We start from the raw sequence: 288358 nt of genomic DNA on the forward strand, positions 1-288358 counted from the left end.
GGAGGAGAAGACGCTCCACATCAACATCCTGGAGCTCCGTGCAGTGTTCTGGGCCCTCAGGTCCTTTCTCCCGTCCCTCAAGGGCAAGGTGGTGAGAATCATCACTGACAACACCACCACAATGTTCTACATCCGGAAGCAGGGAGGAACCAGATCCCCAGCCCTCTCCAAGAAAGCCCAGGATCTGTGGCATTGGGCCGTCGCCCAAGGGATGTTTCTGGTGCCCTTTCATCTGGCAGGGATAAAGAACACCATCACCGACTCACTCAGCATGGAGCTGCGCTCGTGCCACTACGTCAGGACCAAGTGGATTGACTCTTCCGACGATGGGGAAAACCGCAGATCGACCTGTTCGCGACGGTGACGAACTGCAAGTGCCAGAGGTTCGCCAGCAGGTTTCCCCAGCCGAGGAGCATGGGCGATGCTTTCTCGTTCCCCTGGGACGGCCTGTTCCTATATGCGTTCCCTCCGTTGCCGTTGCTGCTCGGACTCGTCTACCAGCTCAAGAGGTCCCGGTGCAGGATGATCCTAGTCGCACCGGTGTGGCCGAGGCAGCTCTGGTTCCCGGACCTTCTGGACTTGTCAGCGTCCCCACCAGTCAAGCTGCCGATGGACGCGGATCTTCTCTCCAGAGAAGGATGCGCCATACTTCATCACGACCCGGAGTCGCTGAACTTGCAGGCCTGGCTCCTGCAGCACTAGAGTTTGGAGGGTATGATATCCCGGCGGACTGCAGAGAGGTCCTTGCAAAAGCCAGGGCGTCCTCAACTCTCAAGTGCTACGGACATAAGTGGAAGATGTTCTCTGCCTGGTGCCGTGCACAGAAGATTAACCCTCTACGGATTACGGCCCCTCAAGTGCTGCCGTACCTACTGTCGCTGGCCAAGGCTGGACTGCCTCAAGCCTCCATCAAGATACATCTGGCTGCAATCTCCCGATACACCAGAACCACAGGACGGGCGTCCTTGTGGTCCCATCGCCTGGTGAAGGGACTGTTCCGATCGTTCCCGCCGGTGAAGGCCCCTGCCCCGGCGTGGGAACTCAACGTGGTGCTGACCAGGCTCATGGGGCGCCATTCGAGCCCCTGCATTCGGCACCGTTGAAATTCATGTCGTGGAAGACTGCATTTCTTGTGGCCATCACCTCCGCACGGCGAGTGGGAGAGATCCAGGCCCTATCCTGCAAGCCTCCAATCTTTACTTTTCACGACATGAGGGTGGTGCTGAGGACGCACCCCTCTTTTATGCCCAAGGTGCCGTCGGACTTCCACCTCAACGAGCCCTTGGTGCTACCTGTTTTCTTCCTGTCGCCTTCGTCACCGGCCGAGAGGACTTTGGACTCGCTGGATGTGGCTAGAGCGCTGAAGTTCTACGTGGACCGCACGAAGAGTTTTCGGAAGACATCACAGCTATTTGTGAACTTTGGACCTGTGAACCAAGGCAAGGCTCTCTGGAAGGCTTCCATTTCCAGATGGCTCTCCGGCTGCATTACGCACTGTCATTGGTTGGCAAACCGACCGTTGCCTGGCCGTCCGAGAGCCCATTCGACCAGAGCTATCCCTGCTACCACGGCCTTCTTGTCTGGTGTGCCCCTGCTGGACATCTGCAGGGCTGCTACGTGGAGGTCGACGCACACCTTCACGAGATTCTACTGCGTCGACCGGGATTCCAGGGAGGAGTCCAGAGTCAGCCAAGCGGTGCTGCGCAACCTGTTCGCCTAGGGTGAACCTGGCGAGAAGGTAAGAACTGCTTAATGTTGAGTTTTGATGTAATGCTTAATGTTGAGCCTTTTTTCCACCTCCCGTTGGTTGTGCTTGTGTGTACCGCTGTGTATTCTTAAATTCATGAGCATGTGAATCCATGCCAGACCCCATGCTGGAGAAGGAACAAGTTACTTACCTGTAGCTGTGGTTCTCCAGCATGGGTCTAGCATGGATTCACATGCGAACCCTCCCTACTACCCCTCTACGGCTCTTCACTTGGTCATACTGCCACTTGCGTGCTACCAAATCTGAAGATGGCTGCCAGAGGCGGGGCTTAGGGAGAGGAGAGGGCAGTCATTGGCTGGGGGCAGTACGACCCAGAGACCAGTGATTGGTTACTACTGAGAAAGACAGATCAGAAACGAAACTGATACTAATTTTTTCTTTACCAAGGATTTTCGGCCTGAGGACGGGGAATATTCATGAGCATGTGAATCCATGCCAGACCCATGCTGGAGAACAGCAGTTGCAGGTAAATAACTTGTTCCTTATCTTCTTCGGCTTAGGCGCACTGGTTGTTTATCAATTGCCTTAGTATGTGTCCCTTTTGGCTTTGGCAATAATTGTTTGTGTTCCCTTCTCACGGTTTTACCTCTTCATGTGGTTGGCGTTCATTGTAACTCAATATATAACAGTCGCAGCCTTCAGGTTGGATCTTTAAGTTCTTATTATGCCAACTGCTTTACTTTAAATCAGCTTGTTATGTGTCACAATCATTAACTTGTTTTACATCAGTTTGCTATTCAAAAGGGGGGCTGGATTCAGTGAGTGGGCAGTCAAGGAGCACTCCGGGGTCACAATATAACAGTGAATTTACCGGGTCTGGCGTGCACGTCCATTTGCCTTGCTGCCTCCAGCTCTTCTGTTTCAGTTCTCCTCTGAGGCCTAGTAACCCCTCCTGCACGGCTTCCCGCAACTCACGTCTGCTACTTTCAGAGCTCCCCCAGATATCTGGTGCTCGCCGGCCACCGCTGACTGCTTTACAGTCAGGAAAGTTACTAAAAGGTGCACTTTCCTCTTCCGCTGAAATCTCAAGCCCATATGACCCTCGCATAACCAGCATCAATTTCTCTTGCCACATTGGCCCCAGCGTCCTGACTCTTCCGCGATATCTTCCTCTGCTGCTTCGTGGAGGGTTCCGAACTCCTCCACACTACTGCTACTACTCTCCTGCTGCTTTGGCTCCTTCACCTTCTTCCCCCTTGCTCTAATGGCCTGCACCTGAGGGGGCCTTTTATGCATCTCAGCCACTGTCAGGTGTGGGTTATTAACCTTAATGGGCTGCACTTTGCAATCTTGTCTTCGTCCCAGTACTCTGGGACTTGAAGTCCATAGCATCAAAAGTACTCCTTTCAACAGCTTCTATTTTACAATAGGCTATTACGAGATTGGGGTCTTGGAGAAAATTACTTAGGGTGTCTCCCATTCCTCCTGACTGCCCCCCCCCCATGTGATCCTCCTGGCTAACACCGCATCCAGTGTCAGGTTCAGAAAGCGCCTGCCACATGAGAAGGGTTCTAGGTCAAGTTTCCTGGGTGAATCATCTGATTCATCACACTAGACACTGAGACAGTGAACAGAGTGTACTTGGCTATTCAAACCTGGATGGCTGTAAATTTATTTGTCCTCAACAATGAGAAGAAAGTGCTTCTTATTGTCGTCTCTGGTCCTCGATTGAAGAAGTTAGATCCTCGTTATAAACATTTATCTATCTCCGGGTGGGGGATCCCGGTGGCCAGACAGGAAAAAAACCCTGGGAGTTTACCTGGATGCGGAGCTATCCATGAAACCCCATATTTCTCATCTCTGCTCCTCCTGTGGATATATCACAAAGCTGCTATATCAGATAAAACCTTGCCTGTCTGTCAAAAACAGACCCTTCCTTGCATCTGCTCTTTTTAACACAAGACTCGATTATCCATGCTCTCCAACCTTGCAAAACGGAGCAGTAAGAGCCATCCACAGATTATCTAAATGTGACCATATTACACCATCCAGACGAGTCCTGCACTGGCTCCATGAGGTGCAAGGGATCGCACAAACTATTGTCAGTGACATAAAAATGTTAAACAGGCTTGGCCCCTCAATACTTACTGAGCCGTCTAGTTACTGCCCAATACAAACGAGAACTGCGGTCCACGGATAACCACACGTTTCTGCAACCAGGATTTAAGATCGTAAAATTTGGTGCAATGTCCTTTGAAGTACAAGCCCCAAAGAATGGAATGCCCTTCCTCTATCATTGAGGGCATCCTCATCCCTGGGCATGTTCAACAAATCCATAAAAACACACCTGTTCAACCTAATGCCAGGTTGATTGGTTCTGATGTGTTTGCCTCCTTCCCCTCTTCCACCTACGTTACTCCCTACTTGTTGTCTTTGTCTGTTATATGCGCACCCTGAGGCCCAAGGGCATGTTGGCACGTCACAATAATGAATAATAATAATAATAATAATAATAATAAAATCAAGCACAGGATGACACCAAACAATTTTCTGATTTACGACGTCGACCAGAACCAGAGAACTGTCCGGCGGACAAGGTATGGCTGTTAAGCACGCAAACTGATTCCCCGATTTATATATTCCTACGAAATCGACAAGTGCATCAATCCAGTAGCATTGCACTTTCAGATACCTGCTCGCTGGCACATCCACCCTGTCTTTCATGTTGGCTTGGTCAGACCATATGGGTCAGGTACCAGACTTCTGCAAAAGCCCACCCCTATTACTGTGGACAGGGAGGAAGAGTATGTGCTACATGCCATCCTAGACATGTGTGTCCGTCGGCACAATGCTATTACTTGGTTTATTGGAATGGTTACGGTCCCGAGGATCGAACTTGGGAACCTGCCTTGAACATCCATGCAACACATCTGTTGCACGCTTTCCACATACCTCACCTGCATGCTGGCAAGGGTTCTTTGTGGAGCAGTACTGGCAAGGCTCACCATGCCCCTGATGCTCGGCGGTGGTGTCCTGTTTTGACAGAGGAGTGGCACCTGCCGTGGTGGGTAGCCCAACGGGCGTATGGAATCCAGCCTTGCTAGTTCATCTGCATCCCCTCCCAGCAGTTCCCACAAGCCTACGGGGCAGCAAGTTGCTCAGCACCCACGCTCAGGCTTACTCAAACATTGGGGGCACTGCATTTTCCAGTAGCCCATGCAATGCTAGATGTGACTCTGACGCTTGCATGTCATGTTGCATTCCCCGGAAATGCCTGCATATAAGGAACCAGCTATTTTGAGTCTGCACAACACAACCGTGTTTATTCCCACAGTGAGTGGTGTTCTTGGTCCCTTATCCTGTTCTCTGTGAAAATTGACCATGGCTCCGTTATTCTTGGACTGGCTCGGCTTGCCCTCTTGGTTTGGTGTTTGGCATGTTTTTACTTCCTTACAGACTTTCTTCCCTTTGTTTAATGACTTGCAACTTGGATCTCCCTACTTGTTATGTTGTTGTGGAACTGTTACTGTACCTGAAATTCAACTGTTTTTTTCTCTGTATCGCATACAGATTATGCTGAACTGTGCTGTTTCAACTTGGACTACTCTGTCTTCTGGACCTTGGGAATACAGATACCCGTTTCCTGTTTGTTCTCCCTTAGTTTGTGTCCTTGTGTCGTTCGGGTCAAGTCTCTGCATTTTCAGCTGTGGACTTTTTGCCCACTGGCAGCACCGTCGGGTGGGCAGTGGGCACCTCTGATCTATGGACTTGCTACAACTGATAGGAACATTAATAGGTGCAACGCCCCTTTAATGTCCAGAATCAGGTGGGTGTACTACATGGGGGAGGTGGCCGACCTTGACTGGTATTTAGGGGTCTGCTTCCAGTTGTGTGGTGTTTCCTTGCTTTTTCTTCCTTGTAGCATTTTGCTGGTTACTGACGTATTCTTGCCTTTTCACATGAGCCCTTAGCCTTGCAAATACATTTCAGTTTTGTGGGTGGTGCTCTCAGGAGAAGTCTCTCCCTAGATCGGGGACCGCTGCCCGTTGCATATTACAGAGGGGCACCAGTGCTTCCAGAGGCGTTAGGGAACATGACACACGGGCTGTCGAACCGTAACCGGCCATGTCCGTCCTGCCACAGCGGGGGTGAAAGCAATAATCCTTAGCGATCAACACACATCTTCTTGCACAGGGAGCCATGGAGAGAATCGATATGTTCAATGCAAAATCAAAATAAAGCTCTCAAAGTGGCATTCTTATAATGGGCTGAACTGCAGGGTAGTGACTTTTTCGACAAAATATCTAGGGTATTTCAGAGAAGGACATTTATGAGTGGGGCAGACAGTCATTAAAAGACATATTGTCATCTCTGGAAGCCAACAGAGACCTTTCATTGAAAGAGTAATCTACTGATTGCCTGATGGTAATCTTCATTAGACCAAGACGCCTGTCTCGGGCCCCATTGTGTTATGATTTCTGGGCACTTCGTCACCATTTGTCGAAAACAACAAAACCATAAACACCGATCATGGCAACCTTTCCCTGTGTACGTGTGTTGTATGATATGAATGGGATAGCTAGGACATGATATTTCGTCATCAAAAGCAAGGAATTTATAAGACTTTTTGAAGCACCCACCCTTAAGTCAACCCTCTGAGGATGGACTTGTGAGCTGCATGTTCCCAAACATCATTCCCGGGCTGGACCAAGAGTAGAGCTGGCCCTGCTTGAACTTGCCTTTGCCTGCCAAGAGCTGATGACTGGGACAAGTTCTTACCATTTACTAATCCAAAACCACCCTTCTTAAGGCCACAGGTTCACCCCTAAAATCGACACTAGGTGCTGAAGCATTGGCAGTATTACAGAACAGGAGGCATAGACAAAAACAATAAAACTAGAACCTAAACCAATGCTACCTGTTCAATGCAAAGGCTATGGACATTCCCAAACATGCAATGTCTGAACAGGAAAAGGATACACAGGAATCAGGGTAAGGGGAGCAAAGTGAGCCCCAAGGACTTATCTGGTGCAGCATGGTTGAAATCTATATATCTATATGGCAGCATGCAGTTTCTTTGTCCCAAAGGCCAATAGCCTTTTTTCTTGGGAAGGAGGGAGAGAAGCATGGGAAGCGACTGATAATCGATTGACAGCTGAGTGACTGATACACTCGAAGCGGGTGGAAGGTGGCCACCAAGGTCTGCAGAGAAATGGAAGGACCGCATCAGAGCCTATCAGTATTTTCCCCATCAGTGGCAGCTGGCATGAGAGTGGCTCAGGCCCATTGCTTACATTTTAAAACAAGAAGTCGCCTGTTGGACATGTGAGAAAGGCGGAGCAGCTGGGACTGACGCTACTCTACGTTCAAACCAGAAGATACTCCTAAAGGCACCTAGCTGAAAAGATGAAAGAATAAAAAACAAGCCCCAGGAGTTCATGATTGTTAAAGGGCCAGTCCCAAGTAGAATAACAAACTAGCAACCAGAATGGCAGATGCCTAAGGGCCGATTCACAAAGATTTCAACAGAAGCAAATCATAGATGCATGTCGGATCCAGATGGAGTCGGCTTACGTAAAGTTTCAAAGCTGTTTATTGTGAACAAGCAGTTAAATGCTCCCTTGGGAGCTTACCCTCTAATGACACGTGTTTCGGCAGCTGGTGCCTTTTTAAATCCTGGGCATATGGTACCTAATATGTTTGTTTATAATATTTTTATTTATTTATTTGCATTTTTAAAGCACTCACACAGCCCTGGGGCATCGAGACGCTGTTACAAAATATTTGTTGTTGTTGTCGTCTTAGTTGCATATTTGTTACGCGCTTAAATACCCAGAGGTTTCTAAGCGCGGACCCGGGGATCGAACCTGTGTTGCTTGGTGTCGTCTTGCTTCCAAAGCGAGCACGTTGCCACTGAGCTATCCTCTGGGATGTTAATTCAACATGTGAGTTATGATACGCAGACATCAATTCAAAAATAATAATAATAAGACAGAGAGAGCGGAGTGGTGTAGGGGAGGAGTAATAGGGGTTTAAAATGAAAGAAAAAATAAAATGGAAAAGAAAATATGTAAGAGACAATTTAAGAACACCACATGTTTGATTAGTTTTTGCTATATCATGTATACGCTAACGTTTAGGATATGCATGTGCATCTTTTCACAATGGTCTATCTTATTGTGCTATCTATGCCTTTATTACATAGTCTTAGGCATTACAGTATCTATCCATAAACTTCTACACAGTAAACATTGTACTTGGCCAGTATCAGAAAACGTTCAATAAATGTCGGTATCCATCTTGGACCATTTTTACCCATTCGGTTAGCGTGAGCAACACAGCACTAACGATGTACCAGTTGAAATTGGCCATTTAAGCCTTATGTTACTCCAAACAACTTAATGTACTATCTTGTCTGTCATATATATATATAATTTGACTGTAATTACATACTGTAATGCCTTAGACTATATCTAACACGATAAAATAGACCATTGTGTAAGGATGCACAGGGATATCCTAAACGTCAGCGTGCACATGATATAGCAAAAACAAATACAAAATTTGGTGTTTTTAAATTTTGTCTCATACATATTATTTTCTTTTCCATTTTATTTCATCTTTCCTTTTAACCCCCTAACACTCCTCCCCTACACCACTCCGCTCTCTCGGTCTTATTATTTTTGAACTGATGTCTGCATCTCATAACTCACAGGTTGAATTAACATATCAAGTACCATGAACTAATATGCCTATGATTTCAAAAAGGAACCAGCTGCCGAAACACGTGTCATTAGAGGGCAGCTTTTAAGGGAGCATTTAACTGCGTGTTCACAATAAACAGCTTTGAAACTTTATGTATATTGTGACGCAATTCATTGATGAGGATCCGACTCTACTGTACTAATCGGAGGTGGGGTACATTGACGTCCGTTTTCCTCACATATGCGACACTGTCCATCAGGACTTACATGGAAACTGGTCGCCGGGGCGTAACACGTTGGCAGCTGCAACCCCCACTCTAACTCATTACCTATATAAGCAGGGCAAAAAAATACTTTAAAGTTGTAGTATTTTACTCCACATTTATTAAAGTTTGAACTAAAATTAATGTTTGGGGGGGGGGGTTAAAAAATTCCCATTCCTGATAAGGGTATTTGTTTAGGTAAATAAAACATTTTAATGCAAAGACACGGATATCTTTTTCATAATCCATACTTCTCTTAACCCAATTATTCATGCAAATGATAAGATGCATTGTACTTTAAAGTTCCTCTTCTGAACAGGCAGTAACAATAGTTTGGCTCCTTGCTGTTTGAGGTATTTCCCTGCTTTTGCATTGTAAAAGTGACTACTTTCAGAATTATTTGCATGGCTGCATTTCACAAATGCAGGTGGCAGAGTGAAGGAATACGTATGCTCCCATCAGTCCCGAGGTTCATGTGTATAACAAAATGAAATAGAAAAGTCTAAATCCTTGCATAAAACTATGTATACAGTCAACAGATGTGAAATTATTCAGTTAGAATGAAAAACTCCATGGAAGCCATATGGTATTTGAACAGGCACTTCCGCTCTTCCAATCTCAGCAAAGGTCTTGGCATCCAGCACAAGAAGGAATGTGTTTTTATTCTACAAAAGAAAAAAAAACATCTTCAACAAATATTCAGCTGTCACAAAAACAAAATATAAAACAATTTGTCTGAAATCCCTGTAAAGGGATTCTTTAAGAAAAATTGTCTTAATGGAAATTCTTCAAATTCATGTTTTTAACATGAAATCTGCATGGCTAGCACAAGAAAACATAAGACATGTACATACGAAGGAGATGTCATCCAAAGTGTATTAAATTACGCAAAAGCGAACACTGGATGACTGAATGTCTTTGAAAAACTGAAGTTGCATCTTTTGGTCTTGAAACACATTATACAATTATTCAAACCAGGTGCTTATCTAACTACCAGAGGCACACAAAGAGATAGCATATAATTTTGTACATGGGTGATTGTCAATTATGTAGAAATTAATTGTCACATCTGATCGACAACGAGAGCGAAGCTCGCGTTTTCTACGAAGTAACTCTGAACCCAGAAGCGGAAAATGTTCCAGTCGGGTCTGGCACTAGCAAGGGCCCAATGAGTGTTTGCTCCTGTGCAGTGGCGCAAGTCAGGTGTGCGGGTGTGTGGCTTTCAGATTTCACTGAGGGGACATCATTGCAGAGAGTTATGACTGAGAGTCGTTCATAGTCACTGAATGGGTTCAGTGGGACCCGTGTACAAGATTATGCACGAGGGTGGCTAAGATGCTAATTAAAAGTAACATGTAACCATGCTTAATAATTTCTTTTCGATAATTTATTTTAGGCAAACACAACTACCAATAGGTAAGGGGAAACGTGAACAATGGGGTAACGGCGACTTAAGTTTGTGTGTCTTCTGTCACAAAGTCTAACCAACCAGGATGGTTTTATAATGTTGTTGTGGAAATATTTTGTTATGAACCTTATCATGCAACGAAGTCCCCAAAGCATCCATGGGACCGATTCACAAAGAAGTTTCCAATAGTAACTCTGGTCTTATATACTCCTCCTGAGAAGAGAGAGTAAGTCAGGTAAATCAGAGTTCTACTAGTAACCTCTTTATGAATCAAATAGTCTCTCTCCAGGCATAACAGACATACTCCTTGTATGTTCCTTGTGAATCTGCCCTCTCACTCTCCACATCAGTCTTATCGTGAGCAGTGCTATTACATTGATCTGCAGTACATCCCTCCACCATGCGGTGAAAGATGCTGTTGCTGAACACGACATTTGTATTGGCTCAACAAACCTAGTTCAAAAAAGGGCAGCATTCTCCCGCATATTTCTCAGGGGATGGAGTGTGTTTTCATTTGTCTCTCCTGCTATTAAGTGCGGGGGAGAAGAGGACATCAGAGAGACAGTGAGGGAATTAGGGAGTGCTAAATCAGTGATCGTTATGAAACACTCATTCACTGAAAGAGCCTGGAGTGCACTGACTCTTAGTATATGTATTGGCTAGTCGCAAGGTTCCTTGATGCATAAGAAATTTGAGGGATGCTTTATGAATTGGGCACAAAAGATGGGCCCATGAACCTGTACAGAAATGTGCTTTGGTCTCAGACTGAAGCAGGATGTACCATAGGTAGATCTCATGCGCTTTCCCTTTTCTTGAAATCTTTAACAACTAGAACTTTCCACCGGGACACCTTATATTGTGTGGTGGCATATACTGCCAGAGCAGCTAAAATAACCTTAAGGGTCTAACAAATAAAGGCGATAGGTAACAATGTCTGTCAGAAAGCAATAGGGTTGACTTGTTTACTTTAGTACCAGATAACAAACCTCTTCCATTTATTAAAATATCAGCTTACAGTGTTTGGTTTTCTGGCCTCTCAAATTATATCCATACAATGTTAACGCAGATGTAAGTGACCAAACTCCATGATTTCAGGAGCCAGACTGCCATGTTCCTACTTTGCGGATTTGGATATTTTATCTGCTGACACTATTGTGCTAACAGATTGCGAAATGGTTGTTTTAGCACCACATGGAGGACATGCAGATACTACACCTGGCACACCCAAGTGGAAACATCAATACGAGTCATTTCTGAAGAAGGGACGTTGTGGGGGAAAGTAAACACACATTTCCCAGACCAATTCACTACACAGTCCCTCGTTGTAGGTATCTGGAAATCAAGGTTGGCCATTGTGAGTTTATATAAATCACAAATAAGTCAATGTCTGGATAACTCCATTTTTCAGAGGTTTGTTTGAGAGTATTTGTGTGTAGTTCCTGCATTTGTCTCTGAAACACTAGCTAGCTGAAACGGTCTACTGGGAAGTTGCAAAATCCCAGAACATGTTGTGCCTGTATGTACAGGTCTTCAATTATGCACCAATGCCAAATCTGCTGCACAATTTCTAACAATGTTATTGAGTGTGTCATGCTTTGGTTGTAGATGTAAAACCTAGATTTTGTGTTGACAGTTTGTATTTGGATGGTTCTCTAGAGAAGCAGGTTGGCAACTGCAAAGCGCTTCCTTCACCGCCAACAATTTCAGTGCATTTATTTGAAGGGTGGCACACAGAGCGGGTTCAACGTCCCTGTACCGTAAGTGAATGTCGGTGAGATACCCAACACTGATGCGTTTGTTGTTATGATCAATTGCACGGGTTGATTCCCAAAAGGGCGGCTTCTAGCATGTTTTCAGCAATCCATCACTTTAGGGGCAAAACGACAGGCAGAGATATGACCACTAGATTATCCCAGTCACCTGTAGCTTGTGATCATTGAGTTGAATGACACTCTAGGAGAGGGCATTAGTGAAGATACTCAAATGGAATGTGATAAATGCTGGACACCATCATTGCAAGGTGTTCCATTAATTTTTTATGCTGCTATGGACTTGTGTACCTGATAAAATGAAATCATGCACTGTCTTGTTGCCATTGACTTTGCTGTTCTTAGTTGTGCCCCAGGAACCTTTCGATGTAACTGGGAATTAAGCTCCACTTCTGCTTATTGACGAAAAATGTGATTGTTCTTAGCTTGTTGAGATGACACTGCGAGGCGCTGATCCCTGTTGTGAGCCAATAGTACAGGGAGTGGTATGCCTGCACAGGTGTATGGCAACCACTGCTTGTATTAGTGTGATCCTACAAGAAAGACACTTGAATTGACAATTAAGTGTGTTCTTCTTGAATGGGACAAGGGTGATGACCGGGGCACATTTGAAAATAGGCTTCTTTAATGTTTATTGTTGCTATGTAGTCACCCTTTTTGTCTGTGAAATGACCTTCTGAAGGGTAGCCATACAGAACCTTTGAGGTTTGACAAACTTGTTTGCTGGTTTCAGGCTTAACGGTGGTCTCAAGGCTACATCTTTCTTTGGACTATAAAATACACAGAGTAAATATCTGTTTCTTTTCCCTGAGATGGCACCTCCTCGATGGACATGTGGTTCGCTAAGTAATGGGCCATTTCTGGGTAGGATATTGTATGACATTGACAGCAACTCTATTACATTCCTCCTCTTTCCAGTGTCCAAAACTCACTTGTCTATGGTGATCCACAGCCTTGTTTGGGTGAATGATGTTATCTTGCCCCCATTGGGGGACATGGGATGGAACCAGTACTGTGATGTTAGAGAAAAACATTTAGGGGGAATTCCTCTACCGCGACGCAGAGGTCAAAATGGAGTTTGGTAGCTGGCCAACAGGAAACCATGTGAGCTCCATTTTCAACTTTGTTAGGTATCTTGGCAGAACTACTAAGGTCTTACATACCCCTGTGGCTGTTGGCCTTAAAAAGCCTGTATGTTTTCTTGGCCTTATCCATGCCATCGTCCATTGCTTTGTAAAACAGAAGGGAATATTCTAGAGGCTTTTCAATTAAATGAGTGTGGGTTGCTACTCTGGGTGCATCCCTGTAAAATGTTGCAGGTGGGGTGGGGGGCTTCAGGACTGATGCCTCTGCTGCATGAAGACCTGCTGACTCTGCTGCATCACAGGCATTTTTGATGGCCTCCTTTGCAGCTAATTGTCCGCGCAGGGCGGACTGGAATGCATCAGTGCGTAGACCGGACCGGAATGTGGGGAGCAGGCTGGGGTGCATAGAGTGGATAGGAGTGCATGGAATGGACTGGAGCGCATAGAATTGTGTGACGTATATATTATGGTTTGGAATTCAGAGAACATTCGAAAGACCATATAACCCATCATATCACACCACCACGCTTACTCTCTCCTTTACACCACCACTCAGCTAGAACACAGAGATACTATGACACCATTCGGTATAACTGTTCTCATACCAACATCCGCTGCACACTCCACATCATTCTAAGTAAACACTGCTGGTTACACCCCCCCTAGCCAGGCATTCTCCTCAGGCCTAACGCAGCTACATCTGGTCTGGATAAATCCTGCCAGAACTAACACATACTCCAGATGTCTCAACCGCCACACCTACTGCTAAGAAGCAGCTATTACACGAATACCGCACCAGCTGCACACATACCCGGTGCTCACACGCACCTTTTGACCCTCTCTACTCTCTCTACTGATCTGAACTTCGGTTCCCAAGGGCGTTCAACCTACCAGAGCCTTCACACCATACCAATGGTATATAAGGCGATATATAAAAGCAAAATAACATAACATAACATCATGGCGATGTTTTTCACCATGCCTCGCAAGGTAGATGGCAATTCTTTATTGAAAGCCTCCAAGTCATCCCATTGGGTGTGAAAGTATCAAGAAAAAAGGACCACTGCATTTACCATCCACAGACTATATGGTGCAGAGGTAGCCATTTTGCACCCCTGGGTATAGAGTTTCTTGATTTTGTTTTGGACAAGGAATGTTCCAAAGTAGAAATGGGTGAACAACATCTCTTTCTGGTATAACCAGTGTGTCAGAGAGAGGCTGTCCTCTGATATAGGCAGGTTCATAGAGTGTACAAAGTTTTTCCATTTGCACATTTCCAGTCCTATCGGAAGCTGGTGCTTGCAGTGTTTTATTGACATTGTCGCATAGCATAATGTAGTGTGCAAAGGGATGCTGCTTTTCTAGCGTACCTACAATAAAACCCATTTCCTCCTCAGTGTCTTGTGTTCTAATGGGAAATGTTATAGGCGCCTTCTTGTGAACGCACACTGGTCTTCTGTGTGGGAATTTGCAGTTGGTAGCTTAATATTGTCTGGGAAATATTTTAGGTAACCTTGTGCTTGGGTCTTCTGGGTCCTCTTTCCTGTGCACCTCTTCTCCTTCAGCGTACTCCTCATCTTAGATGTCATTTGCGTGAACAAAGCCATTATGAGGGGTCTTAAGTGGTGTCTACTGGAAGCTGGTGCTTTGTAGCCTGCCCAGTCTTTCCTGAAGGTAGGCACCTATTTTGGAACCAATGCCCCTTATAATGCTACTTTTACTGGAGTGAAATGAGGGTCCCTATTATCTTCCTTCTCCTGCACATTTCTTCCCTATCTTGATCCTCTTCTGTCGAGAATATTTCTTCTAAACCTTAGTCTGTGCTTTTGTTTGGCTTAGCTCCGAGGTAATCATGGTTGAAGCATCCCTGATGAGCAACTTGGAAGTAGAGCTATAGTTTTGTTTGGGTTAGTGGCCTTGTTTCTTTTATAGACAAGGAAAACAAAGGTCTTCGACCCCAATTGTTTAGTGAAAGCCCCTTTACTTGTAGTGTCCCCTTAATAGTGTCCACCTTGAGCTTGTACCAAGCTCTCGAAGAGAGCGACTAAGGAGAAATCCAGGGTCTCTGATAAGAAGAAAGGTCTGAAACCAAAACCTGTTCACAAAACAAGGACATCCGCGAGAGGACAGGCTCAGGTCACACCTGTGACCCCTTCCCCAGCTGGTGCGGACTGAGCGGACCAACCAAATTTAGAGGATATAGCTACTGGTGACAGAGAGCTGGAAGAAATCCTCCCCTGCATTGGAGGTATGGATCCTGGAGACCATCCTGAGCTGCAGACTTGACTTGTAGAAGGTGGACCCTCTAGGACAGACTTCAGCAGAGGACAAAGAGAGTGTCCCTCTCTAGAAGGTCTGCGACAACAGACAGCTTCTGAGCTGGAAGGGCAAGAGCCAGGGAAACATAGGCTCTACTGGCAGGATGTACTCCGCTACAATGAACTTACTGAGTCTGCACCAGGGGACTACCAGAGACTGGTAGTACTTCAGGAGGTGAGGCCAAAGTTCCTTCAGTTGGCATATGAGATCCCTCTGGCTGGCCAATAGAGTTTCAAGAGGACCAAGAGAGGCTACCTCTGCTCTTCTACTCGCCCAAGATGGATGCAGATGTAGATAGGTTTTGTAGGAGCTGCCACACTTGCCAAACTTCTGGCAAGAGTAGGTCTTGGAATGTGGCACCTTTAGTGCCCCTCCCTGTGGTAGGAGTCCCTTTTGAGAGGGTGGGGATTGACATTGCTGGTCCCCTAGACCCCCCAACTTTCTCAGGCAAACGGTTTATATTGGTGGTGGTAGATCATGCTACCAGATATCCTTAGGCTATACCTATGAGAACTGTTACTGCTGAGGCAGTGGCTAAGGTCCTCCTTGGTATTTTTACCAGGGTGGGGTTTCCTAAGGAAGTCATCTCTGACAGGGGATCAAACTTTATGTCGCACTAAATGCAGAACTGTGGAGTGACTTAAGAGTTCTCAACAGCCTACCATCCCCGAACCATTGAGCTGGTGAAGAGGTTTAATTGGACAATGAAGAGCAGGATAGGTGCCTTAGAAGAAACCCTTAGAAGAAAGTGGGACATTCTACTGGCATGCCTTCTCTTTGCTTATAGAGAAGTCCCGCAAGCTGCATTGAGGTTAGCCCCTTTGAGCTTCTCTATGGTCATCCAGTCAGAGGACATTTGGCCCTGATTAGGGAAGGCTTAGAGAGTGCCCCTTCCCTACAGCCAACGAGAGTCACTATGTGCTAAGCCTCAGGAGGAGGATGGCACTTATTATGACCGAAGCATCAGAAAACCTGAAAGCTGGTCATGTTATGGTCAGGCATTGGCACGAACAGAAGGCCAACATTTTGGAGTTTACTGCAGAGCAGTTAGTATTTATTATGGTACCTACAAGGCAGAAGGCCTCACAGGACAAATGGATGGGACTCTTCAAGGTTGTAGGCAAACTTGGAGGTCAATTATTTACTGGACTTGGGCAACCCCAAGGAGGCCCCTAGGGTCTTTCACACTAACCGTCTGAAGGCATATGTTTCAAGACCAGAACTAGGAGCTTTGCTTTTAGCTTCTAACCAAGAGGCGGAGGCGATTGAACCTCTACCTGATCTCCCCAGGGGACAACCCTCAGACGGGACAATTGAAGGAGTTAAACTCTTCAGATTTGACTCTGCATCAACAGGAAGAGTGCAAAGTTCTGTTAAGCCAGTTTGTCTCTCTGTTTTCTCTGAGACCAGGCTTGACCCCTTGGGGCCAGCATTACATTCTCACTGGCGACAGTCTCTCTGTAAAAACCAGGGGATACAGGATGTCAGATCTCATATAAAGGAGGAGGTCAATAAGATGCTGACCTCAGGGTTATTGAGCCATCTACCAGTCCATGGGCTAGTCCAGTAGTACTAGTGCCAAAGGCAGGAACCAAAGAGTTGAGATTCTGCATGGACTATAGAGCTCTGAATGCAGTCACCTAGACTGATGCCCCTCCTTTACCAAAGTCAGATGAATTAGTGGACAAACTTGGATCTGCCAAATTCCTCAGTACATTTGGCTTGTCCTCAGGCAGCACTGACAGACCATGCCAAGGAGTAAACTGCATTCCCCACCCCAGGAGGCTTACACACGTTTAGGATTATGCCTTTTGGACTAAAGAATGCACCTGCTACATTCCAAAGGATGGTGAATCACGTACTGAATGGGCTAGAGGACTTTTGCATGGCATACTTGGATGACATTGCACTTTTCAATCCCACTTGGGAAGAACATCTTCACCACCTAGGGTATGTCTTGCAGGCTCTGGAACAGGCCCATCTGATCATACAGGCTAGTAAATGTCAAACTGGTCAGAGCAAAGTGGTCTACTTTGGGCATAAGGTAGTAAGAGGAGAAATGAGGCCCTTACCTATATGTACAAGCTTTACAGGACTGGGCCACCCATACTACTCAACCCCAAGTGAGAGCCTTCCTAGGTCTCACTGGGTACTACATGACCTTTATTGCAAACTATGGGACCATAGCTTCTCATTTAAATGTTATCTCCTCACCCAAATTCCCCAAGAAGGTCAGGTGGAATGAGGAGTGCAATAAGGCGTTTGAAGGGCTGAAACAAGCCCTTTGCAAAGCTCCAGTCCTGAGAGTTCCTTGTTATAGCCAATCCATTGTGCAGATAGATGCTTCCAGTAAAGGGATAGGCGAAGTCCTGAGTCAACTGGATGAGAAAAGCAGAGAACACCATGTTTGCTTCATTAGCAGAAAGCTGAAGGACCAAGGGACAAAGTGGGCAACAATAGAATGTGAATCTTTTGCCATTTTGTGGTCACTGAAGAAGTTTAAGCCATACTTGTATGGTTCTACTTTCATCATTCAGACTGACCACCAACCCTTGAGGCGGTTAATGCAAATGAAGGGAGAAAATCCTAAATTGTTGAGATAGTCATTCAGACTTCAAGGGTTTGATTTCACTATAGAACATAGGACAGGGTGCAATCACCAAAATGCTGATGGTCTCTCCAGAAGGTATGACCGACTGGAATAAGAGATTCATCCAGGAGTGCATTAAACCGTCTAGTCTCTTAGTCTGGGGGACGATGGTCTCTCCAGAAAGTATGACCAACTGGAATAAGAGATTCATCCAGGAGTGGATTAAACCGTCTAGTACCTTAGTCTGGGGGATGTGGGGCAAGTGTTAGGGAGAATTTCCATTTCTGTGCTAATTCTCTTCTACCTTAGAGACCACCAGCTCTTTTGCTGGACTTAGGACTTTTTAATTTTAACTCCTGAGTGAGTGGGACCTTCTTCTCACCCCCTTCTGTGTTTTTCCGTGACTAGAATTGTATGTTTTAACTGTTGTTGGAGTCTGACAAATTCTATAGGCCTCTGCTTTTTGTATAGTGACACACAGCATTCTCGGTGTAGTGTCACTGAGAAAGACCTTGGATTTCTCTTAAGGTTTAAATACCTTTGCTTGGGTAAACTACTGTTCCCAGGAATAGTAAGGTGAAATTGATCTTACTTAACTTTTACTTTGTTGGTCCAGCACACACCATCTTATGTGTAGTGCTGGGGGGTTTCCTAGTTGCCCCTTCCCGTACTTTCGAAGGGATTGTGTCCTCCGACGTATTCCCTATCTTTGATAATACGTTTCCAGCTTGCTTGCCTCGGAAATTTTTTTCTGTAGAGGGCGCTGCGTGTCGACGTCCGCCGAATCGATGTCCCTCGACGGCCACCGTATCGGCGCCAACGTCACCATGCCCATAAATAGCCACGCCCTGCGTCCGTTGCTCAGTTCCGTTTTTCCACGCTTCGTGGGGCCTCGGAACGTCGTTGCTGGGTTCAGTCAGGATAACCCTATATCTATTCGAATAAATACCTATTCGTTCTCGATGGCATCTTCATCGAAACCGACGACGCCGCGAACCGGCTTCAAGAAATGTCGAGACTGCGGTAAAGAAATGTCGATAACGGATCCACACAGGATCTGCTTGTGGTGCTTGGGAGCCGAGCACCATTGTTCGGAGTGTGAGGACTGCATGTCCATGACGGCGAAAGCCTTGAAGGAGCGCAAGGGGAAGCTAGAGAGAGGCAAGTCAGTCAAAACCTCCTCGAAGGTTTCTTTGGCTGAGTCGAGGCATTCGTCTCCTCACCATCGAAAACATTCCCATTCTAGATCTCGAAGTAGCTCCCACCATTCGTCGAGATCAAGACACTCAAAAAAGAGACGTTGAAGATCCCCTTCCTCATCGTCTTCTGTTTCCCCTGAAAGGGTCTCATGTCCCACAAAACACAGCTCTCAGGCTGAGTGGGAGGAATTCAGAAAGAAAATGTTCAGCGTCTTCGAGAAAGCGGCCTCGACCCCCTTGAAGACAGCTGAGGGTGATACCCCGGGTGAAAAACCCCAAAAATCAAAACGCCGCGAGTCGCAGCACCCGGCGAAACATTCCACCCAAGAGAGCCACGAGCCATCGGGTAAGAAGGCACCATCTTCGACGCCGTCGTCAAAGATTCCTTCGACGCATTGATCGGCGCCATCGACGCCGTTGCCGAAGGGTTCCTCGACGCATCGGTCGACCGACTCGACGCCATCATCGACGCCGACATCAGAGAAGACCAAGGCTACTCCACAGCCATCGGTGATTCCAAGGGCCTCTGGCACGACGCCGAGACCTCTTCCAGTTTTCTCGGCGCCTTCGAAGCCAGTCACATCGGCGTCGATGACATCAACGTTTTCTCACCCAATAATGACGAGTTTGACTCCTTCTGCCTTAGAGATGAGTTTTACACCATTTCAGAGGTCAGAGTACCCTGGACTATCTTCAATTTATGAGCAGGGGGAAGATTCTGACCAGGAAACATTTGGGTTACAGAGGACCACACTGCCTATTTCATAGGATTTCACCTCTGAGGAAAGAAGGTTGAAGGACATACAGGAGTCACTACATGAGGCAAGTGGGCTGGACACTTCCCCAGAAGTGGAATTTGTTAAGCCAGACCCAGGGGAACATGCCGAAACACCCTATAGAACCCTTATGGCAAGAATTATTGAATTTATGGGTTGGTCTGCGCCTTCGCCTGTTTTTCAACAGGATGACCTAACACACATATTAGACAAAGGTCCACAGGAGGACCCTGTGGTCCCCTTCCATGCAGCCTTACAAAGGAAAATTACATCTAATTGGGAAACTCCTGAAGTTATCCCTGCGGTCAATAAAAGATTGTCAGCCAAGTATAGGGGAGCGGCTGCTGACCCTGAATACTTATCAAAACACCTGACTCCAGAGAGCCTGGTGGTTCAAGCGGCAACTTCATCTAGCAGTAGGACCGCTTACCCTACTGTCCCACAGGATAGAGATGACAAGAGGTATGATTCTATGGCGAAGAAAGTCTTCTCTGCTTGTAGTATGGCGTTGAAGTCCATCAACGCCACCTGTACGCTCGCCAGGTTCAGTCACACACTGTGGGACTGTGCTTCATCAGCGGCTGACTGCATACCCGAAGGAGAGGAAAAGGAAGCCTTCCTTAACATTATTAAAGATGGCAAAGATGCCATGTGCGAATCACTTCAAACTGGCATCGATTCCGCTGACAGTATCAGCAGGGCAATGACGGCAAGTACAACAATCCGCAGGCATGCGTGGTTGCGAAAGTCTGGCTTTACTCCAGATGTACAGGCCAGACTTTTGAATATGCCCTTTGACGGCTCTTCACTATTCGGAAAAAAGGCTGATGACAGTCTGGAAAAGTTGCAGACTTCTAAAGCAGCAGCAAAATCTTTAGGAGCTGCTATCCGCCAAACTCCTTTTTGGCCCTCAGGAGCCTCTGGGAGAGGAAAGTCCTTTTGCTATTCCGCATTCGGGAAAGGCAGAGGACAGCCGGCTCAAAGAGGCCAAAGGAGATCCACCCGAGGTGGACGGGTCAAAGGTACTAAGGCCGCAGCAGCAGCAGGTGCCTCTTTACCCTCGGCATCTGCATCAGCCGCCCCCAAACCACTCTGAGGCCTTTCCACACAATACACCTGTAGGGGGCAGGTTAACTCACCATCTGACGGAATGGCAGGCTATAACGTCAGATGCTTGGGCATTGGAGATAGTTGCCCAAGGTTACAGTCTACCCGTTCTACACATCCCTCAGAGTCATCCACCGGGGAACAGCTCTCAAAGTTCCAGATCCGCTCCTCTTGCAGGAAATTATAGACCTGCTAGAGAAAGGTGCCATAGAACCGTTACCTGTAGCGGACAGGAACAAGGGCTGGTACTCCCCCTACTTTCTCATACCAAAGAAGTACGGAGGACTGAGACCCATCCTGGACTTACGAGAATTGAACAAGTTCCTCAGGAAGGACAAGTTCAAGATGGTAACTCTCTCTCTCAGATCCTTCAGGCCCTCCAGATCCAGGACTGGCTGGTATCTCTGGACCTTCAGGATGCTTATTTCCATGTGCCAATCCATCTCAAACACAGGATATACCTGAGGTTCGCAATTGGCAACTCTCATTATCAATTTCGAGTTCTGCCATTTGGGCTGACTTCCGCACCGAGGGTCTTCACCAAGCTGATGTCAGTAGTGGCGGCGAGTCTAAGGAGGGAAGGGATCCACGTCTACCCCTACCTGGACGATTGGCTGTTCAGGGCTGTATCTTCGAAACAAGCCCAGGCCCAGCTAGATGATTTCTGCCACTTCCTTCACAATCTGGGCTTCTCCCTCAATTTAAAGAAGTCACAGATGATACCATCACAGAGACTCCAGTCATTGGAGCGGTCCTGGACACTTCCCTGGGAAAGGCCTCGCCACCAGAGGTGAGGGCTCAAGATATTCTACAGATGGTCACCAAGTTTCAAAATGCCCAGCGTCTCCCAGCCTTTGACTTTTTGAGGTTGCTAGGCCTCATGGCATCCTGCATCTTCCTTGTGCCAGAGCCTCGCCTGAGAATGAGATCTCTTCAGTGGGCACTGAGAAGTCAGTGGTCGCAATTCTCAGGGAGAATGACAGATCTCCTCCGGATTCCAGACAAGGTAGCACGCGACCTTCAATGGTGGGCCTATCCAGAGAACATCTTGAAAGGAGAACTGTTCTGGCAACCATGGCCGGAGATAACAGTAGTCACAGACGCCTCACTCACGGGGTGAGGAGCCCATGCCCACGACTTGACCATCAGCGGTCGATGGTCTCCATCGGAGTCCAGACTACACATCAATCTATTGGAGCTGAGAGCGATCAGGCTAGCGCTGAAAGCTTTCCTGCCATAAATACAGGGGAGAAATGTCCCGATAATGGCAGACAACACGGTGGCCATGCACTACCTCAACAAAAGAGGAGGCGTAGGATCACTACCACTGTGCAGAGAGGCGATGCAGCTCTGGTTTTGGGCAATCCAAGAAGGAATCTCTCCATCGGCAGTCCACCTAGCCGGAGAGAATAACTTGACAGCGGACGCTCTGAGCAGGCAGAGCACAGTCTCCCACGAATGGGAGCTAGCTCAGGAAGTCCTTCAAGAGATCTTCGCCCTTTGAGGAACCCCTCAGGCTGATCTATTCGCCACAAGCACCAACAGGAAGTGCGATCTGTTCTGTTCAAGGGAATTTCCCCCGAGAGGAGCTCTAGGAGACGCGTTCATAGTGGACTGGGAGTTTCCACTCCTTTACGCATTCCCACCAGTCCCTGTTATTCCTCAAATGATCAGGAGGTTGAGAAGATTCCGGAAAACCATGATCCTAATTGCCCCGGATTGGGCCAGGAGAACGTGGTACCCAGACCTTCTAGATATGTCCATCTGTCCTCCAATCCGTCTTCCACTCAAAGAGAATCTTCTCTTGCAGACGGGAGGTCAGGTTCTCCATCCAGACACCAGAACCCTCAACCTTCACGCTTGGCTTCTGAAAGGGTGAGGTACAAGGATTGCGATCTCCCTGATGATGTCATGGAGGTTTTGCTTTCGGCCATAAGGCCAGCAGCAAAGTCTTTATACCGCTGCCGTTGGAACAAATTTTGCAGCTGGTGTAGGGAAGAGAATATCGACCCTTTTTCATGTGGTACACCAACGGTGTTATCGTTTCTACTCTACTTGGCAAACTCAGGCCTTCAAGTTGGCACTGTAAAAGGCTATCTCGCAGCGCTCTCTATCTTCAAGCGCACTGCGGAGGAACCATCGTATTTCAAACTTCCTCTAGTGATACAATTTCTCAAGGGATTAACTAATGTTTATCCTCCAAAACCATTCCAGGTTCCCTTATGGGACTTAAATTTAGTCTTAAACTTCCTAATGGGCACTCCATTCGAACCACTTCCTCTTGTTCGCTGAGATTTCTCACTCTTAAGACTGTCCTATTGGTAGCACTAACATCTGCTAGGAGGGTGAGCGAGCTACAAGCTCTCTCCTGTAATCCCCCACATACAATTTTCCACAAGGACAAAGTTGTCCTACAGGTGAAGCCTAATTTCCTCCCAAAGGTGGTTTCTGAATTTCATATTACTCAGAAAATTACCTTACCTTCGTTCTACCCTCCTCCCCGTCCGGGGAAAGAGGAAGAAAGGCTACATAGGCTGGACCCAAGGCGAGCTCTCAGCTTTTACATCAGCAGAATGGCTAGGATCAGGCAAGCAGACCAACTGTTTGTAGGATACTCAGTTCACAAGTTGGGACTACCCATAACAAAACAAACCATCTCCAGGTGGATTACTCTGGCCATTCTGGAATGTTACAAACTGGCAGGGAAAGAGCCACCCCAAAATCTCAGGGCTCATTCAACCAGGGGTATTGCAGCCTCTTCGGCTCTTCAAAGAGGGGTACCGGTCCGAGACATATGTGCGGCTGCCACATGGTCGTCTGCACATACATTCACAAAGTTTTATAATCTGGATTCCTCCACTAGTCAAGAGACCAGATTTGACAAGGCCGTATTACATTCGGTCCATCCCTAAAGGGATACATAACATTCCCACTCCCACCTCCAATTACATGCCACTGCTATGGGAGTCTATCAAAGATAGGGAATACGTCGGAGGACACAATCCCTTCGAAGAAGAAGTTACTTCTTACCTTGTAACGTTCTTTCGACGGGATGTTCCTCCGACGTATTCCTTATCGCTGCTCCCATCCATCCCCGCAGTGATACTGCCCTTGTGGTTGCAGCTTACGCTCCTTCAAGGTCAATAACCAATTCAGGCATGACTTTTCCTATGCTACAAAATGGAACTGAGCAACGGACGTAGCGCGTGGCTATTTATGGGCATGGTGACGTCGGCGCCGATACGGTGGCCGTCGAGGGACATCGACTCGGCGGACGTCGACGCGCAGCGCCCCCTACTTTTACTATGCAAGTTGAGACAGGTTTGAGCCCTTTGTGTGTTTCACCTTTGGCCGGCTTCAGCCCTGAAGCCCGCCCTTGGCTCCAGTGTGTATAGAAGGACAGGAAGTGAGGGAAGCTCCCAAACCTCCCCTGTCCTTTGTCTCTAGGTGTGCCTGAACAAAACCAGTCCTGATTGGCCTGCTGGCTGTCTAGGAAGGACGACCGCACTACTGGGTGATTGACAGTCTAGGGCTGTGAATAAGTGAGAACAGGCTTAAAAGGTGAGGTTCTTGGGACTACAGGCAGAGGCGACCACTGGAAGAAACACCTGAAGAGGAAACCATGAAGAGAAGCCTGCTGCAACCTCCTGTACCTCAAAGTGCCAGGTGAAACTGTCATGATTCCTGCCCCTCATGTCCCAAGCTCTCCAAGATGTCAGGCTGGAGCCAGGCCACAATCACCTACATGGCACTCAAGGGCCTCTCCATCCCTCCAAAGACCCACTTGGAGTCAGACTTGGCGCTTGTGGCACCAGACTCACTCACTCCAATAGGATAACATTGGGGGTTGGACTTGTAGTGCATTGATGGGGGCAAGATGGATGCCCCCACATATTTCGGTTCCCAGAACTGCATGTGCAGTCTAGTCTTTTGGGTGTGGTTCAGCCCAGAGACACCTGGAATACCCAGAGACTATTTAAGCCATGCCCAGGTTGAGAAACATGCTTTGTGTTTTCTGCACCTGCTGCGTGACACTCACCCTGTTCGGATCGGTCTCCAGTAGGCCTGCATCTTTCTTCTGCGCTCAGCTCCTGCAAGAACAAGAACACAGTTAGGCACAGCCTTACCTCGTGGCGCTTCTGCCCATCATTCATCGCTTCTTCTGTTCTGCGGGCATCTTCGGCGGTGTCATTCCCATTCCGGCATGCCGCTTCCTAAGGAAAAGGGAAAAGAACAGAAAAAAGGCATTAGTAAGCATTCAGCAAATCTTTGCTTATTTTTAAAGACTGTACGAGCTTCAAACGCTTACCTGAATCCCAGCCGCTCTGGGGGAGCTCTATCTCCGGAACTTCTCATCCACCTGCAAGAGGAAAAAGACACTCCAGGTTAGCGTGGAAACATCTAGAGGCGCCGCATACCGCGCTTACTCACCGCATTTCTTCTTCATAACCGGCATCCACGCTGAAAACGTCGCAGCACCTAAAAGACACAGAAACAGAACTCAGTTCAATACAAATACGAAAGGGTCGCATCGTGCATCACGCTCTCACTCACCTTCAGCGCTACTCATCTCAGCAGCACGTCGCCATCCCCGGACGCCGGCCATCATCTAAGGAAGGAAAGGAACGAAGTTAGAGAACTGTTCAAAAGACTCATTATACTTACCTGTCGGACTCTTGCCAGTTAAGTAACTAGGCAGCAACGAGCCCGCATCAATCAACGCGCCCCTGCGCTGAAAGCAGGACAGAGAGCACACTTTCCAAGAAAACAAGGCCCAGTCTCCAGTCGAGTAGACTCCAGGGAAGGGTTCGAGGTCGTAAGAGGTCAAAACAGGCTGAGTGACGTCCCTGTGGATACCTGGTGAGCGTTACAGAAACCTTGCTTCTGTGCAGACCTCCTTTTTCTAATTGACAGAGAAGTTCTGGACAGAACGACTTCTCCCCGTGGGCTGGTGGGAAGAACTATCCCTGAGACAGGACCGAGGGAGCAAAGGAAGTGTCAGTGCTGTTTGAAAGGCGCTGAAACCACGAAGAGTCGCTGAACCCAAGAAAATCCATAGCTGACGATGTCCTCTCCTGAGTACTCCCGCAGGAGCCCGCCAGATGTCCTCCTTCTTGTCCCCATGACTGAGGCCCCGAAACAAGGGTCTGCTTGGCTGTAGCAAGGAAGAATCCAGCTCAAACACTTTCTTCAAACTAGAGGCACTGTGGGGACTTGGGGTACTTAAGTCGTGCTTTCTCACTTGAGAAGTGCACTGGCTTAACTTTTGGTGTTGATCTCAACTCCCCTTGTACAGGCTAAACAGCTTGTGTTCCTCCAGTGATTTTCTTGAACTATATGACTTTGTGAAAGACTTTATCCAAGAAGAAGTGCATCAGAGCTATTCACTATTTTCATTTAACTCTGGCTGTCCTGGCTCCTTAAAAGCACGCTTCGGATTCTATTGACTTTGGCATTGCTTGTCCCCTCATAGGTTGTAATTGTACACTTTTACTGCTGGGAAAGGCTTACCTAAATTCCATTAGAGGATTCAAACTGTCTCCACATTATAAGAAAGTATGTTCCAACCTTTCTATTTCGCTAACCCTTCCTTCCTGAAACCAGGAGTCTAAAAAGTATATTGGTGTTTAAGATATATGCAATACTATCCTTGTCATTAAAGTCACTTCAGTGTGTGAGAAATGTATTAGCATGACCAAAGAGTATTCACCAACTTTATTGACTTTGTAAAGTAATTCCAATGTTTGCTTGAATGTTACAATTTCCTTTTTTTAAAAGAATGCTTAACTAAAACTGATGTATAAATAAATATTTATAACTGAAACCATGAGAGAGTAAGTGTTCCTTGGATACTTGTATTGACTGATTTCCTCTGTACATCTCTACAGCGCACATTTACCCCTCTTGAGATAGGCCTGGTTGCTCAGTCACACTACCAACTTGTTTAGTACAGATCTATACCAAAAGGTGGATCACCTAATACCAAGCAGATAAATCTTGTGTAGTCTCTCCCAGTGTGACTGCGCCAACTCTTAGCTAACAGTAAGTGGATCAGCGGCATGCTTAGATAGCCAGGTTCAACCCATGTTTATACATTTACCCCGAATGTTCGGGTCCACGTTTGTGGACATTAGTCTTGTCCTCTATTTGTTTGGAGGCCTAGGAATGGCCCTTAATCATGGAGGGGTCAGTGTGTGGGTGGGTGTCAGGCAGCCTCTCTATCACTGGTTGTGGTCTCCTTAGGCCGGCTTCTATCAAGCCCCCCCAGAGTTGGGGGCGACTTCGACGAAGGTGAATCAACGCCCTGCTGTAAAATATCTTCGGGATCGGGCGCATCCTCTTCCCCAGGTATATATCACATTTGCTGAATGGCAACTTTGCCAAATTCGTGTTTTGCCTTTTTTTTTACACAAACAGGTATATGGTAAGGTGGTGTAAGATATTAAGATATATAGTGAGGGGCTAGGGGTTGAAAGGTGAGGTTAGGGGGGGTTAGTACCCCGTTTGTGTTCAAAACAAAAGCAGCAAAATCGCCCACAATACTTGCGGTAAACATTCATAGAACCCTCCCCCAGGATACTCAATACAGAACATGTTTTGGAGGCAAAGGAATTAGTATGAGGTGAGTCCTCCAGAGTATATGGTGCCCAACGCTTAACCCTTTGTTCCTCGTGCATTTTCAGCTTGAATCTTTCACACGCAGAGCAATTGTCCTTTGTGTGGTCCCTTGGAAGACAATGGTTACATGCTGTATGGGTACCCTTCCAAATGGTATTGCACGCTTGCCCAAATGTAAAGGATTGCTTATCCATTTGGCTACGACGAGTCGGGGTAGGCAAGAATGCAGTGTTGAAAGGGAACGCTAGGAATTCTCCACCCCCTTAACAACCAAAGCCCAAACTGTCCCTGCTGTGCACCTGGCAGAGGGTGGAGCCCATCAGAGTCATAACATGATGTCCGTCTGCAGCACTTGGTTCCACTCTCCACATCAGGGAATTTCTTTCTAAGTCTATTTCTCTGCCTCAATTCGTGCAACCATTTAAAGGCCAAAAAAACAATCTGTGGACGTTGGCACATGGAACATCACGGGTACGTGCACATGAAGGGTAATAATAGGAAAGCCCCCGCTGACACCCTTTTACATTAAACGTAAGCAACATATAATCCTCTGGACCAATCACTAGTTGCGGACTATGCAAACCGATTAAAAAGCCTCAGAAATACATATCTGCCAAAACTGGCATGAGTTGCACCTCATTGCCACAACCTATATAAATCACAAAAAGAACTTTGCTGAGCCTACTCTTGACCCTCCCAAGGTGTGCTCCAATTTACCTGATGCAGCTGGGAAAAGGCTTACGCTACTTTGGACACATAGTTAATCTCAACTTTTACGATGGGCATGGCTGAGGAACAATTCAAAATCAGACCCTATCTCAATTACTAATTCAAGATTTAATAACACTGGATGCGATCCTTAATAGCAAAGGTAAATGACGAGCAGAGGTTGGCCACATGTGGTGCACACCCCAGAATAACAGGGGGCGTTGAATCGAAATCTAAAGAAATATACTGCACACTACTAAGCATTCATAGAGAGCAGAGAATTTGCTAACACACTGATGTTGTATTACTTTCCTTTGAACTGCTTGTTCTGAGGTGCCCCAACCATGGAATATTGCACACAGAGAGGGTGCCATTTTAGCTCAAATGCAAATAAATGTACCGCCTTTGTCAGTAGTTATTGCAAGAAACATAGGACACTCAAAGACCTAAGATAAATGCTTTTACGATCCCAAGTTAAACTGTTGTGCCGTGTTAATATCGGTTGCCTCTATTTACACCAAGGGGAATTCCTATGTTTATGTGGAGCTGCGCCACCCTATGGCACTTTATTATCTGTATACTGAACTGGCACTAATAATTAAAAGCACGCTTGTGAAGTTCTTTTTAGAGAGAATTAGGTTATGAATGTGACCTCTTTAGTGCAGCTAGTATGATTATCTGTTTTTTAAATGTTGATTGTTACTTAAGTATGAATTTATGTGCAGTGCTTTTTCTTTCGAAATCGCATGCATTTGAGTAATTGATATCAGATGCGCGTGTCGAGGCAACTTATTCTTCACATATATGCAAAGTTGAAATTCTGGGACTCACCGAGAATAGTCTGGAAGATGCAATGTCGGTCTCCCGGGGGCGTTCAGTATTATTTAGAAGAATAAGTATGTTGCAATGTTCATGAATATTGTCTACTTCATGTAAGGTCACTGGTGGGATGCATTGAACGGCTCAGTGATTTACAGGAACCTTCGATGTAGAAAGGTCCTGTCTGGGATTGATGCATCAGGTCCTATTTGGAACAGTGTTTATTTCCTATGGGCGGGGAAAGGCATGCGTATTCGATTTCTGAATAATGCAACAAAAAGTGCATTTGATGAGTTTTCTGGGGTTAATTTGAACTACAAAGCCGCTCCAGAAAAGCACAACAATAGGATAGTTCCCATTAAGGTTATTGCCTATTTGAAGGATATAATAGATAGGATAACCAGGAACTATTGGTGCACACCAATTTGTAGATTCAGTGTTCTGTACAGCTTAATCACTCAGTTAAAGAAGAGTTAAGGTGCAGGGGAAGAACTGTGGTCCTGGCACGGAACCCCGAGTCAATACAGGAAAGCAAGAGGATCCAGAGCTAGAATTCTCTCTTCCCTTGCACACTTTAAGAAACTGTCAAGTTTTCCCATGTACAAGTTCAGTGAATTAATCCAACAAGACATATTTGTACAGATTTTGTAGATAAAATACACAATTTCAATTGTAGAACGTTTTAGGCAAAACAATCTGCATGTCCGGTATCTTTGGCTAACGCACCTCGAGGACTGAGCCTCTTCTTCATGAGCCTTACTCTGATGATCTATTCTGCATCTGTCCTTTCACTGGAATAGACATAACATTTAATTATGCAATGGAGGGAGCTGTTTACACCTAATCTGTGCTTCAATCGGGATATGAACAGTATATAACCTATGGGTGACAATGAAAATTGGTATTTGAATTCTTTCATACTGTTCAATGCCTGCCTCCATACGGTGACAGCCTATTCTGCATCTATCCTTTTACTGGATTATACACATTTAATTATGCAATGGAGGTAGCTGTCTACACCTCACCCGTGCTCCAATTGGGATATATACAGTCTATAAGAATATAGCTTCATTTATTGACTAATGAGGTATTGGTGTGCACAGACTAACAGAACTGAAAGAGAAATAGGCATAATCGATTATATGTTGTTCTCGCACATTGATGCGAGATTATGGATATTTATTTCACATACATTGTAATCCATGTGGGAATGACACTAACGCTCTGCTGTGTATCTCTGCCACAAAAGTATTTTAGGACCATATAGATCAAGTCAGAATTATGACCATCAATATTATTTATTCGAAGAATGTTATATGTTATGTTGTGATACATGTGAGCTGACTGGATGTTGACCCGTGACATTCACAGTGAATTCAAACGACTTGATTAACTTGGGTTACAATAGGTTACTAGGTCTACAGCTTCATTCTTTAATGAGTACTTTGTTTTACTGCATTTTTTGTGAAGTAGGGACCTGTATGGTCCATATACGATCCATCGTAGTTCGCCTGAGTGGGTTACTCCACTCCAAGATGAATACCGAGCTGGATGCCCTTCACTTAGTTTGTTCTCTTTATACTGGCACCTCATAGTCTTTAAACTTACGTAAGATGGCGCATGCCACGAGTCAACAGGGAGGGCTGTTGCCATGGTTACCGACGCCAGCTTTCTCGCAACCACTGTGGAGAACAGCAGTTGACAGGTCAGACCGGTAAGCTATATGACTGGACCAAGGGATCGAACATAGTTATGAATGGGTCAAGCCTCCACTTGCTGCAGGGCTGCTCACTTCATATCATCCCTATATCCCTTTCAGAATGAACATGCATTTGGTTACTATAACGCCCGGCGCAACGGGTTCCCAGCGAAACAATTGCAATCTATCTGCAATTTATCCACAGTGCCAACACCCATCAGGAACAAGACCAGGGAGGGTGAGTGTTACCTTTGAAGTAGACTTACAGAGTCACGCTTGTTAGATTAACACGTTGCCGGTAAATGGTCCATGGATAACTATCCTTTACAGTTTCCCTGACTTTGAACTACCTGAATTGCGTAGAGCCGTTTTGTGAACTAGGTCCTCCAGAAGTACCACTTCCCTTTGCTGAATTCATCAGTGGTCCGCACCACCGCGGGCGGTGAGTGTTTTCACATCTTTAAGTAACTTATCTTTACAGTTTTCATTATTTTTGTGAATCATCCGTGAAAGCGATTAGAAGCATTATTAGTTGTTGAACATGAACATAGTAGAATACACGTGGCCTTCACTTCCATTTTATTATAGGATGTCCTTTGCCCATAGGTGTAGGAGCACGCTGTCAACTCTGTTGAATGTGTAGAGAATGAAGATAAATGAATGCCTCGTTATCTTCATGAAGAATATGAGAGTCGCTTTGTGGCTCTAAGGAAAGGTACTCTTTAGTACTCTGTCTCTTTTCGTCCTGTGCGGTTTGCGTAGTAGAAAACTAAGTGATTTGAGTTCGATCTTCTTATAGCCAAGATACTGAACGGATTTGAATTGATTTAAATTAAAGTAAATTGGGACACATCCAAATGGCTCCATGAATGCACAAAGTGACTATAATAATGGGCTTAATGTCTGCTTGAATACTTTTTAAACAGAATAGCGTTGACTTCATTAGTTGTATAGACTGTATACCCACTTGACTGAATCTGTACTCGACTGAATCTGTCCTTTTGTATGATATTTTGTCAGCAGTCCGTAAGGCTCATGAAGAAGAGGCATAGTCCTCGAAACGTGTCAGCCAAAGACACCGGACATGCAGATTTTTTTGCCTAAAACTTTCTACAATTAAAATTGTATATTTTGTCTACAAAACCTGTACAAACAGGTCTTGTTTGATTTATTCACTGAACATGTACATGGAAAACTTCTGAGTTTATTTTCTAACCAACGTTGACAGTTTCTTTAAGTGTGCAGAGTACAGGAGGATTCTCTTCCTTTCCTATAATAGATGGGATGCCAGCAAAGTGGAAACAATGTGTTTTTCTGATGGATATTACCCATTAGGCTGGCTAAAAGACATAGTAACGCACTTATGTTGGGTCTAGTTGCAAAGAATTCAATGAACAGGGAACCATTCTTCTGAAAGATTAGGCAGAGAACTGTCTCATTGACCTTCTCTTCCTTTGGACCATGCTGTCATTTTCTAAGAGTAGCTATGGCCAACCTGTGGCCCTCCATATATTTGACCTTACTGCTGCCATCAGTCCTGGCCAGCGCACTCAATGGTGATTGATCATAGGAGGCATATGCCAAAACACCTGTAAAGCCGCAGGTTACCCCGCACTGGCACAGGGATAATGCCTCTGGGCTCTTCATCCCCTCCAGATTGAACATCCACAGGAACAAATGTTGTATTTTGCACTGCTAATGTTGATTTTCTCAGGGGAATCAGAAAAAAACAACAATGCACCATGTGGGTGTGGAAGTGTTTATCTTGGATTAAGAACCTGGAAGGCGGCCTCTATTGCCTGTGTCCTCGACTAGGTGGAAGGTCTCTTTTGCAACTAAAGTCTCAATAGGGATATGCTATTCCTCCTACTTGGTCAGGTGTTTCCCTTTTTTCCCCCTGCGCCTCTACCAACCCCAGACTCAGTCTCTTCCTACTACGTACCATTACCTGTCTCCAACTCCCTCAACTCATTCTGCTTCAACTTGCTTAGTTCTTGGCTTCATTCTTCTCCGAAAGGCTTCCTGCTCCAAATCAAACATGCACCCTGCTGCTTCCCCCAGTGTTCTTGGGTTTGGCTTGGTCCCCAGTAGCGATTCCCTCTCTATCGTGGGCACACGTGTGAGATCTGGTTGGAGAAATTGAGTTTGGTGGACAAGCTGGACATGGATCAACTGAGATAAGATACAAGCAAAGATCACAAAAGCAAAGATGTATATGGATTTATAGCGATTTGGTTGCATTTCTGCCAAGATCAGTAAGGCAAGTGATTTAAACCAAAAGGGTTAAGATTTGCCTGATGGAGACTTTGTTAGGTCCCACAATCTTTCAAAAGCCTCAGGGAAATGTCTCTTTCTCTCTCAGTGAGTGGTCTCAGCCACTCAGTCTCATTTGGTCTTCTGACAACCACATACCCCTCCCTGGAAACGACACCAGCGTGAACGTGTTCATTTCGAAATAAAAAAGGTGCCCCAGAAAGTCTCTTATGAAACAATCCTTTAATGCCAGAAAGGAAAATAAATAAAATAGGATGGCCTATGATGCACACAAAGGAAACTTAGCAGTTCCAAAAAAGGTTAGCTTGATTTCATCTTCCCTCACTCAAGGTTTCTCCTGGCACAGAAATGGTCCTTGCTCAAAGTCTCTGTGCTGCTGGTGGGATGCAACTACCACCTTGTCCTAGCACTGGAGTTTGCAGTTGTCATTGGACTTCAGCCACTAGAATGAGGCCAATTTAGAGCTTCTCATCCCCTTCAGCAGTTTCCAATTGGAAGGGCCGTACCTGGTTTCCAAAGACCGTTGGCAAAGTACCTCACAACATCTCTGTCTCAGAGTCATGGTCCTATCACCTACCAATTGCCTTACTTCATAATACACTCTAACCCTGAAAATGATCTGGTCCTCCTTGCCCCTTCACTGCATGCTTGTTCCTTCACCTGCCCCAGGCTCACCATTTTCACACCAGGGATTCACCCGAATAATCTGCCCCGGGAAAGGCGAGACTGTCTCTCAAACCTTTCTATTTTTGCTAACTTCCTCATTCATCCTGCCTAACTTCTCCTCAACCTCCTGCCCCCTCGCTCTTTGGGGACTCCTCCAACTGCCTTAGAACTGCCCCTTTGTCTTTTCCCTCTCTGGGTGTTCCTCAAATGATGTTTGCTATTTCCCTCTCTTTCTCCTAGATGTTCCCCTTCATCACTCCTTTACTTTCATCCACCTATTTGCACTTTGACGGTTCTACCCGACCCATAACCTCTTCCCTAGTCTTTCTTACTGAAATGTCTCCTTGGCACCTACGGGCTTCGCCCATTATCCGCTTTACTCTCTAATATTTCTCCTTGCTTTCTGCACCTCCCTTTCTTAGGGTTCTGACTCTATTTTCCAACACCGTGTCCTCATCTACGTCATCTCTTCTCATAATTCTCCTCTTCTACTCTTGTTCACTCCTGACTCTTTGACGCTACAGCACATGCTTCTACCTCCCCCCTCTCCTCCTTATAGACCCTCACAAGTTGAGTGTGTCTGCTCCTCGCTCACTTTACTCTGGCTTTCGCCTCCAACCACCTGTTCTAGTTTGATGCAATCTTCAATTTCCTCCCAGGAATACGCTCCCCCTTGATGTCACCTACATGCTCCTCCCGAATTAAACACCTCTTCCTTCACCTTGTTGCTCCCACCAACCTTCCCGATGCATCTCCCCCTCCTCTCTTTGTAGCCATCTCATCTGATGTTCCTCTTTACCCCTTTAACAGAAAGAAAGAATACATATGCACACCTAGAATGCTTCAGGATTCAACCTGTTTACTGGTTTTTTGATTGCTAGTGAGGTGCCGAGGAGTGTAACACAACCCTGACACTAGGTTGTGAGTTTGAGAAAACTGGAAAAGAGAGGGTAACCAGTTTTGAATTTCTAAGAAAGTAATTGAAGTGTTTAATATTGAACTTTCCATGAATTTTTAAATTGACTTGGGTATCCAAAATATTATAATCCTGAAATCTCTATATATTGACTGTCCACTGACAGCATTCTCGAGTGTGCAGGGGACGCGAGGGGTCCACATTTTGTGGTTACCCCCTCTTTACCCGTTTGTCATTGTTGTCCTACTCACTCATCCTCTCTTTTCTACTACTACTCACCACAATCTGCTCTTCTCCACTTCACCACTCCTCCCTCACCTTTTGGCCACCCCTTTACTGCCTCCTTCCTCCATCTCAATCTCCTTTGCTTTCTGCCTCCAACTTTCTGCAAAGAAATGTCACTCCCTCAAAACACTAACACTATTGTCCCAATGTGTGGAGTTGGAAGCAGAGTTGACAGGCTGCCACAGCCTACAGTCCACATGAGAGGAGCTGCAGCGACCCGGCTTGGTTCTTTTCCTTTGTTTAATCCTTTTTGAACTCGTGGTTCACGGACACTCGCAGGAGTGCTATTGCTTTAATTAGCTCAGCCCAGCACTTAGCTCCACCATACAAAAGTCAGGTGAACTCGCGGAGCGCCGCGCAGAGGTGGAAGCAGAGTTGACAGTCTGCCACAGTCCGCTGCGAGTCCCGTGAGGAGCCATGGGGAAAATGTCGCCTGAAGCCGGCCCCCTCACTCGAGGAAAATCCCTGCAGCAACGGTAGTCACAAAATCCATGGACCTTGTCAAAATCTGCCAGCTTCAAATTGAAGGTAAGAAACGTAATCTCAGCCTTAAAAGGCAACAATGTTATTGAAAATGTCTCAGAGACTGTTCTACTTTATGAAAGAATACCCTCCTTGTCCACACTCGCCGCTGCAGTGGCAACGTTAGCGGGCATGTTGAATGGATCCAAATGTGTTACAGCATTGGAGGAAACACGCTATAATAAAAATGTACTAACTATATCTGTCCCAAGTGCAGTTCAGCATATAACAGGAGATGCTAACTTAGCCACTAATGTGGGTTCAGTCGAAATAAATAGTGCCCTGTTCATGTCCCCCTTTGATGTAGCCGAAAATGAAATACTAGAAGCAATCTCCACAAGGGTTGAACAAATGGAACACAACTTGGCACTCGAGACATCAAAAATAAATGTGGAGCCTGATAGAACAACTGGGGAAGAGGGACTCCAAATGGTGAATAATGTGACAGCGCAATTTAATGGGCAAAGTTCAAACTTCGATCCTGATAACATTACTGCCAATCAAACAAAGGAAGTGATAAAAACCTCGGTTGATTGTTCAACCGTGAGTAAATTGAATTGGTCAGGATCCAGAGTGTCACAAATCAGGCTGGCTTTACCTTTAAGGAAAATCTTAAAATAGCCCCAAAAACTGGCAGAGAAGACAATAAGACTAACTGGGGTCCATGATGCTGCTCCAATACCAGCAGCTCCTCAATATTCATATGTTGATCTAGCTGCACGTGAAGCTCGCTTGACTGAACGGCTCAAAATGGACTACAACACAGTCAAAGAAAAACATAGTGCTTTTTTTTGAAAACACAAACAAAAAATCGTAGCCAAATGAAAAACAACAGGAAAACCTGAGCTCTGACAGCGCATCCTGTAAAATCATTCAGGCAAATGCAAGTACCCCTCTTTCAGTAAGCCTCCAGAAACCTCTGTCATTCCTCCAGCCCTGTGACTCACTGGACACCTCCAAGATCCCACTTTCAGATTTGTCATTTCCCTATTTGGAGACATCCGACATCACTGAAGAGGCAACAAAAGATCAAGCACCGTCGAATGGACCAGAAAAAACGGAGAGTCCAAGAGCATTTGATATGCGCTCTAACGGTGAAAAAAGGTCACATCTATCGGTGGCTGCGGCTATTCAAATTCATAACAATGTCTTGACAGCAACTTCAATGGCTCTTATTCCCTTTATTAAACTATACAAGTCTCTGAATGAAACAATAAAGTATCAAACCATGCTTCTGAACAATTTAATGGCCAAGATAGGAAATCTAGAAGCTTACAGTGACTCTTTAGAACAAAGGATGACCAGTGAAGCAGAACAAACTAACTAGCAAAATGATGCTATGGCAGCAGTACCTACTCACTGCCCCTGCAAAACATCATCAACCATAGACCATAACACCATGCTACCACACCCGAAACAATTGAACGCAGTGGACCTTTTGGAAAAGCAACCACAAATAAGCCTGTATCCAACAGTGCTAATTACAAACCACTTGCATGCAGTGGCAACAAATGTCACAAGGCCCGCCCTCAAAGATTTCTGCGCTCCAAAGATAAGTCCGAGAGCAGAACTGCCACCTGATGTTACGTCACAACCACGGGCCATAACAAATGTTCAAGAGTCCTTACCTGGCCCGAAAAAGAAAGTCGCTCCGGAGGTCAGTGATGAAAATCAAGTTTATCAAAAGAAAAATGAAACAAAAAAAAGTAAAGTAGTTGACGCCACAGAAAAAGAAAAAGAAAAAAAGAATCCTTTCCCCTCTTTTGGAATATTTGCGGGAGCAGCCAAAACAGGAGAGCTAAACGTGACGATGACTACTCCAAAGAAAGGCACATCCTAAGGGCTCAAAACATCAGCCCATTCCCCAAATACTCAAAGAAAAGTGATCTGTCAAAATTCAAGAACATTTATAAGAAATCTGGCTACACCACCGAGGATCGGATTATTTAAACACACAAATGCCACAAAATAAATTGGTGACTGTGAATGACACGGGTGATAAAACTGACAACACTTCAGGAGCAAAAATAGTGGTGCATGAAACAAACCCAAACAAAAGGCGGAGAACAGACTCTGCAGATAATAAATCCATTTTTTCGACTTCAGTTGACTTATGTGACTTATCAGCATATTCAGGGGATGAAGCAGATGATAATGCAGTTGACTCACACACTGTAGATTGCTCAATAATGTCAGTTTCTAAGCCCAATACATCAGCAAACAAAAAGACCAGCAAAGCAATAAGAAAAGGCTTAGTGTCAATTACAAAAGAAATGTTTGAAAATGTGGATCAAAAAGGCATTTATAAGCCTGGCGTGGCTTGCAAACTAAATCCGAAATTAACATCAAACCAAATGTTAAAACAAACAAAAGAGCTCAGTAAATCATCACCTACAGGATATCAGAAAAATAGACCAAACAGAGGGAAGCTGAGACTACAAATCATCCATGAGGATGACAACAAAGTAAATTTAAATCGAGGTAATGTCATGAAACTATTCCAGTGCATTCCGTCTCTACGTACTGTCACTTCTGATGACATCAAAATAGTAGAATATGTGGCCGAAAAAACATCAGACTAAGTTCTACTGCATATAAAATCACAAGTAGTGGGGAAATCCCTGCTCAATACTAAAGACGACTTGCTTTTTTTTATCTGATCTCTTTGTCGTCCCATCTATAACTAAAAACAAACAAAGAAGAGCAGATTTGAGAAAACAGAGGTCAAGCAAAGGAACCAAAAAAAGTAAGGAAGTTCTTTCGCCCCGTCGCTCTAGTGGCCAAGGGAAATTTGTCTCTAAAATTCAGCACTTCCACTAATCATGACGAAACAAAGATAAAACCCTCGGAAACCTATTGTCATGGAATACGAGAGGCTTCCTGCACCTGTTTAATGACTTCCCTTTTAATATAGATGGCAACATTGCGATTTTGATTCTGTTACTTCTGAGCGCCTATCTCCATGAAACCTAACGCCAGCCTGAACACTACCAATCCTAGATGATATGACCATTCGTCTTCCTGCCGACACTTCCAGCACGAGTGATCCGTAAAACCGCAGGACCTGAGCCGCGCCAGGGCGCCCATGTCCAGAGGCTTAGTCTCTGCCCTTGCAGCACATTAGGCTTCTTTGGAGGTCGAACCAGGACTCAGCAGACACAGTACTGTACTTCGCAGAGGTAACCTGAACTGTGAGTAATTCCTGCCTATATCTGTACTACTGCCTGTCCCCCACCTGCAGTACCACTTGATAACTCGACTTGAGCTCATGTACTGCCATATGTTATCCTCCTGCTGCTTCACCCCCTATCAATTATACCTCTGTATTGCCTTGATGGTTGAACATACATTATATTTAGTCTACTTGTGTATTAACCCCGGGTAGGCATATTTAGCTCACTACTGCACTGACATTTGATTGCTGTTGTGCCACTTGATTACTGTATTGCCACTATATTACGAAAGTGAATTGTGATAGTTGCATCTAACTTGCCATTGTATAATTGCATTTACCCTGACAGCACACTGCCATTTGAGAGTTGCATTTAGCCTGACAGCGCACTGCCATTTGAGAGCTGCATTTAGCCTGACAGCGCACTGCCATTTGAGAGTTGCATTTAGCCTGATCGTGCACTGCCATTTGAGAGCTGCATTTAGCCTGATAGCGCACTGCCATTTGAGAGTTGCATCTAGCCTGATAGCGCACTGCCATTTGAGAGCTGCATCTAGCCTGATAGCGCACTGCCGTTTGAGAGTTGCATCTAGCCTGATAACGCACTGCCATTTGATTGCTGCATTTACCCTGATAGCGCACTGCCATTTGAGAGTTGCATTTAGCCTGATCGCGCACTGCCATTTGATTGCTGCATTTACCCTGATAGCGCACTGCCATTTGACTCCTGTAGTGCCATTTCAGAGCGGCACTTGCCCTGCTCCTGCAATCCTGCCACCATGCAACAGTCCCCAATAGTCTCTCACTCCTTCATATATCATGTCCAAAAGTTATTTGCCCTATCCTTGGCTAGCTCACTCTACCTTACCATCCACCTAGTGCTTACCTTCATCCACATCACGGCTCTGTCTCCACACTTGTATTACCACAACGCTACAACCATGCCTATGCCTACCGTCAATACCAATCCATACCTCAACAACCCTGCCCTTTGGCTCCAACACTTTGCAACTAAACCTACCCCTATCCAACCATGCTCACTTGCCATGAGAAACGTCAGACTTGGTTCCAGACTCACACACACATACTACCACCATCTGACCTCCTTCCACCATAATAAAGACCCACAACCTATCACCAGAACTGCTTCACCCCTACACGTACTAACATCCCAACCCACTAACCCCGCTGTGAACACTATCAAAGGGGCATTAATTAATGCTAGATCTCTCACAGCTCACGCCTTAGAGGTTGCAGACCTTATCCTAACCCTTGACCTGGACTTTATGGCCGTCACGGAAATCTGGCTTCACGCAGCCTCCGGACCTCTACTATCAGTAGCCATTCCAACTAGTTATAACCTCATAAGACATGACCGTAATACTAGCCAATCAAAGGTGGTGGCATCGCCATCATTCACAAAAATTCCCTCAACGTCCGCCTATCCACTGCTCATCAAATCTCTTCCATGGAAGCACTAACAGCCAAATACGCCCTCACCCCCAACCATACCATCTCACTCCACTTACTCTACAGGCCCCCAGGGCCTTTATCTACGTTCGCTGAAGACCTCTCCAACATCCTGACAGACAACACTAAAACCAACTCCCAAATTATTGTACTAGGTGACTTTAACTTGGGACTCACTGATCCTAATGACTCGGCTGCCTTGACGATTGACAACCTGCTCACCAACGCAGGTTTTACCCAGCATATCAACACCCCAACGCACTCCAAAGGTAGAATCCTTGATTGGATAGCTGACCTCAATTGCGGGATCAATGTGGTAGCTAACCAACCTTGTGCCTGGTCTGACCATTACTTAATCATCTTCAACATCCCCGCAAAAACCATTAGTTGCACCCCAGACGTTGCGCCTGCACCCCCACACGAAATAAGCACGATATAACCTGTAACAAACTCCTCCCTCTCATCCTTCCAGTCCTGAATGAACAAGCCCTATTATGCACTGACCCTACTGTCCTGGTCGACAAATTCAACCATAATATGCTCAAAGCCCTTGACCTCATTGCCCCTTCAAACTGAGAAAACCAAAACCACAAGCTCACCTCAATTCTTGGTTTACACCTCACCTAAGAACTCTTTGTAAAGAAAAATGAATTGCTGCATCACATTGGAAGAGTAACCCTACAGCAGCTAATAAATCTAGCATCACTCTAGCCACATTAAACTATAAGGAAGCTATATTCTAGGCGAAAAAAGACACATACAACAAACGCATTGAGCAAGCTAAATCCAATACTAAAGAACTCTTCAGAATCTTGAAAGAACTAGAAACCCCTGTCACTGCACCCGACACTTTCATCAAAGATAGCACCTGGTGCATTAATATCCAAAACGCTCTCCTTGGTAAGATAGCCACTCTCCAAGGCAAAAAGTACCAATAAACAGACTAGTCTTCAATCCAACGTGCAACCTGACTCTCTTCCTATCTTAAACAACTCTATCCCGAATTCATTGACTCCGTTTAGCTTCTCACCACTATCTATCATCGAAGTGGAAAACATTATCAATCGCTTTAACCTTCTAACTGCCAAGGGGACCTCTGCTCCTTTCATCACTACTCTCATTAACACCTCCTTCAGCTCAAGGACGGACCCGGACAATTTGAAGGATGCTTGGGTTATCCCACTTCTAAAAAAACCAACCCTAGATGCCAATATACCCACAAATTACAGGCCCATCACCACAGTGCCGTTTCTACTAAAAATCCTTGACCGAGCCGCATACCTATAGATCCAAGACTATTTTGAATCCAATAAACTCCTGGGTCTAAGGCAATCTGGATTCCGGTCCCGGCACAGAACTGAAACTGCCCTCATCTACCTCAAAACGCATATCAAAGATCTAAGAGACAAGGGTAAACTTGCTCTACTACTCCTTCTTGATCTTTCTGCGGCTTTTGATCTCGTTAACCATCAAATCCTGTGTCGCCACCTCAAATAACCTGCCCATTTCTCTGACAAAGCCACAGCATGGATCAGTTCATTCTTAGACAACAGATCGATGCGGGTCTTCTCTCCACTTGCAGCAGCACCACCAGCACCAGTCACCTGCGGGGTACCACAAGGTTCCTGTGTCTCCCCCACGTTGTATAACGTGTTCACAAAACCTCTATTTGATATTTTGGACTATTTGGGTGTCACATATACTAATTATGCTGACGACACCTAGATACTCTTCCCAATCTCTGGAGACTATGTCGCCGATTCTCTTCCTGTGAACGCCATCTACCTAGTCATCCAAGCCTGGATGGCACAACATGGACTCTGCCTAAATGACGAAAAGACAGAGCTCCTCATTCTTGGCTCTCCTCAAAAACTATCCAAACTAGCCCCCGAGTTTAATGCCTTCATCATTGATGGTAACACCATCAAGGCCTCTAAGGACACTAAAAAGCTAGGGATCTACCTCGATTCTACTTTATCTTTGGCCAGACAAACAAATGCTGTTTCCTCTGCAGCGGCATACACTTGTAAGCTTATCGCAGCAAGCCACCCTTTCCTGTCACCAGGCAACTGTGTCACTCTTGCCAGGACTCTCATGCTGTCAAAAATTTACTATTGTAATGGCCTCTATCTGGGCACTAACAAATGTAACGTAAACAAGTTACAAATCGTGGAAAACAATGCTATTAGAGCCGCTCTCAACATCCCTAGGAACCAACACATCTCAGACACCAGACGCAACCTATGCTGGCTCTCCGTCCCACAACGAATTACACTGAAAACACTTGTTCTCACCCATAAATGCTTATCCAACCAAGCACCTTCCTATTTAGCCAACAGATTTGTCCTCCACAACACTAACAGACCTCGCAGAACTGCTCAAACTAACTGCCACTCTATACCTCGTTTCAACCTTCAAAGATCTGGCGGAGCCAGTTTCCCAGTAATGGCGGCAAAACTCTGGAACTCGCTCCTTAACGTGCTAAGATCTGAACCGTCCTTCCACAGTTTGAAAAATAAGGCTAAAGCCTGGCTCACCACCGAAGACCCATCACCTACTTCACAACTCACTCCCATGCGCTAGTTACCAGCACTCATCTCCTCTTGTTCACCGTAATGGCTTCATGTATATATGTCTATAAATTGTCACTGTATTCCTAAACTGTAATTTAAACTAATTTTATTGCTATGTCTGCCTTATCATGTTGTAACTAAATACGCGCCCGGATGCCTTTGTGCCTGGTGCGCTCTATAAATAAAATAAATACAAATACAAATTTGTTAGCAAGAAACGTGGATTAGAGACGTACCATCAAGAGACGGATATACTATTCTACTAAACCCTGCAGAGAAAAACAAAAAAGGACGTCCATTCTATGGTCTCTTAACAATGGTGAACATTTCTCAAGATGTCTCAGTGATAGACTCCTTTAATCCAAACATATTTCTTCAAGGCACAAGAAAAAAAGTCTCATGTTAACATTCCAATTCCGTTCAAAAATCTCTCAAATAAAGAACAGAGGTGGAAGTCTGCCCTCAAAAGTAGAAATTGTAACATGGTCAATGGAATGGTTAAAGGTGACAGACCGGCGAAATTCACCTGGCACCGAAATAAGAGCCAAAAGATCCTGGACTATATTTGGGTCTCGCAAAATTTATTTGCTGACATTGAAGAGCTGAGTGTGCTGTCAACTACCACGAGTGACCACAATGCGCTCAAACTCACATGGTCTCTAGACAGCAACCCCTCCTCCCAGACTTATGACACACTGCTGTCTACAAATGCAGAGGAAATAGACTGTGAATCAACAGGTATCAGAAAGATGACATAAGAGGCAAGCAGCAAGTAACAGACACAGATAAAGAAATAACCTATGCTCCGTTACTGATACAATTTTGCACAAAAATCAACTTGAAAGAAATTGCAGGACAATCGCACAAACATTCCTATAGTCATGCAATAAATCATGAAAGAAAATCTATGCACAGAGAAAGTTAAAGAAAACCGATAGTAGAGACAAGGACTTAGCCATTAAAAAACGGCACCAGAGATACAGAAATTGGGTGAAATCGAGTGCAATAATTTGAGATCAGGAACGTGCAGAAACAATGATGAAACTGATGACGAAACATAAATCGCGGGAAATTAGGACAATCTTAAATAGCGGCAGTACAAAGTGCAATCAAACCATGTCAAACGAAGTATCAGCTGTTGCATGGGAAAAACATTTTAACAAGGTGTTTAGAAGTACAACGACCACACTTCCCCCTAGACAAATTGAAGACAAAACACATTGGAATGTGTGCAAATCAATCACTGATATTGAATCAGCAATTCTCCTCTTGAAAAACTCCAGAGGCCCAGATGGCATCACAAATGTAATGCTAAAAAGGAACAAGGAAAACTGGGCCAGGTTCATCGAGGTACTATTTACAAATATTTCCATCATAAAGACAATCCCTGTATCATGGCGGACGGCGGTGGTGGTACCGATACACAAAAAAGGCAACCGGGCAGAGCCCGCAAACTACTGTCCGATCGCCTTTTTAGATACAATTGGAAAGATATTTGCTTCTTTTTTGCAGAAAAAACTAGCAAACTGGGCCTATAAAGTCAACATCAGAGATTGTCGACAAACTGGTTTTACAAAGCGTGTAGGCCCCGAGTCAACTTGATCCTTCTGAACCTACTGAAATTAGAGACAATGAAAAGAAAAAAGAAACTGTTTCTCGCATTTGTGGACATGCAACAAGCTTTTAACAGTGTAAACCGCAGCCTTTTGTGGCAGAAACGGACAAGCTGGAAGTGTCCACTGGAGATACTCAACCCGGTCATAGCCCTAAATGCAGAAACCACTATTCGCATTCGTTTAAATCCGTCAGGAGAATTATCAAATGAAATTGTAATGGCAAAAGGGGTCAAACAAGGATGCCCGTTGGTGGCTCAACTATTCAAGTTATTCATTTGCCATTTGCCCTAGCGGAAGTTAACTGTTTTCCACCAAAAGATCAAATCAGCTTTGTAACGTATGCTGACGACTTGGTACTGATAGACAGTACCCAAATAGGGCTGCAGCGATTACTATTTAAACTGCATGAGTATTTAACTGAAAACGAGCAGAACATAAACACAACAAAAACGAAAAAATTGAAAACGGGCCAGCAAGAAGGAGCAAAAAATAAATATTATAGATGCATGGTAGCTGGAGACCGTATCGAAATGACAACAGCAATCCGCTACCCCGGGGTGATATTTAACACATCGGTTCGCGAATGGTCCTGGCAACAAGACCTAATAAGCCGAATGACCATCTATGCAATACAAGGCGCAAAACTACATAAAGAGTATGGAAAGTTCTCATTATGGCCGATCCTGACATTCTACACAAAGAAAATAATTCCAGCAATCACTTCTGGGGGTGAAACAGCATGGAACTTGGACCACAAAATTTGGCAAATCCTAGAAGGCCAATTTTTGCGAAGAGTGCTTAGACTGCCGAGATACGTTTCAATTACACTTTTGCGACATGAACTTGCACTAAACTCTTTATACGGTACAATAGTGTGGAAATCTTGTGCACTCCTGAGGAAAATGAAAGTAAGCTCTCCTTCGCCACCATACAAAATACTAGCTCTGAGAGGGTCAACCAAAGAAAATTACCTGCTGAAATGCTGGACAACCAAATCAGTCAATCTTTTGAGGTCAGCAGACATAAAAATAGAACCTCTCATAACACATCCACAACTTGTTAAAAAGAAATTACAACACTGGTTTTGGATCCAAAATACAGAAAAAAGCAAAACTACGATCTGCCATTAAGCTTGGTACCATTGAAAATGGTCTCGATAAACAACCGAAATATCTGCAACGATGTCCGTCCCGGCATCATCGAGACCAGTTCCTAAGACTTCGGCTCAATGCATTAAATACAAAGGAGATGTTCTGGTTAAGGAAGGATAAAGACACAAAAGTCAACCTATGCAGATATTGCAAGGCAGAAACAGAAACTCTAATGCACTTGATAACAGAATGTGTGGAAATTACCAATCAGAGATCTTTTTTTGACTCTTTGCCCCATTAAATGGAAATATGAAAGACTGGTGGTTTCAGATGTTATCAGGGCATAACATCAAATTAACATGGGCAGTTATCAATTCTATGGACACAATACTAACTACTGATCAGTAGGACTCTTCTTTTCCTTTCTTCTCTTCTTTTTTTCTTACCTTCTAGCTCTGTTCATGTCAAATGTTTCTGCCTTGCTAGACGAGATAGGAGTGCCTTTTGTAACAAATGTTTGTATAAACAGAATATTACAATTAAAAAGAAAACAAAATGGTCCCAATGTATGCAGGTTATAGAACAGGTTGGCCCCACATCCGGGGGGATGTCTACACTTAACCACACTCTTGTGTTTGTCTTGCATTTTTGGTTCTCCTGCCACTTACACTGCTCTGCCGCGTGTTTCGCAGGGATGTGGTATAAGGATGGATCAAGGCAAGCCACCATCTTCGGATTCCAGGCTGATATTGCTGGAGGCAGAGCTGCTACCAAAGACCTCTGCAACCCACAGTCACGCATTACTACACTGAGGATATAAAACAGTCCACTACATGTTTTTTGGTGTGTGTGCTATGTGAAGGAAAACAATATTTCTCTGTTTCCACATTCTAGCATTTCTTGTACAACTCTCTCTTTGCAGGAAAGAAGTGACGAACCATCCTCCTAGGCAAGCTTTAGTATTACCCTATCTGTGTTTAGGACTGCCATTAAGAATATCCCATTGGATACCCCATTGGAGGTGGGGCCTCTAAATGAACTACATGAGATGGCTTTTGAGAATGGTTAGTCCAGCGAGTTGTTTGTAGTTTGCAGTCACTAACTATGCTTAGAGCCTCTCTTAAAGGGAGAGGGCAATGTTCCTGTCTGATGTGACAATCCCTTACCTGCTGACAGGCACCTGACGAGGATGGCCAGATGATCCAGCTGACACCACCAATTATTCCAGCATCACATAGATCGAGGCAAAACCCTGCTTCCATAACCACCCACCCTCTACCCGAAGGGCAGGGGACTTTGTTGTAACCAGTAAAAGAGGGATTTATGGATTTGGAAGCTGAATCCTTTTACACCATTGCAAGTCCCATTTGGTTATTCAGCCACCCATTCCTCATTGGAGGGTAAAGTCACAGGGCAGCTGTAGTAACGGTCAGAAGGTTGCACCGTTCCCTCAAAAAGGCCAGCCAATCCTGCAACAACAATCCTCTTCCATAGATTTTCATTTCAGCCCTACTCCTGAACACTGGAGTCATAGTAAACCAAGTGGGAATATATTTCTTTTCTTTTAGAGTTTAAGCAAAACCCTACCACAGATGCTTTTCTTTCAAACTTTCTTTGACTATGATAAAGATGCAGAACTACCATCATGTGTCTCATATATTCTGCCGAGCTCATATCCTCAATTAAGTAATTAAACTTTTATAAAGCGCTTACTACTGAGGACCAGTCGCTAAGCACCGGCACTAGGTTTCAAACCTGTGTTTCTATGTGTTATGTTGCTTCCAAGACAAACGCCTTACACCTGAGCTATCCTCCTGGCCTCACAAAGTGTTTGTTTAATGTGAATTCAATACATTATTTTGGAAAACCAAGTTTAGGAATTGAATTTGCTTTCATAAGCTACATTTGAGATGTTCTCTATTTCAAATCAGGAGATCTACCAAACATATCTGGAACACCACTGAGGGCACCATTTTTTACTTGGGAAATGCAGAAAAAGCTTGTTTTTAATTTTGGCTATTAGGTGGCGCTGAAAGCACTATCTTTAAGCTGAAACTATTGTCATTAAAATTAGAGCTTTATCATAAGAGCTTCAAATATGGGCTTTGAGCAAGGGTCTGTAATGTTTTTAAATGGAGATGACATTTGAGGAGGGCTACACAGTGTATTTGGTATTGTTTGGTTATTCATTCATTGGAAAAGCTTTATTCGGATTGACCTTTACAAAATCAGCACCACAAACAATTTATACAAGAACAATAAGGATAAGATCAATGAATAGAGTTAACACACACACATACTATGACAGTTGAAAAATAAGAACAATTTGGCATAATTTAAAAAAAACAAGGAAAAACCTCTTGGGGTTAGTGCCTCCTAATGAGTGTTCCTCTATGAGAAGAGCAAGCTTGCAGCCTCACGAGGATACCCTACAGATATCGTACATTACCAAATATTCTACTTCTTGAAAGCCACGGACGATAAACATATCTTGTTGTAGGGAAGATAACTTTCCAGTCCAAAGTACAAGTTAAAAACAGCATAGCCTCTCGTGTATTTCTTGCGCTCAGCTCCAGCAGGAGGGGTCGTAAATACCTGCGTCTCATAGGGAGTAGGGCAGGGGAAATTGACATAAAATGCAGTAGGTTTTCATTAGATACTCTACAGAGGGGACAGACACCTGAATTTGAGACGGACCATAGACGAGTGTAGTTTGACATATATAGGAACCCTAATCTAAAATTAATATAAAGTGAACGCTCGTAGGGTGGATGAATCTCATCCAAAATACGCTTACAGCTCCCCATCATGTTAATGGGTGAGAATTCTGGATCATTCTTCAGGGCATGGCTCAAGGAATCCAATTTAGCCCTAACAATGCTCTTGGCCTTTGCTTTCAGGTCGACTATGGAGGTGTGTCGGCCTTCTGTGGGGTTGGTCAAAAGGGATCCTGCATTCAACCCAGTTAACATGTTTTGTCACATGCATCACCCATTCGCACTTAGTTGCACCCTCCAACATAAGACAGTCGCTAAGTGCGTCTCTAAGTGTGCCTCTATAGGGAAGCAGGCCAGGAGTGGACCAGAGTATTACCCAATACAGTGCTGGCTTTAGGGCAATCTATGCAGCTAAGGGACATGTTTGCAGGTCCAGATGAAGCAGTGAGGTTGGGGCGTTCTTTAAGACGATGTTCTCAATTAAGGATAAGCCTTTTGTTGGAGTGCAGCCCTATAAGTCAGCGCCATACAGCACTGTAGGTAAGGCTTGCTTATCAAACCATGCCATAGCCGGAGAGATTGCCCCACTTCCATGGCTCTGAAAATAATGCCCCCACTGTATTTGGATAGGTTAACCTTGGCTTTCAACAAATGGTCAGCCCATCCTCCTGTTTATTAAAATCAATTTCCAAAATAATCGTAAATCACTAACCTGCTCAAATTCGCAACCTTCTATCTCAACTCTCAGCTTGCAGGACTTAGTAAACGGTAGGGTTTATTGCTGACGTTTAACTCTAGCCCAAGTTCCTTGCATTTCCTCAAAAAGATGTCAAGCACTAATTTAAGGCCCTTTGGGTAGGTAGCAAGTATTGGTATATGGTACTGCACCTCGTAGAAGCAATTTGAGGTGCGTCCAATGCTCCCTGCTCCTGAGCATCCAGGAAGAGGAGCGGGGCCCAGAACCAGTCTTGGTGAACCCTCCTTTTTACATCAAAGGGGTTGGTTTGTTCCCCTCCTGTCCCACAGCGGACTGACACTGATATTTTGCTGTGAAGGAATTTGATTGCATCTACTAGAGGTTGTGGAACGTTTCTTTTCTCTAGGACCTGCCACAAGATTTGTCTGGGCACTGAGTCGAATGTCGTTTTTAGGTCGACAAATATAACATAGAACTTCATTTTAAGTAGCTTATTGTTGTTTGGTTATGGATCCCTCCCATTCCCTGCCCCTATCCATGCTAATCCCTATGGCAAATCCCACTCCTACCTGCCTTCCCCGCCTCCACAGCACAGTAAATCTTGATGCTCTCATATGATTAACGCATTTCTTCCATTTATATTTCCTTTTTTATTTTTTTTTACTTACCTGTGTGTGCAGAGTCTTTTTCCATGGGTTTTGGTGTTATGAACAAGCTGAAAAACTCTCTTGTATTCATGTTGAAATAACTATATTCGCTATTGTTGCGTTTGGTTGCATTGGAGATTTACATTATTATATAAAGGCAATTAGAGCTGCGGCTATCCTATAGATTGCCTGGAGTCCGCTCTATACCGCACAATCATCTATGGTGGAAGGAGGGATTATCTGCTGGCTCGGGTTTCTTTCTGGGTTACAGAAGGCTGCCTGAAGGCGGCCTGCCGCTGTAAGGTTCTTAAGCTCCCCATCATCTGGCACCATGAGTGCCCAGCCGGCTAACGTTACCAGGGCTACCCGGAGCCGGACCCTCTGAACATGCCCACCTACAGCACCAAACTGGGAGCCCCAGAGGAGCGGAAAGATAGAGGTTAGCGAGTTTGGTCAAACCCCGAGACGTGGGGCTGAGGGAGGCAAAAGAGTTAATACTGACTGAGAGGCCTCACATTTCTGATAGAGTATAACTGTAGTGGGGTATTAACTGTCTTGAGCAGTAGTGGGGCTCTTTGATAGTATCAGGTGCAATAATACATGGGGGCTAGGAAAGTGGAACTGGATACTGGAGGGAGGGGCTGGATTTATGGTCGAACTATAACATAGTGTGTGAATGAACTGCATTGCGGTTGGGAGATATTTGGCGTGGTCATCACACAGAGTAAGTTCCCGCAGGTGGTTGGCATAGAGATGGTGTTGCACATCCTGCTGGATCAGGCAGCTGAGCAACAACTGGTCATCAGGCAGAAAATGCACGACTGCAGAATAACTTGCCACCGAGGGGCAAGGGTGCATGATGGTGGAGAACACCATGCAGCATTAAATGACACTGAACACGTATAACGAAGTGACGAAGGCCATGAGGGAAGACGCTGTATTCATTCCACTGGATTAGCTACATGTAGAAGCATTGTTGGAGTAAATCAGGGACGGCGCTTTTCAATCTTTTCAGTCAGGGAGGCTGGCATTCTTTTTTTTTTTAACTTTATGAAGTTTGGCAAGGCAACATAAAAACAGACAATGTCACATAAAATTGCTTGCAAACATGTAGGCATCATAGAAAGTACATATATGGGTATAATCACGGTCATGAATATGGTGCTGTAACTGTGCCATGCTGATAACACAACTTTATGGATTGATTAGGGCTGGAGGGCCAGTAGAGTCCACACTGCTAGTTTCATCATCTGTTAATGTATGTAAGTATGCCTTGAAAGGGGGACACATGTCGCGTGGCTTCCAAACAGGTGCCTGCATCGAGGCCCATCTTTCTTCAGTGTCTGAAGCCCAGGTAACTACCTGCAGCCACTGCTCCACCGTAGGCACAGTTGGTCTACGCTACACCATTAGCAAGTACTGCACCGCAAGCAGCATGCACAAACTGGCTAACCTGTGGAGGTTATTAGGTAGCAATAAGAATTTGTGGAACATACAGTTCACAGGCAAGGGTTCTATAGTATGTTCAGTTATCTTGGAAACAGTTACACAGACCTTGATCCAATATTCTGCAATACAGGGGCAGGCCCACATCATAGGAAAGTATTCTGCATTATCACTATGGCAATGGGGCCATCGGGGTGAGTGGTCACGGGACATAATGTGGAGTCTCGTGGGAGTGTAGTGAAACCTGTGGAGAACCTTGATTTGAATTAGGGGGAACCTCGAGTTGAAGGAGACTGTACGAGCACGTCCACACATATCATCTCACATCTCATCTAGGATAACGATTCCCAGGTCAGCACTCCGGGCTGCTTATATAAGAGAGACACTATACCAGAGGAGATCGCTTTACACATCACTAGGGCGAGTAGGAGTTCATCAGGGCAAAGTGCTGGGAATTCAGGCCATCTTCCCCTAATTGCTAATTTAAGCCCAGCATATTGTAGCCACAGATAAGGAGTTCCCATCAGACGCTTCCGTAACCTGGGCCAGCCCCCAAAAAAAAATGCCATGCTCATACATCTCACCCAGGGTAGAGAAGCCCCCGCCGACCACTTTGCGGCGATGGATTGGCCAGTTTTAGGGAGCCCGGGAATAAAGTTCCATAGTGGAAGGTCTTTGTGGAACTGGCAGGGGCAGCCCGTCCATTTGTGAATCTTTTCCCAGGCCAGAGCAGTAACAGCTGCAGGACTAAGTGCGCCTGGGTCGGTCCAGATAGGAGGAAGCGGGAGGGAGCAAGGGTCTCTGGGCCTCACACCAAGCTGTTCGAGTTTCACACGCGGGAGGTCTTCAGTGGACCAGTATGCAGCATAGTGGCCTTGAGCCACGCTCAAATATGCCTCAATGTCGGGATCTACCAGGTCACTTTGATCAAGTGGTCTGACTAGAGTTGCCCATTTTAGGCGTACTGCACTGGCGTGCCAAAGGAAGCTATTCCTCGCAGAACTAAGTTAAGTGAAGAATTCAGTGCCGGGACACAGAGGGACATTGAGGAAGCGGTATAGGATCTGGGGCAATGCAACCATCTTAAGGAGAGAGATTTTACCTATTAGGGTGATAGTGAGCTTGGACCATAAGAGCGGCTTCTGTTTTAGTTGCCGCAAATAGGATCCGAAATTGTGATCATACAGGGAGTCATGGTGCCTGGTAACTGTAACTCCCAGGTATTAGATCCCAGTGTGGGCCCAACTAAACCCCAGTACTTCAGTCAGAACGACTGTTGTGTCAGTCCGGGGGAACAGCTCGGACCTGGTTAACCCGTAGGACAGATAAGAAGCCGAAATGAGAGACGTCCTCCATGATAGGCTTGAGATTGCATTCTGGATTACATTACATTAACGCATCATCAGCATACAGAGAGATAATTTCAGGAGTGCCGATCAATCGTATACCTCTATGAGCGTATTTGGACCGCATAAGATCGGCAAAAGGCTCCATGACTAGTGCAAAGATGAGTGGGGATAAAGGGCACCCTTGCCTTGTTCCTCTGCCGATATCCAACGGCGTGAGAGACGGCATTAGTGCGCACTTGGGCGATAGGTTTGGAATATAGCAATTTTATCCAAGACGCAAACCTAGGTCCAAAATTACACTTCTCCAGCACCGCCTAGAGGAAGCGCCAGGAAACCTAATCAAAGGCTTTCTGCACGTCTAACATGGAAGCAATTGCACTTGCTTCTGGGGTGATCTGAGACAGGACATTGAACAGTCGACGTAGATTTAGGGCGGTGGAGCAGCCCAGGTCAAAGCCGGACTCATTGGCATGTATTAAATGAGGCATGTATGGGATCAAAACGCATAGCTAGAACCTTAGCGAATATCTTAAGATTGCTATTAATGAGCGACTGTGTTTTAGTAGGACTGTTATCATCGCCTGTCGAAGTGTGGGGGGCAATTCACCCCTAGTGCAAGACTCCTCCCATAGGGCCAACAGATGAGGAACGAGGAGGGATTTGTAGCATTTATAAAAGTCCATGTGAGACCACCCGGACCAGGGGCCTTATTAGGGGGCAATGTGTCTATAGAGCGAGAAATGTCTTCGGTTGTGATGGGACCGTCCAGGACCTCCCTAGTTTCATTAGTCAGTATTGATAGTGGTAGTGAATCTAAGAATGTCTTACTGGCCATGTCTGGAGCCTCGTCACAGTTGGTGTATAACGTGGTATAAAAGGTGCAGAACACTTTATTCACTTCACCATTAGTGTGGACTAGTGTCCCATCTTTTTTTTTCGATTAGGGGCATATGGTGTCCACCTATCTCTTGTTTAAATCGGGCGGGCCAGTAGGCCTGCTGGGCGGCCACCTTTGCCATATTGTCTTGTGGCCGCCTGGTTAGCCAGAAATCTACGCCCCCACTCAGCGTCTGTGCGAAAGCCGTCGAGGGCATCTCTAATGCCAGACAATGCAGTCGAGGTCGGATCCAGCGCATATGCAGTCTCCAGCTCTTTCAAGGAGAGCTCATACTGTAAGATAGTGATATGTATCTTCTTAAGGATCCCGGCCTCTCTGGATATGGCCACCCCTGGGATTTAGGCCTTGAAAGCGTCCCACACTATTACAAGGGAATCAACTGAGCCAATATTAATGTTGAAGTATTCAGTTATGCTGTCCCCAAGCTCGGCCCTGTAGACCGAGTCTAAAAGAGCGTGGGGTTTCATCCTCCAGGAGCGATCAGGGGGCTGCAGGCCATTGTAGGGGAGGAGTGGTCCAAAAGACCCTCCTTGCCTGCATCCCCTCCCCAGGTGAGGGCCATGGCTCATTGGGCGTCCCCTCAGACCACCCGGGCCCAGGTGGTGGAGGGTTCACCTGCTGAAGACATTGCCCACACGTATTGAATTTAGCTAGGCCCAGAAACCATTTTGTCTATCAAAAATGGTGTGAGCTCAGCGCACTGTAGCGCGGCCCCCACCCTTGGAGAGTTTCAATTATCCCTGTTGCCGCAGCACCCTGGCAGATCCGCTGTGAGCCCGTTCCCACGAACAAGACGGACATGAACTAGCATAAGATACTAACACTGTAACATTTCACCGTCCACAGTGTATCACTGCTCCCAGAGTGACCCGGTCAGCGAGGCCTGGGTGATGGGAAGATCTGTAGAATGGTCATCTGATGAAAGCAGAAAAATACCCAAATACGAATGTCAAAAAACTACTTTTAATACGTGTATCCTTTCCATAAAACTACTTCTACTAAAGAAACCTGTAAAATTGTGTAATTATTGTCAGAAACGCATGTTTACATGACACCAGCAATGAAGGACCCACACCCCTGCAGGGGTGTGCAAATGATAAAAGCATTCCGGGGGATTATTCTTTATATGTATCATTGAAAACCGTACACCCCGCGGTCCCGCGCCATAACTGAACTAATGCTGCTAGAGTACACAAGAAAACGAATGTAACCATACAGAGGGCTCATGTAAAGGATGTGCGAGAATGCACTCGTCACGCGTGTATGTTCAAGCCCCTTATATGTCACCACCGTCACATACGGTAGCGGGTCATTTTCTATGTACTCCTCCAACCTCAATACTACCTCACTTACTGCAAATGTATATGCATATAACTAAATACTGTAATTGTTAAAACATAGTGTACGAATAAGGTGCTCAGACCGGATATAATCGAGGCACCTCCAGCAAAGTGAAATGTATGTTTTCAAGTGGTTCAAACAAATATTATAAAATGTTCTAATGATTGGGATGTTTTCACCTCTAAAAGCCGGCAACACACGAGGAAGATACCTTTGTGAATATGTGCAAGGCCATTTCCCCTCCCACCCTGCGAAGACTGCCAAACATGAAAGCAGAGGCCCGCGCCGTGCTGCTCCACCTCCCCCAACCAGACTGGAGCCGCTTCAAAGATTTGTAGCCCCCTCTGCAGCACCCAAGGCTACGGCCCGCCACCTGCATTATTTACAGTACAGCAGTAAACCTCTGCCTGAACACACACTTCCAAAGGCGCCCCCTCGTAAACCCCACAACCCACCCGATCATCTTAGACTTATGGCCTTGTGCAATCAGGACACCCAACACTGTGGCAACACACAGCGGCACATTTATAACCACATCTAACAAGACAGGGAGGCATGTACCGCCCGTCCCATGCCCTGAAGCTTAGCCCCTCAACCTATGGCCCCGGTCAACAGGACACTGGTAACCTTGCCCTGACGAATGACCATCAGACCCCTCGCAAGGTGCATTCCTCCTGTGTTGCATTAACCTGTAGAATAACCTATTGGAAGATTTACTAAAGAAGATAATATTGTAATGACTGAATGACTGCGGTGTGCATGACCTAGGGCAAATAAGTCAGGAAAAGACATTCATCTCTGACACTGGCCGCAAGGGCACAACAACACCGCCCGGATGAACTCAGCCAACCTGCCAGGCCCAGCCCAACCCACGAGGCTGACCAGTGACGTTTTCCAGCCAAAGCCAACCGCATCGCAGCAGCACCTATAGTTAGTCATCGCCACCCAATCCCATCAAACTTGTGCCCCCTATAGTATGTAGGTTCTTATGACGTTTTTTGTAAATATATACGCTTGTCTTTGCTATTGTCAGACAGGGCGCTCTCGGAGTTTGCAGAGTTCTTTGCATGCCCTATTCTGATTGATAAACTCCCATTTAAGCTCACCCGCACTCTGTCTTGGCTTTATACCCGACTTGGGAGAGTCCGTCATTGTCTCTCATTGCGGGGAGGATCGTGCTGGTTGGGGACGCTTGCCTTCAGTGGTGACCCCGAAAGCGTGATTATTACTATTATTATTTTTTCCCGACCTAACATTACCATCCCCTTTTGGCACGAGAATCTCCGGTCGAAAAGGGATACGCACGGTGAGCCGGCTCCGGGAGGCTGCCCGCCAACGGCGACCGGTACACTAAGAAGTGCGCACTCAAAAGAGAGAGGGTACGGGATCCCAGTTGAAAAATCCCCTTTGAGTACCGCTCGCCAGAGCTGACTGTTGAGCGGACGGCAACACTGCCTGGACGGACCCAGTTTTGGAGACTATCGGTTCAAGACGGGCACGTGAGTATTGAGTGCGAGCGATCGTAAAGGGAGTGGGGGAAGAAGTCTAGGACAGAAAACGAAGAGGGGTAGAAAAGGGGGTACGCAGATCTACTAAGGATCATCTTAAAATTTCCTTGCTTTTTCTTTGCATATGGCCATTAGGAATAAGAGGTGAATAAGAGATAAAAGTGACAGGAACCTAGCTCCGAAAGGGGGTGGAAGGCGGCGCCGCATAGTGCTATCTTGACTAGTACTGGGAATATATGAAGAAGTGGATTATAAGATAAAAGTGTCTGGCAAAGGGGGACACGGAGAATATATTAGTGACTGCTATTTCTTCCTTCTTTTCTTTTCTTTCGGGTTGGGGGGAAAATAAAAGTGAGATCAGTACAAAATGTTAGGGAGAAAGTAAAAGAGAGAGAGTCTTACTAGAAGAGGGAAGAGCAGACCAATATATATATGCGCATCCATATATCTGAATAAGACGGACAGGGACAGCCGGCTAGGGAGGGAAGGGAGGGCAGCTTGAATTGTAAATAGAGTGTTACAGAGAGGTGTGTGCACCTCGTATGCGTCAGAAGACAATTTGGTGCTGTGCGTGTGTAAAGTGGTTATAAATGTATAGTAATTGCATGGTCATGGTAAGTGTGGCCGGATAAAGCTTCTTGAAGGAAAAAATGACAAGGTGAAGTGAGTGTGTACCTTTTTGATTTCCGGGTTAATATTGTCAAAATCACTGATGGTTTGCTCTTGTATGTGCGCCCCCCCCAAAGAGAATAGAATAGAGATTGTGTACAGCCAGTTTTGTATTGCGCAGGCAGGGGGAAGAGCACAAAGGAGCCCATCATTGTATGTGAAGAAGAAAACGAAACCCATATTGGTAATAGGTTTACATTGTAATTGTGGACACACAGAGACACACAAATACTAGGAAAACGCAAAGATGGGGGCCGAAACACCCCTATCACATATTTGTAAGAACCTACCAGGGTACGCGGAGCGAATTAAGAAATATCATGACCAATGGATAACAGAGCTGAAAGGAGAGGGGTTACCCCAGATATGGCCCGAGGGGGGGTCCTTTGATAAAAGTGTTCTGGATATGGTGGCCACATGCATTTGTTTGAAATACAAGGGGAAGTAGTTGCACAATAGGAGGGAAATATTAGATCTCTGGAGGTTATTTGAAGAGATACCGCCGCCTAAAGCACCAGCATTAAATCCTGACCTCCCATCCACCACTGACAATCCACTGATGATACAGAAAGATGCTAAAGAATCATCAAATGTAACGCCACCGATAGAGGTAATAAGCTTGTACCCGATATTAAACAAACCTGTGCCCGCAGAAGGGTATAGTGACCCCACTTATGTGCCTCCCCCGACAACTACTACACCCCACCGGCCAACGGCACCCCCGCCATATGAAAGTACAAGGGAGCGAGCCCAGGCAAGTACACAAAGGGTGGACATAGAAAAGCTAACAGATGATTTACAATCCAGACTCTCAATAGCGAAAGATGAGCTCTCAAGGATAAAAGACATATGTGAACAGACAGCACTTAATGCAGCAAGATCAGGGCGCACGTCTAGAGCGCCGAGTGAGAATAGAACACTCGAAGATGGGTGGAAAAAAGGTGAGATACTGTTCAGAATTGAGGAAGAACCGACACGAATAATTGAAGTAGGGGCACGAGAGGGAGGTATTGATAATGAAGAAAGGCCTATAGGGGACAGAGAGGAACTACTATGTGACATAAGGGACGATTTAGAGGAAAGCGACAGGTTGAGCATGGCAATGGGAGGGGGAAGTGAAGGGGTGGATGGTACATGTTCAATGAGAACACTGGATGATGAGTGGACGGGGCGATTAAGGAACAGGGTGGGGAAAATGGCATCACTGGGAACATCAGCAGCGAAAACGGGTGTAGATGCAACGACAAAAGGAAGGCTACAGCTCCCACTAATACATAGGGGAGGAGGGAGGCCGAATTATATCCCATGGGCTCAGATGGATAAAGCCAATTTATTAAAGCTATTGCCCCCGTTATCAGGAGGGGCAAGTAAGTGGATATACGCCTTTGAGAAACACACTGCCGGGGTACCCCTAGCAATAGGAGATGTAAAGAGCTTGCTCGTATCAGCAGTGGGGGATCAGGCTGAGAGAGTATGGGTTAAGGCCGGTTTCCCGGGAGTAACATTAGACTGCGACCGCCATGACGGGGCCTCCTTTAACACAGTACGTGCAAGGGTGTGGGATGCCTTGCGAGAAACGTTTCCAGATACGCCAGACTTACAGTCAGTAATGCAGTGTACAATGAATGACGGGGAGGAGGCTATGGATTACATTTTTCGGGTCCAAGAGATGTGGAGAGCAGAAACGGGCATGCCCTGGTATCAATCGACTTCCTTATTTTACTTCATTATAAAAAGAGGGCTCCCAAAGGAGGTGCAAAAGGCGCTTGACAAAATAGCGGGCATTGAAGCGAAGGGATGGCCTGAGATCCAGAGCATAATAGTACACCATTGTAAGCGAATAAAGGAAAGGGAGAAGGAGGTGGCGCAGAGGAGATTGGCAGACGAAGCAAAACTAGTGCAGACAAAGTTGGTGAAGGTCGCAGCGGCTGTAGCCGCACTCCCCCACAGCAGGGAGGGAGATGAGGAGGAGGAGGGTCTGAAAGCCATACAAGGAAGGATGGCAACTAGTTGGGCTGGAGCCGGACAGCGGCAGTGGAATGAGCAGGAGACAGGCGGAGGGTCGCAGTGGCAGAAGTGGGCCCCACGAGGAGGACGAGGTGGGTACAGGGGCCGAAGGGGTGGACCGGGGTACGGGGGAATGGGAGGAAATGGATGGCAGGGCCCTAGAGGTGCCCAAGGGAGTTGCTGGAACTGCGGAAGATGGGGGCATTACTCTAGGGAGTGCAGAGCCAGACCCAACAACGGGTTCCAAGAGGTAGAACAGTATGGCCATCCCCACCCGGGGAGCCCATATGGTCTTCCAATGGGACAACAGCAACCGAGAAACGCAGGCCAAGGTAATAATGAGCAACAACCGGGGCACCAGTATAGAACGCAGAACCACCCACAAAACAATGACAATATGCAGTACACGCCAGGCAACCCTTTTGCGACAACAGCCAACGGGGCCCCCGCACCAGCACCCTATAGCGGAGTATCAGTGGTTTCAGGGAGTGTCTTCAATCAAGGGGGGGCGATGAGACACCCTGCATAGGACAGCCCACAGAGAACACTTGCGTGTCCAGTTCTATCTACCACCTACGATGCAGCAGAGGAACCATTGGTAGGGGCGCAGATAGGAGACAAGCAGTTCATATTCATGGTGGATTCGGGAGCGGAGAAATCATGTATCCGGGAGGGCCGGTTCCCGTTATCTAACAGGAAGTTAGAGACACAGGGGTTCTCTGGGGCTGTAATTGAAGTTCCTTACACAGAAGCATTGGATGTAACAGTGGGGGGTAAGACTGTAAAGACACCCTTACTGTATTATGAACACTCACCGATAAATTTATTAGGGAGGGATCTCCTGAGTAAACTTAACATGACCATATCATTTACCGAGAGAGGAATAGTGTGTTCAACACCCGGAATATGCCCCTTGCGTGCAATGTTGGTAGTGCAAGCCTACACAACCACACAAGAAGTACGAGGGTTGCCGGAAAATGAGGAAATGTTTATTGAAGGGCTAAAGACATTGGCCCTCATAATTCCAGAGCTGAGAAGAATGGACTGGAGGATTCCAGCGGAGTTCCTCTTCCGCCCCATAGTGTGCCCCGACACAGCACCAGGATCAGTGGTATCATTAGATTTGCACGCTGTACAGGTATCAGCGAAAAGGATTGCCGTGATTGGAGTAGATAGGGAAGGATGTGAGTGGCGTACAGTGCTGTGTACAAATGCCAACATCGCCCTAAGAGAGATAACAGATGAGGATCTCTTTTCAGATGCAGAAGGGGATGGTGAAATAGTAATGGAAATAGCGATGCCCTGTGACATTTTGATTCAAGCCAGGGAAATCCCCGTTCAACTGATGGCAGTGGTGGGAGCACCGCCGTCATTTTTTGATGACGACATGAGGCTTGTACCAAATAATTTGTGGACAACAGGCCCCCATGATGTAGGGCTGTTGCATGGAGTACAACCTGTGGTAATAAAACTAAAGCAAGGAGCAATTTTACCTCGAGTGAAACAGTACCCATTGTCCCGTGAAGCTGAAGAAGGGATAAAAGAGACAATAAATGCACTACTAGCACAAGGGATAATAGTGCCTTCAAACTCCCCATGCAACACATGTATTTATCCAATCAAAAAAGCAAAGGGAGGGTCTTGGAGGATGATACAGGATTTACGCCCCCTAAATGATGTAATTCAGAAAGAGTTCCCTTTGGTCCCGAACCCTGCATCAATATTATGCAGCATCCCAAAAGCGGCATCACACTTCACAGTGGTAGACTTGAAAAACGCATTTTTCTCAATCCCCCTGGCCGAAGAGAGTAGATACCTGACAGCATTTACACTGGGGGGAAAGAGATATGAACACTGCAGAGTACCACAGGAATACTGTGAGAGCCCAAGCATATTCAACCGCATATTGCATGAAGACTTGGGAAACCTATCAGTTGAGAGTACGATCATTCAGTACGTAGACGATTTATTAGTGTGTGCACAAGACGAAGAAACATGTAGAAAGGATTCAACAACGCTCCTGACTCTACTGGCCAACAAGGGGTACAAGGTAGACAAGGAGAAGTTACAGTACTGCCTGACAGAGGTCTTATAACTAGGACAGCTGATATCAAAAGATGGAAAAAGAATAATCCCCGACAGGGTAGAAGCGATAAGATCTGTAGCAGAACCCACAACATTGAAAGACATGCAGAAATTCTTGGGAATGTGCAACTATTGTCGAGCATGGATATTAGACTATGCAGCATACACGAGACTACTACAAGCACTCAAAGAAGCACAACAGGAGAATAAAAAAATAGAATGGTCAGAAGAAATGAGCACGTCATTCCAAGCATTAAAAGAGTTAATTTCAAGCGCTCCAGTGCTAGCAAATCCTGATTATGGACGCAAATTTTACCTATTCTCACACTGCAAGGGAACACTCATGACAGCTGTTCTGACACAAAAGACGTCCCTAGGACACAAACCTTTGGCTTACTATAGTGGTACTTTAGATGCCGTGATGCAAGGCCATTTTGCGTGCGAGCAATCACTAGCTGCAGCCGCGTTCGCGATTGAGAAAAGTGCCACAATAGTAATGGGTTGCCCTGTGACATTGTTTGTGGAACACTCATTATTTGCAATACTTAAGAGGTCAAAAAGCACACTGACAACACAGCGGGCAACAGCCTATGAGATCATATTGTCTAGCGCCAATATTCATGTGGTGAGATGCAAAACAGTGAACCCCGCAACATTCATTACAGAAGCATGCACACTAGAGGACATGCAGGACCACGATTGTGCAACTTACACAGGAGAAAGAGGGGAGGACACAGTGGTGTGTGAGAACGCTCTAAGCGAGGGGGAAGTGTACTTCGTGGATGGGTCTGCATCCATTGATGTGGACACAGGAGAAAAACATGTTGGTATGGCAGTGGTGAGGTTAGAAGACGGTGAGTATGAAACACTAGTGCAGTACCGCCTCCCATCACATTACTCCGCACAAGCAGCAGAACTGATTGCACTCATAGAAGCACTACATGCAGCAAAGGGTTGCGCAGTGACAATATATACAGACTTGGCCTACATGACAACGACAGTACATGGAGGTCTAGCGAGATGGGGGCGGAGGGGATTCCGACGGGCAGATGGAACGCCAGTACAACATGCGGAATTACTGAAAGAGTTAATTGAGGCCCTCCAAAACCCTACTGCAGTAGCAATAGTGAAGTGCCAAGCACATACATCCAACACAGACGTTGTGTCTTTGGGAAAGGCGGCAGCACACGCTGCCGCCAAGGAGGCTTCCTATTTTCAGAAATATGAAGCAGGTGAGTACATACTGCAGCACAAGACAAACGAAGAGCTCCCAGAAGGCTACAACATGATGCCTATATCACAAATACTAGAATTACAGGAAGGAGCTAGTGCAGACGAAAAATTGATGTGGACAAAACGAGGGTGCAGCAAGTCGGCAACAGACTTACTGTGGCGACAAAACAACTCAGGGAAAGTGGTTATGCCAATAAAGTTATTGGAAATTGCGTTTCAACAACTACACTTCCCTGCACACAATACCAAACAGCACATTGCAGCAGAAATACAGGAAGAATGGTTCGTGCCCTGTCTACAGGAGCACGTATCACGATTGGCAATGGAATGCACAACATGTCAGATCTACAATTCAGGAATGACATTACGCACGCTCCGGGGAACCATTCCAAAACCCATTGGCCCATTCAGAGAGCTACATATTGATTACGCCGACATGGGGGAAACGTGTAATGGCGCACGATACATGATTGTGGTTGTATGCCCATTCTCAAGGTGGGTGGAAGCAGGACCATGTGCACGACCTGACGCCAAAAGCGCTGCAAAGTTCCTAGTGAGGGAAGTGTTCCCGCGCTGGGGAATTTGTGACGTGATTCGCTCAGATAATGGCACTCATTTTGTAAATGAACTTTTCAAGGAAGTCACTACATTATTGGGAATAAAACACAAGTTGTGTTCGATTTATCATCCTCAAAGTAATGGCGTAGTGGAAAAGATGAACGGACTGTTAAAAGGCAGGTTATCAAAACTATGCTTCTCACTGAAAAAGAATTGGATTTACTGTCTGCCCCTTGCGCTATTTGAGCTGAGGAATCAGCCAAGCAAAGACCACCATTTGTCCCCGCACGAGATTGTGACTGGGAGACGAATGTGCACAGCACACTCTCCACTGCGCGAACACTCAGATGCACACAGAAGCGCCGCGATATTGGGAGATGAGTTCACAGACTATTTGAAGAAATTGACAAGGGGAGCGCGCGCAATAGAGGAGGGAAACATAACAGGGTCTGTCACGGAGCCTGAGCAACAGCTACAGCTGATGCCGGGCGAATTGATTTATGTCAGGAGTTTTGTGCGTCGATGGAATGCTCCACGGTTCCATGGCCCATACGAGGTAGTGTTCTGCACGCCCACGGCAGTAAAAGTGAAGGGCCTGAAGTACTGGGTACACTTGACAGATGTACGAAAAGCATATAGTAATGTGCAAGAGGAGGTAGATGAGGGGGCACAGACAACAGCAAACGATGCAACTGAACAGAATGTCTGAATATAAACTTGTGTGTGTGTCAGTAATGAACGTGAATGAGAAAATGACTGATAAAGTATACCTGCATTGTTTTTAAAATGTTACTGGAAAAAAAAAAAAACACGTTTTTTCCTTTTTTGGACTTATATGTAATTAATGAGGTAATCAAAGTGTGTCATGTTTACACCCTTGTCTGTGAATACCCTTCCCTGCATCCCTACCCGCTTCCATTCCCCGTCAATATATATTGGCACTATCAGTGCCAACGAAATGTTTACATGCATGCACTTAATGCACTTTTATATCTCGAACAGGAACTACCATGGCATCTAACGGGCAGCCTGCAACGGATAGAATTAGTAGAATGAGAGAATTACTAAATGAGAGATGCAGATATTCGTATGAGTGTGGATTATCTGTGTGCGTTACGTTGTTTTTTATAATAATGTTTGGCCTGGTTACGTATTGGTTTGTAGCGTTCATCTCTATCGAGATGAACAAGGGGGGAGGGATTAACAGCACTGGGATTAACAGCACTACTGGGACTAATGCAACTGCAAGTGTCAATACGAGGGAAGTTCATTTTATGGTATGGGACGGAACTAAACTTGTATGGGGTTACTATACTACACCATCCAATGCTGTCATGGTAAAAAACGAAGAGCCACAGGGGGAAATGCAAAATAACACAGAATCCCCGCCAAAGATATCTAATTACAATGCTCACAGTCTGAACGACCGAAACCCCTCCGCCATATCCTGGTTGTATAACACCCCTACCAGCCAACCTGCCCCCATAGCTATAGACACATTGTCAACTAATAGGATGGAAGAAAATGGAAGGATGAAAGCAAAATACGAAATATTACATGATGATTGGGTGAAGGGGGGCGGGAATGAGAAAGGGGGGTCTATTTTGTCCCTCGCCCAGGAGGCTGGGAAGTACATGAGGAACAAGAATAACAGACGGAAAAGGGAAGCCGGGAGGAGGAAGTATGATGAGTACTTTGGGTTAGGACTAGATAAAATGGAAGACCCACGACACCCCCACCAGACAAATAAGTGGTATGCAGATATGAGTGCCACAGCGAAACAAACAACAAATGAGAGCTGTTATGTCTGCTCCCTCATTCCTCATGCTTCAGGTACACCCAAAGTATTGCTACCCAAAGAGTTGCCAATTATAGATGCCCAATGTCTCCTTCATCTCACGTTATGCAGGATTAAGAACACCTTCCAGGCACATGAAGTTACTTTTAGAATGCTGCAGAACGAGAAAACTTGCTATCCAAGGACGGCAGGGGTGGTATGTCTGGAAGAACCATTTTTTGCAATACAAGGGACACTTTTTTCGGACAACAAGTGGAAGGATGAAGAAGTAATGTGCAAAGCTGAAGCACTGAGAGGTGTGGCACCAGCGAAATTGCAGTGGATAGAAGAAACATGCACACCACTATGGAAGAAACACATTTCAAAACTAACCTGGGTAACCGCCATTGAAAAACCCTTCAAACTGCAGAACGAAATAGACTATGAACTATGTTTCAGAGGAGAGGGGAAATCCTCCATGGGAACAAACAAGAACTGTAACAAAACCCTCACCATCCCAGATCTGAGAAAAGGGACAGCGGCCCTGATGGACACGTACTGGGTATGCGGCAACCAGGCATACCTGCACCTTCCCCCGTCATGGAGTGGCAGCTGCTCAATGGCCACTCTGCACTCAGCCCTAATGGTAATACCAGAAAGCCACATCGATGGGAGCAAAAAGACACAGGAACGCATACAACAGAATGCAGGCCAGCCGACTGCGGAGTCACAAATGTATGTCCTGTCCTCCGGAAGCAAGGGAGAGGTGCTGACTCGCAACCGACGAGCATCAAACTACATATCAAAGGCATCATCAGAACTGTTGGCTCAGATCCCAGACAGATATCCATTGTTCAGCTCAGCAGAAACATTCTTTGCCTCACTCATCTCAAGTGTCCAAGCAAGGGCAAACGCAAAATGGCTCCAGATAACACGTTGGGAATTGATTCAGCTGGCCAATGACACTGAAGAAGGGTTCAACATAATAAAAGTGGAACTAAGGGCTTTACGGCTGATGACAATGCAAAACAGGTATGTCTTGGACCTGTTGACGGCAATGGATGGAGGTGTTTGCCGAAAAATTGGAAGTGCCTGCTGCACTTTCGTACCTTCCGAAGACGCAGAGAACGGCTCCCTGTCTCATGTGATCGAAGCAGTACACAACCTAGGAGAAAAAATGAAAATGGAAGGTGGAGCAGAAGACAGTATGTGGTTCGATAACATCTTCTCCTGGGTCCCTTCATGGCTTGGAACAACTGTAAAATGTTTGATGCCAGCTGTGGTGTTCCTTCTTTTAATATTTTGCCTGTGCCAGGTGGGTCTTCGATGTTGTGCTAACGCAGTACCTAATGGTGCAATGATGATGGTGACAATGGGCAACACCCGTGGGACAATGCAAACTATGCAGGAAGTACAGGTGCAAACTGGAACTGATGACGCACCAAGGTATCAACTAGTGCCTAGGTATCATGACAAGGATATCATAGACAAATTATGGCACACCACCATCAGAGAGCCCCGTGTATTAGAATGGTACCAGGAGGTGTGGGTAGATTTGGCAGGAGATGGCGGATGTATCTACCTGACTTGTACCCCAGATGAATATGCCAGAAGAGGGGAGAGCTTACGGGGGGTGTGCAGAGCATGGATGCCCATAAAAGGCACACCTGCATGGGATGAGGCAGTGATGGACGAAGAAGAATATAGAAGGCTGGAGGACTTAAAGTATTCGTTACTTAAGTAACGAAAGGGGGGAAATGTAGGGGAGGAGTGGTCCAAAAGACCCTCCTTGCCTGCATCCCCTCCCCAGGTGAGGGCCATGGCTCATTGGGCGTCCCCTCAGACCACCCGGGCCCAGGTGGTGGAGGGTTCACCTGCTGAAGACATTGCCCACACGTATTGAATTTAGCTAGGCCCAGAAACCATTTTGTCTATCAAAGATGGTGTGAGCTCAGCGCACTGTAGCGCGGCCCCCACCCTTGGAGAGTTTCAATTATCCCTGTCGCCGCAGCACCCTGGCAGATCCGCTGTGAGCCCGTTCCCACGAACAAGACGGACATGAACTAGCATAAGATACTAACACTGTAACATTTCACCGTCCACAGTGTATCACTGCTCCCAGAGTGACCCGGTCAGCGAGGCCTGGGTGATGGGAAGATCTGTAGAATGGTCATCCGATGAAAGCAGAAAAATACCCAAATACGAATGTCAAAAAACTACTTTTAATACGTGTATCCTTTCCATAAAACTACTTCTACTAAAGAAACCTGTAAAATTGTGTAATTATTGTCAGAAACGCATGTTTACATGACACCAGCAATGAAGGACCCACACCCCTGCAGGGGTGTGCAAATGATAAAAGCATTCCGGGGGATTATTCTTTATATGTATCATTGAAAACCGTACACCCCGCGGTCCCGCGCCATAACTGAACTAATGCTGCTAGAGTATACAAGAAAACGAATGTAACCATACAGAGGGCTCATGTAAAGGATGTGCGAGAATGCACTCGTCACGCGTGTATGTTCAAGCCCCTTATATGCCACCACCGTCACATACGGTAGCGGGTCATTTTCTATGTACTCCTCCAACCTCAATACTACCTCACTTACTGCAAATGTATATGCATATAACTAAATACTGTAATTGTTAAAACATAGTGTACGAATAAGGTGCTCAGACCGGATATAATCGAGGCACCTTCAGCAAAGTGAAATGTATTTTTTCAAGTGATTCAAACAAATATTATAAAATGTTCTAATGATTGGGATGTTTTCACCTCTAAAAGCCGGCAACACACGAGGAAGATACCTTTGTGAATATGTGCAAGGCCATTTCCCCTCCCACCCTGCGAAGACTGCCAAACATGAAAGCAGAGGCCCGCGCCGCGCTGCTCCACCTCCCCCAACCAGACTGGAGCTGCTTCAAAGATTTGTAGCCCCCTCTGCAGCACCCAAGGCTACGGCCCGCCACCTGCATTATTTACAGTACAGCAGTAAACCTCTGCCTGAACACACACTTCCAAACGCGCCCCCTCGTAAACCCCACAACCCACCCGATCATCTTAGACTTATGGCCCTGTGCAATCAGGACACCCAACACTGTGGCAACACACAGCGGCACATTTATAACCACATCTAACAAGACAGGGAGGCATGTACCGCCCGTCCCATGCCCTGAAGCTTAGCCCCTCAACCTATGGCCCCGGTCAACAGGACGCTGGTAACCTTGCCCTGACGAATGACCATCAGACCCCTCACAAGGTGCATTCCTCCTGTGTTGCATTAACCTGTAGAATAACCTATTGGAAGATTTACTAAAGAAGATAATATTGTAATGACTGAATGACTGCGGTGTGCATGACCTAGGGCAAATAAGTCAGGAAAAGACATTCATCTCTGACACTGGCCGCAAGGGCACAACAACACCGCCCGGATGAACTCAGCCAACCTGCCAGGCCCAGCCCAACCCACGAGGCTGACCAGTGACGTTTTCCAGCCAAAGCCAACCGCATCGCAGCAGCACCTATAGTTAGTCATCGCCACCCAATCCCATCGAACTTGTGCCCCCTATAGTATGTAGGTTCTTATGACGTTTTTTGTAAATATATACGCCTGTCTTTGCTATTGTCAGACAGAGCGCTCTCGGAGTTTGCAGAGTTCTTTGCATGCCCTATTCTGATTGATAAACTCCCATTTAAGCTCACCCGCACTCTGTCTTGGCTTTATTCCCGACTTGGGAGAGTCCGTCATTGTCTCTCATTGCGGGGAGGATCGTGCTGGTTGGGGACGCTTGCCTTCACCATCCAGGGTCAGGGTTAGGGTGATTGGAGAGTGATCGGAGTACGTCCTCGGCAGTATGCCAGCCTCTGAGGCGCAAGTGATAAGCACGCCTGACAAAAGCCATCGGTCGATCCTGGAGTGTGAATCATGCACCGAGGCGTAGAAGTTGTATTCACAAGAATCCAGGTGCAGCAGTCTCCAGGCATCTGCCATACCGAGGTTGGATCGCATATCCAAAACCACAAGGGCAGCTCTGGATAATACCAGGGGCTTGGTCCCAGACCTGTCCACATCGGGGTCTAGAATAGTATTAAAATCACACCCCACCCCCGCCCCCCTCAAGACCGGAAATAGAGGGTATCTTGCAAGTATGTACTTGAGGTCGAAGTAGAACTCCGGGTCGCCTGTGTTAGAGCCATAAAGGATGAGCAAAATCAGTCCCGCCCCTGCTAGTTTACCATGCATTAGAACAAGTCTTCCTAGTGGATCAATGTACTTGTCTATGGGAGAGTACTGGATAGATTTATGGATTAGCATCATATCCCTGCGGCTTTGGGTCGAGTATTGAGTATAGTAGCGCTGAGAGCCCCAGTTCTTTGCAAATTTGTCACACGTTGCCGCCAGCTTGTGGGTTTCTTGCAAGAAGAGAATGCGGGCTCTATGGCGCTCCACATACAACTGTAATTTGCAAATTTTGGCGTGGTTACCAAGGCCTCTGACATCCCAACTCAAACATCTCAGCAACTCACCCATTGCCAAGTATCATGCAGTAGTATTCCCAAGTCAATTTTAGTTTCAGAGCCTAGCTATACATGTAAAGAACTATTGAATAGCGTTGATGACAGTTAGCCCCACCCCCACTGGTGAACATTTTCTGAACCCCAAAAAACCCCGCCCACCCACATCCCATGCCCAAACCAGGGGATGACAAACAAAAAACATCCACAACATAACACATTGCAATTCAGCATGGGGTGGGGATGTATGCACTGAGTAGTTTGCCCACACCGCGGTGAGTAGGTAAACAGTGAAGAAGGACTCAAATAAAGCAATTGGCACATTTGAACGGTACATTTAAACATAGCTAGAGAGGATAGTGTGCTGCAACAGGGTAGGCGAAAGCCGCACCCACAGTTATGTTAAAGAACTGTGTCCGCTTCATCCTGGATAATGCTGGTCAAGGAACTTAGTTGCTTCATCAGGAATGGTGAAGAAGAAGACCCTTCCGGAATGTTCTATGCGGAATTTGCCAGGAAACATCATGGTGTAGCTTACCCCAAGGTCTCAGAGCCTCCTTTTCACCACTAAGAAAGTATTGTGCTCCTGCTTGACAGAGTCAGAGAAGTCGGGATATAAATTAATATTATTGGATCGGAGAAGTAGTTCCCACTTGGTTCTGGCAGCTCGGAGCAAGATGTCTCTATCCTGATAGTTCAACACCCTTACAATGATCGGGCGTGGGGGAGCTCCGGGCTTGGGTTTCATCATCGGGGTTCAGTGTGCCCTTTCAAATCGCGAATTGGGGGGATAGTTTGGGGTTGTCTAACAGCAATAGGAGAGTGCGCTCCACAAAGTCCTCCATTGGTCCATTAATATTATCCTCAGGCACGCTGATGATGCGTATAATATTGCGCATCCAGGTCGTCATTTTTCCTGCTTATTTCTCGTACCTGTTTGAATAGGACTGTGAGATTAGATCATTGCAACATCGTCCTCAGTTGTACTGACTTTGTTTTCCACTTCGGATATGCGGGTATCCAATTTCTCCATGCGGGCCTTTATGGCGCTGATCGTGACACTCATGTCATCTAATTTCGTACTGATGGTGGTGAATCCATCTCGCATACGTTGATGTATCTCTGTGGGTTCATTGATGTCAGAGGAGGAAGCTCCCATTTCTGGCTCTGTTGTCATATCAGGCTCGTTGGGAGCAGATTTGGCAACATTAATCAAGCTTTGTTTCTTTCCTGAGCCCTTAGTCATTGTGAGGTTAGTCGGAAAGGCAGGAGAGAAGGACTGCAGAGGTGAGTGTGCTGAGAAGGAGTAATGCTGGTGAGAGGATGAGAGGCCCCAAAGGGAGTGGAGGGCATAAGGTGGTGATCTGCCTCCAAATTCTGCCCGATGATGCCTTAGGGCCGCCAATTCAGTCTAACCCTAATGGATGGCGCAGCAAGCCGGAGCATAGGGAGGGGTTCAGTCTAGAACTTGCCAAGGGTCAACCAGCGGGAGCAGATAAGACCAACAGTGTGAACTGAAGGTGCACTCTGTAATATAGAAGAAGGTTCAGGGTGGGTGTTTAGAAGGAGTGAAAGCACAGCGTGTGTCGGTCCGGTGGCCGGAGTAGAACGCTGGTGCGAGGAGATCAGCTCTATTGAACATCGTCACTGGTGTATCAGCTGTATTAGTAGGAGTTGCCACGTAGCATGGGTATTCCCGAGTTTAGATGAGTAGGCTTACGTTATACGAGTTGCGGTGCTGCTGTATTAGTGCGAGGCCGGGTCCAGCAATATGCAAATTTCCCCTCTAGTCCAACACCGCTGTGTAAGGGTCCCCTGGACAAAGAGGAGTGGACCCAAGGTATCCACAGATTGCAGGCCCCTGCAGGTGCGGCATTGCACTGTCGTTTCAGGATAGATTGTGTGACCACGTAGGTGTAGTGACTGTGCAGTATCTCCGGTCAACGTGGGAACAGGTCCGCAGTTGCCGTACTGTTGGAGAATGTTCCTCAGGAGCAAGCGGTATCACAGGTGATATGGTCGAGTTGGGAGCAGCAAAGCCATAACCCCTGCATTTGTCCATTTTGAGCTTTTATTGCCAATTATTCCTTTGCGCATGCCCCCGGCTGCGCTTTATTACTTCCCAGCAATAAATTGGCATGACACAGTGTTTCAAATGGCAAACTTGGCCGCAGTTTTATTTCCATAACTACAGAATTATTGTACACATTTGTGAACTTCAGTCTGCAAGTGTGACGCTTGCTCCGTGCCGGATTTCCCTTGCTTCCCCCTATACTTTTGTATAGTAGGCCCCCAACTCCCCCGACCCTTTGTACCTGAGCCTACCCTGCCCATGCAGGTGTCAGTGGGTGGGGAGAGTGCTGTTTCTTTTGGGGGGAAGCTGAGCCTTATTCGTTACCACCAGACGCCCCCGCCGTTTAGGCCCCCAAGAGGCGCTGGTCCGGAAGAGCGAAGACCCATTCCGGTTTCCTTATGGCTCATCAGGAGTCTATCATTTGTGCTTGATTGCCCAAACACCGCCAACACCATCCTGACCGTCCTGCGACAGCGACGTCCAGGTGTCACCATCCTTCCTTGCCCTTTCGTGGGTGGGTGGGTGGGTGGGTGGGCTTGGGTCGAAAACGAAATCCTTCCTCTGCTACGGCGAGTCAGTAGAGTCCCACTGCAGGAGCGAGATGTTTCTGCAGTCGTACCCTGCTGCTTGTAAGGCGGCTCGCCCCGCCCACTTCCTTTGTTTAGCCCATCGCAGGCTTTTGGGTTGTTTTGGCGCCTTAGTGCCGTTCCGCCCCCCGCCCTCCCCTTTCCCAGGGGGAGGGTAACGGGTTGTAGGAGGACATGACCCAGCAGCGGTAAAATGCTACCTCCTCCATTTTGCTTCTGGTCTTTCTCGTCGTCAGCAACATAACCCCTGCATTTGTCCATTTTGCTTTTATTGCCAATTATTCCTTTGCGCATGCTCCCGGCTGCGCTTTATTACTTCCCAGCAATAAATTGGCATGACGCAGCGTTTCAAATGGCAAACTTGGCCGCAGTTTTATTTCCATAACAACAGAATTATTGTACGCATTTGTGAACTTCAGTCTGCAAGTGTGGCGCTTGCTCCATGCCGGATTTGCCTTGCTTCCCCCTATACTTTTGTATAGTAGGCCCTCAACTCCCCTGACCCTTTGTACCTGAGCCTATCCTGCCCGTGCAGGTGTCTGTGGGTGGGGAGAGCGCCCTTTCTTTTTGGGGGAAGCCGAGCCTTATTCGTTACCACCAGACGCCCCCGCCGTTTAGGCCCCCAAGAGGCGCTGGTCCGGAAGAGCGAAGACCCATTCCGGTTTCCTTCTGGCTCAACAGGAGTCTATCATTTGTGCTTGGTTGCCCAAACACCGCCACACCACTAAGTGGGTTCCCGCCCACTGTGGCTCCCCTTCTTCCTGTCTCCCTTTCACAACTCCAGCAATTTGGTGCAAATGTTCCAGAAAAAGAGCTCCATCCCTTTTGTGGACAAGTGTACCCCATCCTTCAGAAAGTACTCGGGAGCCTTCCCGTTGATCAGGCCATGCCTGATTTGATGGAAGCCTCTGCCCCTGCAGAACTTTGCAATGGCCCCATTCAGCTTGCTTCTCGATTTTTCAACTGCTGAATGGTTCTCGGCCCCCCTCCATTGTGCCCTGGGAATTACTTCTGACCATATGATCTCAGTTTCGCCCAACTGTGCTGAGATCTCCTGCAATGAGCTTGTAATGTCCATCAACAAAACCCCCCTCCCCAGGCTGGTCAGGTCGTTCTCTCCCAAGTGTATCACCAACACCTCAGGCTTCTGCTGCCTACTCAGCAATTTCCGCAACTGTAACGCTCACCTGACTCCCACGGAGGCGCTGGTCTAGTCTGGGTTGCTGTGGCCTCTTCGAGCGTGATGCGCAGAACTCGGAACACCGACTGAACAGGACCCTCAAATCTTGCTTGTCTGGCACATAGGAATATCCTTCTGCAGATGAGAAAGGGGATTAACAGTCTGCAGAATAGTGTGTTTGCTCCCTCCTTGCCCCCCTTTGTTCTTCTCTAACTTCCTCCGAAATCCCCGGTTGAAGCTCACCTTATGGTTTGAAAGGATGAACTCTCCATCCTGCTTCTGGTGCAAGGGCGCGTGTTTGTCCAGTTACTTCACTGGTTTTCAGAATGGCGCTGGCAAAATCCACTTGACTTTTCCGAGCGGAACGCCGTAAGTATGAAGATTACAAAAGTTCAAGTGTTGAGCCTCCTTTTCTGTTGCCTTCCTAACCTGTGATCTGTCCTTTATTTCAGGTGCAGAATGAAGGCGATGCGTTGAGGGATTGAATTGCCGATGGTAAACTCAGGTGAGTTAGCGATGGGGGCGATCCCTCTTAATGTCTTTATATTCCTCCAGTAATGTCTTTTGTCCTTTCCCCATAGGGGCCGGGGTGCGGTACCTGTCGACGAAGCGGTGCCGACCCGAAATGAGGAATGATCCACCAACAGAAGACCGGTAAGTGTTATGGCGGAAAATTAGGCTTTCCTCATATGTTCCTTCTGCTCACCTTTTGTCTCTTCTTCTCTCCCCTAGGCGCAGAGATGTGGGGGCCGGTGCAGACAGTTGCGGTGGAGCCAGAAGAACTCCCGAGGACAGGTGAGTGAAGCGCGGCGCTGCAGCGAGCAACGCGGTGCTTTTAAATTAGTCTTTTCTCAGGAACGCTGGCGTGAAGGTTCCGGATGCAGGTAAGAAGTTTGATAAAATTCTTGGTTTTCACCTTTCTCTTCTCTTCTTTCCTTGCAGGTTTTCCAGGATCGAGGCGGGCGTGGCTGGAGACCAGATGCAGGGGCAGACACGGTGAGTGTTCACCTGCTTGGATGCAGAACAACGCGAAGCGTGAGCTACTGTCTGGGCGTGGCTTAAATAGCCCCCAAAGTAGTTCCAGGTAAGTATCCTTCCCTGGCCACGCCCGAGCGGCAAAATAGTCCCAATGAAAAAATAGTCCCTTTCAGGTCTCAGGGAGGCCTGAATCTTGCAGCATGGTCTGCATCAGGTAAGTGCACAAAATACCTTCCTATATGAGCCTGGCGCCAGGACTGATGTCCAACATGAGCCTGGCGCCAAAGGCGCCAGGACAGAGTCCAAAGAGCCCCTATAAGGGGCCACTGGGCTTTTACCCGGGGGCATGATGCCTGCTCCCGGGGGTGCTGGGCCTGGCCTGGTGCTCCGGGGGTAGGCATCATGACAGCAACAGCCCCTTTAGCTGAGCCCACTTCATCCCTGGCACCCCGTGCCACTCAATCCTGAACTCGCCGACTGTCAGCTCCTCCTGCTGCTGAGTCCAGCTCGCCTTGGCCCTTGAGACAAACAAGTGCCCCACCACCCACACAGTGCGCTTCCTCCTTTCTTGTACTGCTGGGAAATGAGAATTGGAGGGAACGGCATGGTTAACTCACATTTTTTCCAGCCTGATATACCTTTTGTAGCACCCCGAAGACCATCTCCCCAACCTTATGATGTCTTCCGCCCTCAACCCCCCGGCTGCCGCGGAGGTGGCGGCCCCTATTCGAAATGAGTGTGTCCCAAAACAACCCTCTGTCAACCCTATCTTTGCCAGGCCCCGGCCCATCATTTTTTTAAACTGGAAGCGGCTTAGTGCGGACCCGTCCCTGTGCAAGAGCCACGATGCCTCTGCCTCCGATGGCTGCCGCTGCTGGAGGAAGTTGGCCACCGCCGCCACTGGGCATACTCTGCTTGTTTGGATGGCTTGCAGTGTTAATGCTGCCCCTTTCCCTTTCTGATCAGTTTTTGACCTTCTCCCATAGATGACCACCTGGGCGCTGTTCACCTGAACATCCCTTAACTGTAAAAACCCGTTCCCTTTGCCATCTTTATTCTCCGACAACAGCTCGCTGACCCTGAGAGCCCCAAAAAATGCCACCGTAAAGGCAGCCGTGAACAGTACCCTCTCAGCCTCGCTGTTACACACTGTTTCCAGACATTTAATTAGCCCATGCAGCTTTATAATATGAATTGGCCGTCTCTCATCTGGTTTTGGTACCGTTTGCTTTGCCCAGCCTCTCATGGCCAGCATGATGTAGTGTTCCTTGGTAGGATCCTTCTTCCCCCTCAGCTTGGCATAATTTGCTATGGCCGCTAGGTGGTACCATACCCATGCCCGGGTCTTCCCTGTCTTCCAGCACCAGCCCACAAAGGCCCGTACTGGGTTTTCCCCCTGGTCGCCTGGCAGCATTTCTTCTCGGAATTGCGGAAAGCGTTCCCAACATGCCCTGTACCTCTTAGCTGTACCTGGCGCTAGTGCTGTCTTTACCAAGGAGCTCAAATCGCCCCAATCATCCCCCACCACCGCTCCTGGAACGTGGCCATTTCTTTCCTTGCTTCGGGGCAGCTTTCCCGGAACCTGTCCCACTGTAAACGAGACAGAGAATCAGCGGCCGTATTTTATATACCGGGAATGTGCCGTGCCCTGACTTCAATGTTCAAACTTAACAGATTTCTGATGAGTTCCCTGAGCAGCCTTAGCACTCTTAGATTGCTGGTTGACCCTGTGTTGATAATTTGGACCACTGCCAAATTATCCGACCATAAGGCAACTTTTTTGTTCTCCAAGAGTTCCCCCCACAACTTGAATGCCACTACTATGGGAAATAGCTCCAACAGGGTAATGTCCTTTGTGATCCCCCCCTGTGCCATTCCAGTGGCCATGCTTTGCCACACCACCTGTCCCTCAGAATTGCGCCAAAGCCCAGGGACCCAGAGGAATCGGTAAAAAGTTTGAGCCACTGACTGCTCGCCCAGTCCTCCCTCCAGATTGCCACCCCATTGGACTCCGTTAAGAAGGTGTCCCACATCCGGACATCCTCCTTCACCTCCGTTCCCAACCGGACGTGCTGAGAGGGGTGTTGCAACCTTACTGTTTTCAGCTCCACACTTCTGGCAAATGCCCTGCCCAATGGTATTACTCTACCTGCAAAATTGAGGTTTCCTGCCAGTGACTGCAATTCCCGCAGGGTTGCTTTGTTTTTCCCCCAACAGGCCTTGTATCATGACCTGCAGTTTCTGTACCTTGTCCTGTGGGAGCCTGCACTCGCCCTTTATTGAATCAATCTCAATCCCCAGAAATGTCAATGTAGTGGCTGGACCCACAGTCTTCCCTGGTGCCAACGGCACCCCCCAACTGTCCCATCATCCCCTGAAACCCCTCCATCAGGGCGCTGCATTCCTCTGTCCCCTTCTTACCAATGAAGAGGAAATCATCCAGGTAATGCAAGATTCCCCCCTCCTTTGTTTTTAGCCTTACTGCAAATTCCAAGAAGGTGCTGAACACCTCAAAATAAGCCCATGAAATAGCACAGCCCATTGGCAGACACCTGTCGTAATAGTAGTTGCAGCCCACCTTGAAACCCAACAAATGGTGACTGTCCTTATGGATAGGTAACAACCAAAATGCTGACTCTATGTCTGCTTTCCCCAACAGAGCCCCTTCTCCAGCTGCTTTTACCATTTGCACTGCATCCTCTAGAGAAGCGTACTGTACCCTGCACAATTCTTCTGGTATGCAATCATTCACTGACTGGTCTTCGGGAAAAGAAAGATGGTGTATCAGGCGGAACTGGCCCTCCTCCTTCTTTGGTACCAACCCCAGTGGAGATACCACCAAGTTGTCCATGGGTGGAGCAGGGAATGGGCCTGCCACTCTTCCTAAGCTCACTACTTTTTCCACCTTCCTCTGTACCACCTCTGGTCTCTCTAACGCAGACCGTAGGTTGGCCGCCTCTTCCGCCCCTGGCTACCTGCCCCAGGGATCTGAAAACCGCACCTGAACCCTTGCCACAACAACTTCGCGTCAGCCTTATTGTTATACATATTCAGAAAAGGAGTCATGGCAATGAGGTTAACCGGCGCGGGTAAGTTCCATTTAATCACAACCTTGTCCTTTACCGCCCCCCCCCCACCCATGCATTGCTTTGCCGGTACTTCAATCACTACTTGCTTTCTCTTTTGGTTTGCTACTGTCTTTCTGTCTGGCCTCGCCTGAGGTGGCTCTGCGAGGACCGGCGCCGCCTCCCCTTTGGTGCTTGTACCTGCATGCTTTCCCATATGAACAGTACCCCTCTGCAAACCTCCAGCAGTTCTCTTGCTCCCCCCTGGTGGGCTGCTGCCCGATACACCCAGGAGGAGGGCCCGCGAAAGGACCCCCTCCCCCGTTGTGTGGTTTCCATGCCAGCCAACACAGGTCACGCTGCAGGGTCATGTATTCACCAAGGTCGGGACACGACCGGGATCCAAGGCCTTTACAGTTTTGAGTGGGCTGTGACCGCAAGCTGATAGGGGGCCGAAGCAGATAGGGGAGTCGGCCCGGCGAGGGTTGCCTGTGCTCGATGGCAGACCGCAAGGGTCGCTGATCGCTTCGGCTGCCACGGGGTAAGGCAGGCGCTCACGCGCTGCAACCGCTCTCACCCCAAATCTGTGGGAGGGCCACCAGCATAGATGGTCCTGCACCAGCGTGTTATGTGGTGAGTTCACCGTTGTGGGGGCAGTCACACAGCCTTCATGTGACCACTGCCTAAGTCCAGAGTGAACGGCACTTGTGGCTGGCACTAAGCTTCCATCTCTACTTCAAAGCGGTCTGTTGCCACGGTTAGCACTCCGCTACGCCGCACCAAGCGGGTGAACCACATTATCCGTCGCGGCAGGAGACACCCAGAGCAGCGGAAGGCCCTCCTGGGCTGGGCCCTGCGCTGCCCGGGCATCACGCGGGCCGATGGGGCCAGGTGAGAGGGGGTGGAGGTCCTCCCAAGTAATGTTCCAGACAGGCAGACACCATGGAGGTCCACAGACGACAAGCGGGAGCCAACGAGAAGGGGAAGGGTTGAGATCCCCGCAGCCGAGTAATCTGTGTGTGGCTATGTGTTGGTGCTCAGTGCAGCCAGAGGGCCTAGTTGTTACAGCACGCGAGACTGCCGCAGTGGGGCTGGGTAAACCCAAGAGTTCTCCAGAGCGGAGGCGAGATGGGAGCCAGGGGCAGGTGTGTAGTCCCTTGGCAGATCCAGGCTTCTGTGCAAATATTTAGAACGATTAACGTGCCATCAGAGGATGTTAATTCGCTGCGATGTCCAGGCAAGCTGCAAAGCCACTCAGTCAAGCAGCCATCTTGTCAGTGCCCCCCCCCCCATGTTGGCATTCTTAATGCATAGCAACATATTTCTTAAAATTGTGGCATTAGCCGGTCAAATAGCAGAGCGAGTAGAGTGCTCGCTTTGTCATCTGTGCAAAGCCTGCCAATGCAGGTGTATGGGAGGACAGGTCAAAGAGACCTCCCTTCCCTTCAGTCCCCCCCTTGTGATGTCTATGATTCGTCAGGGGACCACCTGCCACCAGGGCCCAGGTGGTGGGTGGACCACTGGCCGACACATGGACCAAACGTACTGTATTAGGCTAGACCCTGGGAACCATTTTGAAAACCAGAACGCCATTTTAAGACATGACTCCATGTGCGCTGCAGCACGGCCCCCTCCTTCAGAGAGTCCTCGTCTACCCTGTTGCCTCCGCTCCCTGGCAGATCCGCTGAAAGCCCATTCCCACGCACAGTCGGACATGAGCTAGTGTTAGAGCAAACACTGTATCTTTCACCTTCCGCAGTGCATCATTATCCTCAGCGTGACCCGGGCAGCGGGGCTGGCTTGGAAAATAACTGTAAACCGTCCTCGATGAAACAAAAGCCTCAATCCCACACCAAGAAACTGTTTATATATATATATATATATATATATATATATATATATGTATATATATATGTATATATTGCATTACAATGATATTCCTTCTGCACGAACCCCATGTCAAAAATCTACAAACACTGCACAAATAGAAGAATGTGTTATTGTGGGACAACATGGTCACGATACTCAAACCCCCTCAGTTATGTGCACACACTCAGTGCCCCTGGCCTCCTACTATGTGCTTCTCTAGGGGTGATGTAAAGAGAGTGATACCAAGTCCTTATGCCATGACTACCCTTATGCTGCTAGAGTGCAAAGGAACACAAGTGCGACAGTATTGTGAGCTCATGTAAATTGTTTAATGAGATACATAGAACGCCATCAAATGTGAATGTACAAGTTTAACGTGTATTACTGCTGTTAACCGCATTGGTCTGTTGCTCCTGCGTGCTCCACCAACCCTAATGCTACCTCACGTATCGTGTTTACAATATGATGCTAGAGCTGCTAATCTTGCAAATACTTACCCTGTAGTGACTAATAGAACTGTTGATATAGTTAACGTGTTTTGAAATGACTATGTACTGATGCAAAAATGATAGACGTGTAACCCTTTAGCCATTTTACAGTATACGAATCCCTTCGTATTCAATACAATTTGCAGCTTGCGAGAAGACTATCATCGTGGGCATATCCAAGGCCACCTCCCCTCCCTTCCCATTGAAGCCTGCCAGAGAAAGCAAAGGCCCGAGCTACACCGCCTCACCTCCCCCAATTCGGCTGGAGCCGCTTCAAGCATTCATTTTCCCCCGCAGCTCACATGGCCACGAACAGCCACCTGAATTATTTACAGCCCAGCAGCAAAATCCGGCCATAACCAGAGGCGCCCCCTCATAGGTCCCACGACCCCCCAGTTCACCCCAGATTAATGACGCTTGTAAAAGAAGAAACCTAATATTGCACCAGTATTGTGTAAAGGCATCTGTCATTACTTCTAACGAGACCCAAAGCTCGGACAGCTTACCCCGTGCCCTGAGACCCGACCCCGTGGCCTATGATACCTAGTCAACAGGATAACAGCAAACCTGTATTGATGCATCGTCGAATACTCCACCTAATGTGCATTCCTCCTGTGTTGTATTAACCTGTAGAATAACCTATTGTAGGATTTACAGGGCAACTGACATTGCAGCATTGAATCAATGGGGCAGAAAGCCAAGAAAGACATCCATCAATGACACTGACCATGCCTGACCAGACAGCACCTCCCGGATGAGCCCAGCTGACCTGCCCACCCCACGTTGGCACCCGGCGGTGTCCACCAACCACGAAGCAACGCATCACAGCTGCACATATAGTTAGTCGACGCCACCCAATCCCCATGTACATGTGCCCCCTATAGTGTGTAGGTGCCTATGACACTTTTTGTAAATATAAATGCCTGTCTTTGCGATTGTCAGGCAGAGCGCTCTCGGAGTTTGCAGAGTTCTTTGCATGCCCTATTTGACTTAGATAAAGCTTCCCTTGAGCTCACCCGCACTTGGTCCTAGCCTTATTCCCATTCGTGGGAGAGTCCATTATTGCCTCTCATTGCGGGGAGGGTTGTGCTATCTGGGGACGCTCGCTTTCACAGGTTCGAATACCAGTAGGCCAAATTCAGCCTTTCATCCTTCCGAGGTCGAGAAATGAGCACCACACACCATGGGTAATAATAAGCAGCGATCAGATGCCTGAGGGTTCGCAGCGCTATATAAATGCAAAATTATTATTCATTATTAAAAATGGGCTTTGCAGTGGGCGCGTTACAGACTGCCTTTGCTGGCAGCTGTCACGTTATTAGACTTTAGAAATTACTTTACAGAGAGCATATAACAGGTTGCCTTTGTTGGTGTTCAGCATAGTGATCAACCGAAGTGCTTTATTCGACAATGTCTTACAGCGACATACAATAATTCCGTAACAAATTGTATTACAGAACACAACTTAAAAATATTTGTTAGTTCATGTACCTGGAATTAAAACCTGATCAGGAGAATACCATAGGATTTGGGGGTCCCTGGGCAGCAAAAGGCGTCTGGGGCTTCCCCCTTATTTCCATAAATAGTGACAGTGATATTACAGGAAATTATATCATAGAATAAATCCATAATACGTCAAAGTATCATTGGAAGTTACATTAAAACACGTTGCCATCAGTAAGGCAGGAGACAAACTGTGACGCCTAGTATATGAATTGCCAGCGTTCATATTTATCAATGTGGGAATATCAGGAGCGAAGCTTTTTTCTTTTTTAGTAGCAGACTGTGTGCTGAATACCCTGTATACACTTTTAATTTTGGTTGATAAGGCACAGTGAGATAAAAGGATTTAGCCGAGAGCACACACTTTGGTTAAGTGGAGAAGCCGGTGTTTGAGACCAGTGTGCAATTCAGGCATTTGAACACATCTCTTCCCAAATGAAATTGGTAGAAATATTGTTTGTAAAATGTATGTTGGAAACTTTTGTTTGAAAACACCATCACACTGTGGAAGGCATTGCAAAAATATGGGGATTGTGTTTTGTTTCAAGTTAACTGCTGTTTTTGCAGACTTTCCTATATTGTCCAAACTAATTATATGCTTTTATTTCAGAAGCTATAGATGAGGTTTTTTTGGTTTCCAAGGCTGTCATGTCAGGGTAGGGATTGGCCATGGGGCAGACAGGGCAGGTTGCGTCAACTGCAGGATTGCTTTATAGTGTGATAAGAGCATAGTTACCTGGGAGGTTTGGAGGCAAGGAATTACGCAATGAAGCAGATCTCCACAATGTTCACAAAATAAGTCCTAAAAAAAAGTGTGAGGGACTAAAATGGTATATGCATAGGCGTTGAGTACGTGGAAACAAAGTGTGTAGTTGCACCCATTTTCCTTGCTATGGCCAACTAAATCACTGCTTAAGACGGGGTGTCTGCCTCCTCTCCTGCTGGGTTCAGGTTTGGACTTGCTAGCATGCATCTTGCAAAATTAGGAAGCACTGATCACTTCAAAATGGGGAGGGAGCCTTGTTAATGGACTCCCTGACCGTTGATTGGAGGGTTTGGACAGGGCATCCTATAGCAGAATGTTGCCAAGTCAACTCAGCATGTTAGGTGACTCTTGCTGAGATGTTCTATGTTTAGACTATCCTGTTTAAATATTCCTATTTCAATAATCCGGCTGTAAAATGTGCTGTTGCGACCTAGGGATGGGTAAGGGTCGTTCGCATCACTAACTGTGGGAATCTTTGCCCCCGTATTGAAACTCAAAGACTGCCATCCATTAAGATATGCACAGTGAGTGAACATGTCTTAAAGTGAAATGTACTCATTTAGTCCATTTGTCCTTTGCCAGGTTCACAAGACAAATGACCAATTAATCAACCCAGAAAAATAATCAGAGAGGAGAATTTCTAATAACTATGCTGGCAATGTATTAAAAGGTGCCCATCTTTTAAACCCAACACTATATAATGAAATATTCCCTGGAAAGCAAAATCCAAATATGAGATTTGTGCTTTAATGACACTTTTATGTGGTCTTGTGGGTACGCACCTGCTCTGGAAACAGGACCCCCTGAGGTGCAATCGTTGTAGCCGAACACTTGAGCAAGCAAACGTTTTATTTTTGGTTTTGGTGCTTTTATCGGCAAAACAATTGCTACAAGAAGAAAGTGGTTACAAGAAGTAGTCTTGGGTGTTGGCAGCATGACAACTGGAAATGCTGTGCCATACAATTGCCAAAGCACAAACAGCCTCATCACGAGTTTGGCAGTAACCCTAAAATGCGGCAGTAATACTATTACTGCCGCTTTTAAAGGTCCGCCAAATCACGGGTTTGGCTGCATTTACCCCCAGCTCTGAGCTGGGGTAAATGTGCTGAGAATTTGCCAATGTTCTGTGCAATTACCATGCGGTAATACCGCCGACGGTAATTGCGTCAGAAATTCCCCATTGAGCCCAATGGAGAATGGGGAATTCCCGAATAGGCCCAATGTGGAATTAACATTCTGCCCAACCCGTGATCTGGCGTTAATAGCGCCGGGGGTGTTGGCGGGCCCTGGCGGCATCCTGGCGGTAATGCTGCCAGGAGACCGCCCAACTCGTGAAGAGGCCCAAAGTGTTCATACTTGGTGTGCACTTAGTTGAAGTTGGGGGAACGAAATGGTTCTTTTCTCTGGGCTAGCAACAGAGCTGCTCACTCACATAACTGGTAAAAGCTGGATTTCCACCTCAAGTAAAATGATTTTCTTTGAGTTTTCTTTTCATTAGACTCCGTTTTATAGGTTTTTGAAGGGCTGTCTTTTCATTGTAATTATAGTGGTTGACAGTGGAGTATGCCCATTCTCAAATGGCCCCAAGTGAACCCTGCAGAAGTCACAGACGGCGGGAGATATGCTTCAGCCATAGTCATAGAAAGTGGAGCTGTCGATATGATCTGAAAAAACGTTGCAGTTTTGGGTTGTTTTTACGTTGCATAATAGCAAGAATGACCCCACGGCTCAGAATGTAACCTCTGTGTTAGGAAAGCCATGTTTATCAATACCCTGACAAGTTAAATGGCTTTGCCTAAGGCTCTCCATCTGAAGAAACTCAAGCCCCCAGGGACATACGTGTACCACTCTGATCATGCTTCAACCCAGAGACTGAATGTATACTGTATGAGCTTTACTGTGGACCGAATTATGCTGTCCTTCATGTACTGTCCTGTAACGTACACCCGGTCTCGTTTGAGAAGTGTAATGTCAATACAATAGACATGATTGGCCTGCCCTCACTCCCCTTTCCCTTCTTCTCTTCGTTTCCTTTCCTTCCCTTTCCTTTCCTTCCCTTCCCTTTCTCTTCCTTTCCTTTCTTCCTTCTCTTGCTCATCTGGGCTCCTTATTGCATCCTCCTTTAATACTTTGGACCCTCCTCCTTGCACCCTGGTGCCTTTGAATACAAAATGTAAATAACTTCAGTATATGCCCAAACTATTGGCATTGGCAATGCTTGTTTCTCGTCCCTATGACTTTTGGTAAAAAACACCAATATTTTACAAATCCAGAAGTGCCAACGTTATTTGTGAAGTTGTGAACCCACAGGCTTCGACGGTTTGGGGAAGATCAGTCAGGGGTTTCAGAAGTTAAAGGGGGTGATTGTTATAGTTACAATAGTGCTGCTTGTTGTGGCGGCATAATGGAGCCAATGGAGTTTGGGAGAGGCAGCCAATCGCCAGAGAGCTTTAAACTGTAAAGAAAGGCAAGGGAAGTTCAATGAGCTGCACAGTTCCACACATTTACACATTCGCATTGTATCTACATCAACGTGTGCATATGCTGACAGATTTTCACGTGCCATATATGAAACATGAAGTCCCAGATCCAACTGACGTTTCGCACATGTTCTCAGGCACTGATCCCTGAGAGCTATGCACTGCAGTAAGACAGGAGGAATTTTAAGACAGAGGGATTAACATGAAAGAAGTCGTGTTTGCACCGTCACGTGGGCTGCTTTTCAGGAGAATTGTTTTCTAGGGTCAGATTTCGCGAAATTGAATAGAATCTTCGATTACCTCATTTGGTGTAACCACAACAGACAGAATAACCCCATCATCTTCTGCCGTGGAATCTGGCAGTGGGACGAAAACAGGCTCCGACGGGTAGCACCCTTCCTCCTTCCAGACCTGAAAGCATTAAGGAACACTGTCAATCAAGTAGGAAGCCAAGATATAACTTTAAGGCCTACTTAAAAACACCAGGTAAACTTCTTGCGTGCATGCAGCTGATCCGTGTGGGCGCGCACGCTCGGATGCCCACCACGAATACCCGGGCAGTGGGACACTGCAGTCTGTGCAGGCAACGCAGCATAGCTTCAAACCGCAGGCCATATTTCAGGATAACTTCCACAGGCATTGCTAAAATGACCTCTGCTCTCGCCATGCATTGGACTCATGTATTCTCTGAAATTCGCTGCCCCGAATCCACCAATTAGCAGCGGCAATACTGTGCATGGGCCATGTCAACATTTACATCAACTAATAAGTGCGTCTGTTTTTATCATGTCCTTTGATGCCACCGTTCTTGCCACGCCCATGTGCTACCATTACAGTTGTCCATTTGAATGCTGCTTGTAAGGGAGTTTTTTCCAGTTTTTTTTTTAAAGAAATGTTTATTTATAGTGCTTATTTCTTTGCATAAAACCTTTTGCACTTTAAAAGATAACATACAATGCAAACAATAAATATTGTAAAATATTCCAAATCATGATACATCAGTTAACAGATTGATAACAGACATTTTAAAAACCTTCTTGCCATATCATTCGTTAAAAATCCAGAATATAAATCGTACATTTAAATCATACCTCATAATGTAATCACGTCATCCTACTATACAGAGCCAATGCGAATTTCCAAATATAATACGAAGCAGCAGTAATAACCAGAGATTCTGCACAATATATACACGTCCAAATGGATCAGAAGCGTTTCTACATGGAGAACTCTCACATTTTACATATATCCTTTCCAGTAATACTCAGCTAAGTAAGGGCAACTCGTTAGAACGTGTCTAGCGGTTTCCACCTTTTCCTTACACATACGGCACCGTCTTTCTTCATAGGGGAGACCAAGCCATGCTGCAGTTTATTCAAGTGTATACAAGATATGATTATGAAAATGCAGATATGCAATATATCGTTGAAAATTCATGGCACAATGTTTTAATAAATAGCTCCCAGGTTGCCCCCGTGCGATGTGATAGGTTATTTATAACGTCCTTAATACCAAGAGGTTTCCAAGTGCGAACCTATGTTGCTCTGTGTCGTCTTGCTTTCAAGGTGAGCACGTTGCCCCCGAGCTATCCTCCGGAGACGGTGTAAAACTTTGTCTGATATACTCTCTATATCTCTTTCTGCGAGACAATGCCGCCAAGTTTTGAGATCAGTCCCAGTCGAAGGTTTTAGGTTTCTATTTTGTCAAGAACATATGCGTGTTCTCCTTGGTGGGGAGATCAAGGCCAGTTGCCGTTAGCAACCCCAAGGTGGTCTGTCAATGTTCTGAATATGCTTAGTTTGTGGTGTTATTACGAGAACTATTCGCAGTAAGGCCTAAAAGGGACTCCTCTTTATCTTCGATAAGGAGCAATTTTACACATAGTTTACAACGCTGAACATTCCAAAGGGACAATAGGGAGGTCAGTCCAAGTTCACACCTTACAACCTCCACCTGTACAGCTTTAGGGAGACTCAACAAAGAACAAAGGCGTTTTCCCACCAACACTGTGAACCATTGTAAACAATGTTCAGGAAACAACTCTAGGCCATACAACATACCTCAATGTAGTTGAGCCTGGATACTTTGCGCTCAAATAAATGCTATTTTTCGGTGGGTTTTGTGTAATACAGGTGGTCAGCCGACAAGCGGTTCGACCTCTCAGGGTCTTTATCAAGGGTAATTTGGTAGGTTCTCAAGGTTGTGTGGCAATTTTTTTTATAGGTTACCAGCTCTGACAGAGCTAACCAGTAAAACAAACCCAGAGGACACCTCCAACAGGCCAGAATGTCACTGCCCAACCGGGCCATTATCTAGCCAATACAAAAGGAACAGAAGTGAACCCACCAGCCAGACTCCCTACAGATGGACGCTAACCTATAAAGAACTGCCACACAGCCTTGAGAACTCACCAATTTGGCCTTTATTTGAGCTCTCCAATTTAGCATTTGAGCGCACGATACACAAGGTGTGGGCAACAGCTCCCCCTTCTGTGACCTTGATTCAAAATTATAAAAAACATATCAGAATTATTCCAGTGCAGCGCAAGTTGAGTCAAAAGCTAGTGCCAAACCCTTTCTACTCAAATAATCTACCGTGCATCACACTAGTCTTATACATCTCTGGATATCCTAATAACACGCAGTTTCTCGTTACTTTATTACAGAGTGCATTCCCATAGTAGATCCACTCAGGGCAGTCCTTAATCGATATCCCCAAGTAGACATAGGAGTCCACTACCTCTAATGACTCCCTCTCAATCTTCCAATCATAGCAATTTTTGCCTCAAGATTTCTTACCTATAAGCATAAGCTTAGATTTCATTAGGTTCAGTTTTAAATTGTTGGTGATTACAAAGGCATGTATTCCCTTAAGAGAATGCTGAAATCCTATGGGGGTAGGGTCGAGCAGGATCATATGATCAGCGTGAGAAAGACAAGATAGGTACTCTTCACCCAATTTAGTGGGGAAATTATGGCAATGCTTTAAAGCTTCATCCAAATCCACCACATATATGTTCTAGAGGAGGGGGGTCATTGCACACCCTTGTTTGCAGCCATGGTTCGTGTCAATGAACTTCTGTATCAACCCTTCCTGCTCCAATCTGACAGCCACAGAAGTGCTAGTACACATCTGCCTAGTAAAGTGACGGATGAGTGGGCCAATGCTGCACTTTGAGTTTATCCCATAATCTAGCACGTACAACACAGCCAAATGCACTACCACAGTCTATGTAAGAGAGATAACATTTATTTACAGGACTTCAATGAATATCAGCTATCGTGTATCACTCTCGGGAGGATATCTCCGGGGCAACGTGCTCGCATTGGAATCAAGACGACAGAGAGTAACACAGGTTCGATACCCGGTCTGCATTCAGAAACCTCTGGGCATTAAGCGCGTTACCTATCATATCATGTACTATAGTGCCCAGATATTGTGTACGGCACTTAAACCATGTCTGAAGCCAGTTTGCTGCTTTATTATACATTTTTTCTTCTCAACCCATTTCTTCATTTTAATTAACTACAAAGAAGAACATATCTTGCAGCTTGAATCTATCATGGCTAATATGGTCAGTAATTATGGGGCTCTGTTCTCCGGCCCTTTTAAAAACAGAGATCAAAATGGATTTCCTCCAGCTGTCCAGGATAACACCCTGATTTAATATAGAGGAAAAAAATCTCATGGCGAAGCTGTGCCAACAAGTCTGGTGTCGATTCATAACTACATTGGCAATTCCATCAGGCCCAGGCGCTCTGAACGCCTTGAGTTTCATGATGACATCAAGTATGTCATCATACTCAAATCCCACATTAGCCTTATCATTTGAGTATTTATTTCCCAGTGCATCTCAGACTTTAGTCATGGAAATGTAATACAGGTCACCCAGGTGTCTTCCGAAATGGGTTCCCCTAGTTGGATTTATCTTCAGCCAAACGCAATCAATATAAATACCAGAACATTTTGTTATCACTAGCTTTAAGCATCCCAAATATTAAATTCCAGTTGCCATTATTCAAGTCATGTTTGTAAGATTTAAGCCAATTTTTATATTTTGAACGTAGATGCGCAGCCGTGTTTAGTTTAACCTTGTGGCTGTAACTCAGGGCCTCATTACGACCCAGGCGTTAAGGGTTAACGCTGTCGTTAACCCTTAACGCCTCTTCTGATTTTAACGGCTGCTTTTAGCAGCCGTTAAAATCCATGGCGCTAACCTGCCATGATGCTAATTACGCCACCGTAATTTACGGTGGCGTAATTAGCGCCTTCCCCACTCCCATTATGCCCTATGGGGCAAAAATGGGAATGGGGAAGGGAAAATGGGAAATGGGGATTTACCGCCCCACTCACCTTGGAATGGGGCGGTAAATCCGCCATGGTGTAAACATAGTTTACACCATGGTGGTAAAGTTGGCGCAATTAGCGCCTGGGTTGTAATGACCCCCTCAGTCTTTTTAATTTTACATAAGGCAATAAGAATCAACCTTTTCTGCCTGTGAATATTCACATTGAAGGAGCCATCAGTAGCTTTGCTACCATTCATCACCACTTTGCTCTTCATAGTGTTATTCACCAAATTATTTATTGCGGTGTAAAGATCCAAGCGACGGTGAGCTAGCGATTCCAAGGTGGAGCCAGCACTATGGGTCAGCACATGATTACACCTATCCACATTGGCATTCGGTCGATATAATTCCATTTCCCTGTTGCTCTAACATTTATCTTTTGCTGAAATACTTGATATCTCTTTTCCTTGTGCATGTCCATGGTCAAATACAATATAGCAAGATCCCAGAGGGGAGCATCATGCACATCAAATTTATAATCGATTACCTAATACCAGGCCCCACAAAAACATAATCCACCCTAAATTAAACTTTCACATTTGTCCAAGTATGAAATCCACAATGACCAGAGACTGAATTAGGATTTACAAAGGCTAATTCAAATCCTTGGGAGGAAATCAACCCAAAGTCGACCATTTTCTCTCTTGTTTACAATGAGTCCCATTGGAAGGCATACCATGTTTATGTTGAACCGCTACGCCACTCCCAGAAGATCTGCATTCAATTCTGGTTCAGTATCATAAGCGTAGCTACAATAAGAGTTACAATCTCCGGCAACAATAATATTTGCCTTAGGGTGATCTGATATCCACTTCATCATAGTTATTTCTAAAAATAAATGCAATTTGTTTGTTTGTTTATTTATTTGGTAATGCGCTCCAAGCCCGTGGGCATCTGGGCGCAACAGTACAAGTAGACTCAAAGCTTGGTTACAAAGCCTGACACAGGCTATTGCAAAAAAAAAAAAACAGTGGTAACTTACAACAGATGATACAGGTGAGGCAGTACATGTAGGACCAAAATAGGTAAATGCAGAAGAGTATTGTCTTAACAGGTGTTACAAATCGTTGTTGTGCAGCCATTTGATGGCATTGGATCTAAATCTAGTGTAAGGTAGAGGGCATCTGAGGTCAAGTGGGAGTGTGTTCCAAGATTGTGCAGCTCTAACTGGGAAGCTGGATCCGCCCGCCGTGGTAAGTTTGAATCTCGGGACTTCAAGTAAGAAGGTGTTGGCAGATCTAGTCAGTCGGTTAGAGGGTCTCCAGTTGATTCTTTCAGCTAGGTAGGGGGGTGCTTGATTGTTGAGGCATTTGGCTGTGAGGGATATGGTTTTAAGGAGGATTCTGTCCTTGATTTTGAGCCAGTGGGCCTCGGTCCGGTGTTTGGTGATATGCTCTCTGCGTGGGATGTTCAGAGCTGCTCTAAGAGCATTATTTTGTAGTCTTTGGAGTTTATCTGTAACCGCCTTATTAGCACCAGAATATAAGGCGTTGCAATAGTCCAGTCTGGACATAAGGGCATTGGCCAAGGTGAGGCAGTTGGCGCTCGATAGGAAGGGTTTGGCGGCACGGATAAGTTTACACATGTAGGTGGTTGTGGAGGCGAGGGAGTTCACTTGCTTTTTGAGAGTGAGGGCTGAGTCAAGGTAAAAACCTAGGGTTTTGACCGCACGCGTAACCTTGATAGTATTATTGTCAATGTTGAACGAGGTATAGTCTGGGGTAAGTTTAGATAGGTTATGGTCTGATCCGAGGAGCAAGATTTCAGTTTTATCGTCGTTCAGGCAGAGGCCATGGGTGGCCATCCATGCCTGAATGAGGATGTAGATTTTATTCACCAAAGCCAGGTCCGCTTGATAGTTGCCCAAAAGGGGTATGAGGATCTGGGTGTCATCTGCGTAATTTGTGTAGGTGACACCCAGTCTGTCCAACTTGTCGAACAGTGGCTTGGTGAAAATGTTGTACATGGTAGGTGAGACACAGGAGCCCTGTGGGACTCCACATGTAATTTGGATGGGATCGGCACAAGTGGAAGTGGAAAACACTCTCATGGTCCGGTTGGCTAGAAAGGATTGGACCCATGCTATGGCTTCTCCTGTGGAGTTGGCAGCGAGCTTGAGGTGGTTGCATAAGACTGCATGATCCACCAGATCAAAAGTTGCTGACAAGTCCAGTAGGAGCAGCAGCGCTGTTTTACCGCTATCCTTAAATTCCTCCATTTTAGTTTTAAGATCTATCAAGGCTGTTTCAGTGCCATGGAGGGGGCGGAAACCCGATTGGCGCGAGCCAAAAAGATGGTTAATTTCTAAGTAATCTTGAATTTGGAGATAGGCTACTCTATCGATAATTTTTAGTAGAAAGGGTACAGTGGTGATAGGTCTGTAATTGGTTGGGATGGATGGATCGAGGGTTCGTTTTTTAAGCAGGGAGAGAACCCAAGATTCTTTTAGGTTGGCTGGCACAGTATTGGATTTGAAGGAGGAGTTAATAAGCTTCGATATAAATGGGGCTAAATCTCTAGCTGCATCCTTTATTATTTGAGCTGGGAAACTGTCGCCCTTGCAGTTGGAAGGCTTCAGTGAGAGGATAACCTTTTCAGTGTCGAAGATGGAGATAGGTTTAAAGCTAAAAGGGGGGATAGTATTAGGTTTAGTCACTGGAGGTTCTTGTTGATCAGTAGAGGAGAGGGCATCCTTTTTATTATTTATTTTAAGTTGGAGGGTGGAGATTTTATTTGATAGGGTATTCTGGATATTAGTGCACCATATCTTGTCCTTGGGGACCGTGTCAGTGGGTTGGATGGGGGATTCCATTTCCCGTAGGATGGCAAAGAGTTCCTTGGTATTAGATTTGGAATTGGTAACTCTGTTATTGAATACATTTTTTTTGTGTTGATAATTTCTGACTTGTAATGTTTAGTGAATTGGGTTAAGTTAGCTTTGTTAACGTCGGTAGGCGAGTTACGCCAAATGGTTTGGAGTTTTCGTTTCTGCTTTCTCAGGTCTTTAAATTGGGTGTGTGGACCAAGCATTGAGGTGAGATACTTGTTTAGCTATGCGAAGTTTTGGAGGTGCAATCGTGTCTAGTGCATGAGACATGGCTATATTAAAGGTGTCTACTAAGGTGTCTGGGTCAGTATTGTCCTTCAGGCCATTGATAGTGGGCAGGAGAAGGGGGATGAGTTTTTCTGTGGTGATGTCTTTTTTACTTCTGGTGGGAAGTGGTGGGATCATTTTGATAATTTTAGGGCTGAGGAGGTCAAGTGTGGCAGTGAAGTTTATTAGATAGTGGTCAGTCCATAGTTGAGGGATGATGTCGGTGATGACTATGTTACCCAGTCAAGGGTTCTGCCTTTGGCATGTGTAGGGGAGAGGACTTTTTGAGTGAGGCCGTGGTCTTTTAGAAAAGCTGTTATAGCGAGGGCATTTTTGTTGTCAAGCTCACTAAAGCCAATGTTGAAGTCGCCCAGCAGTAGTGTTTGTGAGTGATTTTGGGTATTGTTCGCTATGAGGGTGGTAAGGTCATCTTCGAAGGTTCCCAGGGGGACTGGGGGCCTATAGATCAGGTGAGTAGTTAGCGTGCGATTGTTGGAAAGTTGCATTTTTGCTGATAGTACTTCGCAGGAAGCACATGGGGGTGAGGTGGTGAGTCTGATAGGAAGAGTAGTTTTAGCGATGATGGCTAGGCCACCACCTTTGGCATTGGGTCTGTCTACCCTCTGGATCTGGTAATTGTCAGGTACGGCTAACATCAGGGAGGGTCCTGCTGCCTCGTGAAGCCATGTTTCTGTTACGGCGAGGAGGTCAATACTGCTGCTGTTCAGTATGTCAGCAATTTCAGTTGCATGGGCTACCATGGATCTAGCATTGATCAGGGATCCAGTAAGAGATAGGGTGTTCTTAGGGGCGGGATAGCTTGCAGATTTATCTGTGTGCTTGTTTGGACTCGGGTGTTTCTTTTTGTGATAATGAGTGGGGTTAGGGGTCGGAGTTAAGGGTGTTGTGGCTTGGGTTAGATTGTCCAAGTGCCTCTGTATAGTTGGGGATCTAACAGTATGGTTAGTGCTATTTCTTTTGGGTTCGTATATGCAAGGTAGTCTTGCCCTAAGTCTAAGGTTTCTGTCTGTGGGGGGGCTAGTGCTGTAGGTAGCAAAGGCCATGGTTATAGTTATGAAGGTCAGGGAGGTCAGGTTTCTGCACATGGTGGTTAGTGTGGTTAACTGATACTATTAATATCCCTAACGTCGCTAGGATGTCTGGCTAGAGTAGCGCAGTGTAGATAGCGGGTGGCTGGTTGTCGGCCAGGGGTTTACCAAATAATATGGGGCATGATATTCAAGACTCACAGTGTGACCTGAAATGCATATTCTGTGCGTGATCATAGGGTACAACACAATCAGAGTGTCTGTTAGTGACTATAGGGCACAACACAAATCAGGCACAACATAAATCAAATGTGGTCAGTTAGCGACCATAGGGCACAAGTCAAATGTGGTCAGTTAGTGAACATAGGGCACAACACAAATCAGGTGTGGTCTGTTAACGACCATAAGGCACAACACAATCAAATGTGGTCAGTTAGCGACCATAGGGCACAAGTCAAATGTGGTCAGTTAGTGACCATAGGGCACAAAACAAATCAGATGTGGTCTGTTAACGACCATAAGGCACAACACAATCAGATGTGGTCTGTTAACGACCATAAGGCACAACATAAATCAAATGTGGTCAGTTTGCGGCCATAAGGCACAACACAAATCAAAAGAGGTCTGCAACCTTAACTAAGTGGGCCTAAACACAGTGTACAAGGTACATAGAATACTCTAAGGTAGACCACAGTAGGCAGATTCACTTTAACTAGGTGGGCCTAAACACAGTGTACAAGGTAGTCAGATGCAATGACAACCAAGACCGTATTAGGTGCAATGACAGTCAGGACAGTTTAGATGTGTTTACTGTAATGGTACGCGTACCTCAGCCACGCAATGGTTGATCCGTGTAAGATATGCTGAGTACAGTATCAGGTTAAGTAGACGCTGAAATGCAATGTTCTGTTTAGTGCTAACTGGGAACCTGATATATTGTAAACCTGAAAATACATATGTGCAGAGTCAAATAAGTGATCAAAAGTAAGAAATATTGGGCTTAAACATTGCACAGAGCGGCCTAGTGTAGCTCAGTAATACATCACGCAGAGCGAGCGGGACCATAGCAGAGTTTGAGGTCAGTGACAATGATGTGCAACTGCATCTTGCATGAGCGCTACAGTAGTACGGTTGGCATGGAGTGCACATATAATTTGAGCAGAATGTCACGAGCGGCATTAAGGGTGCTTAGCCGATGGGTTACAGAGGGGCAGGGTTCATGGCCGAGGCCTCTGGAGTCTCCGCACAGGCTCCAGACAGGGCACGATCCTTGTGGAGAGGATCCTTTGGGAGAGGGCCGGCGTTCGCCTGCCGGCGCGTGATTGGCCTTGTGAAGCTGCGGCTGGCCAATGGAATCATGCGCTTCGGTCAGGTGGACATCGGGGAGGCGAGGAAGATGCCGGCGGCCATCTTGGAACTGGAACACCTCGTGTGTTCCAATGGAGGCCAGTGGAAAATGCTAAAATATCAGTGTTGGCCTCAAATCGAAGCCAGAAAGGATTTTATCCTTCTATGCCATGAATAATGCAGCACAAATACGGCGGTCTCCGTGTTGGGGCGAATGGTGGTGTTGGGGGTCGGGATTTACGGCAGGGTGCCTACCTTGACCAGCAGATAGTAGCAGGGATGCTGGCACCACTGCTCCTGCAGTGGTAGGTGCTCCTGCACCTCCGGGGTCCTGGATGCACTGTCCCCCAATTGGGGGAGTATTTATACAACCCGGGGATCATGTAAATGAATCAATAGGGTCTTTCTCCTGAAAATGAAATCTCCTGTCAATGAAGCACAGAGGACAAAAGGTAGTGTAACAAATCCTTTGTTCTCGCACATAGTGATATGGGGTTTCGCCACAGTACAAAGCCCACCATAGGACCGACCCTTATCAGAACGAATAGCCGTTCGGCATATGATATTATAGCCATCCATTACAAAACCGCCCCTTAACCAAGTCTCCTGGAGTATGAAGATATTGCAAGAGACTAATATAGATTGGCCTTCTGGATTAACCACAAAGGAGCGGTATCTTCTGGCATTCCATGAGAGGCGTCAGTAAGATTTGTGAATATACTTTGCACACAATGAGATCGAACCAGATTTTATAAGGACCCTGTTACTGTCACTATATAAATCCGGCAACACCACATTATTTATACAGTGTGGAGATAGATCTCAGCTGTTGTACAGGTATTAATATGCTTTACGTAAAGGCCAGGCTTATATGTGCAGCTGGTCTGTTAGGCGACTCCTAATTCAACAATTATACTGAAGGTGATCTTTAACGTTAGAAAGCTTGATTAGATAGTTTAATTGGGGATAGGGAAACCCCTAATCCCCCATATTGATCTGTTGTAGTCGCAGGTCACTGGATTGACGGTAAGCCAAGGGAAACCCGTCAAAGACAATAATGCAACACTGGAAAGAAAATCCAGGACTGTGCGCCCAATTAAATGAATACGTGTTTATTCACAAATTGGCCTTAGGTTGATAACACGTGTTTCGGCCCTTCTGGGCCTTTTTCAAATCAGGGCTGTTCCGTATTATGTGAAATCAAGGCAATTATTAATTTCAGGTATTAGTATAACTGTTCGGTTTTATTTGACCGAATGTTACATTTGACCGAATTTGGTCAGGAACATTTTGATCAAATAAAACCGAACAATTAGGCTAATACATACTGAATATGTGGAGCGTGGATTGCGGGGGTGTCCCCTGCTCCCTATGTTCAGCATGTATTAGCCCTGGGGGTTTTCAGGGGTGTCCACACTTCCTCAATATTGGGACCGAAAAAAGAAGGAAAAAGGACCCAGCGGCGTCAGAGCCGATCCTCGTTGGAGGGATGGATCTGACGCTGCAGGGCTGAAGTGGACTAGGCGGCGTGATAACAGGTAAGTGAGGGAAGGGGGTGACGAACACTTTTTTTTTAACCCGCAAAGCTGTGCCGCACATCATACAATATGATCTATTTGCCGCAACCAAATGTTTTTTGGTCAGACATATCCAAACCGTGGTATGTGGTGCAGTTGCTGTAGGATTCTACCTCGATCCATGAAAGGGCTATCTGCTGTGGGGAATAACACCATGATCTTCCCATTTTCCCCAGGATTGGCTCCTTCCACAATCGTCCCTGGTTGCCCCGTAGTGTCTAGATCGGGGTCCCCGTTGTCAACCAGTGGAAGTTCTGCAGGTTGCAGTTTTACCCCAGATCTTATGCTTCTTCCGAAACTTTCTTGCGTACCAATGGATACTCAAGTCAGGGCCCAAATAACAGGATAATTCACTTGGGGTTGTCTATTAACCATGATACACAGAGCATTATCCTCCAGGACTTCTATCCCCAAAGTAATCCCAGGGGCCTTTGCATCTGCACGCAACCACTTATCCAGCGGACCCTTATGGCAGTGAACTTGACAAGATTTAGTTTGTGTTTTGGCATCAGGGTTCTCCACATGCAGCACACCATATCCTTCCGCAATACTGATGCATTCTAAATCATCAGTGTTGGTTACTGCCAACGCCCCTCTGTTCTTTGTTAGCTTTCTCCTTAGTGCATAGGGTAACACTCTGTTCCTCAGCTTTTTGTTTCTTTTGTCTCCTCTTATTATTTAGTTTTTGCCACATTCTTTTACGCTCCCCATAAATATTTGCCTCTTGGCTGTTACCCTTGCTAACGCCTTGTAAGTGTCCATTAATTTCAGTAATGGGTACCATGACCTCAATGCAAGCAGGGCTAGCATGCAGCCCAGAGCACAAGGTTACATTACAGATTGCTGAGATCTCACGGGGTAAGGAGAGGAGCAATTCTATGCAGAGTCTGCCGAGCATTCAATATTTCCTGCCCTGGTACTGTTTGATAGGATAATATCTACAACTCTGGCAAGAGTTTTACTTAACTCATGTTGTTCTTTCACCAGTGACAAGCAAATTCCCAAAATCACATCAACAGTCGCAGCTATCACGTTGAGAATGAGTATCATTTTCCGCCTCAGATTTGGTTTTGGTGGTACTCATTGAGGTCTCTGAGTCACGAGTAGCGTCATCCAAGTCTGTGGCTAATCGTTCTAGTTGAGGCGAGGCAGATAAATTAGTTCCTATGATATTATCATGTGTGTTCATGGGCCGATCAGGCTTGCTCGGATGAGGTAGAACAAGAGATTCACGTTGCAAATTCAGGCAAAGATTAAGCAACAAATTATTATGAACTGCCTGGGAAAGCGGGATATCAGTAGGGGCAGAGACTCACACAGTCTTCGTCACTGCATCGCCCCCGCCTGTAACGCTGGGTTTTGGAGCAGAGAGGAAACCTGTGATCTTAGTTTGCTCCGAATTAAGACCATCAGTTTCATCTTTTTTTCTCCGGTTATCATTCACAACTACCATAGAGCCATTGGACACTTGGCTCAGGTTATGTTTAAAAGGACCACGTGTCTTGCTCCGGATTTGCTAAGAATGCTGCTTGGCAGGCATTATTTTACAACTTAACTATTAAGTAAAAGTAAAACGGTATGGCAGTTAAAAGTTTCCCTAAGAGGAACTCCGCAGTCACTGAAAATATTTGATCAGGTGAAATTAAAATAAAGACAGAGGAGACACAGGCATTGTGTAAATGGGGGACCGGGACCGCTAAATCTGTACTTACAACGAATCACTGCACAGGCAGCCCCCCACCCCAAGGGGAGACACGACTTGCACCATCCGAAGTCTCCTTGAGTAATTCTGAAGGGAAATGCCGGCTTGATGCAGAAACAGTAAAAGACCCACACAGGCCCACTAAGACAGGAGAGCGGGAACACATAGACCACTCGGCTCTCTGGTAGTTGATAGATTCAGCACAATGGCACTCGAAGCGCAAGGAAAGACCCTTACAACGTGCAACGTTCACGCACGTGCAAACACAGCCATCAAGCCGCACCATTGACAGACAGTCAGTCTACGCTGGCTGCTTTCAAAAGCATTCACCACAGAATCCAATTGCTAGAACGTGTTTTCTTTGAGCAGAGCTTAGAAAAAACAAACTGTAGTGTTAGGCAGGATTTACCCCCAATTTAGACTGGATTCTCACCTTGGTAACGTGACAGAGCAGCTAGACTTTTATGAGTGGAGAGTAGAAGCCGTTAAAGATAGTCAACCATAAAATCACGCGATAAAGGATTGGCCACACAGTATACTTAGCGAAAAATACTCTATACATTTACAGGAAAGTACCAACATTTAGCACACGATCTGTAGAAACAGTACAGCGTCTTTTAAAGACCGCAAAAACATTTGTAACCAGTAGAAAAAGCACTGTGCAGATGAGCAATGAGGGTTATTGATTTTACATAGAAATTGACAAAGAAATGCTGGTAAGTAGTAAAAATCAACTGTTGTAGAAAATCACAAGCAACTATCTAAGCATGAATTCACCAGATTACACGTGAGTAATATTTCTAGTGTCCCTGTGGGCACTTTAAGAAGTTAGAGAAAGTCAATAGAACAAAGTCAGTATTTCAGCTCCTGGGGATAGGGAAACCTTCAGTTAGAATCAGCAGTCATCAAGAAGATCAGCCGTCCAGGCAATTTTCAGACTGGCAAGGAAGTAGGAACCAGTCTGTCAGGAATCGGCGCAGATCACTGACTCCATGGGTCTTGGTGCCCTCGGGAGGCACTGCAGGGGTTAACCCCATCTAAGTTCCTTTGCACAAGCCCAGCTATCACAAGATGATGCAGCCCAACTTTGCATGCAACAGCAACCTCCTGCAAAAGCCGTCTCCATGCCCACCCCTTTGCCTCACTCACAAATTAATTCATTACTGGCGTTTTGTCGGCCCGACGTGATCCCAGCAAAAGACTGTGTCCGCTTATGCTTCGTCTCCCTGCTGCTTTCTTCTCTCAAGTTTCTCTCAATGCAAGCCAGTTCCTGTCTTTCAGCGCAGTGCGTCTTTAACCATTGTGATGAATTGTCTAAGAGCCAACTTTGGTGATCTGCAGTCTGTAAAGGGCCTGCGCATGTTTGGTGTGGGAGAACGCTAGGCAAGTCCAGGTACTTATTATTCCTCGTCTTTCCTCAAGCCCAATAGCTTCCCTGTGCAGTTGATATTCTATCCCTTGCCTAATCATCCAGGGAAGCCAACCGCTCCCTTCCTACCCAGCCCAGGTAGTCCTGTCAGATTGTCTTTCCAAACTATCTCCTTACCTCTTGGGGGAGCGTTTGGAAGCATAGAAGGTTGGTGCTGGCTCACATCAGTTCCTATGCAGTATCGGTGAGTCAAAGCAGTCCTATGAGAGTCAATCCTCAAGAGCACAGACCGCAGGATCGCCGCAACAGCAAGATTCCGCAATGGTGGCATTTCACAGTGATGCCTTTTTGCTGGCTAAGGACTACAGACAGGATCCCTCAATAAACGCTCAGGAGTCCAGGCCTGGATGTCTCACAGTGGAGCAGTAGAGACTGAGTGGCAGTAATAGGCCACTCAGTTCCGTCAAGGCAGCAGAGGCAGAAATAAGGATGCAGGAGCATTGAACCAGGCACACAGGACTGCAGTGAAGGGAGATCCAGCTGTTCCACCAGATCAGAATGAGGAAGAGCATGAGACAGGGTTAGCCTGGGGAGGGAGGAGCACAGCACTGCTTTAAGGAGATTTGTAGAAAGTAATAAAGACCCCGAACAATGATCCAGAGGAGAGCAACACACAAAGATGCAGACAGAGACGCATGTGCACAAGTGCATACACACAAACGCACAACCCATGTCCTACCACAGCCATGAAATCAGCATCCATGCACCACTCAAAATTCTGGCCAACCAATTAAGAAATACAAGCCATACCCCACTTTCATGAGAACACACAGGGATGCGCAGTGGAATGTATGACAGCCGTCATCCATTCGCAACTGCATGCAGCTCATATTGAGGAACCTTTGTGTGCTGTGCACGGAGACTCTAATAGCAATTAGACCAAAACGGCTGCTCGTCAGCTGTTCATCTGGCTAAATTTCACACAGAAGAGCGACAAAGAAATTGCTAGGTCTCAGGACTTAAAAACGTTTTTACAGTCAAATGTTCCTGGTAGCTATTTGGGCTACCGAGGGCAGTATATCAAACCAACTGCAGCCTTTAGGGAGATGTCTGTAGAGTTCACTCAGTCAGCATCTGTAATGCCGGGGAGCATGAGCTGTCTGTGTGGCTGGCCAGCCATTGGTTTTCAAGGATGACTTTAGGAGGGAGATGCTGCAGACAGTAAGTGTTGCAGAAGGTACTTCTGTTATGCTAATAAAGCATTGCTGTTTTGGACCATCTTTGCGTAGGCTTGGTCATGTCCGCATACATCTATAAGCAAAAACAACGTTGCCCAATCACAGTGGCCAATGGTTTCATTCACATTTAATTATGCAAAGCAGTGATATCGACAAGACACTAAAGCCCTCATCACAAGTTGGGCAATGCGGTAAAAATGCATCTGTAATAAAATAGCGTTACTGCCGCATTACCGCACCGCCCAATCACGAGTTTGGGGGAAAGTTGGAGAATTTCACTCCAGCTTTGAGCTGGAGGTGATTGTGCCGACTTTCTGTCTATTTTTGGTGCAAATTACTGCCCCATTGAGTCCTATGGACTAAGGGAATTACAACACCACCGCCACATGTAAACCGTCAGTACTACCACTGGACCAAGTGGCGGTAACAGTAATTGCGTTGGGCAATATTCCGGCAGATTTACCACTGAGATACCGGCCAACTTGTGATGAGGCCCTAAATCAATTTACTAAGCACCAAATAATGAAGGGTGCTTGCTTCTCCCACTCACTGAGGAAGAAATCCATCAGAGAGCCACTACTGTTGTACGGATGGGGGAAATACTGATTTTTGATATCTTCTAGCACAGTAGTCCAACATTGGCATAACTTTTGAGCCCAAACTTGGCATTCGTGGACCTGGAGCCTTAAAACAGCCTTTACATGCTACGCGCTCCCATTCTGCAGACCTTGAGAAAAGACATGAAGAAAAAGTACATGGAAGGTCTGGTCTACGAGTTACAGAATGTTTAACAAGCTTGTGATATTTCGACTCAGCGCGCACTTACTTTCATCGCTTTGGTTGGCACGTCCATCTTTATCAGCGAATCGCCAACTAGATGCCCAAAGCCGCACCCGTAGAAGAAATCGTACTTCTTTGCATTATACTTGGAATAGTTAATATGCGGAAACTCCAAGCCTCCCATTTTCACAAGTGAATCGTCGTGCAAGCTTTCGTAAGAGCACCACACCTGTAAGGGTCGGATGAAGAAGCAATATAATAATTCATTTCTCCAAATGTAATGTAGTCTCTACTGATAAGAAAGGGTCAATATAAATAATGTAAACAGATATTTCTCATAATGGTTAGTATAACAGGCTGCATAGGGAGACAGCGGGCTGGCTACCTACTGGTCCACTCTTACCGTGCCATCGGCCATCTTCACAGCAGCCGCCGACGAGTAGGGCAAGGTTTTGAGGTACTTCTCAAAAGGGGTGTTTGTGTCAATGACCAGCGGCAAAACAAATCTGCGAGGATAATTTCTGTTGGACATGTCATAGAGCTACAAAACAATACACATCGAATAAAATACATATTCGAAAACCTGCTCATGCATTACACATACATATTATAATAATTGACGTGCTGGTCTTTCTTAGCATGCATAGTTGACATTTGCCTTTGTGAAAAATATTGTGACCATTAATGCAGTTCACTATTAAATAAAATGTATTAAAAGGATGCTAAGAGAAGACAAAAAGGGATTGGAGAAGTAAGAAGGAGATGAAATGAACAAGAGAGTGTAGGAACTAGTAAACTGGCAGGACTTCCTGGAAAGAAAAGGGAAATGGCAGTGGAGAGAATAGGATTTTTGCAGGATTGCTCAAGGATCTGTCCAGGAATTCAATCTTTTAAGCCATGCTCTTTGAATTAATGTAAGTGATCTTTAGGATTCGCTTTGTTATAGGGTATCATGGAGAATGTGTTGAGAAAGCACAATAAGGGAGATTCAGTGGCAATGATTAAGATGATGAAAAAAGGGTGTCAAGAAAACGCAGAACATTAATATCAATGAGTTATAAGTGTTGGGGTATTTCTTTTAGAATATTGAAGTGTGTTCTTTGTGTGTCTGCTCTTTCACTCTTGCTTCAATTAATTAATATTTAAGATATTTCCTGGGCAAGGACTGCACTTTTATTCACAGATCTGTTTCACAATAATCTGTGGACTTATTTTGTTCTGAGGCGATATAGATCTGATAGAAATTATTTTTTACCCCAAAGGTAAGGCAAAAAAGTGGAGTTAGAGGGGCCCTGGGAGCATGAATGCCGCACACGAAGTGATCCCAACCGCAGAGGAGGTAGAAGACCTTGTTCCCGTCCCCAAAAAGCCACTGATCAGACATAGACAACTGAGAACGTGCCATACTTGGAACCAGTAGGATAGAGCATCCGGGTTCCGCAAGCAAAGATTGCAGTCACAGCAGTATTCAATGGTATGCCAAGAGATCAGCGCATGGTGCGGCGTCTGCGCAAAAGACACACTCTCATGGCCTTTTGCTTGGCACACAGATAATCTCCTGAAAGCACAAACAAACTTGGAAAGCTGAACATAGGAAACTAGTGAAGGTAGGAGGGTACATAGTATAGTCTTAGCCAGTACTTGTGGCAGTACAGAGTGTTTGTGTACTTTTCCATTCTCCGTTTTGCCCCGAGGTCCGAAGCTACAGTCAGGCCAAGCACAACCCCCACACTGATAGTTTTTTCACGAGCAAAGGCCTGCTCCCATTGGCAGAATGTGTTCAGGTGCCTCTTCTGAACGAACAGCTGTTTAGGGAGAAGAATGCAGGTTCGGTAATCTGACCGGGGGGCCTGTGGGGAGACCTGCATAGGAAGTCCTCCATTGTGTCTCTGAGCAGCTATGGATACACACATGGGAAAGTAGTGTAAAATTGGTACCGTTGGCTGAGCAGCAGAGGGTACATTGGGCTAGGTACCACCCTCTTCTTTTTACAATGATGTGTTTCTAGGAGAAGGCACCACAGCCAAGTGTGCTGTGCGCGGCTCCTCGGGTCAAACAACCTCTGAAACAAATGATTATAATCAGAAACCTCAGACAAGTGTTTCGGCCTTGTTGGGCCTCCTCAATGAGGTGAAGCCGAGACTCTCCAATGCACAGGGACCAAGGGGTCCACAACTGGATAACCCAAGGTTACTAATGGTGAAACCCCAAGTTTTCCAAATTAAGCATGGATATGGGAGCCACTCTACTGAGAATTAGCATTGGTCAAATACCCTGTTCTATGGAATTTCTTCCACTCATGCGGGTCGACAACTTCTTAGCTCACTGGGCCAGGCCAAAACACGTGTCTGCAACTGCTGTTGGCACTCTAGTTCAGAGGAGGAGTGCCTCACATTTCGGGGCTGGAGTGCCTAAGTGGGAGGGACCAGACTGATATGCAAACGGTTATTTCGAATGGATTGTGTCCTCCCACGTATTCCTCATCTTGTGATAAATCATTATCTCCAGCTTCGCTGCTTCGGAAAAAGAATTCTCAGCAGAGGGCGCTGTGCTCAAGGTCGTGGCGTCGATTGTCCCTCGACGTACTCTGTACTCTGTCGACATCACCGATGGTATAAATACCTCGAGCCGCGCCTGATGCTTCAGTTCCGCTTTTCGGATCGCTTCGCTATCGAGAACGGCGCGCTTCTTTTTTCTGTGAAGAAAATGTCATCATCTTCGACACCTTCGACACCCAGAACTGTGTTTAAAAAGTGTGCAGATTATGGATCTAAGATGTCGATTACCGATCCCCACCGGATTTGTCTCTGGTGTCTCGGTTCCAGTCACCGAACCGACGACTGCGGGTCCTGCCAATCGATGACCGAAAAAGCTCTTTGTGAGAGGAGAGTTAAACTGTCGGTGGAGAGGGAGGCCTCAAAAAAGGTTTCGTCAAAAAAACATAAGAAAGCGACTGATTCTAAGGGATCGGATCGCCATAGGCACTCGAAGAGATCTCGATCTAGGAGTAGATCGAGACATTCTTCGTCGTCATCGAAAAAAATGAAGAGGAGACATAGATCTCCCTCATCATCTTCTTCTTCAGAGTCGACTGAAGAAATTCGTTGTCCGACTAAATCGGATTCTCCCAGTAAGTGGGAAGAATTCCGCAAAAAGATGGAGGTTTTCGAGAATGCGGCCTCGACCCCCTCGAAAGAACCTCGAAAAAGCCATACCCCTAAAGTCGCTCCAGTGGACGACAAAGGGAAGTCCAAGGCTACTATGGCCAAGACCAGTAGCGTCGAGGAATACAAAAAACCTTGAGTCGACGTAAAACCGTCGAAGAATCTTCGAGAGTGGAGCACCTCTCCAGTGCCGGCCAAGAAACACAAATCGTCGAAGACTTCGACAACTTCGTCGACGCCCTTGATGTCGATAATTTCGACACCAAAGCCAAATGCGTCATCGATGCCATTATCGAAGTCATCTTCGAAAACTTCAAAGACACCCTCGAAAACTTCGAGGGATTTGCCATTTCCTTCGAAGCAGATGGAAGAGGAAGAAAGGCGATTCACTCCTTTGCCCAGATCAGATTTTTTCAAATCTATTTCTGCAATTTATGAAGAGCCTGCTTCTGAAGAAGACAAAGTTACTCCTTTGGGAGTTACTTATGGTACAAGACAAGTTCCTGAAGAACTTATTGACCAGGAATCTAGAATGAGAGACCTGAGTGATACTCTACATTCTGCCAGTGGAGTTGACACATCCCCAGAATTAGAGTTCGCCAAACCTGATCCTGCAGAGCATGCAGATGCTGGGTACAGGGGTCTTATGACCAGGGTAGTTGAATACATGGGGTTGGGGTAATACTTCACCCATTTTTGAACAAGATGACATGACGGATATTATCGTCAAGGGACCTCAGAAGGATCCTGTTCTCCCTTTTCACAGGGCCCTTCAAAGGACTGTGGAGAAAAACTGGGAGAAACCAGAAACCATTGCTGCTGCAGATAGCACTTTTCCAAGAAAATATAGACGAGCTGGATCGGATCCTGAATATTTGAATAAACATCCGACTCCAGAGAGTTTAGTCATTCAAGCAGCATCCACTTCAAAACAAACTACTTATCCAACTATCCCTCCAGATAGAGAGGATAAAAAAATGGACGCCTGGGCACGTAAAGTTTTCACGTCAGGCAGTATGGCACATAAGTCGTCAAATGTCACCTGTACCCTAGCCAGGTTTACCCATACCCTGTGGGACTGTATTTCGGCGGCGGCTGATCATATTCCGGAAGGCGAGGAAAGGGAAGGCTTCCTGAATATAGTCAAAGACGGGAAGGAGGCAATGGGGGAATGCCTCCAGTATGGACTGGATACTGCTGATAGTATCAGCAGATCCATGGCTGCAAGCGTTGTGCTACGCAGATTTGCGTGGTTGAGGAAGTCGGAATTTGCACGGACGTGCAAGCTAGACTCCTCAACATGCCCTTTGATGGTTCGAGGCTCTTTGGCAGAAAGGCTGATGAAAGCCTAGAAAAACTTCAGACCTCGAAAGCGGCAGCTAAATCACTTAGCGCCTCTTTGCGCCAGCCTCTAAAACCCTATTCCGGCTCATCTTCCTGGAGGGGTCGTTCTTTTCGATACTACTCCTTTTTTGGTAGAGGAAGAGGACAGGCTTCTCAAAGGGGCAAAAGGAACTTCCCTCGTGGAGCACGGGGAAGAGGTGCAAAATCAGCCTCAGGAGCGGCATCTGTACCCTCAGCCACTCCTGCAGCCGCCTCCAAATCCCTCTGAGACCTTGTTACACAAAACACCAGTGGGAGGCAGGATCTCTCAACATCTGAAGGAATGGCAGGGCATTACCTCAGATGCTTGGGCACTGGAAACAGTAGCCCAAGGTTACTGTCTCCCCTTTCTAAAAAGGCCTCAGAATCATCCACCGGGAGCCAACTACGTCAAAATTCCGGATCCGCTCCTGTTGCAGGAAATTTTAACCCTGCTAGAGAAAGGTGCCATAGAACTGGTACCTGTAGCGGAGAGGAACAGGGGTTGGTACTAGGACGGAGGACTGAGACCCATCTTGGACTTGAGAAACTTGAACAAGTTCCTCAGGAAGGACAAGTTCAAGATGGTGACTCTTTCTCAGATCCTTCGGGCTCTCCAACTCCAAGATTGGTTGGTATCATTGGACCTTCAGGATGCTTACTTTCATGTGCCAATCCATCCAAAGCACAGAAAGTACCTGAGGTTCGCGATTGGCAATTCTCATTATCAGTTTCGAGTTCTGCCATTCGGGTTGACCTCCGCCCCGAGGGTTTTCACCAAACTGTTGGCGGTTGTGGCAGCAAGTCTCAGGAAAGGAGGTATTCACATATATCCCTACCTGGACGACTGGTTGATCAGAGCAAGTTCTCCAGAACAAGCTCAGGAACATCTTTCGATCACCTGCCACTTCCTCCACAAACTGGGCTTCTCCCTCAATTTCAAGAAGTCCCACATGATACCAGCCCAGAAACTCCAGTTTATCGGAGCAGTCTTGGACACTTCATCGGGAAAAGCCTCTCCTACCGAAGTGAGAGCTCTCCACATACAGCAGATGGTAACAAAATTCCAGAATGACCAACGTCTACCGGCCTTCGATTTTCTCAGGTTGCTCGGCCTCATGGCATCCTGCATTTTCCTAGAACCAGAGGCCAGGTTGAGAATGAGATCCCTTCAATGGGCACTCAGAACTCAGTGGTCCCAGTTCTCAGGGAATATGTCGGATCTTCTGCAAGTCCCGAGCGCAGTTGCTCAGGATCTTCTATGGTGGGCTTGCAATGACAACATTCTCAAGGGAGAGTCTTTTTGGCAACCATGGCCGGAGATAACGGTAGTGACGGACGCCTCACTCACGGGGTGGGGAGCACACACCAACGATCTGACAATCAGCAGAGTCCAAACTACACATCAACCTATTAGAGCTGAGGGCAATCAGACTAGCTCTGAAGGCCTTTCTGCCCTCTGTACAAGGAAAGAATGTTCTGATAATGACGGACAACACAGTGGCCATGTAGTATCTCAACAAGAGAGGAGGTGTAGGGTCACTGCCACTGTGCTGAGAGGCAATGCAGCTCTGGTTCTGGGCAATACGAGAAGGAATCTCTCTGTCGGCAATTCACTTAGCCGGAGAGAAGAACACGGCGGCAGACGCTCTGAGCAGGCAGAGCACGGTCTCTCACGAGTGGGAGCTTGCTCAGGAAGTCCTTCTGGAGATCTTCGCCCTTTGGGGAACCCCTCAAGTGGATCTGTCCGCCACCGCGATCAACCGGAAGTGCGATCAGTACTGCTCAAGGGAATTTCCTCAAAGAGGAGCTCTGGGAGACGCATTCGTAGTGGAGTGGAAGTTTCCACTGCTGTACGCGTTTCCCCCAGTCCCCGTGATTCCTCAAGTAATCAGGAGGTTGAGAAAGTTCAGGAAAACCATGATCCTAATTGCCCCGGATTGGGCCAGGAGGACGTGGTACCCGGACCTTCTAGACATGTCCATCTGCCCTCCAATACGTCTTCCGCCAAGAGAGGATCTTCTCTCGCAAGAGGAAGGTCAGGTTCTCCATCCAGAGGTCAAGACACTCAACCTTCACGCATGGTTTCCGAGAGGTTGAGATACAAGGATTGGGATCTTCCGGATGACGTAATGGAAATCTTGCTTTCGGCCAGAAGACAAGCAACAAAGTCTTTGTACCGATGTTGCTGGAATAGGTTTAATAACTGGTGCAAAGACGAGGATGTGGACCCTTTTCAGTGTGGCACCCCAATGGTGCTTTCCTTTCTGCTACATCTAGCTAATCTGGGGCTCCAGATAGGAACAATAAAAGGATACCTTGCTGCGCTGTCCATTTTCAAGCGCTCCTCGGAAGAGGTTTCATATTTCAAAATACCGTTAATAATTCAATTCTTAAAGGGGCTCACTAATGTATACCCTCCAGTACCTTTTCATGTACCAGCCTGGGACTTAAATTTAGTATTAAAATTCTTGACTTGCTTACCTTTTGACCCTCTGCACTCATGTCCATTTAGGTGTTTGACTCTAAAAACTGTCCTCCTTGTGGCCCTATCATCAACCCGCAGGGTTAGCGAACTTCAGGCTCTCTCATGCAAACCACCATATACTATTTTTTATAAAGATAAGGTAGCCCTTAAAGTTAAACCTTCATTTTTGCCAAAAGTAGTCTCGGACTTCCATTTGTCACAAAAAATAGTACTTCAAACGTTTTATCCTCCTCCTCACCTTGGCAAAGAAGAGGAGAGATTACATAGATTAGATCCCAAGAGGGCTCTTAGTTTTTACATCTCTAGGATGGCTAAATTGAGACAAGATGACCAACTGTTTGTGGGTTACACTGGTCAAAAATTAGGCTTATCTGTAACAAAACAGACCATTTCCCGTTGGATCATATTAGCCACAGTTGAATGCTACAAGCTAGCGGGAAAAGAACCACCAGATGGGCATCGTGCCCATTCTACAAGGGGAATGGCTACTTCTGCGGCTCTAAAGAGGGGAGTCCCGGCAGCAGACATTTGTCCAGCTGCAACCTGGAAAACAATACATACCTTTGTTAAACATTATTGTTTGGACACTGCCTCCTCTAACAAGGGTTTATTTGCAAAGGCAGTTCTGCATCCTGTCCACGAAAACTGAAATGGTACTCCCACCTCCAAAGAAATTGATACTGCTATGGGAGCCTATCACAAGATGAGGAATACGTGGGAGGACACAATCCATTCGAAGAACAAGTTACTTACCAACTGTAACATTCTTTCGACTGGATGTTCCTCCCACGTATTCCTCATCGACCCTCCCATCCTACCCCACAGTACAGTTTACGTTTTCTTACACTTTAGTCTCACGAAGAATGTATTGGTCATGGGACACGCCTGGGTGTTCCTCCTACATATATATATATATTTCATCGAAAAAACAGAACTGAAGCAACGGGCACGGCTCGAGGTATTTATACCATCGGTGACGTCGACAGAGTACGGAGTACGTCGAGGGACAATCGACGCCACGACCTCGAGCAAAGCGCCCTCTGCCGAGAATTTGTTTTCCGAAGCAGCGAAGCTGGAGATAACGATTTATCACAAGATGAGGAATACGTGGGAGGAACATCCAGTCGAAAGAACGTTACAGTTGGTAAGTAACTTGTTCTTCTTCTCTGTGAAAGGTACAGTGAGCTAAAATGTGGTTGTAGACCCTCCCAAGTGGGCACCTTTCCATAGAAAAGGTTATTTGGCCATGTTCTTTCTCAGTGGATGGGCTCCCAGAAATCTTTCCAAAATGTTTTGGTTTCCTTTAGCATTCCTCTCACTTCTTTTATATATTTCCTAAACCCTCCTGATAATGGAGGAGAAAATAACCACATTTTGGTTTACCTTACTCCCAATCTATTATAATCAATTACAGTAGATTTCCTTTGTTTGAAACTTACATGTGTCTTCCTTAGGTCTTCCATCGATAACTTGAACTGTGACATTTCCACTATTTCAATAGCGGAAGATTGCTTTACCTCAGTGGTCTATTATGTATTATGTTCAAAGAAAAAACTTTATTTGAGAGAATGTTCAGTCTATTTCACTAGCTAAAGCCTTGGACTATACTGTACAACCCTCAAAGCCTTACAAAAACCACATGCATTAAAATTACAATGAAAACTGCAGACACTGTAAAACAATGCTGTCAAAATTGTTTAAAAAAATGGTGCTCTCATATCGCGCATTCATACTGGTGTCCAGCTTCTAAGCACGGGATGGAGTATCAAACCCATGCTGCTCAGTGTTGTCTTGCTTCTAAGGCAAGCATGTTACCTCTGCGCTATCCTCCTGGTTATGACAGCTTAACTCTGGAATGCATTGCTCATGAACCCCTCCACCACACAGGACATTACAAACTGAAACAATGACAGCAATGAAGATGATGTCACAGACAGACCTCATCTTTGGCACCAAATGTTCCAAGCTCATCTCCCAGGCCATAACAACTAGATTCCCACACCATCAAAGGTCCTGTTTTAGGAATTCGGTTTTCCCTCCCCCCACCTTGAAACTGACAACCTGTAGTTCCGAAGAACACGGGTGACACACTTATGGATAGGCCACGGATCGTACGCCAGCTGGACCATCCTGCCACCCCACTACTCCTAGAGAGCCCTGCCAACCTTATAGTGCCCAGACATTGCCTGCAAGGACTTTGAGCACCCTCGATGTTATTGCCACAGCCAGTGCTACAATTGCAAAGGCCCTCATCAACTGGTTTGATGGAGGAATATCTGTCATGAGAAGACCCAAGAGAAATCTGAAAAGCAAATGGAGCAAGAAAGTAAACATCCACAGACAAATAAGATGTACAATCCTCAACTGTGGGTAGTGTTAGGACAGGTTTTCCGAAGACCAACTAAGGGTGTAAACCCATTCAAATGAGGCAGTACAGGACTCCACTCTTAGTATAAGGATGTACCACCTGAGTTCATGGTAGTGTAGACAGAGCAGCCAGGGTTTTCTTAGGAGGGAGAGAGGGCTGTAGTGTCAGTACAAAGAAATTGTAATATACATATGGTCCAAAGAAACTCTATGCATTGTAGAAATAAATGGTTTATTTAAATAATAGTAGGCCCAGACAAATCTTGGGGAAATCATAAAAACACAACACTATGCTTGAAGGTGCATAGACCAAAGCATATAACCTAATTTGGAACACCTAAAAGTAGTTCTAGGTACGTCAAAACCAATAGTTACTTTTGTATTACTTACAGTAGTATATGGTAGTTGACCCTAGCAGTTGTACCGTGATGCTCAGCAAGAAATCACATAGTAATTCAACTGAACAACATACTTTTCTGAATAGTAAAGACACTTATTCTAGGAACACTAAAAACCTATAACTCTGATTCGGGATAACACAGTTATTCTAGGCGAGTTGGACCTTGGTGTATAATATTCAATTACAGTTGCTTTTCATTTCACACACTAAGGGAAGCAAATACTTGTTAACTTATTTTTGGATGGCACACAGCTATGCAAGGTAAATAAGAACTCTACATACTTTTGTAAGGAGCTACCAGCAACCTAAAAAGGTAAGTATGACCTAGGCAGACTTATTCTGGGCAGGCTAACAGCAGGTCAGGGGAAGCAAGACCCAACTGGGGACAATCATACAATTATACGAACAAGAATATTAAAGTGAAATCAGCAGCATTACTTTTGGGACGAGGGAACCCAATTCAAAGGTGAGTAAGTTAATCTTCCATCTACTTTCTATTAGACTTGTGAGACAGTTTCTAAGGAAAGTAAGACTTATTTAAAAGAGGCACACAGCTTATTCAAGGTAGGTAAATCCTATATATACTTTTCAGAATGGTGGAACATATCTAAGGTAAGTAATAACATTTTGTAAATATTCACTCAGAGAGTTTAAAGTTACCAACTAACTCTTTACAAGTAAGTGCACTTTTCAACATTTATTTTACTTTTCAAGGCAGACCCCTCAAAGTATCCAGCCCTTCCCAATTCTAGTACATGAGTTCTCTCAGAGGCATAAGAGGGACCCTACTGGTCTAGGAGCCAACTGTAGGCAGGGTGAGACAGGGCTCAGTTGCAGGCAAAGCCCAGAGTTCCAGAGGAAGACTGTTCAGACAAGTAAGTATTCTACTTTAGAGTTAGCTGAGGGTCGAGGGACTTCAGAGAAGACACCCTGAGAGGATTCCACCAGTGGACCTGGGTGAACTGGATGAGAGGCCTCCCAATCACAGAAAACACCCCAAAACTACACAGGAATCACAAGAGACTTAAGCTAAGTAAATGCCCTTGCCTGCTCAGTGCCTCAGCACAGAAGAAGATTTTGCAGCAGGAGGACTTCAGGATCTGTAGCCAAAAATCCAGGCACTGCATCTCTTGTCAGGAGGACGGAAGACCGTACCCTGGATGGGCTTTTTCAGCAGAGATCGATGCAGAAGGCTTCAGGCAACGGTTTCTTTGTGGCTGGACGTTTCTTTTTGGATTTGGTGCCTTTTCAGAAGCACAGAAGACAGAAGATTGCTGGTCGGATTCCTGTTGTTTGCAAGGTCCAGCACTCTGGTGAGGGGACTTTTCAGACTTAATTCACATAGTTCACCCATGTACATCAAAGAAAAAATAACAGGGTAGCCCAAAGGGGCAACCCAGCCTAAGGCCAAAAGTTACTATAGAGAGACATACAAAGGTCACCCATAAAACGAGTGAAAGACTAGGTGAGAGGGAAAAAAGATTTCCCTTCACTTAGGGACAAGGTAAAATAGTTGTCACATCCAAGCAAAAGGTTCTGGGGTTGACACAGGTCAGGATGATTTATCATTTAAATGAACATCTTACCTAACAGGTACCACATCACAATTGAAAGGGGAGAAAAATAAAAAATAATTTCTATCAGATCTATATCGCCTCAGAACAAAATAAGTCTGTAGGAGTCTACAAACCTCAGGCTGAATTAAGCAACCAACTGGAAATTAACACCAATCCACTGACCTCTGTAGGTCTGGTGGATCATTTGGACTCAAGACCTTCCAGGAAAAAATGATGAGAATTCAAAACACCCTGAAACTTCGAATGAGATCTAAGAAATGCTCTTTGCTACCAAACTATTTGCATCAAATCCCCTAATGTTGCAGTTGTCAATAATTAGGACATATTCAACTAAACTGGGAAATGTAAACCCTTCTCAGAAGAAGACCACCACTGTATACCCCATTGCAAACTGTTAGATAAGATTTTCATATCAATGACAAATCTCCCTGACCAGTGCCAAACCCAGAACCTTTTTGCCTTGACTAGTTAACTATTTTACCTTGACCCTAGGTGAAGTGGAAACGTGTTCCCCTCTCACTTAGTCTTTTGCTCTTTTTATGGGTGAGCTTTTTATGTGTCTCCATAGTGCATGGTTGAAGTTATAGTTTCCTACAACTTTTGGGTTTAGGCTGGGTTGCCCCCGTGGGCTCCCCTGTTAATTTCTCTTTCATGTACTTGGGTGAACTACAGTTCCCAAGTAGTAAAGAGGGATTTTCATCCCCCTTTACATTTTTATATATTGAGCCAGTATACCCCGTCCCACCTTAAGTGGAGTGCTGGGGCTACAATGTATCCCCTTTCTTACTACCTGGTAGCATTTTGTTACAATTGCATGTTTCCTTGAATGGCTGGTGGCAGTGTAACTACTTTTATGATGTTTTAGTCTTCATTACTCGCAGGCTATTAATTCAGCCTCGATAATGCACAGAAGGGGAACCATTTTGCTGAAATGGTGGGCTGCTTCTTTTTTCGCCATTTCTTGTGTGCTTGCTGTCCGAGGTCGTTCACTGCCATTGTAGGTGGGAACATCCTCAGTGGCTGTTTTGTCTTTGGTGGGAATTCTGTGGATTCCCCGCCCAGTCTCCAGAGTGTTTGGAATGGCAGGAAGCGAGGGAGAAGTCCAGATCTCTGCAGGCCTTTGTCCTTCACCTTGCCTGAAAGGAAAACACTCCCAGTGAGATGCTGACTGTCCTGATGGGACAGCCAGAACGCCCCTTGCTGTAAAATGCAGGGTAGAAAATGCAGAGGTTGTGCTGTAGCTCCTGATAAATACTCAGAATCTGGAAGCTGCTGACAAGTCAACCACTGAACCTGAAAACAAAGAGGAAACTGAAGAAAACAGATTTGCAGTGACAGGAGAGCCGGCTGTATAACCAGAGCCTGCTGTTACCCTTCCTTCCAAGCGACCTGGGGACTCTGAAAACAATGACCCTGACCTACAGCCCGGTGAGATCCACTGGACTCAAGAAGTCCTGCATCTTGAGCCATCCCACATCATGCTGCGACCTGGCGGGCTGCAATACCTCTATTCCTCGGGACATCAAGCCATCATACAGTGAATCACATTCCAAATCGAGCTGAAACCTAGGTGGCATCCTACTGGACCTCCAGAGATTTGATTCCAGTCCTTGAAGCCCCCTCAACGGAGTGCTGGGCAGGATTACTGATGCAAATGCAATCAGCAATATTCAGTTTTCTTCCGGCTCCTGAAAAGGGCACCAAAACTACAGAGCCACAGGTAGCCACAAAGAACCTCTTGCCTAGAGCCTTACCCATGACCCCTGCTGCAAAAACCATTCCAGTGTCCTGTCTTCTGTCTTAATGATAAAGATATTCAATTACCAGGTTTTTGGCAGCAGATCCTGACGTCTTCTTGCTGCAACTCTTCTTCCGTGCTAAGGTACTGTGTTGGCTGGGGTATTTACTTACCTTAAGCCTTTGTGATTTCTGTTACGTTCTGGGGTGTTCTTGCGATTGGTGGTCCTCTCATCCAGTTCACCCAGGCCCACTGCTGGTATCCTCCTAGGGTGTCTTCTCAGAAGTCCCTGGACTCTAACTAACTATAAGTGTACTACTTACTTGTTGAACAGACTTCCGCAGGATCTCTGACTTTTGCCTTCAACAGAACCCAATCTCATCCTGCCTACAGCTAGCACCTAGACCGCTAGGTTCCCTCTTCTGCCCCTGGGGGAACTCATGCAGTAGAATGGGGAAGGACTGGATAAGTAAAGGATTTTGTCTTGAAAAGTATAACAAGCGTTTAAAAGTACTTACTTGTGAAAGAGTCAGTTGGTAACTGTTAACTCTGAGAGTGAACAGTTACAAAAGTATTTACTTACCTTGAATGTGTGTTGTGCCATTCTGAAAAGTATATGTATACGGTTATTTTACCCAACTGTGAATTGGTTGTGCCTCTTCCCCAAAAGTAATGCTGTTGGCTTAATTTTACTATTCCTCTTAGGATTTAAATGAGAGTGCCCCTTTTAGGTCTTGCTTTCCCTGCCTTTCTGTTAGCCTGTCTAGAATAAGTCTGCCTTGGGATATACTTAGCTTTAAGTTGCTAGTCGCTCCTATAACAAGTATATGGGTTTTACTTACCTTGAGTTAGCCGTGTGCCATCCTAAAATAAGTTAAAGCGTTATTGCTTCCCTTCGTCTGTGTTCCACTGATCTGAAAAGCAACTGCAATAGTATATTACATCCTTAGGTTTTATCTGCCTAGAATAGCTGTGTGCCATTCTTAAAAAGTGTTCTGTAGGAGAAGCTGACCTTGGTCTGCCTCGTGCAATCCTAAATTAGTGTAAATAGTTCTTTCTTATCTTAGTCTGTGTTCCACAGAGCTGAAAAGCAGCTGTAATTGTATATTACACCAAAAGCTCTTACTCACATAGCATAACTGTGTGTTATCCGGAATAATAGTTGTAGGTTTCCACTGTTCCTTGAATCTGTGTTTCACTATTCAGAAAAGTATACTGGTAACAGGTTTGGTTGATTATGTGATTTATTTGCTGGGTTTCACTGCATAACTGACAGGGACCACTATCCCGACTAACTGTAATGTAATCTAAAATTAACTTATGGTTTTACTCCCCATGAATAGGTGTGGCCTATACTAAATGTGTATACGGTCTGACTTCCCTAGAATTACTGTTAGGTATTCTAAGCAAGTTTTATGCTTTGGTCTGTGTACCTTGAAGCATTGTGCTGTGTTTTGACAACCCGTTTATGACTCTCTGATCCGTACTTACTTCAAGGCGTAAGTGTTTCTATTGAATCCTTGGTATACAACAGGTTCTTTGTCCCTTCCTGGCTGCTCTGCCTACGCTACCATATACAGCCTTATACTAAGAGCGGTGTCTTGTGCTGTCTCAATTGAATTGTTTTACTAAGCCCTTAGTTGGACTTCAGAATAACTGTCCCGACACAAACTCTATCAATAATAGTTATTTCGTAATGCGTCATTAGTAAGTGGAAAAGACTCTAATGCTCTCAAAACAGCCACAATAGCCCTGCTCCTCAAAAACCCATAATCTGATCCCACTACGGCCACCAACTATCGCCCAGCATTTTACTGTTCATGTCATTTTTACTAAGTCTATTCTTTTTATTTTTTTAAAGAAATGAACTCAACCACATTGTTGCCAAGACTGGCGGCTCATGCTTATGTATATGTATTGAGCAGGTGCAGTTCCTCAACTTGTGGGGTTCCCTTGGGTCCGGTACCCTCTTACCTCCACACCACACCGGTTTTGTCTTATTGCCTATGATAGGTCTCCGTATTTTAATGTTATTGGTAGACTCTGCTGGTGAGATGAATTTGGTTGCTCACTTCTTTAACATCATTGTGACTTTCTTTAATAGACTATGTGATTGCAGCACCCAGTTACTTCTTAAAATCTTGCGCAGAATCAGTTAGTGTTTCTGCGTGATTTATATTTCAAGTATGCATGAGCTTTACAAGAGTTACATGTATATGAAGAAAGCCTGGACTTTGTAATACATTTTTTTTCACCTATGCCAGAAATTAAGAAAAAAGCGTCCTCTTAATCCTGCGATTTGCCCCTCTTTTTATAGGACCCCTCTAAGGAAAAGTGAACTAACAGCCTAACCTCCCTCCCTGATGATTCGACCCGATGGAAAACTATGCTCAATTTGGGGTTTGTATACATATCGTTGTTTTAATGTATAAACTCAGGGGTTCATGTGTTTTGCCTGATGTCAAGAAAACTTAGAATTTTTTTACTGCCTTATTTTAATGAGTTACTGCATGAAGTTAGATGGTGTGTTGGGGTCAAGCAATATAGAAAGTAGAAGGGTTGGTGGCATGAAGAGGCTGCAGGCAGGTCTACCCGCACCCCATTGTGTGGCAAAAATAATGAAAAAAATATAAATAGCTTCAAACGGAATAAAAATGGATTCAGAAATTTAGAATTAGACCAAAACACATAAATACAAACTAAGTTGTTAACACCACTGATCTTTCACTGCCCAAGCTTTGTAAACCCCACTTTAAGCGGTTTGTACTACTTCTATCCAGGAATTTGCCTCGTTGCAATGTGATTAGCTGATAAATGAGTCATCTCTACAACTATGTACCCTCAACACTGTGTTTCCAGATGGTTTTACTGAACTTTAGCACATTACAAAACTTTCAAATAAAAAAATAAAATCCTCCAATGAAAAATGCGAAATATCATTTTTTTAAGTATGAGAGTGGCTGAACAAGAAATATTGATCAATCACTTTTCAGTGTTCAAAGATCTACGCGTTGCACAGAATGTGTATTGTGACTTAGAATGAGGGGAAAGTAAGGCAAAGGGAGGAAAGGGTAATGGAAGTCAAAAGTAAGGGAATGGAGGAGAACAAGAAGGGATAGGAATGAACATGGAAGAGAAAGAGCAGGATGGAGATGGGTGTCGGGATGGGCCATAGGGGAGAATGAAAAACTGGGCTCGACAGAAGGGCAGATATAGGTTTGGAAATATCGACGACTACATTTTCAATAGTTTTCAAATCCATTCCAGAACATCCAGGTTTAAAGGCTTAGCTAAACAATTGAAATAAGATATGTTCTACCTTTTGCAAGTCGTTGCCCTCCTTGCGCATGTTCTGCAGATCTAAAGCCTTGAACGCTCCACCGTCATCTTGGCAACAGAGGTCAATCACGATGGCACCCTGGTCTTCGAAAGCATTTATTTGATGGAATGAGACAAATGGTTTGCTCTGATACTTCACTGGGTGCAGCTGCATGGTTGTACACAAAATCCCATTGTTACATTCTGTTTTGTCAACCGTAAGCAAAGACTGCATACACTCTTCAGTTTTCAAACTTAAATAATTTAAAGAGACTAATCATGAGTTGTACTGTTTGTTGGTTGAATAATTAATTGCGAAATCAATACACCATGTGATTATGATAATTATAACTGCGATTGTTAATGTTGAAAACAATACATTACATACAATGTTAAAACATTATTAATAATACAAACAATAAATGCACATAATCAAACATAAGAACAAAGGGTTACTGGGCTCTATAACGAATCACTGGGGGCATCCAATATGATAATGCAAAGGACAGAAGCATCTGTGTCATGGATATAGACTTGGCAAGCAGGAAGGGTAAGCAGGCCAATGACCGGACAAACTAACTTTCTTGAATTGGGTGGGGAAAACATACATACTACAAAATAAAAAAGTTGTGCACTTCTTTTCCAGACTCCAGAAGCAGTGGGGGGTCCTCCAATATGATGAAATTATGCACTGTCATTTGGGCTTCAGACAGTTCAGAATGTGACTGATGCATAATCACACTCTGTGTTCTAATTTCCAGTCTGTTCCGTTATCTTTTCTTTGAGGTTGGCATTTGTCAATTGGAAGCATATTGCATGCATTGCTGTCACCAACCCTTCTCTGGGTTTTGGTTTTCTCCGCATAACAACCTTTGATCAGTCTGGCGCGGTTTCCTGAAGTATTCAATGCAGGAAAACAGTGCACCCCCAAAGCATTTGCCTTCAACGGTACCTCATTTTCGGGATCACCGTCAGGGCTTCTTTGACTCTATTCCACACAGTACTCGAGATGAGAATGTGTTTGTGCACTGCAAATATTTTGGGAACCTTGGGATAGTTTCCTCTTGCTGAGATTGGGTCCCTCTTGAGGTAAGGGAGCCGCTCAGCTTTCCGTACAATGTCAGTTCCGTACAATGTGCCTCATTATGAGTTTGGCTGTAATCTGGTTTTAAATCTGCCAAATTACTGCCAAACTCTCTTACCGTTACCGCCTCTTGGTCCTGTGGTTTTGCCTAGGATTAAAAGTGGTGTTAATTCCCCATTTTCTGCAGTCCATGGGACTCTTTAGGGATTTTTGGTGGATTTACTGTTGGTGGAATTACTCTGCAGTAAATCTAACGATTTCTGGCAGTAAAGTGCTAGATTCACCTCTAGCTACTTGCTGGCAGTAAATCTTCCACTTCACCTCCAAATGTATAATTCGGCAGTGTGGGAAGAAAGCAGTAATTTTGTTACTTGCAAAAAATCGTCAGTAACAAAATGACCACCACTGTGTTCCCGTACCACCAAACTTGTAGTGAGGCCCGAACGTTTGTGTATTGCTGTTTGAAGATATCTCAAAGGGAGGGTGGCGAGGAAGTAGCTGTGCCCTGCGCTTCTATACTACGAACAGTGTTGGCAAAGAAGTTTGGTGCGCTACATGCGTCCCGCAAGGAGTGGACAGGGGCAAAGTTGTTTTGTGAATAATTAGGCATTCTAATGCATGAGTTGGGAATGCCAAGTTTATAAAGATAGTTGGGTCGTTAGCACAAGTCAGTGAACAGTGGTCACTACCAGAAATAAAACATACCTCTTGCCAGTCAGTTCTGCGACAAGGCGAGATGAAAGATTGTAGCAGATCGTGAGACTTGTAGTTCTCCCCATTTGTGGTGCAGGAACCCCATCAGTCTCATCTTTCACTTCTATTGGAAACAGCATCCCTAAACCCAAGACCCACCTTCACTCACCCAATTCCTGTGCATCCAGCAAAACCATCACGATTTTGGACACTGCTGCGAGAGGTGTGTTCTATTTCTATGTCTCCGCCATTAGGGACAGACCTTTAAATACATATACATGTTATTTTCTCACTTATTCCTTTCTGCAGCACTGCTTAAGGCGTGTCAGAGCACTGCAACTCAGTCCATTGACCTGTACTAACGTAGCCATTTCTGTAAACGAGGCACGCCCTACACATGCATTATAATGCATTGGTTTAATTAATTACGTTTTTTGATAAGGGGGGGGATACGAACACACATTTAAGGACAAACACATGACATGACGAATACAGGACATGCACATGAGGGGAGTTGAGTACAAGGAAGGGGGGGTGCATGATGAAACCTAGCTATGTGATTTGTTAGACCATGTAGAATATCGCAAGCAGTGGAGTAACTTTACTGAAAATGTTGGGGGTGGGGGAACATGACAACTGAAGGAAAGGGGCAGGGTGGAGGAAGGGTGGATGGTGACTCTGGGGGATAATGCTCAACTACGACACCACAAGAGTCCTGTGCTGACTCTGTGATAACTTGCATAAGACTGGTGCTGTATCTTTAAAATTAAATTTTAAACACAAGAATTCACTTCATTGACAACAGTAAAAAATGCCAGTTTGGCCAATTAATAAAACATACCATGCTTGCTTTAACAAGATGCCCAGAATAAAGTCATGTCACAGAAAGAAAGGGCTTGAGTGGCAGACCCAAAATCCCAGGCTGAGTCTAGCCATGAACTATTTCTTATTTGCCTTCTCAATGCCCATAAACAAGTGCTGCACCTGCCAAGCACCTCTCGCGCACACATATACATACATACATGCACACACTAAAAATTGATACCCATTCACCATGGACGGCATCAGGGTCTTTCAAACTTTTCAAATAAAAGAGGCCTCAAGCCTCATCGGTGACCCCTAGCACCTGGCCCCATGTTGCCAGTCAGCACTCGGCGGTCTTGCAACACAGCTTTATATTAATTTCTCTCAATTTTAGTTCTGGGGCTTAAAATGTGCACTTTACAGCGCTTGCATTACAAATTGCATTTTCTCTTCCCACTGGATACAATGAGGTGTTATGACCTCTTTGCCTTCTAACACTGGTTCCTCCATTCAGTCACATGCTGTCAAAGAAGGGTTTAGAGCTCTTCGGTGGGCATTTAGCTGCCTGGCCACATCGAGACAATTGGCGGCTATTAACCTTATATTTGTCACCATTGTAATGTATGCACCCCACGGGTGCCTCAGACTGCTTTTGCTCTAATCAGGGGCCCGAACCATCATGTTGAAAATGGGCCCCCACATATCTTCATTCCTGTATGCCACCCAGCTAGTGACACACCATAACATTCACAAACCTCATACCACCCAGAACAAACCATGCATCATTTATCATTCATTCAGACACAAAAGTCAACACACATATGCTTGTACCTACTTACACACACACATGCACCCAGCACCTCCATTGCAATGCAGTGTGTACTCACAACATTCATATGTACATTACATACACAATAACACATACAAACAGTGGTGCAACAGCCATTGAGCAGACCATGCTTTATCACCTCTGGCCCTGACACCCGAAATGTTGGGCTACGTTGACTTGACCTGGCTGAACTATAATGCCATAGCAGGACAGGATCCAACAAACAGTGCTTGGGGGGAGGGGTGCACTTTTAACAAAGGCCAAGCAATTAGTAATAATTTAGCGCATTTCATTGTTGGTACCTGAATTTGTATGCATGCATTTTTAGGCAATTGAAATCATGATGAGTGACTTGGTACTTGCATGTCAGGGGAGTGAGCAGGACATGGGAGACAGAAGGCAGCTCATTCTCAAAGTTCTTAAGTAAGTGTGTATTTCTGACACAGAGTTAACAGCTTTTAACATTTAAGCGGACTATAATAGTCTCAGATACACCCACAAAGTTTGCCCCTCCCCCTGGTGACTTCCGCCGTCTCAAAAAGTTAGCCCCTCACTATAAGGCTAGCCTGCCGTCAGGGCCAGCCCTAGCATTTGGGGGGCCCTCGGCAGCAAAAGATGTGTGGTTCCCCTCTTAGAAAATGATGATTAGTCATTAATATCCGTAGGGATCAGGTAAACTGACGTTCAATATCTGAATTTTAACTGTTAATATTATGGTTGTAGCAATATCAGGAGCGAGGCTTATTTTGGAGTAGCCGACCAAGTGAGCTGAATCATATGTAGAGATGGGGACCTCAAAAGAAAATACTGTGACGAGGAAGAGCAGGGCAAAGAGTAATGAAGATCACTGTTAAGTCATCCAAACATACCTAAGGTGACTACACGTTCCAAGGATGTAAGGGCTGGGATTGATCCTGGGCCAGACAAGGCAAAGTGCTTTTGCTGCAGGATAGTGCAATCGTAACAAATCCTATTTACCCGAAAGGTACTTAGGCAGTCGGAGTAAGCAATTACGCAGGTCTTCAAATGTCATCAATAGGGCTCAAGTCCAGAAGAAAAGCGCGGGGGTTCATTAACATACACAGGGGGATTGAACGGATCCTTCAGTGAAATACGCACATTTAATTCAAATGGCCTTTCCTAATGGAAGAAAATTTGAAATAGAAATGAACATTGTCTTTTACAAAATGAATCATCAATACCCAGAGAAGAAAATAGCTAGAGGAGATTTTCCTAAAACACAGCTGGCAAAGTGTAAAAGGTGTGCACCTTTCAACCCAAAAATCTACAATGAAATATTCTATGGAACGCAAAATACCAATACAAGATGTGTGCTTTGGGACACTTTTATGTGGTTTTGTGGGTTCAAATCCTGGTGGGTGAAAACTTGAGCAAACAAGCTTTTTTGCATGCTGGCCTTAAAAACACCCAAGGGGGATGTAGTTGGCACTGTGAAAAAAGTGAGTGCACGCAGTTAACCCACATGTAATCTCAACTTGTACCCTGAATATCAACACAGGACCAGGGAGAACATCTTCAGTCCAGCAACCTCTCTTCCCACATCCATGGACCTGGTAAATCATCACAACAGATGTGCCCTCTGATCCCTTCCCCCTTCTCACCATGACGTTTGCCTTTCAGCAATAATCTGTTTTATGAATCAGACCTGAAAAGTACACACATCGTAATTAAAGTACTCCAGCAATATAAGAATCCTTATTGAAATATGTCAAACAAGAAGAGTACACATTATTTTTACCCCATCTTGAAGACTACAAATACCAGAATGCAATTCCACAACATTATAAAGAGTGGCTTGTAGGCTGTCTTTCAAGATTTAATCATAATAAAAGATAATGTGAAATGGTAACCTTTTGCATCTTTTGCCAAAGGCATTCTCCCCAAAAAGTAAAAAATGTATTTAACACACTAAATGCAAACATATGAATACTATCGACAAATACTATGAATTCCCCCCAGTCCAGCACCCTGGCAGTGGCTGCTGACTTTGAGTCAGGCCACCTGCCAGTGAGAGGAACTGAGCCACGAAGGTTATCCCTGCCAACCGCTTTATGCAATGGACAACCAGGTTTGCAGTCCAAATACATAATTGAGGCAGCCGCTGCAATGTGGTCCCACGGCCCTGCCCCCAACAAAAGATGGGGGGACAATTTGACATGCCACAAAAGTTGGGTGGACTTGAAAGGTTTCCATTTAAGTTCATGTTTACAATGTTTGGATTTGGTAGAGGCATTCCAATTCTCTAGTCTATGAGTACTACATATGACATTCCACTATAGTTTATAGTGGAGTTTATCTAGATTTTTCCAATTAGAAGTGATTGTCTTGATGGCTAACATGATAAATAAATCAAACAAGAATTTTGTATATTTACATGTAATATGTTGAATGATAGTGCTTCCAGCAAAGAGTACTCGTGGGCAGGAGTCAATTGAGACATTGAAAATGTTCTTAATAGTTTTCCAAATATCAATCCCGAAGGATAAAACAAATTTACAATCGAGAATTATGTGCTTGAAGGATCTTGGGGATTGAAGACAACTCCAGCATTTGTCATGTGATAAAAGACCACATTTAAAAAGATGTAGAGGTATAATAAAAATTCTATGATGAAAGAAAAACATTGTATTACATTTGCATCAGGTGTCACTTTAGACATGTGGTTCCAGACATTGGGCCATTCTAGTTTATTATCCATTAGTGTACAATCTTGTTTCCATGCTGAGATGCAGTTTCATAATATACTAGATGAAGACATTTTTCGAAGGGTTTTGTAATACATGGCAGCTGACATCATTGATTTGTAGAGTGATTGTAACCTTTCAGCATTAGGAGAAGGGATTTTGACAAGAGAGTCATAGTTTTCGACTTTGGTATTAATAATAGACAGACATTGCTGTAGAAATGAGAGGGGAACATTACATTTATCTAAAAGCACATTGAAGTCAATTGGGGTACCAAAAACAAACAACTGATCTAGATACTTAATGCACAGAGAGAGCCATGGTCTCCAGAAAAGAGACTTCTTTTTAATTCTGAAAGGGTTAAACTATACATGTGAAGAAATGTATGTAGAGTTCGGTATTTGAGAGAAATAAATACACTTTTAAATAACGTGCAGATAAGATGGTAGTCATACACTTAATGAATTTTGTTTTAGCTTTAATGCGAAAGCAGTCAGCCAGACTTATGGGGGATACCATCTCTCTCTCTAAACACAACCACTGAGGTACATCATCAGAATATTCATGAATGAACCACACTTGAACCTGCTTTAAAACAAATGCTATATGAGTTTTCTTGAAATCGGGAAACCCAATCCTCCTCCTCCTCCTCCACCCCCGGCTTCCGGTGATAATTTGAGTTTATTAAGCGACAACCTATGTCTCCCCCTCCCCCCACAGGAATTTGGCTAGACTAGAGTCAATAGATTTTAAAAAAAGGGGCGGGAAGAGGGACAGGTAGCATACATAATATAGGATTATGGGTGCAATCATCATCTTGATGGATTTCAGTCTACCCCACCATGACAGATAAAAAGGGGACCATGAGCTAGTCATTTCCTCAATTCTTGATAGGAGAAAGGTAGTATTGAGTTTGAAGATGTCCCCGATAGAAGAGGAGCTATGGATACCTAAGTATTTAAAACCATCAGGACACCATTTCATACCAGTGGTTAGTATATGATATTTGGTGCAATGGACATTAAGAGTGAAGGATTTCGTACTTGTCAGTATTTAGTTTATACCCTGAGACAGCTGGTAACTGTGATATCATATCTAAGATATGTGGCAGGGAAGAAATAGGATCTTTATGTAGTAATAAGATGTCATCAGCATACGCCGCTAGTTTAATTTGTATATTACCACAAGTTATGCCTTTAATATTTGTGTTTAATCTTATTGTTTCCAAAAAGGGTTCTAGGGCTAAAATAAATAGGGGTGGAGAAAGAGGGCATCCCTGGCAAATACCTCTGAATAGGGGAAAATATCGGGATATATGTCCATTAATAAAAATCGAGGTCACTGGATTGGAATAAAGCACTCCAACCCTTGCCAAAATAAGGGGTTTCAAAATACGAAACCTCTGGGTATTTAAGCGCGTTATAAATACGCAACTACGACAAAATAAAAACAATTATGCAACTAAAAAAACTTTTAAAAAACACAATTCCTGTAACAGCGCCCCGATGCCTGCGGGCTGTGTTAACGCTTTAAAAATATAAATAAATAAAGAGTCCTTCGAGTTACGAATATGATCAATGGAGTTTAGAATCAATCTTGTTTAACTAGATTGGGTAATACCGGTAAAAGTCTATTAGCTAGGATCTTTGCAAAGATTTTCCAATCCGCATTGACAAGGGAAATGGTTCTGTAGCTTTGAGGGAGCTCGGGATCTTTAACAGGCTTGGTGAATACGATCAGCATAGCTTCTAAGAAGGATCCTTTAGCTTCACTACCGTGAATGAATTGGGAAAATAATTCATTGTGTTTAGGTACTAAAATATCTTTAAAATGTGCATAGAAATCACTAGAATATCCATCTGGCCAAGGGCCTTTACCTTTTTTAAGGTTTGATGACTTTGTGAATTTCACTGATGAAAATAGGAGCATTAAGCGATTGAAGATCAACTGATGGGTACGCAGAATGAGGGGTGTCTTTAAGAAATGTTTGTAATAGCTTGTTATTAGAAGATATTTCAGAAGTATATAATTTCTCTAAATTTTCTTCTAAAATTCAGAGAAGACTCCAGCAATTTCCTTATCTGTAAACTTTCTATCACCAGTGCCATCTTTAATAACTGCAATTCTATTTTTTCCCTTTTTAAGCTTTATATAAGATGCTAATGACTTGCTCGATCGATTAGATAGCTGATGCATGTTTGCTTTATATTTTAGGAGATTCTCACATGAGTATTAGGTAACTAGTTTGTTATACTGTTCAGGATTGTTTTAGAATGAGTACGTGAAAACAGAGATTCAAGAGCTTTAAGCTCTTTTAGTATGTTTTCTGACTCTAATTTAAGCATTTATTTTATTGACTACATAGGAAATAATATGCCCTCACAGGCCTGCCTTTTAACAATCCCAATTATTAGAAACTGAGGTATCTTTAATTAGATTTTCTGAAAAGTAATGATTATGTTTTTGAGATATAAAGGAGGTAAATGCTTCATCATTAAGCAAGGCTGAGTTAATCTCCATCTATTGGGGGTCTGAGACTTTAGCAGGGAGGATAGTTGTAGATGGACAGGGGTATGATCCAATAATGCTATACAATCAATTTTGGCATCAACATTAGAACTTACAAGAGGTTTGGAGAGAAATATATAATCTACTCTAGATAGAGTTTTGTGAGGACTGGAGAAAAAAGTGAATTTCGAGTCAGAAGGATGGGTAATGCGCCAGGTATCTATGAGGCCTAATTCAGAAATACATCTAGTAAATTGCATATGGGATTTCGTGGGTTTATAACGCACATTGGATTTTCTATCTATGTATGGTTCTATAATCTCATTGCAATCTCCACACACAATCAAATTACCCTGATAAGAGAGAAAGATATGATTTTTAAGTTGTACCCAAAAAGAAGGATCTGACGATGTGGGTCTGTACATGAAGAACAGTAAACTCAGTGGAGTCAATCAAAAGTTTAACCATTACCCAACTACTAACATTGTCAGATTCATTAAGATAATAACACCATTCTTCTTTCCATTGGCTGCACTAGAGATGACCTGGCCAACCCAGTGGCGCTTGAGCTTTGCCACCTCTGCATTGGAAAGATGAGACTCTTGAATACATGCAATGGAAGGCTTGGTTCTGTTGAGGTGAGAGATAATTTTCTGCCTTTTAACACGGTTATGTAACCCTTTTACATTCCACATTGTTACATTGAATTTAAAGGATTATAGTGATACGTTTAGATTGGAAACAAACCTAGAGGTAAGTATAATAAGAGAAGTATACAAGATATTTCAAAATGTGAGCAAAACCATAAGTTATATATAAACTTCAAAAAGGCGATAATTTCCATGTATGCACTCAGCAAAGACATGCAAGGGGCGAAACACAGAGGAAATGGGGAGACTAACAAAAATAGCATAGGAAACAACAAACTAGAAATGAAAGATACTTTAGTGGAGATAGTGGCTAACAGGAAATGGCCACTCCAATCCATGCTAAGTGAAAAAAGATATATAATTAGGGGGAGGAAGAGCCTTCAAAGGAGATGGCTGACTCCACACCCCACTCCGTAAAAAGTAAAAGAATACAGAACACATGGCAAAGATAATTAGTAGACAATGATGCCTTAAAAATGTTCTTCAGGTAGGTGCTTTCGACGTACATCTTTCCTCTGATTTTGAATGAAATGTCTTTGGGCAATAGGATCTTGAAAGGAAGATGTGTGGCCATTAAGGGTCACTTTGAGGATAGCCGGTTGTATAATACCGTATCTTGCATTGAGCTGCTTAAGAACAGCTCTAAGAGCAAGGAGCTCCCTCCTTCTGGCCGCAGTGGCGTTAGATACATCCTGATAAAAAGTTTCTTGCGATTCCAAGTTAAGTGTTCTTTCAATTTGGCCTTCTCCAAAATCAAACGCACATGGGTGTAGTCTAATAGGGCAAAAATCATTGTCCTTGAAGAGTTGTCACTGGCGCTGTTAGAGGGTTGCACAGAGATATAGGGTGCAATACGGAGCGCTCTTTGAATATTCAGTTTGGTTGATGGTGGAAGTTCCAGAAGTTTCATTAGAAGAGTATTAGTGAACGAAATTGGGTCCTCTCCTTCAACTCCTTCTAATAATCCAATAATTTGCAAGTTGTTTCTCCCGTTGCGATTTTCAAAATTCTCAGTATGCTTTTGTAGTGATTTAACAGTGTTTTCAAGCTCTTGAACTCTTCCTGTGATATCTTCGGCGTTACTAACCCTTTGCTCAACTTCGGAGATTCTTGCCTCAAACGCAGACCATTTGTCATCCATTTGTTGTAGCTTATCATTAGTTGCTTCCATAAAAGGCTTCAGAGCCTTTACTTCCATAAGTATGGCCTTCATTGTAGCATCCGGTGTGTCTTCTGTAGGTGTTGGTGATTCGCTTTTCGGCCTCTTATTTGAGGTAGAGATGGGAATTTCTTTGACTTGAGGTTTTTTAGAAGCCATACCGATGAAAGTTTATATATTGTTACACTGCAAACTTGAGTGAGACACTTACTTGCAGCACACCTTGATAAAGCCTTGATACAAGATTGCATTAAGTAATCACATGGCTTCAGCATGGGCTTGGTAGGTGTAGTAATGTAGTTTGAGTCATAGAATCTTGAAGAAAGGCTCCAAATATTATGTTAGAAATTCTAGTGATGGCAACTCAAGTTTAACAGGATCTTCCTATGAGAGGTGAGTGGAAGGAGGGGGAATTTTGAACCACCCCTCCCCTATTCCTACGCTTCCTGCGTAGGCCTAGTCACGGCTGCTTTGGGTTCACTGCCACGGCCCCGGAGCACTCATGCGGGAATACCCTTAGGAACTGTGACCCCCCACCTTGTGACACCCCATATAACGGTGCAACACCAGAGTGAATAAAGTGAGGAAGACATGTCCCAAGTACCACAGCATTTGTGGATCACAGGCCCACATGATGTAGGGTTACTGCATGAAGTGACACCAGTAAAGATCAAGCTCAAACCCGGGGCCATCTTAGCCTGCGTAAAACAATATCCCCTATCTAGAGAAGCTGAGCAGGGAATAAAAGACACAATTGGTGCACTAATGGCACAGAGAATAATAGTGCCATCTAACTCACCCTGCAACACTTGCATTTACCCGATCAAGAAAGCGAAGGGAGGGGTGTGGAGGATGGTCCAGGGCCTTTGCCCCCTCAATGACGTGGTACAGAAGGAGTTTCCTCTTGTCCCAAATCCTGCCTCAATTCTATGCAGAGGCCCCTGCTTTCACTGTAGTGGACCTAAAGAATACCTTCTTCTCAATCCCACTCGATCAGGGTTCCTGGTACCTGACAGCATTTGCGATAGAGGGGAAAAGGTATGAACATTGCAGACTGGCCCATGGGTACTGCGAAAGTCCCAGTATTTTCAATAGATTATTGCACGAGGACCTTGGTAACATACACATAACGAGCCCAATAATCCAGTACGTGGACGATTTGTTAGTCTTCGGGAAAACGGAAAAAAGAGTGCAGAGAGGATTCCATTACCCTGTTAACACACCTAGCACAGAAAGGGTACAAGGTAGACAGGCAAAAATTACAATACTGCTTCACCGGAGTGTTATACTTAGGTCAGCTGATATCTACAGATGGTAAGAGAATAATACCTGACAGGGCAGCAGCAATAAAAGCAGTAAAAGAGCCCAACACAGTAAAAGAGATGCAGAAGTTTCTCGGCATGTGTAACTACTGCCAAGCTTGGATACTGGATTATGCAGCATACACAAAACCCTTGTTACAGGCACTCAAGGAAGCACAGCGAGAAAACGCAAGCTTACAATGGACACAGGAAATGGATACAGCTTTTGACACACTTAAAGAATTGATATCTACTGCTCCAGTTCTCGCGACTCCTAATTTTGGCCGGGAATTTTATTTATTCTCACATTGTAATGGCACGCTTAGGACAGCTGTATTGACACAAAAAACTTCCCTGGGTCACAAACCCCTGGCATTCTACAGTGGGACACTAAATGCATTAATGCAAGGACACTTTTCTTGGACAGGCTCTTGCAGCCGCCACGTTCGCAATAGAAAAAAGTTCTACAATCGTGATGGGATGCTCTGTCACGTTGTATGTGGAACACTCTGTTTGCCATCCTTGAGAGATCAAAAAGCACATTGACTACTCAAAGGGCCACAGCATATGACTTGATTATTTCGAGTGCGAACATTCATATCGTATGGTACAAAAGTGTAAACTCAGCTACATTTATCACAGAAGCATGCACAGTAGAAGACCTGCAGCAGCACAATTGCGCTACATACACAGGAGATGATGACACACCCAAAGCACATGAATATGCACTGTCAGAAGGAGAAATATACTTCGTACATGGGTCTGCCTCGATAGATTGTGAAACGGGAGAAATACATGGAAGCTGCAGTAGTTCGGATAGAGGACGGGGAATTTGAAGTGATTGTGCAGAAAAGATTACCACCGCACTCTCAGCTCAAGCAGCAGAACTGGTAGCCCTCATAGAAGCATTACATACGGCAAAGGGGTGCATAGTCACGATCTATACAGACTCTGCTTATATGGCAACAACAGTACATGGAGGGTTAGCAAGATGGGCGAGGAGAGGATTCCGAAGAGCAGACGGCTCCCCAGTTCAACATGTGATGCTACTAGGTGAATTAAGTGATGCGTTAAAAGAACCTGCACTTGTAGCAGTCGTAAAGTGTCAGGCCCATACGCAAGGTGACGACATCATCTTGTTGGGAAAAGCGGCAGCAGACGCTGCCGCCAAAGAAGCCTCCTACCTACCAAAACCCCCAACCGGTGAGTACATACTACAGAAGGTAATAGAAGAGACACAGCCAGAAGGATTCAACTCATTACCAGTCTCTCAAATTATTGAACTTCAGTAAGACGCACCCAGCGAGGAGGAGACATGAGTGAAAAGGGGGTGTAGCCAGTTATCCACTGATATATTATGGAGACAAAATAACACTGGCAAGGTAGTGATGCCAGAAAAATTGCTAGAGTTTGCATTTAAACAATTTAACGGAATTGTTGAAAAAATTAACGGATTACTCAAGAGTAGATTGTCAAAACTGTGTCATACATTCAAGAATAACTTGGTGTATTGTTTATCCCTGGGGCTTTTTGAAATGAGGAACCAACCTAGCAAGGACCACCACCTGTCACTCCATGAGATTGTGACAGGTAGGAGGATGCACACAGCCCACTCACCCTTGCGCAGACAATTAGACGCCCACCAAAGTGCAACAGTCCTAGGAGAAGAATTCCATGAGTATCTTAAGATCCTGAAAAGAGCTGCACAAGCCATAGCCAAATCAATAACAGCACCATTCACACAAGAGAACACCAATGATACAATGACCCCAGCCACAGATAGTCCAAGCTGCCAGTTGATGACAGGTGACAAGATGTATGTGAGGAGTTTTGTGAGTAGGTGGAACTGACCAAGGTTCCATGGTCCATACAAAGTAGTATACTGTACGCCTACAGCTGCCAAGGTGCAGGGCATGAGGTATTGGGTGCACCTGATGGATGTTCGTAAGGCTCATGGAAACACAGACTTCACGGACAACGAAGGTAACAGGAATGAGCAAAGTGCACAAACAGAGAGTGGAAAAGGTAGAGGTACAGGATAAGTGTCAGGCCCGAAATGAGAGCAAAATAAGGGATAAATAAAGATATGTAAATAAATGTATAGTGTCAACAAGTATTAGTAATATGTGATAAAATGCGATGAGAATAAAATGTCTCTCTATCTCTCTCCCCCTCTCTTCCTATCCCTTTCAACTTTTGATTAAGTAACTGAAAGTGTACATGATAGTAACGTTTTTTCTCCCTGTTGATGACTCTAGCTAACAGTGAATTGTCCCCCTCAGTCCCCCTCCCCCAGACTTAAGGTGTGGGGAAGAGGAACAGAGGGATGCAAAAGGAAAAAAGAAAAAAATAATAAGAGTACTCACTTATTCGAGAAATGGATAGTTAAAATAAACAGGAAAAGCTGAACTTAAAGGAATAGTGAAGGATGTGTAAAATGTGAAAAAGTAACATGCATGATTAACAAATGCTCATATTTGATTTATCAGGAGCTACAATGTGCATGGACGAGGCGCCTGCAGCAGCCAATGATAGTGTAGATAGAAGTAGACGAAGGAGATATGTTTATCCTAGTTATTAATATGAATGCATGCTGTTTGTGTGTGCAGTAGTATTCTTTTCAGCAGTATTTCGCTTGTTCCTGTATTGGACTATCACATATATTTCAAGCGATGTGAGCAAGGGGTGTGGGCATAACAACGATCAAGAAAGGGACCCATCTAATGTGGGATGGTGCTAAATTAATATGAGCCCACAGGAGCCATGAGGATGAATATAACAACACCACAAATATTACAACGATGCAAGCCACCCCACAGTCGCCACATGCAAATGACTCCGATTTTAGCGTTTACACAATGAATGACAGAACACCTTCCGAACTCACATGGGTACAAAATCATCTCTACCCAGCCAAAACGCCGGTGCTAGGAACTGTATCTCGAGATAATACGACCACTAATAAGGAGAGCAATGTTAATGGACATATGGCTATGGTGTGATTATAACGTGTACACAGAGTGGGAGGGGAAAGAGGATAGCAAAATTGCCCAGAGGAATGAGGGGGTGGGGTGGACCTGGGAGGAAAAAGAGAGAAACACAACAGGAAAAGTGGGAAGAACACTTTAAGTTTGGCCTAGACACAGCTGACGATCCTCAGCACCCACACCAAACGAACAAATGGTATGCTGACATGAGCAATACGGCTAAACAAGCAACTAACGAAAGTTGCTTCGTGTGCTCACTTATATCTCATGCTTGAGGAACCCCTAAAGTATTGCTGCCACAAGAAATACCATTTGGAGAGGCTCAGTGTCTCCTACATCTTACACTATGCCGAATAAAAAACCCTTTTCCAGCACACACGGTTTCATTCGAACTATTGCAGAATGAGCGGACATGTTCTCCCGGCCGCAAGGAGTAATTTGTGTGAAAGAGCCTTTCCTGGAGATAAAAGGGACATTGCATGTGGAAAATAAATGGCAAAATGAAGAAATATTATGCAAAGCGTAGGCGCTGAGAGGGTTGTCTGAAGAAAAGCTGTCATGGGTACAGAGAACCTGCTCCCCCATATGGACTGAACACTTAATGAAGCTCACTTGGGTCACCGCCATCGAGAAACCATTTAAACTACAAAAAGACATTTCTTACGAACTCTGTTTCTGAGGGGAAGGGAAAAAGAACATGGGAGAGAATAAGAACTGCAGCAAAACGCTCATAATACCTGACATGAAGAAAGGAGCAGCTGCAATGATGGATACATACTGGGTCTGCGGCAACGTGGCGTATCTCCCGCAATCATGGAGGGGTACATGTTCACTGGCAATGCTCCATTACGTGTTAATGGTGATTCCAGAAAGCCACATCCAAGGAAGAAGAACGCAAGCGCCCACTCTAAGCGGACTCTCCCCAACGCCACCCGAAGGAGTCCTCGTGTATACACTGGACTAGGAGGGGCTGCAGAGCACCATGCGAAGGAAAAAACGGTCATCAAACTATATTTCCACCAAATCATCAGAACTATTGCAACAGAACCCCGATCGATTCTGGTTATTCGGCTCCGTTGAAACTTTCTTTGCCTCCCTCGTCCCCAGTATCCAAGCGAGAGCAAATGCAAAGTGGCTTCATATCACCAGGTGGGAGCTCATCCAACCGGCCGACGACACTAAAGAGGGGTTCAAAGTCATCAAGGTAGAACTTAGAGCCCTGCAACTAATGACCATGCAAAACAGGTATGTGTTAGACCTGTTAACAGCGATCGATAGAGGTGTTTGCCAAAAAATCTGGAGCCCATGTTGCACATTTGTACAACGGAGAACGGGTCCCTTTCACACGTGATAGCAGCAGTGCACGACCTCGGAGAGCGCATGAAGGACAAAGGAGGAGCACAGCCCAGCACTTGGTTGGACAATCATTTTTCCTGGGTACCGTCCTGGCTAGGAATGACAGTGGGCCTCCTTACGAGTTTGGAGCTATTAGCACCATGGCTGCCTCCAAAACCGTGTCCGGGTAGTCTGAATGGGGACTTACCGGGTCATTCCAACCTTGGAGGATCCGGTAAATCCCCATTCTGAAAACCATTCCAATTCGAGCCCCCATAGGGCTCAAAGGAAATGGGGAAGGAGCTAATAACGGGCCGGCAAATAGCGGGCCCGTTATTATTAGCTCCCTGGTACTTTAACGGTTTCCGCTAAGAGCGGCTGGTAAAACCAGCCTGTCCTAGTGGAACCAGGAAAGGGATCTCGGAATGTGGTGGTAGGGAGTTAACGGCACCAGCATCCTTACCGGTGCTGTTAACCCCCTACCGCCATACTCGTAATGAGGCCCAGTGAAACTGCTCATACCACTCATTGTTTTTCTGCTCCTCGTTTTTTGTGTGTGCCAATTAGGACTCCGATGCTGTGCAAATGCAGTACCCAATGGTGCATTGATGATGGTAACAATGGGCCGTGCAAATGGAGTGGCGCAAATTAAACATGAGGCGGAGGTGCAAACAGGAGACAGTTCAGAGCCCAAATATAGAATGACTGCCATATACAACACAGGGCATAAAATGGATAATTTATACCGCACAACCATAAAGGAACCTAGAGAGTTGCAATGGTACAAGGAAGTATGGGTGGACCTGGAGGGTGAGGGAGGGTGTATTTATATGACCTATACCCCAGATGAGTATGCTAGTAGGGGGAAAGCCTCAAGAGCGGTATGTAGAGCATGGATGCCTATAAAGGGGACACCTGCATGGGACAAAGCAGTGGCAGAGGAAGAAAAACGTAAGAGATTGGGGCAGTCACAATATTCGTTACTTAAGTAACGAATGGGGGGGAAGAAGTGGGCATTTTGAAACCCCCTCCCCTATTGCTACGCTTCCTGGGTATGTCTAGTCACGGCTGCTTTGGGTTTAGGAACTGTGACCACCCTTGTGACACCCCGTATAACGGTGCAGCACCAGAGTGAATAAGTCTCCATTTTGTAAGCCACCGACTCCATTTTGTAACAGCAAGACAGTCGTGAAGTTCCAACGCAGGCCTGTAGCTCTCCCAGCCAGGCGCGCACAGCGAGCAAGCTACTCCCCCCACCTCCTCCCCTTTGCCATCTCTGCAGTTGTTCGCTTCCCATGGGAGACTAGCTGCAAGAATGCAACAAGCTTTACACTGCATCTTCTGCTTTCCGTCTTACTTCATTGACCCAAATACAGCCCTGAGCAGGGGCCAGCGTGAAAGCCATCCATCTCTATAAACCTGCCCCCATACCCAACAGACCCCGGTCATAAAGAGCACCATCCCTATATTCCTCAGGACAGGGTTGACAGTCAGGAGTGACCCTTGAATCCGTTTGATCATTCACGCCTTAATGGGGACACAGCCAACGTGTCTTTTGCATGCAAGATCGTGCAAACCTAGTAATGGGGCAATGTGTATAAGAATTAACAATATAACGCATAGGTGTAACTAGAAGTTCTTATGTTAAAGCTTACTTATGAACGTGTGATGTGCATTAACATATGGTACAAAGAATGCTTATAGGTATAGATTGAAATTCTATAATACTTAATCAGTACAATACTGTACACACCAGCACTAAACTACCTCATTTTCATAAGTTCAAATGTAAATATATGTACAATATTGTGTAAACATAACAGCAGCTAATCACTCTCAACAAGCCACAATCCCTGCTAAAGCTGTGCACACAAACCGCCGAGCCAACAATTACTTTTTAATGCAAGATGAATCTTGATTCAAGCCTGCGTTTTAATTTCTTGATAAGGTCTTTGTTATGATGAGTGTTTAGCTAGACGGTAAATATAGTGTACTCTAAACCAGTGTGGCCCGAATGCAATATAGTAAGCCACGTGTAAAAGCCTGCATGTAACACTATGTTTTGAAGGCCCTGTCTCATTGTGTAACGAGGAACCACACCACAAGGAGGTTTCGATTCTCCTCTGCTCTTCATGGTGTCTAGGTAAATTAGCAGAGATTCAACGATGTTTGGACATCTGATCACTAACACCCCCCCACACAATGAAATGTATGCCCATGATGGTATGTTACTCATGTGACCTAGCCATCCCAACCATATATTAGAATCCTCTTTGTTGTTAGAAGATGAACACTGCAAGCCATACAGTGACCTCATGAGCTCTACCCCTTAGATAGTATATCCTGAATGGTCTAAACAGGCCAAGCACAGTATTTAATGGATGTCTAATCTATGGCCAGTAATAAATAACCCGCCTTTGAACCATGTTTTCATAAGTGTTTTAATCTATAAGTCTTTGAGCTCACTGGACAAACAGATTATTGTAGCGAATGGATGGGAGTGTGTGGCCGCAAGGGCAAATGTCAAATGGTTACTTCTTTCACAAAAAAAAAACATTGCAAGTTGCTGCTCCTGCATACCAACTCGATGAGCCCAGCCGACCGATTGACCCAGAACACATCATTGTCTCATCACGTGCCCTCAAGCCAATCAAGTGACGCCGACCCTATAGCACCTATAGGTGTCCACTCTTAGGAACCAATCCCAATTGTTATGTGCCCACTAGGCCTTCCCTCAGCTTGATGACGATTTCCTTATATAAAATTGTATTGTAACATGTTTTCTGCAGAGCGCTCTCGGTGTGACCAGAGTAGATTCTGCTTGCCCTATTTTGGATACAACCTTTGATACCACCAGCACTTGGTCTTGGTATCTTTTCCTCTTAGGATGCGTTTTCATTGACTCCAACGGGAGAATTAACTGTATCTTTGGGGGCCGCTCACTTACAGAGGCAAGATATATATTGGTTATTGTGTCCTGAATTTGTTTCTATAGCATTAGTTAATGCTTTGTCAGAGTGCTGCAGATCACAGTCATATTTGAATAATTAAAGAGATCTTTCTCTCTGGAGCACCGGAAATGCACTAGCCAAGAGATCCTCTTTGTTACATTTCATATATAATTAGCCTGCCTGCAAATGCTGAAAATTACATGCAAGCCTGCCAAGCTTCTCTGGCAAAAAGGTTGCAGGCTCATATCGCAGGCAAAGAGCTAGGCTCGTCTCGAACGCCTTTCACTGTGGGAATCGGAAGTCCTTTGTATCACAGATGATCGGACGTCTGTCTGTGTCTAAAGAGTCTACCGTCCCGTAGCAGTGCTGAGTGGCAATGCCCAGGAACCCAGGAAATCCATTCTAAACTTGTTTCGAACTCTCAATTCACTCTTTGTACTGTGTACATACTTCACAGCATGGTCCTGTGTTTGGGTCAGCTCCATGTGCCGGTCCTACTACTTGTGCACCCTGCTCAAAGCATTGTGTTTTGATGGAAATGTTGCTGAAAACGACACTACCCCAGGTCCTTTCACTGCTGTACCCTTCACAATGAAGATCATCCTGTGCTGAAGAGTGGGTCCTAATTCACTGCAGTTCATGTGGGTTCCCCCACACGCTGAAAATGTGCGTGAAAGCATCTCCTTTGCAAGCAGCCACATTCCTGCAAACTGCCTTTATCCAAAAGTATTTCAGTTTCACAAGAACTCCACATCCCATTAAATTCCTGGTCATTTTCAGCAGCGCTAATTTCCTGTCGGCTTCTGGATATGCGTTCCCAATTCCTCATGCATACCTGAGCCTTTGGGTTTCCTTGTCATGCGCATGCCTCATTGTGTGGTAGCATCATGCTTATTAATTATATTCTGTACCCATGTACTTTGCCGTAGCTCTGGTCCTTGCATTTGAGCATGTGGGTGAAATTGGAGGCACATTGGAGGTACATTTCACCTGCATGTGGTAAACACTGTTCATATGGATTCTTCTCCATCTACCATAACAAAATGTAGATCATTCTGTGGGATGACGGACACAAAGGGATGTGGACTGGCTGGAAAACTCTAGCTAGACATTCTGTCCTAATGGCTATGATGACCTGAATAGCCAGAAAGCCAGAATTCTTGGCCAATATACGTTCCGAACATACCCAGAAGATTCACGTCTCGATTTTCCGAAACCCACAATGCGCAGCGGAAGGTCTCAGGATACGATAGAATTGTATATGCCACATAAAAGGCATTGTGAGGAAGGTGGGATGACACCAATTGCTTTTCTGCACCACTGAGTACAATTACGCTGGTTGTGGGTTTTTTCTATTGAGCCTTTGTGCTTGTGTTTCCGGAGTCCCCACACGATTCTGAGATGTATAATAACTTGTGAGGTACACACTTTTTAGTGTTTCAATATAGTTTAAACACTTTATTTCTTTATATTTCTCAATCCTGTTATCTACATAAGTTAATTTGTACATTTTCTACTTTTTTCCATTCAACAGATATCAGTCTATACAACGTTGTGTCAATGAATTGAAATGTCTGCACTTAAATGTAAAGTGTGAGCACATAACTGACACAATACCAAGTAAAGAATGTGCCTTGGCAAAGCCCAAGTAAGGGCGAAACAGCAGCACCTGCAGAGTAATGTCGGCACAATTGGTTTTTGTAAATAAACAAAGAAATTATGCATCAATCACCAGAAAAATCACAATCTAAATGTCACAAAAGAATGTACAAAGTGAAATAATTTGTGTGATATGGATATCTGTTGAACGGAAAAAAGTAGAAACTACAAATTTAACTTACGTGGTTAACAGGATTGAGAAATATAAAGAAAGTGTTTAAACTATATTCAAACACTAAAAGGTGTGTACCTCACAAGTTATTATACAACTCGGAAACGTGTGGGGACTCCCGAAACACAAGCGCAAAGGCTCAATAGAAAAAAAAACACAACCTCTGTAAACAATTGGACCGACTGGTGAAATTTCGGTTCCTACTGAGCCATGCAGCCACTGACCCCCAATTGAATGTTGACAGGTCAGCTACAAAAAATACCTAAGAAACTAAAACAGGGGCAGAGCGCAGAGACTGATGCAACTCACCCAAAACACAATAATTACAATTGCACTGGGCCTGGACTGCTACTACCCCACCTTCCCAATTCTTCTCTGCGGTCTAGGGGGCAAGAGTCCCAAACATCTCTGATTGTATACTCTGCCTGCATCAGAAATGTTTGAAGTGCTCCCCCTTTCAAATTCCTTGCTATCTCTGTAAGTGTGTGAAGTGAGTCTATTTTATCTTGTTCCAAGTATTTGCCGTATTAGAAGAAATTCTTGTTGGTGGCCTACCGGGGGCTGACAGCAAACATTGTTGCACCCAGTGCTTTGTTGCTATCAAGTGCTATTCAAAGCCTGTTCAGGGAAAACATCTTTCATTTTCAACCTGTGCAAGCAGCAGCCATATTGCATTATGATAGCATGGTGGACTAACGGACAACTACAGGGATCTGCAGAAGTGACCCCAAGAAGTCCACTTAATTTGTCATCCTTCTGTGTTTACAAAATGAGTAATGGTAAATTGGATAATAGTGAGAAATGGTATTGCTGCGAAGATAGGACTAAGTTTGCGCTACAAGTGCAGTAATATTTATAACATCACTACCCAATTCTTGTTTAATGCATCACCTTCATTTCAACTTGCTTAATTAACTTTGCTTGTATTTTAGACTTTCATCCCATTTGAGGTCAAGCATTGGGCTTTAGCATTATAGTTGAATGCAACTACCCATGGGTGTGTATCCGCTCACAATTGTTAAGTTAAGACGTGTGCTGTTTCAGCTCATATCAGTTTTAGGTCTTCCTCCACACCCACCTGTATTCCATTTGTTGAGTTTCTTGTACATTTCTGGGGCCCTATTGGATAATTACATTACATCGCTTATATCGCTAGCAATGTTCAAGTTGCTGTCTCACTCTGCATCCTCTCCTGCTTGCATATATACTGCTGGCTATTGGCTCTCCTGGAGTGTGCTATTTTGTCTCTGCAGTTCTCGTCAGCCCAGCCCGTTATGCGCTTTGTTGGTCTGCATGTCACATAACTACTTATGTATCATTTCTCTATCCCGGCAAACCCTTCAGTTGGTGCCAACACTAGAATATGCAAAGGGAACCAAGTCTAGATGAGGTTTAGACCTACACAATGTTTTTCATATATTTTCCAAAGACTTTAACAACTCAAACGGTGGCTATGGAGAGTGTAGGAACCAGCTACTATTAACTAGAATTGAAACGTCACTACAAATGCCAACCGCAGAAGTAGAGGAAAGGAAATACATACCTTTCCTGTGTGTTTATTTACAATGTGGAAAATTGTATTCTGTTCTGGCGTCCAGGTCATGACCTCGGAGAATCCCTTTCCTCTGAGTTTTGCAGCGATGATCTTCAGCAAGTCTATCTTTACTGACTGCTCGATGAAGACAACATAGTTTTCGCTCATTGCTGAAAGAGAAGAAGCAAATGGAGAACTAATTATTCCACAATCCTATTGAGATTTTTAGTAGGCAAAGCAAAGTACCTTGACTACAACTACCAAACAATTCTTCAGATTTGTCCGACCATTTTCCACTCGTCGTCCACCATTTTAATCCCTTTACTTCCTTATCAAACAGAGCTTCCATTATCACTTTGTTCAACACAATATTGTTTTGCTATTGTAGCATTATTTGACAACAGGGTTTCTGGGTTTGGGGACGTTATTATCTGCTTTCCTATTGACAATCTATAAACAATACCAATTTGCACTGCATGACGACATTACCAAAACTGTGATAATAGGATGGCTTCCTCTTGTCCACGGGGTCAATAGAACAGACAATTTGAGCGCCTTCTAGTGTCTCGTCGTCGTCTGACCTCTGAGGAGGAATGCGAATAATGTTGTAGCTTGAACCTAAACAAAAACACAATGATATTTGATGGATAATGTACAGCAATCTGCTCAAAGCTTACTACATACAGAAAGTTTGGGAAGGTAACATTGTCAATTATTAAGCTGAGGAGTGATAACATTGGCAGCCCCCGAGGGATGTGTGTGAGAGGTCAGTAATGCGAGATGGACAACTACTTGTGTTTTTATCCAAAGTGCAGATTAAACCTAAACCTACTCTATCAGGGAGTTCCCTACCTATGCTGAGGTCTAAGGGATGAACTCCTAGCATCAACAAAACTGACCCTCACACTAAACAACAAAACATTCAAAGTAAAACATAGACAACATAAATAAAAGAATAACCATTAATTTGAATGACCTTCACCTGTCATGGGTAGATCTCTTTCCCAGGATTACTCAAAGTCACTTTCTCCCAAATGTTCCAAACATAAAGTAAAGTTCTCCTTCCAATTTCAGCTAAGAAAACAGCACCAATGGTAATCCTGGATATCCTTCTTCCAGGATGGGTGTGCCATAGTCTTTTAAACTATGAATCAACTTCTGCTTCAACAACTTCCTTGGTATTATTGACCTCTTCAGTGTCTTTAGTATACTCGTCAGGATGCTTCTTCTTATGATGTTGTGTTCCTCTTGACAACCCCCTTCTACTAATGTTAATGTGGGAGTAGGATCCTTTGCTCCAAAGTATTCTACTAACTTCAGTCAGCTTTAGGTTAAGATGCACTGACAACAATGTACAACCACAGTTCAGCTAGGGCCACTACAACTTGATGCTTTAGAATGATAAGGTGTTTAAAGACAAGACTCTCGACTTCCACAGGTAGGCAAGGCACTCTTCTTTCCTGAGCTTTGAGAAAAGGGCAGCCTCTTTGCCTCTTCTGTCTGTCTTATTACCTCTAGTGTAATCTGCCTTTGCTTCCAGACTGCTTCTCCTTTAGCTTCATCAGCCTCAGCCTTACAGATTGATGTCTTAATCTTTGTCAAGCACCCAGTTCCCTTCCCCAGCTTCATCCACCTCTTTATGGTTCCAGTAGCTACCCTTAAGCTGTATGGCCACCCTTCCAGCTTGGATGGCAATGTCACACTTGCATCGGAGGATACTGGACCTTTAAAAACTTCATCACTCTCAGAATGTGGGTGAATAGTTCTTAACAATGCTGGTTTCACTACAGGAAGGATGTGCCTACTGGCTTGGGCAATTCTTGCGTTTCGCTTCAGTTTAATAACTTCTGTCTTCTTAGAATACTTGTTCTGAATGTTACAGGGGTCTCCTGTCAATATAGAACTAGATGTAGGTACATAGGATCACTTCTGAAAGCAGATTTTCAACTTTAAAGACAGGCAAGAAATGATATTCCTCTTTATTATCAGAGTTACACTCTACTCAAGTGGGGAATCACAATTGTTGCAGGTGATCTTGCTTTGATAGGATATACCTTGTAACAAATTGTGAAAGTCAGTGTTAGGTTTCTGTGTGATTTGGTATACTTTCCCCTTCTTAATTGGAGGCACGCGATCACTCTGGTAAGTTTTAATAGTCAACAATAAAGAATGAAAGACTTATTTTGTACACAAGCACTCTGACTTGCGTTAGCGTAACACGTGATACATTCTCATTGTTCGCATGCCTCTTCATAGCAATTAACTACTTTTACTCGCTTCCATAATTACGCAAGATATTATTAAACTAGCAACACTTTCCAGCAAGTTTTTCAAAGTTAACCTGCATACATACAGAGCTTCTCTCACCGGCTCCAGGAACATTACGCTTGAGGATTGCTTCGACTTCCCGTCTTCTTTGGGCTCTGCTACTCCTTTAGGCACTCTTGGGACCCACACCCCTCGGCAGCACATGCGTCGTCGGGCCGGCCTTAACCACGGGGAGTCTCCTTTACTCTTCTGTCCCTCAGATTGCTTCAGTACACGGTTTTGGCTCTGCATTCACAGTCATCAGGTGCACCTGAGAAGTCTTTCAAACTTGACATGTCTCCCTCGGTGTAGCCAGGACCAAGCAGGGTTTGTGAACGCCAGGTGAAATCTGCTTTCCTCTTGCCCCGGCGTCCCTTAAGTGAACCCACTTCCTCATGTACTGCCAGTCTTGTGTTCTTCTCCTTCTGCTACTACTCCCAGCCTTCTGGTTCCTGCTCCAGCTCCATTCTACTTCCCCCACCTGCTGCAGACTTTTAGCTCCTTAGGTGTGTCAATTAAGTTCAGGTGCAACCACTCAGGGCCCGATTCTTAAGTTGGCACAGTGAACATGCTAAGAAGCACAATTCACTGCGCCAAATCAGGACGCCCAGGCTCCACCACTATTCTCAAGTGGGCTTGGGCATCCTCCTAGTGCACACAAGTGCACCATCAGCATTGCGCCTGTTTCTGGCATAACGGGCGCAAGCCTGAAATCTCAGCAGCATTTTTGTAAAATAACATTTCTTATTTTACAAAAATGCTGCCGAGAACAGTGGTGTTCATGGACACTTGGACATTTTTTCCAGGGCTTCCGTTCCCAGTCCACACATGCAAACCTATGTTAACAAATTTCATTGGGTCAGTTTACCATCAAAAGCTCAAGGGTGCAGACTTGTCACTATTAGGATACGTTTAAATATTTAACCTTCCTGATAGAGACATCTCTGCATCTGTGAGCTCGTTTTGGCTTACTATGATGGAAGCTGGCCCAAAGCTATTCCTTAACATAGGTTTGCATGTGTGGACTGAGGTAAACACCACTGCGACTGGCTTCTTGTGGCACTCCTCAAGAATACCGGCACCAAAATGGTACCATATATGTGCGTGACTTTAGCGAACATATAAAACAGTAGGAATGCCACAAGAATACCAGTCTAAAGTGGCAGGTAATAAATGTGGCATTTGCTAGGTTGGTTTCAAACCCATCCTAGCAACTGCCACATGTATTCTGAAAGTGGCGCATTACTATCGACTTCAGAAGAATGTGCCACCTTCAGAATAGGTCTTAAATACCGAAAAGGTCATTAACGCTTTTAACTACCTTTTCGGTACTTAACACCCAGTTGAGAATCGGGCCCTCCGTGTTAATTGCCTGACCTTGGAAAAGGCTGTTTGGCCTACTTGCCTGTCCTTCACTTCTACATGTTTCCTGAGTCCTCTTCTTCATCTCAGTCCCTGTGGCATTATGGGACAAGTAGTTCACTTTAGGGAAGTTATGTTTTTCTACTTCTTATGATTGGCAAAAAGCCATCAAAAGGGAGGGATTTTGGAGAAAGTTAAAAAGTGGTTCCTCCCAGTTTTCCTGTCCGATTCCCCCTACCAGTTGTGATCCTACCGCAGTACACCACCCCCAGGGTCGGGATCAGATAGAGCGCCTCCATTTCCGTGGTCACATGAGGAGGGTCTCAGACCAGGTTTCCTTGGAGAATCCCATCAGATTCATCACAGAGGTGGGAGTTGGTGATGTGATAGTGCCACCACCATCCTTTCACAAAAGCTAAGGAAAGATTGGGATGACATACAAATTGGTACTGGTACAGTTGATGATGAGGCTTGCAAGGAAGACACTAAAGTACCACTGGCAGCATTAGCAGAGAAGGGGAACAACGCATCCAAGAAAAATCTGCAGTTGTGCACCCTTACTGTTCACCATTTAAGTCATGATATCATGGAGGGATATCGGCTGATATCGTACTCCTCGTGAAGATAAAATGTGTATAAGATTCCTAAGCCCCAGACAGTTAAACAAATGCAAGCATCTTTGGGTGTATTGGGTGTAATTGATTACTGCTTGCAATGGATTATGGGGTATGCAGAAATAATCAAACCACTCCAAGCATACACTTGTCTGAATACCTTAGAACCCTTGCAGTGGACACCAGAGGTAGAAGAGGTGTTAACCAAGATCAAGTCATGACTGGCGGAAGCACCTGATTTTGGCCTGGCTAACTATAAGAAGGGATTTACTCTCTATTGCAGTGAGAGAAATGGGTTTGCCTGGACTGCCCTTACTCAGAAGCACAGGATTCACCATAGACCCTTAGACTATCACAGCAAGGAGATGGATCCGGTCGCAGCTCGGATGCCGCCCTGTTTACGTTCAGTGGCGGCTGCTGCATTTGCAGTGGAACAAAGCAAAATAGTGATGGGGTCACCTCTAGAGGTGGCTATACTTTTTACTGAAAATGATCAACCAGCGTATGTCTGTATCACAAGCAAGCCAATATGAGTTGCTTTTGATAAATTCATTGAACATTACCCTAGCTAGATGCTCTGCCTGGAATCTAGCATCTCTGTTGCCTGGCCCGCAGGAAGGAGAGCCACATGACTGCACCCCACATGATTGCATATCGGTAACTGCCTGTCTGGTGATGCCACAGGCAGAACTCTCTGATGTGCCACTGTCTGATTCAGACTTACGAGTATTTTGCGGTTGGGTATTGTTTAAGACAGGAGGCAGGTGGTTGTGGAGTATGCAGTCATTGCCCACGGGTAGGAGAGTGAGATTGGAAAAATAACCACAATTGACATCAGCCCACAAAGCCAAACTAGCAGCTTTCACCAGGGCTTGCCACTTGAGGCTCAGCAATCGGTTAATATTGATAAAGATTTGAGTTACACGCTTGGCATAGCCCATGACCTTGGAAGTAGAGAGGCTTTGTGACCTCAACCGGAACACCCATACAAAGTAGTCAATGTTTGGTGGCATTATTAGATACTATAAAGCTGCTGAATGGATTCTATTGTGAAACGTGCAGCACATCTGTCTTTGAACGAACCTTTTCATTGTGTTAATGATTTTGCTGATATGACAGCTAAGCTGGCGGCCACGTCAGAGGAAGTGGATGCATACATTTTACCTGTTAAATCTGTACCAGAGGAAACTCTATACATAAAATGATGGAAAATCTCCTCTATATGCAGGAGAATTCCCCATCAAGTGAAAAGGATAATTGGATTAAAAACTGCTACCGGTTAGATGAGACGTGTTATTTGCTTGCAGAATAACGTGGGAAAAACTGTGTCCAACAGACCTGGGAAACATCACCACCTTTAAGGACCATTTGAAGGTCAGCAAAACGATTTCCTACAGTTGCCACAATACAACCAATGCAGTATTTGCTTGTGCTGGTAGATGTGTTTTCTGGTTTGGTGGGTGTTTTCTGGCTGGATGCAGACATATCCTTGTAGGAAAGCAGTTGCAGTGACAGTAGCGGAAATAATGACTTGTGAATGTGTACCTATATTTTGGATTACTGGGTGTGTTAACAGTGGTCAGGGCACTCACTTTGTTAATTAAAATTATCAAGAGAATGTTGTCAACTTGGAACATTCAGCACACTCTACATTGTACCTGCACACGTGTTGAGGAACTGCATGGCACCCTCAACCAGCTGACTCAAGAGGACTTTCAGCGATTGATGAGGGTGTGCTGGAGGCAGGGAGGAATCTGGAGTGGGCTATGGAATGCAAAGAGGTGCAAGATTACCTGAACTCGCAACTGGTGTCCATCAGACAAGGCGTCCTACATGACAGCTGGCAAAGACTGTTGAATAAAGAGACTGGAGTGCCAGAACTTCTGTGGGCCTGGAGAAAGTTCTGGAAGTACAAAGGCTGGTACTGTGAATCTAAGGAGTGCTCTTTCACGGCACAAGGTCCGATCAAAAGATTGTGGGTGCTGGCCAGCAGAAAAGTGCCCAGTCCGTGAGCAGGACACAACTAAGAAAAGATGCCTCGTCATGAAGTGTAGGAAGTTAAACCACACATGGTGCCTTGTGATACCTTGTTTCTGCCCTGGGGATGACCCCTGATTTGTAGTTTAGTATTCGCTCAAATTGTGAGTTTTGGCCTTTGCAGCCCCTGTAGTTATAATATTTCAATAAACTAGATGAAGGTAAAATAGTGTTGGTAGGAAACCACCAGAACCAGAACCAGGTGTGCATTTTACTGTTCACCAGGGTCAAAACAGTTCAGGGTTTTCTGGCCATCTACAGAAAGAAGAACGGTAGAGGTGTATGTTGAATTTTTGAAAGGATGGCCTAAGTGATTCACTGGTTTGAAGGTCTTGAGGAAGTGATTAGGCAAGTGACATAACAGAGTCTGCATGGTGGAGAAACCATATATATATAATGAGGAGACGCATGCATTTGAAGTTGCCCATTGCACTGCTACTATATGCACTCCAGGAGATGTTTTGGGTACTGTAAATCAAGAAATGTCTAAACAGCCTTTCATTAACACCACTGTGTCTCTAATGGTGTTTTCTCCGGTTTTGGCTGGGATAATATGGTGTTGTAATAGGTGCTGTCACCGACAAGGACACATGGTAATTAAAACGGGACCCTCCTGCTCACCTCCCCATTGGTTGACCCCTGACCATTGTGCTATGTTCGCTTTATTAGAAATCCAGCAACACGAATTGGGGCAGTTACTAAACCATGTTGTCTGTATTGAGTGAAACCCTCAATTCTGATGAGCTACAAATGTCCTCTTTTTAGGGGCTGTGTGGGCGAGGACAATGAAATCCAGACTCTAAAGGTTCCCACAATACAGCTTCCTTCCCTTGCTGATCAGAGTGAGTCACCCTAGATGCATATACATTTGCTCATGCTAGCCCTAGCATGAGCAAGTGTATATGCATCTAGGGTGACACACTCTGATCAGCAAGGGAAGGAAGCTGTATTGTGGGAACCTTTAGAGTCTGTATTGAGTGAAATAAAATGTTTCATACCTGTAAATGTTGTAGATGGTTAAACAGCGCAAAGGAAAAGCTGGCTGGGCCATAGATGAGGGACAATAGATAGAATTCCTTGTACAAGAGAAAAACAGGTGAATTGGGTATGAGAGTAGGGGGTTAGCCACGATAGAGGTGGGTTATTTGCTCAGTATGGCAAAAGGGGGAAGGGTGTCTGTTGACATTGGCAGCCCCTGAGGGAGGGTGGAGAGATCAGTGATGTGGTAGAGCCATACAGGCACCATATGATGTGCAGTTTTGAAATTTGGGTAAATGACGATGTTGGGAAAGGAAGTCTTGTTCGTTATGGACGATTGCCCCAGACATTGAATACCTGACTCACTATTAGCATCATAGAAGCCCCAGAGTTTATTTTTTTTGTTTCAATTGTAGCAGACATTTGGTAGGGTATTCTCCATCTATGGACTGTGGGTAATGCTTGCACTCAAAGTCTTTCTGATGCAGCATACAGTGTAGGACTGCTGAGACAGCACGTTAAGAAGCACTGGATGAAGGTCACCAAGTCTCCATCTTCGAATTCAGAGAGTTGGCGGTAGCTGAGCGAAGGGCTTGAGAACAAGTTATTTTGGAAGAGAAAGTTGGATGTAGTGCGGGCCCTGGCCCCAGAAAGCCTTGCAGATGATGCAGAGGGTCTTGAACATGATCCTTACAGCCACCAGGAGCCAGTGGAGAGATTTCAGTGCTGGAGAGATATGGTCCCTGGGCTTGAGGCCAAGGATACGTCCTGTAGTATTGCTCTGGATTAGTTGCAGGGGCAGAGAGTAGAGGCAGGCAGATTGAGAAAGAGGCTGTTGCAATAGTCCAGCCTAGAGAGAACCAGGGTTCTGGAGACAGGAGCCTCTGAGGGAAAGTGAGAAAAGAAAGAATACCTCTTAGGAGGTGCAGTTGGTGCAAGGTCTGTGATGTGAGAATGAGAGAGTGGAGTCGAAGATGACACCAAGGTTTTTTGCCTCACAGGAAGGCGAAGGAAGAGGGCCCAAGGAGGGCGGACAGAGTGAGATACGGAAAGCGGGAGCAGGGGTCCCAATGAGAAGGATCTCTGTCTTGCTGGCATTAAGGCAGAGATCTTTGGAGGTGCACCAATCTTAAATCCAGGATAGACAGTAAGGAATGAGCGAGAGAGGAGAGGAGGCTTAGGGGAGCCTGAAAGAGATCCAAGTGGCATCTACCGTCTTCTTAACACTGAAAGTTAAAGGAGACGGTAGAGATCAGATGAGTCAAAGGGGCCCAAGTAGACATTGAAAAGCCAGGGTGAGAAGATGGAGCTCTGGGGAACACCCCATGTGGAGAGAGAGATGGTGCAGAGAAAGGACCCACGTTGGACCTGGGAGGGTCGGTCCAGGAGTGTAATGGATTTTATGACACGGCATACCCCAACCAGAGACTTCTTCCACTGACACTGAAGGTGACGCACAATAAAAAAAGACGCCTTTTTATTTTTATTTGAACCCTGGATTCTTTCTCGAAGAGGCACCCAACCCGTTTCACACTCACCTTAACAAACACCCCGTGTCGCAATGGACCATGAACCAGGCCGGTGTGTAACAAAGAAATATTTATTTATTTTTAGAATTCAAATGAAAAATCAGAGCAAAACTAAATTTAGGGCAGCAGCCACCACGGTGTGGCAACACACATGCACAATGTTATAATAATATTAATTCAACTTTCTGACATCATCTACATAAACCTTAAATAGAAATGAAAATAAAATCACTTTTCTTCACAAGCATAGATGGTACATAGGTTATGCACTTCCCCTGCAGCACTCCCCCAAACACCTGATAACTAAATTCTGTATGGATGGAAAGCAGTGGCAAGGAGTCAGCGAGAAGAGGGAATAATCGTTTTTTAAATTCGATTCACCACCCCAGAATCGGAGGCCAAAAACGAAAAATGAGCAAAATAGCATACTCAGATTGCAGTTACAGTTGCAGTAGGATAGTTAGGACAGAATTTTATGTGGTTTCACTAAAGAGACAAGGAAGCTTACAGGCTACTGAGCAGGGCATAAAGCAACAGGAACACGGATGAGACGATCGATTTTGGGAGGAAAACAATGCAACAAAAATCACGTGCGGCAGAATTGCAATTTCTTATTTCACACAGGCTTTAAATTGGCAAACAGTTAAAAAATGGGCTTAGCAGTCAAAATCAGAAATCGGTTTTCAGATGGGAAACAAAGACACAGAACAGATAGGATGTTAAGGGCACGGGATGACTTTGCAGGATCGTGATATGTTTTTTTATGGGAAATGCAAGACAGATTTTTAAAGGAAGCAAACTACTTGGGCAAAATCAGTTTATATTAGCACAATGATTAGTTCTACTGACTCTATATTTTAAAGACTATTATTGTTAAAGAAAGGCACTTGTCATGAGGAGGTTGAGTTTGAATTACAACCAACTCACCGTGAATCTCTTTATAGGGAAATTAATTGAGTTATTCCAAATGATACTAGGGGCTTACACAGGTAACTGAAGGACATAAAGAACAAATATGCTAACAGATATGGACTTGCACATATTATTCTAAGGAAAAAGGGTGAACAGAGGATACTGGCAATTTGGGAAATGACTAGGTTTTTTATGGGATTTGAATATGGTTTGAACAGGACGCTAAGTAAAATAGCAGCTTTTGGGTACTGGGTGATGGGATACTTACAAGGCAAGATTGGGTTTGGTAATTTGGACAGCCAGCAGGGTCTCTAGATGGCAGGGCAACGGATCTGGTCACGGGCAGCGGGATCAAGAGATCTGGTTACTAGGTCAGCTGAGCTCTCCCGGTTAGGAACAGCTGGGCAAAGTCTGGGAAATTTTGGACAGCGGGATGGGTCAGATGGGCAAAAAGGTCTGTTCACTGGATTCTCCTAAAGGGGATCATTGGCCTTTCCTCCTTTCTCCCTGGATTATTAGGATGAATGTGGTTCTGAATAGGCGATTCTTCCTGGATGGGATCAGCTGCCTCTGGACCTGGTTCTGGAGTTTTGGAATCTTGAAGGGTGAATTTTGAATGTTGAATATCCTGTGTCTCCCCCTGTGTCTCACCGTCTACCCCTTATATAGGCAGAGTGACATCATAGGATTTTACAATCTGGGCGGAAATACTCTGGACCTACCCATTGCATGGGATAGGCCAGGCTACGGGTGTACCCTCATGCCTGCTGGCTGATTGGTTCCATGGAAGTGACCTCACCTTCTGTGTGTGTACTTTTATGACTCCCTTTGTCTCACAAGCCTATTTTTCACAAATGTGGGTTATGGAACAAAACTTCCCATATTTAAAAGGAATATGCTGGTTCAAATGCCAATTCTGTGGGATGTTGCCTCGTCCTTGGCACAATTATGCCGTTTTCAGGAGAAACATATCTAAAATTCTTCAAATGGCTACACATATGCATAATAGTATTTGGTATAGTTTCCCCAAGTTTAATATCTGCGCCCTTTATGTTTCCCCCAAAAATGCATTTTTCCTGCCATTTCAGTTCCCTACAAGCCAGAAAGATGTACCTAGTCTTATTGTGCTTGTCCAAAAATCACATTGAAATTGTCATAATATCACATTACTGCTTATCCAGCTTGCGGGGAAAAATTTCTTGAAGTATAAATGTCCTGCATTGTCAATGAAGCGGATTTACCAAAGGGCGGTGCTGCCACCCGCACAATCCAAATTGTCTCTCCTGGGTCAGCTTGCACAAGGGTTTCCATGACTCCCCTTTGAAGTCCTCCAGTGGATACTGGGAATGAATGGAGAGGAATTCACACCTACAAGGCAAAACACAGGGCTGAACCCCAATCCTTTGTCATTGGGAGCAGTTCTGCCTGGCAGTCTGGGAGAACCTATAATTATCATACTGTCAGGTCCATAAGAACAGGGCACATGCCCTTGTAGCTTTAGTCACTGCTAGGTGCGAAATTAGCCTTGCTGCCAAACTGGTTTGACAGGAATTCCTGGGCCTCAGCCAGGATGATTTGTCTTTTGGGGGGAAAAACTGAGTACAATATACATGTCTTTGCAGCCCCTCTCCCCATATGTACAAGTGTTTTTCTGTGTGAGCTATAGTATTATTTCACATTTAGCTTTCCCAAGGTCATTTTCTGCTTTGCAACATAAGATTTACACGCATTTCTTTTTACATGTTGATTTCACCAGATGCGTTTTTTCTCCGCACAGTTTCCTTTGCATTTACTTTCTGAAAGGCTTTTTATAGATCTGGTCAGTTTCTGGACACAGAGATATGCTTGAAAATGGTTTCTTGGTAATTGACACAAAGCAAGAGAGGGCATCTTTCCTTTGAAGTACTTTGCATGTGTTGGTTTATTTCAAAAAGTAAATCCAAGCCGTGCGGACTTGAAGCAGAATTCTTTTGCTTTTCATGAACTTTACTGATGAAACAATGCCGTTCTGGGAGGGATGGCCTTTTGATGGTGTTCAAGATGAAATACACAGACAGAGCTGTGTTTTAATAGAACCAAACTGTGTGATGTTAAAAATGAAAGTAGCACCAGTGCAATGCCGTTTTAAATGCATGTCATTTTTCTGTGCCACACTGTGGTTTTACCAGAAAGAATAAGACACATAAGCTTACCGGCACCCTGTGTTCCAGACCGCCACACTACAAGTCTGCCTGCTCGGGCCGCTGCGCCCGACAGGTCCGACCCTGCCGAGCGCAGCGGCCCCGGTAGGCAGAATCTTCACAGAAGCACCAGCACTGTTAGCAATGGTGCCAGCATTTCTGTGTCCCCACTCCCATAGAGTCTTATGCGACTCTATGGGAACGGGAAGTTACAAAATTTGACTTGAAATCAGACACCGGATTCTGTGTTACGGGGTTGACGGCAACCCGCCGGTCGCACCGGCGGGTTACTGCCAACCTCGTAATGAGGCCCATAGAGCTATCTTTAAAGACAGGCATGATTGCACACCTCCCAGACACTGATCAGGCTCTGCAGACTGCCACTGGAAAAAGGGTACAGTTTAGGAAGCTGATCAACATTCTGGGGGAGAAGACCTGTGTATTCTGGCTGCCCTCTAAAATTATAAGCCAGGCTAGTCATCATTCTCGGGTACAGACAGTAGATGTTGAGTCCCATGTTGTAAAAATGTAAACTCTAGTGGCCGTTTTCTGGGAGTCAGAGGGGAAAATGGCGGCCAGCGCTTATGCTTTGAGCATTGTGAAAAATCATAAACATTCCATATGAATTTACCCTTTTCCTAAAGCTCAAGAGCGTATCCTTTTAGAAACTCCAAAACTTGAATAAATGTGCACTCTGAAGTGGCCTCTAGGATAAATGTACTTGAAGGTCTACAAAAGTACAGGATATTTTTCTGTAAATCATGAAGCTATGTTGGTTTCCCAAGATCTTCTTTCTCTATTTATATTTGCATAAACCATCTTGTGTAATTAATCAACTGTACACCGCTCCCGCTATGCCCCCCTTACCCTTCACCGCAGTATGGCCTGAAATGACATAATTTCAAAACATATAGAACTCAGCATGACCATAATAAATCACAATATCCTTGGCAAAATGGCATTTGAACAATCAATTACAAGCAAATAAACAATTGTAACATGGTCTGCTGTGATTCAAGCATGAAAGTGAATTCACATGTCCATGACACGGGCTGGTAATGCAATACACGCTCTCTTTCCAATGCAATCATCAAAGAAAGGGCAAAGATCTGTGCCCTACCGTGTTTCCCATACGAGTTTCCCATGTTATATGCGGTCCCATCTGGATCATAGTGGGGATGGGCGGTTGCTCCATTAACAGCGACAAACTTGCTCCAGTCCACCTGCATGCGGAGTCAAAGAATGAGATGTGGCCAATGATTCTCAAGAGCGTAATCACAATCATTCCTGCGTACTCTAGAAATGGCCAAAATGTACCTTCTAAAATGTGGTGAATTCTGCCATTCTTTCTAAACCATTAGAGAAAGCATGCACCACCCATATGTCAGCGTTGGCACAGGCATTGTAACGCCATCACAAGTCAATGGTCTTTGATCTTCTTAAAAGGTGGGACACTGGGCAATTTGATTTCGAGTATGGGCCCTCCTGGCCATAATGGTCGACGGTGTGTCAACTGGTCATCCTTTCCACTCGAATGCTTACCTCTCAACGCTTAAGGACTCTCAAGTCCAGTGGTGTGGAGCAAATCCTATACGTTTCATGTGTTTTGTAGCAAATCTCATTCAAATCAATGGTGTTACTGAATGGTGCATAATGTCTCCCTAAAACAGTACATGTCAAATGGATAGCATCCATAGGAGTCTAATGACCGCAGTAAAGACATGTACGTTCATGCTTTATAAAGAAGTGAGATGCTGCAGTAGAAGTATTAGAGTGCCCATGAGCAGATGTCAATCGAAGCCCCACCAGCAAGAGTCATTGCTTTCACCCAGTTAAACTCAAAGAACGCAGTGTTTCAGGTGAAGCCTAGGACTATACCCTCCCAACTATTTCCTTGTTCACCTTCTCTCACACTTCACTGGCTCCTCTCTTACTCCCTCCTTCAATTGTTTAGCCCACGCCTGTCTCCCTTCTCCCTGTCATGCATTGCCTCTCAACTCACTATCTCCCCTTGCTATTTTTTTACTCTCATCTCCTACCACCATCTTTCCTCTCTCCGCCCTAAACGCTTTCCCGTTTTATCTCTCTCCTATAATCCTTCCTCTCTATACCTTCAATTCTCGGTTTTCCTTCCTTGCCATTGGGTCTCCTGTTTTGTCACTTCTTTCTACCAGGCTGTCTCTTGTCCCTCCTCTCCCTGCCCTGTCTCTTCTCTGCCTGTCATTCTAGCTCCCTCTTCTCTCCCAGCTTTACTGTCTCTCGCTCACATCAGTGACTCCCCATTGTGACTGGCACACTGTAGTAAAATGCTAACATAATTTACAGAACACCTTTGAAATGGTCTCTTCTGTTACAGTAGGCACACTCCCCTTCACTGCCAGTGCTGTATTATTATCTAACACCCAAGAGCCATGTAGGTGCTACACAAGTAACCTAGGTAACAATATGTTCCTCCCATCCACTGCTTCTGTGAGGGTCGTCATACCTATACTCTCTACCCTTCAAGCTCTTCCTTTCCCCTCAGCCTCATGACAATTTGACAGTTAGATATCTTCATATAAGTAGTGCAATAGCTTTCCTTAAATAAAGGCGATAGCACCTTGAAATTAACAAGACTAGCCTCTGTTACTGCTTGAAGGATGAAGAGTATGTGTATGTTGGCTTATCTGTCTGGCACTCACTTGAAAGCCATAAAGGAAAATGTAGTTGGGAATCTTCTCAATGAATTAAAACATACTTCGAATGGATTTTGTCCTCCCACGTATTCCTGATCTTAGATATATTCGCCAGCTTGCTGCTTCTTTTCAGAAATGTTTTCACTAGAGGGCGCTGTGCTCGAGGCGGAGTAGCTTGGTCCCTCGAAGGCCGCCGTTGAGCGTCAACGTCATCTGTCGTATAAAGGGCTCGAGCCGCGCCCGATGGATTCAGTTCCGTTTTTCTGAACTTCTGCTTTGTGTTTCGAAACAGCGCGTCAGTTATCACATTTAAAAATGTCTTCATCCTCAACTCCGACAACACCCAAGACGGGTTTTAAAAAGTGTCTGAAGTGCGGAAGAAAGATGTCCATTACAGATCCTCACTGCAACTGCCTTTGTTGCCTTAGTCCTGACCATCGGGTAGACGAGTGCGGGTCGTGTCAGGCGATGTCGAGCAAGGCTCTTAAGGAACGCCAAGGTAAGCTAGCGGTGGGAGAGGAGTCTTTCAAGTCAACAAAAAGACTAAAAGACTCGGGCGAGTCGAGTAGAAAATCTTGTCTTAAGTCGAGGCGGTCGATGTGTCGCTCGAGGAAGTCTTCCTCATCATCTAAAAAATCAAAAAAGTGATGTCACAGATCTTCGTCCTCTTCTTCCTCCTCCCCCGACAGAAGGTTAATTTCTTGTCCTTCTAAGCATGATTCCCCCAGAAAATGGGAGGCCTTTAGGGCTTCAATCCTAAAAAAATTTGAGAAGGCGTCCCCGACCCCCTTAAAAAAGTTGCGTGAAGAGCATGCCCCTGTCCACTCCAAAAGTGACAGAGGGAAATCTAAAACAGCACACACTAAATCCGACAAGAAGTCGAGGGCGTCCTCGGAGGATGATTCTCCAGCGTCTCATGAAACAAAACAGAAACCTTTGGTGCACAAATCGAGGTTGACAGAAGACAAAAAGGCGTCCTCATCGTCGAAGTCAGGTATCGACTCGGCGCGTCCTTCGATGACTTTGTCGAAGCCAAAGATGGTGTCGATACCTTCGGCCTCGGCGTCAAAGCCTTGCTCGATGACATCGAAGCCTTCCTTCGAGCATATCGAAGCCATCTTCGATTCCATCGACGCCTTTGTCGGGGAAATCTTTTATACCGATACCCAAGGTGAAATCTATGGCTAAATCTAGGTCTATGCCGCCACCTTTACAAAAAATGTTTTCCATCCTCAGCCCAGGCAGGAATTTTTTTAATCCTTGTCTGCTATTTTTGTAGAACAAACCTCTGATGAGGAAATTACATCAGCTGGTGTTAGATTTGGGACAAGAGAAGTCCCTGTGCAACTGGTAGAGCCTAGTTCAAAAATGGCAGACCTTTATGACTGTCTACAATCTGCCAGTGGCCTAGATACCTCACCCGAGGTAGAATTTGAAAGGTCTGACCCCACTTACCACGCAGAACCGGGGTATAGCAACCTCATGGGAAGAGTGATAGATTTTAAAGGGTGGAAGTCAGTGTCAAAAAGGTATGACCAGGATGACATGACTGATATTATTGATGAAGGTCCTCACCAAGACCCAATTCTTCCTTTCCACAAAGCTCTTCAAAAGAGAGTTATGACAAATTGGGAGACCCCCTGAATCTTTACCAGCTGTAAATAAGACATGTGTGGGACAGAACAAACCTTCTCCTTTGGATCCAGAGTATCTGTCCAAACACCCTTCACCTGAAAGTTTGGTGATTCAGGCTGCGACTGCAAATAGGCAATCAACTTATCCCTCCATGCCCCCTGACAGAGACGACAAAAAGATTGATGCCTGGGCGAGGAAAGTTTTAACTTCGGGTAGTATGGCCCTTAAATCTACTAATGTGACTAGTACATTAGCTAGATTTGCTTACACCCTCTGGGACTGCTTGAATGTAGCGGCTGATCACATCCCAGAGGGTGAGGAACGGGATGGTTTTCCTGGCGATACTAAGGGATGGAAAGAAGGCTATGAAGGAGTGCCTCAAGTCAGGACTGGACACGGCAGAGAGTATAAGCAGGTCCATGGCATCTAGCACGGTCTTGCATAGATTTGCATGGCTAAAGAAATCTGGCTTTGCATCTGATGTACAGTCCAGATGACTTAATATGCCTTTTGATGGCTTGAGGTTGTTTGGCAGCAAGGCGGACAAGAACTTGGAGAGGCTGCAGACCTCGAAAGCGGCAGCAAAATCACTCAGCGCCGCTAGAAGGCAACCTCAGCAACACTTACGCAGGGCCATCTTCCAGCAAGAGTCGGCCTTTTTCGCTTCTATTCTTCTTTTGGAAAAGGGAGGGGGCAGGCCAGTCAGAGAGGCCAACAGAGGAAACCCTTTCGTGGTGGAAAAGGGAGAGGCGCTAGATCAGCCACAGCAGTGGCTACTACCTCCTCAGCCACTGCTGCAGCCACTTTGAGGTCTTAACCCACAAAACCCCGGTGGGAGGCAGAATCACTCGGTATCTGGACGAATGGCGGGGCATTATATCAGATGCCTGGGCACTAGAGATAGTGACCCATGGTTACTGTCTTCCTTTTCATCAAGGACATCAAGATCATCCACCGGGAGCCAATTCCAGACCCGCTCCTTGTATAGGAGATTTTAACCCTGCTATAGAAAGGTGCAATAGAACATGTACCTGTAGCGGAGAGGACCAAGGGCTGGTACTCCCCCTATTTTCTCATCCACAAAAAAGACGAAGGGTTGAGACCCATCTTGGACTTGAGAAATTTGAACAAATTCCTCAGGAAGGACAAGTTCAAGATGGTGACCCTTCCTCAGATCCTTCAGGCTCTTCAGCTACAGGACTCGCTGGTTTCATTGGACCTTCAGGATGCTTACTTTCATGTGCCAATTCATCTCAAACACAGAAAGTACCTAAGGTTTGCAATTGGCAGATCTCACTATCAGTTTCGAGTTCTGCTATTTGGGATGACCTCCGCCTGAGGATCTTCACCAAGCTAATGGCAGTGGTGGCAGCGAGTCTCTGGAGGGAGGGGATTTACATCTACCCTTACCTGGACGACTGGCTAATCAGGGCAGGTTCACCCGAATGAGCCCAGGAACTTCTAGCCATGACCTGTCACTTCCTACACAAGGTGGGCTTCTCCCTCAATTACAAGAAGTCGCAAATGATTCAGAGCCAAAGACTCCAATTCATCTGAGATGTCCTGGATACTACCTCAGGGAAAGCCTCACCTCCCGAGGAGAGAGCTTACCACATTCTGCAGATGGTAACAAAGTTTCAAAATGCCCAACATCTACCAGTGTTCGACTTCCTAAGGTTGCTAGGCCTCATGGCATCCTGCATTTTTCTGGTGCACAGGCTCCACTGAGGATGAGACCCCTGCAAATGGCCCGCAAGACTCAATGGTCCTAGTTTTCGGGGGAGATGTCAGATCTTCTACAAGTCCCGTCCAAGGTGGCTATAGATCTCCTATGGTGGGCTCGCAAGGAGAATATTCTCAAGGGGGAACCTTTTTGGCAACCATGGCCGGAGATAACTGCAGTGACGGACGCCTCACTCACGGGGTGGGGAGCCCACACCAATGATCTCACAATCAGCAGTCGTTGGTCTCCATCGGAATCCAATCTACACATCAACCTTTTGGAGCTGAGAGCAATCAGTCTAGCACCAAAGGCTTTTCTGCCCTCTGTACAGGGAAAGAATGTCCTGATAATGAAGGACAATACGGTGGCCATGTGCTACCTCAACAAAAGAGGAGGCGTAGGATCACTTCCACTGTGCAGAGAGGCAATGCAGCTTTGGTTCTGGGCAATGCAAGAAGGAATCTATCAGCAGTTCATCTGGCCGGAGAGCTGAACACGGCGGCTCTGAGCAGGCAAAGCACAATCTCCCACGAGTGGGAGCTAGTTCAGGAAGTCCTTCAAGAGATCTTCACCCTTTGGGGAACCCCTCAAGTAGATCTGTTCATGACCCGGGCAAACCGGAAGTGCGAACCGTATTGCTCAAGGGAATTTCCCCTGAGAGGAGCTCTAGGGGACGCGTTCGTAGTGGACTGGGAATTTCCACTCCTTTACGCGTTTCCTCCAGTCCCTGTGATTCCTCATGTAATCAGGAGGTTGAGAAAGTTCAGGAGAACCATGATCCTAATTGCCCCGGATTGGGCATGGAGGATGTGGTACCCGGACCTTCTGGACATGTCCATCTGCCCTCCAATACGTCTTCCACAAAGAGAAGATCTTCTCTCGCAAGAGGAAGGTCGGGTTCTCCATCCAGAGGTCAAGACACTCGACCTTCACGCTTGGCTTCTGAGAGGTTGATATATAAGGATTGGGACCTCCCGGATGATGTTATGGAGATTTTGCTTTCAGCCAGAAGGCCAGCAACAAAATCCTTATACCGGTGTCGTTGGAAGAAATTCAGTAACTGGTGCAGGGATAAGAATGTGGATCCTTTTCAATGTACCACTCCCATGTTGCTTTCCTTTCTATTACATTTGGCCAACTCAGGGCTCCAAGTTGGAACTATTAAAGGATATTTGGCAGCGCTATCTATCTTCAAGCGCTCCTCAGAAGAAGTTTCATATTTTAACTGCCCTTAGTTGTCCAATTTCTTAAAGGGTTAACAAATGTGTTCCCCCCTACACCTTTTCAGGTTCCCATTTGGAATTTAAATTTAGTTTGAAAGTTTCTCATGTGTGCCCCTTTTGAGCCTTTACATTCTTGCCCTTTAAGGCTCCTAACTTTAAAAACTGTTTAACTAGTGGCTTTAACTTCAGCCCGCATGTGAGTGAGTTGCAGGCGCTCTCTTGTAAGCCTCCTCAAACTATTTTCCACAAGGATAAAGTTATTTTGAACGTCAAGCCTTTTTTCCTACCTAAAATAGTTTCAGATGTCCATCTGTTACAGAAGATTACTTTACCTTTATTTTATCCTCCTCCGCACGCTAGTGAAGAGGAGGAAAGGTTCCACAGACTAGACCCCAAAAGGGCTCTCAGCTTCTACATCTTTAGACTTGAAACACTGGACAAGAATTGGGCTTTGGTGTGTCCAAACAAACCTTATCCAGATGGATAATTCTAGCAATATCTGAATGTTACAAGTTGGCTGGGAAAGAGCCACCAGATGGTTAAAGGGACATAGCAACTTCTACGGCTCTTCAGAGGGGTGTCCCAGTGCAGGACATTTGTGCTGCGGCCACTTGGTCATCCATGCACACCTTTGTAAAACATTATTGTTTAGACTCCACTTCTTGTATAGCAGGAGTCTAGGTTAAAAACCAAGTCACACGGCCGCTCTCTGTTGCACCCAACCTGGGTAGTAAGATTGTAAAATTCTTCAAAACTATATATATTTGGCCCACATATATATATATAATAAAAAATGCAGTTATTCAAAATTAGATGAGCAGGTTTTACAATAATGGTTTTTATAAAGAAATCGCAAGAAACATCACTGATGAGGACCAACAAAGCTGAAACACGTGTATGGGGTTGCTGTTGGTACTCTTGTTCAGAAGGGAATTGCCATAGCATTTCGGTGCTAGACTGCCCATGTGGGCGGGACAAAGACTGATATGCAAATGAATATTTCCCTTCTTTGAAAGGAGCTAAAGTGTGGCTGAAGACTCTTGAGTGGATACCATTCCAAAGAACCGGTAATTTTGCCGTGTTCATTCTCAAATAGGGGCGTCTATGGACTATTTTTTTTTATTGAGCCATTTGTGTCCTCAGTACCTGGACTTTAAGTGGGCCGGGGCAGAGCCCTAGCAGTCTTCAAAAAGTGATCCCGAGTCAAGGCTCTCCCCTGACCAACCCCAGATATGCTGACCCCTAAGGCAGTCAGCTTAGCCAAAGTGCTACATGGTCAAAGGGCTGCCTGCAGGTGTCAGCGCTTCTTATCATAAAAAAGGAGAAGGATCGGCCAATGCCTCTCCTTTTTTCTAATCAACAATGCTGACACGTGTAGGCCGCACTTTAACCATGCGGCACGTTGATGAAAGGGCTGCTTGCTGGGTATTGCCTCTTCACTAAGAAACAAAAGGAGAGGCCATGCAACCCAGCCCTCCTTTTGTTTCTTAGTGAGGAGGCACTAACCCCCAGAAGGCAACCCTTTCACTCAAGGAGCCACATGATTAAAGGGTTGCCTGTGGTGCAACCCTTTAACCACTCTGCTCCTTGAATGAAATGGCTGTATGCAGGGGGTTAGTTCCTCATTAAGAAACCGAAGGAGCGCTGGGGCGCAGTGGCATTATACCTCTGGTGTGCCCGGCCTCTCCTTTAGTTTCTTAATCACAGGCTCCGATCCCCCCACAGGCAGCTGGCCAGGGGATTGGTGGGCCAAGATTTTGAAAAAAAAGGAGGGGTTTGGTGCACCAAAGGAATAATGCCACTGCACCCCAGTTCTCCTGCTTGGCTGCCACTACCTGGGAGCCAAGCAATTACCAGTCTCACACACCCCATAGGCGAGGAGGGGATCTAGTAAGGGGGCATGGCCTAAGTACACCCACATGTATAGACACCACGTACCCTAACTAGAGCCCCTCTCGATTCTGCATCCCATTTAAAAACACTGCTCAATAACAAACACTAAATTCGGCACAAAGTTCTTTCAAACAAAGACTATGGGCCTCATTACAAGCGTGCCGGTCTGGAAACAACGGGGCTGGTAAATATACCGGCCCCGTTGTTTCCGGACCGCCACACTACAAGTTTGCCTGCCGGAGCCGCTAGGCCTGACATGGCTGACCCTGCCGGGCACACGGGCCACAGTAGGCAAGCCGTCACGGAAGCACGGGCACCGTTAACAAAGGTGCCAGTGCTTACGCGGTCCCCATTCTCACAGAGTCCCGTAGGACTGAATGGGGACTTACAAACTACTGGCACCTGACTTCCCGGACTGCCGTGGTTGTAATCCCCTAGTGTTACTGGTAAATCAGGCGCCGGTAATATTTTTGGGGTCTGGCGGCAACACGCCGGTATCACTGGCAAGGTTACCACCAGACCCATAATAAGGCCCTACGTTTTTATCCTTTTCCCTTTCTAACAAAAAACAAGAGTTCAACGCCTTGATCCGTTTTCTCAGTCCTCAGACCTGTGGCACATCTTCCTCAGCTACTGCATGCAGGGTCTCTGGCCATTGTTTTCCTTTCTGTAATTCTGCTCTCACTTGCAGTGATCCATATTTTTTTCATCTAATTTATCAAAGTTTCTGTTCACATTCTTCTATTCTTCTGTGCGAGTGGGCCACACCTCTGAGCCATGAGCCTGCATACACCTCAGAGTTGGTGGGTCCCTGGGCCTACATGCATCACCATACCAGTGTGCCTGCGTGCACCATCAAGTTTGTGTGCCTGGACGCTCCGCCGAGCCAATGGGCCTTTGAGTGTTACTGGCTTGCACCCACCTCCATTCAGTCCTGAGCACACCTCAGTGCAAGTGGGCCCATGCACACCTCATCACACCGTGGCCCTTGCAGACCTATGCACACCACACAGTGAGCACCTATATCCCCATCTGCACGAGTGCAGGGCCGGCTTTAGCTACTTTAACCTGCGTGCCACACCAGCTCAAGGGAGTCTTTCAAGGGCTCCCCCTAGCTGGCGTTGTGGGCCAAGTTGCGGCAGACACCCTATTCTGATGAAATGCGCTCTGCTCAGCGCAGCAGGAGATTGTCAGACCAGCATGGGACAGCCTGTAAAAAAAAGACTGCCCGATGCTGGTTTGTCAGACGCATTCTGTTTAAGTGATTAACTTCCTGTGCAGGGAGTTAAGCCCTTAATTAAATAGAGCGCTCCTGCTGGCTTTGCAGCAGCGCTCTAGCTTTGGCAGCGCCCGGGACGATGCAACAAAATGTGCACATCCCCACCTCCCCATGGGACCCAGGCAGAGGGCCCCTGGGACGGGGTTTCCAAAATGTGGGTGTCTCGCCCCAGGCCCTGCAAAGCCATGAGTGAATGGCACACCACCGCACACACACTTCACCTCTGCATGCTCTGAGACCTTGTGCACCTCAGCATGCCAGCTTGTGTGCACGTGCTCGCACACCTGCAGATTGGGAGAGAGAGAGACTTTTTTTGTCAGTTACACGGCCTATTGTGTACTGCAGCAATACGAGGTGGCCCCGTATTTCCTTTCAAACTGGATGCTCATCGACTGAAGTAGCAAAGATCAATTCTAAAAGAGCGCCAAACACGAATCCATTTCATTGGTTGTTTCGAGTTCATATATTACATACACTCTATTGCTATTCCCTCATCATGCATGATATCTCTCCTTTAAAAAGTAAAAGGTGCTCATTAAGAGACCAGAGGCCCTGTTGCTTTCTCTTCACAGGTGGTAACCAATTTCACACTGGTCTTTTCACCTTGGTAACAACTGCTGCAGAGCAAACATGTACAGGAGCAGTGCACATTTTCCACTGGGACATGCTTTGTCCCAATTTGAATTTTGAAATAAAAGTGCACTGCATTGCGCATCGCTTATGCAATGTAGCCCAGGAGACGTAGTTAACAGGAGTTTTTGACTGGGAGCCGAGAAACTGTCCAACCAATACTACCAACATACCCTTTCAACCAACAAAACAATGAGTGTTCCACAAGGCATGCAGATGTTCCAATATCAGCATCTGTTTGCTATTTCACCTTGAGAGAATGCATCTTACCTTTTGCAAAGATGCGAGGGTGTCTGGGTCGATCTTGTGCATAAAATTGGTCTCCGTGCTGACGTAGTAGTCGCCTTTGAAGAGTACATAATTGACACTTGCATTGTCTGTTGATTCTGAAACAGGTGAACAAGAAAGAGCATGATTTGCTTGCGAATAACTTCCGAAAGGCACAGGTGTGATTCATCCAGCAGCGCGCAATGAGTCCCGGGTTCTAGGCACTTTTTGTGGGATGGCGAGAAGACTTGATTAAGTCGTGGGATCTGAAAGTGCGTTTCAATTACAAATTAATTTGGATAGCATTCTGATTTTTTGACTGTTACAATCCTCCCCTTAATAGTAAATTCACTTTCTTATGCTCTCATCACAGAAAGGGCAAAGAACCTTCACATTCTCCCTCCACCATATGCAACTTTGTATGAGCTCCCGCCACCCAAGCACCTGCCCGCATTTGGAAATCTCTTGCATGAAATAAACAAATACAGTTGTCCTGCTGCTAAAAAAGTGCATAGTCTAAGAGTTCACTTAGGTTCGAAATTAATTTGTGTTTCGACAGGCTCTTAATCAGGGCTCAAGTCGAGGGTACACGCGGGGGGGACTGAGTCCCCCCACTTTATTCAGAGGGTGGACTCAGTCCCCTGACCTAAAATGAGAAACATTGAATGACCTCTTGGAATTTATGAATTAAAGAGGACCTCGGGGAACAAACCCCAGTCATCAGGTTTGTAGGCTGGACACTTCACCACTGCACCAAATATACCTGAGGAAAAATAACAACCAACTAAAGGTGAAATGTCGCATTTCAGTACTGCAAGTCCCAGGGAAAATATTTGTATTGGTTCTTGGAGTTTAAAACATGCACACATTTTAATGTTGTCAAAAACACTATTAGAGGAAAATATCCTCTCTTGGTTTTGTGTGTGTGTTGATTATATGAAAGGCAAATTCCATTTGTCCTGTGCAATTTGGTTGGTTATGCAAAGCCAATTAAATGAAATGGGCATATTTCACCTTGATATGATAATTTCTGGCGACGTTGCATCCAGTTGCTTTTGTTGAAGAGTCCCCCCACTTTAATTTTTAGGACTTGACCCCTGCTCTTAATGTAATCAGTCTGTGTTTTATAAAGGGTTTGTAAAGGATTTTCAGTCGAATCTACTTGCCCAGTTCCCCTGCTGCTGGCAATGTTCCTGTACTAGGAGTTCATTCTAGAGCAAATTCCTCTGTGTTTTGACATGTTTGAATGTATCCTTGCCTGCATTTTTAAAGGGCATGTGACAGATTTAGAATTCCATTTACTGCTCAAATACCCAGTTATCATCTGACTGCAGGCAAGAGTGGTGGTCTGTTTTGGAGCAAATGCTTTTATTTGTTTTGACAAGTGAGTCTGTGTTTTAAATCAAATGGAAGCAATTAGCAGCACGTTTACCCACCCCCACACCAATTCCCTTCATGCCCATACAGCCCTGAATCTATGTTAAATACATGCACATACATTATAACACCATGACCACTTAGTTTTCTAACTAGCAGGTATTGGGGTGGTGAAATCCAATTATGGCCAGAAGAAGAACAAGAGGGGAGAAAGGCTTCTATAGGCTGTGCTCAAACCTGCGCCACAACTGGACTGTGTGGGGTGTTCCAACCAAGGTTTAAACAGACAAAAGTGCATAGTATTTCTGCTTCGGTCACAATGTTCAAGGGCAAGCTATCCACTCCAGAAAGGGTGTCAGAAGACGAAACACACAACAATCAGAGTGCACTAAATAAAAGGAATGTTCAGGCAAGTGTACACAGCATATCAATGATATTGCATGTGGCACCCAGCCTAAGTACCATCTATATGTTGCTAGCAAAACCCTGGCATATCGCATAGCACGACAATATTAATGACAGCGCGTGCAGGTTGATCTTGGGTGTCGCGTTGTTGATTGGGATAAAGGAACAGATAAACACAGAAAGCATAAGTTCCAAGTGGTTTATTAGGAATCTATAAAATGTGTGTGGGCAAAATAATGGGCAGACATTAAACAATTTGCAAGTGAATTGTGTTGAGATACGTTTCACGATTTCCAACTAAAATTACAGGGCAACTAAAAGTTCAAAAATGGCTTTCCTGAAGTCTTATAATGTTCCAGGCTCCCTTCCTGTGTCAACAGTTCATGATAAACAACTCCTTTTGTCGGAGTTTGTGGACCGTCTTCAGGAATAGCAGTTTTCAGTGGGTCATCTTCCCATTCTTTCCCCCCTTACTTGTCCTGTTTTTATAGTCGCTGGTCTCCTGTCCTCGGATGGGACCGCCAGCTTCTGCACCCCAAGACACACGACCTGCATGGGAGCCTCTGAATCTCAGGTGAAGGGAATGAGGTGAAGTGGGTTCTGCCAGTTCTTTAAGATGAGTAGCAATACCCTGGAGTTGGATGGGATGCAGATTTTTATCCATACATCAATATTCAAAACGACTCAGGTAGTTTGGCAAAAGGGGAGTCTGTTTTAATAACAAGTATATAAAACAGGGAGTACAACAAACATCAGCTGTCTTTCAATCATCTTACTCAATGCATTGTAGTAGAAACTGAGGTTATATTGCATATAATAGTCATCATTGACGTTGACCTGCGCCACTACCTACCTGGCACACTACAAACACCCATCGGAGGGAGTGATTGGTTCTAAGTGAATGTCTAAGCATATGTTCCATATCAGTATAGAACCGTAAAGAAAAGTGATAGGGTGTTTATCATCAGGTGGGGCAACTAAGCCCTCCCTAAAACATGGCAACTATGAACGTCACTAAATACACAATGTTTCATGGGCTACACAAACTATAGGACTCTTGATTACGCGGTCCTCTATAATTGGTTGGCTTCTAACTCCCATCAGTACATTTCCACCTACGTTTTGCAGCACACACACTGAACATCCAGGTGTTAGTGGGCTCATCTAGAAACTAACTTCCCACCAATTATTATATCAATCCATCAGAATCTCAATGGTCCACTGTCAATTAGTGGTTTGAAATTTGGCCTTGTGTTTGTACTGCGCTCTTGAGAATTTTAAGGAGTGCGGGCACAGCCGGCCCTGTTGCGTATTTGTGACCACCTCATCTTTCCAATTTCTTCTTTTCACATGACTGGACACCATGAAATCGAGGTTTACGTGTATTTAATATACTTTTTAATAGTCCTCTGATGTATTTTGTTTTGCTCAAGCTTCCTGAAGAGGAGACCGTTGTTCCTTCACACAATTTGTATCCATTGTCAGCCTGGTTGATAAGATGTTGGCTTCCTGGCTCATCCCATCTCTGTGTGCTGAGATTCATTTTTGCAATCAAAACTTGTTTCTAGCTGTAACACACTGGAGTTAGGCCTTCTTATTTTCTTATTCATGTTCAGTACTACTTTATAATGTACAATGAAAACATCCATCCTTTTATTTGTCCATATGCATCTATAGAGGTGAATATATATATATATATATATATATATATATATATATATATATATATTCAATTAAAAAACTTTATTAAGGGAACGTTATGATTAAGTTGCACTAATAAAAACCTATGAAATTCAATGAAAAAACTTTGTTAAAGGGACGTTATGGTTCTAAGTAAAACCGAAAACCCCCTGAAATTAGCCAGTTATGGTAAGCTAAGCAACCATAACTCTCGCCACCACGGTGCACTGCTAAGACTAACACCCAGGACATCAAAGATGACATTACAAATGTCATTGATGACATCACTGATGACATCACATGTGCATTTACCTTTCATGAAAAGTCTGTACATGGGATTCTTATTGTAATGTTAATAAAAGTAGTGTCAAGGATCATTGGAATAAATATCATGAGGTACGTAGTGCATTAAGAAATGCATTAATCCAAATAGCATTGTATTATGAAGTTTTTTCCAATATACGAAGGTTCACATATAGTAACATAGGCATAGTTTGCAGGCGACATGATGGAGATGCAATATTAATAATCTTGCCATGTTAAATACTAAAATTATAAATGCTTTCTTATTAGAGTTTTGCATACTGTGAAACATTTAATAAGTACCTAATAAAACCAACTTACTGCATTATTGCATTACTGCACCCAAAACACAAACAGACAACTGCACATACAAATATGAACATATACAGGGAAAGTGAAGTAACCTAACTGATTATCTTCATGCATAGAAATTATTGCTCTGCTTCAAAGCTACTACATCCCTATGTATAACTATCACATATTGTGACTAGGACCTAAGGAAATTAGTGTAAGTGCAATGTGTACACATATGAGCATATCCAGGGAAAGTACAGTAATTAAAACACAACAGAACTATAAGACAGTGTTGATAACCTTACTAATCATCTTCATACATAGAAAGCATTGCTTTTTACAAGTCTGTGTTTTCCCCTTTGTATATGTTTCATATGCTGTGAGTGGACCTTGAGTGAATTACTGTAAGAACATATTTGAAGTATAAGTCTACAAATATAGTACTTTTGGAATTTTTAGTTTCTGACTGTTACTGGCCTAGATATATCAGTAAAGGAAAAAAAGAGTGAGCCGGACATGTGATGTCATCAATGACATTTGTGTTGTTATCTTTGATGTCCTGGGTGTTAGACTTAGCCGTGCACGGCGTTGGCGCGAGTTATGGTTGCTTAGCTTACCATAACTGACGAATTTCAGGGTTTTTCTGGTTTTACTTGGAACCATAACGTCCTTTTAACAATGCTTTTCCACTGAATTTCATAGCTTTTTAGTAGCGCAACTTAACCATAACGTCCCTTTAACAAAGTTTTTTCATTGAATTTCAAAGGTTTTTATTAGTGCAACTTAACCATAACGTCCCCTTAAAGGTTTTTAATTGAATTTCATAGGTTTTTATTAGTGCAACTTAATCATAGCATACCCTTAACAAAGTTTTTTTTCAGTGAATTTCATGGGTTTTTACAAGTTCATGCTATTTTCCTACAACTTAGTAAAATCATACTTACCCAATATAGCAATATTTGTGTCCCATTTACAAAGTGTCACCTTAAACCTCTGCCATTTCCCACCTTCAGGAATCATTTTTAACACTTCTATACACTTTTTGCAACTTATTTAACTAGTTTTGCATCCGTAAAAGTCTACGAACATCTGACTTCATAGCGGACTTTCCGGACAGTGCCACATGATCATACGCTGGCACGTGGCATGACGACGTGTCTGTGAACCCGTCCGCACTTCACGATAAGATCTCTGCTTCGCAGACAGTTCAGAACTGCATTTTCTACTGATCTAGGAACTTTCAACTTCAGAATTTCCTTTGCACAGCTCCAACACCTATTCCTACTCATTATCCATTAACAATCTAGTACACAGTACATACTTTTAGCAAAACTGCTATTTATCTTAAAATGGCATCAGCTAATGCCATCCCTCCTCCCCAAGAGCCACCACCACTGCTGTAATCAAGGGGCAGCGTTTCTCATGCTCCTTGATTACAGCATGAGAAACGCTGCCCCCTAACTTAGAAATAACACACATGCAACATTTTCCCTTGTCCACCTACCCCTCCATATTAGTGTTTGGTTCCTCATCCCTCATTTCCCTCCCCACCTTTCGTTCTCAGCTCTCCTGCCAAATAAAATACATCCAAAAACAACAAAAGACATATTCCTTTAGGACCCACCTTTCAGAGTTAAAAAAACAGAACTAAAAAAAAACATGTATAGACTCCATCTACTTTATATTTCTCAGTAAAGTACATAGACTCAATAAGATTTTCCAACATTTCCATTTGCATTTTGTGTTATGCTAATGGGAATATTGTGGTGTTCATCCTCCGTTCCAGGGACTGGATTGGTGGATACCGGCCCAGCAGCCCAAGTTATCAGCCCAAGCGAAGCGAGGGTGGCTAATGAGGTCTCTGGACCATTATCCCCCCATTCCAGCCCCTGAAATGGGGGATGAAGGCCATTAGCACCCCAGGTTCCCAAAGCGGCGGCGTCCCGGTGTAGGAAGGAAAATCCTTTTCCAAGATGGCCACCATGGAAAGGGAAGGCGAGGGTTCCACATACATGGCCCTCTTCGCTTTCCATTGCAGCCTGCAGAAGGCAAAAAGAGAACCCTGTGACCAGATTACCACAAGCACATTTTTCTTCCCTTTCAGATCTATCCTAATTTCGAATAACTTTAACACAAAGCCAGTCCCAGGTGGACATGGCCACTTGAATCCTATGTTTTGTCCCTTGTGGTCATGCCTAGTAGCTAGATTTTCTGGATCGTGACCTTATTCCATGACCTGGATAATCTGGCCACTGCCCATGGCCACAGGCTACCCCTCAGTCACTAAAAGTATACCGCTATTTTTTGTAGCTACATTATGACACTTGTCAAATAATAAAACACTGGCACATTTGCAAAACCATGCTTGTAGGTCCTTGCCAATGCTCCTTACGCAAGTTTGCTGGAAATCCAACCATGTTTTATTTTTTCAAAAGTGTCAAATGCATGCACATACAATCGTCATATAGCGTAGCCCCCACTTTACAAAATCCATTCAGTCTTTACGAAAACATCTATATCTAGATCTATAATCGTTTTGCAAACCTTTGTGTAATTTGTCAAATGACACCACATTTATAAGCCTTTACAATATTTTGGGACCCACCCTCTAATTTTGCTCCCTCTTGACAGAATCCCACCAAACTTCGCAAAAACATGTATATCTAGATCTATTATTAGTTTGCCAAATGAAGTGTAGATTCATCAAATGTCACATCATTTATAAGCCTTTACATTATTTTGGGACCCCCCTCTAATTTTGCCCCCTCATGACAGAATCACACCAAACTTGGCATACTCTCTCAGAATCAGGTAAGGAATACATATGCAAACGTTCATGCAGTTCCATTAAGTGGCGCCAAAGTTATAAGCCATCCAAGAACTGCATTTCACCAACCCTTTAATGCTGAGGTGTCCGCAAACTTTCACAGGACTGTTCGCGAACATCTGAACTGTTTGCGGACTTTCGCAGCAAAAAACACCAGTTTTTTTGCTTCTTGCAGCCATATCCCATCCCATCCTCATCACCCCTCATCTCCCCAGAGATTATTTCATAAATTTGACAACTGCAATGTTGTGTTTTTTAATATGTTTTTACTGCGATGTCCGCGGACAGCGGCGAAGTCGCGAATCCAAGATGGCGGGAGTTTCCACAAATCTAACGCACTTCAATTTCTTCACCATCCAATCAGCTAACACGTTGCATGTCCGAGGACATGACGCAAGCCGATTAGCCAATCAGGACACTGTCCGCGTACCTAACAGGGAAGTGTGTCCGCGGACCAGACATAGATAGCACACATTTTTTGTGACCTACTTTTTGGTCATTTTAAAAAAAAACTACTGGATGGATTTTCACCAAATTTACAAAAGCACGTTTTCGGGCCCAAGCCGCTGCTCCTGGTCCAAATTGGGTGAAAATCCGTCCGGCAGTTTGGGCTGTAGGCGTGAGCAAAGTTTTTTGCGTGAGCAAAATACGTTTTGGGACCCCCCTATAACTTTGCAAAAATATTCAGAGTGAGCTATATACATTTTTTGCAATGTTTGGTGAGGATTCGTCCAGGGGGAGCGGAGTTATAGGCCCCTCAAAAAGTGTTCTTCCTATGGAAACAGCAACTTAACCATAACTACACGGCCATTACCATATATATATATATGCGCTTGCCGCGGTCTATTATAAGCTTAGAGCTAGCTTCACAATGTTTTTGCTGTTTGCATTTCAATTGCATCTGTACACTTGTAAACTGACTTGATATCTTCATCTGTTTCTGCGTAATAAGCTTCTTCACCCTGAGCACAAGATGTCACTTATCCTTGTTGCTTTTTTGATCCCTTATAGAATATCTGCATTCTCTGATCTCTGCACCACTTCTGTATGCGTCATCTCTTTCTGTGTGAAGTCACCATTCATTTTTGCCTTTCATCTGCTCTGCTTCTTCAGGAATCTCATTTAAATGACCATCATATTGTCTTGCCTGCAGGTACGGTTTTCGCATTGGGTACCTTGTCTCCCAGATTCTCTTAGGAACTGGGACTCTTATGGGTACTGCACAGAATCCACGCTCTGCTCTTTGTAGATTCAATTGTACCGGATACGTTACATACTTTGGTTCCCATTCTATATGTAATATGGGCGGGGCAGTTGGAGGGGGAGTACTGGTCTCCTCCTCTACAGAGGGGCGTGCAGAGCAGGCTTCATGAGCCCAAATGTTCTTGCTGTGTACCAGCGTGGTAGGCCCCAACGTCCTAAATGTGGACCAGGATAGCATAGAAGCTGTCGGGAGAAGGCCAAGGTAAAAGTCCTTCCCCCCTCTCTGCAGCTTTCCGCTGCTCGACGCTGATGGAATGCGATGCAAACCGTTCCACCAAAGGTAAGGCTGTTAACTCAAGCCTCTTTGTCTACATGCTTCTCCAAGAGCCACCCCCCACCACTACAAGGAACCTGTGCCTACGTGCGCGTAGTGCCTTTGCCCACCCCCATCCCACGAACCGCATCTGCACTCTCAGAACTCTCGCCTCGGAGCAAGGACATTGCTCCGTGCTCAACACCACAAAGGAGCCCCGACCTCAGTCACCAGGCCTCACACTCACGCCCCCTGCCATATGACACCTGCCGCGCTAAAAGTTCCACTCCGCCTCTCTTCAGAAACTCTCTGGCCAGTTCAGCACGAGCCACGCGCCCCCTACGACACTATAGCACGCATGCCCATTGTTGCTGCCTCTACGGACACTGCTCTGCCTATGCCTCTTGCACCTTGTGTTGCCACTGTGCCTCTTGCACCTTGTGTTGCCACTATGCCTCATGTACCTTGTGTTTGCACTATGCCTCATGTACCTAGCGCTGTGCCTCCTGCACCTTGTGTTGCCACTATGCCTCTTGCACCTTGTGTTGCCACTATGCCTCATGTACCTTGTGTTGCCACTATGCCTCATGTGCTGTGCCTCATGCACCCTGTGTTGCCACCACGCCTCATGCACCTAGTGCTGTGCCTCATGCACCTTGTGTTGCCACTATGCCTCATGCACCTAGTGCTGCCACTATGCCTCATGTACCTAGTGTTGTGCCTCTTGTACCTTGTGTTGCCACTATGCCTCATGTACCTAGTGTTGTGCCTTATGCACCTTGTGTTGGTACTATGCCTAATGCGGCTGCCCTTATGGCCATTGACCTGCCTGTGCCCCAGGCACCCTGGGCTGTTACCACGCCTGCTGCCCCCATGCCAATAGCCACCGGCGCCTCAGCCCCTCCCCGAGTCCCTAAGCCTGCACATCCTACTGCAGAACCCACCTCGCTGAAATGTGGTTTTGTCAACGCCAGATCTATTCCAGCCCATACCCTGGATATCCACGACCTCATTCTCAAGAACAAGTTAGACCTCCTCATCATCATCACTGAATCCTGGCTGAATTAAACTTCTGGCCCAGCCTTCACCCTGGCCAGCCCAGATGGATACACCATCCATAGACAAGATCGACCCCTCACCAGGGGCGGCGGATGTAGCCCTCATTGCCAAAGAAAGCCATACTGTCAGAAGAATAGAAGGCGACCTTGGCCTCAGCTGTGACTACCTCCCACTCAAAATCAACCTCTCTCCTAACATAACTCTGGCTCTCCACATCGTCTACCGCCCCCCTGGCCCTACCACAGACTTCCATGACTCCCTCATCCATGCCCTCTCCGCCAACCTGAAAAAGACTTCCAAAGTCTTACTCACTGGTGACATCAATCTTGGCCTCAATGACCCTAATAATGCCGACGCAGCCACCCTAGATAAAGCCCTACCCACCTTAGGATTCGCGCAAGCCATCGCCCACCCCATGCACTCCAAAAGACGCTCACTGGACTGGGTTTCCCACCACAACTGGCCAGTACACATTACTGAGAACTCTCCCATCCCGTGGTCCGACCACCACTACATCCAATTTGACCTTGACACATCCAAAGAGCCCCCCTTCCCAAAACCCCCTCCCTCTAGGCCTCTCCAGAAGTTCCTGCCAGCTTACGGCTGAAAACATTACTCCTTTCCTTAAAGTACCTGCACTCCAGGCTCCTTTCTCGCAGGACCCTGAAACCCTCGCCAGCTCCTTCAAGCTAGCCATTACCCAAGCAGTCGACTCTATTGCTCCCCTCAGTCTCAGGAAAGCCAAGAAAGCCAAGCACACCAATGCCTGGTTCTCCCAGGATCTGCTCCAAATGTGTGCTAAAAAATGTGACCCCTTAGCAACCTGGGAAGCCAAACCTAATGATACTACCAAACTAGCCTTCAAGACCATCTCCAAAGACTACAAATCTGCCATAACCCAAGCTAAAGCTAACTCCTTCAACACAAGGATAGCTAACGCCAAATCTGGCACTAAGGAAATCTTCGCCATTTTTAGGGAGCTAGAAACACCATCCTCCCCGCCACCCACCTTCTTGAAGGATGAAAAATGGTGTAATGACATCCAATCCGCCATGCTCAACAAACTCAATACCCTGCAAACGAAAATCCTAGCTCACCAAAAAGCGCTAACCCTTCTGATTGCTTCCCGAAATAGTCATCAGAACAAGAAGACTACAACTAACTCCTCTCCGGTATTCAACTTCAATGACGTCACCGAATCCGAAGTCATCTCCCTCCTAAAAACTATTAATCCGTCCAACTGCAAGGGCGACGCCTGTCCTGCTCAGCTCATTAAGGACTGCGGTACCACCCTCGCCCCTTTCCTGACAGCCTTTATCAATGCCTCCTTCCAATCAGGCCTTGTCCCGTCTGACCTCAAAGAAGCCTGGGTTCGACCACTCCTTAAAAAAACATCCCTTGAACCCTCAGTACCAGGTAACTACAGGCCTATTACCATGGTCCCCTTCCTGCTTAAAATTCTGGACAAAGCAGCTTACCTGCAAGTCTAAAAATCCCTTGAGGACCACCGCCTTCTGGGCCTTCGGCAGTCTGGTTTCAGGCCACGACATGGGACCGAAATGGCCTTACTCGACCTGAAAAATCAAATGGACGATATCAGAGACGCAGGGAAACCTGCGCTCATTCTGCTCCTTGACCTATCCGCCGCATTCGACCTTGTCGACCACAATACACTTTACCACCACCTCTCCATTGCAGTCAGCTTCTCCCCTAAAGCGTGTGCGTGGATCACTTTGTTTCCGCAGGAACGGGCCATGAAAGTCTTTTCCGACTCGGCATGTGCCTCTCCCAGCAACATTAAATGTGGAGTACCCCAGGGGTCTTGCATCGCTCCCACCCTCTACAACTTATTTACAAGTCCCCTCTTCAACCTTCTCGACACCTTGGGCATCTCATACACCAATTACGCTGATGACACGCAGGTGCTCATCCCTCCCACAGGTGACTACGAGGCAAACAGGATCACCCTTAACTCCATTTACTGCACCATCCAAGCCTGGATGGCAGAAAATTGGCTGTGCCTCAACAGCGACAAAACCGATCTCCTACTCATTGGGTCACCAACCATCCTGGGTAACCTTTACAAGTAATATCGCTCCTTCACCATCGATAACATACCCATCGAAGTGTCCCACACAGTTAAAACTCTCGGAGTCTACCTTGACTCAAACCTCACCATGAACAACCAGGTCAACGCCATTGCATCCTCATCGGCCTACTACTCTAAACTGCTCAACGCAGTAAGACCCTTCCTAACCACGCAGAACTGCCTTACTATTGCCAGGGCCACCATCGGTTCAAGACTTGACTATTTTAATGCTCTCCTCGGAGGCACATCCAGCAAAAACATTGCCAAATCCCAGCTTGTCCAAAACAATGCACTTAGGACTGCCACTGGACTTCCGAAAAAGGATCACATATCGGACCTCAGGAGACAGGTGCACTGGCTTCCCGTTAAACAGAGAGTTATCTTCAAAATCCTCTCCATTACCCACAAATGCCTCCATGATCTAGCGCCCCCCTACCTCTCCCAGTGCATTTCCATGCCCACCCCCACCAGGCCGTCTAGGCTAGCCTACACCAACCTGATTACCAAGCCCAAAACATGCAGAGTGCGTGCTGGACGCTCTAGTTTCCCAGCTATTGCTGCCGACCACTGGAACGCACTCCCCACTCACATCAGGGCTATCAACTCCCACTTGGCGTTCCGCAAAGCCATCAAAACAAGTATGTTTGTCTGAAATGTTCGTGCCTAGCATTTGCTTGGTACTCAACTGAAATCTATGTCTGCTTAATGTACTTGCAACTGACCGCCTTATGATGTAACTAAGTAATCGCATGTTCCAAAGTCGTATTCTTGCCAACTTACACCTTCTTGAAAAAGCGCCTCAATGCCCGTGGGCTGTAGTGTGCTATACAAATGTAAAAAATAAATAAAATAAATAAATAAAATATAAATAAAATAGTAGGGCAGTTCAGTGGACAAATACTCTAACTCTCCCTCATATGTTTCCTTTCCATCTTGCCTCCTTTTCAACAGCTTGCACCCCACTCCTCTGACCCTCAGGTTCCCTCAACAAGGAACGGTCCAGCTCCTTTTGTAACCATATCTCGGCTTTCCAATTCTATACTTCTTGACCCACCACCTGCACCACATTCTCCTGTTCTCCTCATCACCCTCCTGCTTGCCCCTGTCCTCCACTTCCTTTATCAACTGCTGAACCATCTCATCGCCCCTCTCCTCCAGTTCCTTTTCCCTCTAAAACTGTAACGCTTACCTGGACTCTGCAGGGACACTCTGGAGCTCTTAATATCTACTACCCTCTTTTATCTGAAGTGGCAAAATATTCTGTGGAAAAAACAACGGTAATTGCCTTCTTAGTAAGTTTTCTGTGGCAACTAAGTTAAGGAAATAACTCTCTTGCGTTTTTAAGCTCACCTTAGAATTTAATTTGTTGAGCTCTCCATCCTGTTCTTACAGGGGCGCATGTCCTGAAGAAGTTGGAACCAAGGTGGAAACAATATTAACGAGGGAACAAGGGTCCTAGCTGAATGAATGGAAGGGTAATTATGGAAGCTAAAAAAAAGGGAGATGAAAAGGCAGCCTGAAGTCTGAACCTCTAGCCAAGTGAGCCTATGAGAAAAGAATAAGGAACACACCCATTTCAGATGGTACTAATCACAGTATAGCCTCTCTCTCTCTCCCTAAACTTCAGTATTGCAGTGCTTCTGAGGAAAACTATCAGTGCAAACGGCAGAGAAAATTCCTTCAAAGGAATAGGAAACTAAAGGGTTAATTTTCCTAACGACTAATGGGAGACAGTGGAATTTTAGTGCAACAATAATGCAACAATAATGAAAAGGAAACAATTCTGACACGCAAACTACCGCCTGTTTTTCTCCTCATAACATGCTCAAGGCACTAATGGCAGTGTCTGTGTAATTATAAAGGTGAATGTAATACCGGCAGGGCACACAAACACACTACGTGTTTTATTTTCTCTCAAAATGTCAAGGCAATAAAGATGTAAGCGCAACCAAAATAAAAAGGGAACGCGTCACTCAGGAAGCGCACGCGACCCAACAAGTCATGGAATTCACACCACTAAGATGCCACACACATCAATGAGCAACACTTCCGACAAAAACATGACTGGAAGGCAATTCAGAACTGAAATGCTTATGACTAAAGTGGTACTTGCGTGTGACAGGACTTCTCATAACTCGGAGGCGAAACGTTTGTGACGGGAAAGATTCACTGAATGAAAACGGAACTACGAGCAATGAACTAGGACGGGAGAGGGCTGCGGAGGGATAAACAAAAAGGTGTAGGAATATGGGAACTGTGAATTATACTATGACAGGGAATAAATCGTAAGCTGAGGAATTCGCGGTAAGCATTCTCTCTGCAATGCAGAGTTAGACGCGAAGCGCGAGCCTCCAGGTGTGTGGGGCCTAAATAGGCTGACACAGACAACGACTAAACCAGTAAGGCTAATTCCCTAAGGCACAAACAGGCGGCCATTTAGGAACCCCCGGGGCCGCTATTCTTCCATTAAGAATCTACAGTAATAGAATGGCTAAGGCAACAAAAACCCAGTTTGAGAAAAGAAACCCCCTGAACCATAATAGAGCCCTAGCCTGTGATCATGACAGTACCCCCTCCCCCCCCCCCCGCCGAGGACCTTCCTCCCGGTTTGTGAGGGTGGTTTTGGTGAAACTTCTTTAACAATCTAGGGGCATGGATATTTTCTATAGGTTCCCAGGATCGAACTAGCGGACCATAACCCTTCCAGTCAACCAAATAAAATATTTTGTGCCTCACTACCTTGGAGTCCAAAATGTCTTTTACTTCGAATTCTGGTTGATGGTCTTCAATTTCAACTGGTGTTGGGGCCGGTAGTAAACGAGTATCTGGATTAACTGGTTTTAGTAAGGAGACGTGAAAGACTGGGTGAATTCGCATTTTTTTAGGAAGGGTCAATTTCATCGCCACTGGGTTGATGACTGCTTCTATGATGAATGGACCCAAATACCTGGGAAGACATTTTTTTGAACCCTCTAAGACCAGATTTCGGGAAGATAACCAGACAGAGTCTCCCACCTGAAACCTTGGAGCAACACTTCGGTGGCGATCAGTGAACTTCTTTGACATTCCTTGGCTGCGGACAAACTATTCTGAGCCTTAGTGGTAGCGGTAGTGATATGGTCATGGAGAGTCTTAACAGCTGGCATCTCTAAAGGTTCCGGAGGATCAAAGGCAGAGGTTCGAGGATGTCGTAAGGTGAAGAATGGGGTAAGACCAGTGGAGGAATGAGTCAAATTGTTGTAAGCATATTCTGCCACCCACAAAATGTCCAACCAGGAATCCTCTGATGCAGCATACAACGTAAATATTGCTTCACGGTCTGATTGGTGCGTTCAGTTTGACCAATGGTCTGGGGCTCGTGGCTCGTGGACAATCGGGCATCAATTTTGGCCAAGGCACAGCACTTTCTCCAAAATCTTTAGACAAATTGACTTCCTCTGTCAGAGATTATAATGGAGGGAAAACCATGTAGTTTAACAATGTTCTCCAAAAAGACCTTTGCTAAACCAGAGGCTGTTGGAAGTCCTTGTAGTGCTATAAAATGCGCCATTTTTTTAAAAAAATCAACAACCACCAAAATGGTGTCATAGCCCTTACATGGAGGCAGATCAGTTATGAAATCCATGGACAAGGTATGCCAAGGATTCAGCGGCACATCCAAAGGTTGAAGAAGACCGGCCGGCCGTTTCTTAGAGTTCTTGTTTTGTGCACAGTTTCCACAGTTCTGAATGAAGTGAATTACATCTTTGCGCCAAGTAGGCCACCAGTAGTATCTCTTGATTTTTTCCAAGGTCTTGGTCACTCTAGGGTGACCTTCAATCAAGGAACCATGGTAGTTGGAAATTACTTGCTTTCGGAGATCTTCTGTAGGTAGATATAAGCGATTTTGATAATAAGGCATTTCCTCCTGCAGGTTAAATTGATTTCCCCGGTTCACCCATGTTTGCAATTCTTCTGGAAGCAATTTTCTCTTAACTTCCTTCTGTAGTTCTTCATGGAATGGATCCGAGATGTTCAATAATCCTAAAACCTTTTCTCCTGCAATGATGTTAGTTGGAATTTGAGGAACAAAAGCTTTGTCTCCTTTGCCAATACGAGACAAGGCATCTGCCTTCCCATTGCGTACTCCAGGCCGAAAAGTAATGACGAAGTCATACTCTGCGAAGAATAGTGCCCATCATAGTTGTCGAGCAGACTGTGCCTTGACTGAACGGAGATACTGCAGGTTCCTATGATCCGTTAGAATAGTAACTGTGTGTTGAGCACCTAACAAATAATGTCTCCATTCTTTGAGTGCACTCTTGATTGCCAACAACTCTATGTCTGTAATCGTGTAATTCCGTTCTGCAGTGTAAAATGTCTTTGACCAGAACGCCACTGGGTGCAAAACGTGAGTTTTTGGATTGCGTTGCGATAAAACAGCCCCCATGGCCACACTGGAGGCATCAGTTTATACAATGAAGGGTAAATCAGGCTGAGGATGTTGCAAGACTGGAGCCTCCGTGAACTTGGACTTTAAACTCTGAAATTCTACATTAGCCTCCTCGGACCATTCAAATTTCTTGTTCTTTTTAAGCAGTGACGTGATGGGATGTACCAACTGTGAAAGGTTTTCCACAAAACGTCTATAGAAATTTGCGAAGCCTAAAAAACTTTGGACTCCTTTCACAGAAGTTGGGGCCGGCCAAGAATGTATGGCTTCCACTTTTCGAATATCCATCTTGATTCCTTGAGAAAACAACACAAATCCCAAAAACTCAACTTCGGAAACATGAAATGAACACTTATCTAATTTTACAAAAATTGAGTTTTCTCGCAATTTCTTTAGAACAGCCTTAACGTGCTTCACATGTTCCAAGGAGGTTGTTGAAAAAATTAGTATATCATCAATGTAAACTACTGCACAAACATCTAGTAGATCACTCAAAACGTCGTTCATAAAACATTGAAAGGCTGCCGGAGCATTGCACAGCCCAAAGGGCATTACTTGGTATTCTAAAAGACCATATCTTGTGCGAAAGGCAGTCTTCCATTCGTCGCCTTCTTTAACTCCGATTAGGTGGTAAGCTCCTCTAAGATCCAATTTCGTAAAAATCCGAGCTCCCTTAATTTGATCCAGTAAATTGGAAATGAGAGGAATGGGATATCGATTCTTGACAGTGATCTGATTTAGGGCGCGGTAATCAATGCATGTTCTGAGATCTCCTTCCTTCTTGGGTACAAAAAAGAGAGGAGAAGCAGCAGGAGATCTAGATGGTTGAATGAAGCCGTTGGCTAAATATTGGTCTAAATATTTTCTCAAGTGCGAGTCTTCCTTCTCTGTCAATGAATAAATCCGACTACAAGGAATTTCCCCTCCTGGAATAAGATCAATTTGGCAATCATAAGGGCGATGTGGAGGGAGCACTTCAGCCAATTTTTCTTCAAAGACGTCTTGAAATTCCAACTACTCTGGCGGTAATGAACCAATTAATCCAAGTGTCGTGTCAGAGATCTTCTTTGTTTGACAGGTCTTTTCCTGGTAGTTATTTTGACAGCAAGAGTCTTTACAATCCGTAGCAAAGGTCAGAGATTGAGTTCGCCAATCTATAACTGGGTTATGTTTTTCTATCCAAGGCATGCCAAGTATAATCTGGAATTGGGGAGCACTTATAAGGTCGAACGTAATCCTCTCACAGTGTTTCTCTTGGCAAAGCATGGTAAGACTTGCTGTGCATTGTGTGACAGGGCCAGAAAATAAGGGAGTACCATCAACTGCAGATACATTTTCAGCTTCGTACTTGTCCACACGAGGAAATCCTATTTTAGTTGCCAGATTTAAATCCATGTAGTTACCAACAGCACCACAATCGATGTAAGCTTGTAAAGCATGCATGCTAGTGGGCTGTTCTTGACTGGATAAAATGATGGGAAAGACAAAGTGCGAGGTCACCAAACCTTTTTCCATGCTCGACAAGCTGACCTCTACACTTGTCGGGCACTGGAGTTTTCCGAATTCTGGTCTTTCTTTTCCTGGTCGACACCTCCAATGGGTTTCCGCGAGGGCTTAACAGGACATTCCTTGAGGAAATGTCCAGCCTTCCCGCAGTAAAGGCACAATTGCTGTTGGCGTCCCTTGTCCCTTTCCGCCTGTGAGATGGGCCCTCTAACGACTCCCAATTGCATTGGTTCAACGTGGCTTTCTGAACTAACTCTCAACGGATTTTCTTTAGGGCGAACAAAATAAGTTCTGTTCTCCGAACGGGATCGATCCATTCTTCTGTCTTGCAAACGCTGATCAAGTTGAACAGTTAAATCAATGAATTCTGCAATCCCCTCTGGAGGATTTACTACCTGGGCCAAAACATCCTTTAATTCACTACGTAACCCTCTTTGGAATAAGGTGGTTCTTTTCTCAGTAGGCCAATTAGCTTCTGCCACCAACCTATTAAAGGCTGCTACATAGGCCAACAATTCCTGGTTGCCTTGACGAAGTGACAGTAACTCATTATCTAGTGCTTGACCCCGAGTATGGCGCGCAAATTATTTCTCCATCTCCTTCTGAAATTCTGATAGGTTCCTTAAAATTTGGTCATCTCTATTAACTAGCGGGATTGACCAATCTGCAGCATAACCTCCCAAATAGGATAGTATGAAGGCCACCTTGGCCTGGTCATTGGGAAAAACCCCTGGGCGACAGAGAAAATGGAGCCGGCATTGGTTAATGAAAATAGAAAACTTCTTTGGATCCCCTAAGAAGCGTTCCGGAGGAGCTAATGGAATATTGACAGGAACGATTACTTGAACTGGAGTTGGGGGCATTGCTGGAACCGGGGCTGAAGTGCTGGCTATAGGCAAAGGAATTTGACCAGCTTGGGCTTGCAAAAGCTGGCGCGCTAACTCATCAGTGCGGTCTCTATTAACTATTAATTCCCTTCGCAGTGCACTCGTCTCAGAACGGGCCGCATGGACTTCAGCCCTTAACTCCCCTCATAACTGAGCCAACTGAACCACTTCAGGAGTCTCCATAACGTCCAGGCAGAGTAATTTCCAAAAACTGTTAGGGGCTTCGTGTTCTGTAACGCTTACCTTTACTCTGCGGGGACACTCTGGAGCTCTTAATATCTACTACCCTCTTTTATCTGAAGTGGCAAAATATTCTGTGGAAAAAACAACGGTAATTGCCTTCTTAGTAAGTTTTCTGTGGCAACTAAGTTAAGGAAATAACCCTCTTGTGTTTTTAAGCTCACCTTAGAATTTAATTTGCTGAGCTCTCCATCCTGTTCTTGCAGGGGTGCATGTCCTGAAGAAGTTGGAACCAAGGTGGAAACAATATTAACGAGGGAACAAGGGTCCTAGCTGAATGAATAGAAGGGTAATTATCGAAGCTAAAAAAAAGGGGGATGAAAAGGCAGCCTGAAGTCTGAACCTCTAGCCAAGTGAGCCTATGAGAAAAGAATAAGGCACACACCCATTTCAGACGGTACTAATCACAGTATAACCTCTCTCTCTCCCTAAACTTCAGTATTGCAGCAAACAGCAGAGAAAATTCCTTCAAAAGAATAGGAAACCAAAGGGTTAATTTTCCTGAGGACTAATGGTAGACGGTGGAATTTTAGTGCAACAATAATGAAAAGGAAACAATTTCAGACACGCATACTACCGCCTGTTTTTCTCCTCATAACATGCTCAAGGCACAAATGGCAGTGTCCGTTTAATTATAAAGGTGAATGTAATACCGTCAGAGCACACAAACACACTACGTGTTTTATTTTCTCTCAAAATGTCAAGGCAATAAAGCAGTAAGCGCAACCAAAATAAAAAGGGAACGCGTCACTCAGGAAGCGCACGCGACCCAACAAGTCATGGAATTCACACCACTAAGATGCCACACACATCAATGAGCAACACTTCCGACAAAAACATGACTGAAAGGCAATTCAGAACTGAAACGCTTATGACTAAAGTGGTACTTGCGTGTGACAGGACTCCTCATAACTCGGAGGCGAAACGTTTGTGACGGGAAAGATTCACTGACGGAAAACGGAACTACGATCAATGAACTAGGACGGGAGAGGGCTGCGGAGGGATAAACAAAAATGGGTAGGAATATGGGAACTGTGAATTATACTATGACGGAATAAATCGTAAGCTGAGGAATTTGCGGTAAGCATTCTCACTGCAATGCAGACTGAGACGCGAAGCGCGAGCCTCCAGGTGGGCGGGGCCTAAATAGGCCAACACAGACAACGACTAAACTAGTAAGGCTAATTCCCTAAGGCACACACAGGCGGCCATTTAGGAACCCCGGGGGCCGCTATTCTTCCATTAAGAATCTACAGTAATAGAATAGCTAAGGCAACAACAAAAACCCAGTTTGAGAAAAGAAACCCCCCGAACCAGAATAGAGTCCTAGCCTGTGATCATGACAGAAACCAACTCTTGTTGCTGGATTCTCCTCCTCTTTACTCTCTTCCTTGATCCTCTTGGAAAACTTCCTTTTTCCAAGTCCCAAATCTCTAAATATACAGTCTCTCCGAGCTTCTCTACCCCTGCAGGCATCTTCTTTGTTGGAATCAATGCCATCCATGTGCGTTCTTCCGCCCCCACCTTATTTGGCTCTTTGAGCACCACCCATCTTCTCAGTGCCTCTCTCCAATTCAAATCTGTCTCTTGTACCTCCTTCTCTTCTCTCCTCATTGATCTGCTGTGTCTCACTACTGTCCAACATGGCTTCCCCTTTGGGCACAGCCTCTTCCTTGATGATCTTCTCCAATATACAACTGCTTCTTGTACCTTCTTAACCATCTACGAGTGCCACCTTCTCCTCAATGATACTATCCACCCTGCAACTATCTCTTGCACCATATATTCACCCCACTGGACACCACCATCACTCGGGTCACCTTTACTCTCTTTGGTCACAACTCCATCATTCCTAACCAGAGGCCACAGGTCTCTTGACTCCTCAGTATGGTTTCCTAGGACTTTTCTACGGCCCCCAGGCTCCACTGTAGCCCTGCCTTATGGACATTGCTTTCAGCCTGGTCAAAATACAGCTCTTGCCTCCAGTCTCTATTCCAACCGCTTCCACTCTCACACTAAGCTCTTGGGTTTTTTATAGGGCTTTAGTCCCCCACCTCCAGCCTCTACCTTTTGAAAAGGAACACAGGTGCGACTCTTTATGTTGCTGGTGTTGGTTTGGACTGATGAGCCCCGCTCCTTAGGATGGCTCCCATTTCTGATGTGGGACATGCAGCAGGGTAGTCCCTCCTCTTCAGTGGTACACTTTCTGATTGGCACACTCTAACACTGTCCCTTTGGCAGACTCCCTGAATCTATCTGATCACAACTGTATGACATTAGAGGCCTTGCACAATGGATAGCTGAGCGACCGGTGAGTCTCTGTTTCTAATTCAAGTCCCCCTCTGTCGCGCTGCGTGTGCCATTCTTAAAGCGTGTGAGGGGAGCAAGCATTTTGCTACTGGTGGGCCACTGTGCCCCGATTCTATTAAAGGGGCAGCACCAAATTAACTAGCATCAGTAGATGCAAAACCACTGTACTTTTGGGTTGGGTGAATCTCATTTACCATCTCCCATAAGTGCCTAAGCTATCCAGGCCGGGCTTTGCCCCTTAAAAGGACCCTATATTTAGTTGGCCTCACCCTGAGACAGGGAGTAAGTAAGGATTAGCAGCACGCCTCCACATACTGCCCCAGGAGCCATCGAATGATAGTTTATGGAGTCCTCCATCCCTCTCATTCTCCCTACTGCAGGCCACTAGAGCGAGGCAAAGGACTTTCTCCCACAGGATATGTTACTACTTAGTTATGTGAGGCCAATGTGCTAGGGTTTGTTAGTAGGGATAGAGGGAACCGTTCAAGATGGTGTTGCTGTTGTGTTTATGGATGGCATCCATTGGATGCAGATTAGAAGCTACAGGGATGTGTGGTGGTATGTTTCTAAGTGGGTTCTGGGGAGGCACTGGGTACATTGATCCGGAAGGGAGCTACAGGTGGCCCACGCAGGATGATGGGTGGTTTTGAACAAGACAGAAGAGAAATGTACAGTAATGATGTTGTGATTCTGTACCCAAAGATGATGCTAGCAGTATGCCTGCAGATTCAGTGATATGTGTAGTATAAATTGAAAAGTAGAGCGGGTTCCTGGGAGGCAGAAATATTTAAGGGCAATGTATAGCGATGGCATAAAATGGCACATTACGGCATAAAAGAAGCATTGAGAGGCACAATTGTACAAACCAAATAAAGATATGGAAAGTCCCAGAAAGGTTTTACATTATCCACACCACAGTCACCATATCTGCCTCTCAACCCCTAACCCACCACCATATAATAAAAGCAGGTCCACCCCATATCAAATGCATGTCAACGACAGCAGAGTGGTATAGAAACAGGTGGGGACAGGAGCCTGGACTCACTGGCCTAGGTCCGCGAAGAAACCCGGATGTGTGTGATCACTGAGACATAAAAATGCTGAATACGAAAATGTCCATTCTTTTTGTATTCTTTCACTGCAGATATGTGCGGGGGAGAACCCCTGCAGCACCCCCCATACTGCCCTCACCTTATTTATTACCCTACCCCCACTCACAAATACTTGCAGTGAAATGCGCAGTAAAACAGTAGCCATTTTCATATATAGGGCCCAATTCATGGATTTTTTTGCACAGTTCAAAGTAACTGTGCACTGCTGAAAAGTGACTTTGCACCATCGACACAAACACTGATTCATGGAACTTTGCAAAGTGTATTTTTGCAGTGCAAAGCCAGTGCAAAGTTAATTTTGTACTGCAAAAATGACTCAGCACTGAAAAAATACACTTTGCACAGTTACATGAATCAGGGTTTGTGTCAGCAGTGCAAAGTCACTACTCAACAGTGTAAAGTCACTATGAACCATGCAAAAAATTCTATTTATCGGGCCCTCAGTATTTTCGGGTTCGCACTAAACCGCTGTTACCAAGAATTCCAAGTGACATACCAAGAATGTTTTTGCGATGCCTGCAACATTAAGTAATATCCTCGAATACGGAGCCGAAAGCTTGTATTATTGAGAGCACCCTGGCATGAAGTAGCACATCGGCATATTCAGCATCATGTAAATGATCACTCGTAGCTCTCTGTCCTACTGATCCAGACTCGGTTACTGGCTGCACCAGGTCAGTCCAGGACACGACGAAATAAGCGAGAATGTTCCACATTGTCACAAACTATGGAAAGACAATGAACAAGAATCCTTGAAAGACTTCATTAAAACTATACAAATTAAGGGGGCAAGAAGAGCCAATTGGTTGACATAAACAATTCAGATCTGTCTTGTTATACCCCACTGTTGCCTATGAAAGGTCAGTTTCAGGTTAGAGATACCTTTAAAGTCTCAGAAATGCAGTGGTCCTCTATAGTCAATCCTGCAAAGGGGCAGATGTGCCCATGATTGAGTTACCAACTGCACAATGAGTATGCAGCGTAGACAGTGGCTGTGGGGGTACTACTGTTTTGGAATGTAATAGCTTATTAATAGTGATTCTGTTCTTAGAAACCATAAAGCACGTCCACATTTCCTTATTTGAGACATAACCACTTCTTTGCTCTAAAAGGGATTGGTTTGGCTGCAATAACAATTGTGTTTGTAACATTATCTCCACTGTCATGTCCTCAATTGTAATGAGAATAGTCCGCTAGATGCAAAGGATGCTTCAATGGGCTTTATGACTGCACTTTGGCTGATCATCTTGACATTCTTCCAAGTAACATTCAGAATTTAAGATGGAGGTCTTCGTTTAATTTAGCCGCTTGCTTTGTTTACCAACACCGACACAATATGAATAATTGTCCACGCATGGTGCACTAAGAAGAATTATGGCAATATCACCTCCAACATAAAAATTAAATTACACTAAAATAAATAGTATTAAAAATGATAACGATATGAAAACGTCACCTACTTGGTGTCTCAAACCGTGACATGAAACGCTCATATAGACTCTTGCATGGGTCTGGCATCGCCACAGTTCCAAATTCAGATGCCACTATTCGGTTGTTGGCCTTATTAGACAAGTAGGAGTCGCTTTCAAGGAACTTGCTCATATATGTTACAGTGCCATCTTCGATTTTAAACTTGTGCAGTAGGGCCATGCCGTCAAACCAGTGGTTATACCTTTACAAATATAAACAAACATTTTTGTCAATATGACGAATTTTGGTTGGACAACATACTCTGTTGTAGCTCTAAAAGATTTTAATTCTCATTCAAAAAGAAAATATGCATGCCCTTTGTCAAGAAAGTTGTGATGAAGATTCTGCTTACTTGTCATTTCCAAACTCAAACATTCCGGGCCCATTTCGTAGTAAACTGCCTTTGATCCACTTGGGTATATCACCTAAGATCTTCGTAGGGATGGGCTGGGGAGTTTCTTCAGTAGTGCTGAACAAGGGGGCTATGCTCTCCAGGCCCCTTGTGCTCAAGAAAAATTCCTTCCTCCATGACCTGATCAGGACACGCTTCAGGACTTGGAAGAACAAAGAAAGGGAATGAGTGCTGTTCGTTACAGCAAACATTTTGACAGCAAACATAGAATTATTTAAGAAGACGTCAATGCTAGGTCACCCTGAAAATGTTGCTAATTTGCCACAAAGCTATTTGGGGATTATTAATTAGCGCATGGCGAATCCCTCACTTATTTACCAAATACATTTATTTCTGTAACCAAATCTCTTTTGTTTATTAAATCAATTTGTTTTTATGTTTTTATCAAACACAATGTACTGCCATGAAAACAAATATATTTTTGAGCAATTATTTGGCATTTGTACGATAACTTTAAATTGTCAGGATACACATTTTATGCCTAGCTGCAGTGATTAGCAATTAGCCAATGAGGCAATTGTGAATACCATCAAAAACACCAATCTTGCATTTAGGCAATGTTATTGTGCCCAACCCCAATCAAAGGTAAGTCTTTACAAGAGCTGTGCACAACAAAGACAAAATAAGAAAACTATTCAATACAACCTGATGATCTAGACATATATAATTATACATTTTCGTACTCATTTTAGAAAGATAAAATGCAGTATAATCTCTGGTTCATATAATTTACTAAATATTTCACATCAAATAATATATCACATTCAAAAGTTTTGAAAACCTTACATTATAAATTAAATTTGTGTATGCATTTCAATACTGCATTTTTGATGAAATAATCCTCAGTGTCCAACAAATATTTAAAAACTTTGTTAATACTGCACATGGTGATATTTTGAATTTCGATTTATCTAAGCCAGCAATATCAGTTTCATCTGCAAAGTGAAGGTCACAACTTTACTTTAGGTGTTTGGTTTTAACCAAGTTTATCAGATTATTCTTGTGCATTAATTATACTTGGCCACAAACTTTAGATGAAGACATACAAAGAAAAAGCCTTAGTTGGCTAATCAACACACGAGGCCCACGTATGGTTGTTATTTTGTATTACGTGCAGCAGGAATGAATGAATGTATAGTACATTATTTTCTAGTAAATAATATATACATTTTGAATGTTTAACAAGTTAATTGAAAGCTGATACATTTGGATGAAGCTCCGTTTATCATATAATTACTTCACTGAGTGTATAGGATTTATGGGGAAAATTTCCAGAAATAATCATCAAGAGAGAGCATCCTGCCCTGCACAAAGCAGCTTAGCATGCACTAGAATTGTGTATATAACCTGCTCCATGCGAACATAGCCTATTTTCATGAGGAACACCCATCCAGGGATCTTCACCTTCTAAGAGTTGAAGTTGACCAACTGTTTGGATGTCTCATGTGAGAATGGAGGCAGGGAGGCTATCTACTCCAACAGACTAAAGGGTTATATACTCTTTTAGGAATATGTATGGGGCAATCATCCCCCTAGCTTTACTTAGGCTGGATGTGTGGATTAATTTAATTAATGACATTAGAGATTTGAGCAAGCTTTCAGTAAAACCTTTCTTTGTACGTTTTCCATAATCTACATTTTTTTGCAGCTAATCTGGTATATGGTAATATTGCACGGAACAATACGTATTCATGGATCCGACCGTGCAACCTCTTGGCACTGAAAAGGCCGTGCAAAGCCCCTATACTTTCAGCCACCAGAAGGTAGGCGTACAGGCACTTGCGCATAGGATTCACCACGAAGAGGTAAGATCAGGTGTCGGATTTAGGGAAGCGTGTACGCAGCTGTGGTTTCCATCTAACATAGGGGTGCGCATACGCAGTGTAGCATGGTGCAGGAATTGTTTATGGGGGGGTTGCATGCAGATTTTCCAAGTTTTATCTGAGTTACAATATATCGTATGCATATTGTCGTGGTGACAATCACAGTTACCGGGCACCCCAGATGCAGGTCTGCTTGGGGGGATCCCATGCACTGTTTAAAGGGTGCATATATTCGCGCCAGAGGGAGCACGCAAAGTTAGCTGTTTCTGGCTTTTTTTGCTTTGCATGGGGTCATTTCGGACGTGACTTGCGTATACTGTTACTTTGCGTGAACAATTCCTTGAACACCCAGAGTGTGCAGCAGGGGTGTTTCTAGGCCTGGAAAAGATCCGGAGCTACGCTAATGTCAGGACTGTTAAGACTCAGGGCTAGCTTACCTTTTGGTTGTAGTCCCGGAACTTCTATCTAGTTTTAAGCCTCCAAATGTTAGGGTAGATACATTATCTGAAGTGTAGCCATGGAGTTGCAAAATAACAGGTGTCAAATTATCAAGTAATACGCTGGCCACGCGGCCCTTCTCAGACCCAGCGCTCCCTTATTCTGCAATCTTTGTGGGACAAGTTCTCTCCTTCAAAAGCAGAATGTTGCAACACACTATCAGGAAAGACTATTATCATTTTTACCATGAATATTAAACAATGGAAAGTACGACAGGATTTTATTTCTGTCACAGCTTGGGGGGAATCTTCACCTCTTATGGGTTTATTTCTTCATTTATAGCGGGTGGTGGGTTGGGTAAATGCTGGACAATAACCAGAATTTGCCCAGATTCTGCAGAAATGGTCAACCCCACCTCTGTGCACATATGTGTGCTGTGCAGCAGGCATCAAAATGTATACCTGCCACTAGCCATTGGCGAGCGATGATTGACTCTTGTTGAGTAAGAAGTAGTGGGCTTTCTGTAGATGGCCAATTGAGTGGGAGAGTGCATTTTTACATCTGGCTAGTATCTTGCCATTTCCCTGCTATGCAGGTTACATATAGTTCGTCACCCGCATAACAATGGGCATTAACTCCTTAACCAGACGGTAGGTTCAGATAAATTAAATCAGCGCTTGGTTCTCCCCATGCCTGCCACTAATGCCCTCTTTGCATGTGCTTTGCGCTTTGAATGTGGTTTTGCACTTCCAGCAAGTGTTGTCAACCAGTCAGACTTTTCCGCACAGTAACACCATCTGTCTTATCAACAGGGACTGATAGTGGCCAACGTGACCCATTCCAGTCTGTAGTTGCTTATGCAGTCTTGGGTTTTGTCTTAGCATTCGGGGACTTGCAGTCCGAGTTTTATAATGGGAAAAGTGGAACTACAAGTCCTAGAACGGAAAGAAAATAACAGGACTGGATAAGCACCTAAAAATTGGAATGGGTCATGATGACAAAACTGACTGCCACGCCCACTCCACAAATTATACACGGAGATGTATTAGATCTACTTGTCTTGGATAAACGAACATAACGCTTTTAACTCTTTCGTTCAGACTGAAAATACTGTGTTAGTTTCCGCGGGTTGGCTTCAATATTTAACTTACTTCCACACGTGGCTCGATTGGACACTTCATTGAAAGAAAATGCCCTAATGCTTTCAACCCTGCTGAAGACGATTAACATTGGAATTCTCCGATGATAGTTGCTTTTCACTTGCATTTGTTTGGGTATTTACAACTGGTCAGGGATAACTCTGTTGATATAGCGCGAACTAGGGAAAAATGCATCAGAGTGATGTACAATATTCCATATACAATGAATAATTTACACACTAGAAATACAATGGGCTTCATTCAAAGTTTGCCGGTCCAGAAACAATGGTGCGGGTAAACTTACCGGCACCGTTGTTTCCGGACCGGCAAACTACAGGTTTGCCTGCCGGAGCCGCTATGCCGACAGGTCTGACCCTCCCAGGCACAGCGGCCACGGTAGGCAGACCCGTCACGGAAGCACTGGCACCGCCCCATTCCCATAGAGAAAAGTGCAGTGGACAGGAGGACTGGGTTGGGATAGTCTGGGAAAGGGAGTCCAAGGGATGCTGGGAGGGTCTGGTAGGGGGGTGGTCTGGTCCCTGTATGACTCTGAAGAGACCAGGCCCCAATCGCAGCGGCCCGTGGAGAGTTTAGCATGGGAGGGGGAGAGGGAAGGAAGAGTAGAAAAGGAAGGTCTTGGGAAGTTGGCAGTCACCAGGAGTCAGTGGAGAGACTTTAGGGCTAGAGATATGCGGTCCCTGGGCTCGAAGTCAAGGATACGTTTTGCAGTCCTATTCTGGATTAGTTGGAGGGGGCCAAGGGAGGAAAGAGGAAGGTTGAGGAAGAGGCTGTTGCAATAATCAAGCCCATAGAGAACCAGAGCTCTGGAGACATTGAGCTTCTGGGGGAACGTGAGGAAAGGTAGAATGCCCCTGAGGAGATGAAGCTGAAAATTGGAAGGATGTGTGAGATAACTAGCAACAACAAAGGCTTGATTTGGACAGATGGCTCTCCTAATATGTGGAATTGCAAGATGTGCAAGAGATTAACTTCTAATTCCTAGCTCTCCACCAGGGATGATACGTTTCTCAGACAGGTACGATGGGCACTGGGAAAGGAAATGCAAAACACATCAAACTCAATCCTGACTTCAAAAGGGAGCCAATGAAGTGATCCTAAAATATGGAAGATGTGGTCACACTTTTTTGTGCAAGGAAGCAGGTGTGCAGAGTTGTAGACAACATACTTTAAGGTTTGGAGAACACATTAGGGAGCCCCGAAAATGCTTGCTTCCTCCATCAATGTGCAAACGTACCATAAGCTTGGAATATGGTTCGGTGGCAATGGAACTCATCACTCTTCATTAAGTATAGGGACGAGGCCAGAGGGACATGTCAGCCATTGATTACTTACCATTAAGCCTCTCTACACCTAACAGGGTTTGAAATTTCTGGGAGCTACTTAGCTCCTGCTTCTAGCCGAGGAGAGCCTGGTTAGCAGCTACCAGGAGCCACTTTCGCTCCCGAGACAAACTGGTGCTATCCAAACATGCCCACGTGGCATTACCTTTCTGTATCTGGGAATGTGTACAGAGAACCATGAAATACATTTAAAGCACAATGAATTGTATACAATGGACACAAGGTCATAGTTTGCATCTCACGTAAAAGTTAATTTGTGGCATCGTATATTGCGAGATCCTGGTTCTCTAGGAGTAGCTCACGCTGACAAAATTGTTCCGGGTTACAGGGAGGTGGGAAGCTGGGTGGGAAGTGACGCGGGAGGGCGGGGTGTTGGCAGATACTGCCTGGAGTTGAATAAAGATAGACGCATCGTGAAGCCTTCCGTGTCTGTCTGAATTTGTGGTGCGAAGCGTGGCGTGAGAAGAGGCCCCATCGAGGCCATCACAATGGCGACGAGGCCGGTGCTCTAACAGTGCCCGCACCCACGTCGGGGTGAAACAGAGCGGACGCCTGGGGGTGTGAATGCCGCTGTCCCGCGAGGCGCAAGAGGAGGAAGTCGCTCAGATGAGCCATGCCGACCCGGGCTGCACACGGTGCTGAGGTGCCCGCCCACTCTGAACGCTCCACACGGAACGTATGATATTCCAGGGCCGCGGCAGTGATTCACCGGAACGCTAGCATGTGAGCAGCTGGGAATCCTCGGTCCCGGCAGTGATTTGCCTCGCACACGGACCGAGAGGGGACAGGGTAGGAGTCTCCAGTGGATGGTGCTCGTGCCCTACAAGGCGGCCATCTTTTGCAACACCCCATTTCTGAGGCAAGGGGTCATTGCTCATGCCACAACACAGTGCTCGTGCCCAACAGGCGGCCGTGGGTCCACAGAGGTGTTTGAGAGAACGAGGAATCACAGGAGTGGGGGAGAATGTGAGCTCGGGAAGGAGGACAGGGGGCACAGGCCCAGGGGCCACAAATACAGGAACAGGCACTATATAGACTACCTGATTTCCTAGCTGCGCAGATGCCAGGTGCTTTCGACGTCATGGACACAAGCAACATGGGGCCATGGTGGGGCCGGTGGATAAGGTATTTTGAATTGTACATGGAGGCCAAGGGGCCCATTGAGGATGACAGACAAAAATGTCTTCTCAAACTGGTGGTAGGTCCAGCCACACGTGATATCATTGATGAGATGCCGGCAGACACCATTGATTCCATACAGGACATAAAAGAAGCTCTATCTGTGTATTTCACCCCACACAGTAACATAGATTACGAGCGCCACCTGTTTCACAGCATCAAACAGGCCAAGGACAAGACCATGGATGCGTATCTCATGAGACTGAGAATTTAAATGAAACGCTGAATTTGCGAACTACTCCAATACAGAGGCCCTGAGATCTCAGATCATTGCAGGATGCGAATCACAGACATTCAGGCGGAAATTGTTACAGAAATCCTGCACATTGGACGAGATAGTAACATTGGCACGAGCTGAAAGAGCAGTTGACTTACAAGTGGAACGTTTCAACACCACCACGCCAGTGCATACAGTTCATCGACTCCAACAGGAGAGGAGACCAGATGAACCATTTTCCTATAAATATGGTTTTGAATACCCACACAAAGGCACGTGTCCTGCCATTGGCCAGCAATGCGCCACGTGTGGTGAGGAAGGACATTTCAAATCGGTGTAGGTTCTCCAGGGAGAGAGAGAGAGAACCTGAGATTCAAACCGAGAGCCATACCTCCGGCCTCACAGTCATCGGGGACAACATCACATCCTCCACCGAGGCACAACGACCCCGAACCAAAAGAGCGGGATTCGGGTGATGAGATACAGGGACGAGAAAGAAGGGAAAGGAGAAGGTATGTCACCCGAATGAGACCGGAACGCAGATCTAGGCACCACGTGTGCTACCTAGTCGAACAATCTCTGTCTAAATCTGAGGCTAGTTCATCTGGAAGTGAACAGAGTAGGAAAGCACATCTCTGCGCACTGGGATATCCAACAGCCACAGAGCACAGTCCAACGCCAATAATAAAGCTCAACGAAAAACCCACTGAGTTTCTTATTGAGATGGGGGCTACGGTAAATGTAATCAGTGAGAAAATATTTAATGAACTACCCCAAAGCCCGAAACTGATCCCTGCCACTGAAGACATTTATGCTTACGGAGCCAAAAAACCATCAAGTGCATAGGATAATTTGAGGGGTTGTGCCGATACAAGGGGGCAAAACAAATATACTAAAAACCAAAAAGTTCCCATACATGTGCTGGTGAGTGAAAGCTCAGTTTCAGGGCGGCCATTGACATGGGCCTCATACATGTTCTATATAAGATCATGGTACACAAATACATCGATCCCGTAGCTATGATCACAAACCTCTACCCCAATCTCTTCAAAAGGTATTGGCAAACTCTGAAATAGACAAGTGAAACTACACATAGATGAGACAGTGTGCCCCATAGCACAACATTACAGGGGCATACCGGTGAATATAAAAAAAAAGTGGAAGACGAGCTACACAAGCTCCTGGAACAGGACATTATGAAGTCTGCCACGGGCCCCACCACGTGGGCGTCGCCCATTATTCCAGGGCCCAAGAAAGGTTCTGATGCCAATTAGGCTGTGCGTCGATATGAGGAGGCCCAACCAGGCCATTCTGAGAGAGAGGGGCACATGGCTCCACGCATCACCAATATGATCCATCTCTTAAATGAGGCCAGGGTCTTCTCGAAGTTGGACTTAAAGAAAGGATATCATCAGTTGGTACGGAGCCCTGAGAGTAGAAACATAACAACGTTTGTCACCCACCTTGGGCTATACCGGTACAAGAGGTTGAACTTCCGGGTCTCCTCTGCAGCAGAGATATTTCAAGCCGAGGTTTACAACATGATAAAACACATCCCGATCTGTATAAACTACAGTGACGACATCCTCATCTTCAGGACGGATGTAAGCAAGCATGACGAGACCCTGGCCAAGGTATGCAAGGCACTGGAAGCTGCACATCTCACCAACAGAGGTGTGAGTTCAGGGAAGGGACACTACGCTTCTTTGGTCATGCATTCTCAGAAAGTGGCATGACATCAGATCCTGACAAAGTTGCAGCACTAAACGAAACATCGGCCCCAAGCAACGTCTCTGAACTGAGGTCATTTTTAGGCATCGCCAGCTACTGCACGAGATACATTGAAGATTTTGCCACGGTCAGCAAACCTCTGAGAGCACTGACTAAACAAAATGCAGTGTTCAACTGGTCGGACACGTGCCAAAGAGTCTTCGAGATTTTTCGAGAAAGAGTCACCAGAGCCGAAAATATGTCCTATTACGACCCTGAAAGTATGACGGAGTTAACAGTCGAAAAAAGTCTCGTGGGACTTGGTGCCATCCTAGCCCAGGTGGATCCAAAAGACCTGTTGCAGACCCACATTGTTGCCTGTGCCAGTCGGATCCTTTTCAGCCAACGAGCAAGCCTATTCCCAGGCTGAAAAAGAAAGTTTGGGAGTGGTCTGGGCCTGTGAACATTTTCACCTCTTTCTGTACGGCAAGCCATTTCGAGTGGTGACAGACCTTCAGCCACTACTATTCTCGTATGGCAACCCACAAGCCAAAACGCCAGCCCGCATCGCAAGATGGGGGCTCCAGCTGCAAGACTATTCATTTGAAATAGTGCACCGATCAGGGAAGAAAGATAACCCTGCTGACTTCCTTTCCAGACATCCGAGAACCAGGTACACCCCTCAACCACAGGTGGTAGACCGGTATCTCTGGTACTTGATCCAACAAGCCATACTAGAAGGGATTGAGCCGGCACAACTGGCCCAGGAAGTGGAGGTTGACCAGGCATGTCAAATCATATGTGAAGGACTCTTATCATGCCAATGGAGGAGAGCCAAAGACAGAGGGCGTGCGGCAGGTGAGGATGTGCAGGTGGAGGTGGAGCGGCTGCTACAAGTGAGAGTTGAACTGGCACTCTCAGATGACAACCTCTTATTGAAGGGTCACACGGTGGTTATTCCAACATCCTTGAAAAGGAAAGTTATTGAGCATGCCCACGAGGGCAACAGAGGAATCGTCTCCACAAACCACATGCTGCGCCAAAAAGTGTGGTTTCCACAACTAGACACCATGGTAGAAGATCTCCTGAAACTGTGCCCCACCTGTGCCTTCTCACGCCGAACAGACTCCCAGAAACATTGAAAATGTCCGATCTACCAGAGAGTATATGGGAAGCAGGGCCACTGATTTCTTTGGCCCTATCGAGGGGGGGAAATATGTATTGGCCATCATGGACGAGTACTCCAGATATCCCAAAGCCAAAATTATATAATTGACAGCAGCTCAACATGTGATACCAGTGCTGGACCCCATCTTCACGGCCTACAGTGTCCCTCGGACATTGAAGACAGACAATGGGCCCCCGTTCAATGGACGCAGCTTTGCGAAGTTCCGTGAATATACCGTCATAAAGTCACTCCATTATGGCCCCAGGCGATTGGCATGATAGAGAGGTTCATGGCCAACTCAAAGAGGGCATTGCAGGTAGCCTGGCTTACCGGACAACCCTATGAACAAGTACTGCACCAACTACTGAGAGACTACCGAAGCACACCTCACAGCACCACTGGGAAAACCCCTGCGGAGGTAATGTTCGGGAGAGACATCCGGACAAGGCTACCCCAGGCCACTACCTGAATATCGACAATCGTGGATTCTGAAGTGAGGGAAAGTGATGTGCCCGCGAAAGAGCGCCTGAAAGAATACGCGGACGGGCGACAGACGGCACGGGAGCCTCACCTAGAGGTAGGGGACATTGTGGCGGTAAGACAACCTCAAACACACAAGCACACAGCTGTCTTTCATGAGGAACCCCTGATCGTCATAAAAAAAGAGGATCCATGATTACCGCCTAAGTAGACAATGGCTGAACCACCCATAATTCATCGCACTTCAAGAAAGCTCCCCTGTCCGCGTCACGGCAGCTGAGTGGGAGAGTAGCAATACCCATTGACATTTCTGATGATCCCAAGGGGACCAAGCGGACTCTGCAGCCTCGGGACAGGAGGACTACTGTGAGGACTTGGGTGCCAGTCGTTCTCCTGAATGATTCAGCTCTTAACCACAGAGAGCCAGGAATAAGCCTTGCCTCCTCATTGAGGAGATGGCATAGTAGTGTTCTTGCAAGGTTTATCACCTCGTTGGGTGAGTGTTTAAATTTCGGGGAGATGTCATGTTCACACAGTTGTTCCGGGTTACAGGGAGGCGGGAGGCTGGGTGGGAAGTGACGCGGGAGGGCGGGGTGTTGGCAGATGCCTGGAGTTGAATAAAGAGAGACACATCGTGAAGCCTAACATGTCTGTCTGAACTTGTGGTGGCCCATCGAGGCCATCACACCCAGGAGCTAGTTTTCCCTCCTGCTAGTGAAATCTTAATTTCAACCCCTGCCTAGTCCTCCTTCAGCCATGTGCTGGCACCCACCTCACCCTCTCGGGGATGGGAGGATAGCATGGCCGAGCAGGTGGGGTTTAAAGAAGAAAGGACACTTTTTGGTTAAGGGTTATAGTTTGAAGGTGGGGCACCTCATTCAATAAGTACTGGGACAAGGAAGAGTAATAGAAATTACTGGTAAGTAATCCAGGCACTTTATTTTCAGGCATCTATCTTCTTTCACTGTTTCGTTCCAAAGCTGTTTTTTTGTAGGCTAACAGTCTACCTGCTGGTAATCATGGGCGTCCATTCAAGATGGGAGGGGAAGCTCAAATCGTGCTCCTTTTGCTGAACATAATTGCCATGTTGGTTTATTGTGTTGTCTGTGCGTGCTTCACGTAAATCGCCTCTTTAAAAGCGCAGTGGCATTGTAGCCTTATTTTTGTTATACAATGTTTACAAGCCTGGGACTTGCTTGCCATGACTCCTGCCCTATCCCGTCCCCAAAGTTGGAGTCTGATTGGGGAGGAAAGACAGAAGAGGGAGCGGCGAAATACCAGGAAGCAGGTTGGGCTGGGCCACTCCCCACACCTGCCCTCCCGTGACTGCTTTGTGTACTTTGCTCTGCTGCAGTCCCAAGACCTTGAACGAGGCCGTTCTTTTCATTGTTTTGTCACAGATTATCAGAGCGTTCGGTGTTATGCCGCCATTTGAGCTCTCTGCACTACAATGTAATGCGATTTAAATGTCCTTACACGCCACGTCATGCTCAGCACCAAACTTTACTTCAACACACCTCTCTCTTCTTTTATCACAACTTTTTAGTCATTGCATCCCAAGACTTAACGCACCCTAAGCAGGCTAATATCCTACTATCCCTTGGCTGGACTTTATGCACCCTAAACAGACTGAGGCCCTTTTGGGCCTGCGCAGGCTAATGTCCTACTATCCCTGGGCGAGACTGCATGCACCCTAAGCAGACTAAGATTCTGCTTGCCCTGTGCAGGACTTAATGCACACCAAGCAGGCTAATATCCTACTATCCCCTGGTGGGACTTTATGCACCCGAAGCAGACTGAGGTCCTGTTGCCCCTGGGCAGGACTTTATGCACCCTAAGCAGACTGAGGTCCTACTGGGTTTGGGCAGGACGTCATGCACCTGTACACAGGCTAATGTCCTACTATCCCCGGGCCGGACTTCATGCACCCTAAGCAGACTGAGGCCCTGCTGGCCCTGGGCAGGACTTCATGCACCCTAAGCAGGCTAATGTCCTTCTATTCCTGGGTGGGACTTCACCCCAAGCAGACTAAAATGCTGCTGGCACTGGGCAGGACTTAATGCACCCTAAGAAGGCTAATGTCCTACTATCCGCAAGACTTCATGTGCCCTAAGCAGACTAAGGTCCTCCTATCCCTAGGCGGGACTTCATGCATCCAAATCAGGCAGTCCATGTGCGGGATTAACTCGGGCATGGTTTACATGCTTTCAGGCTACTACGATGGTGAGCTGGCCAAGTTTGAAAATAATAACAAGTGATCACGTTTAGTGCCTTTCTGCCACTTTTAGTGGCCTTGATGCATGTGGATCTGGAAGAAAAAGGGGGAAACATCTGATAGACTACAGTGCTTTTGGTCTGGGTAGCAGCTGATGTGGTAAAGTGCGATAGGGCCGAAGAGGAGTGCTTGCTCATTGTTCGATTAGGTTTGATGTGCTGAGGGTCACACCAGTGGCATCTGTATGTGGAGGATTTGTGAGTGCAGTTCAAGGTGGTAGGAGATCTTAGAGGGGCATCTGTTATTCAGGGGAACAAGGGAGTACGCCTTGCAATGCAACACCCCCTCTATGCCCCCCCTGAAACCCTAATTCCCACCACTGTCCTCTTGCAGTCAGGTCCAATTTCACTATCACACACTGCCACTGTCAAACTCTCACTGTATGCAGTGCATAGTAAGCTGCACTACTCTGCATGGTGGTGAGCAGAAGTGCTCTGCTACGAAATGTGCATTCGATGTACCAATGATCTCTGTGCTGCAGTGCCTTATGTGCTGGCACAAGGCAAGCCGCACTGCTACGCCTTGGGGCAGGTGATGCACTGCAATTCAGTGTGCCTGAGGAGCATGAAGCGCTGTCCAACAGTGCATTGGCGATTAGTGCACGGCTATGTAGCATGCATGTTCTGTACAAGCATGGACTGTAGCTAATGATGTGAGCTGAATAATGCAGGGGTACTCTGGTGGCTAGGTCATACCAAGCTTCAATGCTTGGCATGGCAGTGGTTACTAACCGGTTAAGACTGAGCTTCTATGCACTGCTAACTAGTATTTGCCTACCTGCTGCTATCTGTGACCAGAGCCGGCCTGAAGCCTGGGCAGTCTGTGTGGTGGCACAGGGCCCCAATGTCGGGGGGCCCGCATATCCAAGGTCACATTTCTTTTTAAAGAGGGTCTGTATGCTTCCTTGGACGATTTGCACTTTTCACCTCCCAAGCCCTTGTGACGCTTTAAAGACAAATACCCCCCCCCCCCCCCCTCAGCGGCCCATCAGATGCTGCGGGCCCAAAAATGAGTGATTATCACTTTCTTTGTTCTAGCCTAGCTTTTAAAGCAGGAGCGAGTAAGACATGCGAAGGTAATTTTTATTCTAAAAGCACACACAAAGCACCACTAAGCTCTAAATCTACACCCTCCTTCATGCCACTTAAAATAGATCACAAAAAGCAGTTTCAACTAACTACATTATTTTCAGATGTTCATATTTAACACACAACAAATAGTTTATTTTTGGTAGAATGTAATAATTTCATCACACTATATGTAAAGCCTTTATTTGTTACATATTGAAATACAAACAGGTAACCTTTTCTCACAATAGTCTAAGTCTTGAAAGTACATCTTAAAAACGCAAAGGCCATTTTTTATCTTCTGCTGAATTGCATTCTGGTATTTGTAGTCTCCCATTGAAGATGGGGAGCATAATACCACAACTGAACAATTTGTGCCTAACAGGTTTCTATAAGGATTTATATATTTCTATGAACGCCTTACTTTGGTCTGTACACTTTTTTAATCATATTTATAAAAAACAGAGTACCATTCAAAGCCAAACATCGGGCTGAGGGGAAACGAGCGGTCTAGCAAGTCACTTATACTTGCCCAGAATATTGTAAGATGTTGCAATACTGGTGAGGTTATTTTCCCCTCTTTGTGGCCATGTGTTGTTTTTTGGGCATAGGTAGAGCATACATGTGGGTGGACATACCTTTTTTCAGAGGGTGGACGCTACCCCACTTGGGTGTTTTTGAGTCCGGCAAACTTGCTCAAGGGTTGGGCTACAAGGGTTTTATCCGGGTTATCATATTCCAAGACGCTTTCCCACATGACCACATAAAAGTGTCATCAAAACACATGTCTCTTACTGGGGTTGTGTTTTCCTGGGAATATTTCATTAAAGATTGCTGGGATTAAAAGGTGGGCACCTTTTACACTTTGCCATCGTAGTTACTGGAAAATCTCCCCTCTCAGGTCATTTTTCCAGTGTTGATTAATCATGTTTAAATGCCAATGCTCTTTTGTCTGGTGCAGTTTCTTCCAAGGGGAAAAAAGTCTATTGAATTAAATGTGTATATTTCACTTTAAAATATGTACACTTACTGTGGTATGTTCATAGATGCCAGCTTTTGATGTTTGCTATGGGGCCAGTAGTTCCCTCACCTAGTGGTGCGAGGCCCGAGGGAGCCTTATCGATCCATTGGAAACACTTGTGTATAGGCGCATTATAAATGCCATATCATAGTCGAAACACCACATTTTACGGCACATTTTGCAGCAGGAATGGGAAAGAAAGCCACATGATTTACAGGAAGATATAAACATAACATCTCAGCAACAGTCACCCAACCTGCTCAGTTGCAACATTCTGTTATGGGATCCCCTACTTCCCCTTTTAATTTCTGCACCACCCACCCTCCCCCCCACTTACCAGCTTCAATGAAGGCCCAGGGGTGCAAAGGCTCCCTTCTTTCTTTGTCTGCGACTTCAAAATAAAGCCTCACTCCTGATACTGTCACATAGGGAAATGTTAACAGTGAGAAACCGTGCACTGGGCGTCACATTGTTACTCATGGCAACGTGTTTTTAATGTAACTTGCCATGATGGGTTGTGTATTAAAGACTCATTCTATGAAACCATTTTCTGCAAGACCACTGGTCATCAGTTATGCAAATAAGGGGGCCCGCGCCAGTTATGCCGCCCAGGCCCCCGCAAATCCTAGGGCCGACCCTGTCTGGCACTAACAGCCAGGTCACTGGAGCTTTCCTTTCTAACGCGGCTTCGTTTTTCACCATTCGGTGACTCGTGGGTTGCTCACTATAGATGCACTCCTGGGCAGTGGTCACTAGTGAGTACTGCACGGCGGTGTGTTGTACACCACTGACCTAGCACATGCTCCACTAGTAAACGGTGCACGACCATCAAATTGAACGCCGGTCAAATATCACGTCTTGTTGTGGAGCACTAGCAGCGTCGTGTTACACCCACCCCGTTCCACAGTAATCACCTCTCCAACAGCTCCGGGCAGTGATCCCCAAGGGAACGTGCCTTTCCCGCCAGCGTCCCCATAGCCCACCCCTTCTCACCTGCCCCCGCAGGCGCTGCTCTTAAGACCTCCATCACGCGCACCAATGTCCAGACTCTTCAGCGTCACAGAACTGGGTGTCCCGCCTCTCTCACGCTATTGGCTCCTCGAGTTGTCAATCTCGAAATGCCTGCGGCGGAATAACCCTTCACCCTCATAAGGAGAAAGCACTTTCATAACTCGGCCCTGGCTGGCTCTAAAGGGTGAGAGTGCAGGTGCAAGAAAAGTGTTAATCTCCATCGACTTCAATGGGGTCCCCTTGAACCCTGCCATGAGGCGATGATAGATCAAGAAAAGTAACGCTAGACACAAAACTCCTTCTCAACATCACTTTATTTTGCATTTCCTCAGGGGCACAAATGAAACTAAACTCGGGGCGGCAAGAACCTGAACAGACATAGCCGTGATCTTCCTGAGCACACGGGATTGCTAAAAGCTATTCCATTCCCCCCAGTTTTAGGGTGATCTATTACATTCCTGTCTCCCAGGCGGGGCTTACCAAGAATCAAGCATTGGCAAAGCTAACAGTTCTTGCTTTTGCATAAGTATAGGATGAACCATTACTAGGTACCCGCTAGGTACTAACATAACGGTACTACATGGCAAGAAAATGGCAAATGGTGTTAGTATCTGCACGGTTATATGTCACGATTTAGATTTGTGTAGGTCGCCTAACCAAAAGACGTATTTCTTTCCAGCTGATTTTAGGCGGCATACAAAAATGGAGAAAAAAATGCCATTTCTCTCGCCCCACCCCACCCTCTCTTCCCGTTTTTACTCCAAGTAAGGGGGTTTCACCCTCGTACCACTCTCCCTCGGCCCCGTCACCTCCCTCCCCACCCAAGCCCCCTCAAAAACACACGTACACCTAACACATACACAATAACTAATCCCCCACACTAACGTGAGATGGGGGTTTAGATTCTATTAAAGACAAGGAGGCGATTATTATGTATTACAATCTTTACTCTGAAACCACAGCAGCAAAGAAAATACTTTTACAAACAAAAAGTTTCCACAACAGAACTAGATAGAGTTCAATGTCAATGTATGGGGAACTCCCCAAACCATCATGGAGGACAGGTCATGCCCTGCAGGGAACCAATGAGCAGGGATCCTCCTCTACATATGTCCATTACTCTAACCCCAACCCCTCTTTCTGCAGCTATCTTGCACCAGAAGTCCAATGAAACGGTTGAACTGCATAGCGCGGAGAAAGGATCCATCGAAACTGGAGATCTCCACCTTCCCGCAGCCTGAATCTATGCCCAAGTTCTTCTGGAGAGGACTTAATCACGCACTCCACAACTTGTAACTGCGAGCCACACTCCTGATCAGAACCTCAACTCGTAGCTGTAAGAACAAGCAAGAAGGGTGGGTGGTTGGGAAGAACAACAAACCAAAGAATGTTCTTACTTGAACCACCTGTGTACATGCGTATCACAATTGACATATATCATATCATATACAGGGTGGGAGGGTGGGATAATAATCGCCTCCTTGTCTTTAATAGAATCTAAACCCCCATCTCACGTTAGTGTGGGGGATTAGTTATTCTATGACAAGACAGGAGGCTCATATTATGCAAGTTCAAAGCCCTTGCATCTCATTAGTACAACATGATCCATACAATAGAGCCAATAGTAAATAAAATAAATAATAGGAAAGGAAACATTTTAAAAGCCTTTAAATTAATCAGCTGACCGCAAGAGGATTGCCTAAGACTAGGCTGCCCGAAAAACTGTCTTATAAGGCAGTCAAATCCTGCAAGAAAACAAGAAAAGTGCCAATTCCAGCGTTCCTTACAGGGCACCAAAACCAACTGGTTAAAAGAGGGGAAAAACATTGAACAAAGTTCTCCTATACTAATAGGTTAGGACAAAACTCATCTGAAATAAACGCCTCCTTTGTACAGTCAAACATTTAAAACACTTAAATTCATACCATCTTTGGGAACCTGGATAGTGTACCGAAGAAAAAATAATAAGCACCTAACACTTCTAGAGATAAAGAAAAGTACCCCATAGGGGTGAAAGACTTGTAGGATCCATCCCATGCATTAAAGGAAGATATTGTATTGGAAACAGGGCATGCCACATCACTACACTGGGGAACCAAGTGGGAAAGACAAATCTTCAAAAGGTAAAATGAGAGTAAAAAGACATTTTGTTAACTTGTAATAGGTCAACCCATCCTGAGCGGAGCTGAAAAGCAATAGACTTAACCCGCAATTGTCTTCAGACATATGTGTATACTAAGGAGGGATGACTCCTGGAGCAGAATGGAAGAGAGGGGCCCACCTGGGAAGCTAAAGCTGTCAAAACGCCAACACGGAGACCTACCGACCTCCCGAACTCTTGAAGGAGGACCTAGCTACCATGACAAAAGGCAGATATTTACAAACCTGATCCTTAAGAGGCCAAACTTGGCAAGGAGAAAAAATGTATCTTACATCCAATCGCCACCATTATAGTGATATCTAAACCCCCTTGTAGATATACCCGGTGCTTGAACCTTGTTCTCCCTCCCTGGGTGAAAAAATCCCCATAGGATCAAAAACTAACCAAAGGAGGACACCTAAATGCCAAAGTCTTAGCCAGACTCTAAACTGTAAAGCTCTGAGCACTAAACAGTTAAACTGAAGTTGCCCACCAGAAGAAGTCTAACCTCTATATCAGCCAATTTTGAAGATCCATGAAGCTCACAGCACCCTGAGCTGGCACCTTATTGCAAAAACAAACTCTTGTGAAAAAAGCAGGTGACTAGGAGAACCAAGTCATTAAGTAAACATACATATCCCAGCCCTTTGAGAATCGTACTGGCAGACACCTTCTGATATTTAATGTAGAGACGCTGGAACGCATCGTGATAGAGGGTCTTAATAACTTGGATGGGAGATTAGTATCACTCCCAGACCCCTCTATCCCACCAAGGGATATTAAGCCTTCACAAATGAGGAGAACCCTCCACTCACTTATCCAAGGGAAAACCTTGCAACCTAGAAGAAGGCTATCCTGAGGACCATTAAGGCCCCACTTTACATCCTTAAGAGAAATAAATACATTCTAACCCCTCTAACCAATCCCCTGACCGTGGACAGGCTCCGCTTAACTTATTGAAATACCAGGAATTTGCGCAAAGGAAAAGAACTGGCGAGAGGGAAATGCACAGTGCGAGTTTGCACAGGTCACGAGACAGAACTCCTGTAAAAAGGAAACAGAAACCATCGGGAGCAACAAGAGGTGTATATCATGATGCAATCTCCCCCAGGGATGGCGAGAAGGGGAATGAGGGGGAAAAAGACTCCTGTATAATTATTAATGCCCCGCAAATGTAGGGCTGTGAAAGAAAATCAGGGACACTGTCCCCACAAACCCTGAGGTCTGAGTTGCTGTATTCGTGTGAGGGTGACTGGCCACTAAGGGAATCAGGTGAAGGAAAAAATTAAACACATTGTCCATAGCAAAACAGTACATATATAGTACTACGAACCCACAGGTATACGAGTGGTGCTTATCACTACTATGAACGGTGTGGAGAGAGGTGTTCACTTATCGATCTCAGCAGGATAAAGACTTATTCAAACCTTTCCAAAATTAGGAATCTGTATCAGTATGGTCAGCACTAATATGAAAAACAGCACTCTATTCGCTGCACTGTAGAAAATTATATATATATAGATATATATATATATATATATATATACACACCGAAAGAGGTCAAGCAATGCTCTAGAGGGTACAGAAACCTGCTTAAACTCCTCGAACAGAGGAGAAATTGCAACACACTGTTAGACGGTTAGCTGAACCATAGGCCAAGCTTTGGGAGGAAACATGGGCAGGTGCCATAAAGTTATTATTTGGCCATTCGGCTATCCAAAACCATCAAGTGTTTCCAAACACTTCCTCCAAGCAGAACATGGTTGCTCAAGTTGCCATGCAACAAACTGAACAGTTACCCTCGAGCTGACCCTGTCTCCACCAATAGTCCAATAGAATAATGAATGTCCTTGGGACACATAGTAAGGGAAACACGTCCCCACTAAAGAGAGCCTCGAGCCCTGCAGACCTCAATAGAGGCAAATCGCATCATCTTTTCATCCTTAAGTTGGGAGAAAAATACTGCAGCTTAACCAGCCCCGGTATTGGGTGGAGCAATTGATATCGGGGAAAGCAAACCTAAGGAAAGGACTGAGTTGTCCTGCAACTAACTAAGGTAAAGGGCGACAGAATTTTAACTAAAAGACGAAGGTTAACACCAGAGTGATGGCTAGAGAAGAAGGTAAGACCCCCCATTATGGGTCTGTGTACAACAACCTTTATACACTCTTTTCTTTAAAGTACTCAATAAATAATATAAAATATATAAGATATTGTCTTGATATGGGCAAAATCTTCCTCGGGGCCAGCCCTTTGAGAGCAAAAATACCCAATTCAGCCCAAAATACAGGTTCTATTGTGCTGAGCAGTGATCTCATGCTAGTGACAAATGACACCCTCAAAGTTTTAGCATATTTATTCTAAGCAGTGAATTTCATATACATTTGGGATTCAAGTTAAAGAATATTACAAAGCATAAACTTAGAACAATGCAAAATATAGTGAAACATGGAACTTAGATAAACATAGAGAAACATAGAGAAATATAGAGAAACATAGAGAAACACAGTCTTACGTCCCTTTAATCAGCACTGGGAGACCTTGGCTTTTCATAAGCTAGCTGTAAAAACAAGCCCCGCTCAGAAAAACAATGCTGGAGGACACCGTGAGAGCCAATTCCGGGCACTTGACCGTGCATGAATCAAGTCCACAGGACGATCTCCCACCGAGTCATGTGTGCATGGATATTTTATAATCTCGTGCTGTCAGTCACCATGACGCATAGTTCCAGAACGTTCCCTGTGCAAAATATGGCTGGCTCATGGAAAAAACCCAGCTCTGTTAATTTCCACTGCTCCGTCTGAGCCCCTCCCTGGCCCCATCTGCGAACACTGGAATGTCTTATCAGTGCCTTCCCAGAGAAAAGCAAGATTAGCTTGGAGCCAGGGCTACCGTTAGTGAGGCTGAATATTCTAAGGGAAGCAGGGATGTATTAACCCCATCTGCAAGCTCTAAAAGGCATGCACTCATAGCTTAGTGTTTATAGCGCTTAAGACTGGCTATCTAAGCGCTATATAGGTGCCATGATGTTCCAAACACTCCAAAAATACCTATTAGCTACAGAGCTAGGGGCCCTCTCCCTGCCTGTCTATCAACAATGCATAATGTGACCTATTTCATACTAGGCCTGCATATTCCTTGTAGCTCACTACTGCATAATGGAAGTGCTACAACAGACTACTGTCAGCATTTTTAGCACATACTTTGAATACACTATTGGCTTTCAGCGCTAATGCTGTCATCTAAAGCCCTGATTGGCAAGGTTGCAATTTCGTGTATCACTACATTCCACCCCTATTCAACGTTTGTGCGACAAATGCTGACTAATACCTATCAATATAGTAATTAGTGCAGTGATAAAGACCTAGGGGCTTTGCAAGAGGTTTAAGCAAACTATCTTCTAGCGGTTAGTTAGCGTGGCATGCAAGGTAAAACACTACCTAAACAAAAATGTACACAAAGTGAACAGTGACATATACCCTTGCCAAAACCTGGCCTACACAAAAATATCTACACAAAGTGAACATGGGCATTTACTCTAGCCAAAACCTGGCCTACACAAAAAAAAAATACCTACACCAAGTGAACATGGACATTTACTCTAGCCAAAACCTGGCCTACACAAAAATACCTAAATCAATTTTGTATAACTGATTGTCAGTTAAAAAGCAGCATGCAGTTAAAATGTCAAGGCAATCCAGTGTAGTCTAATCTACAATGCACTATTGCATTTATTTATGGTTACCAATTCTAAAACCTGGCAGCCTTTCACTCTAAGGGCCTACCTCCCCCTGATCCCAGGGCATTCAAGCGTGACTATGGGCTGTGTGACTAGACACTTCCCCCAGGTAGGTGGAACCCAACCAGAAACCATCTAATTTCGTGAACAAGGTGAACCCATGGGCACCAGGTTATCTAAATAAAAACAATTCTACTAATTTACATCAAAGCATGGCATGTGTTATTCATGCAATCAAAAGCAAGCAATTGAATCCATATGTATGCTGGTAACTGTAGCTCTGCGTGCCAGTGTGTGGAGGATGGTCGCCCCCACCCAGTAAAAAGCCAACACCTGCTGATCAAACAATGTTTGCCATACAATGCATCGTGTGTATATAGCAGTCTTGTTGACCTGCCCTATGGCAGACAAAAATGTCTTCATACCTAAAATTCTGCCATCTTCAGTGGTTGTCAATACTTGTAGCAGTGTTGGGCGTATCAATGGGCCCCACTAGGCCAGAGGTTCTATAGCAGAGCTGGCATCAGAACCCATAGTGGCTAGCTTATTGTGCACAGTTTCTATGTCACAAGCATATAAAGCTCCTGTTACTCCCCGCTGCTCCTGCAATTAATGAATCTAGCTCCCTAGCTACGCGCACTCTAGTGATGGGCCATAGAAATGGACTCCATTTGTAGCAGCTTGGTAGTACTAAGGAAACATTGCCTCATGGTAAATCTATGTCTAAGTGTATCACTGTAATAATGAAGGTGTGCATTACCAGCCTACAATTTACATGTTGCCTTACTACTGGAAAATCTAACAGGTTCACAGTGTCTACCTATTGTGACTTGGAGAATACTCTTCTTCAAGTGGGATATCTACCATATACAATATTAACTTTAGCCACAAACACCATACTACTATCCGGCAGTGGCTGTTTCATCACACCATGGTAAAATGCATTTAGTCAAGTTATAGTCCATAAAATCTTGGCGAGAACACTCGCTGCAGTTCTTGGCCAGAAAAACATCACATTAAACAAATTAAACAAATCGTATCCATTCAGTGACAAAAGATGCCTGACAATGTGCCAGGCCAGTACGCTAGCAATTCCATGTGGATACTCATTTGTAGCGCTTTTCCAAAGAATTATTCCAAATGTCTACAATCAAAAGGTGACTCTTTGCATTAGTGTGCTGGAGACAGCTGTCCCCACAAAAACATGAAACTGGTTGGTTTAACAAAAACCGTGTCACACTCTGTGTCATAAAATCAAACATCAAGTCAGTCATGGTTTCATTTACCTGCCTTAAGCTGGCTGTAAAAGTATCCAGTGTTTCAAAGATTACCATTTCAAATTATAGCTCACACACTTGGCAGCATTACTTCAATTAAGAATCTTAACCTACGCACAGGTGACTTTGATGTGCGCGCTCATCTTATCTCAAAATAAATTACGCTCCTGCTTGCATAATTCTGCTGCCCCAACAGTTCATAAATCATTCTCCTGCCTATGTGCAATGTAGAATTTTTTTTTTTTTTCTTCAAAAAACAAAACATCTCTGGTTAAAGCAATTCAGTTGGAAGAGTAAAACCATTTCGTTTTTTCAGAGTCATCTCAACAGTGCATTTAAAAACCATTTTTCAATGTGTTAGCATTCAATTGCTCTGTCACACAGCTGTTTGTGGTGCCTGATGTTACAGTCCACAATTCATTGTCCATAGTCCTTTAAACAAGAAAGGGCAAAACATGTCAATTAAGTTATTTCCAGCAACTGAGTCATTTGAATGTGTAGCATCAAATACTTGATAATTAGCCAAGTCTGCACCGTGCCAGTTCAGCAGAAGTTATTACTCTGTTGGACACTTTTCGCAGGTTGCAGCATTGAGTGCGGTGCAGGGCACGTTTAAAGTTGAAATAGCATGTCGCAGTGGCTCGCTTTCTCTGAGAATGCGTCTGTTTCCTTGATCAGTGTCACCCGGCATTTACACACGTCTACCCCCCAATCTATTTCTTGGTTATTTGCCTAGGCAAAATACAAACAGAAATGTTAGGATTTCATCAAAAGTTCAATATCATTATTCTTCATGTTAGGATGTCATCAAAACTTCAATATCAGCGTTATCCACCCCTTCCCATAATACCACCCCCATCTTCAAAAAGTCTCATCAGGTAACTACACACTTTATCATTGCTACTGCAATTATTTATCACCTTTCTGCATGTTTCTGGGGGCTTATTTACACTCAACCATACGGGGTGTAACTGCCTAATCACAAACTCATTTGTGCAATGCAATCATAGCTGGTCAATGGTACCTCAGACTGATCTGTGCTTTTACAAAGCCATATAGTAAGTACCCAGGTCGCACAATGCTTTTCTTTTTCACCAAAGCGATCACAAATGCCAGGCGCCAACTTGCTTCCAGTGTCTCATGATCTTGATTTAGTTTGCCCTGCTGGCATCACTCCATTTTTCAAAGGTAAAGTCTTTCAGTCCAATACCGCTTACAGTTGCACAAGCAGCTGTTTATTTTTCTTTCCTTACAGGCAGTGTCTTTCAAGCCTCTGGTTTTTTCACTTGTCATTTTTTCAAAGGGTGTTTGCTGTTTCTTGAACCACCCCTTTGAGTGCGATAGTCTAAGTCAGTTTCTTTTGTTGCTTCAACAAATCATTCATTCTTGCACTAAGCCATGAGGCTTCTGGATCATGGCTAATGTGCAGTGTTCATGTTATACTTCAAAGCCCCGCTCTGCATGTTGTCTCTTGCAAAACGGCTAAGCACTTTTGTCAGTTTTGCTTCCATCTGGAATGCCATAATGTCTTTGTCAGTTACTCCAGCCCTGGCAATGTAGCTTGCAGTTTGCCAGATGTGTATTTTCTCTTCTCAAAGCGCCTAGAGGTTTCTTCTCCAGTGCACAGCGCTTTACTTCAGTTCACATCACATGGAGCACTGGAATGCAGCTTGCACAGCAATAGCGTTTCACTTCACTTCACATCACATCACATTGGAATGCGGTTTGCACAGTAATGTCTGTTGGAATGGGCAGCTGTCTTTTCTTGGCCCATTCACAGATGCATAGGTAAATGTTCAGATGTGATGTGCCCGTCTGCCATCCTGCATGAAGCCTTTGTTTTCCTACCACAGTTTACTGGGCAAATTCTTTACTTCTGAACAGCTCTCTGTCTTTGCTCCCCCTTCCTCAGGAATGCAGGCATGTTTATCTTTCGTGTGCACCTGGCAGCGCCAGCAAGCTTATCTCTTTTGCATATAACTCTTACACTGTGGCGGCTTCAATGGAAAGCACTCGTTTCAGACAGTTCATCCAGAGTAACTCTTTCTTGTACTGTTTCTGCTTTTGTTTGCCTTCGCTTTCGCGCACCTCGCCCAAAACAGCTTCAAGGCACAAGCTCTGCACACACAGCAAGACTCTTGTTTTCAAAAGAGGCACTTTTCTTGTCATCAGATTCTACTCCATGTAATTTTGCAAAATGTTAAAGCGTCTTATTGCCTATTTTAAAACTGATTAATGTCCCATTTAAAAACATACGTTTTTTTTGTTGTAATGTGCGATCTTTCAAGAGAACTCACAACCCATTAAATCTTTGTGCTATCTTATCACACACAGATGTTTCATTCTGTTGTACCATTGCCAAAATATAACCACTCATTTCAGTGCATTTAAAAATAAAAATGCCAATGTTTAGTGCAGCTCCCTGCACGTTTTCCTGCAAGAGCAACCCACACTCTATATATTGCTTGTGGGCTGTTTAATGTGTCAACAACATTTTTTCATCATGTATCACAGTCAACAGGACACTATTTCCAAATCATACATCACTTATAAGGCAACAGCACAAATCCATGGCATAGCATGGGATCAAAAATACTCCAGGGGCAATTTAGAAAAATATAAATTGTTTTTCCCCCCAAACCATTGCAAACTGATTCTGCAAATTCAAATCAATAAACAAAAATCGAAAATCCAAATAACATTCACTCACTTTCCTTTTAAGTGAGTCTCTCACCCATTAAAAGCATGGCACAGCTTAAAATGCAATATAATCATTTTAGTGTGTTTCCTTTAAAACAGAATTCGCCACCACCAGCACATGGAATTTTACAGTTGCCAAAAGAAAAAACAAACCCTTTAGGCTCTCAGCACAGATGTTACTCATTCTCCTAAGCATGGCTCCTCATTATTCAGGAATGCCAACACTCAAAAGCATACATCAAAAAGCGAACCTTCGCCTCCGAACATTACAGCCCCCACTCGCTAGCACACTGGGGCTGAGTCAATGGTTAAATCACTATTCACAATTTGCATGTCAAATCCTTGCAATTATTTTTCTCTTTTCCCTCATGACAGAATAGAGATGAGAACTCCGTCTCACTATGCATTCCAAATTACAACTTTAAACTGGGGAAACCGCATGATAAAATTCTTTTCTAATTGAGCATACATCTTTCTTGACCATTCATCGGAGTGTTTTAAACAAAGCCATTTCCCGCTCGTTTATCGCCTTGTACTCCCTGGCACCAATCCCATGCAATAAGTCAGTCACGACTGATTTACTGAAGGGAGTCTTAACCACACAAGCTATCGGCCACGGCAAGCCGACACAACATTGCTGCCTTTTGAAGTCTCAGAGCTGCAGTGAGACCACCAAGGAAATGCGACAGCCTGCTCCCCACTCTACACTGTGTTCTCTCACACCATTTGTCATGTCAGCATGGCACTGCTCTTCACAAATCCCACAAAGCTGCCACCAAATGTCTTGATATGGGCAAAATCTTCCTCGGGGCCAGCCCTTTGAGAGCAAAAATACCCAATTCAGCCCAAAATACAGGTTCTATTGTGCTGAGCAGTGATCTCATGCTAGTGACAAATTACACCCTCAAAGTTTTAGCATATTTATTCTAAGCAGTGAATTTCATATACATTTGGGATTCAAGTTAAAGAATATTACAAAGCATAAACTTAGAACAATGCAAAATATAGTGAAACATGGAACTTAGATAAACATAGAGAAACATAGAGAAATATAGAGAAACATAGAGAAACACAGTCTTACGTCCCTTTAATCAGCACTGGGAGACCTTGGCTTTTCATAAGCTAGCTGTAAAAACAAGCCCCGCTCAGAAAAACAATGCTGGAGGACACCGTGAGAGCCAATTCCGGGCACTTGACCGTGCATGAATCAAGTCCACAGGACAATCTCCCACCGAGTCATGTGTGCATGGATATTTTATAATCTCGTGCTGTCAGTCACCATGATGCATAGTTCCAGAACGTTCCCTGTGCAAAATATGGCTGGCTCATGGAAAAAACCCAGCTCTGTTAATTTCCACTGCTCCGTCTGAGCCCCTCCCTGGCCCCATCTGCGAACACTGGAATGTCTTATCAGTGCCTTCCCAGAGAAAAGCAAGATTAGCTTGGAGCCAGGGCTACCGCTAGTGAGGCTGAATATTCTAAGGGAAGCAGGGATGTATTAACCCCATCTGCAAGCTCTAAAAGGCATGCACTCATAGCTTAGTGTTTATAGCGCTTAAGACTGGCTATCTAAGCGCTATATAGGTGCCATGATGTTCCAAACACTCCAAAAATACCTATTAGCTACAGAGCTAGGGGCCCTCTCCCTGCCTGTCTATCAACAATGCATAATGTGACCTATTTCATACTAGGCCTGCATATTCCTTGTAGCTCACTACTGCATAATGGAAGTGCTACAACAGACTACTGTCAGCATTTTTAGCACATACTTTGAATACACTATTGGCTTTCAGCGGCTAATGCTGTCATCTAAAGCCCTGATTGGCAAGGTTGCAATTTCGTGTATCACTACAGATATATATATAAGATATCCAAAGAAGAGGGGTTACGCCCTCACAGGGGTCCGGACCCCCGGCCTTTATAGAAGCTGATACCTACTGAGCTATGCAGGCTACAGACCTTTCTGAAGATGCCAATGTGTTCCAGTCATCACTTAAACATATTGTTTATCAAAGTACACTGAGTTAGTGCATCTCAACTGCTCACCCTAGCAGGGTGTGGCAACGAGCAGTACACGAGGGGGCACCTCGCAGTAAAACTCAGGCAAAACCTGAAACCGAGCAGGTTATGGTATGTTTACAGAAAAAACAATGACATCCGCCATATGCAGCACTTAAACAAAGTTGCCAACCTTAAGGGAGGAAAAACACTGAACAAGTGCACCTCCAACTGCTCGCCCGAGCAGGGCGTGATAAACAGCAGTACACGAGGGGTAACCTCGCATTAGAACTCAGACAAAACCTGAACTCGAGCAGGGTATGGCACATACCAGTTACTGTAATCATCAAAATTGCCGACTTTAAGGGAGGAAACACTGAGAAGTGTACCGCAACCTGCTCACCCTAGCAGGGTGTGGAACCAGGCGTATACGAGGGGCCACCTCGCAGCAAAAAACACAGGCAAGACCCGCCCCCGAGCAGGTGACGGTACTTAACCTGGGAGAAAAAGACATCTGCCACCAGCCGCCCTTAAACAAAACTGCCAAGTTTAAGGGAGGAATACACTGAGCCAATGTACCTGAAACTGCTCACCCCAGCAGGGTGTGGAAATCAGCAGCAGACGAGGGGTTAACCTCGCAATAGAACTCGGGCAGAACCTGAAACCGAAACAGGGTATGGCACCTACAGTGAAGGCAAATCACCCATGCCGTGAGCCGCACTTAAATAAATAAATAAATAAAACCAGCAGAATGGCAGCGTATGAGGTTCTTCCGTAGGCGAACTGGTGTAAATATAAGCTGAAAATATCAAACTAAAACATGACATAAAATATCCACTTTTAAATATATATATATATATATATATATAAACACATGTAACTACATATACATATAAATACACATCCATATGTGTACACTTGCAATGGCGGGCAGCGAACCCAGCTCCCTCAGTATGGTAAACCGGCAACCTTCCCCTTGAGCTATGTCGCTTGTGTGCTGAAACAGAAGCCTTCATATATATATATATATATACTAAGGAATATAATAGAAAAGCTCATTAACGAGCTACACCAACGAAATGAGGGCCTACCGAACTGCCTCCCAGCCGGGTCCCAAGAACATACCTGACCTGTGTGCATTTGGTTTCAAACGCGAGCAGCGTATAAAAGAAAACCACACACACACACACATGCGACGCGTGTGAAGAGAAATGAAACTACACGGAGCTGTATTGCCACCGTGACAAACATATGGGCAATGCGCACTGGACTTGCCATGTTATTATTACACACAAGTTAAACACCGAAGGTAGGATACGAACCTGTGTAACAGGCCATGTTATTACCCCAAGCTGGATCCTAGTGCAGTGAGCTATGTGAGAGAACCCACACTTCCCCTGAGGGGAAAGAATGTTAAAACACACGTGGGCAGGGCGCGCTGGCTCCGGAGACTGGAGGCAGCCACGCTAAAATAAACAAACCTCCCCTGAAGGGAAAGAATCCCACGTGTCGCTGCCTGAGATTTATGAGGCAGGTGACTGTGATTACACTGAACACGGCGAAAACGCCGCTCACTGCACTCAGCTAATTACTCATAGTACAAGAAAATACAACACTCTTTCACTGGTACAGTGCAATAAATCACTTTCAATATACATAAATAACAGAAAATAACACTCTAAACTCCATAAATTCAACACGAAGTCAAGAACTAGGAGGAGTGACTTAGCTTGTGGATTTCAGCAGCAAAGAAAGAGGGGTTGGGGTTAGAGTAATGGACATATGTAGAGGAGGGTCCCTGCTCATTGGTCCCCTGCAGGGCATGACCTGTCCTCCATGATGGTTTGGGGAGTTCCCCATACATTGACATTGAACTCTATCTAGTTCTGTTGTGGAAACCTTTTGTTTGTAAAAGTATTTTCTTTGCTGCTGTGGTTTCAGAGTAAAGATTGTAATGCATAATATGAGCCTCCTGTCTTGTCATAGAATCACACACAAATGTAGCCAATCTCCGTTGAGGCCGCTTCCGGGTCCTGACTGCTGTCAGCCCCTGTGCGCACTCGTGTGTATCGCAGGGACTGACAGTTTGTTTTAGAAAGACCACTCTGTGCGGTCACAGAGTGCAGGAACGTCATTTAGGGGTCGCCAAGGGTATCAGCTGCGACCCCTGAGGTCTCCCTTGCTACCACTGTGGTCTCCGTTGCTACCCCTAAAAAAAAATTAAAAAAAATACTGTTTTTCTTTTTTTTTTCTTTATGCAAGCTCCTGGGCTGTGGCCAGCGCCATGTGGCTCTTTGCTTCTCGAGTGGCTGGCTTTCTTGTTCAGGTCTCTTAAAAAAAAATATAGGGGTTACACAAGTCTAACACTTCACCAGTGACCCTCAATAAGAAAGAATAGGAATACCAAATAACATGTCTTTCTGGAATTCTATACAATAACTTCTAGACTCATTAAAAGTTTATTTCAGGCACACTTCAGGGTGTGAGTCACTGATTTAGTCTGTTCTTAACCACCTTAACTCAGCATTTCAGCCTTCTGAGGTCGATAAATGAGTACCAACACAGGTTGGGTGATATTGTATGTATATTGTTTCTATATAAAGTGCTTAAGCGTAAATGTTATATAATAACACATCATTATCATTTGGCCATGGACGTCTGCTTGCATTCACAGTAATTTGGTAATATGAGCCTATACACACTGATATTAATGATACATATTGTGATCCATTCTTGTATGAAATGTATATCACATTATAGTGATATAGTAACCATGTCTTTCGTAGTGCACTTAGGAACAATGCTATGTGATGCCACTTCCTGTTTTGTCAATGGTTGAAAGGTTGTTACATCGTTTCCTGCGATATCACTTTGGGGTGGGGTCAAATTACATCACTTCCTGTGATGTCATCTGAGGTCATAGGTCATGTGATGTCACTTCTGCTACTCCTGGCATTTTGGTGAAATGACGTCCCTGACAGAGCGGTCTTTCTAAATCGTTTTTTTTGTTCCATTTTTTAAAAAAAAGTTCTATCGACCTAATACCATCTGGACATATGCAGTGTCTGGTGAATACCTTTACACTGCCTATACAAGGGTCAACAAATAGATGAAAGGACACACATATTGCTTATAAGTCAAGTGGTGTGGGGGAGCAGTGTGCCTTTATTGGCCTTCTTGCATTCATGGCTGTGTCATGTGGTGGCTTGAGTACCTTGGGGAGTCCTTATGGTCTCTCAGGTATGCAACTGTTCTCACTCACTTGATGTGTGCTAGAATGCACGTGCTGAGCCTGTCCCTCTCAAAAGCCCAGTGTTGTAGACAGACTGGATGCAACTTCTAATTTCCCACTAGCTTTCTGCTAGGTCTCTCACCAGGTCACTTTCCCAAAGTCTTGGCTCTTTAGTTCACCGCACCAGTCTGTCTCTCGCCCTCTATGGCCAGCCACATGCTTGGATCTATGGGACCTTTCTCTATTCCCTTCTCCTCTATCTCCACTGGCTTCCCCTATACCGCCTTAAAGATGTGCGACGTTCTTGTTCCTTTACCCACTGGGATGGGTCCTACAGGTGTGCAGTCATTAGTGGCAGCACGTTGGGACGTATCCACTGAAGGCGGGCGTCCCCCAGATAGCACGATCCTCCCCACAACGAGAGACAATAATGGACTCTCCCTGGATGGGAATAAGGCCAGGACAAAGTGCAGGTGAGCTTAAATTGGAGTTTATCAATCAGAATAGGGCATGCAAAGGACTCTGCAAACTCTGAGAGCGCTCTGTCTGACAATAGCAAAGACAGGCGTATATATTTACAAAAAGCGTCATAAGAACCTACATGCTGTAGGGGGCACAAGCTCGTGGGGATTGGGTGGCGACGACTAACTATAGGTGTTGCTGCGATGTGGTTTGCCGTGACTGGAGGACGTCACTGGTTACCCTCGTGGGTTGGGCTGGGCCTGGCAGGTCAGCTGGGCTAATCCGGACGGTGTTGTTTTGCCAGCCGTGACCAGTGTCAGTGATGAATGTCTTTCCTGGCTCTCTGCCCTAGGGCCACGCACACCGCAGTCATTCAACATTGCAATATTATCTTCCCTGGTAAATCTTCCAATAGGTTATTCTACAGGTTAATGCAACGCAGGAGGAATGCACCTAGAGTGGGGTCTGTTGGCGATACATCAATACATGGTTACCATCGTCCTGTTGACCGGGTATCAGAGGTCTTGAGGTTGGGTCTCAGGGCATGGGACAGGCGGTCCGCGTTATCATGTCTTGTTAGAAGTCATTATGGATGTGTTCCTGTAGTGTTGCCATAATATTGGGTGTCCTAATTTTACAGGGGCCATTAACCTAAGGTGAGCCGGAGGGTCGTGGAGCCTAAGAAAGGTCGCCTTTGGATCTGTGTTTTTAGGCCGGGGTTTACTGCTGGGTTGTAAATAATTCAGGTGGCAGGCCGTGGCCTTGGGTGCTGCGGGGGAATGTGAATGTTTGAAGCGGCTCCAGCCGAATTGGGGGAGGTGGAGCAGAGCAGCACAGGCCTCTGCTTTTTCATCTGGCAGGCTTCACTGGGGGAAGGGGGAATGGCCTTGCATGTGCTCACAAAGGTATTTTCCTCGTGTGTTGCAGATTTAGGTGGAAGAGACATACACATTCACATATTATACAATACTCATTGAGTCTTTTCAAAGCTCACGTTTTGACATTGCTAGTGCCATCCATATGGCCAATTCGAACACATTACTTATACGCTAAGTATTTAACAACCACAACATTTTGTTACATGTCTATACATGTGCAGTAAGTGAGGTAGTAGTAAGGTTGGTGGAGCGCGCAGGAACAACCGGCCAATAAGACTGACGGCAGTGGCACATGGTGAGCTTGGTCATACATATGATGCATTTTCATGCACCCCTTACGTGAGCTCCCAATAGGGTTGCATTTGTCTTCCCTTGCACTCTAGCAGCATTAGTTCAGTTATGGCATGGGACCTTGGGGTGCGGGCTTCTTGGTGAAACACAAAACATGAAAAACCCCCGGGACACTTTTGCTGTTTGCGCATAGTTACCGGGTTGTGGGTGCTTCATCCCTAATGTCATATAAGCACACATTCTGACATTTTTTATGGAGCTTACAGGTTTTTAGTCAGAGAGGTTGTGGAGAGAAAAGTTTCATCAGAGGTGGTTTGCACATTAGTATTTGGTGACTCTGCTTTTGTCAGGGGACCATTTCACAGTTCTTTTCCACCCTGGCCCTACTGGCCGGGTCATGCTGGAGACAGCGATACACTGCGGAAGGTGAAATGTTACAGTATTGGTATCTAACACTAGCTCATGTCCGTCTGTTCGTGGGAACGGGCTCTCAGTGGATCTGCCAGAGAGCTGCGGCCACAGGGATAATTGAAACTCTCCAAGGTTGGGGGCCGTGCTGCGGCGCACAGGGCTCAAACCATCTTTATTTCACAAAATGGTTTCCAGGGCTTAGCTAAATTCAGCAGGTTTGGTCAATGTCTTCAGCCAGTGGCCCACCTACCACCTGGGCCCTGGTGGCAGGGGGGGGCCCTGACGAGCCATGGACTTCACCGGGGGAGAGGATGCAGGGTAGGGGGGTCTCTTGGACCAATCCTCCCATACATTTCCCCCCTTTCGTTACTTAAGTAACGAATACTTTAAATCCTCCAACCTCCTGCACTCTTCCTCGTCGGCTATAGCGTCATCCCATGCAGGGGTGCCTTTTATGGGCATCCATGCCCTGCACACCCCTCACAGGCTTTTGCCTCTCCTAGCATATTCATCTGGGGTGCAGGTCAGGTATATACAACCACTCTCCCCTTCTAAGTCTACCCACACCTCCTCATACCATTCAAGTATATGGGGCTCTTTAATTGTAGTGTGCCATAATTTATCTACTATATCCTTGTTGTAGTACCTGGGAACCATCTGGAATCTTGACGTGTCATCTGTTCCGGTTTGTACCTGTACTTCCTGCATATTTTGTATTGTACCCCGGCCGTTGCCCATTGTCACCATCATCATTGCACCATTCGGCACTGCGTTAGCGCAACATCGAAGACCCACCTGGCACAGGCAAAAAATGAAAAGGAGGAACACTACAGCCGGCATCAAAAATTTAACAGTCATTCCCAGCCACGATGGGACCCAGGAGACGATGTTGTCGAACCATGCACTTTCTTCTGCTCCACCTTCCATTTTCATTCTTTCTCCTAGGTTATGTACTGCTTCGATCACATGGGACAGGGAACCGTTATCTGCGTCTTCGGAAGGTACGAAAGTGCAGCAGGCACTTCCAATTTTTCGGCAAACACCTCCATCCATTGCTGTCAACAGGTCCAAGACATACCTATTTTGCATGGTCATTAGCCGCAGTGCTCGCAGTTCCACTTTTATTAAGTTAAACCCGTCCTCAGTGTCATTTGCCAGCTGGATCAGCTCCCAGCATGTGATTTGGAGCCACTTTGCATTTGCCCGCGCCTGGATGCTTGGGATGAGTGAGGCAAAGAAAGTTTCTGCAGAGATGAATAATCGGTATCTATCCGGGATCTGTGCCAGCAGTTCTGATGATGCTTTTGATATGTAGTTCGATGATCGTTTGTTTCGGGACAGCACCTCCTCCTTGTTCCCGGAAGACAGAACATATACTTGTGACTCTGCAGTTGGCTGGGCCTCATTCTGCTGAGGGTTTTTTCATGTTTTCTTGCTCCCATCAATGTGGCTTTCCGGGATCACCATTAGTGCGGAGTGTAGGGTGGCCAGTGAGCAGCTGCCACCCCAGGATTGTGGGAGGTGTAGGTATGCCTGACTGCCAGATACCCAATAAGTGTCCACAAGGGCTGATGTCCCCTTTCTCATATCTGGGATGGTGAGGGTCTTGTTACAATTTTTGTTTACCCCCATGATGGTCTTTCCGTCTCCCTTGAAACACAGTTCATAGTTTATTTCTTTCTGCAGCTTGAAGGGTTTGGCCGTCACCCAAGTCAATTTTGAGATGTGTTCCTTCCATACTGGTGTGCATGTCTCTTCTATCCATTGCAGTTTCTCTGGTGCCACACCTCGCAGCGCTTCAGCCTTGCACATTATCTCTTCGTCTTTCCACTTATTTTCTGAAAAAAGTGTCCCTTGTATTATAAAAAATGGCTCCTCCAAACATACCACTCCTACCGCCTTCGGATAACAGGTCTTCTCATTCTGCAGCATTTTAAAAATCACCTTATGTGCCTGGAAGGTGTTCTTAATTCTGCACAACGTGAGATGAAGGAGACACTGGGCATCGACAATAGGCAACTCTTTGGCTAACAATACTTTGGGTGTACCTGAAGCATGGGGAATGAGGGAGCAGACATAACAGCTCTCATTCGTTGTTTGCTTAGCCGTTGCACTCATGTCCGCATACCATTTATTTGTCTGGTGTGGGTGTCGTGGATCTTCCATTTTGTCCAATCCCAAACTATAATATTCATCATATTTCCTCCTCCCTGCCTCCCTTTTCCATCTGTTATTTCTTTTTCTAAGGTATTTCCCAGCTTCATGGGCGATGGACAATGTGGGCCCCCCTTTCTCCCTCTCGCCCCCCTTTGCCCACTCATCATATAACGCTTCATATTCCACTGTCATTTTTTCATTCTCTTTCTTCCTACTATCTAGCAGTGTGTTTTCTGTTGCGGGGGTGTTGTATAACCATGATATAACAGAGGGGTTACGATCATTTAGACTATGGGCATTGTAATTAGATACTTTTGGCGGGGACGGTGTGCTGCTTCGCATTTTTTCCTGCAAACTTTCATTTGGCGAGATAGCAACATTAGGTGGTGTCGTGTAATACCCCCATACCAGCTTAGATCTGTCCCATACCAGAAAATCACCTTCTTTAGTATTTACAATTGCTGTTTCATTTGTGAGGTTAATCCCGTTAATCCCTCCCCCCTCATTCATCTCTATAGAGATGAACGCTATAAACCAATACGTAACCAGGCCAAACAATATTGTAAAAAATAATGTAATGCATACAGACAATCCACACTCATACAAATATCTACATCTCTCAGCTAAAAATGCTCTATATCTAATAAATCTATCCGTTGCAGGCTGCCCGTTAGTTGCCATGGTAGTTCCTGTTTGAGATATAAAAGTGCATTAAGTGCATGTATCGTTTTTTTTAAAAATCTTTTATCTTTATCGATAACCTGTAATATAATGTTTCTTGTTAACAATTTTATCTGTCAGGTACACTCCTCCATTCACATGTTCACGTTCACTCATTATTTTCATTTGTATTGTTTGTTGTTGTCTGTGCCTCCTCATCCACCTCTTCCTGCACACTATTATAAGCCTTTCGCACATCTGTCAAATGTATCCAGTATTTGAGCCCCTTAACTTTTACAGCTGTAGGGGTACAAAATACCACTTCATATGGTCCGTGGAACCGTGGGGCATTCCACCGGCGCACAAAGCTCCTGACATAAATGAACTCTCCTGGCATTAATTGTCCCTGTACTTCATGTTCTTCATGGGATCCTGTTGTTTCCTTCTTCCCTTGTGAATGGTGGAGAGAGCTGCTTTGAGATTGCGCTCGCTGCCCTAGTTAGCTACTTCAGATATTCTGTGAACTCATCTCCCAATATCGTGGCGCTTCTGTGTGCGTCTGATTGTTGGCGTAGTGGGGAATGTGCGGTGTGCATCCGTCTCCCTGTCACAATTTCGTGCGGGGACAAATGGTGGTCCTTGCTTGGCTGATTCCTCAGCTCAAACAACGCAAGGGGCAAACAGTAGATCCAGTTTTTCTTTAATGAAAAAAACAATTTGGACAGTCTCCCTTTTAACAGTCCGTTCATCTTTTCTACAACGCCATTACTTTGAGGATGATAAATCAAGCACAATTTATGTTTTATCCCCAATAATGTGGTCACTTCTTTGAAGAGCTCGTTCACAAAGTGAGTGCCGTTGTCTGAGCGAATTACGTTGCTAATTCCCCAACGTGGGAACACTTCCCTTACTAGGAACTTTGCAGCGCTCTTAGCATCAGGTCGTGCACATGGACCTGCTTCCACCCACCTCGAAAATGGGCATACAACCACTATCATGTAGCGTGCCCCATTACATCTTTCCCCCATATCCGCGTAGTCTATGTGCAGTTCTCTGAAGGGCCCTACCGGTTTTGGAATTGTTCCCCTGGGTGTTCGTAGCGTCATTCCAGAGTTATATATCTGCCACGTTGTGCACTCCATTGTCAGTCTCGATATGTGCTCCTGGAGACAGGGCACGAACCAGTCTTCTTGTATCTCTGCTGCAATGTGTTGTTTGGTGTTGTGTGCTGGAAAGTGTAATTGCTGAAATGCTATCTCTAATAGTTTGACCGCCATTACTACTTTCCCTGAGTTATTTTGTCGCCATAGTAAGTCTGTTGCCGATCGGCTGCACCCTCGTTTTTCCCACACCATCTTTTCATCACCACTTGCCCCTTCCTGCAGCTCTAGTATTTGTGATATGGGCATGGCATTGTATCCTTCTGGGAGCTCTTCGCTTGTCTTGTGCTGTAACATGTACTCACCCGTTTCATGTTTTTCAAAGTACGAGGCTTCTTTGGCAGCAGCGTTCGCTACCGCGTTCCCCAAAGACACAACGTCTGTGTTGGACGTATGTGCTTGGCGCTTCACTATTGCTACCACTGTTGGATCTTTTAGGGCCTCAATCAACTCCTTCAGTAGTTCTGCATGTTGCACTGGGGTCCCATCTGCTCTTCGAAACCCTCTTCGCCCCCATCTTGCTAGACCTCCATGTACTGTTGTCGTCATGTAAGCTAAATCTGTATATATTGTTACTGCATAACCTTTATCTGCATGTAATGCTTCTATTAGGGCAATAAGTTCAGCTGCTTGTGCTGAGAAATGTGATGGAAGGCGATACTGTACTACTATCTCATACTCACCTTCTTCTAACCTCACCACTGCCAACCCCACATATTTCTCTCCTGTGTCCATGTCAATCGATGCTGACCCATCCACAAAGTACACCCCCCCCTCGCTCAGGGTATTCTCGCACACCACCGTGTCCTCCCCTGTTTCCCCTGTGTAAGTCGCACAATTGTGTTCCTGCATGTCCTCCAGTGTGCATGCTTCTGTGATGAATGTTGCCGGATTTGCTGTCCTGCATCGTACCACGTGGATATTGGCGCTGGACAGTATTATTTCATAGGCAGTTGCTCGCTGTGTGGTCAGTGTACTTTTTGATCTCTCAAGTATCGCAAATAATGAGTGTTCCACGAACAACGTGACAGGGCACCCCATTATTATTGTGGCACTTTTCTCAATGGCGAACGCGGCGGCGGCAAGAGATTGCTCGCATGCGAAATGTCCTTGTATCACCGCATCCAATGTGCCACTATAGTAAGCCAAGGGTTTGTGTCCTAGGGAAGTCTTTTGTGTCAGTACGGCTGTCATGAGTGTTCCCTTACAGTGTGAGAACAGGTAAAATTTGCGTTCATAATCAGGATTGGCGAGTACTGGAGCACTCGAAATCAATTCTTTTAGTGACTTAAATGTGTCGCTCATCTCTTCTGACCATTCTATTTTCCTGTTCTCTTGTTGGGCCTCCTTGAGTGCTTGCAGTAATGGTCTGGTGTAGGCTGCATAATGTAATATCCATGCTCTACAATAGTTACACATTCCCAAGAATTGCTGCATCTCCTTCACTGTTGTGGGTTCTCTTACTGACCTTATTGCTTCCAGTCTGTCAGGGATTATTCTTTTTCCGTCCTTTGATATCAGCTTCCCCAGGTACAGTACCTCTTTCTGACAGTATTGTAGCTTTTCCTTGTCCACTTTGTATTCTTTGTTCGCCAGCAGCGTCAGGAGTGTTACTGAGTCTTTTCTGCATGTTTCTTCATTCTGCACGCAGACGAGCAAATCGTCTACGTACTGAATGATTGTGCTTTCAACTGACAAATTACCCAGGTCTTCGTGTAGTATGCGGTTGAATATGCTTGGGCTTTCACAGTATCCCTGTGGTAATCTGCAATGTTCGTATCTCTTTCCCCCTAATGTGAATGCTGTCAGGTACCTGCTTTCTTCTGCCAAGGGGATGGAGAAAAATGCATTTTTCAAATCGACCACTGTGAAATGTGATGCCGTTTTTGGACTATTGCACAATATTGAAGCAGGGTTCGGGACCAGAGGGAACTCTTTCTGTATAATGTCATTTAAGGGGCGTAAATCCTGGATCATCCTTCAAGCCCCTCCCTTTGCTTTTTTGATTGGGTAGATACAAGTGTTACATGGGGAGTTTGAAGGCACTATTATCCCCTGTGCTATCAATGCATTTATTGTCTCTTTTATCCCTTCCTCAGCTTCACGGGACAATGGATATTGTTTCACTCGGGGCAAAATTGCCCCTTGTTTGAGCTTTATTACCACTGGTGTCACTCCATGCAACAACCCCACATCATGGGGGCCTGTCCACAAATTGTTTGGCACCAGTCGCATGTCATCGTCAAAAAACCACGCTGGCGTTCCCACCACTGCCATCAATTGGACGGGAATTTGTCTCGTCTGAATCAAAATGTCACAGGGCATTGCTATTTCCAATATTATTTCGCCACCATTTTCTGAATCAGAAAAGAGATCCTCATCAAATAAGACCCGTAGGGCAATATTGGCGTTGATGCACAGTACAGTGCGCCATTCACACCCATCTATGTCCATCCCAATCACTGCAATCCTTTTTGCTGATACCTGTACAGCATGCAAGTCTAAGGATACCACTGACCCTGGTGCTATGTCTGGGTGCACTATTGGGCGGAAGACAAATTCTGCAGGTATTCTCCACTCTAGCTTTCTTAGCTCAGGAACTACTTGGGCCAGTGTTTTTAAACCTTCAATGAACATTCTTTCGTCCACTGGCAGGCCACGTATTTCCGGAGCAGTTGTTTAAGCCTGTACTACCAGCATTACACGTAATGGGCATATTCCTGGTGTCGAACACACTATTCCTCTTTCTGTGAATGATATTGTCATGTTAAGTTTGCTAAGAAGGTCCCTCCCGAGCAAGTTTATTGGCGATTGTTCATAATACAGTAAGGGTGTTTTTACCGTTTTACCCCCCACTGTCACATCCAAAGCTTATGTGTAAGGAACTTCAATTACAGCCCCAGAGAACCCCTGCGTCTCTAACTTCCGGTTAGATAACGGAAATCGGCCCTCCCTAATACATGATTACTCTGCTCCCACATCCACCATGAATATGAACTGCTTGTCTCCTATCAGCGCCCCTACCAATGGTTCCTCCGCTGCATCGTAGGTTGTAGTTAGAACAGGACACGCAAGTGTTCTCTGTGGGCTGTCCTATGCCGGGTGTCTCATTGCCCCCCCCCTGGTTGAACACACTCCCTGAAACTACTGATACACCACTATAGGGGGCTGGTGCTGGGGCTCCATTTGCTGTCGTTGCGAAAGGGTTGCCTGGGGTGTAGTGCATAGTGTCGTTGTTCTGTGGGTGATTCTGTGTTCTGTAGTGATGTCCCTGCCTTTGCCCAGTGTACCCCTGCTCTGGTTCCCTTTGTTGTTGCCCCATTGGGAGACCATATGGGCTTCCCGGGTGGGGGTGGCCATAGTGTTCTGTCTCTGGGAATCCCTTGTTTATTCTACTCCTACATTCTCTGGAAAAGTGCCCCCACCTCCCGCAGTTCCAACAACTTCCCTGCGTACCTCTGGGACCCTGCCATCCGTTTCCTCCCATTCCCCCGTACCCTTGTCCACCCCCTCTTCAACCCCTGTACCCACCTCGTCCCCCTCGAGGGGCCCACTCTTGCCACTGCGGACCTCCACTCTGCTCCTGTTCGTTCCACTGCCGTTGCCCTGCTCCTGCCCAACTCGTTGCCATCCTTCCTTGTATTGCTACCAGCCCCTCCTCCTCCTCATCTCCCTCCCTGCTGTGTGGGAGTGCGGCTACTGCTGCAGCGACCTTCACCAGCTTTGTTTGTACTAGTTTTGCCTCGTTTGCCAATCTTCTCTGCGCTATCTCCTTTTCCCTCTCTTATTCGTTTACAGTGGTGAACTATTATGCTCTGTATTTCAGGCCATCCTTTTGCTTCAATACCTGCTATTTTGTCAAGTGCTTTTTGCACCTCTTTTGGGAGCCCCCTCTTTATTATGAAATAGAATAATGATGTTGACTGATACCAGGGCGTGCCCGTTTCTGCTCTCCACATCTCTTGGACCCGAAAAATGTAATCCAAAGCATCTTCCCCGTCATTCATTGTACATTGCATTACTGACTGCAAATCTGGGGTATCTGGAAACGTCTCCCGTAAGTCGTCCCACACCCTGGCACGTACTGTGTTGAAAGAGGTGCCATCATGGCGGTCGCAGTCTAATGTTACTCCCAGGAAGCCAGCCTTTACCCATACTCTGTCAGCTTGATCCCCAACTGCTGATACTAGCAAACTCTTCACATCACCTATTACTAGAGGTACCCCGGCTGTGTGTTTCTCGAATGCATATATCCACTTGCTTGCCCCTCCTGATAGCGGGGGCAATAACTTTAACAAATTGGCCTTATTCATCTGAGCCCAGGGTATGTGATTCGGCCTCCCTCCTCCCCTGTGTATTAGTGGGAGTTGTAACCTCCCCTTTGTCGTTGTATCTGCACTCACCTTTGTTCCGGTTTTTCCTAATGGTGCCATTTTCCCCAACCTATTCCTTAGTCGTCCTGTCCACTCTTCGTCCATGGTTCTCCCTGAACATGCGCCATCCAACCCCTCGCTTTCCCCTCCCATTGCCATGCTTAGTCTTTCACTTTCCTCTAAATCTTCTCCTATATCACACAGTAGCTCCTCTCTACCTCCTGTAGTCCTTATCTCATCATCAGTGCACCCCTCTCTTCCCTCTAGTTCAACTATTCGGGTCGGTTCTTCTTGTATCCTAAACAGTATCTCTCCTTTTTTCCACCCTTCTTCAATTGTTTTATTCTCACTCTGCGCTCTTGATGCAGGCTCCGACCTAGCAGTATTGATTGCAGTCCGTTCACATATGCTTTTTATTCTCGAGAGCTCGTCTTTGGCTATAGAGAGCCTGGACTCTAGGTCTCCTGTTAATTTCTCTATGTTCACCATTGGTGTACTTACCTGGTCTCGCTCTCTATGACTCTCATATGGTGGGGGTGCTGTTGGCCCTTGAGTGGTAGTGGTCGTTGTTGGGGGTACATATGTTGGGTCACTGTATCCTTCTGCGGGCACTGGCTTATTTAGTATTGGGTACAACCTAGTTACCTCTACCGGTGGCTCCCCTTCTGGCAACACCTTGTCATCTTTTGGCATCAGTAGTGGATTATCAGTGGTCGATGGCAGATCAGTACCTAATTCCCTTTTCTTAAGCGGGGGTATCTCTTCAAACAACCTCCATAGGTCTAATATTTCTCTCCTATTATGTAGCTGCTTCCCCTTGTACTTCAGACAAATGCATGTAGCTACCATATCTAGGACACTCTTGTCAAACGATCCCCCTTCGGGCCATATCTGAGGTAATCCTTCTCCCTTCAGCTCTGTGATCCACTGATCATGATATTTCTTAATACGTTCAGTGTACCCAGGTAGACTCTTACAAATATGTGATAAGGGTGTTTCAGCCCCCATACTCTGTGGTTACTCGATACTGACGTCTGTCTGAATATATTTTAATATAGATGTATCACCATATGAGTCTACGTATTTGTGTCTTACTGAGCGTGGGGACCTGCTTGTTTTTCCGCCACCTGTACAGTATGTGAATGGCTGCGCACAGCCTCTATTCTATACACGTTAGGGGGCACGTACAAGAGCAAACCGTCAATAACTTCAGCAATTTTATCCAGCAAATCAAAGAAATAAACACTCACTTTACCACATTACACTCTTCTTTGTGATATTTCATCTGGTCACACTTACCATAACCATACCATAATTATGCATTTCTGACCACCTTTACACACTCATTATAACAAATATGTTCTGACACATACGATGCTTATACACTCATAGGCAACACTCTATTCATAGCCCAGTTTGTCCTCCCTTTCCTCCCTAGCCAGCTGTCCCTTTCCGTTTTACTCTGATATGTATTCGTCTTCTAGTTTTGGTATAAACTTGTCTTTCGACTTAGATTATCTCTTTGTTTGTACTAACCCTGTTTTTTCCCCATACCCAGAGAGAAGAATAGAAAAAATAGCAGTCACTAATGTATTCTCCGTGTCTTCCTTTACCAGACACCTTTATCTCATTTTCCACTTCTTCATATATTCCCAGTACTAGTCAAGATAGCACTATGCGGCGCCACCTTCCACCCCCTCGCGGAGCTAGGTTCCCGTCTCTTTATCTCTGTTCACCTCTCAATCCTAAAGGCCATTTCCTCCCCTTCTCCCTTTATGGTCGCTCGCACTCAATACTCACGTGCCCGTCTTGAACCGAGAGTCTCCGAAACTGGGTCCGTCCAGGCAGTGTTGCCGTACGCTCAACGGTCAGCCCCGGCTCCGGCGAGCGGTACTCAAAGGGGATTTTTCAACCGGGATCCCGTACCCTCTCTCTGTTGAGTGCGCACTTCTGAGCGTACCGGTCGCCGTTGGCGGGCAGCCTTCCGGAGCCGGCGCACCGTGCGTATCCCTTTTTAACCGGAGATTTTCATGCCAAAGGGGACGGTGGGGATATATATATGTTAGCAGAAAAATAATAATCACGCTTTCGGGGTCATCACTGAAGGCGGGCGTCCCCCAGATAGCACGATCCTCCCCACAATGAGAGACAATAATGGGCTCTCCCTGGATGGGAATAAGGCCAGGACAAAGTGCGGGTGAGCTTAAATGGGAGTTTATCAATCAGAATAGGGCATGCAAAGAACTCTGCAAACTCCGAGAGCGCTCTGTCTGACAATAGCAAAGACAGGCGTATATATTTACAAAAAGCGTCATAAGAACCTACATGCTATAGCGGGCACAAGCTCGTGGGGATTGGGTGGCGACGACTAACTATAGGTGTTGCTGCGATGTGGTTTGCCGTGGCTGGAGGACGTCACTGGTTACCCTCGTGGGTTGGGCTGGGCCTGGCAGGTCAGCTGGGCTCATCCGGACGGTGTTGTTGTGCCAGCCGTGACCAGTGTCAGTGATGAATGTCTTTCCTGGCTCTCTGCCCTAGGGCCACGCACACTGCAGTCATTCAACATTGCAATATTATCTTCCCTGGTAAATCTTCCAATAGGTTATTCTACAGGTTAATGCAACACAGGAGGAATGAACCTAGAGTGGGGTCTGTTGGCGATACATCAATACATGGTTACCATCGTCCTGTTGACCGGGTATTAGAGGTCTCGAGGTTGCGTCTCAGGGTATGGGACAGGCGGTCCACGTTATCATGTCTTGTTAGAAGTCATTATGGATGTGTTCCTGTAGTGTTGCCATAATATTGGGTGTCCTAATTTTACAGGGGCCATTAACCTAAGGTGAGCCAGAGGGTCGTGGAGTCTAAGAAAGGGCGCCTTTGGATCTGTGTTTTTAGGCCAGGGTTTACTGCTGGGTTGTAAATAATTCAGGTGGCAGGCCGTGGCCTTGGGTGCTGCGGGGGAATGTGAATGTTTGAAGCGGCTCCAGCCGAATTGGGGGAGGTGGAGCAGAGCAGCACAGGCCTCTGCTTTTTCATATGGCAGGCTTCACTGGGGGAAGGGGGAATGGCCGTGCATGTGCTCACAAAGGTATTTTCCTCGTGTGTTGCAGATTTAGGTGGAAGAGACATAAACATTCACATATTATACAATACTCATTGAGTCTTTTCAGAGCTCACGTTTTGACATTGCTAGTGCCATCCATATGGCCAATTCGAACACATTACTTATACGCTAAGTATTTAACAACCACAACATTTTGTTACATGTCTATACATGTGCGGTAAGTGAGGTAGTAGTAAGGTTGGTGGAGCGCGCAGGAACAACCCGCCAATAAGACTGACGGCAGTGGCACATGGTGAGCCTGGTCATACATATGGTGCATTTTCATGCACCCCTTACGTGAGCTCCCAATAGGGTTGCATTTGTCTTCCCTTGCACTCTAGCAGCATTAGTTCAGTTATGGCATGGGACCTTGGGGTGCAGGCTTCTTGGTGAAACACAAAACATGAAAACCCCCCGGGACACTTTTGCTGTTTGCGCATAGTTACCGGGATGTGGGTGTTTCATCCCTAATGTCATATAAGCACACATTCTGCCATTTTTTATGGAGTTTACAGGTTTTTAGTCAAGAGAGGTCGTGGAGAGAAAAGTTTCATCACAGGTGGTTTGCACATTAGTATTTGGGGACACTGCTTTTGCCGGGGGACCATTTTACAATTCTTTTCCACCCTGGCCCTACTGGCCGGGTCATGGTGGAGACAGCAATACACTGCGGAAGGTGAAATGTTACAGTGTTGGTATCTAACACTAGCTCATGTCCGTCAGTTTGTGGGAACGGGCTCTCAGCGGATCTGCCAGAGAGCTGCGGCCTCAGGGATAATTGAAACTCTCCAAGGGTGGGGGCCGTGCTGCGGCGCACATGGCTCAAACCATCTTTATTTCACAAAATGGTTTCCAGGGCCTAGCTAAATTCAGCAGGTTTGGTCAATGTCTTCAGCCAGTGGCCCACCTACCACCTGGGCCCTGGTGGCAGGGGCAGGGGCTCTGACGAGCCATGGACTTCACCGGGGGAGAGGATGCAGGGGAGGGGGGTCTCTTGGACCAATCCTCCCATACACCACCTAAGTGCCAAATAGCTACTTATTTGTATCCATTTACTTTATGTAAATACCTAATAGCATCTGTTCCCCAAAACCTGGACATGGCTTATATGCATGGCTTATATGCTGTTATTTTTAGACCACTCCATCCACCCCTCGCCCCCTGGGTCTCTTGTCACAGCCTCCACTGCCTGCCTCACTGGTGTGGATTGTTTGGTCCCTCGGCTGGAGGGAACCAAGACACTGGCTCACGACATTCAAAAGGTACATATAAAAAAGGGGCCAAAGAGGTTTGTGTACTTTCAAGCACAAGCAGTGATTTCAACATGTGTGTGTGCGCACGCACAAGAAAGCTTCAATGAGTATGACATAGGCACCAAAAACACTTGCATCACAGTGGCAATGCTGGCATATATTATGGATATGGGCATGATGATACTTCGCACAATGCTCCTGTGTACTATTTGCGACCTGACATCGTTTTTGTTCGCGGGTGGACTGCCCGCAGTATACCTGCTCAGGCCCCCGTTTTGACCGTTCATTAAAAACAGGGGCCCAAGCAGTTTGTGTCCCCTGCCGCCAATCCAACCCCCCGAGGGTGAAGATACCAAACATGGTGAGCACGGGACAACCCCACAACCCCTGCTCTTCATGTTTGGTATTTTTGGACCCAAATTGATCGCACAAATGCGAACTATTGGTAGTTTAGTTTAGTTTACTTTATTCTTTGATAATGCGCTCCAAACCCAGGGGTAGCCGGGCGCAGCCATTGCAAGAATACTTAAGCTTAGGTTACATACAGAGATTACATACAGAAGATGCAAATCAGGTGTAATTAACGTATTTACAATACAAATATACAAGAGATTCAAAATGTAGATATCTCTCGTCACAAGGGATAGTCTATAGTCCGGTTTCAGAAGTAACCTGGTAATTATTTACAGTGTTTGATCTGGTCCTAGGGCAAGGGATCAGTTTTATCAGTCGTCATTAGTAAAGGGGCAACTTTTCACCTTGCATCTAAATCTAGAGTACGGTAGATTAGCTCTCAGTGCAGTAGGGAGTGCATTCCATGCACGGGCCGCTCTAACAGGGAAGCTTGCTCCACCCGCTTTTGTTAGTTTGAATCTGGGCGTTTCAAGTAGGAAGTTGTTGGAAGCTCTAGTGTAGTGAGTCGAGGATTTTCTAGTCAGTTTGGCCGCAATGTATGGGGGCACGTTGTTGTTTAGCCCTTTATGGGTGAGAGATAGTGTCTTGAGGAGAACTCTGTTCGGTCAAATCTACCATTTGTTCACATTTTTGCGTTCAATTTGAGTAATACCCATTCATCTACTAGTTTATTTCACCGAACCTATTGTAAAATGTATGTTTTTTTTACACAGTTTGTATAAAAATGTTGCTGTGAAAGCCACAATTTAAACTTATTTCAAAAGAAATCTCAGGCTAAGAACCGCCACACAACCTCCCACCCCCCAAACCCGTGGACACATGTTCCGGCTCCCACGCTATTCTTGGTCACTCACATGCATTCAGGGAAAATATTCATGCTCCACCAATGAAAACATCTACAGCCACCACTGATCTAGAATAACTCATTATGGAAGTACCTCCTCTTTATCCCCAGTGCTCCGGCACCAAAAGCTGCCTCCACCACGGAGGAGGATCAGCCCTCCTCACCAGGTAAGGACTAGTGTCGATGGATGTGGGGGTAAAGACAGCTGCTGACCATGGTTATTGAGAGCAAATATGCTCCTATAGGAAAACTCAAATTGCAAACATTAATGTTATCAGACACTGAAAATATGTCCCAGAATACAAAATAAAAGAAACACTACAATCTTGGAAGTCATGCATTCTGCACCTCTTCTTTGCTTGTGTTTCTTCGCCTCTATTTAATGTTTTCATTACAGTTTAGTTTTGAGAATTATATTGAGAGTAACAGTGTGCCCACATTTACTTTAAATTCAACCCCGACATTAATTTTAAATACATCAATATATGATTTTTCTTTTTCATTGGGGTTGTTCCACAAAACCATACTACAAATCACACACACACCTTGCTCATACATCAGTGATCACAGATGAGCCACAGAAAATTATGCAAAAATGAGGAGTGTCAGAATCTCTTGAATTTACATAACAAACCCCTACTATGAGTACCAGAATGCAATATATAAAACCAGGATTGTCCAAAAGTGGGACCCAGTAGACACCTATTACCCCTTTTATGGTATATACCTCTTTTTTGCAGCCTCACAAACATGAAAACATTTCCCAGGGTATGTACGAGTAAAGTCATGTGTTTGGGTTTTATAAATGTTAGACAAGACCTCTCCTGTTCAAGAGATAGATCCCCTGGTGCAGCAAATGCAGCATGCACAATCCCTCTACATCACCCACTCGCTCTCTCCATCTCTTCAACATTCTCCCCTCTATTTTATCAGGTTGAATAGGTTTTACAGTGGCAATGTTAGCATATTTCGTTTTGTGATGGCCACTATTATTGTTACAGTATATTCAGTTCTAACTACAGCTAGGTTTATACCAGAAGTGGCTGTTTGACTTAACAATGTTTTAAATATACCTGTCAAAGATATTACAGTGCACACTGAGTTGGTATATGTGGGACAGTTGGAAATGACAGGTCTCCTTTTTAGGCATTAATTATGCATCAGTACATTTAGCTAAATTGCTATATATATGTGGCTAACAAAATTGGCAAAAAAAATTCTTTCGAATGGATTGTGTCCTCCCACGTATTCCTCATCTTAGATATATTCGCCAGCTTGCTGTTTCTTCGGAAATAATTTTCACCAGAGGGCGCTGTGCTCAAGGTCGCGTAGCTTGATCCCTCGAAGGTCGCCGTCGAACGTCAACATCATCCATCGTATAAAGGGCTCGAGCCGTGCCCGTTGGATTCAGTTCCGTTTTTCAGAGCTTTTGCTTCGTGTATCGAAATGGCACGTCAGTTTTCTCATCAAAAATGTCTTCTTCCTCAACTCCGACAACACCCAAGACATGTTTTAAAAAGTGTCTGAAATGTGGAAGAAAGATGTCCATTAGGGATCCTCACCGCAACTGCCTTTGGTGCCTTAGTCCTGATCACCGAGTCGACGAGTGCGGGTTGTGTCAGGCGATGTCGAACAAGGCTCTTAAGGAATGGCAGGTAAGCTGGCGGTGGGAGAGGAGTCTTTCAAGTCAGCAAAAAGACTAAAAGACTTGGGGGAGTCGAGAAAAAGATCTAGTCACAAGTCGAGGCGGTCGAGGTCGAAAAGTCGCTCGAGGAAGTCTTCTTCCTCTTCATCTAAAAAATCAAAAAAGCGACGTCATAAATCTTCGTCCTCTTCTTCCTCCTCGCCCGACAGAAGGTTAATTGCTTGTCCGTCTAAGCATGATTCCCCCAAAAAATGGGAGGTCTTTAGGGCTTCAATGCTAAAAAATTTTGAGAAGGCGGCCCGACCCCCTCAAAAAAGTTGCGTGAAGAGCATGCCCCTGTCCACTCTAAAAGTGACAGAGGGAAATCTAAATCCGCCAAAAAGTCGGCGGCGTCCTCAGAGGATGATTCGCCAGCGCCTCATGAAACAATACAAAAACCTTTGGGGCATAAATCGAGTTTCACAGAGGACAAAATGGCGTCCTCATTGTCGAAGTCAGGCATCGACTCGGCACGTCCTTCGATGACTTCATCGAAGCCAAAAATGGCGTCGATACCTTCGGCCTCAGCGTCAAAGCCTTGCTCGATGATATCGGAGCCTTCCTCGATGACCTCAGGGATTCCTTCAAGCATATTGAAGCCATCGTCGATTCCATCGACACCTTCGACGCCTTTGTCGGGGAAATCTTTTATACCAGGTCCCAAGACGACAACTATGGCTAAATCTAGGTCTATGCCGCCACCTTTACCAGAACATTTTTTCCACCCTCAGCCCAGGCAGGAATTCTTTTAATCCATGTCTGCTATTTTTGAAGAACAAACCTCTGATGAGGAAATTACATCAGCTGGTGTTAGATTTGGTACAAGAGAAGTCCCAGAGGAACTAGTAGATCCTAGTTCAAAAATGACAGACTTTTATGACTGCCTACAATCGGCCAGTGGCCTAGATACCTCAACTGAGGTGCACGCTCCTCGTTTGGTGCAGGCATTTTACCACTTCCATCCCGGCAAACCGGGCTTTGTCTCCCATAAAAGGGGGCATACTGTTATGATCCCTCATGGGATTTCTCGACAGTATTCCTTGTGGCGCCGTTGGTGTCATATTTCGAGCATCCAAATTCCTACTCCCAAGATGGCCGCTATACCACAGGGTGAAGGTACAGAGGTTCTGAAAGCAGTAGAATTGGCTCCTCCCTTCCACAACGTGAAAGTACTTCCGGCATCGAACACAGTACTGCATCGCGTTGCTACTGTCCTCAGAAGCCACGCTCCGATTTCCAATACTTCTCCCAAGTCCAACGGCTCATATTTCCAAGAAGTATCTTACCTGGCTCATTCCCGAGAATCACGCCACTTAGCACATCACGCGATTCGGGATAGTTCGAACTACAACTCCCGGTCGCCACTTCGACTTAATCACGGAACTTTTCTCCAAACCATTCCTTTCATCCTCCATTCAGGATTTCGCTCCTCGTTCTCACCATCCTTTGAGGGTTCAACCAACAGTAGCTCCGACTACAACTAAAACATCAAGGTTCTGGGACCGGGAACACTCTTTGACCTCTTAATTACGACTCGACGGTGACTAGCCTTCCCTAGAAGACATTCACCTGAGACACCCCGCGTCCTACTTACCACAAACACTATCATCAAGGGTTTTCTTCCCCTCAAGGGTTTCCCTGGTGTTTTCACACTGTGCTCACCTTACCGGCACTGTGGAAAGACGCCAGGTGAATCACTCCTGTCCACAATTCACTGGTGAAGACCAGGTAGGATTTCGTATTTTTATACTTCTGTACTATAACACCCGAAAATTCGGATATTGCACAACAAAACTACCGATATGGAACAGCAAGTTCAACAACTTGTGGCTGCCATGCAAAACCTATCAGCTGAGGTACAGTATCTTAAACAAGAAAACGCCTCCTTAAAAAACCAAGTAGGCCGATCGGCTCAGAGTTCAGAGGTCCCTCCGGGACCCCTTTGCTCCGGCAGACTCGATGGCAATCCCCATCTGGTAAAGGAATTCCTAGAATCCTGCACCGTCCAATTTGCTTCAAGGCAGCTTTCTTCCCTACAGACAGGTACAAAGTAGGTCACATTATCTCCCAAATGACTGGAGCAGCATTAGCTTGGGCAACCCCATTAGTCACAAACAACAATCCGATATTGGACTCTTATTCCGCCTTTTGCAACAGCATAAAAAACATGTTTGGCAGACAAGAAGTATCTGTAGCCGCTCAAGAGCATCTTCTAGATCTCAAACAAGGCTCACTGGATATTCTATCATATATTGCCCGTTTTAAGCAAATAGCAGCTGATACTACCTGGGCTGACGATGCTCAGATGACCATATTTAGAAGAGGTCTGTCCGAAGAATTAAAGGATGAGGTCTCACGGGTAACTCGGCCCCGCAACATGAGTGAATTCATCTCATTGGTAATGCAGCTGGATTATAGACTCCAGAAAAGAAACCGTGAGAAACGAAAAGGGGAGCAGAGTCGACCACAGCAGAAAGGGTATGTAACGCCTAGTAAATCTGTGTCAACGGAAGAACCCATGCAGTTAGGCGCCACCCGCAGTCCTCTCTCGCCAGAGGAATGCTTTAGACGAAAGTCTCTTGGACTTTGTATGTATTGTGGTGCCAATACTCATACAATCAAAGAGTGCCTCTTAGTTCCTACCAAGAAGGCGAGAAACGCCAGTACCCGGCCGTAAAGGGAACAACGGTGCAGGATACTTCATCCACAAACAGTTCCCTCCTTAGTGCTTTTTCTGAATCCCAGACCCCGCTAACAGACAACGGAATGGTGGTTTTAGGAGTGTCCCTCTCATGGGAAAACTTAAGACTGGAGAACGTTCCTGCACTGGTAGACAGTTGTGCAGCAGGAAACTTCATTGATGATTCATGGGCTCAAAGACATAACATTCCTAAAATTCGAAGACAATATCCATCCCAGTAGAAAGCGTAGACGGAAGTCCTCTAGTATCAGGTCCCATTAAAGCCCATACAGGATCCCTGACTATGACTGTAGCATCACACCAGGAATCCCTTGAATTAGACATAATACGGACAGCACATTACCCCATTATCCTAGGGCTACCTTGGTTAAAGAGACATAACCCTTATATAAATTGGACAGCAGGAACTCTATTCCTGGGCTCTGAGAATTGTGTTCAACATTGTATAAATAAGGTCAATTCTCAGTCTAGAGGGGATCAAGAACCGAAAAATGTCAGCCCTGTGGGAACACTATTAAATCAGGCCTCAACGTTACCCCCTGAATACCAACAATTTCAGTCCGTGTTCACTCATGGAGAATACTCAGAGTTGCCTCCGCACAGAAGGGTTGATTGTGCCATAGAATTAGTACCAAACAGTCCTCTTCCATTCGGACAGATGTATATACTGTCTGCCAAGGAGAAAGTGGTACTGAAGGAATACTTGCGAACACATCTACAAAATGGTCTTATCATGGAGTCAACATCCCCTGGGGCAGCGTCACTCTTTTTCATTCCCAAGAAAAATACCTCAGAGCTTCGTCCAGGTATTGACTATCGGGGGTTAAATAAAATCACGGTACCGGATAAATATCTGATGCCTCTCATTCCGGATATTCTGGAGGCAGTAAGGGGTTCACGCATCTATACTAAACTCGATTTGCGTGGGGCTTATCATCTAATCCGTATCAAGACGGGAGATGAATGGAAAATGGCCTTCCGTACACCGTTCGGTCACTACCATTACAGAGTCATGGCGTTTGGATTATCCAAAGCGCCTGCCGTCTTCCAACGGTTTATGGACCACATCTTCACAGATATATCCCTCCACTATGTAATCATTTACCTCGATGATATACTGTTTTTTTCATCTTCATTGACTGAACATATTTCCCATGTACAAGAAGTCCTCTCCCGTCTGCAACAAAATCATCTCTTCTGGAAAATTGAAAAGTGTGAATTCCATAAACCTTCGGTTGCCTATGTAGGATATATTCTGTCAGGAGAGGGCATTTCAATGGATCCCTCCAAAATCTCTGCTATCACCGAGTGGCCGACTCCTAAGTCCGTCAGAGACATTCAAAGATTCTTGGGACTTGCCAATTTTTATAGGCGTTTTATCCCACACTTTTCATCCCTTACACATGCATTGACACATCTCCTTAAGAAAGGGATTCCTTTTCATTGGTCATCAGAGGTGCAACACTCCTTTGAAGAACTGAAGGAACTAATTACGAAAGCTCCAATATTGAGCATGCCAGACCAACAAAAGAGATTAATTGTGGAAGCGGATGTGTCGCATCAGGCACTGGGAGCGGTTCTCCTGCAACCTGGGATTAATGACAGCGAACAACCTGTCGCATATTTATCCAAGACATTATCCCAGGTGGAAATCCACTATACCGTGTTGGAAAAGGAACTGTTGGCTATAAAACACGCCTTTGAAGAATGGAGATATCTTTTGTTAGGAGCCCGATTCCCTATAGAAGTGAGAACCGACCACCACAATCTACGCATATTACAATATGCTCAAACTTGTAACAGCCCCAAGCTGGGTGGCCCCATTTCTTTTCGCCTTTTCGCATCACATTAACATTTATTCCTGGCAGAACAAATTTATAGGCTGATGCTTTGTCACGTAGAGACCCAGTGGAAGATGCTCCATTCAAATCCGAACCAATGTTCCCCAGGACAGTTTGTATACCAGTGGTACGAGATTTTTGGCAAAAAATCGAAGACACAACAAAGGATTGGGAATCCTCACATCCAGAACTGGTAGCAAGAGATCAACTCACACCCCGCCAAGGCCTCTTATTCAAGAATAAAAAGGTTTTCATACCTGACAAGGACCTCCATAGAGAAGTGTTACGTCTTTGTCATGATTCAAGTTCTGCTGGTCATCAGGGTTGCACAGGCACGTTAGGCCTCATTCAGAGACAGTACTGGTGGCCTAACCTCAGAATGGATGTTCAAAATTACATATCATCGTGTACCATCTGCCTCCAAACTAAACGCCCCAAACAAGCACCCATAGGGAAACCAGTGGGCACACAAATACCTACAAAACCATGGCAAATCATCTCCACTGATTTTATAGTAGATCTACTGACTTCAGAAGGATGTAACACTATCATGGTTACCGTGGACTCCCTCACAAAGATGGCTCACTTCATTCCTCTGCCTGCAATTCCATCCGTATCTATCATGGCTCGAGTATTTCTGGACTGTATATTCTCACTTCATGGGCTTCCAGAGGTTATCATAGCCGATCGGGGCCCACAGTACACCTCGAAATACTGGAAGCAGATGTGCCATATCCTAGGAATCTCCAGAGTCTTAAGTTCCGGTTACCATCCACAGACGAATGGACAGACAGAACGTCTCAATCAAACACTTGAAGGCTATCTCTGGTGTTACATTTCAGCAGCACAGAATAACTGGAAAGGACTTCTCTCCCTAGCGGAATTCGCATACAATAATGCCACTCATTCAGCTACCCGTCTGAGCCCTTTTTACTGTACCTATGGATTTCACCCTTAAGTATTCCCAACACTTGATTCCTGTTCATCCACCATTCCAGATATTGACGATAGATGGTGAAGGCCATTCAAGAAGTACACAAAGAAGCCAAAGAAGCCTTGCTCTTGATGCTCAACTCAAAAGTAAGAAACAAGTGGACAAACACTGAACCTCTGCCCCATTGATTCACGAGGGTGGCCAAGTGTGATTATCAAACAAATTTCTCCCAAGAAGATTAGTCTCCTCTAAGCTCTCACCTAAATTCTTTGGCCCTTTTCGGGTTATTAAACAAAAAGGTCCAGCAGCTTTTCAGCTGCAACTACCGAACTCTTGGAAGCGCATTCATCCGACATTTCATGTTTCCCAATTAAAACCTGACCTTCAGAATTCCATCCACACACTACCAGGAAACCTGTACCGATCCTTACTGACAACGGTCCCGAGTATGAAGTTTCAGGAATCTGTGATTCCCGTTACAGATGGGGAACTTTGCAATATTTGGTGGATTGGATCGGTTACTCGCCTGCGGAAGGGTCTTGGGAGCCCGTCTCGGCAGTGCACGCTCCTCGTTTGGTGCAGGCATTTTACCACTTCCATCCCGGCGAACCGGGCTTTGTCTCCCATAAAAGGGGGCATACTGTTACGATCCCTCATGGGATTTCTCGACAGTATTCCTTGTGGTGCCATTGGCGTCATATTTCGAGCATCCAAATCCCTACTCCCAAGATGGCCGCTATACCACAGGGTGAAGGTACAGAGGTTCTGAAAGCAGTAGAATTGCCTCCTCCCATCCACAACGCAAAGTACTTGCGGCATTGAACACAGTACTGCATCGCGTTGCTACTGTCCTCAGAAGCCATGTCTGATTTACGATTTCCAATACTTCTCCTGAGTCCAACGGCTCGTATTTCCAAGAAGTATCTTACCCGGCTCATTCCTGAGAATCACGCCACTTAGCACATCACGCGATTCAGGATAGTTCGAACTACAACTCCCGGTCGCCACTTCGACTTAATCACGGAACTTTTCTCTGAACCATTCCTTTCATCCTCCATTCAGGATTTTGCTCCTCATTCTCACCATCCTTTGAGGGTTCAACCAACAGTAGCTCCGATTACAACTAAAACATCAAGGTTCTGGGACCGGGAACACTCTTTGACCTCTTCATTACGACTCGACAGTGACTAGCCTTCCCCAGAAGACATCCACCTGAGACACCCCGCGTCCTACTTACCACGAACACTATCATCAAGGTTTTTCTTCCCCTCGAGGGTTTCCCTGGTATTTTCACACTGTGCTCACATTACCGGCACTGTGGAAAGACGCCAGGTGAATCACTCCTGTCCACAATTGACCATTGAAGACCAGGTAAATTTCGTATTTTTATACTTTTATACTTGTGTACTATATGTGGAGATGGTAGTGTGCTTATCCTAGCTCAACTGAGTTTATAGCCAGAATTACATAACAATGACCAGGAGGACTAGACTGATATTATTGATGAAAGACTTCAGAAAGACCCAATCCTTCCTTTCCACAAAGCTCTTCAAAAGAGAAGAAAAATATACTGGGCTTACAGTGACAGCTGCTCCGTTGGGCGACTCATTCAGCATTAATTGAAAGTAAAATATGGTTGTAACCAAATCTTGGGTGTGGACAGGATTAACCCCTCTGTTTCTTGTAGGTATCAATATGTCGCTAGTAACTGGACCGACAGTGAGCCACAGGAAAACCCATCAGAAATAGTAAAACTACTATGTCGAGGCATGCAAAAAGATCCAGGACAAAAGCGCCTTGTTAGTGGTGATTGAAAAATGAATTTTAATATCAACTGTAGTGAGATAAATGCCCTCTAATTACACGTGTTTCGGCCCCTAACAGCCTTTTTCAAATTAGGGCTGGTGTAATCAAAACTGATGCAAAATTAAATAAACAGCACAAATGTATTCCGTCATACACATTCAAGGCAGAAATATAAAAACAAAACAGTAAACACATTTTTCAATATCATGGTATAAATATAACAATACGATTGTGTAATTGTCAGATCACAAAAGTTCATTGGTCAGTTGTAAAAAGAAAACAACACACAAAAAAAGAGATAATAATAATGGTTAAATGGGGAGAGGTAAGGGGGAAAGACATACAAACAAAACAAGAGACAAAAGAAAATGAATGCATTAGTCTCGGTTGTCCTATCCAAATAGTGTACATTTAGAAACCAGGGCTAATTCTTGTCAAAAACTTACCCACACCGGGAGTCATTGACTTCTCTTTCAGGAATAGTATATTGGGGAAAATCCCATTCATACCTATATAATTCCCGAGAGAAAGATATAAAATTCTCTTTAGGCTCCTAATTGTTAAACTTCAAGGGATTGCACTCAATATTGTTGCGCTCAAAATATTACGTTTCATTGTGCATGTTATATTATGGTAGTAATGCAAACACTGCATTGCTCCTCCATTTTGTAAGGTGCAATGTTGCGTTCTGGTTAGTTTCCATATAAAAAGTGGTACGCTAAAAAATACGTTTAACTACATGTGTTTTATGTTTGACAAAATGTGCTCTCAATATTGTTATTCTTTAATTTGCATTTCAATGAGCGTGTTCATTATATAGGATCTAATGCTGCGCTCTTGTTAGTCTCCATAATCCATGCTGTAAACAGTCATAGATTAAATTAAGCGTCTCTTTTTGTTTGAAATAATACCAACGCAGTATTCTACCTCCAATACATGATGTTTTAGTTCAATTCAATCGCAATATTGCGTCTCATCCGAAATGAAACTATCATTATCTATCATCTGCCTATTTCATGTTCCCACATCTTTAAACACCCTATTGTGAGAACACTGGTATGCATTGACAGCAAAAGCCACTTACTTAGAAGGAACAGAAATCTCTTGCGTCGGCTGCACTCGTCCAGTCGAGCGCTATCTTGGAACCTAATTTAACGGTTCCCATGGCTACCCGACGCCAACGCTGTCGCTTTGCCCTGTTGCTTGGCAACAGGCGCGCAAGCAGTCTAAACTGCATGCTCTGATTGCGGTTTCCTAAATTAACTCATTTAGCTACTCGTTTGATTGTTACCATGTACCGCTTAATGCATGACACATGCATTTTCGAATCTTAATAAACGTCAAGAAGACCTGCGTACTAAATTTATTTATCTAGAAAGAATATCTAAAAAAGAAATTGACAAATATTGGGAGAAAGTCAAAGAATGATCGGGTTCCACGAGGTCTCAGAATCCTCATCTTCCCCAACTTTAGTAACGATGATGATGTTGACTTAGCGGAAGCATGGGAGGCTAATTTAAGTAATAGTTCTATGAAAATGATGGACCTATTAATAGAGCATGCATCAAGGGAACACAAGCGGGCAATAGAAGGGATTGAGACCATCAAGAAAGAAATAAAAGAGATGAAATCGAACGAAGAGACTAAATTAAAGAATTATGAACAATATGTATGATAAACTGCAAATATATCAAGATGAAGTCAAAATCAGGAAACTAAGAAAAAGCTATAGGAACGAACGTGATTATAAGGAAGACAGAGTTTACACCTTCCAACCCAAATATGATAATTCCATGAAATCATTGTCAAGAAATTCCACTCCCAATACATCATCTGCCAGTTCGGAAGTAGATTCAGAACCGGACACAGCAGATACAGCAGCACCACAATCAAAACAGGATAAAGGTTTTATGAATCAAATCAAAAGATACAAAAAGGGTAACAGAAACCAACCGCAACAAAAATCGGTCCGTTTTCAATTATCACCAAAGGTGAATACACCGATTTCAACACAAGGAGAAGAGGAAGGAGGGGGGGAAGCAAGCGGCAGAGGACAAGAGAACACAGCGGAAAACAAAAGAATAACGACGGCAACCTCGAAAGAATTCAACAAGACCAAATAAGTAGAGATTTGGTATTGAATCTTTCTTCAAGACCCATCTCAGAAGATGAGAGGAAATTACTCAATAAAGGATTGTCTTTTGCACCGACACAAAAACTCAATGATATCGACATACATATTGACTTGTTCAAGTTCGTACGCAAACTAAGATTAAAACATTATTTTGCAACTAAAGTATCGGGAAATTATGTACCCAAAGAAATTAAAATGCCCAGGAGTGAGCTCACGATACAAGACATAGAGGATACCTTCATTTTAAGATCATTAACAGAAGATGAAAACTTTGAGATGCATAATTTACTTCATGGACTAAAAGTCAAACCAAACCTTTTGAGTATTAAGGAATTAAAAACTAAATCAAAATTCAATCCACAATTGTCATCGGACAGTGTGATATTTACCTTTTACAAAGTGGTCACACAAGACCTTTATGAACTATCTGCTCACAAGGATTACAGTTCAAGACAACACTACAATGATAACCTCACAAAAAGAGAAAGATTAGCCCTTAAATCTCTGTCTGAAGATACCACAATTGTTATCAAAGAGGCCGACAAGGGCGGGAACATTGTGTTTATGGACAGGGAGGATTACCTGTGTATGGCCTTGAAACATTTATCATCTCCTGGATGTTACAGAGAATTAAATACATCAGATCGACAAACAATTCGTATACAAATTGAAGAAGCAATTACTAGTTGGCACAGAAAGAGTCTTATAACGGAAGAGGAGTGCTCCTACTTTATAATACATAATCCTGTAATGCCAGCAATGTACTTTTTACATAAGATCCATAAAAATTACTCAGACATACCGGAAGGCCGCCCTATACTTAGTGGTATCGGGTGGGTATCAGAGAACTTATCGGAATATTTGGATGAAATTCTGAAACCACGAGCGAGTGAAGTCAAATCTTACTTACGGGACTCTTCCAATCTAATTCAGCTACTTCAAACATTTGTTTGGCAGAAACCTTTCTTACTAGCTACACTTGATGTTGAAGCATTGTATACGTCCATACAACACAAATGGGCTATGACATCTATCGACTATACTTTCAAAAATGACTCTGCATCATACTATGGACAAATAGAAATGGTAAAAGAAATTCTTCAGATAACTTTGGACTCAAATTTATTTACTTTCAACAATTGTCTTTTCCAACAACGGACGGGAGTAGCCATGGGGACCAAGTACGCCCCTCATTAGCAAACATTTTTATGGGGATGTTGGAGGACCATATAGTATATCAAGACACAGCATTCAGAGATCATGTCAAACTTTGGACCCGCTATATTGATGACATTTTCCTAATTTGGGATGGATCTGCAATAGCACTACAAGAATTCACAGAAAGACTTAATCACAACCGATTTGAGATTAAATTTACAGGAGAATCCAATGCTGATGCTATAAACTTTTTAGATCTCACCATTCATGTTAAGGAGGATCACCTGGAAACTAGGACAGTTCGCAAGCCCACGGAAGTGAATTCGGTGTTACATGCACACAGTTGTCACCAATGCACCACCATCCATAACATCCCCTATGGCGAATATATTCGCGCAAGAAGGAACTGTCAAGATGATCAAGGGTTCAAACAAGAATGTAGACTTTTGAGGAGTAGATTTAAGCGAAGAGATTACCCTAATAAGTATCTACAGAAGGCTTTTGAAAGAACCAACAACCTGAGACAAGAGGATACACTGATCATCAGAAAACCTACAGAAGACAAACAAACGAAACTCATGTTTGTAACGTAATATAATAAAGATCACCAACTAATTAGAAAAACCCTAAAAAAACACTGGTACTTACTACAATCAGACGAACATTTGACCAAATTTATTGATGGGAGTCCGAGCATTATTTTCAAGAAAGCAAAGACCCTTAAATCTATTATCTGCCTATCCATGTTACCAGATACAAGGAAGAATAAAGAAACAACTTGGCTGACCAAAATGCAACCAGTCTTCAGGAAATGTGGCTTCTGCACAATGTGCAAATTTGCAGGAGACAAAATCAAAAGCCTGGAGGGCCATAATGGAAAAACATTTTTGATTAAACAAATGATCAATTGCAGAACAAAATATGTTGTCTATGCTGTTAAATGTACGTGTAAAAAACTGTATATAGGTAGCACCAAAAGAGAGCTTAGAATTAGAATTCGAGAACATCTTGCTAAAATTGGCAGTCAAGACCCGACCCTACCCCTGGCAGTGCATTGGCAACAGAATCACCAATTGGACAATAAGGCTGATATACAGTTTATTGCCTTAAAGCATGTTACTATGAATAAGAGGGGAGGAGATCGTGTATGTGCATTACGCCAAGCAGAAGCAAAAATTATTTGTTTCTTTAATGCAACGGTACTCGGGTTAAATCTCGATACAGAAATGGTATCATTTTTATAATGACTTCAATGCATTTAACCTCACTCATCTGGTTGAAACTAGTTGGATATGCGATTTTAGATTTGTGGTGGTGTAGGCATTGGCAGATATAAATTTTGGTATAGCAGGAATGGAACTTACTGTCTCAACTATTGCAACAGTACTCATTAATAACAACGATATGCACTAATATGTTCTCTTTTTCTTAAAACACGTTTTCGTTACAGTTCTTTATTTGGATAATTTCTACTAGATCACTTATTTACATTAACCAGAAACACAATGTCCATGTTAGCACGCACTAACCAGTGTGCCTACACGATTAAGGTAATTAATTACACATCAACTATAAAATAGCACCTGTATTTAGATGTCCGTCAACAGTTTGAAGAATGTAATTATTGACACATTCGGTAATTTCACTTTCATAATGATTAAATTAGTTAATTCAAACCAAGATAAACAGTATATTTAACTTATAGATATACGCTAAGTAATGGGGCTAAGCGGTACATGGTAACAATCAAACGAGTAGCTAAATGAGTTAATTTAGGCAACCACAATCAGAGCATGCAGTTTAGACTGCCCGCGCGCCTGTTGCCAAGCAACAGGGCAAAGCGACAGTTTTGGCGTCGGGTAGCCATGGGAACCGTTAAATTAGGTACCAAGATGGCGCTCGACTGGACGAGTGCAGCTGACGCGAGAGATTTCTGTTCCTTCTAAGTAAGTGGCTTTTGCTGTCAAGGCATACCAGTGTTCTCACAATAGGGTGTTTAAAGATGTGGGAACATGTAATAGGCAGATGATAGATAATGATAGTATTGTTTCGGATGAGACGCAATATTGCTATTGAATTGAACTAAAACATCATGTATTGGAGGTAGAATACCGCGCTGGTATTATTTCGAACAAACTGAGACGCTTAGTTTAATCTATGACTGTTTACAGCATGGATTATGGAGACTAACAAGAGCGCAGCATTAGATCCTATATAATGAACACGCGTATTGAAATGCACATTAAAGAATAACAATATGGAGAGCACATTTTGTCGAACATAAAACACATGTAGTTAAACATATTTTTTAGCGTACCACTTTTTGTATGGAAACTAACCAGAACGAAACATTGCATCTTACAAAATGGAGGAGCAATGCAGCGTTTGCATTACTACCATAATATAACATACACAATGAAACGTAATATTTTGAGCGCAACAATATTGAGTGCAATCCCTTGAGGTTTAACAATTAGGAGCCTAAAGAGAAATGTATATCTTTCTTTCGCGAATTATATAGATATGAATGGGATTTGACACAATATACTATTCCTGAAAGAGAAGTCAATGACCCCCGGTGTGGGTATGTTTTTGACAAGAATTAGCCGTGGTTTCTAAATGTACACTATTTGGATAGGACAACCGAGACTAATGCATTAATTTTCTTTTGTCTCTTGTTTTGTTTGTATGTCTCTCCCCCTTACCTCTCTGCATTTAACCATTATTATTATCTCTTTTTTTGTGTGTTCTTTTCTTTTTACAACTGACCAATGAACTTTTGTGATCTGACAATTACACAATTGTATTGTTATATTTATACCATGATATTGAAAAATGTGTTTACTGTTTTATTTTTATATTTCTGCCTTGAATGTGTATGGCGGAATACATCTGTGCTGTTTATTTAATTTTGCACCAGTTTTGATTATACCAGCCCTAATTTGAAAAAGGCTGTTAGGGGCCGAAACACGTGTAATTAGAGGGCATTTATCTCACTACAGTTGAAATTAAAATTCATTTTGCAATCACCACTAACAATGCGCCTTTGTCCTGGATCTTTTTGCATGCCTCGGCATACTAGTTTTACTCTTCAAAAGAGAGTTATGACAAATTGGGAGACACCTGAGTCCTTACCAGCTATAAATAAGAAATTTGTAGAAAAGTACAGACCTGCTCCATCGTATCCAGAGTATCTGTCTAAACACCCTTCACCTGAAAGCTTGGGGATTCAAGCTGCGACTGCAAATAGGCAATCGGCTTAGCCCTCCATGCCCCTGACAGGCATGACAAAAAGATTGACGCCTGGGCAAGGAAAGCTTTCACTTCAGGTAGCATGGTCCTTAAATCTACTAATGTGACTTGTACATTAGCTAGATTTACTTACACCCCGTGGAGCTGTTTAGATGCAGCGGTTGATCACATCCCAGAGGGTGAGAAGCGGGATGGTTTTCAGGCGATAGTAAAGGATGGAAAAGAGGCTATGGAGGAGTGCCTCAAGTCAGGACTGGATACTGCAGAGAGTATAAGCAGATCCATGGGCTCTAGTGCAGTCTTGCGTAGATTTGCATGGCTAAGGAAATCTGGCTTTGCATCTGATGTACAGTCCAGATTACTTAATATGCCCTTTGACGGCTTGAGGTTGTTTGGCAGCAAGGCAGGCGAGAGCTTGGAGAAGCTGCAGACCTCGAAAGCGGCAGCAAAATCACTCAGCACCGCTATACGGCAACCTCAGCAACACTCTTAAGCAGGCTCATCTTCCTGGAAGAGTCGCCTGTTTCGCTTCTATTCCTCTTTTGGAAAAGGGAGAGGGCAGGCCAGTAAGAGAGGCCAACAGAGAAAACCCTTTTGTGGTGGAAAAGGGAGAGGCGCTAGGTCAGCCACAGCAGCGGCTACTACCTCCTCAGCCACTGCTGCAGCCGCTGCAAAGCCACTTTGAATTCTTAACCCACAAAACCCTGGTGGGAGTCAGAATCACTCAGTATCTGGACGAATGGCGGGGCATTACGTCAGATATCTGGGCACTAGAGATAGTGACCCATGGTTACTACCTTCCCTTTCATCAAAGACCGCAAGATCATTCATCGGGAGCCGACTCTGTAAAAATTCCAGACCCGCTCCTTGTGCAGGAGATTTTAACCCTGCTAGAGAAAGGTGCAATAAAACGTGTACCTGTAGCGGAGAGGAATACGGGTTGGTACTCCCCCTATTTTCTCATCCCCCAAAAGGACAGAGGATTGAGGCCCATCTTGGATTGAGAAATTTGAACAAATTCCTTAGGAAGGACAAGTTCAAGATGGCGACGCTTTCTCAGATCCTTGAGGCTCCTCAGATTCAGGACTGTTAGACCTTCAGGATGCTTACTTTCATGTGACAATCCATCTCAAAAACAGAAAGTACCTGAGGTTTGCAATTGGCGGATCTCACTATCAGTTTCGAGTTCTGCCATTTGGGCTGACCTCCACCCCAGTGTCTTCACCAAACTAATGGCGGTGGTGGCAGCGAGTCTCAGGAGGGAGGGGATTCACATCTACCCTTATCTGGACGATTGGCTAATCAGGGCAGGTTCACCCGAACGGGCCCAGGAACATCTAGCCATGACCTGTCACTTCCTACACAAACTGGGCTTCTCCCTTAATTACAAGAAGTCGCTAATGATTCTGAGCCAAAGACTCCAATTCATCTGAGCTGTCCTGGACACCACCTCAGAGAAAGCCTCGCCTCCCGAGGAGAGAGCTCACCACATTCTGCAGATGGTAACAAAGTTTCAAAATGCCCAACATCTACCGTCATTCGACTTCCTAAGGTTGCTAGGCCTCAAGGCATCCTGCATTTTTCTGGTGCCAGAGGCTCGACGGAGGATGAGATCCCTGCAATGGGCCCTCAGGACTCAATGGTCCCAGTTTTCGGGGAAGATGTCAGCCCTTCTACAAGTCCCAACCAAAGTGGCTCAAGATCTCCTATGGTGGGCTTACAAGGAGAACATCCTCAAGGGGGAACCTTTTTGGCAACTGTGGCCGGAGATAACGGTAGAGACACAGCGGCAGACGTTCCGAGCAGGCATGTAGTGATACACAAAATTTCAAATTTGCCAATCAGGGCTTTAGATGACAGCATTAGCCGCTGAAAGCCAATAGTTTATTCAAAGTATGTGCCAAAAATGCTGACAGCTACAAGGAATATGCAGGCCTAGTAGGGGTGGTAGGTCACATTATGCATTGTAGATAGACAGGCAGGGCGAAGGCCCCAGCTCTGTAGCTAATAGACATTATTGGAATGTTTGGAACATTATGACACCTATATAGCGCTTAGATAGCCAGTCTTAAGCGCTATGAACACTAAGCTATGAGTGCATGCCTTTTAGAGCTTGCTCACATGGGGTTAATTCATCTCGGCTTCTCTTAGAATATTCTGCCTTTCTAACGGTAGCCCTGCATGGCTTTGTAAACAAATCCTCTTTCTCTGAGAAGGCACTGATAAGACATTCCTGAGCTTTCGCGCAGATGGGCTCCAAGTAGGGAGGGGCACAGAAAAGGGGCACAGTGGAAATTCACAGAGTTGGGTTTTTCCATGAGCAAGCCTATATTTTGCACAGGGAAAGTTCTGGAACTGTGCGTCATGGACTGACAGCACGAGATTATAAAAATGCATGCCCACATGACTCAGGTGGGAGATCGAGCAAGATCAAGTGTCCGGAATTTGTGGCTCTGTCGGCACCCTGCAGCGCTGTCCTCTGAGCGGGGCTTGTTACAGCTAGCTTATGAGGGCCAGGGTCTCCCAGTGCTGATTGAAGGGGCGTAAGACTGTGTTTCTCTAAGTTTCTCTAAGTTCTATGTTTCTCTATATTTTGCATTTCTCTAAGTTTTGTGCTTTGGAATCTTCTCTAACTTGAATCCCAAGATGTTGCTGAAATTCACTGTTTAGAATAAATACTAAAACTTTTTGAAGGTGTCATTTGTCACTAGCATGAGTTCACTGCTCGGCACAATAGAACCTGTATTTTGGGCTGAATTGGATATTTTTTACTCCCAAGGGCTGGTCCCGAGGAAGATTTGCCCAATATCAAGTCATTTGGTGGCAGCTTGGGGATTTGTGCAGAGCAGTGCCTTGCTGTGAAATGACAAATTGTGTGAGAGAACACAGTGCAGAGTGATGAGCAGGCTGTCGCATTTCCTTGGTGGTCTCACTGCAGCTCTGAGACACAAAAGACAGCAACGTTGTGTCGGCTTGCCGTGGCCGATAGCTTGTGTGGTTAAGACTCCCTTCAGTAAATCAGTCGTGACTGACTTATTGCTTGGGAATGGAGCCAGGGAGCACATGGCGATAAACAAGCGGGAAATGGCTATGTTTAAAGCACTCCGATGAATGGTCAAGAAAGATTTATGTTCAATTAGGAAAGAATTTTATCATGCGGTTTCCCCAAGTTTAAAGTTGTAATTTGAAATGCAAAGTGAGACGGAGTTCTGAACTCTATTCTGTCATGAGGGCAGGAAAAATAGTTGCGAGGATTTGACATGCAAATTGTGAATAGTAATTCAACCATTGACTCAGCCCCAGTGTGCTAGCGAGTGGGGGGCTGTAATGTAAGGAGGCAAAGGTTTGCTTTTTAAATGTATGATTTTGAAGTGTTCACATTCCTGAATATAACGTGGGAATTAGCCGTGTTTAGAAGAAAGAGTAACATCTGTGTTGAGAGCCTAAAGGGTTTGTTTTTCTTTTGGCAACTGTAAATTCCATGTGCTGGCGGTGAATTCTGTTTAAGGAAACACACTAAAATGGCTACATTGCATTTTAGCTGTGCCATGCTTACAATGGGTGAGAGACTCACTTAAAAAAGAAAGTGAGTGAATGGTATTTGGATTTTCAATTTGTGTGTATTGATTTGGAATTGCAGAAACAGTTTGCAATGGTTTGGGGGGAAAAGACAATTTATATTTTTCTAAATTGCCCCTGGAGTATTTTGACTGTTCCCACGCTATGCCATGGATTTGTACCGTTGCGTTATAAGTGATGTATCTTTTGGAAATAGTGACCTGTTGACTGTGATACATGGTGCAAAATGTTGTTGACACATTAACAGCCCACAAGCAATATAGAGTGTGGGTTGCTCTTGCAGAGAAAAAAAACGTGCAGGGAGCTGCACTACACATGGGATGTTTTAAATGCACTGAAATAAGTGGTTATATTTTGGCAATGGTACAACAGAATGAAAAATCTGTGTGTGATAAGACAGCACAAAGATTTAGTGGGTTGCGGGTTCTTTTTAAAGATCGCACATTGCATTGGAGTGAGTTTGTGAAGCCAAACTACAAGGTTACGAGAAAAAGAAAAAAAAATGTATGCCTTTAAATGGAACATTGATCAGTTCAAAACAGGCTAAAAGACGCTTTGACATTTTGGCAAAATTACATGGAGTAGAATCTGATGACAAGAAAAAGCGCCTCTTTTGAAAATAAGAGTCTTGCTGTGTGAGCTTGTGCCTTGAAGATAACTTGCACTGTCTTGGGCGAGGTGCGCAAAGAAAAAAAAACACTGTTGGAGGAAGGCAGAAAAGCAGAATACTGCGTTCCTGTTCAGTGAAATGGTGTTTACAGAAGCTGGCAGATATGGGAGCTTTTCTGAGTTGCTGAAAGCAGTGCAGGAAACAGTTAATCTGGATGAACTGTCTGAACCTAGTGCCTTCCATTGAAGCCGCCACAGTTTAAGAGTTATAGGCAAAGAGATAAGTTTGCTGCGTGCTCATGGCGCTGCCATGTGCACAGGAACGATAAACAATGACATTCCTGCATTCCATCCCCTGTGAGAGACACCGTCAGTGTGAGCAAAAACTGAGGAGGGGGGTGCAAAGACAGAATGCTGAAACAGAACTGAAGGCAATAATTGCTGTGAGTGAGAAATTGAAAAAGAGTGCAATCTACCTTACATGCTGATGTACGCATGCTTTCTAACACCGGCATGCAATAACACAGCTGATCAGAAGTAAAGAATTAGCCCAGTATCAACACTGGAAGGAAAACAAAAATGCTGCATGCAGAATGGGCACATCGCATCTGAACATTTGGGGAACCTGTGCATCTGTGAATGGGCTAAGAAAAGACAGCTGCCCATTTCAAGAGACATTGCCGTGCAAGCTGCATCCCCATGCGCCATGTGATGTGATGTGAAGTAAAGTGACATTGCCGTGCAAGCTGCATCCCAGTGCTCCATGTGATGTGAACTGAAGTAAAGCGCTGTGCACTGGAGAAGAAACCTCTAGGCGCTTTGAGAAGTAAAAATACACAGCTGGCAAAAATGCAAGCTACATTGCCAGGGCTGGAGTAACTGACAAAGACATTATGGTGTTCCAGATGGAAGCAAAACTGACAAAGGTAGCAAAGGTAGCCGTTTTGCAAGAGACAACATGCAGAGCGGGGCTTTGGAATATAACATGAACACTGCACATTAGCCATGATCCAGAAGCCTCACGGCTTAGTGCAAGAATTAATGATTTGTTGAAGCAACAAAAGGAACTGATTCAGACTATCGCGCTCAAAGGGGTGGCCCAAGAAATCAGCAGACACCCTTTGGGAAAATGACAAGTGGAAAACCAGAGGCTTGAAAGACACTAGCTGTATGGAGAAAAATAAACAAAGCTGCTTGTGCAACTGCAGGCGGTATTGGACTGAAGGACTTTACCTCTGAAATATGGAGTGATGCCAGCAGGGCAACCTAAATCAAGATCATGAAACACTGGAAGCAAGTTGGCGCCTGGCATTCGTGATCGCTCTGGTGACAAAGAAAAGCATTGATCCATTGAGAAGTGCAACCTGGGTACTTATTATATGGCTTTTGTAAAATCACAGATCAGTCTGAAGTACCATTGACCAACTAGGATCGCATTGCACAAATGAGTTTGGGACTAGGCAGTTACACCCCGTATGGTTGAGTGCAAATAAGCCCCCAGAAACATGCAGAAGGGTGACAAATAATTGTGGTAGCAATGATAAAGTGTGTAGTTACCTGATGAGACTTCTGAAGGTGGGGGGTGGTGTTAAGGGAAGGGGTGGATAACGCTGATATTGAAGTTTTGATGACATCCTAACATAAAGAATAATGACATTGTACTTTTGATGAAATCCTAACATTTCTGTTTGTATTTTGCCTAGGCAAAAAACCAAAACAGTTGCGTGCCATGATTGGGGTAGATGTGTGCAATTTGCGGGTGACACTGATCAGTCAAGCAGACGCATTCTCAGAGAAAGCGAGTCACTGCGAGATGATATGTGAACTTTGAACCTGTCCTGCACCGCACTCAATGCTGCTAACATGCATGACGTATGAGGACATTTGTTCTGCAACCTGCGAGAAGTGTTCAACAGAGTAATAACTTTTGCTGAACTGGCACTGTGCAGACTTGGCTAGTTATCAAACATTTGATGCTGCACATTCAAATGATTCAGTTGCTGGAAATAACCTGGTTGATATGTTTTGCCTTTCTTGTTTAAAGGACTGTGGACAATGAGTTGTGGACTGTAACATCATGCACCACAAACAGCTGTGTGACACAGCACTTGAATGCTAACACATTGAAAAATGGTTTTTAAATGCATTTTTGCGATGAATCTGAAAAAACGAAATGTTTTGCTCTTCCAACTGAATTGCTTTAACCAGAGATGCTTTGCTTTTTTGAAAAAAAAAACTTCTACGTTGCACGTAGGCAGGAAAATTATTTATGAATTGTTTGGGCAGCAGGATTATACAAGCAGGAGCGTAATCTATTTTGAGATAAAATGAGTGCGCACACCAAAGTCAGCTGTGCGTAGGTTAAGGTTCTTAATTGGAAGTAATGCTGCCAAGTGTGTGAGCTCTAATTTGAGATGGTAACCTTTGAAACACTGGATACTTTTACAGCCAGCCTTAAGGCGGGTAAATGAAACCATGACTGACTTGATGTTTGATTTTATGACACAGTGTGTGACACGGTGTTTGTTAAACCAACCAGTTTCATGTTTTTGTGGTGACAGTTGTCTCCAGCACACTAATGCAAAGAGTCACCTTTTGATTGTAGACATTTAGAATAATTCTTTGGAAAAGCGCTACAAATGAGTATCCACATGGAATTGCTAGCGTACTGGCCTGGCACATTGTCGGACATCTTTTGTCACTGACTCATATGACTGGTGCCTATGAAATCCTAGGCCCAAATGTTTCAGTGAATGGATCCAACAATTTGTTTGCTTTATGTTTTTTCTGACCAAGAACTGCAGCAAGTGTTCTTGCCAAGATTTTATGGACTATAACTTGACTATATGCATTTCACACAATGGTGTGATGAAACAGCCACTGCCGGATGGTAGTATGGTGTTTGTAGCTAAAACTAATTTTGTATATGGTAGGCATCCCACTTGGAGAAGGGTATTCTCCAAGCCACACAAGGTAGAAACTGTGAACATGTTAGATTTTCCAGTAGTAAGGCAACAATTAAATTGTAGGCTGGTAATGCACACCTCTATTATTACAGTGATACACTTAGACATAGATTTATCACGAGGCAATGTTTCCTTAGTACTACCAAGCTGCTATAAATGGAGTCCATTTCTATGGCCCATCACCAGAGTGCGCGTAGCTAGGGAGCTTGATTCATTAATTGCGGGAGCAGCGGGGAGTAACAGGAGCTTTATATGCTTTTGACATAGAAACTGTGCGCAATAAGCTAGCCACTATGGGTTCTGATGCCAGCTCTGCTATAAAACCTCTGGCCTAGTGGGGCCCATTGATATGCCCAACACTGCTACAAGTATTGGCAACCACTGGAGATGGCAGAATTTTAGGTATGAAGACATTTTTTCTGCCATAGGGCAGGTCAACAAGACTGCTAAATACACACGATGCATTTTATGGCAAACATTGTTAAATCAGCAGGTGTTGGCTTTTCTCTCCGAGTGGGGGCGACCATCCTCAACCCACTGGCACACAGAGCTACAGTTACCAGCAAACATATGGATCAAATTGCTTGCTTTTGATTGCATGAATAACACATGCCATGCTTTAATGCAAATTAGTAGAATTTTTTTTTATTTAGATAACCTGGTGCCCATGGGTTCACCTTGCTCATGAAATTAGATGGTTTCTGGTTGGGTTCCACATACATGGGGGAAGTGTCTAATCACACAGCCCATAGTCACGTTTGAATGCCCTGGGATAAGGGGGGAGGGTAGGCCCTTAGAGTGAAAGGCTGCCAGGTTTACAATTGGTAACCATACATAAATGCAATAGTGCATTGTAGATTAGACTACACCGGATTGCCTTGACATTCTAACTGCATGCTGCTTTTTAACTGACAATCAGTTATACAATAATTATTTAGGTATTTTTGTGTAGGCCAGGTTTTGGCTAGAGTAAATGTCCATGTTCACTTTATTTAGGTATTTTTGTGTAGGCCAGGTTTTGGCAAGGGTATATGTCACTGTTCACTTTGTGTACATTTTTGTTTAGGTAGTGTTTTCACTAACCTTGCATGCCACGCTGACTAACTGCTAGAAGATAGTTTGCTTAAACCTCTTGCAAAGCCCCAAGGTCTTTATCACTGCACTACATACTATGTTGATGGGTATTAGTCAGCATTGTCGCACACACTTTGAATAGGGGTGGAGTGTAGTGATACACAAAATTGCAAATTTGCCAATCAGGGCTTTAGATGACAGCATTAGCCGCTGAAAGCCAATAGTTTATTCAAAGTATGTGCCAAAAATGCTGACAGTAGTCTGTTGTAGCACTTCCATTACGCAGTAGTGAGCTACAAGGAATATGCAGGCCTAGTATGGGTGGTAGGTCACATTATGCATTGTAGATAGACAGGCAGGGCGAAGGCCCCAGCTCTGTAGCTAATAAACATTATTGGAGTGTTTGGAACATTATGGCACCTATATAGCGCTTAGATAGCCAGTCTTAAGCGCTATGAACACTAAGCTATGAGTGCATGCCTTTTAGAGCTTGCTCACATGGGGTTAATTCATCTCGGCTTCTCTTAGAATATTCTGCCTTTCTAACGGTAGCCCTGCATGGCTTTGTAAACAAATCCTCTTTCTCTGAGAAGGCACTGATAAGACATTCCTGAGCTTTCGCGCAGATGGGCTCCAAGTAGGGAGGGGCACAGAAAAGGAGCACAGTGGAAATTCACAGAGTTGGGTTTTTCCATGAGCAAGCCTATATTTTGCGCAGGGAAAGTTCTGGAACTGTGCGTCATGGACTGACAGCACGAGATTATAAAAATGCATGCCCACATGACTCAGGTGGGAGATCGATCTGTGGACGTGGTTCGATCAAGTGTTCGGAATTTGTGGCTCTGTTGGCACCCTGTAGCGCTGTCCTCTGAGCGGGGCTTGTTACAGCTAGCTTATAAGGGCCAGGGTCTCCGAGTGCTGATTGAAGGGGCGTAAGACTGTGTTTCTTTATGTTTCTCTAAGTTCTATGTTTCTCTATATTTTGCATTTCTCTAAGTTTTGTGCTTTGTAATCTTCTCTAACTTGAATCCCAAGATGTTGCTGAAATTCACTGTTTAGAATAAATACTAAAACTTTTTGAAGGTGTCATTTGTCACTAGCATGAGTTCACTGCTCGGCACAATAGAACCTGTATTTTGGGCTGAATTGGGTATTTTTTACACCCAAGGGCTGGTCCCGAGGAAGATTTGCCCAATATCAAGACAAGGCAGAGCACAGTATCCCACGAATAGAAACTAGGTCAGGAAGTCCTTCAAGAGATCCTTGCCCTTTGGGGAACCCCTCAAGTGGATCTGTTTGTGACCGGGGCCAATCAGAAGTGCGAACTGTACTGCTCAAGGGAATTTCCTCCATTGCCCCAGTACGAGCTCTAGGGGACGCGTTCGTAGTGGACTGGGTATTTCCACTCCTTTACGCGCTTCCTCCAGTCCCCGTGATTCCTCAGGTAATCAGGAGGTTGAGAAAGTTCAGGAGAACCATGATCCTAATTGCCCCGGACTGGGCAAGGAGGATGTGGTACCAGACCTTCTAGACATGTCCATCTGCCCTCCAATACGTCTTCCACAAAGAGAGGATCTTCTCTCGCAAGAGGAAGGTCGGGTTCTCCATCCAGAGGTCAAGACACTCAACCTTCACGCTTTGTTTCTGAGAGATTGAGATATAAGCATTGGGAACTTCCGGATGATGTTATGGAGATTTTGCTCTTGGCCAGAAGGCCAGCAACAAAATCCTTACACCAGTGTCGTTGGAAGACATTCAGTAACTGGTGCAGGGATAAGAATGTGGATCCTTTTCAATGTACCACTCCCATGGTGCTTTCCTTTCTATTACATTTAGTCAGATCACGGCTCCAAGTTGGAACTATTAAAGGATATTTGGCAGCGCTATCTATCTTCAAACGCTCCTCAGAAGAAATTTCATATTTTAAAATGCCCTTAGTTATCCAATTCCTACAGGGTTAACAAATGTGTTCCCTCCTAAACCTTTCCAAGTTCCCATTTGGGATTTAAATTTAGTTTTAAGGTTTCTTATGTGTGCCCCTTTTGAGCCTTTACATTCTTGTCTTTTAAAGCTCCTAACTTTAAAAACTGTTTTACTAGTGGCTTTAACTTTAGCCTGCAGGGTGAGTCAATTGCAGGCGCTCTCTTGTAAGTCTCCTCACATGATTTTCCACAAGGATAAAGTTATTTTAAAGGTCAAGCCTTTTTTCCTACCTAAAATAGTTTGAGATTTCCATCTGTCACAGAAGATCACTTTACCTTACTTGTATCCTCCTCCGCACGCTAGTAAAGAGGAGGAATGATTCCATAGACTAGACTCTAAAAGGGCTCTCAGTTTCTACATCTCTAGACTGGAAAGATTTAGACAAACTGATTAGTTGTTCGTCGGTTACACTGGACAGAAATTGGGCCTTGGTGTGTCCAAACAAACCTTATCCAGATGGATAATTCTGGCAATATCTGAATGTTACAAATTGGCTGGGAAAGAGCCTCCAAATGGTTTATGGGCGCATTCAACCAGGGGCATAGCAACTTCCACGGCTCTTCAGAGGGATGTCCCAGTGCAGGACACTTGTGCTGCCGCCACTTGGTCATCTATGCACACCTTTGTAAAACATTTTTGTTTAGACACCACTTCTTACCAAGGGGGCCTTTTTGCAAAAGCCGTCCTTCATTCGGTACATAATTAAAAACTCTGGTACTCCCTCCTCCAAATTACTACTGCTGTGGGAGTCTATCTAAGATGAGGAATACGTGGGAGGACACAATCCATTCGAAGAACAAGTTGTTCTTCCGACTGGATTTTCCTCCCACGTATTCCTCATCGACCCTCCCAACCTACCCCTCCGTACAGTTTTTACACTTTTTTGCACTTGTACTTCCTTAAAAGCCTGACATCTGCCGGCACATAATACAACTGATGCAACCATTAACATCTAAAAAACATAACTGAATCCAATGGGCGCGGCTCAAGCCCTTTCTACGACGGATGACGTCGATGCTCGACGGCGGCCTTTGACGGACCAAGCTACGTGGCCTCGAGCACAGCACCCTCTGGAGAATTTATTTTTCCAAAGAAGCAGCAAGCAGGGGAATATATCTAAGATGAGGAATACGTAGGAGGAACATCCAGTCGAAAGAACGTTACAGTTGGTAAGTAACTTGTTCTTCCCACTCAAGATATAACAGTACAAGTTAAGATCCTGAAGAAGGCAGGGGGCTACGGAAAAAGAGCCCTATACGCAGAAACTTGAGTTGATCTTGCGATTTTGCACAAAGTATTTTCAAGCAGCTTTATAGAAACAGGGAGTGCAGACAAAAGAATAATGTCAAGCTCCATGGAGTCAATTTTAATGTTCACATTGTTATATATAGTTTTCTTTATGTGATTGAACCAAATAGGAAACAAATTATTTTGCTTTTTTTAACGTAACTTTTTATTTGCATTTTAAAACATAACAATTCAACCATAAGCCCCCCCACTTCACCCCTTTTGGTCCGATAAAGGTCCGTAGTTGACAACTGTCTTCTCAGAGCAGTCTGTTCCTCGATGTCGGGAGTCCGTGCTAGGCAGCATCCTTCTGCTCAGTCCTCGGGATATCTCCCCTGTCCTTAGGTCCCTCTGCAGCTATCCTACTATGCCCAGGAGGCGCATTTTCCTTGGTAACCAGGCTCCCCTCGATCCCTCTTCTAGGAAGTCCAGTAACCTCGACCAGTCCGTGCGAAATGCTCTGTGTTCCCCCTGGAGGGAGTATGTGAGCCACTCTAGGGCCATAAAGTTCCAGATTTTCGCCACGCATTGATGCTCCAATGGGGGGTCCTTGGACTTCCATTTTTGCGCCAGCACTAGTGCGCCCGCCATCATCATGATAATGTACATTTTGCAATTGGGTTTCGAAGGAATCTCCTCCAGGTTCCCATCAAGGCTATCAGTGCCACGCCTCTATTACCACCACCCTTCACCCCCAGGACTTGCGCTATTGCCTCTTGTATGCCCCTTCAGTATCCGCCTATTTTGGGGCAGTTCCACCATATGTGGTTCCACGTTCCCTCCCTCCCACAGTCCCTCCAACAGTATTTCGATTCCCCCAGGTACATTTTCTGGAGTTTTTTTGGTGTTAAGATCCACTGAAAGAGCATTTTTACCCAGATCTCCCATATTTGGCAGGATCTCGTGAGTTTGAAACGTTTGCCCATAATTGTAACCACTCAGTCTCCTCTATTGTGTGCCCAGTGGATGACTCCCATCTTTTCATGTATGGCCTTTGGGGTGGGTCTACGCCTGACTTTATTTGCTTATATATAGACGCTACCACCCACCTGTCGCAGGGGTACGTGTTCAGGTATGTTTCAAAGGGAGTTAGTTGGCGTGTCCCTGCTTGTTTCATGGTGGGATGTAGTAACCAGTGCCTCAATTGTGTATAGCAATATCTCTCCCTCTCCCCCAGACTGAAGTCTAACTTACATTGGTCGAATTGTTTGACTTGCTTCCCATCGAACATATCTCTAACCTTTTGACATCCCCCCTTCTGCCAATCGGTAAAGGTGAAGGTTTTATTTCCCAGGGTGAATTGTGGGTTGTCGAATATCGGGGGGGAAAGGGATGGGTAGGAGGTGATATGTGCCCGCTTCGTGGCCTCATCCCACAAGTCTCACACCAGGGAAAGGATAGTGCTGCTGTACAATTGGGGCGGTCTATCTGCTTTGGGTTTCCAGAGTATCCCTTCCAAATGCTCCCCTGCTAGCGCTCGATCCATTGGCCTCCATATCTTTCCCCGATCCTCCCTTTGCCAGTCCCAAATGACTCTCATCTGGGCTGCCAAGTAGTAGGCCTTAAAGTCTGCTTCCCCCAGCCCACCGCTGGAAATAAGCAATTTCATGGCCCTGGCAGCTACTCTCAGAGCTTTGTTATTCCAAAAAAATCTACACCTGAATAGGGTGAGCGGTGCGTGTACTGTGAGGGCCGAGAAATAGTATAGCAATTTGGGGGGTATAGCCATTTTTAGGAGATTTATTCGGCCTAGCCATGTTATGGACAAGGGGCCCCAGTCTATCAGTTTGGCCTTGAGCTTTTCTAGGAGAGGCGGATAATTTGCTTGATGTAATTGCTCTACTGATTTGGCCAGATTGATTCCCAAATAGGTTTTGGAGTGTTGCACCCATCTGTAAGGGGAGGCCCTGTTGAGTTCTTGTATTGCTTCCTTCGGGAGCTTGAGATTAAGAACCTCAGACTTGTTCGCGTTTTTGTTTAGCCCGGGCACCCCCCCAAATTGATTGAGTTCATTTTCTATCGCTTGCAAAGAGATCTCTGGTTGGGTAAGTGTTAAGAGCATTTCATCCGCGAAAGCAGCGATTTTGTGCGGCGTTCCCGTGAGTGTGAAACCCACTATATCCTTGTTAGCTCTTACCACTGCTAGGAAGGGTTCTAAGTGAATTGCGTACAGTATGGGTAACAGCGGACTGCCACTGGATCCGATACCTGACCATTTATGGAGAACCGGAGGAGTGGGTGCTGATAGTTGACCGTTACCCTGTTCATGAATTGATTACCAAAGCCCATCTTGTCCATGGTTGCAAACAGCAATCCCCACTCCACTCGGTCAAAGGCTTTCTCAGCATCTAAGGCCATGAGGAGAGTGGGGATTGCCTTCTTGTGTGCTTTTTCAACTAAGTGCACTATCCTTCTCACATTGTCCCCAGTCTGGCGTCCCCTGACAAAGCCTGAGTGATCTGGCAGGACCACGCGGGGGAGAATTCGGTCAAGCCTGGTTGCTAGAATTTTCGTATGGATTTTGGCATAAACATTGATCAGGGCAATTGGGTGGCAGGATCCACATTCTGCAGGGGCCTTGCCTTTTTTAGGAATAAGGACCACCTTTGCCTCCTACATGGACTTGTTGAAGGCCCTGTCTGGGCAACACTGATTGAACAATTCGGTCAGGTGGGGTCTTAGCGTTTCCCTGTGGGTCTTGTAGAACTCAGTGTTGAAGCCGTCTGGTCCTGGGGATTTGTTAATTGGTAATATTTTTATTGGCACACAAATTTCTTCGCAGGTTATGTCCTGTTCCAGGGCCTCACTCTCCCCCTCCGTTAGTTGCACCAGATCAACTTTTTCTAAGTAAATTTCCTGTGACAAAGGTAGGGGGCTATCTGACTATAGAGTTTGGAGTAATATTGGACACATTCTCTCTCAATGTCCTTATTGTTAGTGCTAGTCTTGTCCCCCTCAACTTTGATTTTCAGGATAGTTTATCCTTTTCATCCCTTCTCAATAGTCTGGCCAACAAGCAGTCCGACTTGTTTGCCTTTATGTAGTACTTTTGTCTCATGGACAATAGGTTACGTTCCGTCACCCTCGTTTGTATTAGATCTAATTGGCCCTTTTGTGGCTCTGTACTCCCTTTTAATGTCCACGCTCAGGATCGTCCCCATCCTGGACATTATCTCCCTCACTTTGGCTTCTAGAAGTGCCTCCTCCAACCTCAATTCCCTAGCTCTTTTTGCTTTGATGGAAAGAATCTGCCCTCATATTGTTGCCTTAAAGGCATCTCATCTGGTCTGCTGAGTCGTATCTTCGACCTTGTTGGTCTTAAAGAAAGCCTCTATCCCTCCCGTGACTTCTTGGATCAGTGTCTCATCTTTAAATAGGGGAGCCAGGTAGCGCCACTTCATAGACCAGCAGGCCGTCAGTTTCTTTTTACGTTTAGGGTTATGGGCGCAGGGTCAGACTGTATAATAGTGCCGACAGTGACCCTTGTTGTACGAGCCAGTAGACTCCTAGATAGCCAAATGTAGTCTATCCTAGAGTGCATGTGATGGGCCTGTGAATGGAAGGTGTACCCTTCCTTGTCGCCCTCTAATTCCCTCCACATGTCAACCAAAGCCAGATCTTGAATTTTGTCCCTAAACTCCCCTGAGGGTATCCCTTGTGCCCGTAGAGCCTTATTGCTTCTATCCCTAGTGGGGTTCCACGCTAAGTTGAAGTCCCCTGTTAAAATGATGGAAGTTTTCGTGAATATTTCGAGGCTAGTCAGTGCTTTTTGGATGAATGCGCCCTGGCCTGAATTAGCTACTGTGTAGGTTTCCCCTCTCTCTGCCAGAGCTACTGCTAGGTATCTCCCCTGATCATCGGTATCTGTCCCATTCGGGGCCAAGTCTTGGCCATCTTTCAGGGCCAGAAGCACCCCCCCTTTCTTACTGGGATGAGTCGCCTGAAAGAGTCTAGTGTACCCCCAGAACTTGACTCTACTTCTATCGTGGGTGTGGGCATGTGTTTCTTGTAGGGTTACTATATCCGGATGTTCCCTTCTTAGGTATCTCTCTCTTCTTTTCCTTTTGATTGGGGAATTTAGGTCGTTAACATTTAGGGATAGAATTTTAAGGTTATTACTGCTTCCCATTGTCTTGTGGGTGTTCCTCTTCTAGCTGTCTGACTTTCGGGGTGGCTCTACGGCCTCCCCTTTGTTTCCTCCTACCTCCCGCTCTTCTGCTCCCCACTGTGGTCCACCATCTTCTCTGACCCTCCTCCTCCCCTCCTTGCTCTCCCTCCTCTCCCCTTCCCTAGTCTGGGTGGATTCAACTGGCATCTAGCCCCCCTCGAATCTGTGTCTCGAGAGTTGAATTCTTGACTAACCCAGGACTGTCCCCCGTGGGTTCTCCCAAACCCATTCCAAGAGTCCCTCCCCTCTGGACCTCTGTAGGTCTTGTTAGCGTAGCTTAACTTAACTTGCACCTTCCCCAGTCGAACTGTCGAGATGTAGGCCCCCACAACGGTGCGGTTTAACTAGGGGGTGTTGTTGGAGCTTTTGTTCTTGTCCTGATCTTTTCCTGCTTCAGGGAGGGCCTCTGAGCAGTGGCTGATCCCCTTTCTTAGGCCCTTTGAGTCTTACTATGGTCCATTCCCAGGGTCTGCAGATGTTTTGTTGAGGGTCCGATTGGCGGTCTTGCGTCTGGGGCTCATCTTCGATGCCCAGGAGGGTGGCTCCTTGTTCATACGACGTAATTCTATGTTGCTTCCCCTGCCAGTTGAAGAGTACCCCGAATGGGAATGTCCATCTGTAGGGGATCTCTCGGTCCCTCAAGAAGGCCAGGATTGGGGCCATTCTCCTCCTCCTAATGAGGGTTAATTGCACTAGGTCCTGGTAAACAAATATTTCTGTTCCATTGTGTGTGATCTGTCTTGCTCTCCTAGCCTTAATGAGTATTCTTTCCTTAGTTTTGTAGTCTTGGATGGCAGCCAGGACATCCCTCGGTCTCGCCCCTGGTTCCTGCCTGCAGGGGCCCACTCTATGAATCCTTTCAAACTTTATCTCCAGAGCCGCATCGGGTTCCAAAAGACCCATGGAACTATTTTCGCAAAGTCTTGGTCCTATGTGTCCTCCGGGAGGCATTTGATGCAGATGTTGGACTTACTGGACCTATTTTCTAGGTCCTTCACCTGTAGTTCGAGATTTTGGGTGGCTGTCGCCAGGGTATCCAACAGGGCATCTGTTCATCTAGCATCTTCCATCAGCTCCTGGATTGCCCTTTCATTTGTGTCCACCCTCTCTTCTATTTTGTTAATGTCTCGCTTTATCTTCTGTAGCTCCGCCCCTAAATCCTCCCTCAGGACATCCATTTGTTTCTGTACGGTGGAAGTTATCTTATCCCTGAAGTCATTGAGAAGTTGCTTGAGCAGGGACTGAGTTACAGGAGGGTCCTGTCCCTCCTGTGTGGGGTCGTTCCCTGCCTCTGGGGGCAAGTCTGTTGCATGGGGTGCCCCCGGGAGCTCTGAGTCTTAAGCCCAAATCTTGACAAGTGCGTCTTCCTGGGGCTTTTTAGAGCTTTTTGCGGAGGTTGGTGGATCTTTTCCCGTGGATTTCGACATTGTTAACAGTCTGGATGTGTGCCAATGTCCTTTGGGCTCACTTTGTTGCCTCCGATTGCATGCCTCTTGGGCTCCGTGGGGAGATCAGTTCCACGTCGTGGGTTCTGTTGCTGCTGTCTATATGCCCCAGGGTCACACCCCAGCACCTGAACTGCCTGGGGAGAAATTCTCCTTGTGTGCCTAGGGGGCATTGTGGCCTGTTGTGCTTCTGTGGTCCTGAGGCGCACGCTGGGGTTCGCCAGTTGTTGATAGGGGTGCGCGTCACCGGGACACCCCGCCCACCACGGACCAGGGCTAGGCAGTCTTTGAGTTTGCGGGCGGACCTCTGCCTTGAGTCAGGTAGGTGTTTAGGAGACTTGTGGGTTCCCTGTCGTGGCTGGGGCCCCCCACCTGGGCTGCCCCCTCCCAGGAATACACAGCCTGGGCAGTTGCTGCTCGCTATCCCGTCTGTCGGGGTAGCTCTAATACAGGTCCCACAAACCGAGTACCCTATAGTTGTGTACTCCTCCTGGATGATAGGGTATGTGCCATAAATGGGATGAATTAGTCCCCTTCACATTCGGATGATGCCTCCGGGGTATGCAGGAGTTTCTTTACCGCTCCCCGCACTCCTCGTGGAAGGAGTGCTAGGTGCAATTTCCATGGTGATCCCGAGGGGGCTATTTTCTTATTGCACCGTAATTTTCAACTTCTTTCTGTCAGGTCTGTAGACCTGCTCAATAGAGGTAATGCCGGGGCCCCACCGCCGTGTCTCTCAATGCTTTGGGTGCCGGGAGCGTGGGTGTCGTGCGCTCTCTAGAGCCGTGCTTACTTGTTCATTGTGCGGTGAAGTGCCCGCTTCAGTGCCTCGCTGCCACGGTTTCCTCTGCTGCTGTCCCGGTCCTGACACGTATTGGGCTGCCGGCCCTCCGCGGTTCGCTGTTGGTGCGAAACACCACCACCAGGTTCGCTGGAGGGGGGGAGCTGGCTTTCTGGCTTTGTGTGTCTCGCTGGAGCTGGGAGAAGGGCGGATAGGGCGGGGGGAGCGGACACGTAGACTCGCCCTGATCCCGGTCTCACCTCCCCGTTCTTTTCCTCTACTCCTTGCTTTCTCTCAATTAGCGAGGATCAGCGTGAGACTGGTGGGCTCAGCCCCGGAGTCCCCCCTGCTGGGGCACAGGCGTAATTTATTGCTGGTTCCGCGGTTAATATTCACTTCGGTGGTGAGTGCTGATGCTTCCCTTCTATCTCCGGTGGACCTTGGCTCTGTGCACAAGACTTCTCATGCCTGGGGAGGGCTTACAAGTGCTTTTAATACAGAGTTTACAGTCCCGTGGGTCGGAGGAGCATTGGTCATGGTGTGAGTTGGTAGTTCAAATTACTTTGCTTTTAATATAATATGTGATTAGTTATTGCTATGTTTTTTTATTGTCTTTGCTTTCTGTCATACACATTGTAATATGGATGAGTTTTTCACTTGATTGTATCCAACATTTATCAATATGCACACTGATTCTAATTGATGTTAAATTTTTAAGAGCATGTGCCAGACGAATATATTATTTTGTTTTAGCATATTTCCTTTGGACAGGTGTCTGAAGTTTCTTGAGGCGCACCTAACTTAAAAGGGGGGGGGGGCAGCATTGGCATATATTGTTGAGGTAATTCCCTACACGTGGCACCTTTCTAAGACATGGAGACTAGCTGAGGATACATGTGGTGCTAACAACCAGAACTAAATGCACTAAATATAAATACAGACACATTTAGGAACTGCTCATGGTCAAGTCATGTACAAAATGTGTTTTTGAAATTGTATTGGATATAAAACATTTAAATCATGTATGGGGCATACCCTAGCTCCCCAACCCAGCACCAAATTATTGTACGACACACCTCCAATTTCACAACCCACCTTGATGTTGCGCCTTTTCAAATTGCTGAGAGCGGCCAGTGCATCACATGTTCCAACGGTCATGTCCGGTCATGTCCGGGTTCACCCCTCTCCACTAAGCTACCTTGATTCCACTGGAGAGTGACATCCCCCTCTTTCTCCTCTCACTCTCTTTGTTTGTCACCCGGTGGCTCTCCTCTCAATCCTTTCATCCTCCTTTTTTAGATCCTGATGTTTCTCCTCCCACCCTTGTCTTCCTTCTCTGTATCACACCTCTCCTGCTGTCCTTTCATCCCATGTTCCTCCTGTCTCCAACTCCTGGTGTTCTTCATGTGCTCTTATTTCATCTACCCCCTCATCTCTGCATATCTTGATGTGCTTCCTCTCCATAATTCTCCTCTCAACTGACAAACATGCTCCTCCCTCCATCTCCGGGTGTTCCTCCTGTCCTCTCATTTCATCTACTCCCTTATCCCTCTGTGTCCTGATGTTCATCCTCTCCACCACTCTCCTCTCATCTGACCCACATCCTCCTCTCTCCATCTCCCGTTGTCCCTCATGTCCCTCATGTCCTCTCATTTCAACATACCACGATTTATTCAATTATGCATACAATTTGGCTAACTGGGACTTAAGGACCTCATTGAGACTCTCCACAAAGCCGTTGGCCTGCGGGTGATACACTGAGCACAACCGATGCTTTATTCCTAGCAGCGAAGAGATTTCTGCGAACAAGGCATTAAAGAAGTGGGTTCTGTTGATGGATTTTAGAAGCTTCCAAATTCCCCATCTTAGAAATACCTATCTCACCAGAAATCTTGCCACCGATTTAGCATCAGGATGTACACAGAGACCAACCTCAAGCAACTCGGAGGATGGGTAAGCCACAACAATTAGATATCTGAAGTTACTGCACCTTGTTATCATGTCCACAAAATCCCTGTGGAGCTCCTTAAATGAACCAAAGGGCCTGGGTAAGTACCTTGTAACTGACCTCACCGTAGTTCTGGGATTGAACTCTGCACACTACACAATTCCCTACAAATCTACTTACCTGTTCTTGTAAGTTAGGGATAAACCAGTCGTCTTGAAGCTCTGCTGCGATTTGTTGTTGAGAAGTATGTGACAGGTAATGTAGTTGCTCTAGAGCCAAAAGAAGCACATCTGCAGGCATTACTACCTTGCTCATCACCTCCTGTCTCCAAAGCAAATCTGCGGGTGAGAGAACACATCCTCTCATTTTCCAGAACTCCTGTTCTTCTTTAGAGGCTTTCCCATACATTTCTATTGCCCGGAGCACCAGGAGTGTGGTGTACGGGTCTGATAACTACCTGTGGGACACGGTTTACATTTTTTGTGAATCTGTGAGAGGAATTTACGCTGCTTCCTTATCCACCTTGTCCACAGCATCATTTCTGAGAGCTATTGAATTAGTGTGGTTAGTATGGGCAGCACACTTAACTAGACCCATCTCTGCTGGCAAGGGTAACACTTCAATTAGCTGACATAGCAGCGCAGCATGCTGGACTGGGGACCTGTCAGACATCCTTAACGCTCTTCCTTACCATTCTGATAGCCCAGAATGGATGGTGTAGGTGACGTACGTAGAGTCAGAATAAACAGTGACTGCCTTCCCCTTACACATTTCTAGCACCTCTGTAAGTGCCACCAGTTCTGCTGCTTGTTCAGAGTAATGCGAAGGCAATCGTCTCTTCAGTCTGACACGGTACTCCCCATCCACAAACATCATGACTGCTGCACCTGTATGCCTCTCACCCGTCTCCTGGTTGATGGTCGAAGACCCATCAACAAAAATCACCTGACCTCCAGCAGAGCATCCTCTTTCACATTCACCCTCTCGTCCTCCTCTCCCTCATAGATGGCAAAATCATGAACAATATCCTCAGGCTGCACTGGCTCTGCTACAAATGTTGCAGGATTTGCTAGGTAACGTAGCACAGGATGTATTGTCTAGAATCATTAGTTTGTTTGTGCCTACACCTCTTTGCGCCAAATTTCTGATGTAAATGTATAAAAGTACGTAGTCAAGTTTCTTCAAGTATATTTTCTTAATTTATTTGATATATGTTCTGCCCATATGGATGACACGTGTTTCGGCGTTTCATTGGCGCCTTTTTCAAATCCGGGCTGAATGCAAGCATAACATGTAATAAAACAAAACACAAAATATAACATATGAAATAGCATTTTAGCATATTTTGTAACACATTTAGTAGTTAGAATAGTGACTTAGGCTGTGTAGTATATCCCTTTAGCATTCTCAAATTGCATGAACACCTAAAAGTGCAGCACCTCTTAGTTACCTCAAATGGTTAAAAATAAATCCATTACAGTGACTATGTTAGTTTTTTAAAATTAAATTTGTGCAATCCGAAAAAGAAGTAAGTATGGGATGGCATGGACCTAACAATTTTTGGCTGTCAGAAAAGCATGTAAATTTGTTTTCTTACCCTTATTGAATGTAGTGCGAATCTCCCTTTCCTTATTTCCGGGAATTAGTTTTTAGTTGAAGTGTATCACGGTAGTTCCAGGGTTAAATCCCACCTAGAACAAATTTGGTTGTTCTATTATGCTAACATTAGACTTTTAACCTTCTATCGGATTGATTCTTTATGCATGATTCCCTGGCATATATTAAGACACATTTTAAACTCTAGTAAGCATGACTAGTAACATCTTTCTCATTGCATTTATGTAAAAAGTGCTATTCATATTTGCAATCCTCCAATCACATTACATATCCTTGGTCTCATGCATTCTGTTACTCTAGCGGTCACTAGGAATTACTTTTTCAGTTACAATGACTGGTAACCGATTTTCTCCCCATTTGTGTTTACCAAAACACCCTTTCGCGTGAGTTTGAAATCCCAACCAAAATATATTTTGTTTATGCCACTCGGCATCAAGCATGCTAATTCTACATTGAGCATGCTTGTAGCGGTGGTCTTTCCCCCCCTTAAAAGCCCTTACCTACAAAATTCTCTTGCTCATGCCTCAAGCATCGGGGGTCCTGTTTTGGTTCTGGCAAATCCTTGTTCATAAAGAGTTACAGATTGCTAGTCCCTCTTTCCTTTTGTTCATTTACAAAATTCGGCGGCCATACTTTGGGCTGAGTTTTAGTACGTAAGTCCTTTTTTCCTTTTTGATGTTTAAAATGATCTGTTGCATTTGTGTTTAGTGTAACATTGATTTGAATTTAAACTTCCATATTTATCTTTCGCGGCTGATCTGTTACTTATTATTATGTCCAAATTTACAAAAATTAAAGTTAAAGGAGTAACTAATTTTTCACTATGTTTATTAGTATTTTTTTCCTTCCCCCCCCGCAATCTCTTTATATTATGTATACCTAAGACAGCTTCCTGTTGGGAATGGTGCATTATGGTAACTTTAGTTTTCTTCATTGACCATTATTTTCTCACTATATTTTATTAGCATTCTTTTCACAATTTCAGAATGGTGCATTGTGGTACCTGTGGTTTGATGTAAATTTCGCCTCTCTCATCTGTTTAACTTTCATCGGATTAGCGGTTTCGCCCATATAGGATCTCCCCATGTGTATATTTAAAACATATGATTTAACAGTGCACATTCTTTTCACAATTTCAGAATAGTGCATTGTGGTACCTGTGGTTTGATGTTAATTTCGCCTCTCTCATCTGTTTCTGCTCTACATTGGGAGCACCATTCGGGAGTTAAGAACTAGAATTAGAGAACATATTTCAGCCATAGGAAGTCAAGACAAAAACCTCCGGTTATCTGTTCATTTGCAAAACCAACACCAAATGCATAATAAAAAAGACATTAGATTTATTGGACTGAAAAGAATCAAAATGGGCAAACGAGGAGGAAATCAAGAACTTTGCTTAAGGCAAGAAGAAGACAGATTTATCTGTCATTTTCAAACATTGGAACATGGATTAAATTCAGACAATGAAATGATTCACTTTTTGTGATGCTGGAGAAGTAGCAGAGAAATAGCAGAAACAAAACCAAAAAAATGATAATATACAGGACTCTTGTTATGAATATTGCAAATGTTTTCATTAATTACAAAAATGTTTTTTTCCTGTTTTCTATTGTGTTCAATTATAATTTGTTGCATAGAAAAATATTATTGAATACTGCAATGTTAAAACATATGCTTCAGATATACACATGGGGAGATCCTATATATGGGCGAAACCGCTAATCAGATGAAAGTTAAACAGATGAGAGAGGCGAAATTAACATCAAACCACAGGTACCACAATGCACTATTCTGAAATTGTGAAAATAATGTGCACTGTTAAATCATATGTTTTAGATATACACATGGGGAGATCCTATATGGGCGAAACCGCTAATCAGATGAAAGTTAAACAGATGAGAGAGGCGAAATTTACATCAAACCACAGGTACCACAATGCACCATTCTGAAATTGTGAAAAGAATGCTAATAAAATATAGTGAGAAAATAATGGTCAATGAAGAAAACTAAAGTTACCATAATGCACCATTCCCAACAGGAAACTGTCTTAGGTATACATAATATAAAGAGATTGCGGGGGGGAAGGAAAAAAATACTAATAAACATAGTGAAAAATTAGTTACTCCTATAACTTTAATTTTTGTAAATTTGGACATAATAATAAGTAACAGATCAGCCGCGCAAGATAAATACGGAAGTTTAAATTCAAATCAATGTTACATTAAACACAAATGCAACAGATCATTTTAAACATCAAAAAGGAAAAAAGGATTTACGTACTAAAACTCAGCCCAAAGTATGGCCGCCGAATTTTGTAAATGAACAAAAGGAAAGAGGGACTAGCAATCTGGAACTCTTTATGAACAAGGATTTGCCAGAACCAAAACAGGACCCCCGATGCTTGAGGCATGAGCAAAAGAATTTTGTAGGTAACGGCTTTTAAGGGGGGGAAAGACCACCGCTACAAGCATGCTCAATGTAGAATTCAGCACGCTTGATGCCGAGTGGCATAAACAAAATATATTTTGGTTGGGATTTCAAACTCACGCGAAAGGGTGTTTTGGTAAACACAAATGGGGAGCAAATCGGTTACCAGTCATTGTAACTGAAAAAGTAATTCCTAGTGACCGCTAGAGTAACAGAATGCATGAGACCAAGGATATGTAATGCGATTGGTGGATTGCAAATATGAATAGCACTTTTTACATAAATGCAATGAGAAAGATGTTACTAGTCATGCTTACTAGAGTTTAAAATGTGTCTTAATATATGCCAGGGAATCATGCATAAGGAATCAATCCGATAGAAGGTTAAAAGGCTAATGTTAGCATAATAGAACAACCAAATTTGTTGTAGGTGGGATTTAACCCTGGAACTACCGTGATACACTTCAACTAAAAACTAATTCCCGGAAATAAGGAAAGGGAGATTCGCACTACATTCAATAAGGGTAAGAAAACAAATTTACATGCTTTTCTGACAGCCAAAAATTGTTAGGTCCATGCCATCCCATACTTACTTCTTTTTCGGATTGCACAAATTTAATTTTAAAAAACTAACATAGTCACTGTAATGGATTTATTTTTAACCATTTGAGGTAACTAAGAGGTGCTGCACTTTTAGGTGTTCATGCAATTTGAGAATGCTAAAAGGATGTACTACACAGCCTAAGTCACTATTCTAACTACTAAATGTGTTACAAAATATGCTAAAATGCTATTTCATATGTTATATTTTGTGTTTTGTTTTATTACATGTTATGCTTGCATTCAGCCCGGATTTGAAAAAGGCGCCAATGAAACGCCGAAACACGTGTCATCCATATGGGCAGGACATATATCAAATAAATTAAGAAAATATACTTGAAGAAACTTGACTACGTACTTTTATTCACTTACATCAGAAATTTGGCGCAAAGAGGTGTAGGCACAAACAAACTACTGCTTACTTTACAAACGGAGCTGAGGGACTCTATGTCTCAGTGTTGACCTACATCCTTGCGACACAAGAATAAAATAAGAAAACCATTGCCAACCTTAATAGCACTAACATACGGGTCGCGAGAGTACACCTTATGAGATCCCCACTCAAGAAGTTCCTCACTCAGTAGATTGTCTAGAATCATGCTCTGCATAAAATGTCACAGGGCAACCCATAGTATTACTTGAAGAATTTTGAATACCAAAAGCTGCTACTAGTAGAGCTTGCTCACAAGGTAACTGTCTCTGCATTACTGGGTCTTGGAGTCCACTGTAATACGGTAATGGTTTGTGGCCTAGTGGTGTTTGTTGGGTGAGGACTGCTGTCATCACCTGCCCATTTGAATGGGAAAACAGAAACCATCACCCCATAAAAAAACAATGTTGCATGCCTGGGAACCCCCTTAATCACGCTGTCATTACAATAGGTCTGAAAACGTGCTGCTTCGCTTACCGGATACAACCCTGGGGTCGAGCATACAATGCTTTCCTCTGTGAAGAGGTAATTGATAACTTGCTCAGGATGTCCAATCCCAAAAGATTTGCTGGGGTGTCCATACATTACAAAGGTGAATACGGGTGTAGAGAAGCACTCTGGAACTCAGTGTGGATTCAGGTGATTTTTTGTATAATTTCAACAGTGCTTAGGTGCTATACAGAGTCTGATTCTGGGCTACAGAATCCAAAGTACAAAGGTTTGTGCGATCACTCTAGCTAAAATGATCGTACTCTGTGCACACTTTTGAGCATGAAACATGCAAAACAACTTGCTAAATATCGTTTGATACAAACATGTTTTTTAATCCAAAAATAAATAAAAAGTTTCTCAATACTCTAAATCAATATGTCTGTTTGATTTGGTTAATTTTCCAAAATAAACATTTTAGCAAACATTTCATTCATGTAATCTTATATTTTCAGATTGTATACAGTTTTTTAACACATAAACAATATAAATCTTTTATCAAGTTGTTTTTAAACCAAGGTCACTTGATTTCTTTGATAATTGATTTCCCGTTGGATCATTTTTCTCTTTAATGCACAACGCGTTTCGGGCTATCTGAGCCATTCACCAGGTGCGACCAAATTCTATTCTTCAAAAGTGTTGTATCTGTAAATAGATATATATTTTTGTTTAGTTCTTGTATCCTTATTTTCCGTGTATTGTTAATTTAAAAGATTCCCATATTCAACAAAATGGGGCATTGTACCTGAAACACTGTGGATCACTCACGTCTTCAAATATCTAAGCCTCGTCAGTTTAGCTTCACTGTTATATCTTCATCAATTTTGATGTCATCCATGCGTGTTCTGCCCAATCTGCAAGACGAATAGTTCATCCGCTTTTAATCTGAATTTGTGAATATGCATATGTGGGTTTTGTGCTGGGAACAGTCGCTACATGATAGCGCTGTGCCCCAGACACAAAGCCCTGATTCAATCTCTTACATGCTTTTCTGATGTTCTGCTTCTAGACTTCTCACCTTAGTCGACTGGACTGCTGCATGCAACGAGTCCTCAACACACTGTGTGCGCGACCACGTTATTTACACTTTGGTTCCGTGGCGAGCCGCTTCGTTTCCTCTCTCGCTTTGCTCGTTTTCCTCCACTGGTCCGCTCAGACGTCTCCTCTCTCCAGTTCACTCCACAGTCTGCAAGTCATGTTACGGTTGTAATTCTGACTTTGTGTTTTGTTTACTAGGCCTCTGTGCGTCTAGTCCTTTCTTGCTTGCTGTTGGATGTACAGATGGGGAAACCGTCGCGCTTCCCTGGGCGCCATCTTGTGGTGGTTTGGATTGTTCGTTGGTTATCCATGTCTCTCCATTGTGTGCTTGAAAATGGCTACATTATTTTACGGATTTCTTGATCGCTTGGTGTTCTAAGCTTGAGGTTGAATGTGTGTTGTATACGTTTTGTTACACGAACACAGATAATGACTAATAATGTCTTCATTATGAACTTTCCATAGCCAACTTGAGCTCACGGGAGGCTCGCCCTTTGGAGGCAGGGTTGCTTTGAACATTGTTTTCCATGCTGCACTCTCCTTGACTTCTTAATGTGCAGATGTCGTGCACAGTGTGTATATTCTGTACAAGGTTACAGAAAGCAGCTCAAATCCCAATACGCATTCATACCATTTGGCTGCATTCAATTCAGTTTATCAATCCATTACGTTTCTCTTTGCAGAAGTATTTTGTTTAGATTACCTCCTCTTCTTGGTGTTTTTATTTGTTCCAGAATGATGAATCTTATCTGTGAAATGTTGTGTCTTTCTTTTTTGAAGTGTTGAGTGACCAGTGATTTAATGGCTCCTGTCCTGATATTTGATTTATGTTCGGACCATCTTATTTTGGCCTTTCTCATTGTCATCCCCACATAATATAATCCACATGGGCATCTTATGCCATATATAACGTTTTTCGAATCACAAGTTGAAGAGTGATAGAGGTTTATTTTGTGACCTTTATGTGGATGAGTTATCGTGTTGCCTGAGATCAAGTTGTTACAATTATTACAATTGTGACACGGAATTGTGCCCTTATAGATGTCCAGTGTCTGTCTTTCCGCTGAAAAATCTACTTTGATTAGGTGTTCTCTCATTGATTTGCTCTTGGAGTATGCAAACAGTGGTGGTTCTGGGAAAAGTCTTTTCATTGTTGGATCCGGGGTCAATGTTGACCAATTCTTTTTAATGATTTTTTTTATTTTAGGGCTCTGTTGGGAGAAAGTGGTCACATACACTAATTTCTCCTGTTCCTCCTTTTCTTTGGATAACAACGCTTCCCTGCTAATTCTACCTGCTTTTTCAGCACCTGTTGTAATAGTAGATGGTGGATAACCTCTTTTCTCAAACTTACTTTTCAATTCTTCTGTTTTTCTAACATATTCTTCATCTTCTGAGATTATCCGTCTATATCTAAGAAATTGGCTGAAAGGTATGCTTTCTATTGTTCTGCGTGGATGAAAACTGTTTGCGTGTAGAATACTGTTTCTGTCTGTTGCTTTGGTGAATATTGTGGTTTCCAATTGACCTCTTTTCTTGTATATTTGCACATCTAGAAATTCAATAGCTTCTCTGCTTGTTTTTGTGGTTAATTTGATCCTAGGTGCCATGCAGTTAAAATGATGAAAAAAAGTCAGTAATTCCTCATTCGAACCATTCCATATTCCAAATATATCGTCTATGAAGCGGAACATGCATTTCAATTTGTTCGTCCATCTCTCTTTGTTGAATATGTGGGTTTCCTCTAGATAAGCCATATATGTGTTGGCATAACTTGGGGCCATTGCGGCCCCCATTGATGTTCCAGATGTTTGTATGTAATACTTATCCTCAAACATGAAGAAATTATTTTGTAGCACGATTTTCAATAGTTTTAGAATGAATAACTTGTCAGCTTGACAATCAGTGTCTGGTTTCAACAATAGCCACTCCATGGCTTCCAAACCACGCTCATGCGTGATGTTGGTGTAGAGACTTACTACGTCCATTGTAAACAGGATATCGTGCTCCTCATCAATTTCAACTAATCTTAGTTTGTTCAGAAAGTCATTTGTGTCTTTTATGTATGTTTTGAACTTGTGGACTGAAGGTTGTATTGCTTTGTCTATGTATTGTGCCAGTGGTTCAAGTATGCTGTTGTTTGCTGCAATAATTGGTCTTCCTGGTGGCTGAGTCCGGTTTTTATGGACTTTTGGCAAAATGTATATGATCGGCATCACTGGATGGAGATTAGTGAGAAATTGTTTTGTGCAATAACTTATTAACTCATCATTTTCTGCCTCATCCAATGTTTCCTTGATAAGTTTCTGCACTTTCTCCGTCGGATTTTCGAATATTTCCAGGTATGTGTTGTCATCTGATAGTTGTCTTTCTATTTCCATTTTGTATTGTTGTGAATTCATTACCACTAATGCTCCTCCCTTGTCCGTTGGTTTCAATATTAGATTCGGATTTTGCCACAGTTTATTTAAGACTTGTTGTTCTCTTTTCGAGAAATTTGTTTTTGATCTTTGCTTGTAATTCAATTTTTCCAAATCTTTTAAGACTTGTTTTTGAAACACATCAATCAATGGACTTTGAATAGGTGGCATGAATGTGCTCTTAGGTTTCATCTCCAAATATGGGCAATCTTGTTTACTTGTTCCCCATTCACATTTGTCAAAAAATAGTTTCAATTTCATCTTTCGAGTTAATTTGAAGAAATCAATTGTTTTCTTTCAACAGTGAGCTACTGTGATAAGGGACAAATGAAATGCCCTTCTGTAAAGTTTTTTCCTCAAATTTGCTGAGTCTGTAGTCTGAGATGTTAATTACTAATTTCTCTTTTGCAGGAAGTTCACCTTCCGCGATGGATTTTTTCTTCTTGCCTCTTCTTGTTTTTCTCTGTCTAAAAAAGACGCTATGTTCTCTGAAGGCATTTTTGATGTTTTAGATGTTGATGGTGTTTATTCGTTTCTTTCAGATTGTTGTTCCTGCTCTTGTGGTTCGGATTCACCACTTGATGCCTCAGATGAGGCGCTCCCCATGGTTGGAGTTCTTCTGTTGTAGGGTGTTCTTCCGCTTTTGGTGTTATCTTTTTGCTGATAGTATTCTTTCCACGAATATACTATGTCTAGCTTATAATCTCGGGTATCCCTCCGGAATTTCCTTATTTTCTTCGCTTCAATTTCCTTTTTGTACTAATCTAATTTTGTGTTTGTTTCTTCTAGTATGTTCACTAGTTCTTCCTTAGTTATGGTTTTCACTAATGAAATTTTTAATTTTTCGAGGTCCGCTTCTATATTAATCAATGATTTGGACAGTTCTTCAATCGTTAATAAGATTAAATCCAGTGAGCATTTGTTTAATATGCATCTCCACCTTTTCACAAATTCAGGATTTTCCTTACAGAGAGTTGGTTCGAGGTAAATCCTCAACCCATGTGGTATTCGTTGTGCTTTGTAATATTGGGCTAATGTTGTTGCATGTAGCTTTTGACTTATCTCCCTTCGTATGAGGCATTCTAGTTGATGCATTAGTTCTTTGGAATTGTCCGAGGTGCTCAGGTCAATGTTGATCTCTTTGATTAGTCCCAAAATCTATGTGGCTTCTTCAGCTGAGAATCCTAATGTTTCTGCTCTATTGGTAGTTAAAGATTCAATTTTTGAAAATGGCATGCCTTTATTTGTGGATTTGATTGTAGGTGCTCCTCTAGGATAGGGGTAGCCTCTAGTTTGAATCACAAAGGTGAATACGGGTGTAGCGAAGCACTCTGGAACTCTGTGTGGATTCAGGTGATTTTTTGTATAATTTCAACAGTGCTTAGGTGCTATACAGAGTCTGATTCTGGGCTACAGAATCCAAAGTACAAAGGTTTGTGTGATCACTCTAGCTAAAATGATCGTACTCTGTGCACAAATTTGAGCATGAAACATGCAAAACAACTTGCTAAATCTCGTTTGATACAAACATGTTTTACATTACAACAAAGGGGCTGATACATTTTTATTACCCGCCCTGTTACGAAGATCTACAGTATAAGGTACCAACAGAATAGCCCCAGAGAATCCATGTGTGTCCATCATTTTACCTGGCAAGAGTAACTCACCTTCCTTGATATAAAACTTGATAGCCCCTGTTTCAACCATGAATGAAAATGTTTGGTCACCTACCTGCACACATATCCAGGGTTCTTTTTTCCGGATTAGTGGTAACAAACAGGACTGGACAAATCAGAGATCACTGTGGGCTGTCCTACCCCTGGTATATATTAGCAACCGGGAGAGAAAAATGATTTCCCCTGGAAACACTTGCTCCAGTGTAGTGTGCAACTGTTCCTTGGGGTAAAGGATTCGTGTCACATGTCTGCACCAATGCTTGTGCAGGCATGTTCGGTGGGATCCCAAAGATCTGTGCAGCCCCAATTGCTGGGTTCTGTCCAACCAGTGCCTGCTGCGATTGCACGCACCCCTGGCAAAATGGCAGGGTCGAGGCCTGCATCTGTTTAGCTCCCATGTTAAAGTACTATGGCCAGTCACAACAATACCATAACATGTGTCCCAAACTTCTACCTGACCACCACTGAATCCCATAAAATCCTCCATAAGAATTTCCTGTTGGCCCATTAAACCGTGGACCCGGTCCTCCGAACCCACCAAATGGCCCACTTCCCTTAGAAATCCCCTCTGCCCCTCAGAAACCCCCTCATCTGCCTTGGACCAGGGATATACCCCTCAATCAACCCTTGTCATACCCGGTTCACTTTGTCCCTGTTGTCCCAATTGTCCCTAATGTCCATCCATAGGATTTGTGATTAGTGCCCGTTCTAGACAAATCTTCACCAATTTCTTTTGAACAAGCTAGGCCTCTGCTTTTTGTGCATGCTCTACATCCTCCCTCTTTTTTCCTGTTTTATCTTGCAAAAATACACAATGTGTGCCTGAATTTCCAGTCAACTCCTGGCCTCCATCCCAACCACATTATTTAAATCGTGCTGGACTACTTTAGGAAGTCCCTTCTTCAGTATGCAGTAAAAAACAAAATGCCACATTCTTGTCCCATGCTTCTCCTGTGTCTGCCCTCCACATCTCCTGAATTAACTGGATGTGTGTGGCAGTATCCTCATCCAATTTCATCATCGTAGTTAAAATGTAAATGATATAAGGCGTATCGGGATACATAATCCACAAGGCTCCCAATACCTGTGCCCTAAGATTATTAAAAGCTGCTCCATCATAGGCAATTGTTTATAATTAAACTCCCAGATACCCCGATTTCTTCCAAAGCTTGTCTGACCGCTCCCACATTAGGGCCGCTAACAATCACTTCATGTCCCCTATGACCAACATGACACAGGCAATCTCTTTCTCTAATGCATGAATTCACTTCCACGCCCCTGGATTGAGCAAATGGAGTGTCTTCATCAAGTTACTCTGGTCCATGTGTAGCCACGGGACGTAATACGCTCTTCCCAGAACCTTCTGGAGCAATGGAAACTGAGTTACCCCTGTTTTTCCTGGGGCTTCCCCCATCTCTTCCCTACCACATACTATAGCCATGTGAGTACCCTAGCACATCATATGGCTCCACAGTGTCCTTTCTATTACTGCTACTAGAGCAGGAAGTAGGGTACTATGCCCTGCTCTCCTTGCTCAACATACCATTCCTCTCATTCATCATCTACTCCGGCTACTACATCCCCTGACCCTTCTACAGGCACAGAAGCGTAATCTGCAATACCATATGGTGCCGTCTCCTGTCCTCCCTGCTCAGCCCCTGTACCCGTGGCAGCATCCCTGTTCTCCATATCCATCTCAACCATTCTGATAATCGAGTTGTCCAATCTAACAAGAACCTGCCCATGTCTCCACCTTCCTTCTTTTACGTCCTTTACCTCTCTTCTCACTTCTTCCCACTCTTCATCTCTTTGCCACCATAGCAGCACTACCTCTTCCTCCGCTAGCCTTAGTGCTTCCTTCATCTTTCTTCGCAGCCTTTCCTCTATCCTAGCAGGAAGAGGCCTAACCTCTTCTTTCTCTCTCATTTTCAATCCTTCCTCCGCTCTTCTGACTACCAGCCTCACTCTTTCTAGCTCATCCACCCTTATTCTATCTGCTAAACTAGCAGTCAGTAGAGTTATCCCCTTCCCGTTCTCCGTTTTCAACCTCTCTTTAGCCTTTACCATTGAAAGAGTTATCCTTCCACTTTCCTCAAAATCCCAGTTCTTAGAAATCGTAACTGATGGAGACGTCACCTGTGTCCGTCTTACAACCACTAGAGTAGCCGCTGGGGAAAATGGTGGTAGAAAGTCAGGGTCTGTGTACCCCTCTGCAGGCGATAAAGGGTAGCTCTGCCCCCACAATTTCAACATTATGGCCCTTCCTGCCTTTTTTATACATCCTCCATCCTCCATAATTCAAAGATGTTTAACCGCTTCTCTATTTTACAGCCCTTGTGCTTTGTTGTTAAAAAGGTAAGGCAACCATTCTCTATAATATTTTACAATTTTTGCCTTAAAGCCGGGCAACACATAGCACAAATGATTCAACACTGTCTCCAAACTCCAACCCAAGTTATCAAAATATAGTTTCACAAAAGTAATCTGATACCAAGCCAACCTGCAGCACAAAAATTGTATACCGCAATAGATCTTCATGATATTTTCGTCGTGGGAAAATCAGCGATGGAAATGTTTGCATGGGAAATGTGGCACTACAAATGTTAGTACAATTCCCATGCGAACATCCAATAGAAAACCATGCATACATACACCCCCACCCACAACACACCCACACCCCCAGCATACCCTCACCACCTTACTTACCTTGCCTTCCTTCGCGCTGTGTCCCTGCAGCACCGGTTCCCTTTCACTCCCATAACCGGGAACCGGCAGCGAAGGGTCTTTTTTTAAAAAAAAATTTTTTAGCAGCTGCAGGGGTGTCCCCCGCAACACCGGCTTTCTTTTTTCTTTTTTTTTTTGCTCAGGTGAGCTGCAGGGGTGTCCCCACAACACCCCACTCACTATAGGGAGCGGGGTGTTGCGGGGACACCCCCGCAGACCCTGGCTTTCTTTTTCTTCTGGTGGGTGGCTGGTGGGTGGCTGGGGGGTGTCCCCCGCAACCCCTGCTTACTGTAGTGTACCGACCCCACCAAAACACTTAAACACATACCACAAAAAGTTTGAACTTTTGGTAGTTAGAACTTTTCGTGGTGTGTGTTTTAGGTCTTTTGGTGGGGTCGGTAATTTGTATTCTGACATTTTGTCCGAAACCACTGCAACAACCTCACTTCACTATTTACTCCAATTCTACCTCTTACTCATACACAGAAGACAGCATTTTATTAAAAAAAAACACTCAGCCAGCCAAATTCTCAGAGATAACACTACCACTCAAGAATAGGCGGGGCGCAATGCTTTCCACTACAGCACCGCTGAACTCGCTCTCTTCATCGCTAGTATGATTTTCTCTACCACAAAACCGTCTTTCCCTGACTACAGGAAGTATCCCTTCACTACTTCGACTAACCAAGAAAAACCAGATGAGGGCCTCTGCCCACACGGCAAATACAAAAGAATATCAAGGCCTACTTCAGAAAGACATCTATGGTTGGACTTACCCTAGGATAGCACCCCACCTTTAGGTGAGTGCTCCAGTCAACCAGACAAGAAAACTAAAGGGTATCAGGACAAGCCTCACACTGGGTGTGTGGGGAAAGGTACCCCTGCACACCTCTAAAATAACAAACCAGATAAAATATGTACCACTATTTTTCCCTTGCTTTACACCCCAAATGTGCACTCACATGAACCTGAGGCACTCCGATGTGGTGCTCCTCCAAGTCGTCCTGCACAGCTAGGTCACAGCACCACGTCTCTGGGGAGCAGAAGGACCTTTAAGCAATATGGCATCCTCAGACCTCTTTTTCACTGTGCACGGAAGACTGGTCCCCGTCATGAGGTGCCGCAGCTGAGAGGTGTGGACAGAAGACCCCCAACTTCTCAGAATGCCTGGGTGCCTACCCTGACTCATACCCTGGCTTGTGCCCTGACGCGCTCCCACGCAAAGCAAAAACAGCCAGAACAGCCACCTTTGCGTGCTCCCACAGGCACAAATGGATGCACAAATCAAACAATGCGTGGGGTCCTCGTAAGTAGGTCTCCATCTCGGGGAGCTTGCGCAGGATCCACCGTAACTGTCACTGGCACCCCGACAACGTGCATACGATACTTCAGAATTCGGGTATAACTCAGAAAATCTGCGTGCGAACCCCCGTAAACTGTTCCTACACCCCACTACACTGCGTACGCACACCCCTCAATCAAATCTGAAACCCTGCTGCATACACGCACTTCTAAGTCTGACATGCAAACCCATCTCCGTGCTGCGATTCCTATGCGCAAGTGTCTTTATGCCTACCTTCGGGTGGCAGAGAGATAGAGGGATTTGTGTCGGCATTTCACAGGTGAGAGGTTGCGCGGTCACATCCATGAAAACTCTTTGTCATGCTAATTTGTGGGTGTGCTATGGACTGCATGTGGCCCTTTCCTCGTAACACCCACTTTTTCCCTTGTTCTTCCTCATTTTCCGAGTACCGCCCTCTACTCCACCCTCTGCGTGGTGTCTTGCGCAAGGCACTCGGCTGCTCGCTGTGACGTGCCCAGTCTGTGTGAAATCCCTGCATCATACGAAAAAGTACAGCGCAGTCGATTCCATGAATTGACAAACAGGGTTTTGCATGCGGTTTGGCGTGCAAAGTCCCTATTTTCAGCGCAGATAATTCCATGAACTGGGCCCTTGGATTACTGCGTGAATCTCTTGCAGTGAACAAAAACAAAATAAAAAATGCTGGTTTTTCATTTCTATAATGCCTCAGTGCTGCAATGCACCATTTGGAGATATATAAAATGTTTTTTGGACCGGACCACACCCTTCTCCATCAAAGTTTTGAAAAACTACTGGACGGATTTATACTAAACCAAAAAAAGGAATATCTGTGCTGCTTTGTTCTACCACTTGTTACTTTTTTCGGCACACATTCGTGCAGCAGATCTTGCAATGCGCATCTTCAATCAAAGGAGTTTGTCTATGGAAACATTTGTGGGAGTAGGCCTAAAATAGCTTTTCTTTCCTTGCATAGTAACTTTTGAGCAGTTTAATGAATTGAGCTTCGGCCCTACTGAGTCCAGATAACTGAACAAACTCAGGAAGATGGCAAAGTACTGTTTTATTAACAATTATCTAAAACAGGGAGTTTTCAACAAACATCAACAGACGTACACTCAGTCTCTCAGCGATCTTCTCACAAATCATAGCTTTTATATAAAAAATACGTCAGAGGTGATGTCATATTATGTGGCAAAAAAAATCTATCAAGGGTCGGGATTGGCTAATGGGAACATCTAAGTATACTTTCTGTAGGAACTGGGATTGTGATTGGCTGCCCACTATCAGGTGGACAACATATGCTTACCTCTAAAAAATGTAATCTTCAGAAACATTAGATACACAGTTTCTCATTGGTCTTCAGACTATAAGGTCCTTCGTTATAACGACTACTATAATTGGTTGGCACGCTTGTGCCAGGTCTGGAACATTTGGTTCACTTAGCAGCATGTAAGCCCCGACCCAGGTGCAAGGAGATGGGGCATGAATGACACAACCTCCCCACCCAATTAGCCCAGCATCTCTCATCGGCCAATGCCTTCTGCCATGAAGATTGTCTTTGAACTTGGCAATGCAAAGTATCCTTGTCTTTAGAATACACAGGAATGAGGGCATTCACTATCGTGTTCTGGGACTCCAGGTTCGAACTCTAGTTTCATCCTTGGCTCATGTGACCAGAGACCATAATTTGGTTAATTATGCAGCTTTTAAATGCTCTAAATGAATTAAACTTGCCATTCTTGGTGTTCTTTCTTTGCACCTTAACAAGAGATGATTCATCCTTCACTCATTTCCAGAATAGATAGCTGACCTTGGCTGCTTCAGTCTTGACTCCAGGCCAGACGGCCTCATCTTGCATCTCTACGATTCTGCTTATTCTTGCTGCGACACAGTTTTCCCTTCATGCTTCATAGGTCCTGGCTTACGGAATTCATGAAACTGATGTCCGTTCTATTCACTACGTATAGCCAGCTTCTATGATGACTTGGTCTACCTTGCATTTCAGCATCTGGACATTTATCGAACGGTTGATTTTCTATGGTACCTTGTGCACGTGTAATCTTCTTTTTTGTATTTAAAAGTTCACTGGATTCTTTACTTCATCATTAGTTTCTTTAGGATCTATACATCCTCTTGAGCCAGTATCTTGTGATGTCATGCATACTTTTTGTGACATCACTATCTTCTTTTCTTTGCCCTCTCTCAAATTCCTTCAGAGAATGTCATCCTTCGGGGATACATTTGGTAGGGTTATCTCAACGGGTATCTTCTTTCAAACACATGCTGCGGTATTGGCATAATGGTTGGTGTCAAACTTGGCACGGTCTCATGCTTCCAACATATGGGAGGAAGGGGCCAGGGTTTCCTGCAGAGGTATGCAGCTGCTCCTCTACATTCCCCCCTCTGGTGGAGTCCTCGGCCACCTCTGCAAATGTTTCTACATCTTGGTATTTTCTCTTTAAGAAGTGTTTCTGGGGTGTCCATATCTTAATCACCCCCTCTGGGTGCCTGCTGATTTGACATGTTCATATACACTCCAGGTCATGTAGTTGCATTGTCCATTCGGGGTACAGTAGACCCATCGTCCCACATACTTCTTATGATTCTTTGGATACAGGAACTTCGTAGAAAATGTTACTGTAGCCTTATTCAGTTACCTACTCCCTCTCTTGAAGCCCAATGCACGTTTTATAGTGCTTGGGGATTTTAATTATTGGCTGGGTCATGTGGATGATCCTACAGCCTTAGAACTCTCACAGTCTCTCATAGATCTTGGCTTTAGTCAACTTATTCAAGTCCCAACGCATATTTTAGGTCATACCCTTGACTGTGTATCAGTTATTAATACATCCTGCCATGATGTTTTGGTATCCCCCTGCCCTTGGTCAGATCATGCCTTCGTATATTTTTCTGTTACGGTACCTTTCCCTACCAAAGTCAAACCAAAATACATTTGATCAGTAATAGAACATAACGTCAAGCATCTTACATTGGAACAAATCGAATTGGTGCTTCCTCAGGAACCATTGATTCTAGTCACAGAGTCAACAGACTGTATGGCCCTAAAACATAGGACCACATTGGATCTGGTGGCCAATACGTTTGCACCCCCTAAACAGAAGAAGAAATCTGTGGAGGCTAAACAAAGTAAACCTTGGTTCTCTTCTGAGTTAGAGGCGCTAAAAGCCTCTCTGTCAAATTATTCTATATTTGGAAGGCTAATCAAACTCCTTTAGCACTCCTGAATTTTAAAAATGCCTCTAAAAAATACAAGGCAGCCATAATGGCTGCAAAAAAGTTGCACCATAACTCAAGACTTTTCCAGGCATCCTCAGACTCAAAGGGAATTGTTTAAGATTCGTAAAGAGCAGAAGGTAGTCCCTCAACCCAAAGCCTCTGCGATCATTAAAGATGATTAATAGTGTCTGGATATCCAGAACACCATGGCTCTGAAATTGGAGGGGATTCATGAAGGCATTGAAATTAAAAAAGCCTCAATAACTAGTAAGGGGATCTCATGGATTGTAAAACCTTTACTAAAGATAAGGAGATCCCCATATTCAACTTCAGCCCAATTACAGATGAGAATCTTGCCTTGATTATTGCCAAACTCAAAGTCACTAAATGCACAGGTGATCCATGTTCATCTATTATAATTAAGTCCTGACCGCCCACACTAGTTCATTCCATCTGCTAATTTGTTAACCCATCCCTTACTATGGGCATGGTTCCGGATGAGCTGAAACAAGCCTGGGTTACACATGTGTTGAAAAAAACAGACCTGGATCAGAGCAGCCCCACCAATTATAGGCCTGTAACGAATACTCTGTTTCTTCTTAAAATACTGTATCGAGTGGCATATTCCCAGACGGCTCAACATCTGAATCTCTATCCCATTCTGAACCCGTTGCAATCGGGATTTAGACAGGGCTTTGGGACGGAAACCTTGTTACTGGATCTTAAATAAAAACTATTAAAGAGACTGGATAACCAGTTCACCTCCCTACTTATCTCGCTGGATCAATCCTCGGCCTTCAACCTCATTGATCATAATATCCTGGCTGAGACGTTGAAGACTGTTGCTAATTTCTCTCCGGCAGCCAATCAATGGATGCTATCGTTTCTCTCCAATTGAGTCCGTAAGGTCAGTGCAGATGATGCCATGGCGCTGCCTATTTCTGTGCTCTTTGGAGTCCCGCAGGGGGCTTGTTCTTCGCCATGTATTTATAACATCTTCATGGCCCCATTTTTTGCACACCTTGAACAGGAAGAAGTTCTTTTCTCCAACTATGCGAATGGTACGTAATGTGTCATCCCGCTTACAGGACATCATGGACTGGATGAAATAGAACTGAATAGAATATTCACCATAATTGAGCGTTGGATGATGCAGAACAACCTGGCACTCAACCGTGGCAAAACGGAACTCATGGTGGTTGGTTCAGTAGGCATTCTTGCTAAATTAGATCCAGCATATAAACGCTTTCAGTTGGGAGATGTGGAAATCTCCAGACTCCCCCAAGTAAAGATCTTCGGTCCTGGATCAGACATTGAATATGAAAGCCTATGTAGGCTGCACCGTTGTTTCAGCAACATATTATATTAAGTTACTAGCTCATCGGAGACCATGTACATCTCAAAAGAATGCGGCAGCAATTGCGCGAGCAAAAATAGGCTCCAAAATAGATTACTGCTGCAGCCTTCTGGCAGGGGCCGGGAAAGTAACTATTAATAGACTTCAAGTGGCCCAAAATGGAGCAGTGAGAGTGGTAATAGGACTCTCATCTCGCTTCCATGTAACGGAATCACGTCGGGCTCTTCACTGGATTCCAATGGAGGCCCGTATTTCCTTCAGGTTACTGGTTATGACCTTTAAGTGTCGAATGGGGACCATGCTGTCCTACCTACAAAAGCATATAATGGAAAAACCGAGCTACAGAAATCTTTGATCAAGCCACCAAAATCTCCTATGTCTGCCCAGATGTCAAACAAAGAAAGTCCAGGTAGGAGTGTTTTTTTGTATTTGGAATGTTTTTTGTATTATCTGTTTTGTCCGCGCCCTCACACCTATGGGTTCATGGATGCGCATTATAAATAAAAATGTAAAGTAAAGGTGCCATAATGTTAGCCTTTATATATTCTCTGAGCGCATCACCAGTCAGCTCCTTGGTGTTTGGTTCATCTTTGGCATCAATCATGATCTTCATTCCTGCTATCTATTTTGCTGTTTTCTTGCATCGGGCAACTACCATCCTGACTATACAGAATCCAAACATTACTAGCTCCAAGAACCTTGAATAGATTCACCAACCACTGAGGAATCCCTGAGAACAAGGAGGTAAACCAACTGTCATCTTCAATGTCATCTGTCTCATCTTCCATCTTGCTATGCAGGTCTGTCAACAGCGTTATGGGCACTGTCAAGGTCCCAATATGGCCATTGTGAGACGGTATGAATGTGCAACATGATGGCCCAAATTTGGTGCAACTCCTCCTTCCATCGCTGTGATCATATCAATGGCATACCTATTCTGGACGGTCATCAAACGTTTGGCCCTCAGCTGTTCTTTAATGGCATTGAATCCGTTTATGATTGCATTGATTGTCTGCAAAAGCTCCCATCTGGTGATTTCCAACCATTTTGTATTTGCCATTGTTTGAATTCCAGGCATAAATGTAGCTATCATTAGCATAGACGTCTTGCTGAACAACTTGTGCTCATCAGGAATAGTTTCATATGCTGTTATTGATTTGCCTGAGAAATAATTTCCTCTTTTCGTCCATCAGAGTTCAAGTGATCTTTTTCTCAAATGGTCAATCACTTTTGGAAACTCACCAATGTTTAGATCGCTCTGAGGAATCGCTAATGCTGGAACATGGATGAGCACCAGGGAACACACTCCGCTCCAATCCTTGGGCACCTTCATATAGGCTCTAGATCCACAAGCCCAATATAAATCCATAAGGACAACTGTCCCATCTCTCATTCCAGGAAAGTCAACTGTGGTTATGCATCCTTTATTGTATCC

General features: G+C 44.8%; 1 protein-coding gene across 1 annotated transcript; it reads right to left on the minus strand.

Moving 5' to 3' along the window:
• Positions 1-8773: 8773 nt before the first annotated feature.
• Positions 8774-201268, minus strand: LOC138487726 (carotenoid-cleaving dioxygenase, mitochondrial-like). The gene is made up of 12 exons (XM_069614273.1): positions 201123-201268; positions 186192-186393; positions 185830-186041; positions 162336-162451; positions 152128-152230; positions 139578-139706; positions 139098-139258; positions 116719-116886; positions 100707-100844; positions 100350-100532; positions 84099-84209; positions 8774-9340 (listed from the first exon to the last, which is right to left on the minus strand). The coding sequence occupies exons 1-12, from the start codon at positions 201154-201156 to the stop codon at positions 9227-9229; spliced, it is 1671 nt and encodes a 556-aa protein (XP_069470374.1). The 5' UTR covers positions 201157-201268; the 3' UTR covers positions 8774-9226.
• Between the last annotated feature and the right edge of the window lie 87090 nt (positions 201269-288358).

This window comes from Ambystoma mexicanum, chromosome 9 (genome assembly GCF_040938575.1).
Source record: "Ambystoma mexicanum isolate Mex_15411 chromosome 9, UKY_AmexF1_1, whole genome shotgun sequence".
NCBI lineage: Eukaryota > Metazoa > Chordata > Amphibia > Caudata > Ambystomatidae > Ambystoma > Ambystoma mexicanum.

Bases quoted from the DNA above. Each gene is read 5' to 3' on its own strand.
- LOC138487726 (XM_069614273.1), bottom strand. From the start codon at position 201,156: ATGGAGGTCTTAAGAGCAGCGCCTGCGGGGGCAG. The intron at 186,042-186,191 runs GTAAGCAGAATC...ATATTTGTAAAG, and splicing joins TTTGAGTTTGGAAATGACAA to GTATAACCACTGGTTTGACG. The intron at 84,210-100,349 runs GTAAGTGCGCGC...TAATGCTTTCAG, and splicing joins TGCCAACCAAAGCGATGAAA to GTCTGGAAGGAGGAAGGGTG.